At 55.4% G+C, this 249,814-nt stretch overlaps 14 protein-coding genes and 1 pseudogene across 33 annotated transcripts; 7 read left to right on the forward strand and 8 right to left on the reverse strand.

The window, feature by feature from the left end:
• The first annotated feature begins 2,233 nt into the window (after positions 1 to 2,233).
• FZR1 (fizzy and cell division cycle 20 related 1) lies at positions 2,234 to 28,980 on the forward strand. 3 transcript variants are annotated; one of them, XM_036459915.2, is made up of 14 exons: positions 2,234 to 2,433; positions 19,547 to 19,679; positions 20,747 to 20,872; positions 20,954 to 21,017; positions 21,109 to 21,236; positions 21,846 to 21,928; positions 22,330 to 22,513; positions 23,230 to 23,295; positions 23,974 to 24,076; positions 24,195 to 24,379; positions 24,589 to 24,822; positions 25,137 to 25,241; positions 25,790 to 25,891; positions 26,152 to 28,980. In XM_036459915.2, the coding sequence occupies exons 2-14, from the start codon at positions 19,611 to 19,613 to the stop codon at positions 26,191 to 26,193; spliced, it is 1,491 nt and encodes a 496-aa protein (XP_036315808.1). In that variant the 5' UTR covers positions 2,234 to 2,433; positions 19,547 to 19,610; the 3' UTR covers positions 26,194 to 28,980. The 3 variants fall into 3 exon arrangements, with proteins under 3 accessions (XP_036315808.1, XP_036315811.1, XP_036315810.1); XM_036459917.2 differs by having other exon boundaries at positions 2,235 to 2,433; positions 25,790 to 25,882; XM_036459918.2 differs by lacking the exon at positions 25,790 to 25,891.
• Positions 9,797 to 11,644, reverse strand: LOC118731380 (annotated as a pseudogene).
• A 521-nt stretch (positions 28,981 to 29,501) lies between the features above and the next one.
• CUNH19orf71 (chromosome unknown C19orf71 homolog) lies at positions 29,502 to 35,072 on the forward strand. The gene is made up of 4 exons (XM_036459966.2): positions 29,502 to 29,584; positions 31,840 to 32,078; positions 32,168 to 32,293; positions 32,385 to 35,072. Exons 1-4 carry the CDS (start codon positions 29,502 to 29,504, stop codon positions 32,561 to 32,563), a joined length of 627 nt encoding a protein of 208 aa, XP_036315859.1. The 3' UTR covers positions 32,564 to 35,072.
• On the reverse strand, positions 32,717 to 42,521 carry MFSD12 (major facilitator superfamily domain containing 12). Its single transcript, XM_036459910.2, has 10 exons — positions 42,074 to 42,521; positions 38,707 to 38,917; positions 36,087 to 36,225; positions 35,806 to 35,988; positions 35,454 to 35,546; positions 35,276 to 35,368; positions 34,417 to 34,587; positions 34,245 to 34,339; positions 33,183 to 33,313; positions 32,717 to 33,089 (listed from the first exon to the last, which is right to left on the reverse strand). Coding segments are annotated over exons 1-10 (1,416 nt in total). The 5' UTR covers positions 42,372 to 42,521; the 3' UTR covers positions 32,717 to 33,087.
• Positions 38,975 to 61,773, forward strand: HMG20B (high mobility group 20B). 4 transcript variants are annotated; one of them, XM_036459946.2, is made up of 10 exons: positions 38,975 to 38,995; positions 56,479 to 56,524; positions 56,946 to 57,054; positions 57,523 to 57,726; positions 58,324 to 58,444; positions 58,855 to 58,901; positions 59,181 to 59,253; positions 59,523 to 59,738; positions 60,496 to 60,628; positions 61,140 to 61,773. In XM_036459946.2, the coding sequence occupies exons 2-10, from the start codon at positions 56,487 to 56,489 to the stop codon at positions 61,150 to 61,152; spliced, it is 954 nt and encodes a 317-aa protein (XP_036315839.1). In that variant the 5' UTR covers positions 38,975 to 38,995; positions 56,479 to 56,486; the 3' UTR covers positions 61,153 to 61,773. The 4 variants fall into 4 exon arrangements, with proteins under 4 accessions (XP_036315839.1, XP_045445015.1, XP_036315838.1 ...); XM_045589059.1 differs by lacking the exon at positions 38,975 to 38,995 and adding an exon at positions 56,129 to 56,227; XM_036459945.2 differs by lacking the exon at positions 38,975 to 38,995 and adding an exon at positions 56,132 to 56,251.
• Positions 61,774 to 62,778: 1,005 nt separating this feature from the next.
• Positions 62,779 to 67,562, forward strand: GIPC3 (GIPC PDZ domain containing family member 3). Its single transcript, XM_036459852.2, has 6 exons — positions 62,779 to 65,140; positions 65,816 to 66,001; positions 66,152 to 66,332; positions 66,721 to 66,833; positions 67,097 to 67,178; positions 67,283 to 67,562. The coding sequence occupies exons 1-6, from the start codon at positions 64,658 to 64,660 to the stop codon at positions 67,432 to 67,434; spliced, it is 1,197 nt and encodes a 398-aa protein (XP_036315745.2). The 5' UTR covers positions 62,779 to 64,657; the 3' UTR covers positions 67,435 to 67,562.
• A 3,429-nt stretch (positions 67,563 to 70,991) lies between these two features.
• On the reverse strand, positions 70,992 to 80,445 carry TBXA2R (thromboxane A2 receptor). The gene is made up of 3 exons (XM_045589070.1): positions 80,045 to 80,445; positions 73,493 to 74,356; positions 70,992 to 71,868 (listed from the first exon to the last, which is right to left on the reverse strand). Exons 2-3 carry the CDS (start codon positions 74,276 to 74,278, stop codon positions 71,623 to 71,625), a joined length of 1,032 nt encoding a protein of 343 aa, XP_045445026.1. The 5' UTR covers positions 74,279 to 74,356; positions 80,045 to 80,445; the 3' UTR covers positions 70,992 to 71,622.
• A 4,171-nt stretch (positions 80,446 to 84,616) lies between these two features.
• Positions 84,617 to 100,181, reverse strand: CACTIN (cactin, spliceosome C complex subunit). The gene is made up of 10 exons (XM_036459887.2): positions 99,824 to 100,181; positions 96,374 to 96,845; positions 93,861 to 93,956; positions 93,342 to 93,487; positions 92,225 to 92,387; positions 92,029 to 92,143; positions 88,120 to 88,312; positions 87,284 to 87,406; positions 86,892 to 87,175; positions 84,617 to 86,062 (listed from the first exon to the last, which is right to left on the reverse strand). The coding sequence occupies exons 1-10, from the start codon at positions 99,997 to 99,999 to the stop codon at positions 85,572 to 85,574; spliced, it is 2,259 nt and encodes a 752-aa protein (XP_036315780.1). The 5' UTR covers positions 100,000 to 100,181; the 3' UTR covers positions 84,617 to 85,571.
• A 2,196-nt stretch (positions 100,182 to 102,377) lies between these two features.
• Positions 102,378 to 153,552, reverse strand: PIP5K1C (phosphatidylinositol-4-phosphate 5-kinase type 1 gamma). Of its 8 annotated transcripts, none has more exons than XM_036459889.2 (19): positions 153,336 to 153,551; positions 129,021 to 129,052; positions 127,218 to 127,310; positions 125,898 to 126,028; positions 125,031 to 125,148; positions 124,508 to 124,660; positions 122,763 to 123,062; positions 121,440 to 121,645; positions 119,567 to 119,650; positions 118,384 to 118,432; positions 116,957 to 117,041; positions 115,789 to 115,950; positions 114,957 to 115,095; positions 114,782 to 114,814; positions 113,310 to 113,414; positions 111,214 to 111,337; positions 109,753 to 109,830; positions 105,260 to 105,343; positions 102,378 to 104,980 (listed from the first exon to the last, which is right to left on the reverse strand). In XM_036459889.2, the coding sequence occupies exons 1-19, from the start codon at positions 153,427 to 153,429 to the stop codon at positions 104,978 to 104,980; spliced, it is 2,073 nt and encodes a 690-aa protein (XP_036315782.1). In that variant the 5' UTR covers positions 153,430 to 153,551; the 3' UTR covers positions 102,378 to 104,977. The 8 variants fall into 8 exon arrangements, 4 of the variants coding, with proteins under 4 accessions (XP_036315782.1, XP_036315783.1, XP_036315784.1 ...); XR_004991855.2 differs by lacking the exons at positions 102,378 to 104,980; positions 105,260 to 105,343 and adding exons at positions 105,350 to 107,258; positions 109,505 to 109,663 and having other exon boundaries at positions 109,711 to 109,830; positions 114,963 to 115,095; positions 153,336 to 153,552; XR_004991854.2 differs by lacking the exons at positions 102,378 to 104,980; positions 105,260 to 105,343 and adding exons at positions 105,350 to 107,258; positions 109,505 to 109,663 and having other exon boundaries at positions 109,711 to 109,830.
• Positions 153,553 to 159,017: 5,465 nt separating this feature from the next.
• TJP3 (tight junction protein 3) lies at positions 159,018 to 193,156 on the forward strand. Of its 4 annotated transcripts, none has more exons than XM_036459881.2 (21): positions 159,018 to 159,241; positions 174,674 to 174,730; positions 174,811 to 174,920; positions 176,517 to 176,619; positions 176,780 to 177,110; positions 177,850 to 177,953; positions 180,251 to 180,410; positions 180,668 to 180,776; positions 182,150 to 182,208; positions 182,457 to 182,523; positions 182,651 to 182,807; positions 183,241 to 183,349; positions 183,432 to 183,669; positions 186,090 to 186,301; positions 188,500 to 188,595; positions 190,183 to 190,253; positions 190,619 to 190,829; positions 190,904 to 191,004; positions 191,344 to 191,607; positions 192,542 to 192,588; positions 192,934 to 193,156. In XM_036459881.2, exons 2-21 carry the CDS (start codon positions 174,683 to 174,685, stop codon positions 193,034 to 193,036), a joined length of 2,700 nt encoding a protein of 899 aa, XP_036315774.1. In that variant the 5' UTR covers positions 159,018 to 159,241; positions 174,674 to 174,682; the 3' UTR covers positions 193,037 to 193,156. The 4 variants fall into 4 exon arrangements, with proteins under 4 accessions (XP_036315774.1, XP_045445020.1, XP_045445019.1 ...); XM_045589063.1 differs by having other exon boundaries at positions 159,049 to 159,130; XM_036459880.2 differs by lacking the exon at positions 159,018 to 159,241 and adding an exon at positions 168,008 to 168,167.
• A 93-nt stretch (positions 193,157 to 193,249) lies between these two features.
• APBA3 (amyloid beta precursor protein binding family A member 3) lies at positions 193,250 to 200,588 on the reverse strand. The gene is given in 12 exon segments (XM_036459908.2): positions 193,250 to 193,462; positions 193,547 to 193,687; positions 193,776 to 193,895; positions 194,543 to 194,755; positions 194,830 to 195,009; positions 195,365 to 195,526; positions 195,613 to 195,699; positions 195,828 to 195,973; positions 199,034 to 199,073; positions 199,162 to 199,763; positions 200,473 to 200,497; positions 200,499 to 200,588. Coding segments are annotated over 12 exon segments (1,863 nt in total). The 5' UTR covers positions 200,574 to 200,588; the 3' UTR covers positions 193,250 to 193,390.
• Positions 200,589 to 201,357: 769 nt separating this feature from the next.
• MRPL54 (mitochondrial ribosomal protein L54) lies at positions 201,358 to 203,659 on the forward strand. The gene is made up of 3 exons (XM_036459976.2): positions 201,358 to 201,507; positions 202,482 to 202,650; positions 203,305 to 203,659. Exons 1-3 carry the CDS (start codon positions 201,390 to 201,392, stop codon positions 203,435 to 203,437), a joined length of 420 nt encoding a protein of 139 aa, XP_036315869.1. The 5' UTR covers positions 201,358 to 201,389; the 3' UTR covers positions 203,438 to 203,659.
• A 1,136-nt stretch (positions 203,660 to 204,795) lies between these two features.
• Positions 204,796 to 207,940, reverse strand: RAX2 (retina and anterior neural fold homeobox 2). The gene is made up of 2 exons (XM_036459972.2): positions 207,090 to 207,940; positions 204,796 to 206,544 (listed from the first exon to the last, which is right to left on the reverse strand). The coding sequence occupies exons 1-2, from the start codon at positions 207,303 to 207,305 to the stop codon at positions 206,209 to 206,211; spliced, it is 552 nt and encodes a 183-aa protein (XP_036315865.1). The 5' UTR covers positions 207,306 to 207,940; the 3' UTR covers positions 204,796 to 206,208.
• A 4,592-nt stretch (positions 207,941 to 212,532) lies between these two features.
• On the reverse strand, positions 212,533 to 221,135 carry MATK (megakaryocyte-associated tyrosine kinase). 5 transcript variants are annotated; one of them, XM_045589067.1, is made up of 13 exons: positions 221,056 to 221,135; positions 218,227 to 218,285; positions 217,781 to 217,894; positions 217,574 to 217,689; positions 217,273 to 217,492; positions 216,751 to 216,844; positions 215,614 to 215,679; positions 214,190 to 214,289; positions 214,025 to 214,109; positions 213,846 to 213,919; positions 213,547 to 213,742; positions 213,073 to 213,159; positions 212,533 to 212,976 (listed from the first exon to the last, which is right to left on the reverse strand). In XM_045589067.1, exons 2-13 carry the CDS (start codon positions 218,233 to 218,235, stop codon positions 212,737 to 212,739), a joined length of 1,401 nt encoding a protein of 466 aa, XP_045445023.1. In that variant the 5' UTR covers positions 218,236 to 218,285; positions 221,056 to 221,135; the 3' UTR covers positions 212,533 to 212,736. The 5 variants fall into 5 exon arrangements, with proteins under 5 accessions (XP_045445023.1, XP_045445025.1, XP_036315805.1 ...); XM_045589069.1 differs by lacking the exon at positions 221,056 to 221,135 and adding an exon at positions 220,027 to 220,241 and having other exon boundaries at positions 216,706 to 216,844; XM_036459912.2 differs by lacking the exon at positions 221,056 to 221,135 and adding an exon at positions 219,594 to 219,781 and having other exon boundaries at positions 216,706 to 216,844; positions 218,227 to 218,264.
• Positions 221,136 to 236,413: 15,278 nt separating this feature from the next.
• On the forward strand, positions 236,414 to 236,868 carry LOC118731385 (60S ribosomal protein L35a-like). Its single transcript, XM_036459977.1, has 2 exons — positions 236,414 to 236,429; positions 236,464 to 236,868. Exon 2 carries the CDS (start codon positions 236,498 to 236,500, stop codon positions 236,828 to 236,830), a length of 333 nt encoding a protein of 110 aa, XP_036315870.1. The 5' UTR covers positions 236,414 to 236,429; positions 236,464 to 236,497; the 3' UTR covers positions 236,831 to 236,868.
• Positions 236,869 to 249,814: the final 12,946 nt, after the last annotated feature.

Below are 249,814 nucleotides of genomic sequence, written 5' to 3' on the forward strand. Positions count from 1 at the left end.
ACTATCCCTATCTTTTCCTCTCTGTAAAAAATCAATAAAAAAAATTTTTTGTTTAAAAGAAAGGCCACGCCACTGGCCCAGGATAGCCCAGCATTTGTGGGGACTGTCCAAGCACAGCCCCTTGCTTTTGTAGCTCCCCATTGACCCTGGATGGCACTGATCCAAACCCTGCAGTGGTGGCAGAGTTCACTGGAATCAAATAAACAATTATTTATATTATACAATTTCATACTGAAGGAACAGAAGTTGTGTACCATGGTATGCTCTTTCCTTTCCAATCTGTCCAAGTGTCATTCATCATTGCAGTGAGACCTTCCTTGATCACTGTAGTTAAGACCTTTACTCTCCACTTTCCCTTTTTTGTTATTCTCCACAATTCAGCTCCAGGCATACAGGATTTTTTTTTTTTTTTTACAACTGCGATATAATTTCACACACTGTTAAATTCATTCATTTAAAGTGTATAATTCAGTGGGGTTTAGTATAGTCACAGTTGTGCAACCATTACTACATCAATTTTAGAACACTTTCATCACCCCAATAAGGAAGTCCCTAAAAGTCAGCCCCATCCCGTTCCCCTGGACAACCCCAAATCCACTTCCTGTCCTGGAACATGATTTGCCTGTTTTTGACATTTCACATAAATGACATCACACGATATGCGGCCTTTTTTTGTGTGGCTTCTCTCACTGAGCATCGTGTATTCAACATGCTCATCCATGTTGTAGCATGTCAGTGCTTCACTCCTTTTTAGTGTCAAACAGTATGCCATGATATGGATATACTACATTCTGTTTATTCATTCCATTCATTTGTTGGTGGGTTTTTGGCAGTTTTTGGCTATCTATCTATCTATCTATCTATATGACTAATATGCAAAGTGTCCCTCGGGAGACCAGGAGTTCGAGCACTCGCTATGACATGCACTGTCCATCAGGGAGTGGTGCAGAATGAAGGAAGGCCAGAGCCGGCAGCTGGAAGGCCCCTATTGGTCCTGATCGCCAGCCAGGCCTAGGGACCTACTCATGCAGGAACTTCATGCACCAGGCCTCTAGTTATGTGTAATGCTGCTATGAACATGTGTGTACAAATATTTCTGTAAATATTTATCTTTAATTCTCTTGGTTATATACCTAGAAGTGGAAATTCTGGGTCATGTGGTCCTTCTGTTTAACTTTTAAAAAATACCTTTTTTAAAAATATATTTTTATTGATTTCAGAGAGGAAGGGAGAGAGAGAGAGAGAGAGAGAGAGAGAGAGAGAGAGAAAGAGAGAAACACCAATGATGAGAGAGAATCATTGATTGGCTGCCTCCTGCACCCTCCCCCCCCCCCCTTTACTGGTAATTGAGTCCATAATCCAGGCATGTGCCCTTGGCCAGAATGAAGCCCAGGACCCTTCAGTCTGCAGCCTGATGCTCTGTCCACTGAGCCATACCAGCTAGAGCTGTTTAACTTTTTGATGAACCACACCAGCCTATTTTCCACAGTGGTTGCAGCATTTCCCATTCTCAGCAGCAATGTGTGAGGGTTCCAGTTGCTCCACATTTTGGCCACATTTGTTATAATTTGTTTTTTAGCATTGCCATCCTAGTATGCATTCATTGGTATCGCACTGCAGTAGATTTGCATTTCCTTAATGACTAATGATCGTGAGCATGTGCTTATGGGCCATTAATTTTCTTTAGAGAATTGTCTGTTGGGATCCTTTGCCCATTATCCATTTTTGGAGCAGAGATTTTTTTTTTTTAACAGATTTTTTTTTCTTTCTGTTCCCTTCTTGGAGACCCTGAAGTAGTACTAGGTAGGAGCAATAAGTGTTGAATGAATGAATGAATGAATGAATGTCTGCAGTGGCGTTTGCATGTCCCGCACATACACCTGTCATTGAGTCCCATTACCTGGTGTGACTGCCTCATTGCTATGTGGGTCTGGCTTCTGTCCACCCTATGGTGGGTCTGCCCTGGGGCGTCCGTTTCTGCGACCATCCCCTACTAAGAACCACGTCCTAAACTAAGCAGTCTTTCCCCTGTATTCCAGGGAGCCTCCTCTGCCAGCTCCCTGGTCCTCTTCCGGCCACGGTTGCCCTTGGCAACGCGTGGCGCCGCGCTTCCTGTATTGATTCGAATTGCAGACTACGTCACGTCCTCCCGAGATGCCCGATGCGCGCAGGCGCAGCCCCGTGCGGGGGCGGGGCCGGGGCGGGGCCGGGGCGGGGCGTGGCCGGCCGCGGGAGCGCGCGCGGCGGCGGCGGCGGCGGAGGGCGCGGGAGGCCGCGGAGCCGCGATCGCCGCCATTTAAGGAGCGCGGAACCGGGAATCCCGGCAGTGGCGGCCGCAGCCGACCCGGCGAGACTGCGGGCAACGGAGGCGGCGCGGCGCGGCGCCGGAAGAGGCGGGGCCGCGGAGCCAGCCGGTGACGGGAGCGAGCCAGGTAAGGTGGCTGGAACCTGGGGACCCGCCCCCGGGCCCGAGCCGCGACCCCCGAGCCGGGCCTGTCGGCTGCGCGGAACAACCCAGAGCCCCCTGGAATCGAGCCGACGTGCCGGGATGCAACACCCGAGCTAGGGCGCTTCAGGAGGTCACCGGACCCCAGAACACCGCCCCCAACCCGAGCTAGGCCCAGGTGACCTCAGCATCCCACCACCGTCCTAACTCCCAAACCCGAGCCTCAGCCCCAAACCCAGCCCTGAGTGACCTCTCCAATCCGGGTTATCCGGTCGACCTGACCCCCCACCCCCTTTTTTCGCAACCCTTTTATAAGCATGGGACCCCTAAACCAAAAACAAGGGACCCCCCCATCTCACCCCCAGAACAGCGGGCCCATGCCCTAACCTGTACTATTCATCTCTGGCTTGTCAAACCCGGATCTTCCAGGTTCGAGCCATCCCAGCTCAGACCCTGTCCAGATTTAAACAGCCCTTCCATAGCTATATGTGACTCACCCAGGCTCGAACCAGCGCCCATCCCAATAAAATTCAAATTGAGCTTTGTGGACTCCGAATCAAGCAGGCTGAGGTGTGGAGACCCTGTCTATCTGGGTGCCCCATTGTGTTCACCGCACCCCTCTCCGCTCCGCTCCTGACACAGAGGCACTTTGGCAAGGCAGTTTGAGTGCATAAACGCCCCCTCTCTTCCAGCCCTTCTGCTTTCTAACCTGCCGTCCTCCCAGCTCGACCCCATCCCAGCTCCCCAGGATCAAAACCTAAGGTGGCCTGCCCGTGCCCAGCTGCTCTGAGATCCAGGATGGGTCTGTCCTTCCCGTCACCCCAGACACCCCACCCCTGCATTGGTCCTGCATCACCCAGACCTGTCCCAGACCCTAAGCCTGAGACCCACCGCTGAGCAAACATCCAGCCTAAACCTGTTTTTCCCTGTTCCCCCCGCTCCCCCCCCCAAAAAAAAAAAAATCATCTCCTTGTTCAGGGTGCCTCTCAGGCTGGGAATTAGATCCCCTTACCCCAGTCCACCAAATGTCCTCATTCCTGTCTCCGGTGAGACTGTACCCCTCCCTCCGTCTTAACATAGTGTTGTCTTTTCAATTGTAGTTGACATACAATAGTATACTAATTTCGGGTGTATAACATAGCGATTAGACATTTTTATACCTTATGATCTCCCCCCAAATCAGAGCCTCCCCCCCAAAAAAAACGGCCTTGCTTTACTTCCCCATTCTGAGCCACCTGCAACCCATGACCTCCCTCCCACACCTATCCTCCACAATCTTTTTGTAAATAGCAAGCGTAGCTTTGCTCCCCAAAACCAGGGCCCCCACTTCATACCCACAACAGCAGGCCCATGCCCTGACCTGTGCTGTAGGAACTAGCCAAATCTGATACTCATAATCTGATACCCACCTGGCACCACTCAGTTATTACAATATGATTAACTACATTTCCTATGCTGTATGTTACATGCCTGTGACTATTTTTATAACTGGCAATTTGTAGTTCTTAATCCCTTCACCTTTTTTTTCAACCACACTTTAAGTGAAGACTATTCATCTAAAGAAAAACCATCCACCCACAGCATATATACCCCCACCCCCCTCCCCAATGGAGACAGGTGGGAGGGACTTGGAAAGGAGGCTGGGTAGTCTCCCCTGAAGGAGGGAGCAGATTTGCATGCTGGGAGCTGGTGAGGTCCTCTGGGGACTGCCCCCAGGGTGGTACGTTGACCCCAGGCTGCTTATTGAACAGAACTTCTCGAGGACCATCATAGCCTTTGATGGTGGGGCCCTCTGTGTTGGCAGAGGCGTCCTGGCGTTTCCTTCTGAACCGAGAGTGGAAACAGGTGTGCTGCCTTTGTGTAGCAGTGAGGTGGGATTGCTCCGGCAGGGTTTGGGGCCCACTCCCTTCAGAAGTCGGGGCTCTGGTCCTTGGACAGCTCTTGGGTCAAAAAGGACAGGTGGTTCGCTGAGGTGGGGCGGAGTCTCGGGTGTCTGTGCTGGAGGTGGTGGCTGATTGGGGTGGGGAGGAGTACCTGGAAGCACACAGGAGAACCTAATGAGGCTTCAGAAGTGGCTTTGCGTTGATGTCACACTGGCTGCTCTGTTTCAGCGGAAATCGCCCACCATTGCTATTTATTGGGACCTCCGGCCAGGCAGGCTTTGTGCGCTTGGGACTCCTGAGTTTGGGGAGGTCTGGAGTGGGGTTGATTGTGGGGACCTTTTGCTCAGTGTCACTGAGAGGGATGAGGACCTGAAGCTCACTCAGGGACTCCTGATTGTGTAGAGATGGAGGGAGTTGGTTTTTTAGGAACCAGCCAAGCCGAATTTCCTGTAGTTTTTCTCCTCGAGAGCAGGGGTTCTCGCCTGGGGACATCTGTGGTTGTCACACCGGAGAGGCTCCTGGCAATGAGTGGCTGGGGGCCAGGGATGCTGTTCAAACCCCATAGAACCCAAAACAGCCCTCCCAGTGAATGGCCTCACCGAGTGTCAGCAGCGCTGAGCGGGGAGATCCCGGACTGAAGTTCAGACCGTGAGCCTGGGAGGGCAGGGACTTTATGTCCAGAGCCTGCATTGTGCCCTGCGAGGCTGGAGCTGGAGCACACTGCTTGAGTGCATGCCGAGGGCCAGGCCCATTCTGGGAGCCAGCAGAAAGGAGTGTTTGGTGGCCTCCTTTCTGCCCCAGAGCTCCTGGTGGCCTGATTTCTGTCCCAGCACAGGCCCCCGTGGTCACCACTCTGCCCACTAACCTCCCTGAGAGTTTGGCCACTGCGGGGCCTGCTTGTGCGTGCAGATAGGAGCCAGGCAAGTCCTGAAGCTCCTCCCTCCAATGCAGACATCAGGTGAGTACTGAGAGCAAGTAGAGGCCAAAGCTCCCCCTGTGTGCCCTCTCGCCAGGACATTTGTACCCCTGGCTGCCATACATCCTTGTGTTTTTGGCAAGTGCCTACTTTTCCCTGCCTCAGTTTCCTCTCGTGTAAATGGAATGACAGAGCACACTGAGCATTGCTTTACTTAAATTCAACCAGGATACATAATAAATGTATTATTTATTCAACCAGTATACATAATAATTGTATTTTATTTATCCCCAAGTAAGTGGAATGTATGACCCACTTTCCTGGCTTCCTGTACATGTCCCTCTGTCTCCTTCACTGGCTCTCCTTTTATTATCTTACTCATTACTTTTTGTTGATAACAGCTTTATTTAAATATAATTCTAATGCTATACAACCCACCATTTAAAGTATACAATTTGTGGTTTTCAATATGTTCACAAATATGCGTATCCATCACCACTATCTAGTTCCAGAACATTTTCATCAGCCCAAAAACAAGCCCCTTCCCCATCAGCAGTCACTCCCCATCCCCATCCCCATCCCCCCAGCCTCTGACAGCACAAATCTACTTTCTGTCTCTGGATGAGCCTGTTCTGGACATGTCACATAAATGGAATCACACACTATGTGGCCTTTGGTGTCTGACTTCTGTTACTGAACATCATGTTTCAGGGTTGTAATATGTCAGTGCTCATCCCTTTTCATAGCTAAATAATATTCCAGTATGGATGTCACATTTTGTTTGTCCATCACCAGCTGGTGGACACTTGAGCTGTTTCCACCTTTTGCCCATTATAAATAGAGTTGCTATGAACTGTCAGGAACGGGTTCTTGTGTGGTGGTCCTGGTTAATCTGCACTCAGATGCCTCTTTGCTCCTCTGCATATGCTCCTTGATGACCTGCTGCTTTTCACCCTTAGCTTCCTGTCCTTGTTTGCTGCTGGTGCCCAAAGCTGACTCCTGAACTCCAGGCTCACGTAGCCAGCGCCAGTGAGTTATCCTCCTGAGTGTGTCTGTCCATCTCTCCTATGCACCTTGGCTTGAGTTTGTCCAGAATAGGTCACTCTTTCCTCAAACCTGTCCCCCCTCTATAACCCCAGCTTCAACACGAGGCCTCTCCTCTCCGTACCCCACATCTCTTCAGGATGCCTGCTTTCTCACCTGAGCAGGCAAGCATCTGCTCCCTGGCTCGCCCCTGCTGTCCCTGGCCTCCGACTACGCTCTGCCGGCCTGTAAGCCCATATCTGATCATTCTACTCTCGGCTTCTGATCCCTCTCCCAGCTCCCTGCTACCACAGTCTCAGGAGGCTGCCCTTTTGGCCCTGCCACCTTTCCTTTGTTCGCTCCCAGTGCACTTCATGCAGCCAGCGTCCCCAATCTGTTTGCTGCAGGGTCTGTAAAGCTGCAGGCCGTCCTTTCTGGATCCCCTGCCTTTGTGTACATCTCTTCCCAGATCAGATCGAATTCGGGAACTATTGCTCTGTGATTCTCAGGGAGGTCTGGTCCCTGGAGGAAGGACTCGGCTGCATTTGCACAATGAGGAGAGGCCAGCTGGGTAGAGGGGAGAGGGTGGTGGGAGCAGGGGAAGGAGTAGGTGGCTGTATGAAGGGGATTTGCCCTCTGCACTTTCTGAAGGGCTGAGCAGCTGAGAAAGGTTAGTGTTGGTTTATGGAGCTCACTGGTCTTTGGAAGCAGCTATTTCCCTAAGGATTCCCCTAAACCAGGAGGTCTCCACTGGGAGCGATGTCTGGGGACCTCTGTGGTTATCACAACAGGGGGTGCTTCTGGCACTGAGTGGAGGGGGGCCAACGATGCTGTTCCACCCCCCACTGTGCCCAGGATGGCTCCCAGAGAATGACCTGTCCCTGGTGTCAGCAGTGCTAGGGTTGTATGTGTGTGTGGAGGGGGGCGGGGGGGAGGGGAAATACTCTGCTCTAAACATAATAGGTTTTTCCTTCTGCCACCCCCACCTTGGACCCATGGATGGGAACAGCAGTAAGACAGACTGAGGAAGCACTTGCTGATGTTCAGGCTACTTGTTAGGGGGTGAGCTCCCTGTCCCTGTAGGTGTGCAAGCAGATGCAGAGTTGTGAAAGGGCTTCGGGCACCTGGTGGGGCTTAATCTGATTCTCTCTAAGGCCCCATTCAGCCTTGAGAATCGGCCCTCTGATATCAGTCACAGTTAGAATCACATAAGTGATCATAAATCATTTGGGTGCGGTACCGTTATGTTCTTTGTGTGGGGTTTGCATGCTTTGGGCTGCAGCAGACCCAAATGACCTTTCGGTCTGAGCCTTTCACCAGGCTAGCTGGGGGAGTAGGTGCTCTGTGGGTCAAGACGTGGGAGACAGAAATGTAGGGGCTCATCTCCCTTTGAGCATCATTTCTGGAGCTTAGAGCAGCAATTCTCACCTGGGATGGGCATGGCGCCTGCTTCCAGCGGTGTCACCGTGGGTCCAGAACTGTCAGACTCCGCTCTGTGAGCCCGAGGGGACAGTGACTTCAGGCCTTTACTTTCTGGCTCCTTGATCAGCTTCTAGGACCACCTGCTCGTGAAAGGTGCGAGTAAATTAACGAATGACTCAGGTCCCCAGTGATTCACATCAGCTGCCCAGGAAAGGTGTGTGGACTCCCTACTGCATGCTTTTGCTTTTGTTAGCAGTAAGGGACCATTAACCTGAGGGACCACTCCCCTCAAAGATCCCGGTTTCTGCTGCTTCGGTCCTGAGGCCAGATGCTGGGTTCTAGTCCAGAGTCCACATCTGTAAGACCACAGCCAGCCCTCCTGCCAGGCAGCCCTGTCCTCCCATGTCCTTCACTGAGGACAGACTCTTAAGAATGGGGGTCCTTTTCACCTTCATGGACAGCTTGGGAGGAGATGGGGCCACACTTGGCCACCCAGCCTGCGGCTGTGACCAAGAGATCATTGAGCCAGCAGCTGTGGCCACCAAGGCACCTCCTGTGCCACACAGCCCAGGCGTGTACCGCGCGATGGAGGAGCAGGAAGCAGCATGGCTGGGACCTCAAGTGGGCCTGTCACTAGGCCATGGGAATAGCCACCACTTCCTAGCATCTCCTTTGGGTCAGGCACTCTGTACTGCTTCATAGAAGTTGAGCCCCGTTTCAAAGCAACATAGGCAGTGTTAGTCCCTCATCCCCGCTTCTCCAGGAAGAGGCAGCCAGTAAGGCTTGGAACCAGGACTCAGAGCCAGGTCTTCCCTTCTGCAAAGCCTCCCTGCTCCACTGCACACGGCATAGCCGGCTGACGGCTACATAGTATTTTTGGGGGGTGCGGTGGGGGGAGATAAAAAAATTTAAATTGGAAAACAAATCTATAACTTGGAATGGATTTGAGGCAAATTGTGCCATAAGCAGATTTTCTTTAAGTGGCTAAACAAAGTTTAAAAAGCAAGTAACAGCCAAAATTGGTTTGGCTCAATGGATGGAGTGTTGGCTTGGGGACTGAAAGGTCCCGGGTTCGATTCTGGTCAAGGGCATGTACCTTGGTTGTGGGCATATCCCCAGTAAGGGGTGTGCAAGAGGCAGCTGATCGATGACTCTCATCAATGTTTCTAACTCTATCTCTCTCCCTTCCTCTCTATACAAAATCAATAAAATATATATTTTTAAAAAGCAAGTAACAGTCAAAACAGGTTTGGCTCAGTGGATAGAGCATTGGCCTGCGGACTGAAAGGTCCTAGGTTTGATTCCTGTCAAGGGCACATATGTTGATTGTGGGCACATCCCCAGTAGGAGGTGTGCAGGAGGCAGCTGATTTATGTTTCTAACTCTCTCTGCCTCTCTCTTCCTCTCTGTAGAAAATCAATAACATATATATTTTTTTAAATAAATAAAATAAAAATAAAAAGCAAGTAACAATAAAAGAAAATGTTTCTCGTACAGGACCATCATTACAAAAAAAAAAAAAATAGTGTATGCGTACCTGGATGATACATCCGTTATGCAATAGTGCAACTTTTAGGTACATATCATTGACTGTCCATAGTCCACGCAGAGTTACAACTCCACACTTCAACAACAACATGCTGATAGTTCCTAAAGAAAACTACTTAAAAAAAAGGCATAACCAGATGTTCCCGCATTTGACTAACTCCATCTAAGTTTAGATGTGCAAAAGGGCTTAGCTATATCCAGAGTAAGCCACATGCAACATGTTACTTAATTTTCTAAAATAAGGTTTCAGGACAATAACAGTAAGATAAGGCAAGAATGCCGAAACCAGTTTGGCTTAGTGGATAGAGCATCGGCCTGCGGACTGAAAGGTCCCAGATTCGATTCTGGTCAAGGGCATGTACCTTGGTTGCGGGCACATCCCCAGTAGGGGGTGTGCAGGAGGCAGCTGATCGATAATTCTCTCTCATCGATGTTTCTAATTCTCCCTCTCTCTTCCTCTCTGTAAAAAATCAATAAAATATATATTTTTTTAAAAAGATAAGGAAAGAAAACATGGAGGAATGGAGTCCTAATTTGTAAAAGGTTCCCTCTACTATAAAAAAAAAAAAAAAAAAAAAGCGTATTTTTTGTGACAGCAGGGGGAACCTTTTAAGAATAAGTTACAAATAAAGGAAAGGCAAATAAACAATTTTGAATAAGAAATTGAACACATTCTGTACAATATCTCCACTTTGCTGTAATTTGTACAAACTTCATAGTTTACTTGACCACCACCATGAATATCTGCTTCCCTGATCATTTCATCAACCTCTTCATCTGTTAACTTCTCTCCAAGGTTTGTCATCACATGGGAAGCCCTGCTGCACTTATATAGCCATTGCCATCCTTAGCAAACACACGGAATGCTTCTCGAATTTCTTCTTCACTGTGTCTCATTTTTCTTGCCTTCGTTGTCAGAAATCCTGGGAAGTCTATTGTGCCATTACCAACAGCATCTACTTCATTTATCACGTCCTGTAACTCTGCTTCTGTGGGATTCTGCCCAAGAGGCCTCATTACCGTTCCCAATTCCTTTGTTGTTATAGTTTCATCACCATCCTTGCCAAACAGTGAAAAAGCGTCTTCAGTCATCTGGTCCGCCATGCTGCAAGCACTACCAGTCTCTGAGATGCAACTGCACAGCCACTCAGCTCGCTCGCTCCCGTTGCACTCTGTATAGCATTTTGATTTGCTGTAGTGAAAGGGGAAGCCTTAGGCTGCGCACAGGCTTTCCTGACCCACAGCAATAGAACAAGTTCAGAAATTCCTCTCCAAGCCTCCCAGAGCCAGTGGGAGCAGAAAATTGGACAGCTCCTTGTTTCTGATTGGATCTGCCTCATATGGGACCTCTCCAACAACCCCTTAGAGAACTGCTGGGAATGAGACGGCAGCCCCTGGGCTCCTAGCAAGATCCCCACCTTTCTAAAAGGAAGGGGCTGGTTCAAGGCCCACAGGTAATCTGGGGGTGCTGTGAGTCCCCTCCCAACCTCCTGGTTCCTTCCCTTGTGCACTTTTCTCTGGAGATTTAGGGCCTGTGAAAGTCTATGCCCCAAGATGACGGTTTCCAGGGTGCCCTCATTCATTTGTCATCATGACCCCTAATTGGATGATTCCTGCAGGAAGTGCTTGGTAGAGATTCACATGTGATGTAAAGAACCATCCAGGGCAGTCCTTTCTGCTTTAGACTGCTGGCTTGCTTCATACTGAGCCTGGGGACTCTCACTCATGGGAACAGTGTGGCCTGAGTGGTCATAGCAGGTGGAGTTCCAGTCCCAGCTCCACTAACTGCCAGGGCCCTGAGTTCCTTAGTTTGTGAAATGGAGAGATGAGTCATCCCTGGGGACTAAATAAAGCATGTCGAGTGCTTTGAGCTGTGTTGGCTCATGGAGGGGTGCAGGTGGAGTTTGCCACCGTGTTCTGATGACCTCCTCACGGGGCCAGGAGCAGTGTCCTGCCTGGGACCGTGGTGTCTGCATAGGCAGGTGACCACAGGCTCCTGCTGGAGGCTTTCCTCACTCACCTCCAAATCCCTCCATGGCAGGTGTCACCTGACCCCTCTCACTATTGGCTGGTGCAACTTCTCCAGGGACGATTCCCCACCCTCACCTGGGGGTGATTCCGCCCCAGTGAACACTGGTGTTGGCTGGAGCATTTGTGGTTGTCAGCTGTTTCTGGCATTGAGAGGTGGGGCTAGGAATGCTATTCAACCCACCATAGTGCCCAGATGACTCCCCACGGAGAATGACTGGAGCCCAGGGTCAGCAGTGCGGATGGTGTAACTAACCTATTTCGTAGGTAGCACATCCAGACAATAGTTAGTCTCAAAACACTGAGTCATGGCCCAGCTGTTTGAGTGTCAACCCATGAACCAGGGAATCATGGTTCAGTTCCCAATCAGGGCACATCCCTGGTGGGGAACGAGCAGGAGGCAGCCAGTCCACTATTCTCTTTCATCATTGATGTTTCTTTTTCTCTCCTACCTCCTTCTTTCTGAAATAAATACAAATATATTTAAAAATACTGAGTCATGCAAGATGTGTCTTAGGAGTGTGTCATTTCTTTTGGCTCTTTAAAGGGCCTTACAAAATATAAAAACAGTGAGGACCAATTTTTCAGGATAAGCAAGATCTCGAAGGCCTTGAAACTTGGCTCCAGGAAGCAGAGTGCGCTGATCCTGGGGGCCTTGGGCCTGCTGGGAACTCCCCGGCTGAGTTCCAGGCCAGACAGGAGCCTGTGTCCCTTCTTGAGGAAGCTCAGAGATGGTCATGGCGTGCGGCATGCTGTATGATTGATCGTGCCCAGAGGCTCTTTCAGCTTATTTTCTCATTTGTGAGGTGGGGAGGCCTGGGGGGGATTTGGTGGAGTTAAAGCTCACCTGCCTTATTGTTCCTCACATGGGATTCCGCCTACCAATGGCTTCAGCTGGAAAAAGGACTCGTCTTCAGTCCCCGTTAGCCCTGCTAATCCAGGGTTAGCCCACACAGGCCCATTGTCTTACTCAGCAGGTAGCGCTGTGTGGTCTGGCCCTATACCAGGTGTCTGGGCACTTATGGCACAGGCTGGCTCATTCTCTGTGAGGGCCGTCCTGGGCACTGTGAGGGGGTTGAGGAGCGTCCCTGGCCTCGCCCACTCAACGCCAGGAGCACTCTGTCATGAGAACACAGTGTCCCCTGGGGCAGTCACTCCAGTGAGAACTGCTGGTTTGTACTTAGAGCAACCTGTTTTCCCTAAGTATCTGGTGAGTGGGAACCATGTGAGTCCGACAGGAACTGTAAGGTTGGGTAGCTGGGAGTGGCAGGGACAGCCCCCTCAGGAGGGTGCCGCAGGCACTGGGCAGCTGGGTTGAAAACAAGGGCCCCGCTCCATTGCTACCTGTTGCCTGGAAAGCATACACGTTCGGATTGCCCGGGAAGGCAGCGCCCGGGTTGTCAGGAATCCCTGATATGTAGGCTAGCCATGTGGGGACCTTGTTTCTGCCCTTTTAGGTGACTAGGTTGTGCCCCTTTTCCATAGGAGCAGGTTGAGGCAGCAGCAGAAGGAGGGCCTCCTGACTTCACTCTGGGGGACCCGGGAAAAGGAGCCCTCTTTAGGGCTGGCTTAGAGTGGGTGAGTGAGACCCCTACTGACAGTGCCCGACAGAGGGAACAGTAATAGTAGGAAGCCGAGCAGCCAAGACTTGGCCACCTCTCCAGACCAGGAACACCACCCTGCAGTTGGCACCCTCAGGGCAGCAGGGCAGGTACCTCCCCAGTGCCAGCCACTGGCCAGTCCTCACCACCACCCCTTCCCCAGTCCCAAGGCCTTACAGATTGTCTGTGCTGAGTGACTGCTTGTTAACAAAGACATCATTCCTTTCTCTAACATTCCTACAGCAAAGGCAGCACAGTGTTCTGGTGCACAGCCAGTGCTGCTCCCACCACTGAGTCTCTCCCAGTTGGGTCCGGACTTACGTAGTTCCATCTCTCCCCAGCTGGCTTATTTCTTTGAATAGCTAACATGTTCCCTTTCACTGAATTCAAGAAGTTCCAACTGAGCCAGGGGAAGCAAGGCTTCCTCTTTCTCCTGACCCTCATCCTCTGGTTCCTCTCCCCAAGAGCAACCTCTGCTACAAGTTTGTTCCCCAGCCTTCTAGAAATGGCTCGCCCCACAATGCTGTTCTCACAGGCGGCGGGCCCCCAAGGCCTTCATGCCTGCCCTTTTTACTTCAGTGTCTTCTGTGGGGACGAAGCCCTGCCTTCAGGTAGCGCCTGAGTCACGTATCACGGTCTCTGCTCTCATAAGCTGTGCAGAACGGCTGTGTACACAGGTTTTGCACACACAAGCCCAGAGTTGCTAAGGGCAAATTCTTAGAAGTAGAAACACTGCATCAAAAGGGATGTGCTTTTTTAGATTTTGCAAGCAGTTGCCAAACTGCCTTCCAAGCTGCCTTTCTTAGAAGTCGTGCTAGTTTCAGCTGCTGCCAGCAGTGCGGGCCAGCAATCCTGTGCATCCATGGCCAGGGCGTGTCCCCTAATCTCAGAATCACTCAGGGCGAGGAAGTGGGAACCGCCTGCTGTGAGGGCAAGTAATTCTTCCAGGAACAGTTATTCATGTCCTGTGCCACTTAGGTCTATCTTCAGAGTGGTAGATGTTTTTTCTAATTGTCTTTTTTTTAATTGATTCTTAGAGAGAGGGGAACAAAAGGGAGAGCGAGCGGGGAAAAAACATCAGTGTGAGAGTGAAACATCGATGGGCTGCCTCCTGCAGTCTGTCTGGGAATTGAGCCTGCAACCCCGGCGTGTGCCCTGAACGGGAATTGAACCAGCAAACCTTTTGGTGCATGGGATGACACGCAACCCACTGAGCCACACCAGCCGGGCACTATTGTCTTTTTTTTTTTTTTAAACATTGTTTGTGGTGTGTTTGCCTTGCATACACTTTTCATTTCTCTGGTGATGAGTTGACCAGACTTTTCTCTTACAGTTTGGGAGTCTTTTGCTCTTCTGTGGTGCAGCAAGCAGCAGTCTTAGAGGAGAGTCCCCAATTGAAGCTCGGTGTCCCTTGAGGTCTCAGCTCTCTGGAATGAGCCAGTCTACACATTGGCTGAGCTCCAGGCCTTGGTTCCAAGGTCAGGCTGGAGCAGGTCCCTGGGCTGGTGGGCAGGCCTGGTTGTGTGTTTGTGTTTCCCAGGTCACGCGGTTTGGGTGTGAATTTGTGGCTGACCGGAGCTGCTAGTTATCACTCTCCTGAGATCTTGGTCTGTGCCTGCCGGGATTGACCAGCAGACCCTGAGTGACACATGAATGATTACTCTGACGCATGTTTCTGTGGAAGAGAGGCTAAGGGATTGGTTGGCATAAGAGCCCAAAACAGCCTCGATTGCCTGCCTCCTTAGGCTTTTCTTGTAACAGCAGCTTGTACTAAAATTAACTGTTAGATGCTATCAGCAGGGTAAGCGTCCTTGAGAAGACACATGTGTCTGTATTGTCTTTTAAGCAAGGACATGTCTAAGCTAACACCCGGGGGCTCAGACTTGTTTGGAAAAGGCAGGGCAGGGTCTGCCACCCTCAGAGAGGTCCCCAGAGACTGACCTTTCAGAGAATCCTCCTCACAGACTTTCCACCCACGGCCCATGCTTCCCACATGTGCCCTTCTGTCTGTCTGCCTCCACCTCCTCACCAAGAAAACCTGATATGGTGTGTCTGGGGTGGGTGCTTCCAGAGGTAGCAGGTCCATTTAGAGAGAAGAGTGACATCCCTGATGCCAGCAGGAAGGCTCGCCCATTGGGGATGTTGCCTGCATTTACTGGGTCGGGGCCTGGGATGAGTGAGTTCTGGAGCCTCTCCACTGCCAGTGTCCGTGGGTCCCTCTGTGGGTGCCTGGTCTGGGAGATACGTTCCAGGCTGGGTGCTGGGTTCCAGTGTCCTCTCCACTCCCTCCAACTTGCCCTTACTTTGACAGCTGAATGTTGGAGCCACTTCAAAAATGTGCTTCCTGCCGAAACCGGTTTGGCTCAGTGGATAGAGCGTCCGTCCCAGGTTCGATTCCGGTCAAGGGCATGTACCTTGGTTGCGGGCACATCCCCAGTGGATGGTGTGCAGGAGACAGCTGATCGATGATTCTCTCTCATCGATATTTCTAACTCCCTGTCCCTCTCCTTTCCTCTCTGTAAAAAATCAATAAAATATATTTTAACCAAAAAATGTGCTTCCTGGTAGCAGGTACCACCACCCAGAATTGTTCTTCATCTAGGTCCATGTTTCTGGCTTGCTGCTCCTGATACAAAAGGAGCTCAGGAGGGTGGGACCATGTCCCATCTTCTTGCCTGCTTAACCCTGGTACCTGCCTCAGGCCTCTGGGCAGACAATCAGCAAATGTGCCTTTTGGCAGAACGAAGACCCACTGCCTCGGGCAGACAAGCGGTCTTGGGAGTCAGGGGGGTGGGAATGGGGTTATGGAGAGAGGGGAGGATGGAGACAGAGGATTGGTTGGCTATCCACAGTGGGCCACGTGGGGCTGGGCAGAGAAAAGGCCTGTGTTGAGCACAAGCATCTTAGGAACCCTCTCAGCAGCCACCCCCCAGGAGGACCCATGAAGGAAGGCCCCAGCGTGGCCACTGCCTTCTCTGCCCTGTCCTAGTGTGTGTCCTGCAGCTGCTGTAACAAGTCACCACAAACTTGGTGGCTTAAAACAACAGAAATGGCCCTAGTCGGCTTGTCTCTGAATAGTGTCAGCCCGTGGACGGAAGGGTCCCAGGTTTGATTCCTGTCAAGGTCATGTACCTCAGCTGCAGGCTCAGTCCCCGGCCCTGGTTGGGACTAGTGCAGGCGGCAGCCACTGGATGTGTCTGTCTCACATCGAAGTTTCTTTCTCTTTGTCTCTCCCCTTCCTTTCCACTCTCTCGAAAAAGCAATGGAAAAATATCCTTGAGGGAGGATTAGCAAAAATGAAAATTAAAAAACAAAAAGAGACCCACAAAATTATCTCTGTAGTTCTGGAGGTCCAATATGGGACTAAACTTAGGTGTGGGCACCTCTGGCCCTTCGCGAGGCTCCAGCAGAAAATAATTTCTGGACATTTTTAGCTCCTAGAGGCACCGTATCCTGGGCACTCGGCCCTTCCCCCATCTTCACAGCCAGCAGCACAGCTCTTCCGTCATTCACTCCGACCCTGATGCCTCTGTCTTACAAGGACCCTGTGTTGACACTGCCCTTTGGGGACCTAGGATCATCCCCAATCTCAGGGGCCTTGACTTAATTTTATCTGTAAAGTTCCTGTTGCCACATGAGGTGACATGTCCACGGATCTAGGGACTAGGCCCTCCACATGTGGGCAGTCTGGAACCTCGCTGGCCCTCAGGCTCCATGTCTAATGGTGAGACACTGCCCACTGCAGGGGCTTCTGTAAGTGGCCACATCAGAGTGTAGCGGGCAGAAGGGGCACCTGCTCTGATGACAGGCGGGTGTGCCACTCTGGACATTCGCTCTGGACTCATTCCGCACACCACCAGCTGCATAGCACTTCACCTCGTAACTTGTCCTGGGAAACCTGTCTCACTCTGTGTCTCTTGAGATGACTGCAGCATTTGGGGCTCTGCTTAATGCTTGACGTGCAGAGTGCATCTAAGCTAGTGGCACCACCTGCCGGCCTCCGCGTGGTGCCACTGGTCTGTGGATGGAGGTGGTCTCTGTGGGGAGTGAGTTCATCTGGGCCAAGAGGTTTACGTGACTGTCACCCATAGTGTGCCCAGCCCCTGATATGAGGCCCTGGGGTCTTCCTGGGGAGGCCTCTCATTCCTCAGACCCACTGGCCCCGAGCCTGCCTGCCTGCCTGGGGAGAGTGAGCTGCTGATTGTCTGGCTTGTTTGGAAGCCATGGAAAGGGCCAGCTGCTACGAACAGGGACCAAGACATAGCCTCCACTGCCTTATCTCCTGAGAGCTCCCTGGCGGGTGGCAAACGTGGCCCAGGAGGGGCCGGTGGGGAAAGTTAGCCAGCCTCTCTGAGCTGCTTTTTTTTTTTTTTTTTTTTTTTTTGTCTGCAAAGTGGTGGGTACGGCCAACTGGCCCACATCTGGGAAAGTGCCCACTGACTGTTGGAACTTACAGAATGGAGCCATGGCTGCTCCTTTTGTGTCTAGCCCCCTGTGAACCCCACTCACAGGATGCTCGGTCAGGGTGGACCTAGAGCTCAGCTCTGTTTGCATGCAGCCTGGTGCCGTGGTCGGGATGATTTGGGTCTACCCTTGGGAAACTGTCCTTTTGAACGGGAGTCTCCGCCAGGGACAGACTCTCAGACAGACACAGGCATCTCTGTGCCCAAGTACGGCCGTACTGCCGCAGGAGTGGTCAAGTGTGGTGAGGGCACATGTGTGTGGGTTTTGCTGGGCAAGGCCTGGGCTTTGGGAGAATCTGGAGGGGGAAGGGAGGTGCAGGTATGTTCTGGGGAAGCCAATGGGTGGACTTTGAGCAGGCAGGGCCAGGCTAGGCTGGCAGGAAGTCAGAGGAGGTTGAGGATGAGGCAAGGAAGGCCTGAAGCCATCATCAACCCCCTCATGAGACTGTCCTGGGCTACAGTGGACCAAAATGTTACAGCCGGGTAGGTGGAGGGAGCAGGAAGAATGTAGCCAAGAAGGGATGGCTGCTCCCAGAGGTTTACCCAAGATTGAGGGGTGCTGAGGTGCTGCTGTCCTACTTTTCTCATCAGAGCCGGTCTACTGAGGTCTGGTCAGTGGGGCTTGGGGCTCCAAGCTAGCACAGACTCACTGGTGCCCCTCACTCAGCCTTCACATCTTCATCTGCATGAGGGTGTGGCACCTAGTTCTCGATGCTGGGGGGGGGGGGGGGAGCATGAGATAAAACATGCAAGCTCGCTAATGTGGAAGGTGGCGGGAACACTGGGAGCCATGGCTGTGCCCTGCGTTTGGACCAAGCACCTGGCTTCGGGACTGGGCCACCTCTAGGCGTTCCCGTGTGTGCGGTGACGGCCTGTGAGGGACAGTGCCTGGCTGGCTAGAGCCGGTGCTGCAGCCACTCAGCCTGCGTGGCCCCGGTGGGCCGGCTGTTCATCAGAGGGGCCATCCGGGGTTTGGGGATAGAATTTAGGCGGACCTTTGGGCTCCAGCCAGAGGAGTAGAGGGCCATTGACTGCCAGGGTGCTGGGGCACAGGGCAGGCCTACAGCAAGAAGCTGCAGTCTGCTGAACCCCTTCTGTGTCAGGCTCTGTCCTGGCAACCTGCATTACCCTCCACGCTCTGCTGGGCCTTGAGGGGAGGCTGGACTGGCTAACGCTTTCTTCTGAAAGCAGCCAGAGTGTGGCTGTGGGCCTGGGTTGTCCCCAGGTCTCGGTTTGCCATCCCTGCCATAAAGAACTGCCCTCCTTTCTGAGCTGCCGCTCACTCTGCCCCAGCCTGGGAGGCAGAAAGCCCTTCTTCCTCAGATCTGCCCTTCCCTCTAGAGTAGGGGTGTCGAACTCAATCAGAGAAGGGGCCAAAATCTAAAATCCAGCCTAAATCGCGGGCCGAATGGTTTACTGAACAGTCAGTCATAAACTGTCATTGTGATGGAAACGCAGCAGAGTGCAGTGATGACAGCGCAGTGCGGGCCACATTGCAAGGCCTGGCGGGACGGATTTGGCCCGCGGGCCTTGTGTTTGACACATGTGCTCTAGAGCATTGTCCTCAGCCTCCTTTTGCTGGTGATCTCTCCCTCCCCTTCCTCAGGGAGGCCTCCCCAGATCGGGTGGAGCTCAGTGGGAGCTGGGCAGAAGCTGGAAGCTGGAGGCCAATTTCCCTGGGTCACAGCCTGGTCTGCCTGGCCCTGGGGTTCAAGTGCCTGCACAGGGCCTGGGCTCCAGTGTGCCCTGGCAGATACCTGTGGAATGTATGGACCCTCCCTGGTACAGCCCCAACCCATGCCCAGCCCCATGCCTCCTTCTTGGGCCGGGAGCCAAGGAGCCAGGGTTCCTTGGATGGCTCCTGGTCTCAGGGTCTGAAGTAAGAAGGCAATGAGATGGAGGCCTGGGTTGGAGGAGCGGGACTTGGGGTAAGTCCTTGGGAGTCGGGCGTAGGGGCAGCCTTGCCCTAACCAGGACAGAAGTGAAGGGTCCTGACAGAAGGCCCCCCAGAGGAAGCAGGGAGAGTCCCGTTTGTCCAGGTTGTGTCTCCCCGTGACTCCCAAGGCCTGTGGGGTAGGCCACGCCCAAGCTCTGGGCCCCTGGGAGGGAGGACCTGCCACACGGTGGGGAAACTTGGCCGGTGCTGAGCAGTGCTCTGTGGTACCCAGGTGCTGGTGCGGCCGCTGCCCCCTGGTGCTGAGCTGCGCATCCCCTTCCTGACTTTGGCTGCTGGACGTGGTGGCCTGACGTGGCCGGCAGCTGCCCCTGCCCAGCCTCACCATGGACCAGGACTATGAGCGGCGCCTCCTTCGGCAGATTGTCATCCAGAACGAGAACACGATGCCATGTGTGAGTAGCGGTGGTCACCCTGCCAGTGCTGGCTTGGCCCGTGGAGCTGGTGGGGAGATGGGGTGAGGGGTATGGCTGACCACGGGGCTTCAGCCCTCAGCAGAAGAGGGAGGTGCTGTGCAGGTGGAAAACACATCCTCCCCAGAGCTCCTCCCCATGACGGCACCCTAGCCACCAGAGCTGCAGTGACCTGCCCTCCTCCTGCCGGAGGCCCCTTTACTGGCCCGTGCCCGGCCTGCAGAGGGCACCAGCTCTGCTCTTGGGCCATACAGGACTGCCTGGGGGAGGCGGGCGTGTGAGCCACCTTCCATTTTCCCAACAGGCAGTGAAGGGCCCAGCACCACAGAGCTGGGGCTCGGCCCCGGCCCCACAGGGCTGGCCTGGGCTGGCCAGGCTGGCGTGGGAGGAGGTCAGGGTCCTGGGACCAGGAGCCTGTGGGGCAGGGAGACCGGGCTGAGGGGTCTGGGGAGATCCTTCTGGTTTGGCCGGGAATCCTTGGCTTTTAGATCCATCACTTCGGTCTCTGCCTCATTTCACGTTCCCCTTTCTGTGTCGGTTTCTCTGACTCTAATGAGGATAACGGGCATTCATTTTAGAGCCTCGGACTTCAGCGTTTGCTTTTGGAGGACACAGTTCAGCCCACGGCAGATAGCTTATAGGTTAAGGACGTTCGCCAGAGGGTTGGCTGGAAGCTGCGCACCCCCCTTCACGTCTCGGTTCGGGTGGTTGAGCTGTTGCTCTCTGGAGAAGATCGTCCCCATGGGCAGGGATATAGGCGGTGGGGCCACAGGTTCTCCCAGTCAGCTTTCTGGTCCTGTGGCCGCTTAGAAATATAAAGCCACCTTGTCGCATGCTGATGTCTTGGGCTCTATTGCTCCCTGGCCTCTTTTTGCCTCACAAAGCTGCCAGCAGGTCCAGCATGAGTTATTTACCCAAATGTTTTACCTCTGCCCCTTGGTTTCCAAGACGGAACCCCTGGGTCCGTGGCTAGAGACCAAAGGCAGCAGTAGGGTGGGCGGGTCAGGCTGTGGCTCTGAGGCACCCAACTCCCCCTGCCATCCTTTTAGGTCTCAGAGATGCGACGGACCTTGACACCTACCAACTCCCCCGTGTCCTCCCCCAGCAAGCACGGGGACCGCTTCATCCCCTCCAGAGCGGGCGCCAACTGGAGCGTCAACTTCCACAGGATCAATGTGAGGACAGGACAGGGCGGGCGGGGAGAAGCCCGTGGCAGGCCACGCCATGCCGGCTCACCCGCCTCCCCTCTCCCGCAGGAAAATGAGAAGTCTCCCAGCCAGAACCGCAAAGCCAAGGACGCCACCTCGGACAATGGCAAAGGTCAGGAGTCAGGGCCGCAGACAGACACCCTCTCTCTTTCACCCCCTCGCCTGGTCCCACCCCAGCCTCTCACTGTGTTTGGTGCCGGCAGATGGCCTGGCCTACTCCGCCCTGCTGAAGAATGAGCTGCTAGGGGCCGGCATTGAGAAGGTGCAGGACCCGCAGACGGAGGACCGCAGGCTGCAGCCTTCCACGCCCGAGAAGAAGGGCCTGTTCACGGTGAGCCTGCCGGCCATGCCCGCACTGGCCGATGCTTCCTGCTGGGGACAGAGTCCCTATCCTCCATGACTGATCCAGGCTCAGCCTCAGCCTCCCTGGGTTCCTCCTCCTCCACACTCCAGCCCTGCTGGGGGCCTTGAACCCAGAGAGGGTGGGAGAAGGCAGGGCCAGGCCCCTTTAACCCCGAGGTTTGCCCTGTGGCGCTCCTTGGCATCTGCTGAGACAAAGGTTACTCTGGGGCAGGTGGTCTGGTGCAGGGTGAAGGGACAGTGGCCTCAGCAGAGCCACCCCACAGAGCATGCCCAAGCCATCCCGGGTCCTCGGGGCCCCTGGCAGAGTCGAAAAGAGCCTGACTTCAGGATGGCTGAGGGGCTGGTGGCTCTGAGGGGGCAGGAGCATGCTGGCAGTCACACCTAGAGGGGTCCTGGTTTGCTTTTCTGAGTTTCCGGAACCTAGGACACACCAAGTTAGAGTCTTCTAGTTATGGCGAGTACCACCCTCACTCTTCCGCCTAACCACCAGGAGCTCAGGGCACCCAAGCTTTGAGTCTGAGGTTCCTGAGCTGTGGGCCAGTGTCCACTCAGTAGATATTGTCCATGCTTCCTCCAGTATTCCCTCAGTACCAAGCGCTCGAGCCCGGATGACGGAAATGATGTGTCTCCCTACTCCCTGTCGCCAGTCAGTAACAAAAGGTGAGTCAGGGTCTGAGGGTGGGACAGGGCGGGTGAGCAGCCAGGCAGTACAGTGAGAGCTGCAGTTGGTCTTAGGACCGCTCTCTGGGGCGCACTGTCAGCCTGAAGGCTTTGGGTCCAGACTGGGGAAGAGGGAGTCAGGGAGGGCTCTCTGGAGGAGGTGCCAAGCAGAGGGGACGGTGTGGCTGTTGAGGCTTGGGGTGGCCAAACACCCAAGGGCAAAGGGCCTTGTGTGCCTGGGGTCACCCACAGTTTTGGGATCTTGCAGGCAGAAGGGCAAGATGAGCGGGAGGGGATATGCCAAGAACTAGTGTGAACCAGGGGTAGTAACATTAGCCAAAGAGTAATGATAACCACGTGGCTGACGGACAGAAAATCACCGTCTCGGGCTCTCCCTACAGCCAGAAGTTACTGCGATCGCCACGGAAACCCACCCGCAAGATCTCCAAGATCCCCTTCAAGGTTCTGGATGCACCCGAGTTGCAGGACGACTTCTACCTGAACCTGGTGGACTGGTCATCTCTCAATGTGCTCAGTGTGGGGCTGGGCACCTGCGTGTACCTGTGGAGCGCCTGCACCAGCCAGGTGGGTTCTTCCGTGCCTACAAGTGTGTGGTCACGTGCTCGCATGTGTGTGTGCCTCGGGGGTGGGTGGCTTCCTCTGGCATTGAGTCGGGCTGGCCCAGGTGAAGAATAAGTGAGCCTGGGGCAGCACCTGGCCAACCTCTCCCACCGAGGCCCACCTTCCAAGTACAGACCGGACTCAGGAATAGCCAGCCGGTATGAGTGGAGGCCTTCTGCTGTGGGCTGTCTCCCGCAATGACCAGTAGTCCTTACTCTCTGCCTGTGTCCACAGAGGAGGGCGAATGGCTGTTCAGTCTGGCTGAGCCTGGGGGCTGCCCCACCAGCACTCTCTGAGGTGCAGCTAGGCCCGCCACAGGCTCAGACACGCCTGCAGGGTGGGAGGCCTTCAGAGGTTAATGCGAGTAGTGATGCATTAATCACCAAAAGAAGGTGCGATGCCCCCTAGAGAGAGAGGCACCCCCGGTGTGTGGTGCCCTCGTCACCTCCCCAGACTTTCCAGTCACTCACCCCTGTGCTGCATGTGTCCCCTTGCAGCCGGCAGCCTCCTGGGCACCCCAGCACCATTATCTCAGGCCCCAGCATGAACCCCAGTGCCCGTAGGCCTGAGGGGTGACTGAATGAATAAACGGATGGATGAATGAACGAGTGAACAGTGGGGCCTGGAAGGATCAGCGGGCAGTACGTCAGCTCACACCGACCGCTCCCTCCTTCCCCCAGGTGACCCGACTCTGTGACCTCTCTGTGGAAGGGGACTCGGTGACTTCCGTGGGCTGGTCTGAACGGGTTAGTATACAGGGTTCATTCCTGGGCTGGGCTGGGCTGGGTGGGCTGGGCAGGGGAGGTCTGACTGGGCTTTGCTGGCAAGGGTCCTTGTTTGGGGTTTGGGAGACCCAGAGTGATGTCTGCGTCCTGCCTGTCCCCACCTGGTAGAGACTGTTACAGTGACAGGGTTGCTGGCAGGACTCCCCCCACAGACATAGCGTTAACCTCAGTCCTTTCAGAGCCCCATCCTTCACCCCAGCCAAGAGGCAGGCCAGGCTCAGGCAGGCAAGTTCACACATTGAAGTGCATGGGTCTTAAATGTGTGTTTGCTGATTTTGACAAACCCATCTCCCCAGTAAGTTCCAGGACAAGATGGGTGTCGCCTTGATGAGAAGGGACATGCAAGGAGAACCCAGGGAGGCTGGGTCCTCCTCACATCAGGGCCCGATGCCTGCTCTTGTCCGGGTCCTTGGTCCTAGGGCCATGACCGGAAAACTGCGGCTCGAGAGCCACATGCGGCTCTTTGGCCCCTTGAGTGTGGCTCTTCCACAAAATACCACGGCCTGGGCGAGTCTATTTTGAAGAAGTGGCGTTAGAAGAAGTTTAAGTTTTAAAAATGTGGCTCTCGATAGAAATTTCAATCGTTGTGCTGTTGATATTTGGCTCTGTTGCCTAACGAGTTTGACGACCACGTCCTAGGGGAACCTGGTGGCCGTCGGCACACACAAGGGCTTTGTACAGATCTGGGATGCAGCCGCGGGAAAGAAGCTCTCCATGCTAGAAGGCCACACGGCCCGAGTCGGTGAGGAGCCCAGGGTCCTGGTGGGGTGGCAATCCCAATGGGTGGGCTTGATTCCCAGTGCACCCTGTGTCCGAGAGGCCAGGCCGCGGCCTCACCCTGCCTCCTGTCTGGTCTCCAGGAGCGCTGGCCTGGAATGCCGATCAGCTCTCATCTGGAAGCCGGGATCGCATGATCCTGCAAAGGGACATTCGCACCCCGCCCCTGCAGTCGGAGCGGCGGCTGCAGGGCCACCGGCAGGAGGTGTGCGGGCTCAAGTGGTCCACAGACCACCAGCTCCTTGCCTCAGGAGGCAATGACAACAAGGTAGGTGCCCTGGCCCCTCATTATCCAGGGGATTATCCCACCCACTCAGCCAGCCCTCATCCTCAGAGCAGGGGTGACAAGGGTGTGCCCTGAGGGAGGACCATGATGGGTTGGAGTGAAGCCATTCATCCTTCCCTTGAGGGCTTGCCCAGGGGTGACAGCCGCTGGAGGGCCTAACAGCTGCTGCCACCCCACCCCCCACCCCCCAGCTGCTGGTCTGGAACCACTCGAGTCTGAGTCCCGTGCAGCAGTACACAGAGCACCTGGCAGCCGTGAAAGCCATAGCCTGGTCCCCGCATCAGCACGGGCTGCTGGCATCCGGCGGCGGCACGGCCGACCGCTGCATCCGCTTCTGGAACACGCTCACGGGGCAGCCACTGCAGTGCATTGACACAGGCTCCCAGGTGTGCAACCTGGCCTGGTCCAAGCACGCCAATGAGCTGGTGAGTGCCATGGCAGGGCCTTGTGGTGTGCATGAGAAGGTTCTGGAGCAGAAACCCTGGGCCCCTGCAGTGCCTTTCCTGGAGTCCTAGGGTGAATCTGATCTGCCCCTAATCTGGGTGTCCATGCCTGCGACCACCAGCAGAGGCTGGCTGAGCTCTGGGTACAGTGTAGCTCCCTGTCACCTTCATCATCAAGCAGAGTTTGGGGGCAAGGGGCTGGGCAGTCCCAGGTGCCCTTGCTCTTCAGTGGGTGTATCGGGGATGGACAGTTGATCTGAGTCCTGGGGTTCTGACAGTGCCTTCTACCCCCGCAGGTTAGCACACACGGCTACTCACAGAACCAGATCCTGGTCTGGAAGTACCCGTCCCTGACCCAGGTGGCCAAGCTGACCGGGCACTCCTACCGAGTTCTGTACCTGGTGAGTCTGCACTGTGGGCCCAGGCCCAGCGCGGGCCCCCGGAAGGCAGGGGCAGAGTCAGTTGGCAACCTCCCCACCCAGGGTCTGTGGGGCGGGGGCGGGGTGGTCCAGGCCAGCTCCCATGTTCTGCTTTCAAACGTTAATTGTGTCATCACTTTGAATCTACTTTCTTGAACTCCCAGCTCTGTGAGGAAGGGCAGCTGTGCCCTCCTGAGTCTCCACACATTAGTTTATCTTCATGATGAAGCACAGCCCCCCATCCTACTGCTCAGAAAACCTCTGAGGACAGGTCATCAGATAACCTACTTGCATGGGCCTGCGGACAGGAGCCCTCTCCATCCCTCCTCAGATGTTCTCTTTCTTTCCAGAAGAAACGTGCTGTGCCCACCCCGTCAGAGCTTTGCTCAGGCGCACAGAGTAGAGTAGGGGCTGGGCATCCTGAGTTTTTGGCTTTGGTGGGGGCCCTGCCCCCGCCCCTGTCCTCCGTCATCGACTCCACTCATGGGACCGCCTGCAGGGCACAAGAACAGTGAGGCTCTCTCCTGCAGGCCATGTCCCCTGATGGAGAGGCCATCGTCACTGGTGCTGGAGACGAAACCCTGAGGTTCTGGAATGTCTTTAGCAAAACTCGTTCGACAAAGGTAAAGTGGGTCGGTACAGCGCCACATGTTCCCCCATGCACATCCCCTCAGCCTGTCCTGGGGGCCGTCCCCCCGCCACCTGAGAGCTCTGTTCAGACTCTGCTGTAACTCCCCCGGGCCTGCCTGCATCCCCTCTAGCTGCTCCTGCATTGCTCTGCACCCCAGCCAGGGCGCCAGGAAACAGGGTGCCTCCTCAGTGCTCCTCCTCTGCCCGGAGCCTCTGTTCCCCTCAGCTCCAGGCTCAGCTCTCTCTCCTGTGTGCCCTGCAGGAATCTGTGTCTGTCCTCAACCTCTTCACCAGGATCCGGTAAACCACGGCCCAGCCATCAGGGCAGAGGAGCACCACCTGTCATCACGTGCATGACCCTCCCTCCTGCACATGTTCCCAGAGGAAGCAGTCGGGGCGGGCGGGAGCCGGGCCCAGAGACCCTGAAGATTCTCATTAAAGCCTCATTGCGAACCCTGTCAGCGGTGTTTGGGGGGATGTGGTTGGGCACCACCAGGCATGTGGGGTTCCGGCTCCCTTCACACGAGGTGACCCAGGCCCCGGCTTTGACCGTCTACACTCGGATGGGGATGGACGCCTCCCTGGACCCCACCTGCTTCCCTTTGTGTCCATCGTCACTTTGTTGAGGTGCATGCTCTCCCCAGAAGCATGGGTTCACCGGTACTACCACTGCCCACGTCTGCGACGGGAGGAACAGCTGGATGCAAGGGGAGGGCCCCGCAGCAGGACGTTCAGGTCAGCCCGTGGATCCACAGGACACTCCCGATAGGTCTCTTTGCGGCCACCTCTGCTGTCCCTCCGCTGGCAGCTATCCCAGTGACTGCTAGGGCCAGGCATCAGGAGCAGGCCCAGCAGGCTGTGCACCAGAGGAGGTCATCTCGAGATGGACTTGTTCCTGGAAAACTGAAGTTGGGCCCACTTGTCAGCACGGGCTTGCCCTGACCTGCACTGCTCTTGTCACCGATGGGGACAGCTGACTCTGGCAGCAGCGGGACGCGGTTCCTGTGGCTGCTGGGTGCACAGATCTAGGCGGCCTCAGGGTGCCTCACCCTCCTCCCAGGTTCCTTCCCCATGTGTCCTGTCCAACCATGCCTGCGACCCCCGGAAGCCAGAGAGGAGAGAGGGGAGGGGCAGCCACTGGTTCCCGGAAGCTTTCCAGGGGCCCTCCGACCCTGCTCCCACCCTGTTGTCCTCTGGCCACGCTGGGTACACCTCTCTTCCAGACCCGGAGAGATTGGAGCGGGTGAACCAGGTGTGGTAGAGGCAGAGCAGGCCTGGGGGGGATGGAGGTCACTCTGGCTCTGCTTCTAGGTGCCCCTCAGTTAGTGCTCCCCCCGCAGCCGGCCCTGTGTGTGCATGTGTATATATGTATTTGTGACTTTTCTTTGGATTGTTTTGTGTTTTATGGATGGTTCCAGAAATGTGTAAGGCTAATTGGAGAAGGGCTTGGCCCACCCCACCACGCCTGGGGTGACAGGAATCGCAGCTTTTAAAGCCTTCATTTAGGAGGGGTGATCAGCTGAACCTGCTTGGATTCGGGGAAGGGTGGGACCCTGCCCCATCCCAGCATTTGTGTGCCATAGCCTCAAGCAAGGACAGTGTACATAGATGTGTGTGCTTCGATTGGTCATCATGTTATTTTTGCTTGAGTCTTTTTTAAATAACAGTTCTACCCTACCACATCCTCACCCTGTGTAGCTGCCGAAGAGCCCAGGAGCTGGCTCTGTGTGTAGGACCCACGCCTGGGAGTTGAGACAACAGAGGAATGTGTGTTCCCCGGCCTGCGGGTCTGGGGGGCTGCACAGGGAGCCTGTGTCTCATCTAATGTGGTCTCGCTGTCGTTGTGCCAGGTATGGGCTAGGGCCGGCTGTCCAGCTGGCTGGGCCGGCTGACAGCTGCACCAGGCCCCAGACAGCCTGGACGTCACAAACAGGTGGTGAGCCACCTGCCTGGGTGAACTGTCTTTGAGGGATGCCTGTGTCCCTGATTTCATGACCTCGTGGGGATATGGGTAACATGCATCCACACCCTCCTTGCAGCTGGCCTGGGTGGTGGTCCCCACATGCAGTGAGATGGGGGCAGGGCAGGGAGGGCTTATGGGGGCTGCAAGCTGCACAGAAGTTCTCAGGCAGAGCAGGTGCTTCCACCTCCACCTGACAGGACTGAAAGCAGGGGGGCATGGTCTGTCAGGCATCCTTCTATGTGGCTTTTTTGGGAGAGGGAAAGGGGAGTTGAGGGTGAGGCAGAGGCCAGTGCGGCAGTGAGGCCCTGAGAGCCCAGGTGGAGACGGGACTGGCAGCTGCGTGCTGGGGAGCAGGCGGGCCTTTCCCTCCAGGGGAGATCCTGACCTCGGCAGCAGGGACAACAGGACAGATCAGATCCCAGACCTGCCCTCATGGGCTTCTGTCAGTGGAGAGGGGTGTGTGCTGTGATGAAGAAGGAGGCTTAGGAAAGGACAGCTTCGGGTCCAGGACTTGCTACAAGCTCATGTGTGAGCAAGCGTTGGAAGAAGAGCAGACCACCTCTGGGCAGACTCCGCTGTGGAAGGGGAGTTCCCGGAGTGCTGGAGAACAGTGAGGAGGCCCTTTGGTCCAGCGGAGTGAGCAAGTGGATGGAGAAGGGGGTGAAGTGGGGGCAAGGAGGGGCCAGGGCAGGCCTTGCAGGGCCTCATGGGTGGGCTGTGGGCAGGACCTGGGTCTTCACCCTGAGGGAGCCCTTGTACTGAGCTGAGAGGGAAAAACACATGTTGTGTGGAGGCTTGACCACTGGTGCAGGGGCACAGGGGGGCCACAGAGGCTGTGACTGGCCCGGACCAGGTGGAGGTGAAAAGAGGGTAGATCGTGGGATTTATTACTTTTTAATTGTGGTAAAATATGCATAACTTAATGTTTACCTTCTTCAGCTGAACATTCCGTGGCATTTGGTGTATTCACAGTTTGTGCAAACAGCACCTCTAATTCCAGAACATTTCCATCACCTTCCCAAAAACCACACCTCCACTAAGTCACTTTCCACCCCCAGCAACCAGGAGCCCACCTTCTGTCTTGGATGTGCCTGTCCTGGACGTTTCACATAAACGGAATCACACGCTCTGTGGCTTTTTGTGTCTGGCTTCTCTCACTGAGCACCGTGTCCTTAAGGCCCAGCCCATTGCAGTGGCACTTCTCTTCGTGGCTGAGGATTCTGCCACGGATGTGTGCATGGATGGGCCCCATTTTGTTTGTCAATGGGCATTTACTAAATTCCACTTCCTGGTTGTGAATCATGTTATGAACATTCATTTGCAGGATTTTGCTCTGATGTAATATGAAACATGAGGACTGGATGGGGTGGGGTGAGGAGGGAGGGGTTGGGGCTGGCAGTTCCCGCCTAAGCATCAGAAGCTCTCTTTGGCTCAGAGACCCCCCATGTGGAGATGGGGGGGGGAGCACTGAGGCCCAAGCCACCAGGTGTGGCCCCACCTCCTGTCAGCCCCTCAGCGGGCAGGAGGGAGTGGCCTGGATGGCAGCCAGGCTGCCAGCAGCATTGCCAGGACACAGAGTGGTCTTTGTTGCTGTAACAATGGCCTCCCAGGCCTTCTAGGCAGGAGCACCCAGGAGCCCAGAGGCAGACATGCAGACGCAGAGGCGGGAGGCTCCCCAGTCCTATGTCCCCGGGAGGACCCTCGAAGTGGACTTCCCGCCACCTCTCTCCAGGTGAGTGCCCACCTACCCCCAGGCACGGCCTTTCTGGATCAGTGATGGATTTGTTTTGGTTTTTCCCGAGTATCTGTTTCTTCAAAAAAGGCACGTTGGTGCTGCACCCTCACTTGTCTGCTCCCTGCACCTCCCGTCCACCTGCACCTGGGTGCCCTCCCCTCCCCCCACCCCGCTAACAGAGCAAGGCAGGCTTGGAGACCGGGAAGGGGGGGCAGCAATTCACACAAGTTTCCTCACGGTGGGGCACAACACACACAGCAAACTGAGAAAGTAGATATCTAGGCGTTTCCTAGGATTGCTGACACACACTGAGTATGTGTGTCAAATGCCAGGAATTTATTCTCCCAAGTCTGGAGACCAGAAACCCAAGATCAAGACGTCAGCGGGACTAGTTCCTTCCCAGACTAGGACAGAAAATCTGTTCTGCTTTCTCCTAGCTTCTGGGGATTTACTGGCAATTCTTGGTGTCCCTCAGCTTGTAGACAGGTGCCTTCATTATTGACCTGTGTGTGCCCAGGTCCCCTGGCCTTACAGGACACCAGGGCCCACCTGCCCACTGTGACCTCATGTTAGCAGGTTCTTTCTGCCAAGTTCATGTGGTGAGGTTCCAGGTGGACGTACATTATGAGGATCACTCAGCCCAGGAGAGTGCCCGTTAATAAGTGGCTGTTGGAACAAGTTATGGTTATTTTGCAGCCGTAAAAACAAAATTAGATGAGTGTTCTTTGTGCCGCTCCGTGTGCGAGGGGAAAAAAGATGTGAAACGGTGCGAGTTCCCACGTTCTGTACTAGAGGGACAGTGCATGTACTGCCCGTTTCTGGAAGAAATTAGGTCCAGGCTGGTGGCTGGGGTAAAGGAATACTCACTCTTCATTTTATATGACATCAGAGCATTTTAATTACATTTTGCAGTTTAGAAATCTTTGTTTCAAAGGGCGGGGTACCCCAGTGAACTTGAAATGTCCCTTTGGGTGGCAGATTGGAGACATGCTCCAGGCTGGTCCCACCTTTACACCGTGGTTTCTAGTTCCGAGGCTCCTGTTAGATGTGGAGGGAGAGCCACCTGGTCCCCTGTGCTTGGCGGCGCTAACGGCGTTCTGTCGTGGTCCTGCTGAGGCCTCCTGGGCGGCCGATCTCATTGGCCGGTGACTTTCCAGGAGCGGCTCCCAGATCAGAGCACACGCACATCTTAGCCTCGGCAGCAGTGCTGGAGGGTTGCGTTCCAGAAGGAACTGCCACGTGAGGTCTATGACTAAGCAAGTTCCCGTGCAGCTTCCCATCAACAGCACTGTTTTCCCGCCGTTTTTAAAAACCGATTTTAGAGAGGAAGGTGGGGGGAGAAACGACAACTTACTGTTCCACTTATTTACACATTCTTAGTTAATTCTCGAATGTACCCTGAGCAGGGATCAAACCGGAAATCTTGGCATGTGGGGACAGTGCTTTAACCAACTGAGCTGCTGGTCAGGGCTCTGCTTTTTAGTTTTAATGGTACCTCATCAAGGTTTGGTTTTAATGGTACCTCATCAAGGTTTGGTTTTCCCCTCATTAGCATATTTCCACAAACCTGCACTGCAGCCCCTTGTTCCTTAACCCATCCTCTGCTGCCCCAGGGCCCATGCACCTTACTCCCTGCACCTGCAGTGGTCTCCCCTCAGCCTCCCCTCCTGCTTCCTCAGTTTGCTTGTGTTCTCAACCGAGACAGGCTCTGGCACCAGAGCTGCCTCTGGGACAGGCTCAGACGAATAGCTACATAGTTTGTTCTTTCAATGGAAGCTTGTCCTCACCCCACATGCTCTCAGCCACTCAGCTGAGACCACTTCTTCTGGAGCCTGAGGACCAGGGGCTGCCTGGAGGAGGGGGCCTGTGCATCTGGGAGGCTGGACAAGGACTTGGGACCACAGGAGTGGCCACAGCTTTTATATCCTCGCTCCCTGGTGTCCTTTGGGGGAGAGGCAAGAAGAGATGAAAGGCTGAGGGAGGGATCTGGGGAGGATGTGGCAGAGAGGAGGGGGCCTCTCCCCTGCCAGCCTGGGCAGGAGTGTCCAGTGCTGAGGACACATGGCCAATGGCTGGCCACATGGCTGGAGGAAGGCCCTCTGCAGTGTGGGCTGGGCCTCTGCGCCCTCCACCCATGTCACACCACGTGGCAGTGAGGGCAAAGACCCATTCTAGAGATGGGCAAGCTGTTGCCCAGGGTGGGGCAAGGGACAACCACAGGCTTAGCCTCTGTCCCCTACCTCGACCCGCAGTGATGACTACCTGTCCCTGGAGGGGCCCCGCTGGACACCAGCCATCAAGCAGGCAGTGCGCTGGAAGTACACACCCATGGGACGTGACGCTGCTGGCCAGACATGGTACACCGGCCTAACCAACTCGGACCCCCGTGAAGCCTGGTACACGCTCCCACGGGCTCTGGACAGCCCCTACCGGGAGGCTTATGCCCTCTGGCATGGATGCCATAACCACCGGAAGCACAGCATGCCCTCAGGTGCGCGCCTGGCCGTCCACCTTGGCCCTTGCTAGCCCCAAGGGGAGGTCAAGGGCCAAAGATGACCTTGTCTCCCACTCTCCCTGCAGCCCAAGCCCAGCACCTCCGGGAGACTGCCTGGTATGACCCCATGCTGCCCGCTCAGTACAGGGCCCCCAGCACGCGGTGGGGGGCCATGCTGTGGGCAGACAGACCCATCTCGGGCAAAGAATATGGTGAGGCTGGCATCAGGGGCCAAGGGATGGGGTAAAACTGCCTGGGCCCAGGAAACTGGAGCCAGGAGGTGACTTGGGTCCTGTCCCACAGTGGTCAACAGGCACCAATACGGGGTGGAGCCTCCGGGGCAGGTGTCAGACTACGTGCCCTACCTGTCAGCAACGCAGCGTCCGCGCTACACAGCCCAGAACTACCGGCAGTGGGACCTGGAACCCTACTGCCCATCCACTGGCCAGCGGGCCTCACCCATCTACATGCCCACCATCTGATAAAGACTGTCCCTGTGGGGGACACTGTGCCTCTCCGCCGGGGTCTGTCTACATCTGGGGACTGGGCTCTGGCCGGCCAACACCTCAGCGACCAGAGTAGGGACCCTACTGCCCTCCTCGTCCCAGGCCCCAGGAAGACAGCTGAGGCCAGCCTTCCTGTGAGCTCTTCATTCACTGCCAGCAGCGCCTGGAGACCCGAGCTGGCCAGGGGTGAGGGGGAGCTGAGTTCAGGGCAGCCCCGTACAACATAGCAAGGGCACCCCAAGTCACCCATTCAAGTGAGGCTTAGGCACCCCCAAACCGATGAGGACCCATGGGCTCCTGACACCAGAAGGCCTAGCTATGTCTCACCCCAGTGGAGATGGGCCGGGGGGGTCCAGCCCCTCTTGTCCTCACCCACCCTCCCTGCAGCCAGGCAGGAGGCGGCAGGGATCTGAGGAGCAGGGCCTAGAATGTGCACAGTTGCAGCTCATTTGCATAGAGCAGGAGGCCATATGGGAGTGTCAGGGTTGAGCTCCAGGGACTCCTGCAAGAGAGGGGGGTTTAGTGAGCATGGGGCCTGCCCCAGTCCTCCCACCCATGGCCAGGTTGGGAATAGAGGGGAGTGTCTGCAACTCACAGCTCCGCAGGCGGATGGGCCAGATGAGGATGCTGCACAGAGAGAGGGCAGCCGCCACCCCGACACCGCCTGTCACGGCCACCATTGCCCAGTGGTAGAAGCCTGCGCAGGCCCCGCAGCAGAGCTCCGAGCTGGGAAGGGGGGACAGAGCAGGTGAGCAGACATTTGCGGGGACCCTCGAGTCAGGGCCTCTGACTGCCCACCTCAGCTACAGGCCGCCCTGTCTTTCCCAGCATTCAGGCCAGAACCTGGAGTCACCCCCGACCACCTTTCTTCCTCCCACACGACCCTTCAGCCGATACTACCAGCAATGCCTTCAGAGTCTATCCCAGTTCTTCCCACTAATCCCCTTCCTCCTCCTGGTCCAGCGCATCACCACCCACCTGGACCAGCCCTCACCTTCCACACACCGTCCTTCTGGAGGCAGCCACAAGAGGGCGCCTCTAAGCCCCTGAGCCAGGGCTCCCAAACTCCCTTGGGGTAAAAGCCCAAGTCCTCCACAGGCTCTGTAAGACCTGCCACAAACCTCTCCCCGCTGGCTCTCCCCTTCCCTCCCTCTGCTCCAGCCACGGCCTCCACTGTGCTCTCCCCGCGCACCAGGCCCGGGCCTGCTCCAGCCTCTGCACTGGCTATTCCTTCCCATTTGCCTAGACCGCTCTGATATCCACCAGGTCTCAGGACCGATGTCACCTCCTCAAGGAAGTCCTCCCTGACCTGCGCCCGTCAGCCTCCGTATGTGGTGGCCTTCATCCCCCTGACCCCTGGTCTGGATCACACATTTATTCCTGTGATTAACATGGTGCATATTACCCCCAACTCCATGACGACAAAAGACCAGGCTAGTTCTGGTTCCCAGATCCTGGGCTTCTGTAAGGCGAGAACTCAGTGGTCTAGATTCGTCTAGGACTGAAATCCCAGGCTGAGGGTCTGAGTGACACAGAGCCTGGCTCCCCTGTAGCACTGCCCACTCACATTCCCACAATGCCCTAGGCATGAAGCACTGCCCGCACACGCTAGCACTGCCCGCCTTCGCCACATGAACTACAAACGAGTCACACTCACGAGCAGGGGTACAGGCTCTGGATGGCCATGACTGCCAGCCCGTTGGCTACCTTATCCGAGAAGCTCATGGCGCCGTACACGAAGGCTCCGCTGTGCTGGGAGGACACAGGCAGGGAGGTTAGCGGCCTGGGCCTGGGCCTGGGGCCCCCACCAGCCTGCCCACCAGCCCTACCGTGTGGGGGCCGATGAGGTCCGCTGTCATGGCCAGTGAGGTGACAAGGATGGTGGCACAGCCCGTGCCCAACAGCACAGCTGCTCCGTAGACAGCTACACCCAGCCCATCTGCCAATGCCACCCAGGCCGCAAAGGCCAGGATCACCAGAAGGCCCACGAAGTAAGTCATCTGCAGGAGAGACCGGCATCAGGCCCGCCTCGCTGTGCAGCTCCCAGCCTGGCGCTTGCCCTCTCTGGTCTTCAGCACCACCTTAGACCCTAACCCCAGAAAGGGAGGGGGCCAAGTTGGACCATCCCTAAGGAGCCCCCAGCTCTGACCTCACCCAGGAGCTGACAGTCTAGGGACAGGTGGCTATTTACATCGTTATGTGCAAATCTATTAAAATTAAATAAAATGGCCCAGCTAGCATGGCTCAACGGTTGAGCACTGACCTATGAACCAGGAGGTCACAGTATGATTCCTGATCATGGCACATGCCCGGGTTATGGGCTCAATCCCCAGTGCAGAAGGTGCAGGAGGCAGACAGTCAATGACTCATCATTGATGTTTCTCTCTCCCTTCTCTGAAGTCAATAATACATTTTAAAAAATTTTAATAAAACATTCAGTTCTTCCATCATGCCTGCCACATTTCAATACTAAATAGCCACCCTAGCTAGCACATGGTCTGCATAGAAATTTCCAGAGCTCTGCAGCCCTTGGGAGCTCAGGAGCCAGGATTCTAGAACACGGATCTGCGACACGGCAGCCACAAGGCGCAGAGGCCGAGGTATGCAAACACCTGGCTTCTGTGCACCCGAGTTCTGAGGGTCCCTGACTATGGCACACCCCCACCGTCCCCACCAACCCACACTCACGTTCCTCCCGATCCACTTGTTGACCGGGTTCATGAGGAAGGAGGAGAAGAAGCCGCTGAGGTACATCACCAGCGGGATGGTGGCGATGAACTTCTGTTGGGGCGGAGTGGACACGCGGGTCAGGTGGGCCTCCTGGGGCTCAGGGCCACCCCACAGCCCTGCCCCCTGCCCAGCTCACCTTGGGCAGGTTCAGGGAGTAGGTGAGATACATGGCCATGTACGTCTGGGACAGGTTCACGATGAGCCTCGTGCTCATGTACAGGAAGCCCACCTGCGGGCAAACGGGGGCTGGTTCAGGGTCAGACACCAGCGGGGGACACCAAGGGCCTTGCTGCAGCTCACACCTGACCCACCGTTAGGGACCACGGCTGGTCCGGGGGAGAGGAAAGCAGTCACTGATCTGCAGTGTCTGCCCTGCTGTGAGACGGGGAATCTGTTGCTCATCTACGGGCCATCCTGTCTGCAGCCCGGGAGCAAGGGCCAGGTGGGAGACAGGCGTCCACTCCCGCCAGCTCTGCCCCATCGCGTACCTGGTAGAAGGCCGGCTGCCGAAGCCAGTGTTTCCAGAGCACCAAGGGGCGGGCCGTGGTGGGGGCCAGCAGGGGGCTGTGCTCATCCGGCTCCTCCACCAGCTGCTTGCGCCCCTCCCTGGTGCCCAGGTGGAACAGCAGTGAGAAGATGGCGCCGATGCCCACCACCAAAAGGGAGAGGTTCTGAGGACCCACAGAGAAGGAGGCGTCAGCAGTGGCTCTCATGGCCCAGGCCCCAGCTCCGGGCCTGGGGGGAGGCCCCCTCCCCGGCCCCAGCTCACCCGAAACACTGGCACATCTTGGACCCCCAGCTGGTCACTGACATCCGGGGTGGGCCCCATGTTGGAAGAGGCCTGCAGGTGGAGCAGGAGCCAGGCGGCACCGAAGACGGTGATGTTGGCCACCACGGTGAAGGCGTACCTGGGGGACAGGCGAGGCCTCGGCATGGCAGCCCAGGAAACCACAGGGCCACTTCCGCTCCAGGCGGCCACACAAGTGAGAGCTGCTTGTGGTGTCTGGGGAACCTCTGGGTGACATAACTTCAGCCACCAAACCTGGGGTGGCCCCAGCTCGCCCAGCCTGCATGTCGTCTGATGATGTTCAGCTCTGACCCTCAGCCACCATGACGGGGCGCTGGGAGGCAGAGACTCAGCAAAGTAGGGTCCAGTCAAGTCTGAGAACCAAGAAGCTCAGAAGCCAGGACTCTGGGATTTTTAGCACCAAGGTCCTGGGCTTCAGCAGGGCAAGGCCCACAATCACCTGGGTCTGCTCCGGCCTGCAGCCCCGGCATGACATCCCTCAGGGGCAGGAAGGTCAGGGGAGGAGCAACCTCTGGATCTCACCAGGACTCAGTTACCCTTTCTAAACGTAAGAGAACAGCCAGGCCGGTGTGGCTCAGTGGTTGAGCATTGACCTCTGTACCAGGAGGTCACGGTTTCATTCTCAGTTGGGGCCCAGGCCCAGGTTGTGGGCTCGATCCCCAGTAGGGGCGTGCAGGAGGCAGCTGATCAATGACTCTCATCATTGATATTTCTCTCTCTCTCTCTTCCTCTCAGAAATCAATAAAAATATAAATAAATGTAAGAACAATACCCAGAGGTCCTAGTGAAGATGATACAACGCTGGCAATAAAACACTTGCAGGTAGAATGTGCATCAACACTTGGCCTGGCCTAGCCTGACCCCTAACATGTGGGGCCCTCAGGGGCCCAGGCATTGAGCAACCTGTCCTTAGTGCTTGCAGCTCTCAGCCATAATGGGGAACTCAAAGGGGTGGGGAGCAGACCGAACAGGCTGAGCTGGAGAAGGCAGGACCCTCCACACAGATGCTGCAACATAGCAAGAGTAACATGCTCCCGCCGGGCGCCAACTGTCAGCCGGGCTCCGAGCTCCAGCAGCACTGGCGGCCCTCACGTGCACTCTCCGCTCCGGCCGGAACTGCCGCCTCCTTTTCCTTAATGCTCAGGTCCCACAGGCACTTTGGTCTGGCCTGGGGCACAGGACAACCTGGGTGTGCTGTGAAGATTAAAGAAGCTGACCGTGCTGAAACCGGTTTGGCTCAGTGGTAGAGCGTCGGTCTGCAGACTGAAAGGTCCCAGGTTCGGTCCCGGTCAAGGGCATGGTTGCGGGCACATCCCTAGTAAGGGGTGTGCAAGAGGCAGCTGATCGATGATTCTCATCGATGTTTCTATCTCTCTTCCTCTCAGTAAAAAATCAGTAAAAAAAAATATATATTTTTTTTTCTTTCTTTTTTCCTTTTAAAGAAGCAGCAGCTAACCGTATGAAGTGCTTAGAACTGTGCCTGGCATACAGCAAGCACCTCACAAATGCTCCTATGAGCATCACCAGAATAACCTCCTCTAGCATCTCAAGCAAGATGGGTACCAACTGCTGGCAGGCAGGACTGTAGGATGGCTCTGGGGACTCCCGTGCCCTGGTCCTGCCGTGCCTGGTCCCTCCCCTTGGGGATGGACCTTTGAATATGACGGGATATCACACCCATATTTAGGCAACTCCTGTGCTACAGGTGCAGGGATTTTTCAGATGTAATTAAAGGAGATTGTCCTGGGCAGGCCTGACCTTCTCAGGTGATTCTTGGAAAAAGGGCCCAAGCCATCCCTGAGGCCTGACCCTCTCGCTGGTGGCAAAGAACCTGCAAGCCACCATTGGCTCTACATCTGTAAGAAAATGAATCTGGCCCCGGCCAGCGTGGCTCGAGTGGCATCATCCCGTGCACTGGAAGGCTGCCAGTTCGATTCCTAGTTAGGGCTCATGCCTGGGCTGTGGGTTTGATCCCCGGTGGGTGGCATGTATGAGGCAGCCTATCATTGTTCTCTCTCACATCGTTTCTCTCCCTCTCCCTTCCTCTCTCTCTCTCTAAAAATCAATTTTTTAAAAAGACAATTTTTAAAAAAGTTTCAGCCCTGGCTGGTCTGGCTCAGTGGATAAAGCGTCGGTTGCAGACTGAGGGCTCCAGGTTCGATTCCGGTCAAGGGCACATGCCCAGGTTTTGGCTTCAATTCCCCAGGAGGGGGCGTGCAGGAGACAGCCGAGCAATGATTCTCTCATTGATGTTATCTCTCTCCCTCTCCCTTCCTCTCTGAAACCAATAAAAATATACTTTCCAAAAAGAAAATTCATTCTGCGACCAACTACATGAGCAGGATAGAGGAACCCCAAGCCTCAGATGAGACCAACTCAAGACTGACACTGAAGCAGAAAACCCAGCCGAGACAGACAGAAGCCCGAAAACCCACGGCATAAACACAATGTTTGAAGCCACTTTGTGCCCATTTGTTGCACAAACAGCTGCAGGTGACGGACCTCCTGCGTTCCAGACGCATCCGCTGGGCCTGAGTCCCCGAGGTGTGGCCTGGCTCCACCCTGCCCTGCGGGGCGGTACCTGAGAGCTGTGAGCTCCACCTTCTCGTGGTCGTTGGTGACGAGCTCGGGGATGAGGCTGAGGTGGGCGATCTGGGTAGCGGCCCAGCCAAACTGGAAGATGACGATGAAGGGCCCGTAGTAGAGGAGGGCGGCCCACTCCGGAGTGGATTCCCCGCAGCCCAGGCAGGGGCTGAAGATGAAAGGGAAGGAGAGCAGGACGCAGACGGTGCCTGTGGACGGGCAGAGCAGGGGGAGGTCATACGCCGGACCTTCCCCGGGCGGCCCAGGGCTCCCTGGGGTGTGGCCGGGTGGGGGAGAGAGACCCAGAAAAGGCCAGAGACCCTCCCAGAGTCCCGCAGTGCGGTGTGTAGGAGCAGCAGCCGGAGCACCTCAGGCTGTGGCCCCCGTGACAAATGGGGAACCTGGAGAAGAGAGCCCTGGGTCCCCTGAAGTCACACAGCCAAAGCAGCAGGGAGGTGGGGGGCGGGGGCCTAGCCTCCACCCTCCAATCCCATGGAGACACAGAATCGGCTGGCATGGTCCTGAGGGTACATGCCATGATAGGTAAGCGAGCAGGACCAGGATGTATGGCCGGGTAGTAAGAGGGAGGAAGAACAGGGCCTCCCCATGGCAGTCCAGGACTCCCCGGGGTTGCCCTGATGACAGGAGGGGCCAGGGGAGCACAGAGAGCCCGAGGTCAGCTGCAGGCTGAGAGGATGCTGTGGGGTGCCCTGGAAAACCACCCACCACATCCCCTTCCCGGGAGCGAGCCTTTTCCTCCCCAGCTCCCATCAAAATCCTGTGGGCCAGCAGGAGCCAGGAGGCCAGGGGAGGCAGGACCCTGCCCTCCATGAGCCCGAGTCCCTCAGCTCACAAGGCGACCTGTCCCTGGCAAACATTCCACTGTCTCACAACAGGCCGCGTCCTCCTCCAGGCCCTGCACAGCCTGCCCTCGTCCCCTCCCCACCCCTTTGCTCACTCTACTCTAGCCACTCAGGGCTCTTCCAACACGCCAGGCACAGTCCCGCCTCAGGACCTTTGCACATGCTGTGCCCTCTGCCTGGAACGCTCTTCTTTCCATCCCTCAGGACTCAACTCAGATGCCACCTCCTCTAAGAAGCCCTCCCTGATCAGCTCGGTCACTGACCGTCAGTCCCCTTGCCAATTCAACAGGGTCTATTCTGGACCCAGCTTTCTCCTCTCGCCCCTCAGCACACACAGAAATTCTTGTCTGTCTCTGCTTGTTTCCTGCTCGCCTACCCCACCGGACTGTGGGCCTGCTGGGATGGGTCCCAGGTCTATCCAAGCCCCTTTCCTCCCATCCCTGAGCCTGGAAGGAGCCGGCAGCCGGACTTCCCTGTTCCCCCAGGAGGTGGCCTCAGCCCCAGACCCTGGGCTCGCCCCCACAGCTCTGGGATCAGGAAATGAAACCAAAACCAGCTTAGTTCTTTCTCTGGAACTGGGAGGGGCATCCTGGACAAACGCGGGCCGCGGGCCAGCTGAAGACTCCGCCGGAAGAACACGCAGCCCTCAGTGGACTCCAGCCTGCCGCTGCCCGGCCAGTTAACCATTGTCAGGGTGAGGCTGACTGGCTGGGGGCCTTGGGCATGTGACTGCTCTCGGGGCCTCAGTTTCCAGAACATGGAAATCCCTGCTTCCTGGGAATGGAGAGTGACTGTGTGAAAGCGGCTACTCCTCTGAGCTACTCCTGAGCTACTCCCCACCTCAGCAGCCTCAGCGCCACGATATTTCACACCTTTACACAAGCTCTTTTAACTGCTTGGAATGTGCCCCCCACACGCACTTTTAATCGTCCTTCAAAACCCCAAAGGCAATTTCCTGTCCCCCGGAGCTCTGCTGCTTTCTGATGAAGCCCAGTCCGTCACCTGCCAGCCTGGATCTCACAGGGGCATCCATGTCCAGCTCTGATGGGCCTCTCCGGGCTACAGAGGGCAGCGGGGAGGGCTGGTGAGGGAAAGAGTGAGTTCACCACCGCCACCAACTGCAGACGCAGGGGCAAATAGAGAAGTGGGCACTCGCTGGGGTGACTGCTCTCGTGGCCTTCTCAGGAATTCGGAGGGGCTTCCCCAGCTTCCTCCCCACAGACCCTCCCCTGAAGGGGGAAGGGGTGCAGGTGGAGACCTCCGTGTCTGGTTGGGGCACTCCTCCCCAGGCCTGTTTTGCATAAGCACAAACCCTTCAGTTCTTTGTTTACAAAAGTGCCCTCGGCACCCCTAACACCCACCTCTGCAGGGGAAATCAAGTTCTTCCTGGGGACAGGGGGGACCCTCGCTGAGTGTCCAGCAGTCCAAAGTGGCCCAAGAACAGCCTGGGCACCCTCAGACCTGAAAAACCCGAAATCAGGAGCCACCCTCCATTGAGAGATCTGTTGCACTTTGCAAAAATGTCACTCAAAAGGGCCCAGGGTAAATCACTGTCTCACTCCTCAGCGTCCCCTCCGCCTTCTAAAAAGCTGCCTCCCAGAATTCCAGAGTTCCCCGAGCAGCAGGACTCCCGGTCCTGCCTCCTGAAATGCCAGGCTGTGTGGGCACTAGTGCCAGGGGAGAGACAGCAGGGAGAGTGGCCAGGGCTAATCTCAAAGCTCAAGGCCTGGGCGGGCAGAGAAGGGTGCGTGGACACGGGCTTATCATCAGCGCACACAGGGCAGGCACCCCAGCCCTGGGACCTGCAGCTTACCCTCCCCAACAGCCCTCTAGGCGGGCAAAGGCCCCAGGCCAGAGGGCGCCCCATCCAGTTAGTCAGGTACGGACCCCTGACCCTTCTGTCTCACTCTCAGCTGCCAGGGCAGCTCCCCCAAACGCCCAAGCGCCACGTTGCCCAAATTAGGGAGGGGACAGACAGAGAGCACTGGAGACACGACAGCCTGACAGAGGGGGCTCCGGTCTGGCCCTCACTCAGACCAGGTCCTGGTGGTCACCCAGGCAGAGAGATGGAGAGGTCAAGCCAGACAAGACAGACTGACAGCGGAGGCACTGGGCAGTCAGACCCAGCCTCCCAGCCTGAAGCCGGGGTCAAAGGGAAGCGACACTGGAAGGTCATACCAACCCACTGAGTCAGATGAAAGGGGCTTAACCTAGGGGTTGGCTGGGCCTACACACCCAGGTCCGACAGCAGCCGCGAGGCAGGCAGGCAGACAGAGGGAGAAGCCTCAGGGCATGGGGCAGAGACAGAAGGCTCAGGTCATGTGACAGACAATGGGGCGGGGGCAGGTCCAGGCCCTGGGACAGGGAGACAGAAGGGGGCAGGCAGGGAGCTAAGCAGAGGGGCTGGCTCAGGCACTGGGGCAGATCCGGAGGGGAAGGTCTGGCCACTGGGGGCACTGGGCGGGCAGGCAGGTGAGTGGGAGCGGCCTGGCCGCGACTTACCGACCAGGTGCCAGGCCTTGCGGGGCCCGCAGCGGGCGCAGCGGCCGGCGGCGCGGTCGGCCTCGTAGCCCACGAGGGGCGTGCAGAGCCCGTCGGCCACCTGGCCGAGCAGCAGCAGCGCGCCGGCGCCGCGCGAGCTGTAGGCGCGCACGGAGTGCAGGTAGACCAGCAGGTAGGTGAACCACATGGACGCGCACAGGTCGTTGAGGAAGTGGCCCACGGCGTAGCTCAGCCGCGCCGTCAGGGGCAGCGCCCGCGGGGGCGCCCCCGCGCCGGCCGTCGGGGGCCCCGGGCCCATGGCAGCACCCCGGGCTCGGCCTGGGCCGTCGGAAGCGCCGCAAACGGGGGCCCCCCCGAACCCGACTGCGGGAGCCCCTCTCCCCCAACGCCGACTGCGTCCGCGCGTCCGCCCGGCCGAGCGCTCCTGCGGCCCGGGCGCCTGTGGACCCGAGACTACGGTCCGGGGGAGGCGGGGCATCCCGGGAGCAGCGGCCTCCTCCGCCAATAGCGGCCGCGCGCCGGGTGCGGAGAGCCAATCATATTGCAGGTGGGCGTGGCCTAGGGGTGAGCTGGGCCTACACACCCGGCTCCGGTGGAGCTGCGGGGTCCTAGCGCGCTAGGGTCGTTGGGGCTTTTCGGACCCCTCACCGCGAAGTTGGGGTGGGGGGGAACACGCAAGGGTGGTCCCCCCGACCCAGACTCCGGTTGCCAGGCCCGCGCCACCCACGCCTTGTCCGCAGCTTTAACCAGGCCAAATGTGGGCTGGGGAGAATGGGGTGAGCTGGGATGGGTGTTGGGGGGAAGGTCTTAGACACAGCTGGTGGGGAGAGGGTCCTCTCCACGGGGTCCGGTGACTTTGCGGCCGGAGACACCCCTTGGGCGCGGAGAGGACGCATTAGTTCTAATTAATTAGTTATTAAGGATAATAATGGGGATAAGCGTCATAATAACACCAGTTGGCATTTAATGAGCGCCTGCGGTGCCAACGCCCCACGTGGGTTTACTCACCCCTGCTGGGCGGGAGGCGGGGCAGGCCTGGCCTCTCCCATTTCACCGCCAGAAACCCGCCCGCAGAGCCAGACGGTGCTCCAGGGCGCAGTGCTCACCCGCCAGCCAGTGCCCTGGACCCCTCCCTCCTCTGCCTCAGCCGTCTCCCCGACTCCGTCACCACATAAGCGGCTTCACGTTCCACCGCCACCCCCACCCCCGGCTCTGGCCTCCAGGCCTCCTCCAGCCGTGGTTTTAAACCTACCTGGCCAGAATCGTGGGATCCGGGCCAGCCCCTTGTTCCAGCTGGGACAAGCCCGTTAAGTTCGTGGGTTCGCAGTCTCCCCCGCTCTGGTATGTTAAAAGTGATAGAGTGCCCTGGTGTGCACAGTGGTTAGAGCTCAGCCCGCGCACGGAAGGGTCATGAGTCGGATTCCCAGTCAAGGCCACAGACCTGGGTGGCAGGTCCCTTCCCTGGCCCGGGTTCCCTCTCTCTCCCGGGTTGTCTCTCTCCCATTGATGTTTCTCTCTCTTCCTTCTCCGCTCTCCCTCTTTCCCTCCCTCATTCCCACTTTCTCTAAAAATCAGGGGGGAAATATCCTGGGCGAGGATTAACAATAAAAAGCAATAGACGTGTTCGGTCTTAATATTCTCAGCCAGAAAGCCTTCTCAGCACCCTCTAGGGCAGGCCCTAGTCAGTTACTACCCTGCCCCCCCCCCCCAGCACCCTGGGCTGCTTCCATCACTGCCCTGAACACCTGCTCTCTCCCCCCTCCCCCTCCAGCTGTGACTGTCTGCCCCACCGGATTCTGAGCCACATGGAGGCGGGGACCTGAACAGTCTTAGTAACTGCACTGCCTCCAGCAATGCCTGGCACATAGTAGGAGCTCATGAAATTTCTGAGACAACGGAACCTGATTACCAGAGGGAAGGATGTTGCAGGAGGATGGAGAAGGTAAAGGGGTAAAATGCATGGTGAGGAAATAAGACAATACTTCAGGTGGTGAGCACACAATGGAGCACACAGATGTCAGATTGTAAAGTTTCACACTTAATATTTATATAATGTTAGTAAGCAATGTTACCCCAATACATTTAATTTAAATACAAATTAAAAATAAGTATCTGTCAAATAATTGAATGCTGAACATACAAGCAGAGAATCAGAAATTCGGACAGAAATTAGGAAACAGACAGGAACCCACTTATAAGCCTGAGGCCCCGGGTGGCCCAGCCAGCCAAGCCCCCACACTGACATAGATCATCCAGGGAAACATGCATTCTTTAGAGAGAGAGGGAGGAAGGGAGGGAGGGAGGGAGGGAGAGAGAGAGAGAGAGAGAGAGAGAGGGAGAGAGAGCGCGTGCCTGAAAAATGGGTGTGGATGGGGTCCTGAGGGCTGGAGAGAGAACCTAGCAGAAGAGGTGAGATAAGGATCATAAGAACCTCAATTCTTTCCTTCCCAAAAGTCAGACTCCCTTTAGAAAAATGAAAGGCACTTCTGAAATACTAGCCTAAGCTTTTTATCTCCTTTCATCCCCTGAAACCCCTAGGGGGTTTTACCTCACTTTATGTCCATTTTCTAGGTGTCCCTTGCCAGAGGGCTGAACGACACGTGACCACCACTGTCTTTGAGTTATAATCCCCCCCCGGGGGGGGGGGGCACCTGAATGGGAAAAGGTGGCTCCCGTTCGCTCTGTCAGCTTTCTGTGTGGGGCAGGGACCCGGGGGATCATCCCAGCAGCCCCTCGGGACAGACCCAACACCAGCAAGAGGGGGGCCCCCACACATCTTTGGATTCTGGTGCTGGTGGAGCCGGCTGTTTGCTGGCCCTGCCTATGGGGAGGGCGGGAGCAGGGCTGCCTGGACCCTGAGGCTCTATGGAGAGCTGCGTGGACTCATTCAGTCCGTGGATCTAGCCTCATGCTGAGCAATGCTGGGTCCCTAAAGGGTGTGGAGCCCCTAGTCTGGGGAACCCCCTAGTCTGAGGGACCCCCCTAGTCTGAGGGACCCGGACAGAGCCGGACCTCCCAGTTCCCCACCGTCAGGACTTCAGCCGGAGAAACCCGGAGGGTGACTGAATGGCAGATAAGGAGCCAGGACTTGGCCTCCAGGTCACCAAAGCCTGAAGGCAGAGTTTTGGGGGAGAGGGGAAGGGTCAGGTAAAAAGTCCTGCGGGCCGCCCTGGCCAGTGGCTCAGCTGGTCGGGGTGTCCTCCCCACACCACAAAGGCGGCAGGCTGGAACCCCGCTCAGCAGGGGACCACGGTGTCTTTGAGTTAGTTATTCCCGGCAGGGGAGGGCCCACCTGGACGGGAAAGGTGGCTCAGTGGTCACGCTCCTTTCAGATTACTCCCAGAACTCTGCCCTCCGCCCTTGGTGACCTGGGGTAAACCCCGTTTCTGCCGATCACCCTGTTAGGCTTCTCCAGCTGAAGCCCTCACCATGGGCACTGGCAGGGCCCAGTTCTGTCCCAGTCCCTCAGACTAAGACTAAGGGGCATACAGGAGGCAGTCAATCATTGGGGGGCTGGATCTCTCTCTCTCTCTCTCCAGCCCCCCTCCCTCCCATTCCTCTTTCCCTAAAATCAGTAAACATCCTTAGTGAGGATTTAAGAAAAGGAAATATGGGAGGGGTGGCTGTTTACTTCCAGGCAGGACTCAGCGACAGGTTGGGCAGCCAGTGGAGAGCGTGCGGGCCCCAGCTAAGAGGGGGTGGGATTTGCCAGGAAGATCTAGGCTCTGCCTGGAGGGAAGGCAGTCAGGAGGACAAATGAATGCCCAGCCCTTGGAACTGGACAGATAGACAGACAGGCAGGCAGGCTTGGGGTCAAGAGAGACACAAACAACCTTCAATATCCCCAGAGCGTCCCCAGCTGCCCCCTGACGCCAGACCTGCGTCCCCCCTCCCCCGGCCAGAAATCTGATGTCCTAATGGCCCCGGTCCAGCCTCGGATCTGGGGAAGGGACAAGGGTAGAGGGAGTGGGGCGTTCCCTTTGAACTCCTCTCTTTGACTCAGATCCAGGAGGAGCAGAGCTGGCAGTGGAGGAGGGGTGGGGAAGACAGGGAAGGGAGGGTTTGATCAGAGGATGGCGGGGGGCAGGCACATGGCACCGGGTCACTTCCTGTGCTGGGCGGCTGCCCTGTGCGTTGTAACACCCCTGGCTCCCACCCACTCGATGCCAGAAGCAACCCTTCCTCCCAGTCCTGACAGACAAAAACATCCCTGGACACGGCCCGGTGTGCCCTGAGGAACTGAATTGCCCCTGATGGAACCCTGGCCCCAGAACATTCTCTGCAAAAGGGGTTTTCATTCTCAGTGGACAAGAGTTGGACTTCATGTATCACAGACCGGCCGGGCCCCGTTCTGAGCACCAAGCTTGAATTAAACTCATTCAGTCCTTTCCACCACCTCATGAAGGTAGTTACTGTCCCACTTCACGGAAGGGCAAACTGAGACACGGAAAGTTTTGAGAAATTGCTCAAGCCACACAGCTAGGGTTCAGGGCTGCCTCCCTGAGCGTCTGAGGGTCCAGCAGGGTGCCCTACAGGGGTGTCCTCTCCTCAGCTGCTTGAGACCCCTGTCCCTACACCCTTTTGTCCCAGCAGCTGTTACCCCTATGCTTCCCTTTTGCATTCTCAGCCTTTCAGCACCATTAAATGGCCCCCTGTATTAGATTCACTCTGTGATAAAGCTTGGAGGGGTGAGGGGGCTGAGATGTCCGGGAAGCACCGCCCACACCCTGACTCTTCCTGGGGATGGAGAGTTGAATCACCCCAGGTTGGCAAATGAGCATTAAAAATGTAAATGGGCCCGGCCTGCGTGGCTCAGTGATTGAGCATCGACCTATGAACCAGGCAGTCAAGGTTCAATTTCCAGTCGGGGCACATACCCGGGTTGCGGCCCGATCCCCATCATGCAGGAGGCAGCCGATCAATGATTCTCTCTCATCACTGATGTTTCTCTCTCTCTCTCTCCCTTTCCCTTCCGCTCTGAAATCAATAAAAATGCATTTGTAAAAATTTAAATAGGAAGGGCTACAACCCACCAAATTCATGACATCTGCCTACGCTGGCAAAGCCGTCTCTGAGCCTCAGACGGCAGGCTGGAGACGTTGGTAGCTGGGGCTGTTACACTGGGAAGGACCCTAATGTGGATCGGCCAGGACTGGCGAGCAGGCGGTGGGCCAGTCCCTCAGGAATGTTACACAGCATCAGAGGGACTGAGGCACTGACAGACCCAGGCGATCGGAGAAAGGCTGCGTGTGGAAGCAGCCGATTTGCAGGCTGACGTTTACAACATGAAAGCAAGATGTGACCTCAGTTTTTATAGGAACGAACACACACACACACACACACACACACACACGTGCATAAGCATGTGTTGTGCTTTGTATTGTGCCCCTAAAATTAATATGAGGAAGTGCCAACCCCAGGACCTCACAGTATGACCTTATTTGGAAACAGGTGGTTGCGGGTGGAATTCGTTGTGACACAGGAGTAGGCTGGCCCAGAACAGTATGACGGTTGTCCTTACTCAAAGGGGGAATCTGACACAGGCTCACACGCACAGGGAGGACGTCATGTGATGACTGAGGCAGAGAGGAGGCGATGTTTCTACAAGCCGAGGGACGCCAGATTGCCGGCAACCACTGCTTTTGGCAGGAACCAGTCCAGACAAAGACCTTGATCTTGGAATCCCAGCCCCCAGATCTGCCAGACAATGCATTTCTGTAGTGTAAGCCACCCACTCGTGGTGCTTTGTTCCTGCAGCTTGGAAGCTGAAGTGTGTGTGTGTGTGTGTGTGTGTGTGTGTGTGTGAGAGAGAGAGAGAGAGAGAGAGAGAGAGAGAGAGAGAGAGAGAGAAAGTTTTAGTAAGAACTGTAAATGTAACAAGCTGATAATGGGGAGTATGGTGGTCTTAATATACTAATCTTGTACAAACAAAATGGATTTGGTCAATATTTGCATAAAAACATTAAATTCAAAAACAAAAAGTTTAAGACATCCTGAATGGATCTCATATTTCTAACATTTCTAGGGCTACAAGTTGGAATATTTTTCCTGACTGGATACTATAAAAATTCCCAAAGGAAGCATAGAAATGGATGCAAAGAAACTAACATGAGATCATATGCCTTCAAACAATCACAGCGCTACTGGTTGTATTGAATGCTCGGAATTGAGAGAACTTCATGCCGCCACGAAAGACCAATTTATAATTTGGGGACAAAAGGATATGCTTTTAGCCCTGACTGGTTTGGCTCAGTGGATAGAGCGTTGGTCTGCGGACTGAAGGGTCCCAGGTTCAATTCCAGTCAAGAGCGTGTACCTTGGTTGCAGGGACATCCCCAGGAGCAGGTGTGCAGGAGGCAGATGATCAATGTTTCTCTCTCATCGATGTTTCAAACTCTCTATCCCTCTCCCTTCCTCTCTGCAAAAAATCAATAAATATATATTTTTTAAAAACAAAAGGATATGCTTTTATTTCTTTATTTTTAAATATATATATTTTTTAATTAATTTTTTACAAAGAGGAAGAGAGAGGGATAGAGTTAGAAACATCAATGAGAGAGAAACATCAATCAGCTGCCTCTTGCACGCCCCCTACAGGGGATGTGCCCACAACCAAGGTACATGCCCTTGACCGGAATTGAACCTGGGACCTTTCAGTCCACAGGCCAACGCTCTATTCACTGAGCCAAACCAGTTTCAGCAGGATATGCTTTTAGATAAATGTATGAAGGATGTAAATGCTGCTCGTTGGGGGTTGGGCTGTGTATGAATAGCACTAATTGGACTGAATACACTATTATTTTTCCTAGGAAATGTAGGAAGGCATTTTTTTCCTCCAGAAAAAGCATGGGGTGGAGTGAAAGTAGGTTTTCAGTTGTGAATACTCGAAACACAGAGTTTATTTTTGTAGTATTATTTATTAATTATTGTATTATTTCCCATATGAACAACTGTAAACCTACTTTTGCCCCACCCTGTATTTATCTTTATTTGATCCATTTCTTCATTAAGACATTGTTAGAATGAAAAGGAGAAGTGCTTTTTTTTTCCCAATTACAATTTACATTCCATATTATTTTGTATTAGCTGCAGGTGTACAGCATAGTGGCTAGACAATCCTATACTTTACAAGTGTTCCCCTGATATTTCCAGTGCCCACCTGGCATCATCCATTGTTATTACGATATTAGTGACTATGTTTTCTATGCTGTGCTTTACATCCCCATGACTATGTTGTAAGTACCAGTTTATACTTTTCAATACTTTTACTTTTTTCACCCAGTCCCCCTCACTTCTAGCAACCATCAGTCTGTTCTTTGTGTCTGTGAGTCTGTTTCTGTTTTGTTTGTTTGTAGTGAATCATATGGTATTTGCTGTTCTCTGACTGACTAATTTCACTTAATGCTCTAGGACCACCCATGCTGTTGCAAATGATAAGACTTCATTCTCCTTTTTTTTTATCCTCCCCGAGGCTATATTTCCATTGATTTTTAGGGACGGTGGAAGAAGGAGGGAAAGACAGAAACACACCGATTACTTCCTGCAACCCGGGAAGGAACCTGCAACCAAGGTACATGCCCTCAACTACAATAGAACCCAGGACCCTTTGGTTCCTCAGGCAGATGCTCTATCGACTGAGGGAAACCAGGCAGGGCAGATTTCATTCTTTTGTATGGCCGAGTAATATTCCATTGTATGTATGTACCGCTGCCTTTTAAAAATATATTTTTATTGAATTTTTCAGAGAGGAAGGGAGAGGAAGAGAGACTTAGAAACATCAATGAGAGAGAAATATCAATCAGCTGCCTCCTGTACACCCCCACTGGTGGGGATGTGCCTGCAACCAAGGTACATGCCCCCGGCCAGAATCTAACCCGGGACCCTTGCATCCGAAGGCCGACACTCTATCCACTGAACCAAACTGGTTAGGGCTGCCACTGCCTTTTGCCTTTTTTTTTTTTTTTTTTTTTAAATCCATTCCTCTATTGATGGGCACTTGCATAACTTGGCTATTGTAAAAAAATAATAATAATAAGTAAATAAAAAGACCCCTCAATGAACATATATTTTTTCAAACTAGTGTTTTGGGTTTCTTTGGCTATATACCCAGACTTGGAATCACTGGGTCATAAGGGAGTTCCATTTTTAAATTTTGAGACCCTCCATACTGTTACCCATAGTGGCTGCCCCAGTCTGCATTCCCCCCAGCAGTGCACCAGGGCTCCCTCTGCTCCCCAACACGTGTTTGTTGTTTTCTTTTCTTTCTTTAATATATTTTATTGATTTTTTACAGAGAGGAAGAGAGAGGGACAGAGAGTTAGAAACATCGATGAGAGAGAATCATCGATCAGCCGCCTCTTGCACACCCCCTACTGGGGATGTGCCCGAAACCAAGGTACATGCCCTTGACCGGAATCGAACCTGGGACTTTTCAGTCCACAAACCGATGCTCTATCCACTGAGCCAAACCGGTTTCAGCTGTTTGTTGTTTTCTTGATGACAGCCTTTCTTACAGGTGCAGGCATTATCCCCGAGGACACGTTAATGAATTCAGAGAGAGAGGAAGGGAGAGAGAGAAGGAAGAGAGACAGAAAGATAGATGGGTTGCCTTCCGGATGAACTCCAACCAGGAAGCCTAGGTATGTGCCCGGGCAGGGAATCCAACCGGAAACTTTGATGTCTGGGTGACTCACACCCCAACAACCGAGCCAGCTGGCGGGGGTGCCAAGCTCTTTCCTTGATGCCAAGGAGCTACAGACTGTTTTCCAAAACTGCTCCCAGAGCCATTCTTTTCTTTCGATGTGCAGGAAGAGCCCTGAATTGCTTGGGGGGTACATTGGGAGTGGAAAAATTATTTCTTTTTTTTTTTCTTTTTTCTTTTTTTTATAGTTAAGAGGGTGCAGTTTATGTTGCATTTTATTTTATTTATTTTTTTTAAATATATTTTATTGATTTTGTACAGAGAGGAAGGGAGAGAGATAGAGAGCCAGAAACATCGATGAGAGAGAGTCATCGATCAGCTGCCTCCTGCACACCCCCTACTGGGGATATGCCCGCAACCAAGGTACATGCCCTTGACCGGAATCGAACCCGGGACCCTTCAGTCCCCAAGCCGATGCTCTATCCATTGAGCCAAACCGGTCCCGGCAAGGGAGTGGAAAAATTATTTCTATGGCAACACCAGACTGTCAATCAAGCAAAGAGGCGGGGCTCAGAAGGCGGTTTTTCCCTGTTTTCCAGCTTGCAAATCTTACCTAGAATTTTTTTTTTAATATGCTGAATTATACTTTCAAAAAATTTGTTAATCCTCACCCTCATAGATCCTCCCTTCCTCCAACTGATGGACAGACATAAACTCTACCTGCAGCCGGACATTCCTGAGCACTGAACCACCAACCAGCACCTGCCAATACCCTAAGCCCCCATTCCTAAGTCCTAGGACCCTAATCAGCGTGTGCTGAGTGCCCTGAGCCCCGTCCCCTCTCTTCCCTCCCCTTAAAGGTGCTTGCACCCCGGCCCTCGCTCTCTTCCGCTCTCTCTAGAAGCAGCCGGCAGTGGTACTTTTCTCTTCAATAAAGCCTGTGTCCTGGCATCCTGGTCTCTGGCCCTCTCTACTTCATCTTTCACACCCAAGGATATTTTTACATTGCTTTTTAGAGAGAGGAAGGGAGGGAGAGGGGGAAGAGAGAGAGAGAGAGAGAAATATCAGTGTGAGAGTGACGCATCAGTTGGTTGCCTCCCCAGTGCACCCGAAGCTCTACTTGCAAACCAGGTACGTGCCCTGGACCAGGAATCAAACTGCGACCCTTCCGTGTGTGGCTGGATGCTCTAACCACTGAACAACACCAGCCAGAGCAGGCTTGCTGGTTTTTTTTTATGTCACATGTATCTCTCTAGTCATGAGTACAAAAGAAAAAGAAAGTGGCTTATGATAAATGAACGAAATGAAATATGTACCCTCATCACTGGGAATTTCCACCTGGTTTATATTTGAAAATGAAATAAAAACTTTAGTGAGAACAAAAAAAGGAATACTGTAGCCCTGGCTAGGTGATTCGGTCTGTCGGAGTGTCATTCTGTACACCAAAAAAAGTTACTGGTTCGCTTCCTGCTCAGGGCACAAGGTTGTGGGTTCAATTCCCAGATGGAGCATGAGAGGCAAGCCTTCTCTGTTTCTCTCTGCCTTTCCCTCTCTCTTCCACTCTCTCTACAAATCAATGGGAAATATCTTCAGATGAGAATTCAAAAAGAATGGAATTAGAATTTTTAAAATATATATATATTTTATTGAGTTTTTACAGAGAGGAAGAGAGAGGGATAGAGAGCTAGAAACACCGATGAGAGAGAAACATCGACCAGCTGCCTCCTGCACACCCCCCACCGGGGATGTTCCTGCAACCAAGGTACATGCCCTTGACCGGAATCGAACCTGGGACTTTGCAGACACTCTATCCACTGAGCCAAAGCGGTTTCGGCTCGGCTAGAAATTTTGAATAGTTGTCTTTGCTCTCAATGCTACCAATATTGTCTTTAACGAAGCAGAGAGAGGCATGAAAGAACACAGCTGAGACAGCCAAACAGGACTCAGGGTCGGTCGAGACTCCAGGGCACACTCATCTTTTTGCCAGATTTAAACCACGCAGCATACAATGCACCCAAAGGGTACGATTCTGCGGAGTTGAGTAGATCTGCAGTTACGCAGCCATCACCACAGTCTAATTTTAGGACATTTAATCTCCCAGAAAGAAACCTCATCCCTCAGCAGTCACGCCTGTTTCCCCTCCCCATTCATTCTTTTTCTTTTTTTGGTACCAAAACCTGTGAAAGAACCACCCATTCATACTTTATCCCCAGGCAACCACGAGTCGGCTTTCTGTCTCTCTGAATTTGCCTGTTCTGGATATTCCATATAAATGAAATCATACACTGTGTGGCCTTTTGTGACTGGCGTCTTTTTGTAGTTGTTGTTGTTGTTAATCCTCACCCGAGAATATTTTTCCCCTACTGGTTTTTAGAAAGAGTGGAAGGAAGGGAGGGAGAGAGGGAGAGTTAGGGTTAGTTGAGCCCACGCTCTAACCACTGAGCACTCCAATCGGGGCATGACTAGTATCTTTTCCTGAGCATCATATTTCAAAATAAACCACTGTTGCTGAAACCGGTTTGGCTCAGTGGATAGAGTGTCAGCCTGCGGACTGAAGGGTCCCAGGTTCGATTCTGGTCAAGGGCATGTACATTGGTTGCGGACACATCCTCAGAAAGGGGTGTGCAGGAGGCAGCTGATCGATGTTTCTCTCTCATCGGTGTTTCTAACTCTCTATCTCTCTCCCTTCCTCTCTGTAAAAAATAAATAAAATATATTTTTAAAAATTCGCCACCGTTGTAGCACAAGTCAGCAATAGATTCCTTTTTATGGCAAACGATACTCTATTGTTCCACATGACAATCTGTGGGACTACATGTTGGTTATCTGGTAATTAATGGATGGGCATTTGGGATGTTTTTTAATTTTGGGCTCTTGTCAGTTCTGCTGCTGTGGACATTCTTGCGTAAGCTTTTGTGCGGCCACGTGTTTTCAGTTGTCCTGGTTGGATACCTAGGAGTGGAACTGCTGCATTGCAGGTAACTCCATGCTTAGAAAAGCACAGGATTCACTCAATGAAAATGTATTAAGCAGCCCCTGTGGGCACTGCTGTATGTGCCAGGAATACAGCAACAGACAGACAAGCAGGTCACCGCCTAGGCATGTGGCTCAGCTGGTTACAGCATCGTCCGGATACGCCAAGGTTGCAAGTTCCTTTACAGGTCAGGGCACATACAAGCAGCAACCAATGAATCATAAAGAAGTAGAACAACAGATCGAGGTTCCTCTCTCTTCCTCTCTCTCTCAAGTCAATACAAAAATGCAAATAAACAAGCAAGCAGGTCGTATGGAGGAAAGGGGCATCTGGAGGAAAAATAAGACGGGGTGTATGAAGTGGGTACGAGCCTGAGAAAGCCTCACTCAGGAGGTGACATTTGGCTGAAACCGGTTTGGCTCAGTGGACTTGGGGACTGAAGGGTCCCGGGTTCGATTCCGGTCAAGGGCATGTACCTTTGTTGCGGGCATATCCCCAGTAGGGGGGGGTGGGTGTAAGAGGCAGCTGATCGATGACTCTCATCGATGTTTCTAACTTTCTATCTCTCTCCCTTCCTCTCTGTACAAAATCAATAAAATATATTTTTTTAAAAAAAAAGAAAGAAAGAAAGAAAGAAAGAAGAAAGAAAGAAAGAAAGAAAGAAAGAAAGAAAGAAAGAAGGAAAGAAAGAAGGAAAGAAAGAAAGAAAAGAAAAGAAAAGAAAAGAAAAGAAGGTGACATTTGAGCAAAGCCCTGAAGGAGGGCAAGCCGTGAGCCAGGTTTGTGTCAGGGTGGCCACGCCCAGTGGAGGGAACAGAGGGCAAAGACCCAGAGGTGGGAATGAATGGAATGGTGTATTTGAAGAACACGGAGGAAGGGGAGAGGGGAGGGAGATGAGGGCCGGAGGTGATGTCCCACAGGTTGTTTAGGACCAAATGGGCTTCTCTGAGCATCCAGAGACTGCTGCTGGCATTCCGGGAGCAGAGGCAGCCCCAGCCCAGACCAGAAGATTCCCCTCCCCACTGCCTAGAGCAGAACCTTCTGCCCTCCAGCTTCACGAGGTCCTAGCATGGTGACCGGATTTTAACATTGGTAAAGCGGGACACCATTGAACTGATTAAAAATTTGGTCTATATGAAGCAACAAAAATTTACATAGAATGCAAAAAATAGTATTGTAATATACATATTTTAAATTTCAACATAAGTACAATTTACAAATATAATAAATAAAATTTATGTATAGTATTATTTTATTATTTGGCATATTTCTCATTTGAGTGATTTTTTTAGTAGATTGCTGTCGTTTAAAAGGTCATGAAAATTTTCACAAGAATTTGTTAAATTATATTTCACACATAAAATGGCTTTCAAAGTCTCAACACTTAATTGGATTTTTCTGGTGTCCACACTTTATATTTACCATAGAAAAAACGCGTTCAGTCACAGCATTAGTTCCTGGTAAGGACAGCGCATATTCCACAATTCTAACAACTGATCAACAATGCGAACTTTGATAAGCAGTTCTCGATAATCAATTCTCAACAATTATGTGTTATTATTAAAGTTTAACATTATAAAATTAACAAAAATAATATAAAACTCATATCCTGGCTAAATAGCCACATGGCCGCCGAAAACCGTATATTCCCTTCCCGATGTCCCGCCGTTCTCTAGCTTGTCCTGCATTCTTTCCAAAATCGGGACTTTTTTAAAACGCCAAGGGACGCGGGACAAATTGTTAAAAATAGGGACTGTCCCGCCAAAAGCGGGATGTCTGGTCACCTTATCCTAGCAGCCTTCCTGTCGCACCACCTTTTCCCAAATGCTTCAAGCCCAGTCCCTCACCCCAGCCCCACCCTGACTGGCCTCTTGGTCTTAGGGCCGCACAGCATCCCAGCCTCCCGGTCCCGGACTTCGTCCGTGTCCTCACTGCACAGGAGGGAGCGCAGTTTCTGCCGGGTCTCAGGGCAGGACAAGGCACGGAGGCGTGTCCGGGGCCCCAAATCCCATCAATAAATCGGTGAAACTTCCCCACCTGGTCTGCAGGATGCTAAGAACTTGGTGCGCCTCTCCCTGAGGCAAGGGGCTGCCCAGATGGTCCTTAACCCCTTCCTTAGCAACCGGCCCCCGTCCCCATGGCAACGGGGGCGGGGCCGCAGCCGGTCCGGCCGGAGCGGGGGATCTGTCCCTCAGCGGAGGAGGAGGAGTCGGTGCCGTGCCTACTGGCCCTTTAAGAGGCTCAGCCGGGCGAGGCCTCACGGCGCCCTGATTAGCCCCGAGCGGCCGAGCGCAGCCCAACTTGACGCACCGCCCGCAGCCGCCCTCTCCACCTCCCACGCGGCTTAGTGGCCAATCGCCGGCCGGCGCGCCTACCCTCATCTGCATGGCCACGCCCCAGGGGAAGGGCGCGATCCAATCCAGCCGCGCGCGGAGGCCGCCGTCGGCTTGCCGGGGGCGGGGCGGGCGGCGGGGGCGGGCTCCGGGCGGTTGGTTGGCGCGGCGCCGCCACCGAGGGGTCCGGGAAAGTTTCTTCGGAGGTGAAAACAGCTGCGGAACTCCGGGCCCCGCGAGGGCCGGCGGGCGGGGGTCTCGGGGCGGGGGCGGGGCTGCTTGCCGGCCAGGGGGGGAGGACCAGGGCCTCGCGGGGGCCGATCGCCCAACAAAGGGTCCCTGGGGCGCCCGCCCCGGAGGCCTTGCCAGCCCGGGGATCCGGCCCCCCCGAGTGCTGCGGGCCCGGCGACGTCGGTGGCTCGGGCTCCCCTCACTCCGCCGCGCGTCTGCGTTCCAGGTGCGGCCATGTCCCACGGCCCGAAGCAGCCCGGCGCGGCCGTCGCGTGAGTGCGACTCCCCTTCCGCAGCCCCCGGGGCGCCGCTCAGCCCCGCCCCCCTTGTTGGGGCGCCTCGACCCGGTCCCAGGGTCTTGACTCCCCGCCACCCGGGAGGTCCCTCCCTTAGCGCCCCCGCGGGCTTCTCCCCACGTCCGGGCTCTAGGCTCTCCCAGGGGTCCCCACTGATCCCCTAACAGGGATCGGGTCCCTTCGCCGCTGCCCTGTCTGCCGTCGGGGGGATGAATGGGAGGGACCCTGTAGTCCTGTGGCTTAAGCCTCTCCCGGGGGTCCTTACTGGCTCCTGATCCGACCTCCGGACCCCGCGCCCCGCCCCTAGAGACTCCTGCCCCCAGGACTCGGGCCCCCCTCTCTGCCAGCCCCACCGTCGGGCTGGGGGTGGGGGTGACTGGCTTTCCCGTGACTCCAGGCCGGCAGGCGGCAAGGCTCCTGCACAGCATGGGGGCTTCGTGGTGGCTGTCAAGCAAGAGCGCAGCGAGGGCCCGCGAGCCAGTGAGAAGGGGTCCCATGAGGAGGAGGTGAGAGCCCCCGAATGGTGGTGTGGGAGGCTCTGGGTCTCCGAGCCTCCCCTCAGACTAGATTTGAACTCGCTGTGGCTCCGCCCGCTGCCCAGATGTCCCTCTGCAGGTTGCGACCCCGCCCCATCAGATGCCACTCTAAGCCCAGGCCCCGCCCGCTGCCTGCCTCCCCGGGGAAAGCACCTTCTGGTGGTCCTGTGGGTCCCTCCTCCGGTGCAAGCCACGTCCGTACTGCAGAGGCCACACCCACAACAAACCAGCCGGTCCCAGCACCTCTGACAGCCCCCACTTCTATCCGGGGTTCCTCGAACCCCCTTCACAATCCTGTCCCCTGACCTGGCCCCTCCTCCAGGCCTCTGGGTTCTCCCTGCTGGCTGGCTACCTCACCTCTAGCCTCGCCCACGGCTCCGCCCCGTCCCCCTCTGGCCCCCCCCCAGGCCCCTCCCAACGGCACTGCCGGTTCCGCAGCCTGTGAAGAAGCGCGGCTGGCCCAAGGGAAAGAAGCGAAAGAAGATCCTGCCCAATGGCCCCAAAGCACCTGTCACCGGCTACGTGCGCTTCCTGAATGAGCGGCGAGAGCAGATCCGCACGCGCCACCCGGACCTGCCCTTCCCTGAGATCACCAAGATGCTGGGCGCCGAGTGGAGCAAGCTGCAGCCCACAGAGAAGCAGGTGGACGGCAGGGGGCGGCAGAGGGGGCCAGCCCGGGCCACTGACCTCCTCCTACCCATTCAGGCCCCGCAGCCATATCCTGAAAGGTGTGGAGGGTTCTTCCTCCTGGAGAGCTGACCCCCCTGAGGCCTCCCCGGCTTATTGGGGGAAGAGGCGGAGGTAGCAAGAGGGGAGACTAGACATAAAACGTAACCAGTGTGGTCACCCAACGTCTAAAAGAAATAGGGGTGAGAGCTAGATTTTTATGTGAAATCCAATTTTCAAATCCTAGTAACTTAAAAACTGCATAAACATCAAGAAAAGGCCACAAAACCCATCACTGGCTTGTACCCTCATACGTGGGATTTCAACAGGTAGAATGGGTGCTGGAGGGCAGCCTGGAGGTGAGAGCCTGTAGTCAGTCAGACACCTCAGCGTGGTGTGTAAAGGCCGGTGATGAGGTGGGAAGCTAGGAGGTACCTGAGCGGCAGGCTAGGGGCCGGGTTGTTTGGAGGTAATAGGCGCTCTGGGAATGCCCAGTGACTGAAATGGGGGCCTGGCCTGGGAGGCCTCCTCCGCCCTGGGGCCGGCTCACGCCTTCTCCTGCTGCCCTGCCAGCGGTACCTGGACGAGGCCGAGCGGGAAAAGCAGCAGTACATGAAGGAGCTGCGAGCTTACCAGCAGTCGGAAGCCTACAAGATGTGCACCGAGAAGATCCAAGAAAAGAAGATCAAGAAAGGTGAGGAGCCGAAACCCGTTTGGCTCAGTGGATAGAGCGTCGGCCTGCGGACTGAAGGGTCCCGGGTTCGATTCCGGTCAAGGGCATGTACCTTGGTTGCGGGCATATCCCCAGTGGGGGGTGTGCAGGAGGCAGCTGATCGATGACTCTCTCTCATCGATGTTTCTAGCTCTCTGTCTATCTCCCTCTCTGTACAAAAATCAATAAATTAAAAAAAAAAAAAAAAAAAAAAAAAAAAAAAGGTGAGGAGAGCCCCAGCCCCCGGCAGCTGAGCGCCTCGCCTGCTCTGAGGGGTGAGCCTGGAGACCCCTCGCCTCCAGGGGGTTCACCTGGGAGGTAGAGGAGGCGGGCGTTCCAGGCAGTCAGAGGAGATGGGGAGGCTGACCCTGCCCTCCTCCTTCCTCCACCAGAGGACTCGGGCTCCGGGCTCATGAACACCCTCTTGAATGGACACAAGGTAAGTCCCTCCTCCGAGAAGCGCCCTGGGTGAGAAAGGTCTGGAAGCCTTTAGGCCCCTGTGTGAGGCCCCAGTGAGCTCGCACCAAGGCTCATGGGAAGTGAATGGCCGGTCCATCCTGTGTAAGTAGGGCGCCACCCCCTGGGAATGTTAAACAGGCTCGGACCTCAGTGGCTCCAGGAGAGCCCCCCCCCCCCCCCCCCCCCCCCCGCCCCAGGCGGATGTCCCAAGAGCATCTGGATGCCCCTCAACATAAACATTGCCCCTTGTCTGTGCCAGGGTGGGGACTGCGATGGCTTCTCCACCTTTGATGTCCCCATTTTCACTGAAGAGTTCTTGGACCAAAACAAAGGTGAGCACCACTGGGGTTCTTGGGGGAACAGGTGTTGGGAGAGAGACCAAAAGAGGGCTCCCCGGCAGGAGGGAGGGAGGGGAGTATTTACCCTAAAGCCAAGCCATCTTCCTCGCCTGTCCCGCAGGCCCGGAGCTAAAGGACGGGGCTGTGGGCAGAGCCGTGCCTTAAGGCCTGGTGCAGGCACAGCCCGCGCAAAGGCCTGGCAGAGGGGGGGGGGGGGGGGGGGAAGGGCGGAAGTGCCAGCTCTGACCCGGCTCCCGCTGCAGCTCGGGAGGCGGAGCTGCGGCGCCTGCGGAAGATGAACGTGGCCTTCGAGGAGCAGAACGCGGTGCTGCAGAGGCACACGCAGAACATGAGCAGCGCGCGCGAGCGGCTGGAGCAGGAGCTGGCGCTGGAGGAGCGGCGGACGCTGGCGCTGCAGCAGCAGCTCCAGGCGGTGCGCCAGGCGCTCACCGCCAGCTTCGCCTCGCTGCCCGTCCCCGGTGCGAGGCCCGCCCCGCCCGCCGGAGTCCTGCCCCCGCCAACCCCGCCCGCCGGAGTCCTGTCCCCCTAACCCTGCCCGCCGAAGTCCTCTCCCTGCCAACTCCGCCCGCCGGAGTCCTGTCCCCCTAACCCTGCCCGCCGAAGTCCTCTCCCTGCCAACTCCGCCCGCCGGAGTCCTGTCCCCCTAACCCTGCCCCACCCCAAACCCCACCGGTCACCACCAGTCATGTCCCGGTGTCTCCGCCTCCTTTCCCAGCCCTCCTTACCCCATGGACCCACTCCATATATGACACCTCCCTACCCCAAACATTGCCCGCACCCGCCACTCCGCACCCCAATCCCTGTCCCAAGCCGCCCCGACCACCCCCGCTCCACGGACCGCCCGCAGCTCCTGTTGGCGCTGCTGCCCCACCCTCCTGACCCATGCCCATGCCAGCCCCTCTGTCACTGACCCCATCCGTCCCGCCTTTAGTTGTCTTTGGCTGATTTTGACTAATTTTCTCTCCCCGAGTAGACCCCATACCTCCCACCACAACCTGTCCCTAGCCAACATCTTCTGACCCGCTTCTCACAGCTGACCTTGACTCTCAGGTCCAGGCGCCCCGACCCCCCTCATTCAACCCCCACGGACACGCGCCAAGGGCCCCTTCCCCAGGACGCCTCCCTTACAGACCCCAATCTGTGGCGGGGGTTCCCTGGAGCCCCAGCCACAGCTCCTCCAACGCTGGGCTCGGCTGACCCGTCCCCTGCCCCCAGGCACCGGCGAGACGCCCACGCTCAGCACGCTGGACTTCTACATGACGCAGCTGCACGGCGCCATCGAGCGCGACCCGGCCCAGCACGAGAAGCTCGTGGTCCGCATCAAGGAGATCCTGGCCCAGGTGGCCAGGTGTGTGCCGGGCTGCCCCCTGCTCAGCCCTGGTGTGGTGGCCCGGAACGCGGGACTGCTCAGGCTAGACCTACCGTGGCCTGCATTTCCCTCCGGTGGGATTCTGGAAAACCGTGGGCGCTGTGGGGGCGGGACAAGCAGCCGGACCTTGTTCTGGGGGTCCCGCCCGCTTGGCATTAACCAGGTGGGACTTATTTGGTGCTTGGGGCAGGAGCCTAATGGCGGAGCCTCCAGCGCAGCGGTGCTGTGTTAATGCTGCTGGTGGGATCGATCCGCCAGCCCCCCTTGGCCAGCTGGTCTCACTTAGGGGGGCTAGACTTTCTCCAAAACTTCTTGGCAATTTATTCTGGGTGTTTCCTGGCTCCCCGGGTTAGATGGGGTCAACTCCAGGCCCCTACCCTGCTCTGTTTGGAGCTGCCTAAGGAAGGGGCCCCTGGTGTCCCCTGGGATGGTGGTGGGGCCTGAGATGACGAGTCCCCAGTCATGACGCCCCTCCTCTCTCCTGTTGCAGTGAGCACCTATGAAGGTGTCGGTCAGCTCGTGGGGATCCAGAGAAGACCAAGCTCTGCCCTGGCCCCACCCCATGGAGGAGGGATGGGGGCCCACCTTTTGGGGCCAGGCCCAATCCTGCACCTTGGGAGCTCAGCCCCACCATCCCCTGGCTTTCAACCTCCCCAGTACCCCAAATCCAGAAAAGTCACCCAACATGCACAACACACAGAACCCATGGCCTCATAGAGCATGTCATACTACAGGGATGTGGGGACACCACACATGGGCAGCATGACCCAGGACACAAGGGGACCAACAGCAACTCAGCATTGGTGTGGGGAGGGTGACACCGGCTCCAGTGGCTCTAGGGATCTGCCCCAGCCCACAGGCAGAGGAAACCCATACCCGACACAGGGAGGGACTCCCCGAAGGTGCTGACCACAGTGCCCCACGCAAGCAGGCACACTGCGGACATGCTGTCCTACGTGTGAGAGCCTTCTGCCTGTGGCCCTCGGCTTCCTGCACCTCGGAATGGAGTAACATACTGATCCCTGCCCTCCAGCTAACGGACCGTCATGAAGGTGGCCCATTGCCACTGCTTAATCTGGACTTTTAAATTAAAAAAATAAAATAAAGTAGAATTTGAATTTCAAGTTTGTGTGTGTGTTGTTTTTTAAAATATATTTTACTGATTTTTTACAGAGAAAGGGAGAGGGATAGAGAGAAACATAGGTGAGAGAGAAACATTGATCAGTTGCCTCCTGCACACCCCCTACTGGGGATGTGCCCACAACCAAGGTACATGTCCTTGACCAGAATCAAACCTGGGACCCCTCAGTTCACAGGCTGACGCTCTAGCCACTGAGCCAAGCCAGTTAGGGCTCTTGTGTGTGTTTTTGTAGGGGGTTGAGCCAGAAGATGTGCCCAGGGTGCCCAAGATGCTCCCAGGCCTGCCCTCCCCCGGCCCCTGGCACCCAGGAATCTACTTTCTGTCTCTGCATTGGCCTGTTTTGGACATTCCACATGAGGTCACACACTCTGACCTTTTGTCTGGCTTCTCTCACAGCTGTTTATTCAGGCCCATTCACATTATAGCAAGTGTCAGTGCTTCACTCCTTTTCTGACTGAGTAATATTCCAGTGGGTGGATGGACATTTGAGCTTGGCCATTGTGGATTGTGCTGCTGTGAACACATTCAGCATTCATGTACAGGTTTTTATTTGAGTACCTGTTTTCAATTCTCTTGGGTCCATCACCAGGAGTGGAATTGCTGGGTCATATAGTAATTTTATGCTTAACTTATTGAGGAAACTCTGAGGCTTCAGGGTTAGTGGAATATTTAAAACATTCTAGCCCTAGCTGGTTTGGCTCAGTGGATAGAGCATGGGCCTGTGGACTAAAGGGTCCTGGTTCCTGATTCTGGTCAGGGCCAACGAATCCAGATTGTGGGCTAGATCCCCAGTAGGGGGCGTGCAGGAGGCAGCCAATCAATGATTCTCACCATTGATTTTTCTATCCCTCCCCCTTCCTCTCTGAAATCAATAAAAGTAAACAAAACATGCTAAAACTTTTGGAGACTCATTTGACCAAGACCCATGCTACGGATTGAATTACGTCCCCTGAAAAGATATGTCCAAGTCCTTACCCCAGGCCTCAGAATGTGACTTTATTTGGAAATAGGGTCAGTGGAGATGTAATTAATTAAAAGATGAGATCATGTTGGAGTAGAGTGGGCCTGATCCAGAGTGACTGGTGTCCTTATAAGAGGATGAAAATGTAGACACAGACACAGAAAGGAGACAGCTATGTGATGACAAAGGCAGACACGGGAATACCGCAGGCTGTGAGGAATGCCAGGGATCCTGGCCCCCACCGGAAGTTAGGAGAGGCAAGGAGGGATCCTGCCAGGGTCTGGGAGCGCCGATAACTTGATTTTGGGCTTCTGGCCTCTGGGACTGTAAATAATAAATCTGTTTAAAGCCACCAGTTTGTGGTACTCTGTTGTGACAACCCTTGGAGACTGATACAACTGGATATTGTCAACTCCCCATCCCAGGTGTGAGCTCCTGGCACAGGAATCTCCATCCCAAATTTGGAGCTTCATTCCTGGGCAGGTCTTTTACATCCTTTTAGCACATGAGTGCGTCTTCCTGAAAGAGTGCCATTTGGATCGTTTTGGGTTTCTTTTCATTTTTTTAAAAAAGGTTTTAATGTGTACAATTCTGTGGTTTCCAGTGTACTCACAAAGTTGTGCAACCACTGGCACAATCTAATTCCAGAACATTCCATCACTCCAAAAAGAAGCCCTGTTGCGCTAAGCCCGTGGTCCACAAACTGCGGCTCGCGAGCCACATGCGGCTCTTTGGCCCCTCGAGTGTGGCTCTTCCACAAAATACCATGGCCTGGGCGAGTCTATTTTGAAGAAGTGGCCTTAGAAGAAGTTTAGGTTGAAAAAATGTGGCTCTCCAAAGAAATTGTTGAAGAATGAGTTTGTGACCACTGCACTAAGCAGTCACCCCCAGTCCCTCTCTCCAGGAATCCACACCCTGTCGCTGAGCATGTGCCTGTTCTGGACATTTCACATACATAGAACCTCACACTGTGTGCCTTGTGTGTCTGGCTCATCCATGTTGCGGTGTGTGTCATGTTTTGTAGGCTTTAAAAGTTCACGTACATTTTCTTACATCACCCAGAGCCTTTCCCATAATGTCCGGATTCGGAGATTCCTCCAAGGCGGGAGGTCCTCTTTTTCACCGGGTAGAGCATTCCTCCGCTGCTCACTGAGCCAGATTTCCTGATGCCGCGAGTTCTATTCCCAGGGGATTCTCACCGAGGCCTCCTGGTGCCCGAGCCTCCTTCTTCCTCTGTAACCTGGGGTCCATTTATTACCTCATCAAATACCGCCCGAGGACCTGCTCCCTGCGTCCTGGCCCCGGGCCCCCTTAGACAGGGGAACAAGAGACCAGAACCCCTGCCCTCCTGGAGCTGACATTGCAGTTGGGAAGACAAGACACAGAAGGATAAGTAAAAATCATCTGGTTTGTCAGTGATGCCCAGTGCTGGGGAGAAAGAGAAAGCTGGGAAGACAAATCGAGGTAGCTAGAGGAGGTGACATTTGAGCAAAGAGCGGAAGGAAGTGAGGGAAGGAACCACCTGGAGATGTGGGAGAAGAGGCCCCGGGTGGGGCAGAGGGTACAGCACAAGCAAAGGCCCTGGGGCAGGACTGTGCCCTCCCTGGGAGTCCAGGAACAGCTGAAGCCCTCGTGAGCGAGGAGGAGAGAGCGAGGACAGGGATGGAATGGGGGCAGGTCGTGCGAGGCCATCTGGGCTGGGGAAAAACCCCACTTTTGCCGTGAAGGAGGAGGGAGCTCTGGAGGGTGGTGGGCAGAAGGACAGATGGGTCTCAGGTTATACCAGGGTGACCTTACTTCCACCTCCCAGGGCTGATGCAAGGATTAAAGGAGGGCTTGCAGAGTGAGCTCTCGGCGCGTTCCGAGGTCCCACTCCCTTTTTGTGATCCGTTTTTCCCGCTGTCCAATGCAGGCCCCGCGCAGCACCCAGCCTCCTCGGGGAGCGCGCAGCTGGCCCTGGCGGGGCCTGGACACCTGGGGCGGCCCCCCTCCCGGCACCCCGCGGTGTCGCCTTCCCGGGCGGCTCGGGTTCCTGGATCCCCTTACCCGGGCAGCTCGGCTGTCGCGCCCTGGGCCGGGGGAGGGGAGGGAGGCGGCAGGAAGCAGCGGATCCGGCGGTGGCGGCGGCGGCGGCGGCGGCCCGGGTCGCCCAGCTCCTCCGGCCATGGAGAGCGCCGCGGCCCGCGAGGCCCGGGGGGCCGAGGCCCCGCGCCCGCCCGTGCCCGCGCCCGCGCCCGCCGAGCCCCCCGCCGCGCCCCGCGCCCGCCCGCGCCTGGTCTTCCGCACGCAGCTGGCGCATGGCAGCCCCACCGGCAAGATCGAGGGCTTCACCAACGTCCGCGAGCTCTACGCCAAGATCGCCGAGGCCTTCGGGATCGCGCCCACCGAGGTGAGGCCCGCGGACCGCCGCGCCCGAGCCCCGCCGGGCGGACCGGGGGTAAGGCGGGTGGAGCTTGGGCCCTGGACTGGACCCCTGGGCCCGGGATCTCCGGGTCGCACCACTCAGACCCGGCGGTGCCCATGCACCGGGGACGCCCCGTCTGAGCGGCTGCACCGAGGAGGAGCGGGTCTAAGGGGTTAGGGAGACCCTAGCTCGTCCGGGAGCTCGCTCCACCCACCAGCTAAGGTGGATCCGGCCCTCGGGGAAGCGCGTCTGCGGCTCCCGGCGCGCCGGGGGCTGGGGCTCCAGGCAGCACCTTCCCGGCGGTAGATCCGTCGGAGGAGGCCCGGGTGATGGGCTGCGGAGCGGCGCGCCTTGCAGCCCCCAGGGGGCGCCGGCGGACGCAGAATGGCCGGGAATAGATGATGGGGGATCAGGGCACCGAGGGGCTGCAGCTGGAAGTGTTGGGGTGGGAAAGGAGGGCTCTTCCTCCTCGTCCTGCCCCTCATCCTGGGGGCCTGTCTCCTCACCCCGCACCCCTGCAGATCCATCCCACGGGCTGGGCTCCTAGGCTCCAGGTGGCTGGGCCAGGGTGGGTGCTGGAGCCCATCCCCTCCGGCTCCCAGGCAGTGGGGAGGGAGCGCCGGCATTAACTCTACACCCCCGTCCCCCCACCCCCGGCAGATCTTGTTCTGCACCCTGAACAGCCACAAGGTGGACATGCAGAAGCTCCTGGGCGGCCAGATCGGCCTGGAGGACTTCATCTTCGCGCACGTGCGCGGCGAGACCAAGGAGGTGGAGGTGACGAAGACGGAGGACGCCCTGGGACTGACCATCACGGACAACGGCGCGGGCTACGCCTTCATCAAGGTGCGCGGTGTGTGTGTGGGGGGGGGGGGGGCTTTCCGGGGCTCCGCCCCGTCGAGGGCGGGGCGAGCTCTGCCCCTCGCAGGTCTGAGTGGGCTCTGCGGGGGCGGGCCGGGCCGGGGCGGCCCCTGGAGTGACTCTGGGTCCCCGCAGAGGATCAAGGAGGGCAGCATCATCAACAGGATCGAGGCCGTGTGCGTGGGGGACAGCATCGAGGCCATCAACGACCACTCCATCGTGGGCTGCCGCCACTACGAGGTCGCCAAGATGCTCCGCGAGCTGCCCAAGGCCCAGCCCTTCACCCTGCGCCTGGTGCAGCCCAAGAGGGCCTTCGGTGAGGGCTTGGGGGCAGGCGGGGCGGGGCAGGGGGTTCCTGGGGAAGTGGGCTCTCTGGATGCGGGGGACAGTGGAGGATGGGGGGGGGGGGAATAGGGTAGGATGGAAGGTTCTAGATGCCTCTGGTGCCATGGCAGGGAACAGGTAGGTAGCCTCTATACTGTTACAGTCTAATGGGGATGGGGGAGTTTGGGAAAATGGAGGAAGGACGAGGAGGTGTTTAGATCTATTGTGTCACTTGGTGGGGGCTGCTTTAGAGCTATGAGTGTAAGGGGGCCTTTGAAGGATAAGAAAGTTCTAGAACGTCTCAGCGGGTGGCTTCCCAGGGTTTACAGAGAGTGGATCCGCCCAGAACACGTGCCCCTCCGCCACTCTGTCCCCTCCAGACATGATCAGCCAGAGGAGCCGGAGCAGCAAGTGCCCCGTGGAAGCAAAAGTGGCCAGCGGGCGGGAGACCCTGCGGCTCCGCTCTGGGGGGGCTGCCACAGTAGAGGAAGTGGTGAGTGAAGGGGAGAGGGGCCTTCCGGGACTGGTACCCCCACAGCCCTACCTCTGAGTCAGCGTGGCCTAGGGTAAGACCTCCACACAGCGCCATTTTCCCCTCCTGCAAAACGGGTCTTCGGGTGAGGCAGGGCAGTGGTGGTTGCACAGAAGCATTGGCACAGGAGTCCCAGCCCGCTGGTACCCAAAGGGTGGAGCCTGGGAGGGGGCTGGGCCGGAGGGGTGTGGTTCTGACCGGCTGCTTTGTCCCCCACGCCCTAGCCCAGTGAGTTTGAGGAGGAGGCCTCTCGGAAGGTGGATGACCTGCTGGAGAGCTACATGGGCATCCGGGACCCAGAGCTGGGTAAGGGGCCAGGGTAAGCCGGCGGACCCTGGGGGGAGGTAGGGCCCCAAGGGGAAGCTGAGGTCCCAGCGCGCGCTCACCCACTTTCCTTCCCACCCGGGCAGCGTCCACCATGGTGGAGACGTCCAAGAAGACAGCGAGCGTTCAGGAGTTTGCACGCCGTTTAGACTCCGTCTTGGGCGAGTTCGCCTTCCCGGACGAGTTTGTGGTGGAGGTGTGGGCGGCCATCGGGGAGGCCAGGGAGGCCTGTGGCTAATTTGCTCCGGGGCCGAGCGCAGCCCCAGTCCGGAGCCCAGTCCCCTGCCCCAGCCCTGCAGGCTGGTTCCTGAAACCCAGCCCTGCTCCAGAGCCCAGCCCAGACCCGAGACACAGCCCCCCTCCAGAGCCCAGGTCCCCTCTAGAGCCCATTCCAGTCCCGAGACCAAGCCTAGTTCTGAGACCAAGCCCTGCTCTGGACTCCAAGCCAGCTCTGAGGCCAGGTTCACCTTTAGAGCTTCTTCTGGTTCTGAGACCCAACCCAGCTCTAGAGCCCAGGCAAGCTCTGAGACCAAGTTCAACTCCAGAACCCACACCAGTTCGGAGACCAAGCCCAGCTCTGAAACGGAACCCGGCTCTAGAGCCCAGCTCAATCCCGAGACCAAGCCCAGCTCTGAGGGCAAGCCCTGTTCTCGGTCACGGGCCAGCTCTGAAGCTAAGTTCGTCTCTAGAACACAATCCAGTTCTGAGACCCAACCTAGCTCCAGAACCCAGCCCAGTTCCAAAGCCCAGCCCACCTCCAGAACCCAGGACAGCTCGGAGGCCAAGCCGAGCTTTGGCATTAAGTCAAGTTCTGGGACCCAGACAAGTTTTAAGAGCCAGGCCAGCTCTGCGGTCAATGCCAGTATCGGAAGCCAGCCCGGCTCTGTGACCGAGCCCTGCCATAAAACTCAACCCGACTCTGGAACTCAAGAGAGCTCTGTAATACTGCCAGGCCTGGACACCCAGTTTAGTCCAGGAACACCAGTTAGCTCTGAAACCCAGGTGAGATTTAAGAATCAGCCCAACTACAGAAGCCACTCCAGCTTAGGATTCAAAGACAGCTCCCAAACTCAACCCTATTCACGGACCCAGACCAGCTCAGGAACCCAGGTGCAGGTGGCAGGTCAGCCCAGATCCCAACCCTGCTCTAAAACTCAGTTTCACTCAAGTCTCCGCCCCCATTCTGGGGCCCAGTCCAGCTCCAGCGAGGAGTCCAGCTGGGAAACTGAGCCCAGCGCTAGATCCCAGCCCAGTGCCACAGCCAGGCCCGTCTCTAGAACTCAAACGAGCCCTGGGACCTCATCCATCTCCGAGGTAAGGCCTGTCTCCACAGCCCAGCTTGATGCTGGGCCCCACTCTCACTGCAGTACGAAGACCAGCTCTAGAACACCCTCCAACTCCGGGGCCCAGACCAGCTTCAAGGACTGGCCAGGTTCCAGGGCCCAATCCAGAGGAGGCACCCAACCCAGTTCTAGAAATCAGCTCAGTTCTGGAGCACAGCCTGTCTTTGAAATCTCACCGAGCTCCAACACACAGCCAGGTGCTGATACCGAGTTGAGTTCCAGAATCCAGCTAAACTCTAGTGCTGGGACCCAGACCAATGCAATGACAGACGTAAGCTCTAAGAGTAGGCCCAGCTCCAGGACCCAGGCCGGCATGGCTCAGTCAACTTCTGGGACTCAGCTCACCTCTAGAGTCCAGTTCAGCTCTGGGACTCAACTCAACTCTGAAACCCCCACCAGCTCAAGAACACAGCCCAGTTCTGGAACCCACCTAAGTTCTAGAATCCAGCCTATTTCCGGAACTAAGCCCAACTTCAGAACCCAGACAAGTGCTGGAGGCCAGCTTGGTTCTGAGACCAAGCCCAGTTCTGGGGCCCAGACCAGTGCAAGAATTCAGCCCAGCTCTGGAGCTCAGCTCGGCTCTGGAACCCAGTCTAGCTCTGAGACCTGGCTTAGCTCTGAAACTCAGCTCGGCTCCAGAACCCATCTTAGTACCAGGAACCAGGTTAGCTCTGAGAGCCAGCCCAGCTCTGGAACCCAGACCAGTTCAAGAATGCAGCCCAGCTCTGGCACCCAAATCAGTTCCGGAACCCAGCCTGTTTCTGAAACCCAAACCAGTTCCAGAACCCAGACCAGTTTTGGAACCCAGCTCAGATCAGAGAACCAGCCCAGCTCAGACACCCAGCCCAGCTCTAGAACCATGACCAGTGCAAGAATTCAGCCCAGCTCTGGAGCCCAGCTCAGTTCCAGAACCCAGCCCAGCTCTAGGATTCAGTTCAGCTCTGAGACTCAACCCAGTTCTGAAACTCAGGCCAGCTCAAGAATACAGCCCAGCTCTGGAACTCAACTCAGTTCCAGAACCCAGCCTGTCTCTGGAACTCAAGCCAGTTCCAGAACCCAGACTGGTTTTGGGACCCAGCTCAGATCGGAGACTCAGCCCAGCTCAGACCCCCAGCCCAGCGCTGGAGCCCAGCTCAGTTCCAGAACCCAGCCCAGCTCTAGGACTCAGTTCAGCTCTGAGAACCAGCCCAGTTCGGAAATCCAGCCTAGTTTCAGGACCGAGCCTCACTCTGGAATCCACCATAGTTCTAGAAGCCAGCCTGTTTCTGAAACCCAACCCAGCTCCAGAACCCAGACCAGCTTAGGAGTCCAGCTCAGCTCTAGGAAGGGGCCTCGCCCCCAGACCCCCGGCCTTGACCCTGGAACCCAGTCTGATCCCACTCCTCCAGCCCGACCTCAGCCCCCAGACCCACCACCAAGAGCCCCAACGCCGGCCCCCAGCAAAGTCTCCCAGCCTCAACCCCAGCCCGATGATCTGGTACGTGGAGCCCAGGCCAACACCGGCGGAAGCCTACCGACACCCCACCGGGCCCCAAAGCCACAGGCCCCCTTGACTCGCCAGAAACCAGCCCTTCTACCTAAGCCCCAGCTGGGACCCTATAAGTCCATGCCACCTACCACATCTGTCACCCCTAGTTCTGCCTCCAGGGTGGCCCTCCTTCGGGCCCAGCTCCTTGAGTCCTCAGCTCAGGAGCCTGCCCGCTCCCCCATGCTCAGGGAGCCAGGAACTGCTCTGCAGGGGTCCGAGTCCCTCCCCCACCGCAAGGAGCAGTAGTTTAGGGGTGACATCGTTTTGGCCCGTGCTGGGCCCCATCCCCTCTCCTTCCCTTCCCAGCTCCGGTCCCCCATAATGGCAGGTGACCTCATTCCCCCACCGGCCGGGGGAGGGAGAATGGAAACGGCTTCGGTTTCCTTGGGCCTGGCCCCGGGAGGTGTAAGCAGATCCCAGGGCTGGGGAAGGGAAGAGGGAGAGGGAGGGGCATGGTGGCTGGCTCTTCCTGTACCGTGAGGGCTCATGGGAAATAAAGGCACATCCCACCCTGCGGCCAGGCGTGTTGCATTTGAGGGGAGGGAGGTTTGGGGAGAGCAGAGGCAGGGCGGGCATGAGGGTCTGGGGGCACCTATCACAACACTGGGTGCTTCTTAAGCACCTACTATGTGCCAGGTCCTTTACCAGTACTCACCGTGCCTGGGTCCGTGCATTCACGCACACGCATGACATTCCTCGAAACCTCAGTCGTTCATTCAGTCCATCTCCTTTCAGCACCTATTGTGGGCCAAGTGCTGTGTGTTCAAGACACGGGGAGTCTGCGTGTTAGCAAGCGGGCAGCCGAATGATAAGCTTAGAAGGGAGCGACTCCAGCCGAGGGGAGGGGGTGGGCCACTCCACGGCCTTGGGTCTGTCTCCCGCGCTTTCCGCATGGCAGGATGGAGTTATACCAGAGCCCTCTCTCGGGCTCTCAGGAGGATTCCTGAAGATTGGACTCGATGAGGAGGGGGGAGAGGAGCCAAACAAAGCCCGGTCTCAGCCCTCTGCCCGTCCCCGTCCGCTCCGGGGCCACGGGGTGGGGGACACTCGGATGCACCGAACACTTCAACAAGTGACGACCGACTTCCAGACCCGAAGGAAGATACAGCCGGGCTGAGATCTGTTTTGGCAAGAGACGGGGCGTCCTGCCCGTTTATATCGAGCCTTTTCTAGACGGTGCCTTCGCAGGCTGTGGCATCAAAGGGGATCAGGCGTACCCCAGCCAGTGGTCGGAACCCCTCGCCCCCTCCTTTTCCTGAGGACTTCCGGAAGGGGAGGCTTAAAAGTTTCATTGTCTCCAGATACCCCTCCCTACACCCCACTCACCCATCCTGACGTGGGGAGGGGCCTGCGAGGACAGAGGGGCCTTGGAAAAGGGGGTCAGGGGAGCGTTGGGGGGCCCCAGGGCTGACGGCAGACAGCTCACAATCCTGCCACTCAAACTCTCTGCCGCTCTCCCAGCGCCTGGAGCTCGGCGTGGGCGGTGTGAGGGTCGGGGAGGACCGGGGTCGAGTGGCCACTGTCCTTCCTGAGCTGTCTCTGCGGCCTCCCGGCCCTAAGCCATGGTGGGCCTCCGGGAGAGCTGGGGCTGCAGGGAGAGCGACCGGGAGCGGGCGCTGAGGCCGGGCTGCAGCCGCCGGATCACCGCCCGGCGGAACAGGATGTACACCCAGGGGTCCAGGATCTGGTTCCAGGTGGCCACGCGCAGGTAGATGAGCAGCTGCTTTTCCGTGGCGCGGGACAGCTGCCCGGCGGGGTCCATGGCCGGCGGGCTCCGCAGCACCGTCTGGGCGATGAAGACCTGCCAAAGGCACAGCGTTACCCGGAGCCAGGCCGGCCCGGCCCGCCCTCCACCCGCTCCTCTGGGCCGAGGCCTGGTGCTGAGCCGGCTGCCGCCGGGCTGCGTGCTCTGGAGCGCTGCCTGCCCCTCTGGGCCCGGTGACGTGGCCACACAGTGAGCACCTCTCCCGCTCCTCTCCGGGCACTTACATGTGAAGTGAGGTTTGCAGGGTGAGCAGTTGGAATTACTGTCACAGCCAGCACTGTTATTCTATTAAATAGTTTATAAACATTTCATGTTATAAAACTATAGCATAAAATTATATATAGCCTTAGCTTGTTTGGCTCAGTGGATAGGGTGTCAGTCTCTGGACTGAAGGGTCCCAGGTTCAATTCCAGCCAAGGGCACAGGCCTGGGTTGCAGGCTCAAACCCAGTGGGGGTGTGCAGGAGGCAGCCCATCAGTGACTCTCTCTCCTCATTGGTGTTTCTATCTCTTTCCCTCTCCCTTCCTTTCTAGAAAAAAATTGTATATGAAATAACCTATTTCATATTTTATTTTAAAGGATTTAATATAATTTATGTTTTATAAAATGTTATGACATAATTTTATATTACATAATATATCATGTTATTTACTATTATAATATAATAATTATCTAATAATTAATATGTTGTTGATTATAATTAGTTATATATTAGTTAAAAATTAGGCATACTTATAATTATGTAATGATATATTATATAATATATAATTGATATAACTATTAAGTATTAATACATAGTAATATATAGTTATATATTATAAATACTTAACAATTATATAATATACAATATGTAATCATAATATTATATAATTGATTTGATTAAGTATTCATTATAATACAATGTAATTAACTATAATGTATAAATTTTATAATTAAAATTATATATTGTTAAATAAAATTCATATATTTTTATTGATTTTTATTTTTACAGAGAGGAAGAGAGAGAGATAGAGAGTTAGAAACATTGATGAGAGAGTATCATCGATCAGCTGCCTTTTTGCACACCCCGTACTGGGGATGTGCCCACAACCAATACATGCCCTTGACGGGAATCGAATCGTGGACCCTTCAGTCTACAGGCTCTATCCACTAAGCCAAACCGGTTTCGGCTATAATTCATATGTAGTAAATGCACTGTGTTAAAATTATATTATATGAAAATCCTATTAAAACGGTTCCCTGAGCCGAAACCGATTTGGCTCAGTGGACAGAGCGTCAGCCTGCAGACTGAAGGGTCGGGCATGTGCCTTGACTGCGGGCACATCCCCAGTGGCAGCTGATCGATGATTCTCTCTCATCGATGTTTCTAACTATCCCTCTCTCTTCCTCTCTGTAAAAGATCAATAAAATATACTTAAAAAATAAAATAAAGTAAAATAAAATAAAATGAAATGGTTCCCTGAGCATTACTTGTGCGGACAAGGCTGGGGACCGGCCGGTTCAGGACAGCTAGCCCCGCCCCCACTGGGGCCTCTGTGTCCTGCTCAGGAACTCCTCCGGGAAGGCACCTCGCGGGGACGGCAGACCCTGACCTGCCTCCGATGAGCTGAGGCCCGTCACCCAGGACGGCGGGACCCGGCAGACCCGCCCCGGCACTCACCAGCAGCGGCATCCAGCAGACGCTGGCCACCACCATGATGCCCGTGAGCTGGGCCATCATCTCCACCTCGCAGTCCCGCGGGCGCTGCTGGGCGGCCTCCTGCCCGTGGTAGACGTGGCACAGGGTGGCCACGCTGATGGTGTTGAGCAGGAAGGACAGCCCCACCGAGAGGCTGCCCAGGAGCGCGAAGAGCAGGCCGAAGGCCACGTCGCCGGGCGCGGGGCCCAGGGTGAGGAAGCACCAGGAGCCGGGGTACTGCAGGGTGTAGCGGCCCAGGCCCAGCACGGGCAGCAGGCCCAGCGCCAGCGCCGCGGCCCACACCAGCGCCACGGTGGCCCAGGCGCGGCGGCGGGAGGCGGCCGCGGGCCGCGAGAAGGGCCGCGTGATGCCCAGGTAGCGCTCCGAGGCCATGGCGGCCCCCAGCAGCAGTGGGCTCAGGCCGAAGAAGACCATGGCGACGCCCATGAAGCGGCAGAGGCGGCAGCTGGGGTCCACGGCGGGCCAGTCGAAGAGCATGGCGTGCTGGGACACCACGATGGCCCCAGTGATCAGCAGCCCCATGAAGTCGGTGAGCACCAGGCCGCAGAGGAAGGTGAGGAAGGAGGACCTCACGGGCGAGCCGCCCTGCCGCGCGCCGGCCAGCACCCGCAGGGCCAGCAGGTTGGAGGCCAGGCCCACGAGGCAGAAGGAGGCGGGGAACCAGGGCGAGGCGATCAGGCGCCGCTCCTCCAGCGTGATGTTCACCGGCCGGAAGCAGGGGCCCCGGGCGCTGTCATTGGCCCACATGGTGGCCGGCAGAGTCCGGACAGTCAGCGCCCCATGGGGCGAGGCCGCGGGTGCAGGCTGGCACTGGCCCTGGCACACCTGGTGGGGGCAGAGAGATGGTTTGCTGGTGATTCATTCTGCATTTTATTTATTTTTAATATATTTTTATTTATTTATTTCAGAGAGAAAGGGAGAGGGAAAGAGAGATAGAAACATTACTGAGAGAGAATTATTGATTGGCTGTCTCCTGAATGCCCCCCACTGGGGACTGAGCTAGCAACCCAGGCATATGCCCTTGCCCAGAATCGAACCCTGGAGCCTTCAGTCCACAGGCCGACGCTCTATCCACTGAGCCAACCAGCTAGGGCTCATTCTGCATTTTAATCAGAGTGGCCCTGGTGAACTCCTATACAACCTTCAATGCCCCAACGGAACCCCTCCTTAAGGACGCCTTTCCTAACCAGCACCCGTGGCCTTCACCGTGAGGACCTGTCTCCTCTGGGGACACCAGTTGGTGTCTGTTGGGTTGAGGAGAAGGGCCAAGAAGCCCCAGGTTTGAACTGCAGCCCTGGCACCTCCTGCAGGACCCCAAGCAGGCGGCTTCTTCTCTCTGAGCTCGTTTCCCTGCGAGCGAGCTCCCGTCCACGCCGTTGGTGGGCCCCCCGTCCACGCGGTCGGCGTCTCCCCCGTCCACGCCGTTGGTGGGGCCCCCGTCCACGCGGTCGGCGTCTCCCCCGTCCACGCCGTTGGTGGGCCCCCCGTCCACGCGGTCGGCGTCTCCCCCGTCCACGCCGTTGGTGGGGCCCCCGTCCACGCGGTCGGCGTGTCCCCCGTCCACGCCGTTGGTGGGGCCCCCGGTCCACGCCGTTGGTGGGCCCCCCCATCCACGCCGTTGGTGGGCCCCCCGTCCACGCCGTCAGCGTCTCCCCCGTCCACGCCGTCAGCGTCTCCCCCGTCCACGCCGTTGGTGGGCCCCCCGTCCACGCGGTCGGCGGGTCCCCCGTCCACGCCGTTGGTGGGCCCCCCGTCCACGCCGTTGGTGGGCCCCCCGTCCACGCCGTTGGTGGGCCCCCCGTCCACGCCGTTGGTGGGGCCCCCGTCCACGCCGTTGGTGGGCCCCCCGTCCACGCAGTCGGCGGGTCCCCCGTCCACGCCGTTGGTGGGCCCCCAGTCCACGCCGTCAGCGTCTCCCCCGTCCACGCCGTTGGTGGGGCCCCCGGTCCACGCCGTCAGCGTCTCCCCCGTCCACGCGATCGGCGTGTCCCCCGTCCACGCCATTGGTGGGTCCCCCGTCCACGCGGTCGGCGGGCCCCCTGTCCACGCCGTTGGTGGACAGCAGCATCCAGGCCGGATGTCAGCCCGTGAGACAGGACGCATCCAGAGTGGAGAGGGAGGCGAGTTGCCGGCCAGAGCTCACGGGCATTCGTGCCAGCCCCGAGGTCCGCCTGGTGGGCCCCCGTTTCTCACGAATGCAGGAGGGGGAGGCCCCAGCCCGCTGGCACTTTAGGGAGAGCCTTCCTCACACAGGTTGAGAGTGTGTGGATTATTAGTTTTTATTTCTTAATTTTTCGGAATCATGTGGAAACCCCCCCCACACACACACACATTTCTTGGCATCACTTTTATAGTAAGAAACACACCCAGACATCCAGTTTCATTCTGGGAACAAAACACCAAATCATTGGGAGCGACAGGTCCCCAGGGATGGGCTATAAGAGGCAGCGGAGGAACCTGTTAAGGGGGGTGGGGCTTGGGGAGAAACCAGAGGCACATCTGGGCCTGGCTGGTGGCCAGGGCGAATGAACCAGCCAGATGTGGGGTCATCCAGCAGCAATAAAACGAGCACATTCAGGGGGCTCTTCCCCCTCCCCGTATGGGAGCCTGTACTGGTTCTTCAATAAATCCCACCTTCGGCCGAAACCGGTTTGGCTCAGTGGACAGAGCATCGGTCTGCGGACTGAAAGGTCCCGGGTTTGATTCTGGTCAAGGGCATGTACATTAGTTGCGAGCACATTCCCAGTAGGGGGTGTGCAGGAGGCAGCTGGTCAATGATTCTCTCTCATCGATGTTTCTAGCTATCTATCCCTCTCCCTTCCTCTCTGTGAAAAATCAATAAAATATATATTTTTTAAAAATCCCACCTTCGCTACATACGTACACACACTCACACATACACACAATCACACACAACACACCACACACTCACATACACACACACACAGTCACACACACACTCACACACACAACACACACACTCACATACACACTCACATACACACACACACACACACACACACACACACGAGAACATTCAGAAAACAGCCCCCAGTCCCCAAAAGGCCAGGCCAGGGAAGACAAAGCCACACCAGGTCCCCAGCCTTCTGCCCTGAGTACCTACCACACGCCAACCTTGTGTTGGCAGTGAGGGTGCCCCTGGCAGAGAGGGCAGAGCGGGCCAAGGTGGGAGGCGGGATCCTGGGAGGAACAGGGACGGAGGCCCCAGGCAGTTAAAGCTCATCAAAGTCCCTTGTTTTTTTGCTGAAGGAGCAAACAGGCACAGAGAGGTCAAGTAACTTGTTCAAGGTCACACAGCCCAGCCCAAGCTGATGGGCCTCATTACATATGTGTGTTAGTGATTCAAAATCCTGCCCATTCGCCCGGCTGGTTTGGCTCAGCGGATAGAGTGTTGGCCTGCGGACTGAAGGGTCTCGGGTTTGATTCCGGCCAAGGGCACATGCCTGGGTTGTGAGCTTGATCCCCGGTGAGAGATGTGAGGGAGGCAGCCAATCAATGAGTCTCATCACTTATGTTTCTCTCTCTCTCCCCCTCTTCCTTCCTCTCTAAAATCAATAAAATATATTAAAACAAACGAACAAACAAAAAAATTCTGCCCATTTGAGGGAAGCTGGTGCCAGGTGGGTGTTGGGGTTCACCATTATTATAATTTTCTCTAAGGAAGAATAAGATTTTCCAGAAAGTCAACCAGACCGGATTCAAGCCCTGCCTTTGCTACATGCCCTCTCACTGACCTTGGGCTCCCCATGTCCCCACTCTGAGCCCCCGTTCCCCTTCCTGTAAAACGGGGCTCACGGTGGAATGAGTTCATCCGGCCGGGGCTCAGCACACTGCGGGTGCTCAGTGCCTGTGCGTGTGCCCAGCAGGTGGCCGCCAGCCTCAGCCCCATCTCCATAATTGGTGCCTTGGCCCAGCCCCTCGGACTCCACAGCTCCTTATCTCGTCTCATAAATTATCCAGCTCCTGACGGCTGCCCGAGCTTCCCTCCCAGGCCCAGCGCCAAGGCCACCACCACTCCGGGGGAAACGAAGGCCTGGCGAGTGGGGTGGGGACAGGGTGTGCTTCCCATGGTGGCCGGGGGCCTCAGACCTCCAGCCCGGGCCGGGGTGTGCCCTTAGCCACCTCATATTTGACTTGAACTTGAATTCCTCCCGGGGGGGCACTCCCTCCTCCCTCGGGAGCTGGTACGAGCCATTTCTAAACATTCCCGGGAACTTGGGCTGCGCCAGCGGCCACTGCCCCGGCCTCTCTCAGCCCCTCCGGCCCTTGTCCCCGTTCCCGTGGGAGCTCTGCAGCACCCGCTCACCCGGGACGCACCCCTGGGCTCTCCTCATCTCTCCCACGTCCGGGAACAAACCTGGGACCCAGAGCCCAGGGCCGAGGGGAGACTGGAAACTGGCAGGCCTCCCTTTGGCCGGGGCCGGCGGTTTCCAGCCCCCCCTCAGAGGGGTTCAGGTGATAGCTGCTGGTCTCAGGTTTCCCAGGCAACTGGGCCAGTGGAGGCCCCTGGCGAGGCCTCCCTCCCCTCCCACGTCGGCCAGGAGAGCGGGCAGGGCCCCTAGCTCACCGGGGACCATTCCCAGCCCAGCCCAGGTCCAGAGCGCTGTGGACCTGGGGCTGGGATGGGAATGGTCCCCCATGAGTTAGGGGAATCCCTCTCCCGCTCTGTCTCAGGGGAGGCATGGGCTTCGGATTCCCATCCCGGATTTGGCGGACAAACCCAGGGTTCCGTGGCCGACGGCGGGCAGGTTTAGCTTCGAAGGACCAGAGTTCGGGAATGAGGATGAGCCCCTGGAAGGCCTCCAGCGCCTAGAATTCCAAGGGCCGAGGTTCCAGGACTCTGACGGGAGTTTGGCTGGGTCCCGGGTTCAGAAATCTGTGTCCCACAATTGGCTCCTTCCCGGGGGCTCCCCCCTGCCCACTGGAATGTGACGTTTAGTTCCCAAGGCCAGGCCTGGACATTGCCCACCCCACCCTCCCTCTCCCGCCTCCATGGAGCCATCCCTCTCCCACTCTACACCCCAAGCCCAGGCCTGCCCGGCGGCCTGTCCCCACGCCTGGGCCCACCCCGCCTCCCGCAGGGACGATGCTCTCAGAGGAGCTCAGATGGGAGTCCCCGCCCGGCCGCCGCCACGCTGGAGGCCCAGTGTCGCTGAGCGTCAGTTTCCCGCTCTGTGAAATGGGAATAACAAGGGCATCCACTGGCTGCTGGCAGTGCGGCTGCTTCTCACAGGTCTGCTTTGCTCCTGCCAAGGAGGCTCTGCTCCCGCCGTGCCCCCCGCCCGTGTGCCCTCCCTGCACCCGGTCAGGAGACGCGCGGGGGTGTCAGAGCCGCCTCTGGCCAGGTGCGCCAGGCAGCCAGGCAGGACCCTGACCCTGCGTGTGACCCCGGCCGGCTCCGCCCTCGGCCGTTTCCCAGGCTTCCTGTGCTCTCGCTGCCGAGGACGGGCGATCACGAATGAGGCCCTCTGGGGCCAGGCCCGGCCCTGCACCTGTCAGCCCAGCCCAGCCTGTGCACCCATCGCCCCCAGGGGGCCGCCTCCACAGCCCTGTGCAGCCACAGACACCCCTGCAGACACACCCTCAGAAACGCTGTGCCTCCATCAGTGCCAGGCCCACCCACCTCCCCTGCCCACAGGCTCCGTTTCCGGGAACTTTTCCTGTTTGTGACTCGAACCAGGCCCCCACCCCAGAGGGTGAGGGTGGGGACCCACCGTCAGCTTGAGAAGTGGGAGCCAAACCTCAGCCCAGATCCCACGGCCCCTCGGCCTCGCTTTCTTCCTGATTCCTAGGGGTCCGCAAAGTGCTCCCCGACAGGGCTGCCGGGGGGCCGCAGAGAGGGCGGCCTGAGACGGGGGGAGGGACCCAGGCCATCCGGCCAGCGGCTAGTGGTGGACACAAGAGTTACTGTGGCCTGGCTGAAGCTGGTGTGGCTCAGTGGTTGAGCATCGGCCTCTGAACCAGGAGGTCTCCGTCTGATTCCCGGTCAGGGCACGTGCCTGGGCTGCAGGCTCCACCGCAGTGTGGGGCGTGCAGGAGGCAGCTGATCAATGATTCTCTCTCATCATTGATGTTTGTGTCTCTCTCTCCCTCTCCATTCTTCTCTGAGATCAATAAAAAATACATATTTTTTAAAAAAGGAGTTACTGTGGTCATAAGGACCCATCTGGCGTGCACACACACACACACACACACACACACACACACACGCCGGCTCCCGGCCACACCCTCCCGGGCAGGATGCTGAGGCCCCACACAGACTCCGAACCACCCACAGGCACGGCCCCGCCGCACGTGGCGGCGCGCCGGCGGGACGGACCGGCTGCAGAGGCGCAGGCCACTGTGCCGCCCGACCGGCCTCATCGGTGCCCAGGACACCAGCACCGGCCGCTGTCCCCGCTGTCCCCCTCCGCGGCAGGCCCCCAGCAAACCCCCAGCCGCCCCCGCCGCCCCGCCCGCCGGCTGCGCCCCAAACCCGCCGCTGCTCCGCACCTGGCGACGCTGAATGGACGGGACAGCGGGAGCCCAGTGCGGCCGGGCTCCCGGGGAAACCGAGGCACCGCGGAGGCGGACACAGGACGCCCCGCCGCGCGGCCCGGAGGCGGAGGACTCGGCCCCTGAGGCCTGAGCTCAGCGGGGCGGGGGCGCTGCAGGCGGCTCCGAGGTCTCTATCCTCCGCCCCCAGCCTGTCTGTCTGTCTGTCCGTAGGTCCGTCGGTCTCTCGTCGGCCCCGCCCCTCCGCAGTGGCCACGCCCCTCCAGCCGGGCTGGCTGAGGAGTCCGCGGAGCCCCCAGCCCCCAGGGGGACCGCGGGGCCGCCGGGGGGGGCACCCCGAGGCACCGGCCGCAGCGGGGCGGACAGCGGCGCGGCCACGCCGACCTCCGGAGCTCCTCTGGCATCACTCACCTCCGGCAGCGCCGAGGCCGGAAGGGGGCGGGGCGGCTCGGGGCAGGACAGGGTCCGCTGCCCAGGGTGCCTAGACCCCACCCATGGCCCCAGGGGAACCCAGTGGGGTCAGGCCTGGCACCCAGTAGGTGGGTCTGAGGCCCCTTCCAGGGCTGGGGTTGGGGTGCAGGGTGCCTAGAGGAGGGGCGACCTCTAACCCTCCAGCCAGAAGCCGGTGGGCAGCCGCTGACAGCCCTCCTGCAGCAGGTGAGTGCGGGCCGTGGGTGACAGGGGAGGCATTTCCGGGGAGGGCCAGGGAGGCTGACAGGCCCAGAGGCACCGCTGGGGTGGGAAAGCCTGCCTTAGGGTAGGGAGGTTGCTTCCCTCCCCCCTCTCTCCCTCCCCCAGGCGGGGAGTGGGAGGTCTGGAGTCTGTCCCTGCAGGAATGATTCAGAGGTTGAGGCACGGAGCGGGAACGGGCTCTGGAATGGGCTTCCCGGGCGGGGCTGACTTCCTCGAAAGCCACCAACACCCTGGGGGCTCTGGGCCAGGGTCTCACCGGCCCTCTGGGATCCGCTGGGCACCACTAGAGCAAAGGCACGGTGCTGGGCCATGCTGCAGGGGCTGAGAGAAGCTTCTCGAAGGCCCTTCCTGCCCGCAGTCCTGGGGCCTCAGGTGGGTGGAGAGAGCCAGGGCCGGGCCTTCCAGAAGTGAGGACCTAGTGGGTCAGGACCCTGCTCAGTCCTGGGGGCCTGGGAAGGGCACACAAGGGCAGGCTCTGAGTGAAGATGGATGCTAGCCTTGGACTCGCCGAGGATCTGCCTGGAAGCCCCTTCTCTGGCTTCCCTGCCCACCACCTTTCGGTCCCCAAGCCTCGGCTCACCCCCCTGTCCCTCCAGATGCCCCGCCCACTCCATCCCATTGTCTGAGTCCCTGCGGAGGTAACCCTGACTTCTCTCCCCGACCCCTCTCTTTTTTAATATATTTTTATTGATTTCAGAGAGGAAAGGAGAGGGAGAGAGAAACATCAATGATGAGAGAGAATCATCTAGTGAATTAAGCCAGTCAGTGAAAGAGAAACACCACATGACCTCACTCATTTATGGATGATAAAGAACATTATAAACTGAAGAACCAAAAGATAGATATAGAGACAGTAAAGCAACAAGCAGACTGTCACATTACAGCGGGGAGGGTAGGGGGATCTGGGGGAGATAAGAGATCAACCGAAGGACTTGTATACATGCATATAAGTACAACCAATGGACACAAAACTCTGGGGAGGGAGGGTATGTATGGGAGGGGGGGCATTGGTATATGTACACAGATAATAATAAAAAAGAGAGAGAGAGAGAGAGAGAGAGAGAGAATCATGGATTAGCTGCCTCCTGCACGCCCCCTACTGGGGACCAAGTCTGCAACCCAGGCATGTGCCCTTGACTGGAATAGAACCCTTCAGTCCGCAGGCCGACGCTCTATCCACTGAGCCAGACCAGCCAGGGCTCTCTCTCTCTCTTTAAAAAATTTTTTTTAAATTGATTTGAGAGTGAGAGGGAGAGGGAGAGAAAAACACCAATCTGTTGCCTCCTGCATACACCCTGACTGGGGATCAAACCTGCAACCTGGGTATGTGCCCAGACTAGGAGTTGAACTGGGACCTTTCAGTGCTCTACCTACTGAACCACACTGGCCAGGGCTAACCCTGCTTTCTCTTGATTGACAAGGAATCTCCCAATTCTTATGCATCTGGCAGAGCCCTGGCTCCATGGCCCCCTCCTCTGTAAAGCCTTGATCTCCAGCAGTCTTGTTCCTCCCCCCCCCCCCTTTTTTTTTTCTTGCTCCACTCTATCTTTTCTTATTGGTTTCAGAGAGGAAGGGAGAGGGAGAGAGAGATAGAAACATCAATGATGAGAGAGAACCATTAATTGGCTGCCTTCTGCACATTCCCCACTGGGGACCAAGCCCGTAACCTAAGCATATGCCATGCCCTTGATCAGAATTGAGCCCAGGACCCTTCAATCCTCATGCCAGTCACTAAGCCAAACCAGTCAGGGCTCTTGCTCCACTTTAATTCCTCCTGAAGGGCAACTGCGTGCCTGGCCCATGTGCTGGGACAATGATGAGCCTCAGGTAGGACTGGAAACAAGACCTGCTCTCAAAGATCCTCCAGGCTAGAGATGACAGCCTGACACAGCCCTAACCCCTTCAGGCCCGCGGGCCAGAGGAAGTCATAGGGCACAGTGAGCCTGGAGGGCGTCCTGGTGCTTGGAGGAGGCATGAGAGCGGGGGCTTTTCGGGGTGAGGAGGGCTTTCCGGTGGAGACATGGCAGACATCACATGTGCAAGACTTTGGGGGCAGGAGAGCATGAGGCTGCGGGGACCTGCAGTGAAGGCAGATGCTGTGGGAAGAGGATGTGGAGCTGGGGCTCCAGATGGGGGGGAGGGCGGGGTGTGGGGGTGGGTGCGAGGTGGAGGGAGCTGGTTTCATTCCCACTTCCTGTGCCTGGAGATAAGAAGGCTAATGCTCCTTCTGGGAATTGGCCAGGGCAGGGGTCAGAGATGGACACTTCACTGGGAATTTAGTCTGGTCTGGATCTCACTGCAGCTCCTAACACAGGAGGTAAAGATGCTCATTTTGTAAATGGGAAAACTGAGGCCTAGAGGGAGGAAGTGACATGGCCAAGGGAAGCTCTGGGCTTCCTCTACCTCCTGGGCTGGAGACCTTCAGGCCTATTTACCCCCTCCTAGCTCAATGGGCGCACAGGCGGCCTGGGAGACAGATGGGGGGGGAGTGTTGGGAGCCAGATGGGGGGGGAGTGTTGGGAGCTGAGGCTAGGCTTAGGATGTGCCCCCCGTGGCTGTGGTTTCCGGTGGGGGCCAGGCAGGGAGCATCTATTCTTAGATTTGGACGCAGCTGAAGGCAGGAAGAAATGGGAGTGGCAGTTGGGGTTAGCTTGAGAAACACTGGTGGACCTTGGGCAGGGTGGGGGCGATGGGGCAGCTGGATGGGTGTGGTGCCTCCAGTCTGCCCAGGGGTCTCGGGTCCCTGCTCAGCTCACTCACCTGTACGGTTCCTCAGTGGCCGGGGAGTCCAGCTCCTGGGTGTGCATTCAGCCCTGCCCTGCGGGGAGCCTGCAGCCTTTCCCCTTGCAAGGCAGGCCCAACCCTCCTCAGCCCCGCGGCCCCCTCCAGGAAGCCTGGTGTCCCTTCTGAGGTCCCTCAGACCTGGTGCCCTCCCCTGCTCCAGCCCGACTCCTGGGGCTGCTTGTCTGAGCCCCTCTCCGCCTTCCAGACGAGGGGCTCCTGGCTACACACACCCAGCCAGTCGGGCAGATGGCCAACTTCTCCCCTGGGGGGGACACATCGTCTGAGGAGGAATTGGGATGCTGGGGTTGGGAGCATTCCTCTGGGGGCAGGTGGAGAAACTGAGGCTGGGACACAGATGATGGCCAAGGAGGTCGAGTTTTCCAAACTGGAGAAATCCAGGTTTGAACCCTGCCTGCCACTCTCTAGGGCTGAAAATGTGGGCCTCCGTGAGGCTTTTGGCCAAATGGACACAAGTCCCGTGTACAGAGCTCACGTGAGGCCGGCCGGGCTGCAGCAGAGGCACGCAGCAGCCGAGAGAGCGGACTGGGGCCTTACCCACACCCGGACCTGTGCCTCGGGCTGTCCTGCACCCAGCGCCAGGTGCGCAGGCCGTGGGCCCCTTGGTAGCGGCGGCCAGGGATTCTATTAGCGATCTCTGCCCGGGGCTCCGACGGCACAGAAACGGCCCTTCTCCATCCCGGCCCAGGCTGGTGGGCAGCCAGGGTCTGCCGTGTGGAGAGGCTGCTTAACCAGGTGCATTTCCCCGAGTCACCACCTGGCTCAGGTGAGAGCGCCTCACCTCCAGGCATCCACGGTCAAGTCCGATAACCTGATGGGAGGGAGGCTGATGGGCCGGGGGCGGGGGCGGAGGAAACTGGCTACCAGCAGCTTCCTAAGGAACAATTGGCTATTTTTAGGTGTGGTTGTTTTAAAAGGTCTTGGTTGGGTTTAATGTCTCAGTTGTGACAAACGTGCTGTGTCACAGGAGACGTTAACAATGGGGACAGCTGGCTGTGGGGGGAGGAACCGGGCTATCTTCCCAGCATTTCTGAAAATCTATGAGTATTCTAAAATAGAGCATTTATTAAAAAAAAAAAAGTACTCTATGAGTAGACCAATTAATGAAAGTAAACAAGATTTCCCCTCCCCAGTTAAAAAAGTCTTTTTAGAGCAACAACCTAAAATACTTCCCGGTGACGGGGCTCTGGCGGGGCTGCCCGAGGAGCCGGGGGTTTGGTGCGGTTCTTTCCCTCTAGAAATGTCTTCATCACAGAGCGCCAACAGCCATGCTGCTGGGGTTGGCCCGCTGTGCTGCCGACAGCCTGTGCCTGTGGGCGAGTGACTGTCCGTCTGACAGGACGAGGAGGGCAGCTGTGTGGTGGCTGGGGGGTGGCCTTAAAAACAGCGTCCGAGGAGAGGGGAACACAGCTGCACCCATGGAGGCGTCTCCTGGGCTCCCTTGCTCAGTGGCTGTGGAAGGACTTCTCAGTGACCCTTGTTCCTGGACCTGTTGGTGGGTGACAGGTCCTTCGTGCCCACTTGGGGAGACTGACCACCACCAGCACCAGGGGAGGTGAGAGTGATGTCCCTCAAATGGTCTCTTTTGGAACATGCACCACAAGGGTCCGGGTTCCACGGAGTGGGCACTGAGGGGGGCTGCTGGGAAAGGGCCAGGGGTGTGGGCCCTCCAACAGCCGGCTGTGTCCAAGGGCCAATCAATGCTCTGAACGTGGATTTCCTCAGAAGCGTGGGCCTCCCCCACCCGCCCCTAGGCCTGCTCTGCAGAGCTCGTCTAAGCTGGAACTGGGGCTTCACTGCCCACGTGGACAGGAGGCTGGCTGACACTTGCTGGGTTCCCTGGGCTCAAAGAGTCCCCCCAGCGGCCCCTCCTGCACGTCAGGATCCTGGGCCGGCCCTTCCCCGTCCTCCCTCAGGTCTCGGAGGCAGTTCCAGGAGACTTGCTGTTCTCACAGGGGGAGAGGGGCTGTGGCCCACCGGGGAAGGCTGCCAGCCTCACGCCTGCCAGCCGCCCGGGGACGCAGGGCCGTCACCGCCGGTACCGGTAGCGCTTGAAGTGGAACCAGAGCTGGAAGATGCCGTTGGCGAACTGGCAGCGGAAGCCGTGGCGGTGCGAGTACTCCCACTCGCGGTTGACGATCTTGAAGGCGATGTCCTCGTAGGGCGGCCCGGCGTGGAAGCGCAGCGTGGCGAAGTCCTTGTTGTCGGCGCAGGCCTCCAGGAAGTACTCGGGGGTGGAGCGCTTGTCGATGAGGTCGGGGTAGAAGATGTTGAACTTGTAGCCCTGCACGATCTTGGGGGGCGGGTTGTCGAAGTCGTAATGCGTCTGGTTGTACTTGTTCCACTCGAAGCCCGTGTGCACGCGGTTGAAGAAGCGCGGCTTGCGAGGCCGGTACTTGTCAGCCCACAGGTAGGCCTTGCCCGTCAGCGGCATCTCCACGCTGAACTGCGCCTCGTCCTGGCCCATGCCCTCCTTGGCCCGCCGGAAGAAGATGTCCTCCGCACTCTCGCTTGCGTCGCCTGCGGGAGGCGGGAGGCACCAGCTTCAGATTCCTGCCCTCCAGGCGGTGGCAGGGCAGCCGGAGCCTTTCACAGAACTGAGGCCCAGGGAAGGCACAGGGAGCGGCAGGCCCTGGCTCCCAACTCCCCTGCCGCCCAGTGCCCCATCCTCCGCCATCGATGCCCATCGTCCTCCCCGTGTGGGTGTCCTCCCAGGGTGGGCACCAAACATGTATCCCGCTGGGTGGCCAGAGTGCCTGGCGGTTAGGCCTCCAGGGGACCCCGCTCCTCTCTGTACCCAGGACCAGAGCAGCTCAGGGAGGCTGAGGTGCATAAGGAGCTCACAGCAGGGCTGGGAATAGGATGTAAAACCAACCGTTGCCCTGGCTCAGTGGTCAGCGCGCCAGCCTGTGCACTGAAGGGTTGTGGGGGTTGTGGGTGCCAGTCCCAGCCAAGGGCACATACCTTTGTAGGTGTAGGTTCAACCCCCAACTCTGGGCAGGGAGTGTGTGGAAGGCAACCTGTCTCTCTCACAACAATGTTGCTATTTCTCCCCTCTCCCTCCCTTTCACTCTCTTTAGAAAAAAAAAAAATCAATGGGAAAAATATCCTCAGGTGAAGACCAACAACAAAAAAGCAAAACAACTTCCCGACCCCGTAACCACCACCCCTCTGTCCTTGGGGCCAGCGGCCACCAGGTCCAAACGAGAGAGTGAGGAGACAGATGGACGGATGCTCACAGGCAGGGAGGGCGGGCACAGACACAAGACCACCACCCAACCCCGGGTTCGCGCAGCCTCAGGGCGTCTTGCCCCCCAGCCCCCCCCCCCCCGGGCCTCGCTGTGAATACCTGTGACCTGGAGCTGCTGCCGCGACAGCTGCAGGCGCTGCAGGTCCTCGTCGGGCTCCAGCACGTGGGCGTCCAGCGGCAGCTCGTGCGCCGTGAGCAGCCGGGGGCTGTACTTGCCGGCGTCATAGTCGTCCAGGCTCTGCTGGATCAGGTCCTCCTCCATGAGCACAGCCTCGCCCTCGGCCTCGGCCTCTGCCGCGGTGGCCTCCTCGGCCTCAGGCTCCCCGGGGCCGCCCTCCAAGGAGGGCCCTGGTGGGGTCAGGGCCTGGTCCTCGGGCTCCAGGCTTCAGGGAAGAAGGCAGGGCTGGGTGAGCGGCGCCCTGACCCCTCCAGAGTGCGCGTGGGGTTCCTCCCGGGCCCCAGGTGAGAAGGGAACTCTGGGCTGGGCCTACCTGTGGCCCGGAGACGGGGGCTCCTGCTTGAGGATGGGGAAGAGGGGCTCGCTCTCCACGCCCTGCTCCTGCTTCAGCTTGTAGAGCTTCTGCCGTAGCACGTCCTGGTGCCGCTCGCGAAGCCTGAAACGGGGCCTGGGGGTCACCCTGACTGGGTGGGGAGGGGACCCCCACCCTCCCTCAGGCTTTCTCATGACCCCTCCTTTTGCTGCTAGGACACAAGAGGTTGAGAGGGCAGTAAGTGGGTACACAAGCTGGGGCTCCAGCCCAGCATGGCCATTCCAGGGTCAAGGCTTTGGCCATAAAGATGGGCTTGAGGTCAGGAACCCCCATGCCTAGGAGGGGCAAGTCCCTGGAGCAGGTATTCACATGCGGGTGTAACCCTAACACAAGGCCGGGCAGAAGGAGGCGGAGCAGCAGAGAGGATAAATTTAGAGGCAAGTCCACAGTTAGTGGCAGGCAGGCGCTGTGTTTACACAGCAGTGCCAAGCACGCTGAGAATTTGTACACAGGGTGTGTGGGGCCAGCAGGAGGGGACAGCAGCCTGGAGGCCTCTTGCGATGCCTGTTAACCCTAAGTGAACAAAGACCAGGCTCCTGGGAAAGGCGTATGGAAGGCCACTGTGGGAGGCCCTGCTTGACCCCCACAGGGCCCGGAATCCAGGTGGGAACATGAGCAGCTCTTCCCGGACACAGCGGGCGCCGCTGGCCAGGGTACTGTGGCCCCAAGATTACCCAGCAGGCCTGATGGAGACGACCCGTCCCCCAGGCAAGATCCCAAGAGGGACAAGACCCTCCCACCCAGCAGAGTGCTGGCTGAGGCCTGCTGCCACTCACCGGGCTCGTGCCATGTGGGCACGCAGCTGCTGCAGGAGGCTCTCCCAGTATCCCATGTCCAGGTTGGGGCCCCCGGCCCGGATCTTGCCCTCGATACCCTGGAAGATGACCTGCAGCTGGCTGTACGTCTTCCCTTTGAAGACCAGCTGCACATCGGAGCTGACCGAGGTGTTAACGCCCTCTCGTCGCTCGCCTACGGTGAGGCAGGGGCCGCTCAACACCAGGCTTGGACCCAGGTACCCAGTCCATCAACCGTGCCCACCGCTCCCTTCCCCAAACCACACAGAAGGGCCAAGAGTGTGTGCCTGGCAGCTGTTTAGAATTCAGGTTATGCTACGCCAGTCCCAGCTGGGTGATCCTCTCGGGGCCTCCCCTTTCCCTTCTATGAAGCCTGGTGAGATCATGCATGCGAGGACTGTGCTGTGCCACGGCGGGACAAACTGCCCGAGACAAACAGGCCCCTCTGCCTGCAGGGAAATCTGTTCCAGTATCTATCACGGGCTGCAGGCCCAAGGACACATCCCTTCCCTCTAGACTGGAGGGCCCCTGAGGACAAGGCCAGACACTGCCTGAGCCACACCAGGCTCCTTGTTGTTTACCAAAGGTGCCCAGCCCCTGCCCCAGGGCCTTTGCACACGGGGTACTTTCCACTCCTTAGCACTCAGCAGGAATGTACCTTCTACCAGGAAGCCTTCCCTGACTAACAGACTGCTCCCTTGCCTTCACACCCACCATGTGGCTTCCTGAGGGCCGGGACCCCCTGGCTTCCCATTGCTGTGAATAGGAAGTGGGTGACAAGCCCATGCTCCCACTTGAAAGCAGGATTCAAGAACCACAGTTGTGGACACATGGTCACAGTTGATCAGATAAGGTTGAGAGGGAACCAAGTCCCTGTAGCCAACGAACCTTGGACCCCGAATCACACCTTCATTGTGTACCTGAGTCGCCCTTAGCAGCGCTGGCCTCAGTGGTCAACCTACAGGCTGAAAGCCTGCCCTCGGTCTGTGCAGGCCCAGAAATAACACAGGTCCAAACCAAATTCGGCAATAACCCCCTCACCAGGCCAAGCAGAGCCAAGTTCTACAATCACTCAAATAGACAGAGCAACCAGTGAAAACTTACAACCCAAACAAACCGCCCTGCTGGTGCTGTTCCCACAGAAGCGAAGAGCAGCCGAGTCACGTTTAAAGGAAGCCATGTCATAGGCCTGGATGCCACCTGAACGCCAGCGGCAGAGCTTTGAACACGGGCAGACATGTGGGACGACCCTTCAGCCAGTGGGGCAGGGTCTGTCGTCAGCCTCTGAAGAAACACCCTGCTCAAGAAGTCTACAGCCAGCCCGCTGCCACAACCAGAGGGAGAGAAGCACTTCCTGGCACACAGGACATCACAGAACTACGCCTGCCTTCCTTCAGAAGCCACGGCAGGTTGTGCCCCACCAAGACGAGGGCACAAACCACAAAAAAGGGCTGTGTACCTGGTTGGCGTGGCTCAGTGGTTGGGCATCAACCTATGAACCAGAAAGTCACGGTTCAATTCCCCACCAGGACACACGCCCAGGTTGTGGGTTTGATGCCCAGTGGGGGTTGTGCAGGAGGCAGCCAATCAACGCTTCTCTCTCGTCATTTATGTTTCTATTTCTCTCTTCCCCTGACTCCCTCTTTAAAAAAAAAAAGGAAGAAAAGGGGCTCCTTCACTGATGAAAACGAAGGGAGCCCAGGAGGGTGGCAGGGGCCACTGTGCTGGGGGTGGGAGAGAAGGGGCCCGGGAACAAGAAAAAGGCCTGATCGGCTTCTCCATGTGTCTGAGCACTCCCCGACTCAGCTGGGAGGCTGGGGCCCATGCAAACAAAGGGGCACTGAGCACCCAGGAGGCAGCTGACCGGCTAAGGTCACTGAGCTGCCTGTTGGCTTGGGTTTGCACCCAGAGTCCCGATCATAACTGTTACTCTGTCCACGGGCCTCCCCGCCCCCTTCCAACCAGTTCTACAGCCAGTCCCACTGCCACCAGAGATTTCCTGACACATTTCTGACAAGAGTTTCTCTTCCTTTCTCCGGAAGTTACTGCAGGATGTAATTGCTAAAAGGACGTGAGAAACAAAACTCCATTTACAGAAAGAAAGGATATTTATCCTTTTCTAAGAGGAAGGAAACTGTCCTGGCCCACATCTGAGCTCCAAATGGCATTTACACAGGCCAGGGGGAGGGGTGGGCTCACGTCCTCAGCCACCAAGTGGGTGATGAAGGATGAAGCTTGGCAACAGGGACGAGAGGTCACAGAAGCTGGAAGGGTTAAAGCCAGTGGCTTGCAGGGGTCCTCAAACTTTTTAAAGTGGGGGCCAGATCACGGTCCCTCAGAGGGCTGGAGGGCCGGACTATATGAACTACTAATTCCTACTGTAACACCTCGGCTGCGCTCACTGCCCAAAAAACCTGGCAGGCCGGGTCAGACTCCTCTGCGGGCCGCATGTGGCCCGCGGGCCGTAGTTTGAAGACGCCTGCTTTAGGGACTGAGGGTGGGCCTGCTGCATTCTGCCCCAGGGGACAAGGGGCTGTGTCTGGGGAGTTCATTTCCCCTTTGAACATACACATGGGGTCGTTTAGATGAAAAGAGAACTGATGTTCTTAAAAAAGAACACCAGATTGAGCAGAGGGGTTTCCCTCCAAGCAGAGCTGGGTCCTGCTCTTAAACTGAGTTTCGGGAGAAAACCTGAAACCCAAACAAAAAGCCCTTCTGGTACTGCTCCCAGGGATCCTGCGCTGCCCAGTGATTTTTAAAGGAAGCCCCTTCATCCAGAGAGAGCCCTTAGCACAGGACCTGGGCGCCCACTGCTCAGTGCTGCCCCCTAGTGGCTCTCACAGAGGCCTCCAGAGGGCTCTGGAGAGTCCAAAGAAAGATACTGATGTTTGCAGAGTTCCTAAGGTCAGCTTCCTGTGGAACCACCCCCAGTGGCAACCTCCACCAACGCAGATGTGTCCCCACGACAACCCCCACCAACGCAGATGTGTCCCCACGACAACCCCCACCAACGCAGATGTGTCCCCACGACAACCCCCACCAATGCAGATGTGTCCCCACGACAACCCCCACCAACGCAGATGTGTCCCCACGACAACCCCCACCAACGCAGATGTGTCCCCACGGCAACCCCCACCAACGCAGATGTGTCCCCACGACAACCCCCACCAACGCAGATGTGTCCCCACGACAACCCCCACCAACGCAGATGTGTCCCCACGGCAACCCCCACCAACGCAGATGTGTCCCCACGGCAACCCCCACCAACGCAGATGTGTCCCCACGGCAACCCCCACCAACGCAGATGTGTCCCCACGGCAACCCCCACCAACGCAGATGTGTCCCCACGGCAACCCCCACCAACGCAGATGTGTCCCCACAACCCCCACCAACGCAGATGTGTCCCCACAACCCCCACCAACGCAGATGTGTCCCCACAACAACCCTCACCAACGCAGATGTGTCCCCACGGCAACCCCCACCAACGCAGATGTGTCCCCATGGCAACCCCCACCAATGCAGATGTGTCCCCATGGCAACCCCCACCAACGCAGATGTGTCCCCATGGTAACCCCCACTAACGCAGATGTGTCCCCAAGGCAACCCCCACCAGTGCAGATGTGTCCCCACGGCAACCCCCAATGCAGATGTGTCCCCACGGCAACCCCACCAATGCAGATGTGTCCCCATGCCAACCCCCACCAATGCAGATGTGTCCCCCCACCAACGCAGATGTGTCCCCATGGCAACCCCCACCAATGCAGAAGTACCCCCCTCCACCAATGTAGATGTGTCCCCACGACAACCCCCACCAGTGCAGATGTGTCCCCCAAAGCACATCTGGTGTCTTTCTGGTCAGCCGGCTTGGGGTCAGCGCTGGCCCTGGGTTACCTGGGCCCTTGCCAGAGGCCTCCAGCTTGCGGAGCTTAGAGATCTCATCCTCCGTGATGATGGTCATGTCCCGCCAGAAGTCCACGTTCTTGCCCTGCTCAAGTTCCATGTACACCTGGAGGCGAAGGCACAGAGGGGTGGGGTGAAAGCACGGTCTTGGGGAGGCCAGGGTGTGGGTGGTAGGGCCGGGTGGTACCTGGATATCCTCCAGCAGGTCCTCCATGTCAGCCACCGTGAGGCCATTGAGGAAGGTGTAAGGCTCATGCATCTCCACAGCCAGGTCATCGTCCTCAGCGCTGATGTACTTGGCCAGCAGGTCAATGGGCTTGGCCCGTCCATCCCGGATTCGAATCTTGGAGCTGCAAGGAGGAGGAGGTGGTGTCAGGTCCAGGATGTGACTTGCCTGCCATCATGCTGCCAATGGGAGTGACCAGTGTGGGAACTGGGGTAGGGGCCTGGCTGGCAGGGGTGGTGGTCAGGGAAGGCTTCCTGAAAGAAGAGGCATCAGGTGGAGAAGACAGACAGGTTAATGAGAAACAGGCCCAGAGAGGGCCAGGGATTAGTGTGAACATGGGGTCTGAAGGGCAGCGGGTGGGAGTGGACAGAGAGGGACAGAGAGGACCACTTCTCAATGGACGGGCTGCCTCGGCTGAAAGATCTAGAGCTTTAGTGCTGTGCCCGAGGGGACACACGTCAGAGGCTGATCCTAGTCTAACCAAAGGGGCGCCATGATCAGGAAGGTCCAAGCCCTTAGCCAGGACTGGTGTAGCAGGGAGAAGCGCAGGAGAGTGGGCTCTGGGTTACATACACTGGGCCGCAGGCTCAGTACCCTGTGGCCTCAGATAACCCCACCCCCAGGAACTCCATTTTCCTTCTCTGTAAACACAGCTGATGAGCAAACACTTTGCCTGTGGGCTGCAGGTGAAGGGAGGAGCACAGGTAGTGAGGGTCCGGGCCCAGAACGCTCCCACTCAGCTTGTGCAGTTCCGCACATGGAGCCGGTGTATTCAGGGGTCTCTCTGCACCCAGCCCAATGGGGGAGCCCACCAGCAACAGGTGTACACGCAAAACCGGGACTAGTGCCAAAAAGGGGCTCGGGGAGCAACCCCCAAAAACCCGAAGGGTGAGGGGGAGCCATAGAATAGCGGGTTCTAGGAAGCGTGAATAGCAAGTGCAAAGGCCCTGGGGCAGAAACAAGCTCCATGAGTTTGCGTCCAGAAGCAGGCTGGTGGTTGAAGGGAGTGATACAGGGTTTTGGTGAACAAAGGGTGGTAGTGGGCAGCCTCCCCCAGCCCCCGCTCCGTGCACTGCACCGAAGTTTAGCCTGCTGGAGATGGAAGTTGTCCTCCTGTTCCTCCCACGTCTTGAAGTGCTCCGCCTCCTTCTCCCGCTGCAGCATCTCCAGCTCCTGCTCACGCATGGCCTTTTCCCGCTCCCGCTCCAGCCGGAGCTGCTTCACCTGGGAATGCACAAGGAGGATGAGGGCAGGACAGCTAGATGATAGGGGGTGGAGGGGACTTGTGAGGCCTGCCCTGTGCCCTCTCAGGCCATGGGATCCCCTAGGGTTGGGACTGGGACTATAACCAAGGCCTGGCCCAAGCCCGCCAGACTCTGAGGAGAGGCCACCCTGAGAGGAGCGTCTGAGAGTCAAGCCAGAGGCCAGCAGAGCCGATGTGGAGAGGAGCAGCTCGCTGGAGACACTGCCTGAGCCCCTGGATGCAGCTGTGCCTAAAGCCAAGACTTTCCATGAGAGCCAATCAGGTTCTGTTTGACTTAAACAAGGGCAAACCAGCCTGGGAGCCCCAATGAGGGCAAGTCAAGGGCACGCCCACCTTCTGCAGCTCCAGCCGATTGTCCTCCTGGATCCTCTTGTTCCGCTCCTTCAGCTCTTTCTCCTCCAGGTGGCCGATCCCCTTCTTCTCCAGGGCCTGCAAGGGCCGGCACGGCCGCTGGGTGAGGGGCCTCCCTTCCTCTGCCCTCCCTGGCCCCTGGCCCTTCCCATGAGACGGCTTCGACACACTCACGTCTACAGACCGAAATGAACGAAGCCCAGCATCTGCTTTAGCTCAGAGGAAGGACCAGCCCAGGGCCCCCTCACTGCCTCCCATTAGAAGACGCCTCCACCCCCACCTACAATCAAGTCAGTTTATAAACCCAACTCCGAAGACCCTCTATGTCAGGGAGTGGGCGAAGCACCGAGGAGAGACGGCTGGGCCCACTCCTGCAGGCTCCTGGGAGTCCCTTGGGACCTCCGGCTCTTGCTTCACATAGAAACCCAGCTGCGCCCGCTGCGTGTGGTAAAGCCTTCTCCTGGGGCGACTCCCCAAGGCCAGGCTGGGCTGAGAAAGACTCATGGAGAAATGCCTGGACAGGTACGTGCATAGCCCAGACTACAGCAAGCTTGTTCATTTGAATTTATTAAGTGCCTACTGTGTGTCAGGCCCTAGGACTGCCCTGTGGAGTTCAGTTTGGCAGGAACTATACATTATAAGTTAGGGTATTTAGAAATCATCTTTGCAATGAGACCTTTCTGGGCCTGCTTATTTATTTTTTAATCCTCACCCAAGGATCTTCTCTCCATTGATTTTTAGAGAGTGTAAGGTAGAGTGGGTGGGTGGGAAGAGAGGAGGGAGGGAGGAAGGAGAGGAGAGAGAGAGGGGAACACCAAAGTGAAAGAGACACATTGATTACTTGCCTCCCACATGCATCCCGACTGGGGCCAGGGATTGAACCTGCAACCCAGGTATGTGCCCTTGACTGGGAATGGACCTAGACCCTTTGATGGTAGGTTGATGCTCTAACCACTGGGTACACCGGCCAGGGCTGGACCTGCTTATTGTGGTCACTGCTGCACACCTGCCTTCGTTCTCTCCTCTTGTACTTTGCTAACTTACTTATTACAGTTTGTCTTCCCCACGAGGCTGCTGGCCCCACAGGGATAGTGATTTTTGTTGCCCTCGCTTATAGATATGTGCCCAGAGTCACAAAGGTTCCAGCACCTGGTAGGTGCACAATACTAGTTTGTTAGTAAAGTGCTAGAAACGCAGAGGCAGTGCCCTGATAATTACTACCAGGGCAGCTTGGCTGGAGTCACTCAGTGGCTGAGCATTGCAACCTATGTACCAGATGTCATGGTTCGAATCCCGGTCAGGGCACATGCCTAGGCTGTGGCCTTGATCCCCAGTGGAGGGCGTGCAGAAGGCAGCTGATCAATGATTCTCATCATTGATGTTTCTCTCTCTCTCTCTCCCCCTCCCTTTCTCTCTGAAATCAATAAAATTAAATTTAAAAAAAGAATACCAAGAGGGCCAGGAGGGCCTCTCTGAGGAGGGACCATGTCAGCTGAGATCTGGAGGAGAAAGAACCTCCATGCAAGAGGCAGGAGTGTTCTAAGGCAGAGGACCAGTGTGTCCTGAGGCAGGTGAAGGGCGCTATGTTCAGGAGACTGAGAAGAATCCACACTTCAGCGTGGGCGATGAGTGGAGCTGCCCCCGCCTCCAACTGTGGCCCCGCTCTCCCCCACCAGTGACGGGTGCTGTGTGGGATTGGACTGTATGTCCACGTCTCAACACCTGGAAGCTGTGAGTGTACCCTTATTTGGAAATGAAGTCTCTGCAGATATAATTAATTAAGATGAGGTTAGACTGGATTAGACTGGGCCCTAATTCAATATTTGGTGTCCTTATAGGGAGAGGGAAATTTAGACACAGACATAGAGGATGGCGCCATATGAAGATACCAACACAGAGGGGAAGACAGCTACTGACAACAGAGGCAGAGACTGGAGTGATATAGCCACAAGCTCTGGGTTGCTCCTAGCAACCACCAGAAGCTGGAAGCCATAGGAAAGATCCTTCGCCAGATCTTCCAAAGGGAGGATGGCCCTGCTGACACCTTGATTTCAGACTTTTGACCTTCAGACATGGAAGACACATTCTGTGGTTTTCAGCTATGCGCCATGACTGCAGGTAAAGGACCAGAGTGTAATTTTCATCTCAAGAATGAAATGACAGCTCTGAGCTGACAGAGGATAACTGTGGAATTCCATCCTGAGTGTGTGACACTAAGAACCTATTCTCCAGTCACATTGAGGTTAGGCTGGTGTGGGGGTCAAAGCATGCCTGAAGTGTTATACTGCAGGAGACAGTAAACAGAGTAAAACCTGGCAAAACCAGTGTACGTATGGTGCATGGCAAAATGCAGTCTGGGAATGTGTGCTGTGAGTGCTAACATCTCTTGAAACTGAGGTTGTAAAAAGCACACAAAGTAAAAACAATGAGGCAGGAAAAATTTGGCACAAGCACAGAGCTAACCACCAAGCACTCCATGGCTGTGCTGGGCTCACCTTGTTCCATATGAAGGTGCCCAGGAGGTTGTTGTCGCCGAAGGGGTTGTCGGTGTTGGTGTAGCCCATGTACTCCTCGCCCCAGCCCATCTTCTCCCGCTTCTTCCTCTCCTTGGCCTCCTTCTTGGCCAGGCGCCGGGCCCGCTTCTCCTCGGGCGTCTCGAAGGCCTTCATCAGCTCCTCCTGCTGCTTCCGCTCCTCGCGCAGCCGCAGCCGCTCCTGCAGGTCCTGCTGCTGGCTCAGGGCCGCCGCCACGTCCCTCGAGCTCTGGGAGCGGTCTGGGGACGCAGAGCTGGAGGAGGAGGAGCAGGAGCGGGTCCGCCGGCGGCGGGCCCAGCGGCCCTGGTGCTGCCACTGCCGCTCATTGCCGGAGTCAGACGAGGAGGACTGGTCCTGTGAGCGCCACTGAGGTGGCTGTGGGCTCCGGCCCTGTCTTCCTCGCCGCTGCCACTGGTCTTCCTCTGAATCTGACCTGGGAAGGAAATCCGAAAGGGCTTGCTCACTGCTCGCTGGTCAGTCATTTGTTCAACATACATTTAGTGAGCGCCTGCTGTATGTTGGCCCTGTTCTAGGTTCTGGGAACATAGCAGTGACAAAAACATTGATGGTCCCTTCCTTCGTGGGACTCACATCAATAAGGAAACACACAGTGTGACATGGGATAGTGCTTTGAGCTACAAAGAAATTATGTAAAACGAGAGAACAAAAGGTCAGAGAGGGTCTCCCTGAGGAGGTAACTGGAAGAAGTGGGTGAGGGAGCTATGGGGAGTCTGGGGGGAGGATGATCCAGGCAGAGGGCATAGCACGAGCAAAGGCCTGGGCAACAATTTACTTGGCGTGTTCAGGGAACAGCAAGTATGGCTGGAGCAGAGTCAGCGAGGGGAACAGTGAGGGGATGAGGGCAGGAAGATAGGCTGGGGCTGGATGGTGCAGGAACAATGAGTGGCCGGTTTGGCTCAGTGGTTGACTTTTGAACCCTTTCCCTTCCTCTCTGAAGTCAATACAAATATATTTAAATTAAAAAAAAAAAAGTTTGAATCAAAAGATCTGATCTCTCCAAGGTGATGAGAGGGCTTACAGGAGAAGGTGGTGTTTAAACTAGTGATGCAGTTGGGTAGGAGAAAACTGGAGTAAAACTGACAGCAATGAAGGGCCAGGGAAAGGCATTGGGAATAGGGAACAGAATGGGCAAGCCCCTAAGGATAGATTCTTTAGTGTTTAGAGGCCTCTGAATGAAGAGAGGAAAAACTAAACCTGTCTTTAGTATGTTAAATGTTCCACCTATTAAGCTCACACAAAAAAACCCTGGAGACTTCCAGTCAAGATGGAGGCATAGGTAAACATCATACTAGAATCCTCCAACAACCACATAAAAAACATTAGAACAACCATCGTTCAGAAACTCCTAAAATCTAGTTGAATGGAAATCTCTTCCTCTCTCTCTAAATTTAAAATCAATTAAAAAATATTAAAAAAAATAATACAATGAAATGTCTGGAGGTAAATCTTGGCTATAGAGGTCCCCTTAGCTCAACCCCACACCAGCTCCTCGCCATCCCCTGCTGAAGCCTCTCTGAAGAGGGACCATGTCAGTGAGATCTGGAGGATGAGAAAGAACCAGCCATGGAAAAGGTAGGGTTTCCCCATAATTCTGGCTGTAAAAATCAGTGGGGACTGTGGCTGAGACTGGGCTGCTGGAGTCCCAGGCAGTTCCTCTTCAAGGGCACATACTAGACTCACTCCCTCTGAGCTCCAGCACTGGGATAGCAGCTTGAAAGGAACCAGGGTCATGTGGGGAGGAACTGAATTGTCTGGCATCAGGGCAAGAGTTGGGGTGCGGTTTACCAGGCAAAGCGCTGGCAGAGGCCATGGTTCCCCATAGTCTACAGGCAGGAGCCATATCTGAGTCTCCCTCAACCTGGCCCAACTGTTTACCCCACCCTGGTGATTCCCTGAGACCCAGCCTCACTCAACTTGCATTTCCAGTGGCCTTTCCCATACAGCTGGCTTCTCCTGACTTAGGTTTTGGACTTTCCTAAAATCTCTAAAAGCAGCAGCAGCTGGCCTCTGCATATTTTCTGCCTCTTGCTAAGTGGCCCCAGGCCTGGCTCTAGTAGCAGCCTGCCTTGGTTCACAGCTTGGCCTCTCCGAATATCTCCAGGTCCAACACAAGCAGCAGCCATCTGCAGATCACTCTGTAACTCGCATCAGGTGGCTCCAAGCAGGGCACAAATGGTGGCCAACTTTGCACTTCTGGGAGGTCCCAGAGCCAGTGCACCTGATGGACAGCTTCAGATGATGCTGGATTACAACTACGAACCTACCACCTCCACGAATGACACACTAAAGAGGTGGACTCCATGAGTACCAAAGCCCCTTTGAAGCAAATCCTGTTCCATAAGGTTGACTTCTGCCTAGCAGCTCCTTTACTATAGTAAAGCTGGTCCTTGGAGCTGGTTGGACTGGGGGTCAATCCCTTCCAGTGACACTAACAGCAATCAAGACTCAACTACAACAGGACAGTGCACACAAGCCGCACTGGGGCAGAATTTTAGTAATTACTTTGTGTGTCATGAGATGAAAGAGGTTGAAATTTCCTGGGGTGAAGGAGTAGGAGGCAATGAGTGTCTGTACAGAAAATCTTGGGTCCCCATGGAAATATTGAGGACACAGGTGAGTAAACTTGGGGGTCACAGTAGGCAAGAGAATGGCGGCCTGAGTGTCACAGCCTGATAGAGACTGAGCCAGCACTGGGACACAGGCCTTGGAGTCAGTCCCCATCACTGTGCTGGTGGTTCCTCTGTGCTGGAACGAACTCAAGTCAATTCTGGTAAGGCGTCCCATCTCCAGAAGAAAAAGGACTGTGGTCCCTGGGGACACTGAGACCCGGGGCCTAGGAGTCAGAGTTCTGCACCTGTCACCAACAGCTCTCTCACACCCACCTCCATTAGCAAATGTTGTCACCTCTACTTCCAAAATCCCACTAAACTCAGCCCACGTCCTCACTGTGCCTCCCACAGTCTCCCTCTCCTGAAGGCCACCATCATCTGTTGCCTGGACAACTGTATTGTCCTCCTCCTCCCTGGTGTCAGTCCTGCCCACCTCCTCAGCCAGTCCCTTCCTCACGGGAAAGCCAGAGAGAGTTCTGCAAAGTAAGCCGGACCACGTCATTCCCTGTTCACAGTCCTCCCATGGCCCGGTGCTTCCCTACGAATAATGGCCAAACCCTTCACCACGACAAGAACCTGCGCGATCTAACCTCCCATTACCTTTGTGTCACCTGCCTCGCATCCTGGGCTCCACGCAGTCCCTCCAAGCACTCCGTGACCTGCCTGAAACACCTCTCATTTCCTTCCGCTGCTTGACGTCCATTTCTCCAGGAAGCCCTAGCTGCCTAATTCGGGGGTCACTCCCCTCCCCAGGGCAGAAGCTGAACCCCCGGAGCTGCACCTGCGCTCCCGGCTCCGCCGCCTCCGTCGCCCTTCGTCGTCCCGGCGCCGCCGGTTTCGCCGCCCATGGCTCCCGCTCCGATTTCGGCTTCGACTCCTGCTCCGGCTCCGCCGCCTTCGGCCCCTGCGATCCCTGCGACCCGTTGACCGCGAGCGCGAGCGTGTATCCCGACCCATCAGCTGGGACGATGGCGGCGGCGCAGACGCAGAGATCCGGGGCCTGCGCCGGGGCCTTTCCTCCGCCGCGGCGCGCGCCGGGCTGCCCCGTCCGAGCCTGAGCCGGGAGGTGGGAACTCACCCCGCCATCCGATCCGCGGGGGCTCTAACGCCTTGTAATCCCCCATCTCCTGCCAACGCGGTCCGCGTGGTAGGCCCCAGCCGGGCTGTCAGGGACGCGCCCATCAGGCAGTGCCAGGAGCAGCCCCGTGTGGGTCCTCGTGCCTCAGGACCTGAGGCCCCGGAGCGGTGCGAACCCGGAACTGTTAGTGGGAAGGGCTCGGAGGGACGAGACCAAGAAGGGGCGGGTCCGGGGAGGAGGTGGAGCCTTGTGGGCGGGGCCAAAGGAGGCCTATACAAGGAGCGAAGACTCCTGGCGTGTGCAGGCAGGGAAGCTCCAAGACCATAGGTTCGAGTCCTGACCTCTCAAGATGACCAAGAGTAGGAGCTGGATGGAGACTAAAAAGCCTCAGATGTTGGGCTGACCTTCTATGAAAGTCACCCATCATGCTGCACCGTCTGTCAATGAATAGTTATGTACTTCAGCGAATGAGCTTTAAAAAAATTTTGGATGACACTTATAATAGTTTCCATTCAACCCACTATTTTATTTTTTATTTTTTTATATGTATTTTTTTAAACTGATTTTTTACAGAGAGGAAGGGAGAGTGATAGAGAGTTAGAAACATCGATGAGAGTCATCGATCAGCTGCCTCTTGCACACCCCCTACTGGGGATATCCCTGCAACCAAGGTATATGCCCTTGACCGGAATCGAACCCAGGACCCTTCAGTCCCCAAGCCGACGCTCTATCCATTGAGCCAAACCGGTTTCGGCTCAACCCACTTTATAGATGGGGGAAACTGAGGCTCAGAGAGGGGAAAGTCACTTTAACACCTCTCCCTTGATCCCAAGAGGTAGCTGCAATTTGAACTGGGTGGTCTAGCTTTGTTCTTCGGGTGCTGGGGATCCATGGGAGGGATAAATGTGGGACTAGCTGTTAAGGGTTGTCCCTAGGGCTGGTGGGTAGGATGAGTCAGGGGATAGGACAGGAGGCTTGGAGATCCGGAGGACCCCAAAGACCTGCTCCGAGCTCTCCCAGCCCACCTGAGGACAGTACTTAACATTTTAAACTAATTCTTTAAATCTTTACCTTAAAATATAGCTTCATAACACCACCCTAAATGCTGGCGTTGTATGCTCTACTTGTGCTTGGTACCAAGATGCCAAGTGGGGTGGTCTTCCGAAGAATCCCTTATCCTCTAAATAGGTTTTTTCCTTGATCAGTACTATAGAGGCTTTATAAGAAATTGCTGTCCCATGCTAGACAACTTCATGCAAATTGTTAAAGAATATATACTATGAAAACAAATTAGTACTTATATTGTAAATATATGCCAAAAAAATGTCTTCCAAAAGAAATAACAGTAGGCCATCTCTGGCCACCCCAATGACAAACCTGCTTGTCATGGGATATGGGTTGTACCAGCGAGGCCTGGCCCTGAGATCTTCAAAATGCAGATGCATCTGTGAGAGTATTTGCATTTTAATATGTGAATGTGAGGAAAGTACCTTCTAGATTATGTGTGTGTCTAGTTTATATGTGAGCTGAGCCATTCTGCATCTGCATCTCTGATTATAACTGGGTTTCCAAGGGCTCACTTACAGACAGGTCTGACTTTTGACACAGTGCTTCTAAACTGGGCGTCTGGTGGAAATATTTTCCCTTTAAATGGGGTCCATGCATTGCTCAGCATGAGCCATTTTGGGGAGTGTTTGTTCATTTGAGCTGCGCTGCAATGATATCAGAAGCTTTTATTTTTGTTAATCCTCACCCAAGGACATTTCCCCCCCATTTATTTTTAGACAGAGTAGAAGGGAGGGGGAGATGTAACATAGATGTGAGAGAGCCACATGGATTGGTTGCCTCCTGTACAGGGTCAGGGATGGAGCCTGCAACCAAGGTACATGCCCTACCGGCGAGGGTGATGTCAGAAGCTTTTAAAAGTTTTTCAAGGTGAACTAAAATCCAGGAGGCCACAGCTATTAAGGCAATTAAGACATTTGGGTCCTGGCCCTGACCGGGTAGTTCAGTTGGTTGGAGAGTCATTCTAATACGCCAAGGTTGTGGGTTTGATCCCCCTAGTAAGGGCACAGAATCAACCAATGAATGCATAAATAAACGGAACAACAAATTGATGTTTCTCTCTCAAAGCGGTCAATAAAACAAAACATTTGGGTCCTGTTGTTATTTTAAATCTCCTGAGGGTTTGTTTTGTTCAAAGCGGGTCCTCAAACTCCTAGACCACAGGAACGCATAGAGAGGCAGAGGCAACAGATGCGTATTACCCGATTTATTAGAGATCTCTTCAACATAAAAAGAGGGAGGGGTGGGGGGGCCGGGGCTGCACATGAGTGTTGTCAGGGCCAGCAGTGGCTGTAAGGACACGGAGGTGCCCAGGAGGCTGTGCTCCGGATTGTCACGTACTAGACCAGGGGCTGAGCACGCGGAAGCCCCGGTGCGAATTAAGACACACAAGGTTTGCAGTTTCGTTGTGTTTTGAAATCAGTTCAGCCATAAAAACAAGGTTGGGATGGGGACCGTGGGCTGTGGTGACAGTACCATGGCAAGAGACCCCATCAGGGATGGGAGTATTGCACTAAGCCAGGTGGTGGTGGTGGGGGAGGTTTGAGAGGCTGGCAGGGGGACACACAGAAGGTTCTACCTTGTCAGCCTCGAGAAATGCCTTTCGTTTTTACAGTACAGCAAGTCAGACCCCGCTGCCCAGGTTCTCGCGACAGCGGCTATCAGAGATGAGTCAGGAGAGAAGTGGGGCCATTAACAGATTTCCATCCTTGGGGGGCCGGTGGGTGACGGCGAGGTGGGCTGATCCAGGCCTTCCTGGTCAGGGGTCTGAGGAAGTCCATGGGTCCACTACAGTTATAAATAAGGTCTTGCCTCCTGCCCCCAACCCCGCCCCCCGCCCAGAAAAGAATGGACAAATGCCTCCCATCAGCACAGTCCTGGGACAAAGAATACAACACAAAATGGGTCTCCAAAGGGGCCTTTCTGACTTAACATGAACACAGAAACGCCACATCCAGGAGGTTTGCAAATTTCTCCTAAGAGTCAGCATCCAACCACTGCATTTGTTCCGTGTTTCCCTCAGGAGAGCCCAAGGGGCCCAGCAGGGACTGGGCTCGTTTCCAAACTGACCGAGGATGGCATGGACGCAGGGCCCACTGCCCCAGGGCTGTGCTGCTCCCGTCATCCCCGCCGGGGTTCGATGTCTGTGCCCAGCCTCGGGGGCCTGGGCGGTGACCCTCACGTTGGTGTCTGGGTGATGCAGCTGTCCCCGTTAAGTCCTCCAGGTCTGAGATGCGCCTTCAGGAGTCTGCCTGCCTTCTTGGTGGGACTGGTCAGGAGCAGACTGGGGACTTGTGGCCAGGGTGTCTGCAGACAGCACTGGTCTGAAGTCCAGGTGAGGATGTTCCCCAGGCTCTGGACAAGTGCTTCTTGGGAAGTAGGGAGAGAATGCTGTCTTGCTTCTTGTTAGGGGTACCTGCAAGCTTATTCTGGGGGTTCTCTGAGGCCCCCCTTCTCCAGGCTGCATGGAGTGTCTCCCAAGGCTCTGCTCAGAGTTGAGGTGCTGCCCCTGCACACCCAGCAAGAGGAGAGCCTTCGGGGTGCAGCCTGGTTCTCCAGGGAGGGGGGACAGCAGCCAGACCAACAGTTCCCTCCAGCAGGCTGCTGAGGTGGGATGAGGGGGGACCTGCATAGCAAGAACCAGCAACAGTATATGCAGCTTGCAAAGGACTCAAAAAGTCAGATTCCTAGATCAGTGAGTTATCTGGCTGCCTCAGGCTCCCCCAGGGAGGCAGGGGCTGGCGAGGAATTCTTCCAAAAGATGTGGCTTCTATTCCAGGCTGGTTCCCAGCTGTTCCCATGTGGGCCTGAGCTGGTGGGGGTCCACGGAGTGGGCAAGGGGCAGCCATTACTGACATTTCCTCTCAGGAGGTGGGAGTGTGTGTAGGTGGGGGTGTGAGAGACTCTGCAAAGCTGTTGGCTACAGCAGCCCCCTCAGGGTATCCTGGCATCACCCAGTGGGGCTCGGGGCCCAGGAATGGCTGCCCCTGTTGAAGATGACGGAAAAAATACTGTTTCTCATTAAAGAACTTTTTCCTTTAATCTGCACAGGTGTCTTCATCAATTAAAAATGAAAGAGAGGCTGCCCACCCATCATGGGGGGCCTCTTGCTGCAGAGTCTGTCCCTCTGGGCCTTGCGCCTGCCCATGGGGAGGGCCTGCTCCAGCTCTCTGGAAGTCCCGTGGCTAAGGGCCCAGCTGCCTCCTCTGAGTCGGACGTTTTGGAAATCCTTTGAAAAGGTGTCTCCCATCACGTGGGCCCTATCTTCCAGACACTAAGCGGTCCACGTGGATGGAGAGACGTCCACATCCCTGAGGTGGAGCAGGGCGGCGCCTGCGGAAACTCAGAGCAGGATTTTCACCTGGAACGGCTGGACCATGGGACACAGGTCCTCAAAGCCAATGAGCCTTGTTCTCTCAGCAAGACACATGCAAGCATAGCAAAGAACCAAAAAGTGCATAGAACAAAGTGTCTTCTTTTCCCGTGGTGTGTGTGTTTTTTGTTGCTGTTTTTTGTAAAAAAGCAGCCGTGTGCCGCCGTCTCTGTGCAAAGAGTAAGGACCCAAAATAAATACATGATCGGAAACTCAGGAAGGTTCACAGTATCACAGGCGCAGGTAGTTGACGGAACCGGGGCACTGCTTTGCAGCCCGGAGCATCAGTGACCATCGCCAAGGGGAGGAGGCGGGCGAGCGAGAGCCAGCGGCAGCCAGGTGGGCACCTCCTGTGCTCTGGGCCGAGCTGGGCTGGCCAGGTGTATGCTCCACTCCTATGGGTTGGTAGTTCGCGGGAATTACTGCAGGAGGCAAGAGAGGCAGGTGAGGGCAAGATGCGCCACGGCTGGACCCCCCACCCGCTGGGCCTCCCGTGATGTGGCCTGGCCCCACCACTGCTGCCTCAGGCCAGGGACTCCTCATGCCGTGAGGGCTGGACACAGACCCCACCGTACTTACATATGGGCTCCCACACAGTCAGAGCCCAGGCCTACCCCTCCCGCCCCAGACTTATTTCCCCTCAGTCCTCGGGGTGCTCTCAGCCCCAGTAGGCCAGGCTGGCGGGCCATGGGCACACTTACTGTGTCGCTCTCGCCGTCGGAGGCTGAGTGGGCCTGTGCGCTATAGTGGAGCGGGGAGTACACCCAGCTCCTCTCATCGGTGGGCTGGAGGGCGGGCAGGCGGCACGTGCAGGAAGGGCGCAGAAGAAGAGCAGGGTGTGAGGAGGCACCAGAGAGGTGAGAGGGAGGAAGGAAGAAACAGAAATAAAAGAGGCGGACCCCCAATGCAGGACAAGTGGGCAGCTCGGCCCCCGGCTGCCCTCGCCCTGATGGGGACCTGCCCCCAACCTGGATGGGCCTCGAGATGGGCAGGACCGGGGCTGAGTGGCCTGAGCAGGCAGGGAGGGCGGCAGGAAGCAGTGAGTGCAGTAGGGGCGTGCCGGCAGGGCGGGGAGGAAGGGTGGCAGGAGCTTGGTTACTGTGCTGTCCTCTCCTCCTCCTCTGCCCATCCGTGACACTAGCCCAGCAGTGCCCAAGCCCAGATCTCACCTGCCATGCAAGCTCTGGGGGCGCTTAAAGGTGCAAGGTGGTGGGTGGCCTAGTGCTCTTCCAGCTGTGTCTGGGGAAGGGGTTCCCCATTTTGTCATCAGATTGGGGGCAGGCGTGCTTCCCTGCCAGATCTGCTTTCGTCTCAAAAATCTCCCTGGGCCCTGGAGGCCTCCTCAGCTGTCTTCTTTCTTCCACCAGGCCTGAACACACCTCCCCTGGCCATGTCCACCTGGCTGTCCCCAGGCCCTAAACCTACCACAGCCACAACCAACAAGCCCCAGACCCACCTCTCCTGCACTCACTGCCCCTCAGAGCCCACCTGCTGCTTCCCCCAACCTGTGTCTGCTCAGCACCTCTCCTGCCACTCTCACAGGCCAGACCCCTGTGCCCATCTGTGGACTGGCACAAAGGCACATGGGGCAGCGGGACAAGACACTACTGTAGACCCCACTCACTCCTTCACACGGTGATGGCACAATACAAAACCCTGCTCATCGGCAGCAGCTCGCTCCGCCTCCCCTGCCCCCCTGGGAGCCTGAAGGCAGGGCCAGGGTGACTGGGGGCTGCTTGTATCCAGTGCCCAGCACAGGGCAGCTGCAGGAGGGATTGACACCGACCTAGCTGCCCTGCTGGGACTCAAAACATGAGAAAAGAGGGCCCCCTGGACCCTCTATAGAGAGATGGGTCTGGGGGAGGGAGGGACCCAGAAACTGGGGATGACCCCACTAGAGTTAGGCCAAGGGCTCATCTTCCTGCAGGCCTGAGGGCCCTTCCTGTCCTCCCATCCAGACTTCCTGTCCTCCCATCCAGCCTCCACACTTCGGTTTCCACTGCGCCCCCTGCAGACACTCTTCTGCTTCCTTTCCACCCAACCTGTGTTTTTTAAAGTCCAGGTCGACCCCTTCCAGGCCCCTTTGCAAACTGCTCCCCCCAGAGATCCCTAGGGGGTGCTGTGCGTCCCCAGCTGATGGGTGATGGGAAGACAGTGTGGCCGGAGGCTCTGGCGAAGTAGTCTTGATACCCAGTGGCAAGCAGTGGGGTTACTGTTGGGGCCGTGATGTGAGCCTCCTCTTGAGAACAGAAACTCTCCAGTTCTTTACCCTGATCCACCTGTTCACACTGTGCAGCTCTGGGCAGGTTACTTGGCCTCTCTGGGCCCTTCATTAATTGTTTATAATGATAATAATAGGACTGATAAGGTCATTGCTGCATGACATCTACATAGCATCTCACTGGGTGGATGAGTGTCAACTACACAGAGGCTGGACTTCGAATTTGTCTAAACTGTGTGCTCTCGTGGGCTCCCTGAGGAGCAGAGGCCTCAGTTATTCCATCTGTGAAGTGGATATGAAGATACTAACTCCTCTCTCCTGCAGCTAAGAGCCCAGCTTTGCAGTCCTCACTGACCCATTGACCATCCCCATCAGAAGGGCAGATGCCCCTTGGGGAGCCATCAGCAGAGAAGTGTCCGTTTGATTTGTCCCTTGCTTAGAAGGGTTGGGAAGAGGTGGCCTGGGGCTGGGGTTCAAATGTAGATTCTGAGAGAGAAACCAAGATGGCGGCATAGGTAAACGCCTAACTGCAGCCTCGCACAACAATTTCAAAAATACACCTAAAATACAAAATGGACATTATCCAGAACTATAGGAAAGTTGACTGACTGGAAATTCTACAACTAGAAGGAAAGAGAAAACCAGAAGGAAAATCAGAGGAGCTGTAAAAGCCTAAGGTACAGAGACACGGTGTGCGTGTGGGGAGAGGACGGAGCCAGAGAGGAGGGGAGACTGAGTGCCTGGCTGGCGTTCCCTAGCGGGAAGGAGATAAAAGCTCTGGACTGTGCTGAACCCCAGTTCTGACTGCTCTGAACTCCAGTTCCGACTACACTGAACCCCAGTTCTGGGAGAGACCCTGGGGACCCAGGCTCATACAGAGGGAATCTGGGCTGGAAGGTGGGAACTTGGGCGAGCAGCAAAAGGCAGAGCTCTGGAGGCGTGCACGTGAATGCGTGTAGAGGACAGACTGTTGATTGTCATAGTGGGAAGGAGACAAAAGCTCCGGACTGGACTGACCCCCACTTCTAATTGCACTGAACCCCAGTTCTGGGCTCATTGGGGGGCGAGACTAGACTGTCTGGTAGTGGGCGAAACTCGAGGGCATCTTGCTCTCAGAGGTGTTTGCAGCAAGTACCGAAGGAACATTACAAGTACTGAGGAACACTGAGACTCAGGAATCTGATAGGGAGGGGCAGGGGGGAAGCCAAGGCTGTAGGCTCCACCCTGAAACTCCTCCCCATCCAAGCTGACTGAGCACAGAGGCTTTTGCAATTTGCAAGTCTAGTCGAATAAGGCTGTCTCCTGGCATAGACATAGCAGATCCTCATAGCAAATTGGCCTGGAGGTCAGTTCCTCCCAATGATACCAACAACAATCAAGACTTAACTACAACAAGGCTGTACACACAGTCCACAAAAGGGTGCACCAAGAGTGTCTACCTCAGGTAACTGGGAGGCTGACCCACTGAACCATATAGGACCCCTTAGCACACAAAGCCACCCTACCAACTCAGGGAAACAGCGAAAATGCCGAGACAAGAAAACAGATCACAAATGAAAGAAATGGAGTACAACAAGCGACTGGATACAGAGTTCAAAACCACAGTTATAAGGTTTTTCAAGAATTTCCTAGAAAAGGCTGATAAAATAAATGAGACCTATGAGGATACGAAAAGGGATCAACTAGAAATAAAGAATACACTGTCTGAAATAAAAAATATTATATAGAGTCCTAAAAACAATGAAAGATCACAAGAATTAAGTCAAAGATTTGAAACACAAAGAGCCAGAGGACACTCCTCCGCAGAAGCAAGAAAACAAGAGAATCCAGAAAGTTGAAGATAGTGTAAGAAACCTCTGGGACAACTTCAAGCGAACCAACATCAGAATTATGGGGGTCCCAGAAGAAAAGAGAGAGCAAGATACCAAAAACATATTGGAAGAAATAGTGACAGAAAACTTCCCCCACCTGGTGAAAGAAATAGACTTACAAGTCCAGGAAGCGCACAGAACCCCAAACAAAAGGAATCCAAAGAGGACCACACCAAGACACATCATAATTAAAATTCCAAGAGCAAAAGACAAAGAGAGAATATTAAAAGCAGCAAGAGCAAAGCAGGTAGTTACCTATAAAGGAGCACCCATACGATTGTCAGCTGATTTCTCAACAGAAACCATGCAGGCCAGACGGGAATGGCAAAAAATATTCAAGGTGATGAATAACAAGAACCTACAGCCAAAATTACTCTACCCAGCAAAGCTATCACTGAGAATCGGAGGCCAGTTAAAGAGCTTCACAAATAAAATTAAAAAAAAAAAAAGCTAAAGGAGTTCATCACCACCAAACCAGAATTATATGAATTGCTGAAGGGGGTTCTTTAGGAAGAGGAAGAAAATAAAGATAAAAATTATTAACAACAAATATGTAACTATCAACAAGTGAATCTAAAAACCAAGGGAATTAAAAATTTGATGAACAATATTAACTGGTGAATATAATAGAATCAGAGGTATGGAAGGGAAGTGGACTGATGATTCTCAGGGAATAGAGGAGTGGGGGGTGCCGGAAGAGACTGAACACAAACTGTGCACCTATGGATGAGGACAATGGGGGGTGGGGAAAGGGCAGAGGGTGGGGTGGGAACTTGGTGGAGGGGAGCAATGGAGGGGGAAAAAATGAGGAACATTTGTAATAATATAAATAATAAAGATTTATTTTAAAAAATGTAGATTCCACCATGGCAAGGCTCGCTGAGCACCAGCCATGTACCTGCTGGCCGCTGATGCTAACTTCACAGGAGATTAAGTGACATTCCTACAGGACACACACAGCAGGGACCCTGCAAAGTTGTCATTATTATTTTCCCCAAGTCCCTTCTCGGAGGAAGAGGGACGGCCAGGCCCTGAGGCTCCTGGCTGCCCCGGGCAACGGGGCAGGGGCTGGGCTTCCTGGAGGCCTGCTGTGGTCACTTACAGTCCCCGAGGAGCTCAGCGTCATGGCCCGCAGTCGGCGATGCCGGGGAGAGTAAATCCAGTACCTCCCATCCGTGAACTGGGTGGGCCAGGAGGGCAGAGGAGGCAAAGAGAGGACAGGATGAGGGGACAGGAATGCAGAATCCAGCTGAGGTCAGGAAGGTCAGGTGGGGAGGGTGCTAGGCAGGGCAGGTGAGTCAATGGCAAAGCAGTAGGAGAGTTTGGGGGTGTCAGGGTCACACTGTGGCCTCTACCTTCTCCGCTGCCCCTTGTGGCCCAGCCACCCATTCACAGGACACAGCCCAACTGCCTCACACAGGATTCGAGAGAAAGGACACAAGTTAAGCCCCCAGGGATGGGAAAAGGATGGCTTGTAGGGACATGCATACAGTGTGCCCCCTGCAGTTCCTGGCAGGGCCCTGTGACCCAGCAGCACTGGCTCAGGACAGCAGGGTGGTGGTAGTTAAGAAGCAGCGATAGCAGCAGAGGGTCAGGCCCACCCAGGCCTGGAGTTTGAGGCCAGGCGCCAGGACTAGGGCAGTGGGGCAGCCCGCAGCTCACCTTCTCTTGGGGGCAGAGATGAAAATGGAGGTTTGGGAAGAGGTCAGGCAGCTGGGCTGCAGCATCTGGCACTCTCCGTTGCACCTGGGGCCATCTGACCCCTGACCACCATCCAGGGCCAGTGGACTAGACTTTGCAGGCTCGTGGCCACCCAGTACCTACCTCACCCAGGTTCCTGGCTCATCTAATCTGTCTGCCTACAGGAGATGCAAGGGGGAGGTGACCCCAGATTTGGGAGGGAGGCCCCAGTCTCCAGGGCAAGGCCCCTTCCTGCTCTGACGAACCCCGCCTTGTTGAGGAACAGTGGAGGCCCACCTGCCCCTTCACATTTCCCTCACCCCCTTAAGGACAAGCACCCAGCCACGCCCATCACCAGGAGGAGAAGACCCACAGCATTTCCAGCACAGACCAAGGACCGGGGCCCATTGGGGCTGAGAGCGTGAGGACTAGGGTGATTCCCAGGGGTCAGGGTGGCACAGCTGGGGCCTTGGCTGTCGCCAGGCAGTGGTCAGAAGGTCTGGGGAGCAAGGCCCAGGGAAGTTTCCTGGCCTTGGGATGGCCTGGCCTGGGTATGAGGCGGGCTGCTCACATACCACGTGAGTGTGCATGTGTTCAAGAGAATACCACGTGAGTGCCGTGAGCATGTTAAGAGCAATGTAAGTGTGGTGTGCAAGAGCGTGTGCAGGTGTGTGTGTGCCTTTCAAATGTGAGTGTGTGTGTGTCCATCTGTCAGTGTGAAGTGTACAAATGCTGGAGTGTGTGCTTGTGAACATGAGTACACATGTGCATGTGTATATAGGTATGATAATGTGTGTCCATGTGTGCGGGCCTGTCAGCGAATGTGCATGTGTGAGCACATGTGGGTCGAGGGCCCTGCGATGAGAGCCCCTGGAGGACTTACAAAGTAGATGTCGGTGGCGGGCGTGTCCTCCTCATCCGAGGCCTGGCTGGCGGGCTCTGAGGCCTGGCTGGCGGTTTCGGCTTCCACCACGATGGCAGAGGCACAGGCCGGGGAAGCCTCCACCCTGGGGACAGGGAAGGCCAGACTCTCAGCGGGATCATCCTTTCCTAGCCCACTCCCCTCATCCCTCTCCCCCCTCCTCCATCAGTGTGTCACCAAGCAGACAAGTCTTAGGAAGCCAAATAAAACTGACCACCACCCAGTTTTGTCATGACCCAGGTAATAACTGGTCTACCTGGACCTCTCCCCTCCCCCAGGCACACGAACTGTCCTGGCCTTGCCACTTATTCCCCCTGGACCCTCTACAGAGAGCTGGGTGAACGTAAAGCCTCCCTTTCCTTCTCTGAGCCTAAGTTACTCATCTGTAAAGTGGGGACGTGCAGTCTGAGCACTTATGATACACAAGCCTGCTAAAGAGCCTTGTGTGAGTGAATCCACTGCGTCCCCCTTGGGAAGGGTTTGCTGCTGTTCCGTGTCACAGAGAGGAGACTGACACTGAGAGAGATGGCGAGAATCACGCCCAGGCCTCGGCGGAAGGCTATGTGATTGCTACGTAATATTCATCTCATGAATACATGACAAGCTCTAGGTGACAAGAGTATCCCTAAGTTGTTCTTCAGTCATGTTTCAGGTCAGGTTGCTTTTCTGGGCAAAGACTGAGTCATATGTTACACTGCAAGGCTTCAGCGAAAACGCACAGTGGCAGAGACTGGAAGTGCATGTGTGCACGTGTGTGTGTAAAGTAAACTCTTAATGGCAAAGAGAAGCCTGGGAATGTGGTGTAAATGCTAAGGCCTCTTAAAATAGAACAGCAAAAAAAAAAAAAAAAAAAAAAAAAAGAACAGAAATTCTAAGTTATAGAATTAACTAGACCAAACAGATGAGAAATAAGACATAAAGAAACTGAATGACAACAATTAATACACTGACAGAACAGAGGACTTTCCATTCCCCGGCAGAAAATACACATTTCTCCCATATGTCCATGGATATTAAAAAACAAACAAACAAAAAAACTAATGGTGTACTTGACATAAAGACTTTAATCTGTTTAGAAAAAAATAGCATAGGTTTTTTAAGGCCACTTTTCAACTCAAAAGTAACATTAGAGTTAAGTACTAAAAGGGCAAAAAATAAAAAAAATCCTTAGGTACCCAGGAGTGCAGACACATTCCTGAATAAACCTCAGTCCATGGTCTCTCTCCTTGAGCGCTGCTGATATCAGGGCTGGGTCACTCTCTGTGGGGGGCTGTCATGAGCACTGTGGGATACTGGGTAGCATCCCTGGCCCCCACCCACTCAATGCCAGGAGCACCCCCACTTGACAACCACAGATGTCCCCATACATTGCCCAATGTTGTCAGTGGGCAGGACCACCCCCAGGTAAGCTTCACTACCTTAGATCTAAAAGGACACCTCAAGAGAAAAATCATTAGCTATCTATACATGAGCAAACATAAAAAGGAATTGCTTCATGTCAAAACTATTGGGACAGTAAAAGCAACACTCAGAGGAAAATGCATAGCCTTAAGAGCCTCTTACTAAAGAAAAAAAAAGGAACTTAAGCACTCAACCTATGCTGAAGAAAAAAAAACAAGTGAGAAAACAAATCCGAAGTTAGAAGAAAGAAATGACTGAGTTAAAGTGCATAAAACAAGAACAAAATATGAGAGGAGGAAGGGTGACTAAGACCAAAAGTGGTCCTTTGAAGAAACTGGCCAGTCATCCTCTCACAAGTGCAGGCAAGACTAAGAGTGAGGGAAGGGAGGAGAAAAAATCGCAGACACCACCGAGGTATAATCCCTGGACTGACACAATACATGCAGCTCTGTGAGTGAAACTGCTCGTCAGCACCTCAGTTCCTGAAGCCCCATTCCCATGCCTCTGCTCCCCAGAATGTGGACTAAATTTCCCAGCCTGCCTTGCTGCCAGCTGGCCATGTGACCATGCTCAGCCAATGAGACTGGGGCAAAAGTTGAGTACAGAAACCAAGCAACAGGAGAGCATTGGGCCACATGGACCGGACGGTTACTCACCCCTCTTCCTCCTTCTTAGGGACCACTATCTCCACACTGCATGGGGGCTCCACCTGCACTGTGATCTGCTGCAGGTCCTCCTCTGCGCCTGCCTCCTCCTGGGGCCTGGAGGCAATGGGATGGCATGCTCAGTTTCCCTCCTCACCACCTCCACTTCCCAGGTGCTCCAGCTGAGCTCTGAGCAGGAGCTGATTTCAGTCCCATGAGGTCTGAGGTGCTATCTCTACGTGTCAACCCACCAGCGCCTTAAGCAGGTCTAGCTCAGGCCTAGCCCTTTTGGCTGCTATGCCCCCCTGGGGGCTTGGAGGGGACAGCAAATGACCATCCACTTGGGGTTGTCCTGGGACTCTGGCACCACAGGGGCACATGAATGACGGGCGACATGAATGTTGCCCCCATACCTGGGGTGGCTTGGAACCTGCCTATGGCTGAACTAGGGGTGGGGTGGTTTGGGGGCCCAGAGGCTGAGGCCCCAAGTGTAGGTTGATCAGAGCCTTTGGGCAGCCAGCAGGCAGCTGGACAGAGGGAGATGTACTTTTCGCTAAATGTGCTTTGTACCATGACTTTCTTTTCAACTGGCAAGAATTATCTTCTCAATAGCTAATTCTGGAGAGCAACCCCTATTTCACTCCAGTTGAGTGACAAGATCAAACAACTGGGAACTACCCAAGTATTCCCCAAGAGCAGGAACAATCTGTTAGAAGGAAGAGAACTGCCTGGCCAGTGTGGTTCAGTGGTTGAGCATCGACCTAGAAACCTTGAGGTCACAGTTAAATTCCCAATAAGGACACATGCCTGGGTTGTGGGCTTGATCCCCAGTTAGGGGGTGTGTAAGGAGCAGCTGATTGATAATGTTTCTCTCTCGTCAATGTTTCTATCTCTCTATCCCTCTTCCTCGCGCCCCCCCTCCCACACTAAAAATTAGTAAAATCATATCTTTAAAAAAAGAGAAGGAAGAGAACCAGCAAAGGCTCAGAGCAACAACCTTCATCTGGAAAGTGACAAAGCAAGGAACAGGGGCACAGAGCCACAGCTTTTGTCAAAGCAAAAGGGAGAAACAGGCCTGAGGGTATGTTTGCTTGTATATTCATAAAATGTCTCCGAGAGAGGAAAGAATATCTAGGCCGGTGCTCCCAGGGAAGGGGCTGGGCATAGAGCAGAGGCAGAATCTCACTGTGTGCACTTTTATACCTCTTAGAATGAAAAAAAAGAATTAACAGGTACAGGGGAGGGGGGCACCAGGTGGGAGTGAAACACCAAGTGACGAGATTCTGTGTGACTCTAGAGCCTGAAGATTGATGGTTAAAATACATCTGTTCCCAGGACAGAGGGCTCTGGGTGGAAATGTGGAGGGTGAGCTTGCAGGAGGGAAGGGGAGGGCGGAAACGGGGACAAAGGGGTTCTGCAGGAGGAGCTGGGCAGACTGTGGAGCCTAGAGGAGACTGGAAGGGAGGGGTAGGGTCTCGTCTTACCGGCTGTCCGGTCCGGAGGACTGTGTGCGCCGCCTTCCGAGAGAACACAGACAGGTGGAACAGATGGCACGGACAGGGAGGCCTCCCACTGCCCCACCCGCCCAGGCCCTGTGCGGGCCCCTCCTTTAGGAATGCAGGCTGCCTCTGAGCTGGCCCACCTCCTCCTCCTGCTCACCTGTACCTCGGCTGCTCTGAGGTCTCTGAGGGGGACCGCTCTGGGATGGACAGGGACGTGGAGGACAGGGTTGTGGCGATGGATGCAGTGGTGGCCTCCTCGAAAGAAGGCGGCGTGCAGGGCAGGAGGTCAGGCCGGCCTGTGGGAGGAGGCGGTGGGTTCCTGTGGGAGCCAGGCTCCCAGGGCCTGCTGCAGGGACTCGGCTCTGCTGCAGCTCCCACGGGTCACTCCAGTTTTCCCAGCACAAGGATTCCAGTACCTTCCAGCTGCTCTCAAACTGAAATCCAAACTGCCTCCCTGCAGTCCTGCCCTCCCTGCCTTCATCAACTCCCTGCCTTCACCTCCCCCCCTCGCTCACTCCGCTGCAGCCACAGGCCTCCTTACAGTTCCTCCAACCTGCCAGGCACCGTCCTGCCCCAGGACCTTTGCGCACGCAGTTCCTCCCTTGATGCTACTCCCCAGCCCCTCCCTGACTGGAATCTCTGACCCTGGTTGCTTGGAGGGACCTCCAGAACATCAGGCCCATCCCCACTGAGCATTTCCTCCTTCCGGCCTCCGTGTCCCTTCCAGGGCGGTGCTTCCTATGCTTAGTTCTCCCCGCAGGTCTTCCTGGCCTTGTCCCAGCCATTCCCTCCCCCCAGGGAGCTGCAGGTATTGAATTGGAAGGGGACCCTCCCATTCGGGCTTAGCCCAGCTTCGGGGGTCCCTTTCCTCACACGGCATTGCTATTGTTGCTCCCTGCACCCTAACTCTAAGCCCCCAGGGATGGTGTCTTTCCCCAGCAGCGGCCTCATTTCTCCTTCACAAATGTGCCCACTCCCGCTGCCGTCACCTTCGTCCTCCAGCGTGGGGTAGCTGCGGGCCCCGCGCAGGTCGTACTGTGCATCCTCCCGCTCGCAGGGGATCTGGCTGGCCGAGAAGGCCGCGGTGGGTCCCAGGGGCTTGACCGCCAACAGGGCACCACGGCCCTTCTTGGATGGTGACGACTTCAGGGCTGGGGAGGGAGAGTGGTTGATGTGCTTGGGCGGCGACAAGGCAGGGACCCACTGACCTCCATCTCTCCTCCGCATGGAAGAGTGGTGGGCACCAAGGGGCCACCACCTGTGCGCATGGCCCTCACTGTGCCAGTTCCAGCCTGTTCCTCAGGCCTGGGGCCTGGAGGCAATGGGATGACATTCCCAAGAAGCAATGCTCTTCCTGGAGAAAGCCCTGCCCTGCTTCCACCGGCTCTGCCCACAGCACAAATGGAACCTAGCGCACCCCCCTCCTCCCCCCCGGGCCCTCCAGAAACAGCAGCTGACTCAGCAGCTGCCAATGTTTATTTGAGCACTTCGGGGCCTCGCCCCTTTGGTCCCAGCCCACCATAGCTGTGGCCCAACATCAAACAAGAAAACGGAAAGCCTTGGGGACCTGGTCCCAAGCCAGGCTGTGTGGCCTGGAGGAACAACTCAGCCTCTCTTGACCTCAGCATCCTCGTCGGCAACAAGGTCATGCGAGGCAGGGAACCCCGTAACTCTGTCATCGCCCGGCCCCGTCCTCCCCTTGCTCCCGTGGAGGCCAGCGCAGCTCCCCGCACACTAGGTGCTCAGTTTTCCCGTTAGGCCGGTGACCATCGCAGTGCCCACCGAAGGCACATGTCCTCAGTGACAGAGCGAGGCTATGGGCAGCCCTGCTGAATGCTGGCGCTGGACTGGTATAAACACATGCTGCCCTCACAGCTCTGTGCTGATGGGAAACTGAGGGCTGTGATCTCTACTGGCTGGAGGTCCACACAGGCAGAATGAGGCGGAGCCAGAACCCAATGTGGACATGGGCACCAGGCCCTGTGCGGACCTGTGTGGCGCGGCTGCCTGACTACCCTGTTCTCGGGACCAAGTCCCTGGCTGAGCCCTGAGGCTGGCCAAGCAGCAGAACGAGGCCCCCTGGTTTACCGCACTCGTGCTGCCTGCTCGCCTCTCCACACCCCCGTCCCTCCTGCTCAGAAGGCCAGGGCGACTCACAGGAGTTCTTCCGAAAGACTGTGTTGCTCATGAACTTGAAGAAGCGCTCGGCGTAGAAGCTGGGCCGGTGGACAGAGACAGTGTCCTGGGGAGAGATGTGGGGGCCCGAGGGCGAGCAGGGTGTGAGCACCGTGGCTGCCTGTGTCCCGCAGGACAGCCCAGACCACTGGGGGTGGGACGGCCTCCTCTGCGGAGGGGATAGTAGGGTCGCAGCATGGGGCTTTCTGGAGGGGCCCCCGGGAATCAGGTAAGAGTGGCAGGAAGAGATGTGGAAGGCTTTTCCATGATAAACCTATCTGTATTTTTAATTTTTTGAGCCATGTGATTAATTATTCAAAGAACAAATCAAAGTAAATGGGTAAATATCTAAAGTAAGGAACCAGAGGGATTTTCTAAAGCAGGGATTGTCAGAGCATAGACCAACACCTGTTTTGTAAATAAAGTGTTTTTTTGTTGTTGTTTTTAAAATACATTTTTATTGATTTCAGAGAGGGAGATAGAGAAACATCAATGATGAGAGAGAATCATTGATTGGCTGCCTCCTGTATGCCCCACACTGGGGATTCTCTTTCATCATTGATGTTTCTATCCCTCTCTCCCTCTCCCTTCCTTTCTCTGAAATCAATTAAAAAAACAAAACAAAACAAAACAAAACAACACACACACTTTTTTTCTTTGTTTTAAAAAGAGCCTCTTGCTAGTTGGCCACCTGGATCTTCTCAATGCATACTCTGGAAGCTCCCACTTGACCCTCCACACTCTCTGAGGGTGTGGAGGATTATAGATTGGGATCTTAGCATTTTACAGACTGTAGGCACACAGTCCTTAACACTTCAGTAAGAATTGGTCTGAAAGGGGGGGCCCATAGAAGGAAAGTTATCCACCAGGGCTGGCTGTTGCCAGAGTTGGACCAGGGGTGTCAGGGCTGATGGGGTCCCACAAGTGGGCTGTGTGGCTCCCAGTGGTTGGTTCTCGCAGTTTATTATGTTTAGAATGAATCCACTGCAGGGGTTTCCACACGGGCAGTGCTCAGGAAAAATTGCATTGCAGGCTTTTCTCAAACAACAGAGATGCTCTGCTGGAGTGGGCCACATGCCCACCTGGTAACAGAAGTCAGAGCTGTGTGGTGCCCCTGGGCCACGACCCCCTCACTTTTCCAGCCAGCCTGTCCCTGGGAGGCCTTTCAAGTCAGCTGGGGGTCTCCTCCTTCAGGAAGCCTTCCAGTATGTATCCCTCACAGATGGCTCAGACCCGGACCCCTTCCCCGAGACTGCCTGGTCACAGGGCCACCTCTGCTGTGCAGCTACTCCAGGAAGGAGGGAGAGGCTCAGTTCTTTAGCACCTGTGGCTGGCCAGGGATGTGGTCACTGCACTTGTGGACTGACGGAATGAATAAGTGAGTGAGTGGGTGAATGAATGATGCTCACCCCATCGTGGACAAGTGCCTTCCAGGTGTGTTCCAGCTTCTTGATGAACCTGGCAGAGAAAAAGCACCCAGAACATCAGCCAAATCTTTGGGTCCGGGACTTCTCTCCCAGGACAATCCTGTCCCCAGAGGACCCTGGGCAATGTTAGGGGACATTTGTGGTCATCACAAATGCAGGTGCTCCTGGCTTCAAGCAGGCGAAGCAGCCCTGGTTAAAGGAAGTAAAGCTGTTGCTGCTTCAGCCAGAGGCCACCTACCCACTTTCCTGTCCCCACCTTGTCCCCTGCCCTGCCTGCCGGCAGCTCCCACTCCCGCCGATCTGGAGGAGGAGGTGGAAAGGCAGGGTGGCTGGCCCTCCGCGGCGGACAGAGTGCTAGTGCCTCCCAGAGCTTGCCTTTCCTCTTTTCCCCGGACAGACGGAGCCAGATCCTCTCTGCTGGAGTCCATGCCCTGAGCCAAGGCCTCCCGCCAGGACCCTCTAACACATCAGGGCTGGGTACAATGCCATCTCCCCCATGCAGCCTTCCTGGACTCCCCCCTCATTTGTGGGGGGAAGAAACCTTCCTTATGACACCACTACCCACACTTACTTGCTGCCATGTGCTGCCCACTCCCTCAGTCCCCACCACCACCCTCCCCCGCCCGATCCCCCGTCCCGGGCCTGGGCTGAAATCCTGGCTGGCTACTCCACAACCTGAGGGAGATGCCTACAGGAGACAAGGCCAGCCCTCCGATATGAAAACCAAACAAAGCAACAAGGGCTGTGAAAGTTGAAGAGCAGGAGCCAATTTTTACAAAGTAAGTCCTCACTTACAGGTTCTGAGACTAACGGAAACAATGTGTACAAAATCAACTTTACCATAGGCTAAATGATACAAACATGAGTTATGTTCCCAGGCATCTCAGCAATGTTATAACGCAACCATGTTGAACGAAATGATGTTGTTCAAGGACCTGCTATATTTAAAACAGAGAAGTGTGTGAAAAAATCGGCCTTGACCTGCCTCCGACATCAGAGTCCCTAGGGACGAATCTAGATTCCCGGGAATCCCTGCGTTGGACCGAATGCTCCCTTTGGGGCTGGGGAGGGCAGCCAACAGGAGCCTTCCTGAGGCTGAGAGAGCCTTGCAAGCAGACAGCACCCAGCTTCCCTGAGCAAGTGCACCCGGGGCCCAGGCACCCACCTGTAGGACTGCAGGATGTCGATGATCCCGATGTGCAGCAGCAGACGCTCCCCTCGGCCATTCACGGCGGGGATCCCCCCCATCCTGGAGAGAGAGGAGCCCAGGGCGCCATCACCCACACATCCAGGGGAGGACCAGGGACCGGCCCCGCCTGCTCAGGTCCAGGTGGGAGGGGCTGGGGCTCCAATCCTGGTCTGGGACTTGGGGAGAGAGGAGCCTGGGCGGTGTGGCTCACAGGTTGAATGTAGACATACGAACTAGGGAGTCACGGTGATTCCTGGTCAGGGCACATGCCCAGGCTGCAGGTGCAATCCTCAGTAGAAGGCATGCAGCTGACCAATGGTTCTCTCATCATTGATATTTCTATCCTTCTCTTCCTCTCAGAAATCAATACAAATATATTTAAAAAACCCACATGACCCTACAGATGGTAGCTTGGCTGGACCTTCAGCGGGGTCCCAGCACAGGGGACCTCCATCTTGGCATGGATGGAGCAGCTCTAACAGCCACTCAAATTCAAAGCTGGAGGCCTGAGGCTGCTGAGGGGGTCACAGCAAAGAGGCCCAGGTGCACACACACATACACATGCACGTACATGCAGGCACACGCACATACACACGGTGCACTTGCATGCACTCGTGTAACTTGCACACAAACACACACACACACTTGCCAATTCTGCATACATATGCACACGCACACTCCCAGGCAGGACGGCTAGGGCTCTTGGGTGCAGTCTGGGGAGTTAATTGCCTCACATAGTCTCAATCCTGAACATGCCCAGCCCAGATGGCTATGAGGTTACACGATGTAGCAGCTATCCCAAAGCCACCATAACCCAAACCCCCCCCCATCAGGCTCTGCTCACTGCACTCCATGCACCACTGAGCTCACCTGCATGCCCTGCCATCCCCTGCCAGGCCCTGTGCAGATCCTACAAACATGCCAGGAGGGTCTGAGGTCAGGGCCAGCTGTGCAGGGCCTTTGCACGTGCCACTCCCGCCCACCTTGCTCAGGCGTAGCCCTGTGCCTGGTTCCTCCTCTGCCTTCCACAGCTGGTGGCCTCCTCGAGCCTCGGCCCCACCACCAGCTGGCTGAGCACACAGGATAGCTATCTCCATCCCGCCTCTGAGCCTCTTTCCTCAGCAAAAGATGGGAGATGGCCCCTCCTCCTCAGGGCCCCGTAAGGACAGAACAGGGTAATGTAGGTTCCCGGCATGGTCAGTGCATGGCTCATGGACAATCCTGACTTATCCATAGCAGTTCTCATCTGGAGTGACTGCCCTTAGGACATCGGGACATGCCTGGGGATATCTGTGGTTCTCTCTCAGGGCAGGGGCAGGTTGGGAGGCGGAGGCTGAGTGGGTGCAGTCAGGGGAGAAGCTCCTCGCTATGACCTTGCCATTTGGCATGGCCACCTTTTATCTTTGGGGAAGCAACGCTCTCAGTCCTGCCCACTGGGGTTCTGGGTTAGGTAACTTGCTATAAAGGGACTCTCTCATCCCGTCATCCCCATACCCTGTGCCACCTTCCAACATCTGTCTGGTTGTGCTTCACACAGTGGGTCCAGCAGGAGGGAGGGGACCTCTATGTCTCCCACGTGGATGGACAATGGCCTGAATCCCCTGATCAGTGTCTGCCAAGATGGAAACACCCTGGCCACAGCCGTGCGTCATCTGTCTGACCTTCACCAGGCCTGGTGGGCAGACCGCTGTGCCTGTGTACAGACCAGGAACTGGCCACAGACAGGCTTCTGCCTGGTTTGCTTTGTCATTGCTTGCCTTCTCTGCCAACTTCCCTGCCCATGCTCACACCTGGCAAGAGGGTGTGGGTAGAGACAAGAGCCCGAAGCCCCGGCAGCTGCACCACCTACGTGTCATCCGTCTCGATGGCCTCCCCACACGCAGCCCCGCCCTGGATGGACTCCATGGCCGTGGAGTAGAGTGCCTTCTGACCGAGCGGCCGCTTCTCGTCTGTCGTGCTCTGCGCACCCTCAGCCTGCCACTCCCGCTCCTGCTGGTCGATGTTGTGCACACCCAGGAGCAGGCTGTAGTCCATGATCTTGAAGCTCTCCAGCACCTACCGAGTGTGTGGGGGGGAGAGCGTCAGGACACTGCCCTGTCCCCACACCCCTGCCCCCAAACCCGGTGGTGACTCCAAGCTGCGCAATCTGCATCTCTGTCCGTCTGTCTCCACAGCCACGCAGAGAGACCCTGTTGCTATCCCCATTTCAGACAAGGGGACCAAGGGTGGAAGGCCGGGCTGTGCAGCAGGCAGATGGCAGCAGAGCTGGGATTGGCCCCATAAGGTGGCCGAGAGTGTGGGTGTAACCCACGGCCAGACCGCCTCTTTGAACCAGGACAGAAGGTTTCCTCCCCTGAGACAGAGCAGCTGGCTCTGTGTTCCCACTTCCCTGGCGCCGTTGGGGAGCTGGGTGCTGTGGATGCAACACCCACTCCAGCCCACGGCGGAACCCAGGCACGTGACCATCAGGCTTGGGGAATGAGCCCCCGATGCCGAAAGGCCCTGAGACATCAAAGTGGTTTTCTGGTGACGCTGTGTAAAGTTTTCCACGGGGTCTGTGAGTTGGGGGCAGGGGGCTGAGGAGACAGGGACACAGAGCAGAGGACAAGAGAAGACCCAGCCCAGCCCCTGACAGCCGAGGATCTTGGCAGCGATGCCCCTGCCAGGCCTGTTTCCTCATCACTAGAGGGGGGAGTGGCCTGACCTTCCAGGCTGTGGGAAGGGTGGGGTGGGCGCAGGCAGACTGAGGTTATAATAGCTCGTGAAGACCCTGCAGAGCATCTTTATCCCTAAAAAGCACCTACTGTGGGAGAGAGCAGCATGGAGCCAGTGAGTGCTGGGTGGTGGGGCAGGACTGGGCCTGAGGTGCCCGCTAAGAGCCATGAGCATGGCGAGCTGCTTCTGTGGGTTTGGGCTGTGCGGTAGGAACAGTCTGATTCAGGACACAGGGGTGAGGGGAGCAGAGGGAGCTGGTGCTGGGCTGTGTGTCTCGGGCTCACACTGCACTAGTGTTCACCAGCATCGCCGGTTCAGAGATGGGAAAACTGAGGCTCAGAGAGGCTTGGACCACACAGGGGCGTGCGTCCCCAGGTCCCACCCTTACCCCCCGCACTGGCCAGGGCACGGAGCCTGTGGCTGCAGTGGGACTGGGCGGGGCTGGGGCCAGGCTCACCAGGCAGTCCCGCTGCAGCGTCTTGACGAGCGCGGAGAAGGTGTCGGCGTCCAGCAGGAGCCCCTCGGGCATGTCCTGGATGAAGTCCAGGTCCTTGTAGGTGGGGATGCTCTTCTCCCGCTCCTTCTTGCTGGCCCGCCGCTTGTATGTGGAGCCCTTGAGATCAAACTTGAGGTGCATCTTGACCATGCGTGGCAGGATGTTGTTCATGACCACCACACGGATGTTCTTGCCCCCGGACTGCACGCAGTACAGCCCATAGAACTTGGGCAGGAGCGTCCGTGGATTCTGGTTGAGGTTCTGAGGGGTGTGAGAGGGGAAAGTGTCGGTAGAAAGTAGCTAGGAGGCCACGCTCTGCCTGGTAGCCACTCCCACACACCCTGGCCACATACACAGCCACTCAGATCTCAGGCCAGAGGTCACCTCCTCAGGAAGCCCCCTGACCGACCACTTCCTTCCCCAGCACCCCAACTTTACACGGTCACACCAGCCAGTTTAATTCTCTGTCTCCCCATCCAAACAGAAGCTCCAGGAGGGTCTGTTTCTACAAGCCAGGTGCAGAGCATGGCCAACCCCAGAGCAGGGGCTGGCAAATTCCAATCCGAGGGCCAACGCCATCCAACTGCCTGTTTTCACACTAATGGTTTTATGTTAGTGAAGAGTTGAAAAAACATACAAGAAAAATAGCATTTTGTGACATAAAAACTTCATAAAACTCACATTTCAGTGTCCATAAATAAAGTTTTATTGACACTCGGCCTGCCGGTCCGCTTAGGCCTGCCTATAGTGGTGTTCCTGCTGCAGTGGCAGAGCTGAGCTGTAGACAGGCTGTTGGCTCACATAGCCATCTGGCTCTTTACAGAAAGTTTGCTGGTCCCTGATCTAAGGGACGCAGGGGTCCCACCAAGATCACACATGGCAGATGAGGGACACCCTAAGGTAGGGGTGTCGAACTCAATCAGAGAAGGGGCCAAAATCTAAAATCCAGCCTAAATCGCGGGCCGAATGGTTTACTGAACAGTCATAAACTGTCATTGAGATGGAAACGCAGCGGAGTGCAGTGATGACAGCGCGGTGCGGGCCACATTGCAAGGCCTGGCAGGACGGATTTGGCCCGCGGGCCTTGTGTTTGACACATGTGCCCTAAGGGGAGATGGTCACAACCTGGGCAGAGCACCCAGAAGGGTCTGTCCCCATCCCCACCAGGTCTGCACAGCAGAGCAGTGGACACTCAGGAGCCTACCTGAGCATAAGGACCCCGCTCCCAACCCTGCCCAGGGGCCTGAATGCCCTTTTGAGTCCTGAGCCATAACAGAATGGGGATGCCAAGCAGCTGGTCCTTTGAGGTGCCAGCTGGCGGCCCTGCTCCTCTTCCCCTGTGCCTCTGAGTCACCAAATGCCGAAGCACTCTGTCCCTAAGCCACCATTTCTGGACCAGGACTCAGGGACATCGGTGGGGTGGAGAATGGGAAGCCAGAGCCTGAACAGAAATTCCTGCTCACAAGTGTGGGGGGCTGCCTGGAGGGTCTCTGAGGGTGAAGCCACGAGACCCAGGAAGAACCTTGGGACCCATCTTCCAGGGCCTCAGAGCCTCTGCTCCTGTGAAAAGGAGCTGGGTGTGGAGCAGAGCTGCTGCGTGTGCCGAGAGGAAGAGGGGTAAAGGTTGAGGGAGGCAGACGGGCTGGAAGGAAGCCCGGGGCACTGCCCCCAACCTTCGGAGCCCGGCGGGAACCCATGACCCCTACCATGTAGTAGCCGGGCAGCAGTTTCTGCAGGAACTCCGCCTCTTTGTGCATCACCGTCTTAATGATGAACTCATCGTCGCTGGTGACGTAGAAGAGGGAGCCGCTGGCGCCGGGGTTGGACAGCTCGATCAGAGGCTCATTGCACAGCGAGTACTGGAAGGGGAGTGGTGAGTGGGTGGGGAGGTCCCATCTGTGATGAGCTCATAGGAGGCAGTAATGATTGCTTTGCTGGCAGGCTCTCTCCCTCCCTCCTGTGTTGAGGGAAAGGGAGCCCCAGCCTACAACCAGCAAGGAACTGAGTCCCGCCAATGACACGAGCTTGGCATTGCACCCTTCCCCAGTCTAGTGTCACATGAGACCCCAACTACTGCCCACCTCTTGATTACAACCCTGAGCAAAGAGCCCTGCTAAGCTGCACCCAATTCTTGATCCACAAAAACTGTGAGGTTACAGCCAGGTGGTGAGTTGAGCCACTGAGTCTGTGCTAACTTGTTTCAAAGCAACCACTGACTAACACACCTACCAAGTAATCATCTGGCCGGATGCCGAAGAGTTCCCGGAAGTAGCGGAAGGCGACAGGTGCATAGGTCTTGAACCTGAAGTCCTGGAAGTGGTGGGCGGGAGTAAGGTTGCTGCCTTCGCTGTGGGGGAAGGAGGGAGGAAAGCCTGTGAGGGACGGTGCCTCTAGGTGCTGTGTGGCCTTCCCTAAGTGGCTACACTGAAAGGCAAGCTGAGGCTTCCAACGGGCCCGAGCGCTGTGGCCAATCTCAGGAGACCCAGTGTCCACTCTCCCCTCCTTCCTTGACAAGAGTCCACAACGTGGCTGAGCACATGACCGCCTGTAATGAGACCACTTCCCAGCCTCTCCTGCAGCTAAGTGTGGCCAATGAGCTGTGAGTGGGCCAGAAATGATGTGTGTCATTTCCTGATTGTGCCCTCTCCTTCCTGCTGTTAGAATGCAGATGTGATGGCAGAAGCCTAAGCAGCCACCTGGGCTGCTGGTTAGAAAAGCTGCATACACTGAGGAGGATGGTGGAGCAACAAGAAGGAACCCAGGACCCACCTGACCAGCCCTGGATTGGCTATAGGTTTTTTTTGTGTGTGTGTGTTTTTGTGTGTGTGTGTGTGTGTGTGTGTGTGTGTGTGAAAGAGATAGAAAAACAAACTTCTATCTTTTTTCCCCTATTAAAAAATACCCACTATTACATCGGCTCTCTGTCTCAGCAGCAAACTAATGTCCTAATGGATACCGAGTCAGACCTCAAAGTCAAACAGACACCAGTAAAGGCTATTTGCAGCAGAGAAGGGAGCTCAGAGAATACGAGGCTGTTTTGTATGACAACCCTGTGTCTGCCGGGGAGCTGCTGGGAGGCGTGGGAGCCAGGCCTACCTGGGGAAGAAGATGCTCTCCACGACGTAGAAGTCCTGCATGAGCACGTCTCGCTCTGGCTTGGAGCTCAGGTTGCCCACAGTGTAGCCGATGCCCAGCTGGATGGCCCCCTTCAGAGTGGAAGACGTGGTCTGTGGGGAAAGGTAGCCACATTAATACCTACCCCTGGGCCAGTCCCTACCCCAGCCCTGGGCCCAGGGTCCTACTAGCATGTATTACAGATTTGCAGGTCTTAGGCAAGTCACTCGGCCTGCAAACCCACACAGCAACGAAGTGAGTTGGCCAAGACTCCAATACAATCTCTTATGACACCAAGGCCCATTTTCAATCAAGATTATAGAACATTCCAACATCTCAAAACTGCCCTGATGCAGCAGGAGTCTATCCACCATTAGGGTTGTTTGGAAGAAGGGACACAGCGTATGGAGGGACACCCAAACTTCATTTCTGTAGCCTGGGTTTCTTCTACCCACTTTCTAGGTGGTTCATATCATCATGATCAGAGAGCGACATTGGCTCTCTGTGCCTCAGTTTCTCCATCTGTAGCCAGGAACGGAGATGAGTGTGTTAGCTCACGTGAGTGGCCCGGACCAAAAGCTGCCTATGCCTAAGGAGCATTCGCTGTTTGCACTTTTCTTATCACTGTGGTTTACAGAGATGAGAGAATCATTGATCAGCTGCCTCCTGAATGCCCCTACTGGGGCTTGAGCCAGCATTCTGGACATGTGCCTTGACTGGGAATAGAACTATGACCTCCTAGTTCATAGGTCAATGCTCAACCACTGAGCCACACCAGCCAGACTGGGAGGGGGTATATTTTAGGGGAGATGGAAATATTCTAAAATTAACTGTGGTGATGACTGCACAACTCTGTGAATACTCCAGAGACCATCGAATTGTACACTTCAAAGGGGGAAATCACATGGTGCGTGTACTCTCTCCCAGCAAAGATGTGTATCGGAAAGCACAACTGAGAAAGGGAGGACTAACGGCAGTGGGCTCCAGGCTCCCTGCACACTCACGTGTCTGGGCCTGGCTCAGTGCTTCCCATTACCAGCTCACTCAGCCCTGCTTTCTGAGGGAGAAAAGGGATGATTTCCTCTATCACAGATGAGCCAGCACGGCTGGGAGCTGAGGTGACTCCTGGAACCAGGAAGGCTGTGCAGCCTGTGTAGCCTCAAAGCTAGGCTGCCTGAGATGATGACATGCAGCAGAGACCTCGCCAGGACTGAGGGGCCCATGACCTCAGTGGACACTGTGTATGTGCGTGTGGGGCAGGTGGGTCCCCTGAACTGCCGAGGCTAAGGGCAGAGGAAGAACCTTTTTGTACGTGGTTTCACCAGATGCGTCCACACCCCGATGGCCCAGCTTCCTCCCGTGACCAGGGCCCGGCTGTCCACTCATAGACGGGGCCTAGAGAAAAAAAACAGGAAGCATTAGAAGTCAGCAAGGAGGAGCCACTGAGGCCCTAACACTCCAGAAATTCTGGCAGGAGAGAAGCTTAGTCACCGTGCCCAGCTGGCGCCCAGGGCGGGCCATGTGGGTCGTGAAGGGGGAAGCTGTGTGGGCAGGATGCACACCCAGCAGGCAATACCTCACGTCCAGAAGGGCCCACAGGCAGACCAGGCCACCAGCTCCTTGAAAAAGCTGGAGGCTGGCAGCCCCGACCACCCAGGCCTAACTTTAGGGTCTTTCCCTCAGTTCTGCTGACACTGGAGCCAGGTCATTCTCTGTGGGGGATTTCCTGCGTACTTTGGGCGATTAACCAGTATCCCAGGTCCCAACCCACTCAATGCCAGGAACAACCCCAGTGTGACGAGCACAGATGTGCCCAGACATCATTCAGTGTCCCCTGGGGGCAAGCAGCCCTCTGGGCTGAAATAACTACAAACAGCACCCCCTCCTGGGAGCAGGCCCAACCCCTGAAGCTCTAGGGGAAGCTGTGGCAGGTGTGACACTGGCCATCCCAACCCATTTGCGTGAAAGCTACGGGCCCTCATATGTGACATCATCACAAGAGGAGGACCGTGGAAAGGGCAATGGGAGCCTGGAGGGACACAGAAGCCAGGTTAGAATGAGGGGCCAAGGCCAGCCAGCAGACAGGAGCTGAGTGACTCTCTGGTGGCTCCACCTGTCACTGACATTTAAGAAGTACCTACTATGTACCTACCACCATTCAAAACCCTCACACAGTCCTTCCGGGCACCAGCCCAGCCGGCACTGCCCCACATTAGTTCCAGGCAGCCCTCAAATGGCCTCCACCAGCCATCGCTCCTCAGCTTGGCTCCTTGTGTTCTGCACATTGGCCACTAGGGGGCGGGACTCCGTCAGGAACCTTGTGTTGCTGCCCCTGCCTCACACCTCTCACTGGCTCCCTATTGCCCTTGGAGCCCCTAGGCCCACCCATCTCCCCCCCACCCCCCACTGTCCTGCGATTTCAGTGCACTGCAGGGCCCCAGCAAGTGGACAATGCCCTCCTTAGAAGGACTCACATAGTGACTGGCATCAGGGAGTGACACCTGGGCTGCTCCTCCTGTAAAATGGGGCTCAGACACGCCCCCGGGACACCTTCTGGAGTGACAGGAAACTAACCGCAGGGGGGACCCCCTGTACCACCCTCGCTGAGGACAGGCCCAGGGCCAGGCCAGCATGGCGGCACACAAGCCTGAGAGCGGCTGTCACAGGGAAAGCTCTCCGGGAACATGGCTGGGAGGTGGAGACAGTGGCTCGCAGCGTGGAGAACGAAAAGGACCTGTGCTCCCACGTGGCCGCTCAGGGACACTACACTGAAGGTGCTGCTAGCAGGCACTGGTCAGGCACCAACCTCCAGGCGAGATCCTCAGGGACTGGTACTTGCCCAACTTCCCTCCCACCTCTCTGGCCTCCCCTCTCCCTTTCCCTCACTGGCCCAGGGCTGAGTTCTTGGGCCTCGTCCCTCCCCCACCTGAACCCCTTCCAGAACTCCCCGTGCTGGCAGGTGGGTGGGATTTTCACCCCTCTCACACCTGCCATCATTTGGGCCCCCGAGAGGTAGAGTGGGGTGCCCGAGGCCACAGAGCAGAACACAAGCAGGGCTGATGCTTCTGTGGAGGAGGCAGTCGGGATAGGACCACAGACACTCACCTCCGCCAGGGCCGTCTTTTTCTGGGCCAAACCTGAGGAAGAGAAGGGAGACTTCAGACAGGCAGCAGGGAGTCCAAACCACAGGGCCCACCACCAACCTGGCCCTGCCCGTGCAGGGGCTCCGGGGGGCTCGGGCCTCTGTCACCACGCTCCCGCTCTGACACACAGGCCCTGCGGCCTCACTGGGTACTGTGTTCCTAGGGAGGACCACAGAACCCCTCGTGGGAAAGGGGAGCACAGAGACAGGACACACTGAGATGGCGGGATGACTGGGGGCTGGGTACCCCCCAGGCAGGAACAGCAGGAGAGACCACCCCCAACTCTGACCCACCATTTACCCCAAAGAGATCGGGCCCTTATTGGAAAGAACTAAGGAACTGTATTTACAAAGTGCCACCTTCCTCTGCTGGCAGGAGCAGGGCTTACCCAGGGGACAGCTGCGTCACAAAGAAATCAGGGGAGCGGAGGGTTGAGGTCGGGATGATGCTGTGGGGAGGGCCCAGGGCACTGGAAGCCATGGTCAGTAAGCAGTGGCTGGGGCCCCAGGAAAGGCAATGCTGCCAGCTCTACTGGCCGTCCAGGGAGCCAGCTACGGAAAGCCAGCCAAGGACTGGTTACCACAGCTTCCAGGAGCGCCTCCCCGGCCTAAGAACGCTCACAGGGAGAAGGCAGGCAATTTTCCTCCTTCACGACCAGCCCCTCAACTCCGGTTCCCAGGAGGGAGGCCTCAGGCCCGCCACTGACTCTGAGCCCTGTCCTCACCAGGAACGTGGCTTCTGCTGAAGATCATCTGTTCACTGAGGGTGGTCAGCAGATACGCCCCCTCCCCACAACAGGTGCCCACATGCTGATCCCAGAATGGGCTTTGCAGGCAGAACTGAGGTAAGGCCCCTGGGATGGGGATGACCCCAGATCCCCGGTGGGCAGTGTCATCACAGGGTCCTTGTATAGGCAGGCAGGAGGGGCAGAGCGAATGGTGGAAGAGGCTGCGTTGCTGGCTGTGAAGATGGAGGAAGGGGCCACGAACAAGGATGTGACGCCTATAGAAGCTAGAAAAGGCCAGAAATGGTTCTTCCTGTAGCCTCAGGAAGGAAGCAGCCCTACCCATACCTGGATTTAGCTCAGTGAGATCCATGTCAAACTCCTGACCCCAGAATAAATGTGTGTGGTTTTAAGGCAAGATTGCAGTGATTTGTTTCAGCTGCAACAGGAAACTCACTCACTAGGTGTCACCTGGGAGGGGAGCAAGTGATGACCAGGACAGCCTGGCCACTGCTCTCGGGGGAAGATTAGCAGAGATCTTGGGCTTTGACCCTGAGGGAGGGTGGGTGTCCTGGAAGGCTGTGGTCCCAGGCGCCCTCTGGTGGCTGCAGAGGATGACAGAATGTGGGTGGGGTGAGGGGTTAGGGCAGGAGCCAGGGACCAAGCAGAGCAAGAGGACTGCCTGGTCTAGGTGGGAGCTGAGGGGTGGACCACGGTGGAGGCTCAGGAGCGGGGAGAAATGAGCGGATTCTGGAGTGATCTAAAGTTAGGACAGACAGGCTGAACTCACTGGAGGTGGAGTGAAGAGGCAAGGAGACAGAAATGACTAAGGATTTTGACTGGAGCAATTAACAGAAGGAAGGAGCCGCCAGCTGCCAGGGGGATGGGCAGGAGCAGGTTTGGGGGGGTGGACAGGCGCATTGTGGATGTGTTGAGCCCTCATGTGGAGACATCTAGGGGCAGCTGGACCCCGAGTCTGTAGCTCAGGGGAGCCCTGGCTGGAGAAGGCCTGTGGGTGTCATCAGGGTGCGGACAGAGCTGGAACTCTGACAGTGGACCAGGCAGCCTGGGGTCAGGAAGGAAGAGAGGGAGACCAAAGGGGTCCTCAGAGAGAGGCAGGCCCAGGTAAGAGCTCAGGGGTCAATCTTACCCAGCGGAGGAGGAACCTTCTCTGTTCCAATCAGTGACGGTTGCACATTGTAAAGGTACAAAAAATGCTGAACTGTATGCTTGAAAGTGTGAATTTTATCGATTATGAATTCTCTCTCAATTAAAATAAATATGAAGCAAACCCAAGCTGACATAGGTGCAACCAGGCAGCAGGGGTGGACTCGTGTCCTCTTTTAGCCATGACCACCACCCCAGTCACACCCTGAGTGCCCACCAGTGTATGTGGGGTGCTGAGACACCCTAGGACATGGTCCAGATGGGGAAACTGAGTCTGGGGGGGGGGGCAAATGGCTGAGACTAAGTTCATAGCCACAGGATCCATCAAAGGGGACTCTGGGCTGGGGGACAAAGCCAACATTCTGAGTCACTACCCAGGGCCTCAGACAGGGCAGCTGGACTAAGATACGTCACTTAGATGGGAGTCAGGCCAGACCCTTGGTGCCAACTCCAGATGTCTGAGACTCCCCACCCGGGTATCCTGGCCCCAGGGACGAACCTGGGCTTTGGCACATCCTGAGGCTCTGCCGGTGGCAAGCGGGGGCAGAAGATGCTGGAAAGCTGACAATATTTTTATTGGATGCCCAACAGCAGAACAATTAATGGTTTGCGTTTGGGATGTGGCGAGGGAAGAGGAGAGAAGGCAGGAAGCCAGTGGTGGACCAGGGTGGAACATTCTAGACCTCATGTGGGGGCCCCTGGACCCAGAGCCCACCCAGTGGTGACCACCTGAGTCTTCTGCAGCTCCAGGTCCTTCGTCCCAGGGCTGCCAAAGTAGGTCCCACACCGAGGTCCTGGCTCCTCCACAAATCATACTCCCATGTCCTCCTGCCTTCCCGTCCACGGTGTCTGAATTCTGTGGGGGGCGGTGCAAGGAATGGACACACACCCCCCTCAGGGCACTGGCACCATGCCATTCCTTCTGCCCAAAACAAGCCTTCGCCAGGTCTCCCCAATGCCAGCCCTTGGCCTTCAGGTCTCAGCCCAGCCTCCCCTCAGAGCGGCACCTCGTCACCTCCGGGTGCTGCTCCTCAGCCCACACTCCCGTTCTGCCATCTGCATGTCCCCACCCGCTCTCAGAATTCCTTTTCTGAACCTCACCATCTGCCCCTCACAGCGTGATGCCTGAGGGCAGTGACCCTGTAACTCACGGCCGCCACAATCTTCAGAAGAGGGGCGATGCTCAGGGGTGAGTCTGCTGCAAGAGGTCACGCAGCTGCAGGGGGTGGTGTCACTCCACTGGTTGGTCAGGCTGGGATGGCAGAGACCACACACAGATGTGGTCCTCCCAGACCAAGGCGGGACCAATTATCTTCTGAATGAGCCACCCCACTTTTTTCAAGTAATTAATTTTTAAAACTAACCCGAGGAGGGAAAGAGTCTGACACGTAAAGCTGGGAGAACAGCCCCTATGCAGCCCCTACCTCAGGCCAAGACCTACCCAAGGCACAACTGTGCTGCCTACAGGTCTGGCCCAGCCACTAGCAGACACCTATGAAGGCTTGTTGACTTCTGATGGACAAGGGACAGACAGATCGAGGGACAGAAACAATTCTCCCCGCTCTGCACACACAAGCCTCAGCAGGAACTGCTTCACACACACACACACACACACACTTTATCCAGAGCCCACGTATGTGTGTGTGTGTGTGTGAGTGTATACACACAAACATTTAATTGATCAGAGAGGAAGGGAGAGGGGGAGAAACATCAGTGATGAGAGAGAATCATTGATAGGCTGCCTCCTGCATGCCCCCCACTGGGACCAAGCCCACAACCTAGGCACGAGCCCGACCGGGAATTGAACTGTAACCTCCTGGTTCATAGGTCGACGCTCAACCACTGAGCCATGCCAGCCAGGCTGGAGCTACTTCTTCACATGTTCAATGTGGAAATCAAGAAAGAGAAGCTCCCAAAACACTGTGGGCCCCTAGAACCAGGAAGGGGCTTTAACATATGTCCTCCAGCACCAGGCTCTACCTTTAGTCTGTCCCACTGCTTCCACTCCTCTCAGCTGCAACATCGCTCACTAGGACCAGCAGTCTCCTCAGACCTTCACCACGCTCCTCTGTCCTCCTCACAGCAGCCACCAGAGGCCGCCTGTGAGCAAGAGTCAGGTCCTATCTGCTCTGCCCACAGCTGGGGGGAGCTCCTTGGGGTAAAAGCCCAAGCCCTCCCTGGCCTACAAAGCAGCTGGAGCCTGCAACCCTGCAAAGCAGGAAGTGGCACTGGGGGCCAGCCACAGGCCCCCTCCCTGATGAACCGGAACGGTCTGGCCAGCCTCTGGGCACAGGAGCATGGTCCCTGGAGAGCATACAGAGGTGGGACTGAGGCAGCACAGCAGGGAAGGGAGCTGAGGCAGTCCGCTGCCTGAGTCACACATCATCTAACTTAATGATCTCATTTCACTATCGCATTTTACAGGCGGAAAACGGGTTTGGAAAAATTTAGGAAGTTACTCAAAGGTGAAAAACCAGACAATCGTATCTCAGAATGCAGAAAAGCAATCAACAAAATTTAACATGAACTTGATGTTCAAAAATACTATTGAGAAACTGGAGGGGGAAAAAAGTGAGGGTTTCAGGAAGAACGGCCTTTACTTAAAAATAATTTAAAGCAGCCCTAGCCCGTTTGGCTCAGTGGATAGAGCAGTGTGGATAGAGCAGCAGCCTGAGTACTGAAGGGGTCCCAGGTTCGATTCCTGTCAGGGGCATGTCCCTTGGTTGCGGGCACATCCCCAGTAGGGGGTGTGCAGGGGTGGCTGATCAATGTTTCTCTCTCATTGATGTTCCTAACTCTCTGCAAAAATAAATAAATAAAAAATATATATATTTAAAATAACTCAAAGCAAAAATTCATGGCAAACAAAAATCAACCACAGGATGAGGGGGGTGGCCAAGAGCTTCCACACACCTGGGTGTGTGTGGGGGGGGGGGGGAAGCAGTCACCAATGCAATAAGGCAAGAAAAAAAAGGGGGGGGGGGGCTAGCTGGTTTGGCTCAGTAGATAGGCCGGCCTGAAGACTGGAGGGTCCCAGGTTCGATTCCAGCCAATGGCACATACCTGGGTTGCAGGCTCAATCCCAGTGTGGGGTGTACAGGAGGCAGACGATCAATGACTCTCTCTCATCACTGATGTTTCTATCTCTCTCTCCCTCTCCCTTCCTCTCTGAAATCAATAAAAATATATTTTAAAGGGGGGGGATGAAGATTGGAAAAACAAAATTTTAGAAAATCCAAGAGAAGCAACTGACCAACCATTAGAATGAAATGGGTGCAGCAAGGTGACAGCCTACCTCCCCAAGATCACAGTGCAAGTGTGTGAGAAGAGGTGGAATGTGGGGTCCTGCCCTCTGCACCCACCCCTGCTCTTTATAGGCAACCTTTCCCTGGTTTATTCTTATCTGAAATCAATAAAATATACCTTAAAACTTACTCTAAAAATAAAATAAAATAAATAAACATGTTTTAAGTATAAAGAACTTTCACATTTTAAGGTATCTCAGACTTTTACCACCACTATTATGTTGGGAAAGGCTAAGAAGTCTAGAGTTAATAGCTGATCAGAGTGGTGAACATTACAAAAACATGTTGAAATATATCAAACTCTAGTTAATGATACACACACTGAAGTGCTTGCAGATGGAGTGTGCTGATGCCTGCAATTCTGAAGTACATCTAAAATATTAGCTGGAGAGAGGGAGGGATAGGGGAGGAAGTGAAGGAGGAGGGGAAGGGATGGATAAAGTGAGCACAGCAAAATGTTAATGATAGGTTCCAAATGGTAAGTAGTGTTTCCATTTTTCAATTCTTTCAACTTTTCAGTGCAGTTGAAAAAAAAATTTTTTTTAATATTTTTTTTTACTTCAGAGAGAAGGGAGAGGGAGAGAGAAATATAACATCAATGCTAAGAGAGAATCATTGATTGGCTTTCCTCTGAGGATCAAGCTGGCAATCTGGGCACATGCCTTACCAGGAATCGAACTGTGACCTCCTGGCCAACCTCGATGCCCAACCACTGAGCAGTGCTGGCCAGGCATGGTTGAAAACTTTCTCCTTATAATGTTCCTTCAGGTGAAAGGTAAATTGTGATCTTTGATGCCAATTTTCAAGCACTGGAGAAACACATTTTTAAAGCAGATTCTGCCAAAGGAATGTGAGTGATCACATGGGTAGTAGTGGGCACTACTGAAGCACCTGTGCCAGGCTCTGTGCCACAGGCTTCACACACACTGGCTCAGCACATTTCCACCACAGGGCCTTTGCACTTGCTGTGCCCGCTGCCTGGAACAATCTATTCCCACATCTCTACACAGCGAGCTACTGTCCTCTGTCACTCAGGTCTCAGACATTTGTGTCACCTCCTGGAGAGGTCTTTCCTGACCACACATTCATTCATTCATTCATTCATTCATTCATTCATTCCAAACTCAGTGAGTGTTTCCTGGATGCTGGGCCCTGCTTGGGGATAAAATGTATGGAGGGGACTAGCTCTTTAAATGTAATGTTTAATAAGAAAATATTTTAAATACCCAGGGAAGGACAGAATAGCATAAAAGATATACCACTGTATAGGTTAGCCGTATCACTTTTTGTTTATCCTTTAAGTCAGGGGTCGGCAAACACTTTGTGAGGGGCCAGAGGAGGCCCGGCAGAGGCCAGAACTGGCATCCAAGGTGAAGGGAAGGATCTGTAGGTGGGTCTCAAATGGAGCGCCTCTGCCCCAGGGACACGCGGTGACGTCTGGGACACCTGTGGTCGTCATGACTAGAAGTGTTCTCAGCACTGATTGGGGCCAAGGATGCTGCTCAGCACCCCAGTGCCCAGGATGCCCCCTCCCAAGCCAGAGAGTGACCCGGCATGCAGTCAGAAGTGCCAAGGGGGACCCTGAGGTAAACGGAGCAATATAAAAATGTAGAGGACAGGAAGCCACAAGTGGATGTTCATTACAATATTCTCTGGATATTTACAATACTTCATGATAAAATATTTAGTTGTACAATCCTATCTAGTTTTATCTTTTGTTTTAACTTCCCTATAATAAAAAGCTACAACACAAACACATTCCCCATACAGGCTGGTGCCTCACCAGCCATGTCACCAACCCTCCTGAAACCAAAGGTAATCGTCCTTGGACCCACTTTATGGCTGCGAGTTCCAGGCCAAGGAGCTGCAGGGGGTGGGGTGCCCCCATCCCACACACACCCTGGGCCCCTGCAGCAGCCAGCCACTCCCTCCAGAAGCACTATGGAGGCTGGCCCGGCTCCCCAGGTGGAGCTGCTGCTTCGCAGTGTGCTCCCAGGCTCCTGGGCCCCTGTCCACTGTCCTGGGCTCAGGGGCTCAAGGACAGAGTGCCTGCCGGTTCACACTGGCCTGGCACGGAGTGCTGCTGACTCACCAGTTTGTTGACCAACTTTTGTTTGCTAATCCTCACCTGAGGATAGTTTCCCACTGATTTTTAGAGAGAGAGTGGAAGGGCGGGGGAGACAGAGAGAGACACATGGACTAGTTGCTTCCCTGGCCAGGCCTAGGGATTGAGCCTGCAACTAAGGTATGTGCCCTTGATTTAAATCAAACCTGAGATTCTTCAGTCCCAGGGCCAATGCCACATGTATCAAACACAAGGCCCCGGGCCAAATCCGTCCCGCCAGGCCTTGCAATGTGGCCCGCACAGCGCTGTCATTACTGCACTCCGCTGCGTTTCCATCACAATGACAGTTTATGACTGTTCAGTAAACCATTCGGCCCGCGATTTAGGCTGGATTTTAGATTTTGGCCTTCTCTGATTGAGTTCGACACCCCTACTCTATCCACTGAGCAAACTGGCTAGGACTGTTGACTGAATTTTGCTGTCTTGGATACAGACATGCCAGGTTGTGCGCTCTCTCTGAGCCAGTGTCACCCACACTGTCATAGCCAGGGGGACTGGGATTCTTACACAGATTTGGACTCGGGCAGGGAAACCTGCATCCATTCACACAGGGCCCTGGGCTCACTGTACCAGCCCCAGCCTGGGCACTCCCAGCAGTGACCTACCCCAAGTACATCCATCTGCCTCCCTCCCTCCTGTTCCCCTAGCTCAGCCTGGCCCCCACCCACCCCTCCAGCTGGTGCCCCCTCAGGGGTCCTTCCCTCGGGTCCTCCACTGTTAGGTTCCCTTGCACTCCTAGGCCCTGGGCCCTGCTGCTCCCTGCACCTCTTCCTCCCCACCTCCCCACCTCCCCTGGGCTTGGTGAGTGCTTCCCTGGCTCCACCTGGGCCCTCCCTCTGGTACTCCCCCCGTCACCCTGCCTTCAGTGCTCTCTGGCTCCCCTGAGAGCGCCACAGGGAAGGCCTCCTCTCCCTCACTCACTCAGGGACCCTGCACCAGCCCAGGGCTGGCACTGATCAGGCCTCCTGAGTATCCAGTGAGCAGGAACCTGGAGGGCTGCATGAAGGAGGCTGTGGGTGAGCACCGTCAGGAGCCTCAGGGGAAGACTCACTCACTCATCTTGTAGTCATTCCCCGGAGCTGGACAGCTGACTGAGGGCTGAATGCCTAGCAAAGCCACAGCCTGAGGTGCCTCTGGCCTGCCTGACCCAAGCAATGACTGTCTCCTCTTTTTTCAGAGAGGGAAAATGGAATCTCAGAGAACAGTATTAGGATGTTTGTGTTGAATAAAAACCCAACTCAATCTGCTTGAAGAAAAAGGAGTATGGGGAGGATATTCGATAACATAACTCGGGCCAGCTGTCCTGGTCTCAAGTGGGCTCAAACCCACCCACTGTCCATTTTTATAAATAAAGTTTTATTGGAACATACCCACTCATGTACAAATCTCTACAAGGTCAGAATTGAACAGGTGTGACAGAGATCAGCTGGCCTTTCACAGAAAAGCTCCCCTGAGCCCAATATAACCAGAGAGGTCAGAGGTGATCGGCTTCAAGTCTGGTTAGATTTGGCACCTGAGGACTCGGTCTCAGTGCTGCTGTCCTCCCTGCTGACCCCTACCCCCCTTAGGTAGGTGCCTGACTGCTCCTCACAAAGTCCAGGGCTGGTACTAACTGGTTTGGTTCAGTGGATAGAGCATCAGCCTGTGGACTGAAGGGTCCCGGGTTTGATTCCTGTCAGGACACATGCTCGGGTTGTGGGCTCGATCCCCAGTAGGGGGCGTGCAGGAGGCAGCCGATCAATGATTCCCTCTCATCACTGATGTTCCCCCCTCTCTCTCCCTTCCTATCTGAAATAATAAAAATATATATTTTTTAAAAGTCCAGGGCGGGGCCCATGGGTCATGTGTAGGGTATATACAGCTCTGGCTGCTAGGCCTGGGCCCCCCCCATTCCAGAAGGCAACAGCACTCTGCCAGGCTGTGGGGGACAGGGGTTCCCCGAGGGGACACTAGGTTCCAATAGAGAATGTGCAGACCTCCACTGAGGAAGGGCCAGCAGGCAGACCCCAGGATGGCTGGACAGAGCGCATCCAGGAGAGGGCTCCTCCAGGAGAGGGCACCCCTCCGATGCATGCCGAGGAGCATGCGCTGTCTCAGGGCCCACGTGAGGTTTCGTGGCCCAGTTTTCCTCTCCGATATATTTTTACTCTCCAGCAGCCAGGCTGGGCTAACGACACTGCACCTGAATTCCAGAATGCCGAGCGCTCCAGGGCCCCCCTTGGTCTGGCTCTTGCGGTTCACGGCGTGGATGCTCACTTCCCATCCCAGGCCCAGTTTCCCAGTGGGGCTGGGTCTAGGTTTTCAGAATCGTAGGGACCAAGCTGACTTTGTTTTACACCAAGGCAAAGGTGGCAGGGCTTGCCCAAAGTCCCACAGAAAGTTAGCTGCTGCCCGGCTGGTATGGCTCAATTGGTTGAGCGTTGCCCCATGTACCAATAGGTCACTGGTTTGATTCCCGGTCAGGGCACATGCCTGGGTTGCGGGCTCAATCCCCACTGTGTGTGTGTGTGTGTGTGTGTGTGTGTGTGTGTGTGGTGGTGGGGGAGGGAGGAAGGGAGTGCAGGAGGCACCGACAGATGTTTCTCACTCTCCCTCTCTCTCTCTCAAAGTCAATAAAAACACATAAATAAATAAATAAACAAACAAACAAACAAACAAACAAATAATCGAGCCAGACTGGAACCAGGTCTCAGACACTTGCCTGGGCTCTGGGATTATTATAGGAACCTGTATATCAAGGGTCCCTCTGTGGTAGGCATGTGGTAACTGCTCAATTCATGCCTCAATCTGCCCCATGAGATGAGGGTACAACTTCCCAATTTCACAGATGAGAAGAGGGAGATTCTGGAGCCAAACGAGCTGCCTGATTGGTGGCCAGCCTCCAGGATGGCCCCTGGTATCCACATTCTCCCACTATAGCGGGGGTGGGGGTGGGGGTAATGACTAACAGATACGGCTAAAGTACAGCATGTGCCTTCTGGGTCATGTGCAGGGTCATAAAAGACACCAACACGTTTGCCTTGCTCTTTTCTTTGAAGTTTGTCCTTACTTCATTAGAGATTCCATAACAGAAAGTTTGAGCTTAGAAAGCTTAGAATCTACATAACCTGACAGACTAAAAATTGGTTTCTATATACCTGCACGTGTGGGTATTTATTTTTAAATATATTTTTATTGATTTCAGAGAGAAAGAGAAAGGGTGAGAGAGATAGAAACAACAATAATGAGAGAGCAGCATTGATCGGATACTTCCAGCACAACCCTACTGGGGAACGAGCCTGCAACCCGGGCATTTGCCCTGCCTGGGAATCGAACCCTAGTTCATAGGTCAATGCTCAACCACTGAGCCATGAAGGCTGAGCACATGTGGGTAATTAAATGTAAATTAGGATTAGAATAGAATTAGATAAAAATTTTGTTTCTCGATTGTATAGGGTAAACACCCACTCCGATCAGGGCCAGCCAGCAGGACCCCATCCATACACAAATTCGTGTTTGGGGCCTCTAGTATAAAATAAGCATTTAATTGGATATTTGTATATATAATATATATACATATTATATATTATATATATTATATATATTTTATATATATTATATATATTATATATATATATATATTTTTAACATTTTATTGTTGCTGTTAAGTCTCACCTGCGAATATTTTTTCCATTGCTTTCCAGAGAGAGTGGAAAGAAGGAAGGTATGGGGAAGGAGGGAAGGAGAGACACACACATTGATTGGCTGCCTCTCACACAAATCTAACTGACAACATTGGCCAGGTGAGATACATTTGATTGTGTCTCACCTTGCTCGTGGCTGGCTCCCTGGGGGAATCGGCCACCATTATGAAGGACACTCAATGACTTGCAGAACTGAGGCCACCACCAACAGCCACATGCAGGAACCGGCTTGGGAGCAGCCTTTGGGTGAAGCAGTCTCAAGTATCAGCTAGACTGTGACCTCATCAGAGACCCTAACTCAGAACCACCTAGCTCAGCCACCCTTGGGTTTCTGAACCAAAGAAACTGTGAGATAATAAGTGTTTATTATTATTTAAAGTCACTGTGTTTTGAGGTAATTTATTTTCTCAGCAATCATCTATACTAATAAAAATAAAATAAAATTGTCTATGGTAATGGCTGCACAATGCTGTTAATATAGTAAAAACCAATGAATTGTACACTTTAGGTAAAATGTGAATATATCTCAATAAAGCTATTATCCCAAAAAGGTCTTTAGATAAAAGCCAAAGTGCAGAATAAAGTGCACTTTATAAGCACCACGGGAGGAGGGTGTGACAGGGCAGCTGCGCGTGGCGAGAGCCTGCCATGAGGAGCTGACAGAGAAGCTAGCAATGGAGGTGCCTGAGGCGGAGCCAGGCTTACGTTTTGTCATGAACATGTGACGTCTTCCCAAAGGAAGGAGAAGAAAAATCACCAGAAAGTGCTGAGTTCTAAGTGAGGGTGGAGGGGGGGACTGCCAACACAGAGGGAGATCTACCTCAGACCTGTGCGGTGACAGGACAGGACACTTTGGGGGAAGAGCAAAGGGCTTGACATGGCTGGTGGGTTGGGTGCGGCTGAGGGCTGAAAATGGGCTGAGAACGGAGTAGGAGGTAGTCCCAGGGGCAGAGCCCTGACAGCAACCTACCCCGGCCTTCCTCCCCCACACCGAGATCTGCCCCACCAACTCTCTCTGCCCCCCTGCTCCTCACCCTCCCTGGATCTCCCTGCACAGAATGAATGCATTTCCAGAGTGGTAAACAGGAAGCCTTGCAGAGGACGTGGGGGTGGGGGAAGATGAATCCAGAGCTCTGCAGGCCCCAAGCCACTCACTGGACAGCTTTCCCAAGTTCCAGCGCTCAAGAAAAACAGAACCTCCACTACTCAGGCCACAGACATGCCCGAACACCTGTGTGTGCCCAGCACAGGCCCTGCCACCAAGGTCCAGGGCCCCAGGACAGTGGACAATCGCCACTATGCATGGACCCAGGCGACTGTGGGAAGGGCCATGTGGGGCAATCTTGGTTGGGGGAATTGGACCAGCTTCCTGGAGGAGCAGGCGGAGGACTGGAAGTGTGCAGGGTGGAGGAGGGATGAGGTAGGGAGGGAGGCTCATTCTCAACGGGTGAAAGGATTCCGGCAGCAGATCAAGGTCCACAGAGGACCTGTCAGCCCTGGAAGGAAGCTTGTCCAATCACAGGACAGAAGGACCTGTGATTGGACAAGCTTCCTTCTGTCCCCAGATCTCTTAAGTGTGGGACTGAATTCTAGAGAGACAACAAACAGTTCCAGCTCAGGACAGTTCTGGATTAACTGATGAAACTGTGAATACTGCACCCATACTAAATTTTCTACACTCGACCCCTGCACTGAGCCAAGAAAATATCTTTGCTTATAAGATACTAGAGGCCGGGTGCACAAAATTCGTGCATGGGGGTGGGGGTGTGTGTCCCTCAGCCCAGCCTGCACCCTCTCCAATCTGGGACCCCTCAAAGGATGTCCAACTGCCCACGGGGATCAGGCCTAAACGGGCAGTCGGACATCCCTCTCACAATCCAGGACTGCTGGCTCCCAACCGCTTGCCTGCCTGCCTGCCTGCCTGCCTGATTGCCCCTAATCACTCCTCTGCCAGCCCTATTGCCCTAACTGCCCTCCCCTGCTGGCGTGGTCACCCCTAACTGCCCTCCCCTGCTGGCCTGGTCCCTCCCAACTGCCCCCCTGGTGGCCATCTTGTGTCCACATGGGGGAGGCCATCTTTGACCACATGGGGGCAGCCATCTCTTGTGTTGGATTTATGGTCAACTTGCATATTACTCTTTTATTAGATAGGATACTAGTGGCCTGGTGCATGAAATTTGTGCACATTAAAAGGGAATTAGAGGAAATGCTTTAATATTGCTATTTGCCCTTTCTCTATAATAGAAGTGTCAGAGGTTAAAGAAAATTAGTAAAATGTATATGAAAATCTCCCTCCTGTCAGGGTCTGGAACGTGCTCCAGGACCTAGAATCAAGTCCCGCCCACCACCCACACTCACTTTGAAAACACAGGAGACCCAGACTTGGCCGGCCCCACCACCACTGCACCACCACTGGGTGAGACCCAGACCCAGCTGGCCCCACCACCACCGGGTGAGACCCAGACCCTGCCTGCCCCACCCTTGTCAAGCCCCGTCAGGTCCCCTGCACGGGGTGGGGGTGGGGGTGTAGCCTGAGGTCCCCTGCTGGGCGGAGGGCGTGGCCTGAGGTCCCGTCAAGCCCCGCCAGGCAGGGTGTGCGACCTGAGGTCTTCGGCCCAGCATCAGAGTAGGGGGTACGGCCTGAGGTCCCCCATTAAGCCCCACTAAGCAAGGGGCATAGCTTGAGGTCCCCCGTCAAGCCCTGTCGGGCCATGGCCTGAAATGCCCCTTAGGCCTGAGGTCCCCCATTAAGCCCCACCAGGCAAGGGGTGTGGCCTGATGTCCTCATCAAGCCCCCTGTCAAACCCCGAGGGCCAGGGGGCGAGGCCTGAGATCCCTCACCCTGGCCAGACACCATGCAGCCTCAGGTCCCTGCTGTTCGGTCATGATGTTACAGAATCCCGGCTAATTTGTATATTCCTCTATTATATAGACAGATAGTTGATGTTCATTACTCACGAATTCCATAGCTGCAAACTCACCTGGCTAAAATTTATTTGTAATCCCACATCAGTCCTCACGTGGCTTTCAGTCATTCAGACACACGCAGGGCAGTGCACAATTTGAGTCACTCCCACGTGTACCCAGCAGGGGTCAAACCAGGCAACACTCTCTGCCTTTCTGCCTCAGCTCTTATACTTTACGTGCGTCCTTTTCATGGTCTAGCAAGTGCCACTTCTTTTACATTTTTGTGCTTTTCGTTGGTGATTTGCTGTTTAAAATGTCTCCCAAGAGTAGAGCTCAAGTACTGTCTAGGTTCCTAAGCACAAGAAGCTGAGATGTCTGAAGGGGAAGATGCTTGGTTCAGGTGCAGCTGTAGAGCTGGGAGCACAGTGTTAGTAAGCAACAATGTATATTAAATAAGTGTCTTTAAACAGAGACACAGACAACACACGGTTACTTATTGATTAGCCGAGAAAATGTAACCAGAGGCTTGCAGGAACCTGAAACCCACATTTCCCCAGGAGCAGTGGTTCAGTGTTGGAAAACTCAGGACTCAAGGCAACATACAGAACAGAATTACTGTGAACGAGAGCCCACGGTACTTATGTATTAGGGACATAGGGGCATCATGTCTGCAATCCTACGGCATCAGCTTGACTTTCCAATGGCCTGGCAAATACACACGCCCAGATCATGCAACGAGGCAAGACATTAACAGCTGGGCAACCTCAGGGAAAGGTATCACAGGTGTTCACCTTCATATTCTTGCAATTTTTTCTTCAGGTTTGAAAGTTTTCAAAATAAAATAATACAAAAGAATAATATATGTAAAGACAGGTAGGTACAGGCACAGAAATAAAATACTAGAATGACGGTCATTTGTAGAAATGGAGAGGGAGAGACAGAAACAGTTACCTACTACTGCATACGGTTTGGCTGTTGCTTTTTCACAGTAAGCATGTTATTACTTGTCGTTTAAGACACGCCTGCTGTATGAGACACAGGCAGACAACACGGCACGGAATAGGAAATCCAGAAATAGACCAGCCGCATACAGGAGTTTGGTATATAATCAAGGTGGCATCTCAAATTGGTGAGGAAGGATTACCCAGAAATGGGGATCAGGTAACTGAGACACCTGGAAAAGCCTGAATCAACTAAACCTTACATGTCTCTCTCATGCCAGCATAAATTCTAAATATGTAAGAATCTAAATGTTTAAAAGTACAATTATAGAAGTACTAGAAAAACTTAATTATAATTGCTGAACAGGGAAGACTTTTCCATCTATGAAACCGAACTGGTAACCATAAAAGGAGAAAGTGGTAAATCTGACCACAGCAAAACAAAACTACCTGCCTGACATTAATAAGCAATTGGATATGAGAAAGACAATTATAAAGATCCCAGAAAATAAATATGTCCTCATATGTGTATGATTAAATGTAGGAATAGGGCTAAGCGATAAGGATCAGTAAATGTGGAACCAAGACAGATGAGAACTGAACCCACAGAGCTCACTTAAGCAAAGATACAGCCTCTACAATGGCCCCGAGTGGGTAGCATTCCATTTTCCAACTCTAACAAAAATACAGAATACTATAGGGATGAGAGGATAGATGTGAGTCCTCCCACCAGTCCTGTCACCGTCCGTGTGACCTGGGTAGGCAAGGCAGTGTATCGCAGGCTTGTCTTTGCTCCCTTCGCTGTGTGTGTGTGTGTGTGTGTGTGTATCCATATATGCCTAAGCAACCTTTACAACCAGTCGACCAGTAGTTATGACGTGCACTGACCACCAGGGGACAGATGAGGTCCCCCTCAATGCAGGAGCTGCCCCCTGGTGGTCAGTGCGTTCCCACAGCCAACCTCCTGAGGCTGGCCAACCTCCCGCAGTCCCTCCCCACCCCCCCACCCCCCCACCCCGGCCCTGCAGAACTAGGCAAGACGCTCCCATCAGCCCAGATCCCCAGCCAGGCTAAGGGACCCCACCTGTGCAGATTCATGCACCAGGCCTCTAGTATATATATACACTTACCGTACTTGTTAATCCTCACCCAAAGATATTTTTCCTTTTTTTTTTTTTTTAAGAGAGAGTTGAAAGGAGGGAAGAGAGAGAGAAGAAAAAAACATTGATGTGAGAGAGGCACATTGATTGGTTTCAGGATCTGAGATGGAGCCTGCAACTGAGATACAAGCTCTGGACTGGAACTGAACCTGCTGACACTCTATCCACTGAGCCAAACTGGCTAGGGCTGGAATATATTTTTAATAAAACAAAGATGACACAGTAAGAGGAAAAACAGTATGAAGAGCTCTCACTCCTATTCACAAGATAAATCCAAACTACAACTATGCTGAGATGTCACTTTGCACCCATAAGATTGGCAACGATTAGAGAAATGGACCAGACACAGATGCTCTCACCCACTGATGAAGGGAACTCAGAACAGTCCATCTGGTTCTGGGTTGATCACTTTTTTTTCACTGTCTGTATTTTATGATGTTCTGACATTTCAGGGGCTCGCAAACCTGGGGGACTGCCTCTCCTGGCATTGGCCAACTCAGAGATCACACAACTCCCTGTGAATGCACCTTGGATGTACAAACCAAGCAATCCACACCCCTCCCCCCCAAACCTCCTTATCTAACTCTCTCACACAAGCCCCTGCCCCAATCACCATAGGCTAAAGTACCAGCTGCCCCTATCATGCAGAGCCCACTGACATTATTCACACTAGCCAATCGTAAGCTTTCAGTGCACCTCCTCTGCCTTTTCCAACAAAACCCCATAAAGGCCCTGCTTTCCTCTTATCGCTCTGCCTCCTGGTGCTTCCCCATGTGCCCTGCATGGCCCTTTCATCTTGGGAACCATGATGAAACAAACTCTTTCTCAACGGCAGTCATCTCCTGATCGTGGACCTTACCACACCTGATAAAAACACATCCCAGCCCGAGCAGCATGGCTCAGTGGTTGAGCGTCAACCTCTGAACCAGGAGGTCACGGTTTGATTCCTGTCAGGGCACATGCCTGGATTGTGGGACATGTAGGAGGCGGTTGATTGATGATTCTCTCTCATCATAGATGCTTCTCTCTCCCCTTCTCTCTCTCCCTCTCCCTTCCAATCAGAAATCAATAAAAACATATTAAACACACACACACACACCCCAGGCCCTGGCCAGTGTGGCTCAGTGGATTGGGCATCATCCTGTGCACCAGAAGGTTGCCAGTTCGGTTTCTGGTCAGCGCACATGCCCAAGTGGTGCGCTAGACCCCTGGTAGGAGGTGTGCAGGAGGAGCTGATAAATGTTTTGCTCCCACATCAAATTTTCTGTTCCTCTTTCTTTCCCTCTCCCATCCTCTCTCTAAAAATCAATTTAAAAACTGTATAAAAAAAAAAGTACCACACACATCTTAGGTACATTTCAATATAGGTAGCACCTTTTCAAAATTACACAGGCATGGAGGGAGCCTTTAGCCGGCAATTCTGCCTCCAGGAATTCAGCCAACAGAGATGACCCTGCCGGTGACGCTTTGCAGGATGATTAGAGAAGAGACAATGTCATCATCTGTCAGGGACCATCGGAACGTATCATCCAAGCTGTGGCCTTTCTGAGCGTCACAGGAGCCCTGAGCCCTGAGCGTGAAACCACGGCTGGGGGCTAGGATTTCCATGTGCACCTCTTGCCAAGTGAATGGGCACATTCAGGGCGACAGCAGCCCCATCACTTAGGTCTCTGAGTGATTACGATGAGCTCACTTCCCTGGTGACCCACCTGGGACACTTGGCATAAGCAAGAAATGAGCCTCTGGGACAGGTCACCGAGTGGCAGGGATGTATGTCACACAGTGGGTCCTAAGCCATCCCGACTGACAGAGGCCAGGTCACACAGTCAGGACCAGGGCTGAATGGGCTTGCACGAAGCCAGGAGGCCAAGGGCCCTAGAGGTAGTCCGCCCAGACCCTATGCTGATGAGCGGCCCAGCATGGCCACCCAGCTGCCCTACTGGAAGGCAGGCACAGAGTGCTGGCCCAGGCCACCTAGCCCAAGTTGTGTGCCTCTGCCCCCCACTTACTGAGCATCTGCCACACGCTGAGCCCTATTCTGAGCATTTCCTGGGCATTGATGCATCTACTTCTCATGTGAACCCCAGAGAAAAGCATGTCTGTGATCCCGTTTTGCAAATAAGGAAACTGAGGCATAGAACAGCTGGATCACTTCCTCTGTGACTGCTGGGACCCCACTTCTTGGCTCTCCTTCCACGTCTCTTTTCTTCATCCTTGCCGCCCCCCTGGTCCCCTCATTTGTTCACACACTGTACCTTTCTCCCGCCAATAGTGCCTGATGCCCCTTCGGCTAAGACATATAAGGAGACATGTACAAGAGAAACACAAACCACAGAACACAACCAAACCCAAACTTCCCTAAAACCTTCAACAGCAACCCTATGCATGGGTGATAGAAAGGAGACAATTGTGACAAAATGTTGGGGTTCCTTTCTCTTTTTATGAATGTATTTTTATTGATTTCAGAGATGTAGAGGGAGAAATAAGCCCATCAATGATGAGAGAAAATAATCAATTGGCTGCCTCCTGCACACTCCCTACTGGGATCAAGCCCACAACCCCAGCATGTGCCCTGACCAGGAATTGAACCAAAACCTGATGCTCAACCACTGAGCCACATCGGCCAGGCAGGGCTCCTTTCCTCAATCAAAGACAGGGCCAGGTCCCCAAGACTTTTCCTTTCTGCTGGTTCAGGCGTTTGGGGCCTCTTGGGTGGACCCCACTCCCTCCAGTGCAGTCTGATGGGGCAGGAAGGGCAGGGCTGGGCAGGGGCCTGTGGCTAATCCCCTTAGTCAGTAATCTGCTACACAGAAGCATTCCCGTGGCTCAGGCTGAGTCCAGCTGGCAGCAGCAGGAAATCCCCAGTGGGGTCTCGGCCTGTTCTCACATGTGGTGACATGAGACTTGGTCAAGGTGGCAGGATTTGGGACAAGACCCCCTTAGAACCCGGGCCTCCCCATCTGTAAATAGCCAGGTCAAGCAGATGTCGGTTAAAGAATGCCGCTGGGGGCTGCAGGCCTCGCCTACTCCTGTCCCCCTGAATCCTTGGGGCCCCACTGCCCTCATCTTTAGAGGAAAAACCAAGGTGAAAAGCAGGGACCTCACTTGCTCAGAGGCATGCTGTCCAAGGTCAAGGCAGGGGTCTATCTAGGTCAAGGCCCAGGCCACCCTGCCAGGTCAGGAAGGCTCCACATGCCTTGGGGGCCTCTGAACAGCACCCCCTCCTCCCACATCAGTGCAAACTCAGCCCTCCTAAGACCTGCTGCTTCCTGGGCCCTCCCCACCCCACCGCCAACTCCAGGACACACAAAACCCTCCTGGGTTCCTCATCTCCCTCGATTCCCTTCCATACACCCCACACCCCTCAGCCCCGTCACCACCAAGCAGCCAGAGCGTGCTCTGCAAAACTGACTCAGTGCACACCGCCCTGCTTCCACCTCCCAGCACCAACTGGATTCAGAACAAAACCGAGGCCCAGAGGCAGAGTCACCATCTCTGGCCCCTGTGGCTGCCCTGCCTCTCTCAGCTCCCGCCCCCCACACTGACTTAGCTTCTGTGCCAGAGGCATCACACTCATTTTGGCCGAGGGCCCCTCCCTCTGCCTGAAAGCTCCACCCCCAGCTCTGTTTCTCACTCGGGTCACCTCCTCTCCTGACCTGCAGCAGCCCTTGTCACTGGTATTGCCACAACACTTTTCACTTCCCTCTGCACACTCACCGTTATCCAGCACGGCTTTACTCAGGCGGCAGCAAACATTTCCATCGAGGACCAGAGAGTGGATGCTTTCCACAGGGCGGGCAGCCTATACGGTCTCTGTCTTGAAACTCAGTTTTGCCATGGTAGCGTGAAAGCCGCATAGACAACATGTGAGTGAGTGGGCGTATCTGTGTTCCAATAAAGCCGGCTGTGGACTTGTCCAGGGGGCCACAGACTGTGGTCCCGGGTCTTATCTGAGAGGCCAGAGGGCAATGGAGGAAGCCTCCTGGTCACTGATATGACTGACCGAGGCACCTGAACCCCACATGGCCCATGGTAGGTGCTTGACAAATATTCAATAAGCATCGTTCAAGTACTAAGAGGCAACTGCACGTCCTCACATGCTCTGAGCCCCACAGCCGATTCCAGCTCATGCCAGGCTCTGCAAGAAGCCGCTTATGATGTGCAGTTTGTTCCCTTTGGCTCACGTGTGGTCCTGAGGAGGGAAAACGCAGTGCTCACCTGGAGCTGACTACATGCCAGGCACCCTTCTAAGACCTTTGCACGTCAATTCACTCGGTCAAGACCCGAGAGAAAGGTAGCCATCGCGCCCATTTCACAGACAGAGACACCGAGGCGGAGTGTCCCCAGCTGGTAAAGGTGGTCCAACTCCGAGGCCTCTCCACGGAGCAGATCGAGGCTGCCAGTCCAAGTCACTTCTGTTGCATTCCTAGAAAGTGGCTGGGGCGGAATTCAAACTGGGAGCTTTCTGTCTCCTAAGAACACAGCTCACGCAACGAGGGATGCTCCAATCCCTGGTTACCAGGAGGTCACAACTTCAGAGGAGGCCTCCAATGACGACACCGGCCCCACCCCAGGCACGCTGAGCCCTCACTGTTCTTCAAGCACACCAGGCCTTTGCTTGAACTGTGCTGTCTTCCTCTCCTTCTCTCAGGCCTCCCTCACATATCAAGGGAAGCCTCACTGAGGAGGAGATATTGCAGCAGAAACTCCAAAGAGCCAAGGAAGCAAATGACAGGTGAGGAGGATGAGTTTTCTAGGCAAAGGGCATAGCCTTGGAAAAGACCCTGGGGCAGGACTATGCCTGGGGTCTCAGCAACAGCGCCCTAAGGGCTGGAGCAGAGTGAGCAAAGGTGAAAGAGGGAGGAGATGAGGATGGGGAGGGGTCCTTGTGAATCATGGGCAGGAAGGAAGCTTAGGAGTCCTGGAGGCCGTGGGCAGAGAAGGAATGGGACCGGACTCCGTTTTTAATGGGAGCCTTCTGGGGTGGCTGCAGGGAGCATAGGAAGGGACGGAGGACTACGCCAGCAATGGATGGGACTGGGCCAGGTGGAGGCAGAGGAGGGGAAGTGGGTAGATGCTGGTCCATTCTGAAGGCTGAGCTGACATAATGTGCTACCAGATTAGATGTGGGAGGGGCTGGGAGATCTGGGAAGAAGCCGACGCTGCTGAGATCTCACGGGAACGGGAAGGCCAGGAGGGAAATGGCCCCGAAACAACAGACCACAGCTCAGCTGCCAAAGGCCCCACAGCGGGCTGTGAATGTGTTCCAGCCCCAGGAGCCAGGCGCCCCACACAACTCCTAAGGCCAGTGGAGAGCCCAATCAGGCCTCCTCTGAACCAGGACGTGGGAGCCCAAGTGTTTAGAGTAACCAGATTCTAAATACCAAGATACGTTTCACCTCCCATCAGATTGGCCAAAATGGCAGAGGCTGATAACATCAGAAGCTGGCAACGCTGTGGGGAGACCGTCTCTCTTGGCCCCTGCCACACCTTCTCGGGAAGCCACTGGGTATCTGACGGTCATTTTTCAATCTGCTAGCCCCGGCCCAGCCATTCCAAGGTGGGACTCCACCTTCTAGGAACGGAAGCACCCACATTCAAAGGCAAGCCGTTTACTGCTTGTAACAGCAAAAGGCAACTCCAGAAACAACCTGAATGTCCCTCCGCAGGAGGCTGGTGAATCAGCAATGCTGGTGCCTACAGCAGCTGTTGCTAACACTCATCAGGCACTCTCCTCCCATTTTACAGAGGGGAACACTGAGGCCTCAGAGAGATCAAAGCATTTGCTCTTCAATGGAACCCAGGCAGTTAACTCAGGGATCCCCACCCTCTTAACCATGGCACATTATTCTTCCTCTCTGAAAAAAATCATCGATACCAACATGGGGGGGGGGGATCCAAACTATTACAGACAAAAAGCAGGCAACTTACAGAATGACAGGCATAGTACAGCAGCTCTGCACCAGCCTGACAATCTCCAGGGGACACCGGGCCATGCCTGGGATGTCTGTATTTGTCACAACCGGGGGGAGGAACTCCTGGCATCGGGCGTGTGGGTGCCAGGGATGCTGCTCAACACCCTCCAGTGCCCAGGACAGCCTCCCCCAAACAAAAAATTTTCTGGCTGAAACCTGTTTGGCTCAGTGGATAGAGCGTCAGCCTGCAGACTGAAAGGTCCCGGGTTCGATTCCCGTCAAGGGCATGTATTGTACCTTGGTTGTGGGCACATCCCCAGTAAGGGGTGTGCAAGAGGCAGCTGATCAATGATTCTCTCTCATCGATGTTTTTAACTCTCTATCCCTCTCTCTTCCTCTCTGTAAAAAATCAATAAAAATATATTTTTTTAAATTTTTCTGGCCCAAAAAGTCAGTACCAAGAAAAGAGACCCTGGGTGGCATGAACCGTCCTGGTGGAGAATGTGCAGGCCTGTTTGTGTGTTTGTGTAATTGTACAGCAATAGGAAAGGGGAGGACAGCTCTTCCCAGACTTCACAGAACTTAGGTCAGGAAGAGTGGGTTTGGAGGGGAGAGGGGCCCTTTGAAGAGTCAAACAAACCATTAGCTGGGAGAGGCAGATAGCTGTGGATTTCGGTGACAGGCAGGGAGGGCCAGCCCATCTCTTCCTGGCCCGGTGCTCAGACCCGGCCACAGCCCGCAGCTGGGATTTGATCTGTCCCTAATCAGCTGACCTCACCCCTGATAAGACCAATGTTTGCCCCGCAGCTTTCCGGTGGTCTGTGCTAGTTTGTCTCCGACTAGCCAGGCCAGAGGGCTGACAGCAGAGGTCAGGGTGCTGAGATAGGCCCTCGCAGGGGCCCTCCACCACGTGTGGTTGCTAGACAAGCAAGGACACGGGCTGAACCAAGGCGGGGCGGCCGGATGGTGGGAAGGAAACAGGTCATCCACCAGGCGGTTCCAGATGGCGGTGGCAAAGGAAGCAGTGGGAGTCTTCCAGAGTCCAGGATGCTCGCTCTGGCTCTCTCTTCAGACACCTCTCCCAACCGCACAGCATCTCCCTGCCTGCCAGGAAAGCTGTTGGAGGCCCAGGGGAGACGGAGGATGGATGCCCATGTGGGTGTCCACAGGACTCCGCCCATCAAGGCGACAGGGGAGGAGCAAAGGGTTCTTTGGATCAGAAAACTTCCTATTTGGGAGCCTGTGACCTCAACGGAGAAGGAACCAGAAGGAACCGCAGTGGCTGGGCTCTGTACTCCGCCCCAGGTAAAGGGGGCCTAGAGGTGGTGGGCGACCTCGCTAACTACCCCTGCTCTGCTGGCGGATGAGAATGGCAGGCCAGCGAGGGGGCAACCCGGGGGCAGTGGCCCTTCGTGGCGACAGCAGACCCCAGTGTCCAGGGAAAAGGCTCAGAGGGGCCTCCTCTTCCCCGTCTCCTTAAAGGGCCCCAGCACTGAAAATGCCTGGAGATGTCATGCCCTCAGCCCCCTCCTGTGAGAGGGAGGTAAACTGAGGACCAGAAAGGGGAAGAAGTGGCCAGTGCACCAGAGCTCATTCTGGTGACTTCCACAGAAAGAGAAGAGAGTCTGGAGGCTGACCCCGCCGGCCACAAAGATCATCCCTCCTCCACCCCAGCTAGCTACCCCAGGCCTACCCGACCAGTAAGGTTTGCCCTGTGAGGGGAAGGGGTGAGGCCAGGCAGCTGACACCAGCAAGGCGTGTGGCCCAGAAGGTGGGTCCGGGCCGGGGGGCACATCAGGTGCAATCATGCCCCACCTCGGAGACAGGGCCCCCTCACTGGAAAGGGCGTGCTTCATCATTCCACACACGCAGAACAGTCCCCCCTCCCAACGAGACTGGAAGGCGGTCGTCCCCGAGCGCCCTCAGCAGCAGGCGGAACTCACCCACCGCGCGTCCTTAGTGGGGGTTTCGCCGCCCCGGAGACGGGGACCGATCTCCCCGCACGCTTCCCGAGCAGGATGCTCCACCCATAGCCTCTCAGAGCGGGGCCCCGCACCCAATCCCGCCCCCGGTCCGCGTCCCCCCACAAGGGATCCCGGGAATCGGCGCGGACACTCGGAGCCCCCAGGCGGGGCGTTCCACCGCCCTGGGGCCCGGGGCAAGTCCCCCGGCCCAGTCGGGGGGCGTTCCACGACCCCCCTCCCCCCGCACCCCCGAGTGGAACGTTCCGGTCTCCCCGCCGCGGGTCTCGGCGCCCCTCCGGCGCTCGGACGGGTCCACTGGGCCCGGCGGGGGCGGCAGGCGGGTCCGCGCGGGGCGCGCACTGAGACGCGGGGTCCGGAACCGTTACCTGCACCGGCGCAGCTCTCCGAGGACCAGGTCGCCTCCGAGGTCACGGTCCCGCCCTCGGCACTCTCCGCCTCGTCCGGCACCTCCAGCTCCATGGCCGCGCGCGCGGACCCGCCGGCGAGCGGGCGGCCGGAGGCTAGGACTCGAGGTGCGGCCGCCGCCGCTGAACAACAACCGCCGCCGACCCGAGGCTACAGGGAGGGAGCCGAGCCCAGCGAGCGGGAGGAGGGCGGGGCCGCGGCCGGGCGCTACGCCAACACGCACGGCGCGCACCGCCAATCGGAACTCGGGGGGCGGGGCCTGGGTGCGTCCCAAACCCGCGGCGAGCCTCGAGCGCCCCCACACGCCCAGGGTGTGGAAGGGCAGCGCCATTCCAGCCACTAAACATTGTAATGGCATTACTATATATGGAAAATAAATAATACTTACAATTAATAAGTTACTTATTACCATATTATAAATAACACACGTTATTGTGTTAAATAGTTTAATATATATAGTAATTATAATAAGGTTTAATTTTCATTATGCACAATGTAAAATTATATGGGTTATGATATGTTATTACTAAATAAAATGAATACATTATAATATAATGATAACTATTGGTATATAATATAATGATAAGTATACATAATAATATTATTAAATGCTAGTCTCAGTGCCAAAGCCTTTGACATGCAAAATCTCCATAAGTTAGGGACCTGTTTTTTACTATTAGTATATTTCCAATAGCTAACACAGAACCTTATACCTAGGAAACAATGATTATTGTATAAAACTGATCAAGCAGTTATTGTCATTCCCATTTTACACATGAGAATCACACAAGGAATCATGCTGTCAATCAGTGTATTTATGTCTGAAGAACAATTGTATCACTGTTGTTATTAAAATCTAATGGTGAATTTATTAATGATATGACTAGACAGTTATTTATTGGGAAGTCATGATTTGAGGAGTAATAAGTGCTGCAGTCAGTAGTTTTATTCATAACCAATGGTTTCTGATGGGGGTGTGGCTGGGGTCTAGGAGAGAGGGCAGATGTCCTGCTAGTGAAGGTGGGGAGCTGGGATGTTTTCTCTCAGGCCTGCCTGACTCCAAAGGCATGGTCCCTCACCATTGTCGGGGGTGCTGGGGAGACATACCCTGGAGTTTGGTAGAGATGCAGAGTCTTGTACCCCACCTCAGACCTCCTGCATCAGACGCTCCTGGGGTGGGACCCCACCGTCTAGGCTTCAATGAGCCCCTAAGGCAGTGTGCATGCCGGAGAGAGTCTGAGAAGCACCCGATCAGACCACTGGGGAAGGGCTGGGGGTTGGATTAGTGATAAGGATCATGAAAATGAAATTTAAAAAAAAAATTTCAGGTTTGATTCTGAACCTCTCCTAGTAGGAAGTCAGTACTAAAACTGAAAATTCAAGAAGTGGCAAAACAGGCATTGTTTAAAGATGCAGAAATGAATGTCAAGATAATTTAACTTAATCTAAGAGGATGGCACCTCTGGGAAGGGAGAAATTGTGGGTGACAATGTCACTGCTAATTTTAACAAACCTGAAAAAGAATTCGACTCTTTAAAGTGCATGTGTGTATAAACTTTAGTTTTGTGTGTGTGTGTGTGTGTGTGTTTAACAATATGTAAAGAGAAAAAACCAAGCTGGTGCAAGGGTGGAGGGTGGAGGGTGGAGGGTGGGAGGGGACAGGAGAGGAGGCTGGGAATGGAGAGGAGGGAGGGGCCGGGTCTGGGTGGGGCAGCAGCTTCTGGTCCTCTTGGTTCATCCTCCCACGTCCCTGCTCCCTTATTCCCGTTTTTTAATTTTTTCTTGTTTATTGATTTTAGAGAGAGACATTGACTTGTTGTGCCACTTATTTATGCATTCACTGGTTGCATCTTGTATGGGCCCTCACCAGAGATCGAACCCCCGACTTTGGCAAGTGGGGAGGATGCTCCAAGCAACTGAACTACCCAGCCACTTTCCCGGTTTTACAAGGCGGAAAACTGAGGCTGCCAGCGGGGCCAATTGCCTGGTTTCGGGCGCCCCCTCGTGGTCATGTATGCTATTAGCATCAACGCTAGCTACCAGCTAGGAGGGACCCTTGTCACTCCCACCCCCCACCCTATATTCCATTCATTCATTCATTCATTCATTCGTTCGTTCGTTTGTTCGTACATGCATGCATGCATTCATGCCACAAAGACTAACTGATCACCTCCTGTGTACCAGGCACTGTTCTAGGCCACGGGGACACAGGAATGAGCAAGACAAAATCCCTGACCTCAATAAGGTGACATTCTAGAAGAGAGATAAACAAGCACAAGACAGAAGGTAGTTTCAGCTGCTAGTACACCGATTGAAAATAGCACAGATGTGCTCACAACCAAACCAGAGAGGGTTGGACCTGCATCACCACCATTTGTCCACCATCCAGAACTGAAGTGTTATTGCTGACATGTTCACATGAGGAACTGTTTGACATTGAAATTGGGACTCAAAAGAACTGCCGAGAAAGAAAGAAACTCACCACAGACTGATTCATTTGCCTCTCAGCATAACCATTATGGCCTGTCCCATTTCCAGTTCTTATAAGTGTATTTCTAGTATCACGTGATCTCACTCATCTAGGGGAAATGATGAGCAACATAAACTGGTGAACAAAAACAGACCCGGAGACAGGGAAGCATCGATCAGACTGCCAAACCTCAGAGGGAAGGGAGGGGAGGGGAGAGTTAAGGGGAAGAGATCAACCAAAGGACTTGTATGCATGCATATAAGCCTAACTGGTGGTCATGGACAACAGTGGGGTGGGGGCATGCATGGGGAGGGGTTTGGGATGGGAATGGGGGGATGAGGACAAATATGTGATACCTAATCAATAAAGAAATTATTTATTTGTTTATTTATTTTAATATATTTTATTGATATTTTACAGAGAGGAAGAGAGAGGGATAGAGAGTTAGAAACATCGATGAGAGAGAATCATCGATCAGCTGCCTCTTGCACACCCCCTACTGGGGATGTGCCTGCAACCAAGGTACATGCCTTTGACCGGAATCGAACCCGGGACCTTTCAGTCCGCAGGCCGACGCTCTATCCACTGAGCCAAACCAGTTTCAGCAAAGAAATTAAGAAAAGAAAAGAAAAGAAAATAACTATGGCAATAGAATGTGATTTAAAAAAAAAAAGGCAGGCTCAATATCTATTATTCATTAAGCACCTATTCCAGCACGGCCCAAGAACTACAATGCAAGCCAATGTAATGGCCAATTTTTAAGATTTTAATGATTGATTGATTTTAGAGGGGGAGAGATATTGTTGTTCAATTTGCTTATGCATTCATTGGTTCATTCTTGTATGTGCCCCAATCAGGGATTGAACTTCCAACCTTGGTATACTGCGAGGACGCTCTCATCAACTGAACTACAGAGCCAAGGCAATACAAGCCAATTTAAATGTAAAATCTTAACCTCAGCCCTAGCTGGTTTGGCTCAGTGGTTGGAGAGCTGGCCCTTGGGCTTAAGAATCATAGATTCGATTCAGGTCAAGAGCACGTACCTTGGTTGCAAGCTCGATTCCCAACCCTGGTTGGGGTGCGTGCAGGAGGCAACCAATCAATGTGTCTCTCTCACAGTGATGTTTCTCTGTGTGTGTCTCGCTCCCCCCCTTCCACTCTCTCTGAAAATCAATGGGGGGGAAAATATCCTTGGGTGAGGATTAACAAAAATATGAAATCTTAGATGTTATTTTTAAATTTCTACTAACCACATTATAAAAAGCAAAATAGAAAGTGGTAAGTTAGTTTAACCATATGTCTCATTTGACCCAACAGATGCAAAATATCATTGCAACATAGAATGGATATTAAAAATAACAAGCTCTGTGGTACATTTACACTGCGGAATACTGTGCAGCAGTAAAGAAGGATCTCTCACCCTTTGAGACAGCCTAGAGGGAGAGTATTATGCTAAGCGAAATAAGCCAGTCAGAGAAAGACAAGTATCACGTGATCTCACTCATATGTGGAATCTAATGAACAAAATACTCTGATGAACAAAATAGACCCAGAGACGTAGAACCATGGAACAGACTATTGAATCTCAGGGAGAAGGTGGGAGTGGGTGGATGCATGGGAAAAAAATCAACCAAAGAACTTATATGCATATAAGCATACTCCATGGACACAGACAAGAGTGTGGTGAAGGCCTGGGGAAGGGGGTGGGGGGCAGCTAGAAGGAGTCAATGAGGAGAAAAGGGGGACATATGTAATACTTTCAACAATAAAAAATGCTTAAATATATTTTATTGATTTTTCACAGAAGAAGGGAGAGAGAGAGAGAGAGAGCCAGAAACATCAATCAGAAACATCAATGAGAAAGAAACATTAATCAGCTGCCTCTTGCACACCACCTACTGGTGTGTAATGGAATGGAACCTGGGGCCCTTGAGGCCACAGGCCTATGCTCTATCCACTGAGCAAAACCGTTCAGGGCTAAAGATTTTTTCTTTAAGTACCATGTGAAAAAATAAGGAGCCCATCCGGTGTGGCTCAATGGTTGAGTGTCGACCCATGAATCAGGAAATCACAGGTTCAATTCCCATTCAGGGCACATGCCCTAGTGGTGGGCTCAGATCGCCCGTAGCAGGCATGCAGAGGCAGCCAAACAGTGTTCCTCTTTCATCAATTTCTCTCTAACCCTCTCCCTTCCTCTCTCTCTCTAAAATCAATAAAAAAAGTATTTCTGAGAAATAACAAGCTATTTTACATTCTTTGGGAGTACCACATCCTCCAAATCTGGTGTGGTTTTTTTATACTTAGCCACATCTCATTCGTTGGGATCAGTCACTTGTGGGTAGTATCTAGAAGATGTGGACCTACTGTGTGCTCTGTCCTGTTTGACGCACGTCAGGGACATTTATTCATCCACTCCCCATTCGAAACTCCCTGGGAAGTAGATGCTAGTTTCCCCCCCATTTTTTTATTTATTATTATTTTTTAATATATTTTATTGATTTTATACAGAGAGGAAGAGAGAGATAGAGAGCCAGAAACATCTATGAGAGCGAATCATCAATCAGCTGCCTCTTGCACACCCCCTACTGGGGATGTGCCTGCAACCAAGGTACATGCCCTTGACCGGAATCGAACCCGGGACCCTTCAGTCCCCAAGCCAACGCTCTATCCACTGAGCCAATCCTGTCTCGGCTCCCCCATTTTCAGATGAGGTGACTGAGGAGACCCAGAGCTACCCAGCTGGGACATGATGGAAGGTTCTTGGCACAGGAACCTGGACGGTCGCTTTGCAGCACAGAAGCAGGATTTGCTCTCAGATCTGCGGGGCGGGAAGGAGCCAGCCCTGCCACCTTGTATGAGAGGGCACAGGTGGTGGAAGGCACAGCGAATGCAAAGGCGTGGCAGTTCCCGCTGCAAAGGGAGCAGAGGGGAGAGGGGGGAGCCAGGAGGAGTTTTGTTCTTTTATTTCTTCATTTTTTCACTCAGCCTTTCCCCAGGACCAGCCTCTCCGTGCTGGTCCCAGGGCTGATGTCAGCACACAGCCCAGGGGTGAATGGACCAGGCAGGGCACGGCGCAGCGTCCCTGGCCTCCGGGCCAGCAGGGGTTAAGGCCAGCTGCTCCCACGTGAGGGCACCTTACGACAGAGCCACACACCCAGCCAGCCTCCCCGTCTCGCTCACACCGCCAGTCCGCCTGTGCATGTCGCATGTTGCCGTGCTGGTTCCACTTGGCACGGGACCCGCCAGCCTGCCGCTGCCACAAGGGAGGAAAAGTTGAGCAAACAGGTGGGGAGGACAGAGCTCCAACCTCAGGTTCCCTCCCCACCCCCATGCCAGGCGGGCACCCGAGCCCAGGCTCCTGCTGCCTGCCCCGAGGCCTCTCAGCCTTCTAGACAGGTAAGTCCCCGCTCTGCCCATCACCCCGAGTCCATCGCTGGGGCCCGGGACCCCAGATCGCCTTCCCACAGCTCCCCCGAAAGCAGGAAACTGACACTCCTGCGTGGGCACTGACATAGTTTCTACAGGATTATCTGGCTGGCAGCTACTGGCCCTGGCAGGCAGCCCAGGACGCTGGAGCCAGAGACTCAAAGGGTCATTGTTGGCCCAGGTGGTGCCCGGGGGCTGAGGGGGCACGATTGGTCTCTCCGATCCTCCACACTGAGGACGGGAAGCGGGCAGGGAGGTGGCAGGCGGGGCAGCGTGGCCTCTGGTCCATGTGGGGGCCGCCCAGGAGTCTTCTGGGGATCGTGCGGGCCTTCCACCCGAAGGAGCTGGGAAATAGGTCCTGGGGTGGCCTTCCCTCGCTTCTCCTGAAGGTGAAACGCAGGAGGGGGTGGGGGTGAGCAAATGGTTGTCACAACAGTCCCCGGAGCCATCTGTGGGCGAGGAGCCAGGACGGTCCTTGGGCGTAGAACCCAGGAGGAGAGGGGCTGGGCGGCAAGACGTTTTTCTGGGTCATTTGCTCCCAGAAGCGCCGGACAAAGGGAGCTTCCTGAGAGCCAGTGCCTGATCGCACCTCAAATCTCTTTGTCCGGGACCAAGTGGGTCCCTGGGGGCTGGGAAGGCACAGGCGCCTGAGACACGGGGCACAGCGTGGCCTGGCATTGGGGATCCCCCGGGGCAGCGCGGTCATGGAGCCCGGGAGCAGGGAGGCTGGAGATGGGGGGGGGGGGTTGTGGGATTGTGAGGGATATGTTTCGACTGAGACAGCCTCCGGCCATTTCTCCTACCTGGGTCTCAGTTTTCCCCTCTGTGAAGTGGGTATAAGAGCCACCAGAGAGCAGGGCTGCTGAGAACACGCACCACAGTGTCAGCAGTAGATGCCAGTCTTGTGGGGGCAGCGGGAAAAGGTGTCTCACTCAAAACCAGACCTCAGGCCAGCCACTTTCCTGTTTCATTCTTTTGGGGGTACCGCATCTTCCAAATCTGGTGTGGTTTTTATATTTAACTCTGGCTCAGAGAGGGGCAGCCACTTGCCCAGGGCTGCACAGCAAGTTTGGCTGCCAGGCAGCTAGGAGTCAACACGCAGAGAGCAGGAAGGTCGGGGGGCTGCCCACGTCCCCCAACCGACGCCCCAGGCTCAGCATCTTACCCATTTCCGCCTCCCTGGCTTAGTGCTGCCAGGAGGCCTCGGGTTCTGGGGAAAGTTCACTCTCTAGCACGGGTTTCTGCTCTTCCTCCTCGCCCTGGTCCCATGCCAGAGGAGCCGTGTTTGCTCAGGGTGGAGTCTGGCACTCTTTGGAATGGACGGAGGTTAATGAGTGGGGAGATGGGAATGGGAGGGGAAGTGCCCAGAGACTGAGCCTGAATGCATGGGGCCTACTGTGTGCCGGTGCTGGTATCGTGGGCTGGTATTTTGGCGGAGAAAGACTGAGAAGGAACAAGAGACATAAGAAGGAAGTAAACTCTCCTAAATTGTATCCTGAGTCAGAAAGTGGTCAGTTTCACAGGAAAAAAGAAGTAAAAGAAGTTCAGCAGAAACCGATTTGGCTCAGTGGATAGAGCATCAGCCTGCGGACTGAAGTTCCCGGGTTCGATTCCGGTCAGGGGCATATACCTTGGTTGCAGGCACATCCCCAGTGGGGGGTGTGCAAGAGGCAGCTGATCGATGATTCTTTCTCATCAATATTTCTAACTCTCTATCCCTCTCTCTTCCTCTCTGTAAAAAATCAATAAAATATTTTTTTTAAAAAAAGAAGTTCAAGAAATAGGAATAAAATAGACAGAAAGACATTTTATCGTCTTAAATAAAGATTAGGGAGGACCCACTGGGTGAGACTTGAAGGAAGGACTCGGGCGTTCCAAGCAGAGGTAACGTGGTGTCTAAAGGCCCCAGGGCAGGCAGTTGGAGGAACAGCGAGGAGGCTGCATGGCTGGAGCTGAGTGCGTGAGGGGGAGAGTGGGAGGAGGTGAGGGCAGGGAGGGGATGGGGCAGGTGGGGCAGGACCTTGTGGGCTTTTACTGGAGGGAAGCAGGAGTCCTGAAGGGCTGTGGGCAGAGGATGGACCAGACCTGATTCAGCTGCTCACAGGTGCCCTCTGGTGGTTGTAGGGAGAACAGCCGGTGACAGGGAAGGGCAGGGGCCAGGGCTGAGCTGCCTGGGTTGGTCCAGGTGGAAGCAGAGGAAAGGACAGACGGGGGCAGATCCCGGGAAGACTGGGTAGAATGACAGCACAGCGTATGCTGATGTGTGAGAAATGGATTGGGGTCCAGGGTGATTTGGGAGAAAAGTGGGAGAATGTTCTGGGGTTTGAAGAATTGGATGGGTGAGTGGGACAAGTAGCTGGGAGTAGACATCCAACGGGGGAGGCTTGGATGCTGGTGTGAAGCCTTTCGGTGTGAGGGTGTTAAAGGATAGTTTTCCCCAAAAAAGGGAAAAACACGACTCTTATACTAATCTGAAAACAAACAGGTGCTTTATGAGCTTGTTTAACTCATTCATTAATGTGGGAACCAGTAGGATTTTATAGCCTGTTCATGAATGAGTGTAAAGAAAGAACACACACACAGAGACATCAAGAATGCTGAAATGAATTTACAAATCAATTCAAACCTGGTCGATAGTCACAGGGCAATAATGATCTGTGATCCACAGGACAAAATCCATTTGCACTTCTCTGGACAGGACTCATTTGCAATAACACCAGTTTCCTGTCATTTTCACGGCTGTAAAGCAGTTCACAGGCGGTGAGAGGCATCGGTGACTTGGGAGGGAGGGCAATGCCAGGACTTGGTATTAATCAGGTGCTCAGTGAGTATGCTGTGAGTGGATGCTGGGGACCTATTGAATGCTCCTGAGCTAAAGCCGATGAGAGGGCAGGGCGGCAAGGATGAGCTCCCGACTCCGCCTCCGCAGGGCGGAGTTATCCCTAGCCCTCACCCAACCAATCAGGGTTAGCCGAGGCAGTGACATCACCACCTACGGGAGTAAACCCCCGGACTGGGCGAAATTCCCTCTCTCTTCCGCCATGCTGCCGGCGTGAGTGGGAGGAGCCCATGCTAGCATGGAACAGGCTCTTTTGTTTATTGCATCGGACTCCGCTCCCTGGTGGTCCTTGGGGATCAGGAAGTCTGGGCGTAACACCACAGCTCACTCACTGCACAGTCCCTGGTGGGGCTATTGGTTGAATATCTGCTCTCCGCGCTGGTCTGGGAGTTCTACTATTGTAGCATCCTCAGTACCTAGAACAGTGCCTGGTGTGCAGTAGGCACTAAATAAATAAGTAAATAGCCGAAACCGGTTTGGCTCAGTGGATAGAGCGTCGGTCTGCGGACTGAAAGGTCCCGGGTTCGATTCCGGTCAAGGGCATGTACCTTGGGTGCAAGCACATCCCCGGTAGGGGGTGTGCAAGAGGCAGCTGATTGATGTTTCTCTCTCATCAATGTTTCTAACTCTTTATCCCTCTCTCTTCCTCTCTGTGAAAAATCAATAAAACGCATATTTTTTAAAAAATTAAAAAATAAATAAATAAATAGCTCATCTACTATTCTGAGCAGAGCAGGAGGGCCAGAGCTGTGTACTCTAAGAGGGCAGACTCCAGGCTGGGCAGGCTCAGCCACACAGCAGATAAGGATCCGGGGGGGCCTTTAACGAGAATGGCCAGAGGGCAGTTGGCCTGGGGCCCTGCTGCGAGGCCAGACTGAACACAGGGGCTGTGAGAAAGGTGTTAAGGGCCAGGGTCCTACCCGGCCGCTGCACAGGACACAACCTTGACACAGCGTTCTGGGGGCCCCTCCAGTCCTGGGGACACCACAATTCGCCTTTGTGCTTTCCCACGGGGGCTGTGTCCCTCCCCCTGGTCTGGAGTGGAGAAGGACGCTCAAGGAGCAAACCTTCCGTGGGCCTGCTCCGTGCTGGAGGCACACACGTTGGGGCCTTCCCGAGGACACGACTCCAAGTCAGAACCTGGACAGACGGGGAAACCGAGGCAAGAGTCAGCGGGGTTGGAACTCACGCCAGGCTCAGCGTGGACCCCCTTTCCACAGAGCTTCCTTTTAGAGCACATGTGTCAAACACAAGGCCCGCGGGCCAAATCCGTCCCGCCAGGCCTTGCAATGTGTCCCGCACCGCGCTGTCATCACTGCACTCCGCTGCGTTTCCATCACAATGACAGTTTATGACTGTTCAGTAAACCATTCGGCCCGCGATTTAGGCTGGATTTTAGATTTTGGCCCCTTCTCTGATTGAGTTCGACACCCCTTTTTTAGAGCTTCGACATCTGGGCCCCCTCTGGCTGCAGACTGTACTTTAAGCTTCTAGAAAGGTCTACAAGCTGTCCTCGCTCTCCCTTTCCTCCTCCGTCCAAGTGGCGTTACTAAGGGGCACCGGGACCCCACGCTGCCAGCCCCTGGGCCCTCGCTGCTCAGTGCTCAGTGCTCAGTGCTCTCCGGGAGCTGCCTCACCCAGTCCCGCCCGTCCTCAAGCCCCAGGAACCCCCTTCCCCTCCCACACACCGTCCAGCCATGAGGAACGCGTCAGGCCAACCCAGGTGCGAGGCATTCTACCGCGTCCCGGCCAGCCTGCTCCGGACGGTAAAGGCTGTGGAACAAGGCGGGCGGCGCCCGAGCTGGCTGAACGCACCGGGGATCCTGGGTGGGTCCCGGGCAGAAGAGGGAAAGGAACAGAACCTGATTACAGCTCAGAGTTTACCCAACAGTGACGTGGTAACGTCGCTTTCTTAACTCCCACAAATATGCTGATGTCACGTGCCGTGTTAATTTGGGGGGAAGCCGGGAGAGGGGCATTTGGGACTCTCCGAATTCCATCTACAACTTTTCTATAAATTTAAAATCGTTCCAGAATAAAATGTTCATTAAAAAATGGAGGGGGGGGGGACAACATCTTGCAGGGCCTCCAGGCTTGGCCTCCCAGTTGTCCTCTCCCCACCACAGTCAGTCCTCCCTCCAAGCAGCCACCCAAGGGTGCTCTGAGCACCCTGGACCCCCACAACATGTCTTCCCCACGGCAGCCACAAGGCGGTGCCTGTGAGCACCTGAGTCCGGTCTTCCCAGTGTTCATGGGTCTCCAGGGCTTCCACCTCCCTCCCTACAAGAAACAACTACACCCCAATCTCACAAGGCCCTGGGGGACCTGTCCCTGTCCCCTCCCCGCCCTGACTCCTCACTAACCCCCCCCCTCGCTCCCCACACACACACACTCTGCTCCAGCCCTGCAGGCCTCCTCTCTGTTCTCCCAACATGCCAGGCAGGGCCCTTCCCCAGGGCCTTTGCACGTGCTGTTCACCGCACCCAGCACACCTTCCCCAGACCTCCCCGTGGCGCCCCCTCACCTCAGGTCTCACTGTTTCTCTGCCCAGGTGCCCCGCACCTTGGTCACCCTTACTGAACTCCGTTCTCATCTCATCAGGGTGCTACCTCCTCAGAGAAGCTCTCCGTGAGCCCTGCGTCCAGGGCATGTCTCTCTGCCAATGCTCTCAGAAGTCTAGGTTGTACTTTTTAGTTTGTTTTTTTTTAAAATATATTTTATTGTTTTTTTACAGACAGGAAGGGAGAGAGATAGAGAGCCAGAAACATCGATGAGAGAGAAACACCATCAGCTGCCTCTTGCACACCCCCCTACCAGGGATGTGCCTGCAACCAAAGGTACATGCCTTTGACTGGAATCGAACCCGGGACTTTTCAGTCCACAGGCTGACGCTCTATCCACTGAGTCAAACCGGTTTCGGCTTTACTTATGTTTTTTGATGATTTCGTTATGGTTTACTTCCCCTGGGGGTCCTGGGCTTCCTTTAGAGCAGGCACTGGGTCTGTGCTGTCCGTCCTGTGTGTACACAGTGGGCACTCAATACATGCTAATGATTGAGCCGATTCCAGAGCTGCTTCGGGACATTCTTGGGTTCCGGTCTGACCTGTTGGGCCACAGATGGCCTCAGCTTCTTGTGGCACACCCGCTGAGCAGCCTCCACCAGGAAGTTTCAAAGCCCAGGACTAAAGCTCCAGGCTGCTCCTCCTCCTGGTCGCAGACACGCTGGGGGGCCTCGGCCCGGCCTCTGCCCTCTCTGGGCCCCAGTGCCCCCACAGATGCTCAGAAGGGGCCATGCAAGTTCGTCTTGCAAGTACTTCTGGGGCCTCACCTCCCCCTGCATCCTCCCCGAGCCCCCAGGCCACACCGCACTGCCCTTGGCCGGTGGAAGTTGTTGCAGCAAATCAGGCGGGAAGTCGGTCCCCATCCCTTCTTCATGCACTTAGTGCACAGCAGGGGCTTGAGACATGTTTTGTTGAGTGAATGACTCAAATGAATAAAAAAAAAAAAAAAAGAAAGAAAGAAAGCATGAATGAAGTGGGCAGATGAAGAGCAGATTTCTAACTCTGTGAAGGGATCTGGGGGTCTGGGGTCCAGGGAAGGGGACTCGAGGCCATGCTCTCTCCAAAGCCCGGGACTTGAGCACGGGGTCGTCTCAGGGGGATCCTGAGGCGCCTTTGCCTGCTCTCGAAAAGGGCATAAAAACGTGAGATCAGAGTCATGGTGGCTGGAGGAAGATCATCCATCTGTCCGGGTGTGGTCGCCCTCTCAGAGTGGGGTTTCTCTACTCCAGCGCTATTGACACTGGGGTCAGTCCATGCCCTGTGGGGGCCATCCTTGTGTGTGGGGGGTGGGGGGCAGTACCCCTGGCCTCCGTCCACTGGATGCCAGGAACACTTCCCGTCATGACAGCCACGGATATCTCCAGACATTACCCAGCGTCCCCTGGAGGCGGAATCTCCCTCCAGGGGGAAGTACTGATAGTGAGGGTCTGAGGTCAACCAGCCAGGCCCCTCTTTGGTTGGTCAGGCTGTCACCTGACCCACCTGGCCTCCGCTGTCTCAGCTGTAAAATGCACACGTGACTATCACAGGTAACATGATATCGGCATGAAGCAAGCACTCAATAAGAGTGACCCAGCGGTCTCATTTCCATGGATTCCATCCACTCACTCCATAGACAATGGCACTGCGACCAGGTGGCAGTGAGTGCGGGGATTCAGGATGTCCCCCTAGCTTCAGGAGGTCACAGGCCCCTTGTCTGATGTGCCAAACTTGTGCCCCAATCAGTGAGTCCGCCGGAGTAATTGCAGCCACAAACCCCCATGTGTGTGTGCACCGGCAGGGAGAGCTTATTTATGTTTTTTCCTATGACCCATTAAAACAAATACACAGCTATTTAAAAAAGTGTTTGACATGTTCTACCTAAAATCAGCTTCTGTGCTGTAGCTGAACGTTACATGGAGAAAGGCTGTCTGAAGCACCAAGCAGGTCTTCAGAAGGGGCTTTGGTAAAGGTTATTGCTTTGGTGGCACTTGGGGACCCTTAGGGCGCTGATTATGGCTGACTGGTGCATCCAGACAAGTATTTTTTTTTGGAGAAACTGCAGTTGGGAGGAATGAGGAGTCAGTTTTGAGGGCCTCAAAGACTTTGATTACATTGTCTGTCTTTTTCACTTGACAAACTCTTATTCAACATTCAAACGCCACTGCCCGGCTGGTATGGCTCGGTGGTTGAGTTTTGACCTATGAACAAGAAGGTCACTGTTCGACTCCTGGTCAGGGCACATGCCCAGGTTGTGGGCTCAATCCCCAGTAGAGAGCATGCAGAAAGCAGTCGATCAATGATTCTCTCTCATCATTAATAGCTCTCCCTTCCTCTCTGAAATCAATAAAAATATATATTTTTAAAAAACACACATACAAACACAGCTGGGATGCCCCCTCTTCCAGGAAGCCTTCCCTGATCTCCCAATTTCCTTTCTGCTTCACTCCTTTCCATAAGTCCAGGGTTTCCCTCTGCACAGTCTTGACTGGATAAGGCTGGGAAGAGGAGTCTCTACCCAGATCTGCCCTTTACGTCTTGGGGTGAGGTGGGGTTCTGAATGAGCTGAGCCTTAAGGAGGGCTTTTGTGTAGGTTTTTTTTCTTTTTTTTTTTCTTCCTTTAAGCAGAAAGGAATGTGGGTGTAGCCACCACCAGCTCCACCCATCCAGGTGACTTCCTCCCTGTCACCCCCGGGGATACTTTCTAGACTTTACCTTAGGGAACTGGGTCCCTGAGGGTGAGGCAGCCTAGGTGAGGAGAAGGAAGTCGACCTTTACTCTCAGGAGTCTGAGGCATTTCCTCCCACCCCGCCCTCTTCTGCTGGGGGCCCAGCCCGGTGCTGGGAGTGAAAACAGAGCCAGGCCCCAGTGGGGCAGCTGTGCACCTTCAGAAAGTCTGTGCTGATTCCTCTCTGGGCCTCAGTTTCCACCTAGGAAATGGGGTAAACCTCCTGGAGATGGGGTGCCTCCAGCGCCCTACGCTCCGGAGGCCTCTAGCTCTCAGCCAGCTTCGGATCTATTAGTCCTGCTCACCGGATCTCCACATGTGTGTGCTTCCCTGGTAGAAAGCCCATCCAATAGCAGCTCCGCTCCCGAACGCGGCCAGTGATCCCTGCCGGGTCTTCCTTGCAGCCGCGCCTGGCTAGTCTCCAGCCTCGGCCGGTGGCAGGTGCTCGGCTGGAGGGAAAACCCGCTCCGGATTTCCCGCCCGGGGCTGGACCCTCGGGTGGCGGCCGGTGGGGGTGAGGGCGGAGGCGGTCACCTCGGCATCCCATCCCGAAGGCGTGTCGCGCGGGGGCGGGGCGGGCGGGAGGGGAGGCCGAGGAGGAAGGCCGGCAGGTGCAGCCGGAGCCGAGCGGCGGAGCGGGCGGGCGGGAGGAGGGCGATCGCTGGGCACCCACTCCGCCGCGAACCTGCCCGCCTCCCCCCTCACCCCGGGGGGAGCCATTGACTGTCTCCTGCTCCGCTGGGACCGGGCGCTGGAGGGCCCGCGTGCACCATGGCGGTGAGATTCCAGGCGAGTAGCCCGCCGAGGGCCGGAGGGGAGGGAATGGAGCCGAGGCGGGGCTGGTCCCCAGGACCCCGGGCCACCCTCTGCCGGTGGAGCAGGCGGGGAAACTGAGGCCCGGAGGCTTGCAGCGGCCAGCCCGAGGCTGCACGGCGAGACCCTAAAAGCTGCCTCCGTTGCCCGGCAGACCTGGGTTCCAATCTCTCTGTGTAACTTGAGCCGGTGAGCCAGCGCCTCCCCGTACCTCATCCGTGCAATGGGTGGTTGTCATGTTAAAGGAGAATGGAGGGCGGGTTCTGAGCGGAAAGTGTGTCCTGGTGCTCAGTGAGAGTGTGTGCAGCGGTTCCCAGGTGGGGTCTGGTAGACCGGTTGGCAGTGACTTCGGGTGTGGGCTGCGTGGCTTTGGCGAATGCGGGGAGGCTGCTGGAAAGGGAACCGCCATGTGTTGTGTTCCCACTTTATACAGAGCCCTTGACTGCGTGCCCCGGCAGAGGTAAGGGGCAGGGGCCGAGAGCCCCCTTGGCACTCAATGACTGGAGGCAGGGCTCCCTGGGTCTCCCTTTGGGGGGACTTCACCTTCCAGGATGGAGCTTGAATTGACTCACGCAGAGGAGTGGGTTTTGGGTCGGCCTGGGGGGGTAAGCTGAGGTCAGAGGGGTAAACCGAGGCCTCAGGACATACCACACGCTGCTCTGGGCTTCAGGGCGGGGCAGTCCTGGTTCCATATACCTTCCAGGCGGCAGGAGCCGCTCCCAGAACCCCCTCAGCCGCTGAATGTTTGGCACCCCCACCCCCATTGTTCCTGGAGCGGGGGAGAGACACCTGAAGCCTGGGAGCCACTTGCCCGGGGCTGTGGGACTTGGTAGGACCTGTCCCTCTGGTTGTCTCTCCTCTGGTGTTTGCAGTGTGTGTGGCCAGCACTGCGTTTGGGCTGGGGGAGGGGATGGGGGATGGGATGGGATGGGAAAAGGTCCAGGCCCACCCCCCTGGAGCTCACCTTGGGGTGTGTGTGTGTGTCTGTGTGTGTGTGTGAGAGTGTGTGTGTGTGTGTGTGTGTGGTGGGGAGGGGCAGAGGCCTCAGGGGGCTAGGTACACTGGTATCTAGTTGGGTTTTTGGCTGAATCTGGCCATTATTCCACCTTTCACCCGTTGCTCAAACTCCACGGGGCCTCTCCATGGGGACCATGCTGGGATCCCAGGGCGCCCCATCCCGCCCACAGGAGCCCTCAGACTGGAGCAGGGTAGGGAAGACAGGGGGACCCGGACAGCCCAAGTTTCAATTATCAGGGGTGTGTGTGTGTGTGTGTGTGTGTGTGTGTGTGTGTGTGTGTGCGCGCGCCGCCCCCCCCCCTCCTGCGCGCGTGCGCATTGAGGACTCATTTCCTGGAGGAAGAGACAGTAGCACTGGGGACATGAGGATAAATAGGAGTTTGTGCCTTAGCCAGTTTTGCTCAGTGGATAGAGCAGACTGAAGGGTCCCGGGTCCGATTCCAGTCAAGGGCACATGCCCGGGTTGTGGGCTCGATCACCAATGTGGGGCATGCAGGAGGCAGCCAATCCATGATCCTCTCATCATTGATGTTTCTGTCTCTCGCTCTCGCTCTCTTCCTCTCTGAAATCAATAAAAATGTATTATTTTTTTAAAATGGAAGTTTGCTTGCTGAGACCGGTTTGGCTCAATGGATAGAGCGTCGGCTTGGGGACTGAAAGGTCCCGGGTTTGATTCCGGTCAAGGGCATGTACCTTGGTTGCGGGCATATCCCCAGTAGGGGGTGTGCAAGAGGCAGCTGATTGATGACTCTCTCTCATCGATGTTTCTAACTCTCTATCTCTCTCCCTTCCTCTCTGTACAAAATCAATAAAATATATTAAAAAAAAAAAAGTTGTGCAGATTTAAAAAATAAATAAATAAATAAAATGGGAGTTTGCTAGGGAGTGCAGCATGTGCAGGGCCTGGGCAGGAGGGCCAGGAGGTGCTGATGGCCGTCACCCAAGTACCCAGAGAGACCATCCAAGAGGAGAGAGCAGGCGTTCCTAAGCCGATGACCACACAGGCCGATGTAAGACGGGTTTGGATGCTGAGAATAAAATGTGACAAATAAAACAGAGAGGAGTGGTAAGGTGCCAGGGGAGATGGGCTAACTAACCCAGGAGGGCTCCCTGAGGAGGTGGCATTGGATCTGAGGCCCAAGTGGCAGGAGCCAGCCTGTGCCAATCCCTAGAGGGTGTCCCAGGCATAGACCTGGCTGGATGAGGACGGAGGGGGTGTCTGTACCTAGATCTGCCCTTTCAACCTTGGGGTGAGATGGGATTCTAACCAGTGAGCTTCCCAGCCAGGGCAAAGGTTTGGAGGTCAACCGCACTGAGGTGGGCGGAGGGGTAGGCTTGACCCCCTGGAGGCCTCCAGGATCCATGCAGGTGAGCGTACACAAGCTGAGACAAACCTGGGCCCCTGCACCTGCCCCTGCTCCCGCCCCCGGGACTCTGGTTCCCTGGGGGCTGTGTTGTTGTTTTTTGTTTGTTTGTTTTAAAAACATTTGTATTGATTTCAGAGAGGAAGAGAAAGATAGAAACATCAACGATGAGAGAGAATCATTGATCAGCCGCCTCCTGCACGCCCCACACTGGGGACTGAGTCTGAAACCCCGGGCATGCGCCCTGACAGGGAATCGAACCGTGACCTCCTGGTCTATAGGTCCTTGTTCAAACACTGAGCCTGCTGGCTGGGCCCTGGGGGCTGTCTTGTTAAAATAAAGCTAAGAAATCAAAACTATGGGTGGGGGCATTTAATGACACCAAGTATAAAATCATAGCAAGTAAAAAGATTCTGTTTTGAAAAATAAGTTCAGAAGAAAAAATTAACCAGGTGGTTAAGAGCAGGGGTGGGGCCCTGGCTGGTAGCTCAGCTGGGAGAGCGTCATCCTCACATGCCACGGCTGCAGGCTTGATCCCTAGGGTGGGTGTGAGGAGGAAGCCAATCAATGATGCTTTCTCATCATTGACTAGTGGCCCAGTGCACGAAATCCATGCATATTAAAAAGGAATTAATTAGAAGAAATATTTTAATATTGCCATTTGCCCTTTCTCTATAATAGAAGCGTCAGAGATGAAAGAAAATTAGTAAAATGTATATGAAAATCTTCCTCCTGTCAGAGTCTAGCCTAGGGCATACCGTGGGATGCAGAATCAAGTCCCCGCCCACCTGCAGCGCCTCAAAATCCCACGAGACCCAGACCCATCTGGCCCCACTCCCATTGGGGAAGATCCTGACCCAGAGGGCCCCACCCCCATCAAGCCCTGCCAGCTGTGGGGGGGGGCACCGCCTCAGGTCCCCCAGCCTGGCGCCTGGAGGGGGGTGTGGCCCTGCCAGGCAGGTGCGCAGCCTCAGGTCCCCTGGCCCAGCACAAGGGCAGGGGTGCACCTTGAGGCCCCCATAAAGCCCCAGCAGGTGGGAGGGCACAGGCTCAGGATCCTGCCCCGGCCCAGGACCACACAGCCCCAGGTCCCTGCTGATTGCTCCTTCAGGCTCCTTATGGGAACTCAGCCTCCGCTCTGGGTGCAGCCATCTTGTGTTACAGAAACCCCGCCTCTGCTGTGGGCACCACCAGCTTCTGTGGTGGTGCGATGGTCAATGTGCATATATCCCCTCTTTATTAGATGTTTCTATCTCTCTCCCTCTCCCTTCCTCTCTGAAATCAATAAAAATATTTTTTTTAAAAAAAGAATTAACCAATGTATGCATAAATAAGTGGAACAACAAGTCGATGTTTCTCTAAAATCAGTTTTTAAGACAATAGTGAGCACGTGGGGCAGGCTACCAAGTTCCCGGATGGAAGGTCCCTTTCCTCCGGTAAGACAGGAGAGCAGCAGTACTCTTCCTCGGGCGCCCGGGATGCAGCGAGTGGGTACCGGACAGTGGACAGTGCTGCCTGCAGCCAGCGCTGAATAGCGTTGCTTATTAAAACTATGCCAAGAAAGGCCCTTGTTACTCCTTCTCACAATAACTGCCATCTCCCAAGGCGCGAGGCTCCCTCTGACTCCGGGCTCCCCTCCCACACCTCAGCCCTGAGTGATGGCGGCGGGGCTGGGGGTGCCATTTTGAAGAGCAGGAGGCTGAGGCTGGGAGAGGCTGCGCCAGCAAAAGGCAGGCCAGGGATCAGCCTTGGATGTGAGCACTAACCTGTTCCCGGCACCTGCAGGGCCAAAGGGTGAGGCCCCTTCCTCATCTTTGCTTCTCTCTCCTCCCTCCTGCCTCCCCGTCCCCACTCTTGAGAGCCAGAAAGGCTGCTTTCTTGGGAACCCAGAAGAAAAGTCCCTGGAGGGCAAATGGGGAGGGGTCTTAGGCTTGCACGGTGCCAGGCTGGGGATGGGGAGTCATTTTGACAAGACCCCCGGGGAGAAGGGCAGCCTGGCAGAAGGTGGGGGATGGGCGAGGGCTGGCTTCTGCCCAGGCTCCATGCCCCCCGCCCTTCTCCCAGGGTCTCCGGACCTGGGGACTTGCACTCTACAGCTGTGTTCTCAGCTACATCATGAAAGTAACAGAAACTGCAATCCCCAGCCCCACCTCCACCAGCTCAGTGGTCTTGGCAAGTGACTTCACTGCTCTGTGACTCAGTTTCCCCATCGGTGATATAAGATAATAGAATTTCCTCTTCGATAAATGGGATTAAATGGGAAAGTACATGTGAAGTGCCCGGCACAACTCGACTGGCGTGGCTCAGCAGTTGAGTGTTGACGTATGAACCAGGAGGTTACGGTTCAGCTCCCACTCAGGGCACGTGCCCAGGTTGCAGGCTCGATCTCCACTGGGGAGCAAGAAGGAGGCAGCCAATAAATGATCCTCTCTCATCATTGATGTTTCTGTCTCTCTCTCCCTCTCTCTTCCTCACGGAAATCAATAAAAATATATTTTAAAAAATACATAGAGTGCCTGGCACAAAGGAAGCACTTCATTCATTCAGTAAATATTTATGGAATCTCTGCTGTGATTCAGGCACTCAGGATGCCACTGTGTGAACAAGACAAAAGTCCCTGCCCTCGGAGCCAGTATTCTAGAGGAGGAGGCCGACAGGGAACAGATAAAAACCTAGGGAAGGTCAGGGGGTCACAGTCCTATGAACTAGAACCACGTATCGGGGAAGGCACAGACGGTGGTCTGCCGTGGGGCAGGGGGGTTATAATTCTAACAGGGTGATTGGGAGGCCACGCCAAGGCGGTGACATTTGGGCTGAGACCTGAGGGAGGGGAGGGAGTCAGGTGGAGAGCTGTGTGTGGGTGAGAGTTCCCGGTGGAGGGAACAGCATGTGCAAAGGTCCTGGGGCCGGAACCCGCCTGGCGTGTTAAAGGAACAGCGAGGCCGGTATAGCTGGGGCAGAGTGAGCGCCCTCTGCCTGGCAGGCCTCGTTAGATTCTCCCCGGGGGTGGAGCAAGACTAAGGTGACCAGACTTCCCGCTTTGGGCGGGACAGTCCCGATTTTCAACAATTTGTCCCGCATCCCGCAGCTTTTTAAAAAAGTCCCCATCGGGACTTTTTAAAAAAATTATTTATTTATTTATTTATTTAAATTATTTTATTGATTTTTTAAAAATATATATTTTATTGATTTTTTACAGAGAGGAAGGAGAGAGATAGAGTCAGAAACATCGATGAGAGAGAAACATCGATCAGCTGCCTCCTGCACACCCCCTACTGGGGATATGCCCACAACCAATATACATGCCCTTGACCGGAATCGAACCTGGGACCCTTCAGTCCGCAGACCGATGCTCTACCACTGAGCCAAACCAGCTCTGGCTATTTTATTGATTTTTTTACAGAGAGGGATAGAGAGTCAGTAACATCGATGAGAGAGAATCATCAATCAGCTGCCCCCTGCACACCCCCAACTAGGGATGTGCCCGCAACCAAGGCATATGCCCCTGACTGGAATCGAACCCGGGACCCTTCAGTCCGCAGACCGACACTCCACCGCTGAGCCAAACCGGTTTCGGCCCAATCGGGACTTTTTTAAAAAGCCACGGGACGCGGGACAAATTGTTGAAAATCGGGACGTCTGGTCACCTTGAGCAAGACCTTCCAGAGGGAATGGTACCCAGAACTCACCTTTTCTTTGCTCCCAATACAACCTGGTTCACATAACACAGAGTTTCTCATTTTGGGCACCATCAGCCTTTGTGTCTGGGCCATTCTCTAAGGCGAGGCTGTCTAAGGAGTCTGAGGGTGCTGACCAGCGTCCTTGGCCTTCACACACTCAGTGCCAGGAGCATCCCCAGCTTTGAGAACCCAGCCACTCCTATCTCCAGACATCTCTGAACAACTTCTAGTTGAGAACCATGGGCTTACACCCATTTTGCAGATTGAAAAACAGAGGCCTCCAGAGAGGCAGCTAGGTGTTCACAGGCTTATGCCATGGGAATGTCAGACGGGGCTCCCCGCCGAGAGGGCTGGGGGCCTCCACACACTCCCGCGGGTGTGCTGGGACCCACGCCCGCCGTCCCCGTTCCCTTTCCGCCAGGTGCTGGACATGGAGGAGCTGACCATCTGGGAGCAGCACACGGCCACCGTCTGCAAGGTGAGGCTCCGCCCCCTGGGGGTGCCGATGGCAGTGGCAGCGGAGGGAGGCCGAAGCTCACTCTGCCTCCGTTCCCGCAGGACCCCCGCCGGGGCTTCGGCATCGCGATCTCCGGCGGCCGTGACCGGCCTGGCGGGTCCGTGTTTGTGTCCGACGTGGTGCCCGGGGGGCCGGCGCAGGGCAGGCTGCAGTGAGTATCCAGGCAGCGGGTTCCGTACCCCGAGAGGAGGGGCCGGTGTGGGCCAGAGCCGGGGGCTGGACAGTGCCCGGTGCCCTCCGGCTCTGTGGACGGGGGCGTGGCGCTGGCAGCAGGACGGTCAGCGACGGGCCCTCGCTCTCCCGAGGTGTTCCTGGGCCTCCGATGCTGGGGCCGGGCCAGAGTGGCCCCAGGGACTCCAGGACCAAACAGTCTCCTGGAAACCTCTTTTAACTTCTCTTTTTAAAAAAACATATATGTATCTTATTGATTTTTTACAGAGAGGAAGGGAGAGGAAGAGAGAGTCAGAAACATCGATGGGAGAGAAACATCCATCAGAGCTGCCTCCTGCACACCCCCTACTGGGGATGTGCCCACAACCAAGGTACACACCCTTGACCGGAATTGAACCTGGGACCTTTCAGTCCGCAGGTCGACGCTCTGTCCACTGAGCCAAACCGGATAGGGCATCTTTTAGCTTTTCAATTACAGTGGACATTCTATATTTTATCAGTTTCAGGTGCACAGCCTAATGGTTATTCATTTATATAACTTACAAAGTGATCCCCCATACATCTAGTACACACCAGACACCATACATAGTTATTACAATATTTTTCTAAATGTAAGTTGTTTTTTAAAGGTTTTTTAAAATTGGTTTTTAGAGAGAGAAGAAGGTAGAGGGAGAGAGAGAAACATCGATGTGTGAGAAACATCGACCGGCTGCCCCTGCACGCCCCCTCCTGGGATGAAGCCGGCAGCCCAGGCCTGTGCTCAGAACCACCAGCATGGGACAGCACCGGCCAGCTGAGCCACGCCGGTCTGGCCACAGTCATTACCATATTGTTGACTGTAACCCCTGTGCCGTGCTTCACCTCCGTGGGACCTGGAGACCTCTCTTTGGCCGAGGGGAGGGGAGCCAGGGTGCTGAGCCCTGAGGGGCAGGAGGCGCCCGGGAGGACTGGGAAAACGGGTCTGGGGTCTGAGGGGCTGCCGGGTGGTGTGTGGCTCAGCCCAGAATCTGGGACCAACTTCACAGAAAGAAAGAATAGGAAACACAGGCTGGGAGAGAGAGAGGCAGGAAGAGGGAGCTGAGGAGAAAGTGAGGCGGTGGTGCAGGGGCCGGCTGTAATCCCAGCTTCCCTTCTACGACGTGTTGTATGATTGCAGTGGGTTCTACAAGCCCCGGTCCTACAGCTGAGGAAACAGGCCCAGAGGATAAATGTCTTTTTAAAAAAATATATATTTTATTGACTTTTTCCGAGAGGAAGAGAGAGGGATAGAGAGTTAGAAACATCCATCAGCTGCCTCCTGCACACCCCCTGCTGAGGATGTGCCCACAACCGAGGCACATGCCCTTGTCTGGAATCGAACCCGGGACCCTTCAATCCGCAGGCTGGCGCTCTATCCACTGAGCCAGACCGGTTTCGGCGGATAAATGTCTTTGTGAGCCTGGGGACACCAGTGACTTAGTCAGCGGGTGCCTTCCCCAAAGGGGGGCGCCGGGAGGCACCAGGGGCCCTCAGCACAGGCCAGTGGGGAGAGGCTCCCAGGTGAGGCCTCCTCCCTGAGACCCGACTGTTCCCTCAGGATCGGGGACCAGATTGTCATGGTGAACGGGGTGTCCATGGAGAATGTCAACTCCACCTTTGCCATCCAGATTCTCAAGACCTGCGCCAAGCTGGCCAACATTGTGAGTGGGGCTGGGAGGGCACTGTGAGGGTGCTGGGGCCCGGGGGCGGTGTGCGTGGGAGCAGATAGGCTCTCGTTCCCGTTTCACAGCGGGGATGTGGGGGCCCAGGTGGCTGGGGTGGGACAGATCACCAGCTGGTGGCCCTCCCCGCCCCTAACAGACCGTGAAGCGTCCCCGGAAGATCCAGCTGCCCAGCACCAAGGGGCACCAGGACTCCGATGAAGACGGGCCCTGGCGGCTGGAGGACGCCAACCACGGCCGGGGCTACGAGGGCGACACGTCCAGCGGCTCCGGCCGCTCGCTGGGGGAGCGCTCCCACCGGCCCCGGGCCGGCCGCCGGAGCCGGGCCGGCCGCCACGGCAGCCGGAGCCCGGGCGGGGGCTCCCAGGGCCCAGGGCTGGCCCTGATGTCCGGCTTCAAGAGGCTGCCGCGGCAGGACGTGCACATGCGGCCGGTGAAGTCGGTGCTGGTGCGGAGGAGGGAGAGCGAGGGTGAGCGGCCGTGCATGCCGGTGGCCGTGGGGCTCGGGGTGCCCGGGGTGTGCGTGGTCAGCAAGGTAACGGCCCCAAGGACACCCCATCCCGGTCCCAGCACCCGTGGGCAGGTCAGCTCATGGGGAAAAGGACTTGGCCGACGACGAAGGTCCCTGAGATGGGGGTGACCCGGGTTCTCCAGCAGCCCAGGGTCATCACAGGTCCTCCTGGGATAAGGTGACCAGACGTCCCGCTTTCGGCCGGACAGTCCCGATTTTCAACATTTTGTCCCGTGTCCTGCGGCGTTTTAAAAAAGTTTCTTTCCGAAAATGGGAACTTTTTAAAAACCCCGCAGGACACGGGACAAGTTGTTAAAAATCGGGACGTGTGGTCACCTTATCCCAGGAGGCAGGAGGGAGAGAGTCAGGGATGGCGGAGGCTGTGCTGCTGGCGGTGAGGATGGAGGCAGGGCCACGGAGGCGGGAACGCAGGGCCTGGGGAAGCCGGGAGAGGCTGGAAGCACACTCCGGAGCCTCGTGCGGGGACCCCCGAGTCCCTGCAGGGACACCCTGTGTGCTCTCAGGCCGTCCCTGTCGGAGCAGCCGGGAATGACGGGGAGGGAGCCGCGCCTGAGCCTTCCTGTGGGACAGCAGCCCTGAGAGCGGGGAGGCCACGGGCAGGCAAGGAGGCTGAGCTCTGAGAGGACCCGGCAGCCCGGACCCCAGGCCCTGCCTCAGTTTCCCCCCTCTCCCCACAGAGTTTGGGGTCAAACTGGGAAGTCAGATCTTCATCAAGCACATCACAGATTCAAGCCTGGCCGCCCAGAACCGAGGGCTGCAGGAAGGAGACCTTGTCCTACAGGTGAGCCCAGGCTGCTGCTGCTGCTGCTGCTGCTGCTGCTTCTTTTTTACATTTTCTTTTCTTTTCTTTTCTTTCTTTCTTTCTTTCTTTCTTTCTTTATTTTTTAAAATATATTTTATTGATTTTTCACAGAGAGGAAGAGAGAGGGATAGAGAGTTAGAAACATCGATGAGAGAGCATCATCAATCAGCTGCCTCTTGCACACCCCCTACTGGGGATATGCCCGCAACCAAGGTACATGCCCTTGACCGGAATCGAACCTGGGACCCTTCAGTCCGCAGGTCGACACGACTCTATCCACTGAGCCAAACCGGTCCCGGCTACATTTTCTTTTATTTTATAAAATATATTTTATTGATTTTTTTACAGAGAGGGAGAGAGATAGAGAGTCAGAAACATCGATGAGAGAGAAACATCGATCAGCTGCCTCCTGCACACCCCCTACTGGGGATGTGCCCGCAACCAAGGCACATGCCCTTGACCGGAATCGAACCTGGGACCCTTCAGTCTGCAGGTCGACACTCTATCCACTGAGCCAAACCCGTCTCGGCTTCTTCTTCTTTAAAATATATTTTTGTTCATTTAGGGAGAGGGAGAGAGAGATAGAAACATCAATGGTGAGAGGGAATCACTGATTGCTGCCTCCTGCATGCCCCACACTGGGGATCGAGCCCACAACCCGGGCATGTGCCCTTGACAGGAATTGAACCCAGGACCCTTCAGTCCGCAGGCTGACACTCTATCCACTGAGCCAAACCAGCTGGGGCTGAGCCCAGGCTTCTTGCTGGGAGCTTGGGACAGGGAGGGCAAGGCCAGGGGTGATGAGTGGCGCCGAGTCATAGGTCAAGTTTAGCAGAGCTGACCCTGAGCCATTTGACTTCTGTGTGGCTGCCAGTTTCCCAAAAGCTGGAGATGGCTTTCCCCTCTTCTCCCCTCCACCCCATCTACTACGAATCCACTGCCAAATGTCAGTTTCTAGTACCCCCTTTGGGATGTCTGTTTCTAGTATCAGAGTCAGTGGGGTCAGCTGGCTACAGCTCTGATTCCAGACCCGCCTTAGGAGGCTGGTGCTGAGGGGAGAGCAGGCTGAGAGGAGCAGCTCTGCCTGAGGAGCTGGTGTCTGTCCAGACTCTGCTCCCGAACAGCTGTTTGATGCCCCCATTTGATTCCCAAGCCAATTCCAGCTGATTGCTTCCAGAATCTCCCCAGAGGAACCTATTTCCAGTGATGACCCTGAGGAATTGTCTGTGTTTAGTGGTTTGGGGCCAACCCTAGAAGCAGCTTTGTGGGAGGCCAGAGCTCACCATCCCCGGGGTTACTGAAAACAGACACTCCCGAGGGAGAAAGTCAGAAAAGGATTCTCCGTGTGAGTGGAAATGACGCCAGGCCTCCCTGGACACTGAGCTGCTCACCTGCCTCTAGATGTTTGTTTCCGGAACCTCCTGGAGTGCCTCGCAGTCCCCTTCAGTATCCTCTCCCTCCTAATCAGACTCATTTCTTTCCTTTTTTTTTTTAAAAAAAAAAATATATATTTTATTGATTTTTTTTACAGAGAGGAAGGGAAAGAGATAGAGAGTTAGAAACATCGATGAGAAACATCGATCAGCTGCCTCCTGCTCACCCCCTACTGGGGATGTGCCCGAAATCAAGGTACATGCCCTTGACTGGAATCGAACCCGGGACCTTTCAGTCCCCAGGCCGACACTATCCACTGAGCCAAACTGGTTAGGGCTAGACTCATTTCTTTCTTTCTTTCTTTCTTTTTTTTTAATATATATATTTTATTGATTTTGTACAGAGAGGAAGGGAGAGAGATAGAGAGTTAGAAACATCAATGAGAGAGTCATCGATCAGCTGCCTCTTGCACACCCCCTACTGGGGATATGCCCACAACCAAGGTACATGCCCTTAACCAGAATCAAACCTGGGACCCTTCAGTCCCCACGCCGACGCTCTATCCATTGAGCCAAACCGGTTAGGGCTAGACTCATTTCTAATGTGTGCTCACAGCGTCTCCTAAGAAATTTCCCCTTCCAGCGAGGTGAGAGCGCCAACCTGCTTCCGATTCCCTCCAGCTCCTTAGGAAATGGCCCGTGTCTGGGATTCTTGTGGAAGTTAGTTCTCGGCATGGACGCCTCTCCCAGCGGGAATCCAGTTGTAACCTTTTCTCTGGAGATGTCTGTTTTCAGTAACTCCGGTGATGGCGTGTTTCTTGTCTTCCCACCACGGTATCTGTTTCCGGTACCCCCCTCTCTCTCACTAACTCACATTCTCTCTTCCTTCCTGGTCCCTTTTAGATCAACGGGGTGTCCAGCGAGAATCTGTCGCTGAGCGACACACGGCAGCTGATCGAGAAATCGGAAGGGAAGCTGACTCTGCTGGTGCTCAGGGACCGAGAGCAGTTCTTGGTGAACATCCCGCCAGCTGTCAGTGACAGCGACAGCTCCCTCCTGGAGGGTGAGGGGCCGGAGGCAGGCCCTGGGGGAAGGGACGGAGTGAGGGGCAGAGCTAAGGGGTCCCCGAGCCCGCCCTGAGAGACTGAGAGGGACTGGAACTGGCCGAAGGCCACAGAGCACGTCAGGACTGGGTTAGCTGGCTGAGCCTGACGCTGGCCTGGGTCCCTTTGCTGGGAGGGGCCTTGATGTTCCCCTCTATGAAATGGGTCCGGCCTGGAAGGTGTGACTGTGGCTGACGGGATGCCCTCTCTCCCACAGACATCTCAGACCTCTGCTCAGAACTGTCTCAGGCACCACCATCCCACGTCCCACCACCACCCCAGCACAGGCAGCGGAGTCCTGACACCAACCGCACCAATTCCCCGGTGTACGTACCCCCCGTTGGCCAGCATGTTGAACAGGAGGGGAACGTGGGCATGTCTCCTTGAGGGTGTAGTCCAGTAGCCAGCACACAGACAAATGGGGGCAAGTTAGCTTGGCAGGTTTCTCTGGCGCAGCCTCCGAATCTACTGATCCGTTCCGGACGTGGGGGATGTGTGGGGGGGGAGTGTGGTGTTTCCAATGGCGGCACCGGGCCTTCCCGGGAGGCGTGCCGTACATGCTAACACACGGCCCGATCCAGGGTTTCTCCCAAAGGGATACCCTTCCCCCCGCAGGTGTATCGGCAAGCATCTGAAAGGCGTGGAAGCGCCCGCGCCTGTTCACAGCGGGCTGGCTTTGCAGGGGACTGTTTTCTCTCTGTGGTTTAACAGGATGCCAGAGCCCGGGCACTAACACAGACGTTATTTCTCCCGGTTCTGGGGCCTGGGGGTCAGCGGTCAGGGTGCAGCAGGGTCAGGTTCCAGGGGGACTCTTCCCGGCCTGCAGGCGGCTGTCTTTCTTTCTTTCTTTTTTCTTTCTTCTTTCTTCTTTCTTTCTTTCTTTCTTTCTTTCTTTCTTTCTTTCTTTCTTTCTTTCTTTCTTTCTTTCTTTCTTTCTTTCTTTCCTTTCTCTCTCTCTCTCTCTCTCTCTCTCTCTCTCTCTCTCTCTCTCTCTCTTTTCCTTTCTTTTTTAAAATATATTTTATTGATTTTTACAGAGAGGAAGAGAGAGGGATAGAGAGTTAGAAACACTGATGAGAGAGAATCATGGATCAGCTGCCTCTTGCACGCCCCCTACTGGGGATGTGCCTGCAACCAAGGTACATGCCCTTGACCAAAATTGAACCTGGGACCTTTCAGCCCACAGGCCGACGCTCTATCCACTGAGCCAAACCGGTTTTGGCAGAAGGCTGCCTTTCTGCTGTGTCCTCACCTGGGGAGAGAGTGCTCTCTGGTGTCTCTTATAAGGACACCAGTGCCACCCGGGGCCCCACCCTCATAACCTCAGCTAAACGTCGTCACCTCCCGCCGGCCCTGCCTCCTCACACAGTCCCCTCAGAGGTTAGAGCTGCAACATGTGAGCTTGCAGGGGACACAGCCATGTGGTCCACAGCAACCCCTGGAACTTCTGATATTAAAGCAACAAAGTGTCTGTTCGTCCCACGCGGACTGACCAGCCCTCCCTGGAAACCTCACCCCCCTCAGCCGTCCCCGCGGCTCAGGGCAGGAAACCGAGGCTGAGCCGGAGAGCAATCGGTTTGCTATGACATGGCGATGGAAGGGCAGAACCAAGACTTGCATCTGCATTCAGATACATGACAGCTCTAAACGTCACCCCTTGACACACACCCCCCCTCACCCCAAGCCTGTTCCCCACCAGGGAGAGCCCGCAGCTCTGGCGGAAAAGTTCTGTGGATTCCAGAACCACGTTGGAACCAGGTAAGCGGAGGGAGGGAGGGTGCGTGTGGGCTCTGAGCACCCCGCCTCTGACCGTCGTAATCCCACGTGGCGAGGCTGTGCCAGGCAGAGCGGGAGAGTGGGCATGGGCCTACAAGGTCAGAGACAGCTGCCTGGGAAGGACCGAGGGCTGGGTGGTGGCACACACGGGGTAGGGACCCCCTCTGGCAGAGGCTTGGTGGCTGGACTGGGCAGTGTGCCCGGGATCCAGACCAGCGGCTCCCTTTCAGACACCCCCGGGCAAAGCAGCTACGACATCTACCGGGTGCCCAGCAGCCAGAGCACGGAGGACCGCGGGTATGAAAAGCCCGCCAACGGGACATTCCCCCAACCCGGGAGGGGGGGGGGGCCTGGGGATGCCCGGGGCATCACCTCTCTGCCCACGCCGGACAACTGCCCTGCCTCTGCCCCCCCACCCCCGCAGGTACAGCCCCGACTCGCGGGTGGTCCGCTTCTACAAGGGCACCAGCCTCGGGCTGCGGCTGGCCGGGGGCAACGACGTGGGCATCTTCGTGTCGGGGGTGCAGGAGGGCAGCCCGGCGGAGGAGCAGGGCATCCAGGAAGGAGACCAGATCCTGCAGGTGGCTGGCGGTGGCGTGTTGGGCGACGCTCCCGGGTCTGTCACAGCCCGTGTCCCCCGGGGTCGGCTGAGAGCCGGGTGACCCAGCGTCTGGGACCACATGTTGTCGGCCCCGCCATAACCCCGGTGCCTGTGACCTGGGTACTGTGTGTCCTGGGTACTGTGTGCCTGTGACATGGGTACTGTGTGTCCCTGTCACGACCGGTGACTGAGGCTCTTTGCGATGTCGCAGAATTTCCCGCCCCGGTCATGACCGCCTTGAGAACCCACCACGCCCCGGTCCTGTGCGCCGGTGCCAGTCCCCGTGCCCTGGGCTCTGGTCTGCGATGCCCAGCTGCCCCGTCCGCTGTCCCCCATCGCGGGGGCCCCGGCGTTGGGGTGAGCTTGGTCCGGAGAGGAGCTGGGGTCACCCCGCCCTCCCCATCCCCTGGCAGGTGAACGAGGTGCCCTTCCAGAACCTGACCCGGGAGGAGGCGGTGCAGGTGCTGCTGGGGCTGCCGCTGGGCGAGGAGGTGGAGCTGGTGACGCAGCGGAAGCAGGACAGTGAGTGGGGGAGGGGAGGGGAGGCCCCGGCGGGGAGGGGCCCGGGCGGCGCCCCACGGCTCAGCGCCCCTCCCGCCCGCAGTCTTCCGGAAGATGGTGCAGTCCCGCGTGGGCGACTCCTTCTACGTCCGCACGCACTTCGAGCTGGAGCCCAGCCCCCCCTACGGCCTGGGCTTCACCCGCGGCGACGTCTTCCACGTGCTGGACACGCTGCACGCGGGGCCCGGGCACAGCGGCGCCCGCGGCGGCCAGTGGCTGGCGGTGCGCATGGGCCGCGACCTCCGCGAGCAGGAGCGCGGCGTCATCCCCAACCAGAGGAGGTGGGAACCACGTTTCCCCCACCCCCGCCAGGCTGCCCCCCAGCCTCCATTCCCCCCCCAGCCTCCACCCCACCCCAATCCCCCAGCCTCCATCCCCCCAACCTCCATCTCTCCCCCAACCTCCATCCCCCCAGCCTCCATCCCCCCAACCTCCATCTCCTCCCCAGCCTCCATCCCCCCTCCCCCAGCCTCCATCCCCCCAACCTCCATCTCCCCCCAGCCTCCACCCCACCCCAATCCCCCAGCCTCCATCTCCCCCCAACCTCCACCCCACCCCAATCCCCCAGCCTCCATCACCCCCAACCTCCATCTCCCCCCCAGCCTACATCCCCCTCCCCCAGCCTCCATCCCCCCCAGCCTCCACCCCACCCCAATCCCCCAGCCTCCATCCCCCCAACCTCCATCTCCCCCCAGCCTACATCCCCCCAACCTCCATCTCCCCCCCAGCCTCCATCCCCCCTCCCCCATCCTCCATCTCCCCCAGCCTCCATCCCCCCAACCTCCATCTCCCCCCCAGCCTCCATCCTCCCAGCCTCCATCTCCCCCCAGCCTCCATCCCCCCTCCCCCAGCCTCCATCTCCCCCCCAGCCTCACCCCTTCCAGCCTCCATCCCCCCTCCCCCATCCTCCATCTCCCCCAGCCTCCATCCCCCCAACCTCCATCTCCCCCCCAGCCTCCATCCCCCCAGCCTCCATCCTCCCAGCCTCCATCTCCCCCCAGCCTCCATCCCCCCTCCCCCAGCCTCCATCTCCCCCCCAGCCTCACCCCTTCCAGCCTCCATCCCCCCTCCCCCAGCCTCCATCCCCCAGCCTCCATCTCCCCCCCAACCTCCATCCCCCAGCCTCCATCTCCCCCCAGCCTCCATCCCCCCTCCCCCAGCCTCCATCTCCCCCCAGTCTCCATCCCCCCAGCCTCCATCTCCCCCCAGTCTCCATCCCCCCAGCCTCCATCTCCCCCCAGCCTCCATCCCCCCAACCTCCATCTCCCCCCAGTCTCCATCCCCCCAGCCTCCATCTCCCCCTCCCCCAGCCTCCATCTCCCCCCCAGCCTCACCCCTCCCAGCCTCCATCCCCCCTCCCCCAGCCTCAATCCCCACCTCCACCCCCAGCTTCCATCCCCCCCGTGCAGCCTCCATCTCCCCCTCCCCCAGCCTCCATTTCCCCCAGCCTCCATCTCCCGCTCTGTCACTCTCCACAATGTTAGTGGTTCATTCAGGGCGATGTGCCAAAGGGTGGGGGGTACAGTCGCGCTTGGACAGGACTCACAGGGCTGCTGTAAAAACTCGGTACAAATGCAATGGCTTCAATCCACGCAAATTCTGGAGGTCAGAAATGCAAAATGAACGCTTCAGTCCTAGCCGGTTTGGGTAAAGCTTCGGCCTGCGGACCAAAGGGTCCCGGTTCGATTCCAGGCAAGGGCACGTACCTCCTCATCCCCCACCCTGGTCAAGCTTTTGCAGGAGCCAACCAATCGATGTGTTTCTCTCACATCGATGTCTTTCCCTCTCTCTTCCACTCTCCCTAAGAATCAATGGAAATGGAAAAATATCCTTGGGTGGGGATTAACGAAAACACACACACAAAAACCAAAATGAAGGCTTTAGGGCTACGATCCGGTGTGGGCGGGGCTGGTCCTTCTGGAGGCTCCAGAGGAGAACCGTTCCCGGCCTCTTCCCAGCGTCACAGCCTCTTCCGTCTCTGACTCTGACCCTCGTGCCTCTTCTTTTTCTTTTTCTTATTAATTCTCACCGGAGGAAATGTTTTTTAAAGAGAGTGGGAAGGAGGGGGTTAGACAGAGAGAGAAACATCGATGTGAGAGAAACATTGATTGGTTGCCTCCTGCATGTGCCCCAAATGGGACCAGGGACTGAGTCTGCAACCAAGGTGCATGCCCTTGCCTTGAATCGAACCCACAACCCTTCAGTCTGTGCCCGACACTCAAACCATTGAGCACAGCCAACTAGAACATAATTCTCCTGCCTCTTCTTTTTTTTTTTTTTTTTTAATATTTTTTATTGATATTTTTCAGAGAGGAGGAAGGGAGAGAGAGAGCTAGAAACGTCAATGAGAGAGAAACATCGACCAGCTGCCTCTTGCACACCCCCTATTGGGGATGCGCCCGCAACCAAGGTACATGCCCTTGATCGAACCTGGGACCTTTCAGTCCGCAGACCGACGCTCTACCACTGAGCCAAACCGGTTTCGGCTCCTGCCTCTTCTTATGAGGACCCTGTGATGACGTTGCCCCCTCTCACCCATCCCCCGGGGGAAGGCAGGGTCATCCCCATCTCAGGAGCCTTAACTCAATCCCCTCTGCAGAGTCCCTTCTCCCTGTGAGGTGACGTGGATGCAGGCCTGGGACGGGCTGTCTCTGGGGCTGTCATTATGCTGATCCCAGCGCTCCTAACCTCCCTCTCCCAGGGCAGAGCAGCTGGCCAGTCTGGAGGCCGCCCAGCGGGCTGTGGGGCCGGGGCCTGGCGCCTCGGCGGGCTCTGGTGGACGGGCAGAGTTCTGGCGCCTGCGGGGTTTTCGTCGGGGAGCCAAGAAGACCACCCATCGGAGCCGCGAGGACCTGTCGGATCTGACCAGGCAGGGTCACTACCCACCATATGAACGTGTGGTGCTCCGAGAAGGTGGGGCCAGGCTGAGGGGCCTGCAGACATTCTGATGTAGCCGTCAGAGGCCACGACGCTTACCTCTCTCCTTCCACCAAAAACAGCCACATCTGGTGATTTTAGGGCACGGGGGACAGGAAAGGGCTTCGTTCCTTAAGAATCAATTTCTATATGCGAGCCACATATAAAATCTATAAAAAGAAATGGTCAAAAATAATTTTAATATATATATATATATATTTGTTAATCTTCACCCGAGGATATTTTTTCCATTGATTCTGTTAGAGAGAATGGAAGGGAGGGAGGGAAGGAGAGAGAGAGAAACATGGATGTGAGAGAGATACATCAATTGTTTGCCTCCCAAATGCGCCTAGACTGGGGCCAGGGATTGAACCTGCAACTCAGGTGCATGCCCTTGACTGGGAACCCGTAACCCTCTAAACACTGAGCAACATCAGCCAGGGCAATAATGTTAAACATGCTCTAACCAAATCCATACAAAATTATTAATGAGGTATTTCACAACCTTTTCTCTTTTTTTTTCTTTTTGGTACTAAATCTTTGAGATCTGGTATGTGTTTTGACAGAACATCTTGGTTTAGATGAGCCCCATTTCAAATGTTATACAGCCTGCTAAGAGTGGTATTTACAATTTTAAATGGTTGAAAAGAAATTTAAAATTTTTGTGATACATGAAAAGAACTGAAAGCTGCCACTAACTTGAACATAAAGGTTCATAGAAACGTTATTCACAATAGCCAAGAGGTGAAAACACGCAGTGCCCATGGATGAGTGGATAAACACAATGTGGTTCACCTACACACGCACATGACGCGTGCACACACACACACACACACACACACACACACACACACGAAGAAAATTCTGACCCCTGCTACAACATAGATGAATCTTCAAGACATTATGCTCAGTGGAAGAAGCCAGGCACAGGACAGATACTGTGGGATTCCACTCATAGGAGGTCCCCCAACATTGTGAATGTACTAATACAATGTACAGATTTAAAAGGTAAATTTCATGTTATGTATATTTTACCACAATTTAAAAAAAACCACGCCAGCACAAAAACACAGAGCCGTTCCCTACCCAAGAAAGGGGAGGGGCCAGCCTTCTCCGGACTCAGGAAGGGGGAGATTGAGCTCCTGCCCAGCCTCAGGGAAGAAGGGATTAGAACCAGTTGCAGGGACCCTTAGAAAAAAGCACTGCGGGAGGACGGGAAGAGCAAGCTAGTCACCGAGGAGGAGAAAGGACTCGGCTGCTCTTCAGCAGCTGCACCAACATCCAGACAAAAAGACTTAAAAACCAAAGGCCATGTGCTCAATTTCCACCCCCAGCCAATGAAAGGTCAGAAATAGGAATATATTGAGCTTTTAAGAGATAGGCCGGGAAGGAGAGGAGAAAAAGAAGGTGCAGGGAGAGGGCTGGCTACTCTCTTTCCTCCCGCCAAGAGTTATTCTGCACCTGTTTCCTCATTGGTGAGAATGTCTGTCAGTTAGTCCGGGCTTCAACAAAATTCTTCCTGCAAAGGGTTGGCCAGTAACTGTTTTAGAGTCTGTGGGCCAGATAGTTTCTTTCCAAACCACTCTACTCTGCAGGAAGGCAGCCAGAGACAGTACATAAATGAGTCGACATGACTGTGCCAATAAAACTTCAAAAACAAGCAGTGGGCTGAATGTGGCCCTCAAGTTGTACTTTTGCGGACCACTGAGCTAACTAGATTCAACTGTCATAGCAGAGACCCCAAGTGACAGCTGCATTAGAGAAAGTTTCTATTTCAAGTAACAGTCCCAGTGTAAGCTATTGAGTATGGTCTGGCTACTTCAGTTTTAGGGATCCAGGCTCCTTTGTCTTGTTTTGTTTGTTTTTGTGTTTTTTTGCCTGTGTAGTCAAACAGTGCACCCATACCCACATTCCAGCCAGCAGGAAGGGAAAGAGGATGGGGAGGACTCACCCCTCTCCTTAAAGGATACAACCCAGAATTGCACACATTAATTCTTCTTGCACCCCATTGGCCAGAACTTAGTCACATGGCCATCCCTAGCTGCAAGGGGGGCTGGTAGATGTAGTCTTAGCTGACCAACCAAAGGCCTAGCTAGATGATACCACAGGGGAGGTAGAAAGTGGTGGTGCAAGAACCTAGCAGTGTTTGCCACAAAAGGGATCCTGATTCTTGTCATTGTCTCTTGGCCCCGCAGCCAATTTCAAGCGCCCAGTGGTGATCCTGGGGCCCGTGGCGGACATTGCTATGCAGAAGCTGACTGCCGAGATGCCTGACCAGTTTGAGATCGCAGGTGAGAAACCAGGCTCCTCGGCAACCCTGCTGGTGAATCATCTCCTAGCCTTTCCCCAGCCCCTGGGCTGAGGCAGCAGAGAGGGGCTGCTAATGACGCTGTGGGGATGGTAAGAGTTAGAACAGGAACCACCAGCAGACGTCCCCCGTCACTCCTGGCTGGACAGAGCTTCCGAGTTCTTCACACAGCTCACCAGACAGCCAGTGTGCCAGCTCTCCTGCCCTCTGTCCAAGGGATTTATTTATTGAGCTATGGGGACACAGCATCGAACAAAATACATGAGGACCTCCAAGGAGAATAACAACTACAGAAAGAAGCTAGAATTGGGGTCAGCAAACTACATCTTCCAGGCCAAATCTGGCCCACTAGCAATTTATTTTATTTTATTTTATTTTATTGATTTTTTACAGAGAGGAAGGGAGAGAGATAGAGAGCTAGAAACGTCGATGAGAGAGAAACATCGACCAGCTGCCTCTTGCACACCCCCCACTGGGGATGTGCCCGCAACCAAGGCACATGCCCCTGACCGGAATCGAACCCGGGACCTTTCAGTCCGCAGGCTGACGCTCTACCACTGAGCCAAACTGGTTTCGGCCCCACTAGCGATTTTTATACAGCCTGCTGAGAATGGTATTTACATAGTTGAAATGGTTGAAAAGAAGCTAACTTTTTGTGACCCACGGAAAGAACTGAAAGCAGACACTTGAGCATGAAGGTTCGCAGCAGCGTTATTCACAACAGCCGCGAGGCAGAAGCACCAGTGTCCAGGCACGGGTGAACGGATGAACGGATAAAGACAATGTGGTTCCTCCAGACAATGGACTATTGTTCAGCCTTTAGAAGGAAGAAAATTCTGACCCCTGCAACAACACGGATGAACCTTGAGGACATTATGTCCAGTGAAATAAGTCAGACACAGGACAGATACTATGTGATTCCACTACAGGTCCCTAGAGGAGTCAGATCCATAGACAGAAAGCCTTTATTGATTTCAGAGAGGAAGGGAGAAGAAGAGAGAGATATGTTAATGATGAGAGAGAATCACTGATTGGCTATCTCCTGCATGCCCCCTACTGGGGATCAAGCCCACACCCCAGGCATGTGCCCTCGGCTGGAATCGAACCTGGGACCCCTCAGTCTGCAGGCTGATGCTCTATCCACCGAGCTAAGCTGGCAGAGGAGCTTCTTTTGAGTCACCACAGCCCAAGCAAAGGCCTAGAGTTGGGACCAAGCCTGGGAGAGCGATTGTCTGGAGCACAGACTTTGCATCGGGCTCCTGTCCCTGGCACCACTGGCTCCAGACTCTGAGCGGGTGACCTATGGACCTGAGGCTGCTTCCGCATCTGCTAGATGGGCCAGCAACAGCCACCCTCCTCAGGAGGAGGAGAGGGCCGAGGTCAGGAGGGGACACAGGTCAGCAGTGTGGGGCACGAGTCCAATGGGAGATGCTGCTGCTGCTGCTGTTAGGATTCTTCTCGAGGGCAATGGGGAGCCCTGGTGGGTCCTTGAGCCGGGGAGGGACAGACAGACAGGAATTTGCGGGGCCAGGGAACTACCCTATTGAAGCTGCCGGCTGCCTCTCCACAGAGAGCGTGCTGAGGACTGACAGGCCATCAAAGATCATCAAACTGGACACGGTGCGGGTGATCGCGGAGAAAGTAAGCAGGGCCCCGTCTCACGGATGGGGAACCTGAGGCCAGGGTCCGCTCTGTCCTCTCCCCACGCCCTGAGAGTGTGGTCTCCCAGGGAGAGGTTTTGTGATGTGAGGGCTGGAGGGAGACAGAGCCTGCCCAGAGTCACACACAGCCCCGGGAAGAGGCAGAGACTCCAACTGGAGCTCTGGGCCTCAGACACCGTGGCCCCACCTCCCCCATGCTGGCCTGGGATGTGCGAGGGCGGCATCCACTCTGACCTGACCCTTACTCTCCCTCTGACTCTTCACCTGTCTTTCGGCCTGCTTCCGGGCGTGTTTCTCTCTCCACCCTCGTCCTCCCCCACCGCCCCCACCGTGGGCCCTGCCCAGGACAAGCACGCTCTCCTAGACGTGACGCCCTCAGCAGTCGAGCGCCTCAACTACGTGCAGTACTACCCCATCGTGGTCTTCTGCGCCCCCGAGAGCCGCTCGGCCCTCAAGGCTCTGCGCCAGTGGCTGGCACCAGCCTCCCGCCGCAGCTCCCGCCGCCTCTACGCTCAGGCCCAGAAGCTGTGGAAGCACAGCGAGCCCCTCTTCACAGGTAGCGGGAGGGGCGCCCGGGCCGGCCGCGGGTCTGGCCTGAGTCCCCGCCGCACTGATGCCCCCTCCCCGCAGCCACCATCCACCTGCAAGGCACGAGCGACAGCTGGTACCAGGAGCTCAAGGCCATTATCCGGGAGCAGCAGATGCGGCCCATCTGGACAGCCGAGGACCAGGTACCCGCCGGGGTGTGGAGCCTCCGTGTGGGCTTCGGGGCAGGGGAGGGCTCAGGGCATAGCCAAGGCCAAGATCGGACCTGAGATCGGGGTCTGGATCTGGTACCTGAGTGAGATGGGATTGGGGATGGATTCAGGGGTTGGGGCTTAACTCAAATTTGGGGGAGAGGGGTCAGGTAAAGAGTCAATGGTCAGAACTCAACTTGAGGGTCAAGGGTCTTCCCTGGTTTGAGACTGGAGTTTAAAGATGGTGTCCTGGGTCTGGGTTTGGCCTGAGATCCAGGAGGGCCTGGGCTGGGGGTTTTGGCTGAGCCAGACCACCCCCCCCACCCCCCACAGCTGGATGGCTCCCTGGAGGACAACCTGGACCTCCCTAACCGTGGCCTGAACGACAGCTCCGCGGACCTGAGCTGTGACAGCCGCGTCAACAGCGACTACGAGACGGACGGCGAGGGCTACACGGACGGGGAGGGCGGGCCCCTCACAGACGTGGACGAGGGGCCCCCAGCCCCAGCCCTGGACCGGTCCTCGGAGCCTGTGCCGGTGGAGAAACCCCCGAGCCTGCGGGATCATGGGAGACCCTCAGGCCACCGCGAGGCCCAGGTGAGCAGGGTGTGGGGTGGTGCAGACAAATGGGGACCCTGTTTTCTGCCATGATGTAACAAACAGACTTCTCTGATCAGACCCGTGCTGGATCACTTAGCAAATATTTCCACCTCTGTGCGCGAAGTTCCTTATCTGGGATACAGGGCAGATGCTGAAAGTCTTGGCATCACAGGGTGTTTGTTTCAACTTGGCACACTTAGCCAAGCCCTGCTCACAGCTGGATATTTAACAATAACGTATATTCCTATTCTGCGTGGGGCTGCCTCAGCACCTGGAGGGCCTGTGAGTGTGACATAGGCACCCTTCCTCAGACCCTCCCTAGGTAAGTGTAAGGACGTTCAAATCTACGATTCGCCTGGACTGGTGTCCCCTGGGGCTGGGCAGTGCCCGCCTGCCCAGCTGACCATGGCAGCCTACACAGGGGCAGGCACTACCCTAAGCACTTCACATGTGCGAACTCTCTTAGGAACTCCTGACAGTAGTCCTCTGAAGAACTTTACCGATGGGAAACCCAATTCCCCCTCTGCTAACAGGCTAGGTGACAGCCAAGGCCTCCCCTGTCCCAGCCTCTTTTCTCATTTAAAACTGGGGAGGAGCCGGCCAGTGTGGCTCAGTGGTTGAGCATCAACCTATGAACCAGGAGGTCACAGTTCGATTCCTGTCAGGGCACGCCTGGGTTGCTGGCTTGATACCCATTAAGGGGCATGCAGGAGGCAGCCGATTGATGATTCACTCCCTTCCTCTAAGAAATCAATTTAAAAATATGTAAAATGTAATAATAAAATTGGGGATGAGTAGTAGACTTGTGATGGGGCAAGAAGAAAGCTTGCGGGTAGCAGTGCCTGGGCAAAGGTGGGGAAGTGGGACGGGGGTTGCTCCCCATTTTATCACCCTTTGGGGGCAGGGTTAACCTGTTTCCTCCCTCCCCAAGGTGGACAGCTGCCACCCGCAGGGTCAGTGGCGACAGGAAAGCATGCGGTAAGAGCCCTGTGCTTCAGGTCGGGGGCCTCACCCTTTCTCTGGGCTCAGGGTTTGGATGGTGGTGGAGGAGGCCTCGAACCCGGCTCTGCCTGAGGCGCTCCTGTTCTGGCAGGCAAGACAGAGCCAGAGCCACGGGAGACGGGATCCTCTTTCTGGGAGGGCTTCCTGAAGGAGGGGACATTGGAGCTAGGGCTTTGAAGGCTGTGAAGGAGCTCATTAATAAACCAACCCCACAAGCCCCGTCTTGCTCATCTCTGTCCACACCCAGCGGGCCTCGTAGTCAGCCTTGGTGAGCGGTAGGTAAGTCCTCACTCGCAGCCTCTGTTCTATTCTTGTCCCCAGGACATATGCGCGGGAAGCTGTGAGGAGGAAGTTCACACAAGCCCGAGACGCGGAGTCCTCTGATGAAGATGGCTACGACTGGGGCCCAGCCACCGACCTATGACCCCCTCCAGGTGGCGGCTGGCCATCCTCCCTTTCCCTCCCAGGCGCTTGGACTCAGTTTCCCATACGGACCTCAAACCCTGCTCCTTCCCCCTGGTCTCTAATAAATATTTTCACAGCACTGGCTTCTAGTGGCTTCCAGGAAGGACGTGGGTGCCAGAGCCAAGTCCTGTCTTTCTGCTCTTAACCCCACACACCCTGACCCGAGACCTGATCCATCTGATAAGCTTTTAATTTTTTTTTTTTTTAATCAGAAAATAATATAGAGCCAAGAATCCTCTGGGGCCCCAGCTAGCCAAGGACCGGAGTCCCAGGGCCGGCGGGGCTAAGGCACAGTGGTGGGGGTGGTGGCTGGTCACAAGAACACAGGCTGTTCCTGGCCCGTGAGCAGGCGATAGGTGGTGGCTGGCATGGTCTTGATGTGGACCTGGGGGTGGGAGAGGAGGCGGGGGCTTGGCGTGGGCCTGGGTTGGTGGGAGGGCACCCCCGGTCCCACCCACTGCCCACGCACCTCGGTGTGGGCCTCGGTGAGCAGCTCAATGACACGGGCATGTGGTGTGGCCACCACGCTGTGCCCGTTGATCTCGATGATTCGGTGTCCCACGCGAACGCCCCCACGCTCAGCGATGCCTCCCCGGAGGAGACTGCAGATCTGACGGGACAGGAAGGGGTCACGATGCTCAGGGGGCCATGCTTGGGGCTGCCCACCCCCAACACAGTGCTCTGGGCCGGGGCCTCACAATGCCGTCCTCCACGCAGAATCCCAGCTGCTCACGGGTGTGGGGCCGGCGAATGATGGCTGTGGTGACGGGCGGACAGTGGATGATGCTGAGGGTCACCAACGTCTGCGACTTGACCTCCTGTGCAGGACAGGGGCTGTTGGCCTAGCTGGGCTTGGGGGGGGGAGGCGGCTGCTGGACCTCTTGGCAAGTTGCAGCCTCCTCTGGGCCTCAGTTTACCCACCCGGAAAATGGAGATTTGGAGTCAAGGCTCTAGATTCTAGAAGACCCCTCAAGAAGCAGTCAAGAACACCGATGGGAGTCGGATGGCCTCGGGGTCAGAGCTGTGTGACCTCTCACCTCTGACTCCCTGGGCCTCAGTGTCCTCATGGTCAAAAGCAAGCTCTAATGTGCAATCAGGCAGGGTTGCAGGCACTTAGTGTCACGCTGTGTGGGCTGTCAGACCTACTCTTCTCACCTGGCCAGCTCCCTCCTCTCGTTCCTGAGCCTCACTTTCCCTATTTGGGCAACAAGGTTCAAGACTCAGAACACACCTGCTGCCTCATGGCAGGCAGGAAAAGCTGCCGGCACTGCCACTAGCCGCCTGCACTCCAATCCTGCCTCTCTGCCAGCCTGTTGCCTAAGCCCACGGCTGGCCGGGCTCTACCATGTCCCTCCCGGGCTGGGTCCCAGAGACCCGTCCCGAGTGGGTACCTCTGTACCCTCCCCAGACCCATGGGGAGGCAGGCCCTTAAGCCAGCCCCTCGCCCCTGGCCCCCAGGACTCACGCGGATGGCAGCTTGGACACTGGCCAGCGGCAGCCCCACGAGGCTGGTCCCGTTGATGGCAGTGAGGCGGTCCCCGATGCTGAGGGACCCCGAGCGCTCCGCGGGGCCCCCGTGCAGCAGGTTGGCGATGACAGCCGTGGGCAGCAGCGACCCCCAGCCCGACTCCACCAGCGCCACGCCCAAGCCCTCACCCTGGCGCTTCTCGATGACCACCTAGGAGAGGACCCGGGCGGGGCATGAGGGCCGCCCGGAGGGGCCGGGAGGGGGCGGCCCTCCCGCTCGCTCACCTCCTTGCAGTTCTCGCTGTTGGAGAAGTGGTCGAGGTCCCCGTTGTGAAGGAAGCCGGAGCCCACGGCCCCCTGGCTTGGCTGGGCGCCCACCTGGCTGGGGTCCATGCCGCTTTCCCGCAGAAACTGGCTGTAGGCCACCGCGAAGGCCTGGCCGATGGCCTGAGCAATGAGCTGGGCCTGCGGGGGATGGGCAGCGTCTCCCAGGGGGTGTCCCACCCTCCTGCTGGTCCCCCAAATCCCCCGACATCTTCAGAGTCCAGTCCACACACCCACCTGGGACAAGAGTCCCAGGAGACCGCCTACATGGGTTTTGGGGACACAACCACTGTCCCGGGAAAGTGGGGGCCGGGCCTGGGGCAGGGAAGGTTTCGGGATTCGGCACCGGTCTCACGGTCTCACGGGGAAAACTGGAACATGTGGGACCCATTGGAGGGTGGAGAGACCGGCCAGCACTGAGGGCAGGGGGTAACAGCGTGGCCAGGGGGGCTTCGCAGGAGGTGGGGGCACCCGGACCCCGGGGCCGGCTGCTCACATCATCGGAGTGGAAAACGTGGCAGATCATCTTGTAGAGCCGGTGGCCGTGGGCCTGGGAGGCCGGGCGCCGGGCCAGCCGCCGGCGGGCCATGATCACCAGCACACTGCCGATGTCGGCGATGTAGGAGATGGTCTGCAGGGCGTGGTCCATCAGGGCCTCCTGGAGGTGGGGGAGATCGGGCCTGGGCGGGCTGCGGAGGCCTCCGCGGAGCCCCCCGCACCAGGGACTGGGCCTGAGCCCCGTACCTGGGAGTCGGCCATCAGAACCTTGATCCTCTTGGTGGAGACGAAGAGGTCCACCTCGGTCATGGGCTGGGTCTCCCCGTCGGGGGCCTGTGGGGGGAGGGGAGGAGGTGGAGGAACCCAGAGACCAGCCTCTGCCCCATCGGGCTCCCGGGCCTTGGAGGACCTAGTCTGTAGCCTGCCTGCCCGCCCACCCTCCTGCCAGCCCCTGGCTTCACCTTGACACGGTCCATGGCCTCCTGGGCCTGCGCCATGCGGGTGCTGGGGGGCGGGTTCCTCTCGGACACCAACTGGGTGGAGCCCAGGTATTTGGCCCCAAATATGACACCATCACAGAGGTCTTCGTGGTCACAAGGACCTGATACTGAGGGCAACAGCGGAGGCAGGTCAGCCCGAGGCCCGGCCGGGAGGGGCCCCCCTCACGGGTCCGTCCAGGGCCTGGCTGTCTGCACAGTCTGGAAGCACAGAGAGGCCTGCCCTCTGCGGATCGGTACCGCTCACACAGGTCTGCCCACCTTCCCAGAGCTATCCCGCCCGCGGGAGACACAGACCGGCAGCTTGGCCTTCGAAAATCTAGAACCGTGTGGCCGGGCACTCCACAGCCAGCTCTGTCCACGTCTCAGATTCCCAGGCAGAGGAAGGGCTTTTGTGAGGCCAGCAGCACAGCTAGATCCAAAACCAGCTCTAGTCACCTGGCCGTCGTGGCTCAGTGGTTGAGCATCAACCTATGAACCAGGAGGTCACGGTTCCCTTTCTGGTCAGGGCATATACCCGGGTTGTGGGCTTGATACCCGGTGGGGGGCATGCAGGAGGCAGCTGGTCAGTGATTCTCTCTCGTCATTGATGTGTCTGTCTCTGTCTCTCCCTTCCTCTTTCTGAAACCAATAAAAACACAAACACACACACACACCAAAACAAAACAAAAAAACACAAAAAAACCCCAGCACTAATGCTAACAGAAACCTCATCACTGTTTCTAGAATTCCATGATTACACAGCCAGATGGTCCCACTCCCATTTCTAAAACTTGCAACACTATAGAACTGTAGTCAATTCCACGCAGTGGGTTCTGGAATCCACCCTGAACCAATCTGGGGGCAATTAGCTCTAACCATGAAATTCTCCCCTCTCCGTACTGAACTGTGGAAAACTCTGCTCCGCAGTCATAGCACTGCCCACTCGGGGAGAGACAACTCCTCAGAAATCTAAACCCCTCACGCTGTCCACAACCCCAAATGGCTCTGAGTTATGTCTCTAGAACTCCAGAGTGGAGTTTCAAACCACAGAATTCTGTCAGGGGTTCTAGGAACCTGCATCACTCCAGAATCAGACTTTTCCACTCCACGATTCCAGAATTTCTTAATCATCACAGCTTCAGCTAGCTCTTCCTATGGTTCTAGAATCCCCATCAATAATTCACGACCACCGATGCACTCACTGATTCTGAGAATTACTTGAACATCCAGAAACAAACACCTCTGGGCATGGTTCTAGAATTCCCCCAAACCAGCCCAGAAGCACATAAGGCTTTGCCCCCATGGCTGTAGAATCTCCTGAGCAACATAAAACAAGACAACCGCTCTGTCAGCAGTTCTAGAATGTTATGACCAAATAGCTATTGCTTTTTTTGTTTTAGAACCACAGGTACAGGCCCCAGTGAAGTAAACCCCACTCCTGTGTGTGAGCTTAAACTACAGATATCTCTGCCTGTTGTCCTTCATGATCTAAGCATTGTGGAATAACAGACAACTCTGCTCTGGGGCTCCAGAACTGTATCATCCAACATCAAACCTCCAGGCACGTGTGGGCATTATGCACTTGAAATGTGGCTGGACTGGACTGAGATGTGCTGTTAAATACAAAATGCACACTGGAATTTAGCTCTAATATTAACAAAAAGTAAAATAAGTATAAAATGTTAACTATATGTTAAAATGTTATTCTAAAATACATTGGGTTAATTAAAATTAATTACTGCCCTAACCGGTTTGGCTCAGCGGATAGAGCATTGACCTGCAGACTGAAGGGTCCCAGGTTCAATTCCGGTCAAGGGTGTGTACCTGCGGGCACATCCCCAGTAGGGAGTGTGCAGGAGGCAGCTGAATCGGTGTTTCTCTCTCATTGATGTTTCTAACTCTCTATCTCTTTCTTCCCTTCCTCTCAGTTAAAAAAAAAGCAAAACACACAACAAATCAATAAAATACATTTTAAAAAATAAAATGAGTTATTACTTTTACCTGTTTATTTTTTAATTAGAATTTTTTTTTTTAATTTATATATGTGAGAGAGAAACAATGATTTTGCTGTTCCACTTATTTATGCATTCATTGGTTGATTCTTATGTGTGCCCTGACTGGGGGTCAAATCCACAATCTTGGCATAGTATCAGGACAATGCTCTAACCAACTGAGCTACCCAGCCAGAGCCATCACTAGAAAATTTCAAGTCATATATAGCTCACACTATATTGTATGGCACCACTCTAGAACTTTCTGATGACTCCTCTAGAATTGGACAGCTCTGCTTAGTTCTAGAATATCTCCTACTGGTCTAGTGTCACAGATACTTTCTAGTCACTCGATGGTTCTAGAACTTCCAGTCTGACTAGAACCACACAGCTCTGCACACCATTCCAGAACACACACGAGCCCATGTTCCTTTGACCTAGAACCACAATGCCCAGTTCTGGAACTCTGTATGTGAGTTATAACTCCACCGACAACTCTAGAATCTTATTGGAACTATAGGCCTAAACCATCTCCTCCTCTTACAATCACAGAATTTGCTTTTGACATAGAGCCTCAGATAGTTTTGGGGAAAATTCTAGAATATTCCTGGTGGTCAAAACTGGTTCTTCCAAAGCCTTTGGAACAGGGATTAGCAAACTTTCCTACAAAGGGCCAAACGGTAAATTATTTTTATTTTGTGGGACAGGTGGTCTCTGTTGCAACACAAAAGCCACCACAGACAATATATAAATGAATACTAGATATGATGGTGTCCCAATAAAACTTTATTTGTGGACACAGAAACTTGAATTGCATTATTATTTTCATGTGTCAAGGAATGCTGCTCTTCTTTTGGGTTTTTCCAAGCATTTACAAATACAAAAGCCATCGTAGCACATAAGACATTACCAGAACAGGTTGTGGGCCAGAGCTGGTCCACAGATGGTAATGTGCCAGCCCCTGCTGTAGAACAGAGTGCCACAAATACCCCAGCCTGCCTTACTGTCGTCTACCCGTTTTAGAACACCCCCACAGCTGTCTCTCTTCTCTCAGGCCTTCAGGAATCAAAGGAAAACCATTCTCAGCCTCTTAGACGCAGCTCCTTATTGGCAAACGCTGAGTCAGATTTCAGGAGGCTGATTCAGGCTGTTCTGAAACCCCTAGGTTCCTGGGGGCAGCGTGGGTGGGGCACTCACCCTCCTGGAAGGCAGGGTAGGAAGCCGCGGTCTTGGGGCTCTAGAAGAAGATAAAAGAGGAGCAGGACTGAGTCCCCTGGCTTGGCTCCTGGCAGCAGAGAAGGTCTGGAGGTTGGGGCAAGCACTACCTGGGCACTGGCAGGCCGCTCTTCAGGAGCAATCAGAGGGACCGTCTCCAGCCAGGGTTCCGGGGAGCTGCTTGAGCTCTTGCGGCCATGCTGCTCAGCAGCGGCTCCCTCTGCCCATTCTGAGGAACCAGTATCCCCATCCGGGTCCTCAGGGGGCTGTAATAGGTGAGGAGCAGGGTTTGGAGGCTCCTTGGGACAAGACGGGGAAGGAGGGCACTCCTCGAGGTGCAAAAGGCTCAGCAGGTCGTCCCTGCCAGCCTCAGCAGACAAGAGCCCATGGGCATCAGCCACGTCCTGGGAGGCCAGGCCATGACCGGTGGCGATGTGCAGGGGGCAGGGGAGCCCCTCTGGGGACAGGCCCGCAAGATCACCCGGCAGAGCCTCAAACTGCTGCACTAGATCCTGAATATTTGGCCCGTCAAGTTCCATCTGACTCGGGCTGCATGGGCCTTCCGGCACTGGGTCCCACTGGCAGTCAGGACTGTGGTCCTGAGAGGGTGCAGGTGTGTCCCTGGGCTCCTCCAAGTCCATGGCCAGAGGCCCTGGAGGGGTTGGGGGAGTTGTCAGGAATTCAAGGTCTGGATCCAGGCTCAGGCCAGCATCTGAAAGAGATTAAAAGGTGAGACTTCCTGGGTACTAACCAGGTGCTAGGTATTAGCTGGGAGCTGTTTATATATAACACATAATTTAATCCCACCATATCCTGAAATGCAGGGTCTGCTATGATCCCCATTTTACAGATGATGAAACTGAGGCGCAGAATGAGCAGTTGTGAAAGGCACTGTGACATTATGGGCTCCAAACCCCAGGGGGATTCCCTTATACTTGTCAACCTTGATTTCTCCCCATTATCACCCCAGCCCTTACTCTTCCAAGTCTTTCTGCCCCGGGACTGGTACCCAGGCAAGAGATACAACTCTGGCTATACAGACCCAACATGGGCAGGTCCCCGAGATCCTGGACTCAAGACCCCAACCCAAGACTTAGACCCAGGACCTCAGACTTAAAACTAGAGACCTGAAACATCAAAAAGCCGACCCTAATCTCAAAACCTCCAATGTCACGCTCAAGGTGGACCCCCAGACTAAGACCCGGACCTCAGATCCGGTGTAAAGACAGCTCGAGTCCAAAGCTACAAACCCAATCCTTATGCAGACCCAAGGTTCAAGACTTCAGACCCGAGGCCGCAGCCGCCGGCCCCAGACCCCGCTCTGCCCCTCCAAGGCACTCACCTCGCAAATCGAGGTGGCCTCACCCCGCAGTGGTCCCACATCCCAGGCCGGCAGGGTCTTCCCAGCCGCCGTCGCTCACCTTTCCTGGTCAGGGCGCCGGCAGATATAGCTGCCCAGCGCTCCCGGCCTACTGGGCATGCGCTCCCTTGCAGAGCCTGCTGGGAAATGTAGTTCTCCCATCCAACCTCGCCGCGCGGGGCGGGGCGGGGGGGGGGGCGCGCCAGGTATCAGAACTGCAAGTTCGAATCCCAAGCTTCCATTTACGTAGCGTGGGAGTCGGGGCTGGCCTCTGGGCCTGTTTCCTTAAGCTGCAAAATGGGGTTAATAATCGCTACCGGTTTTTTACGACTGTGGTCGTTATTCCAATGGGAAGATATGAGACTGGAAAATACTAATGGTGAATGATAGATTGTCTCTTTAGACTCTAGGACAATGTAAGTAGCGTGGGGACCCAATTGTATACAGATTTCCCTTTTGGCTTACAGTAGGGAGGTCGAATGACGCATCTTGGCTTAACGTTTCCTCCCTGAACCTTGGTTTTCCCAATTATATTTATCTTTTTTTATTTTCAGTTTCCTCAGTTATAACTTGGTAATTATAATAATAGGAGAGGTAATATCTCGTAATTGTGAGGATTAAACAAAATCAAGCCGGTTAAGGATTTAACAATTGGGCTGGAATATGAACCTGTTACTATCTAATGACTTTCAGGCTTTGAGTATTTGTGCGTTGAATAGAATCAGGAATGTATAAGGTGTGACCTTTTAAAGTAAATAAGTAACCGAAGAAGGGCAAGAAGTCCATGAAACATCCCTTTAAAATCGCCTCATACAGTAACTAATATAGATATAAAAAGTTTAAATAAGACACAAAAAATGTAGGCCTTAGGCCGAAATACTACATTTCCCAGGAACCTCTAGGAGCCTCTTTCTCTCAAGCACCCTTTGGCCGCTGACGTCTCAAAAAACGTGTACGTGCCGGCAGGCGGCGTGCGTCATGGCGGCCAGACGCTTACTCGGGGCTACCCGGACCTGGGCCGGCTGCCGGCCTCGGGAGCTCCCGGCCCCCGCCGCTCCTGGAAGACTCCTGGTGCGGGATTATGCCAAGAAACCAGGTGAGCTGCGTTAAGAGACCTTAATGGGAGCCGTGAGGACATGGGGTGATTTGTATTGCGCAGGCGCTGGTCGGGGAGGTGGTTCTTAGAATCCAGGCACCCACGTGCAGTGGCCTGCCGCTAGGTTACGCGCAGGCGCAGTTGGGGGGCGTAGGGCGCAGCTGGTCTCTGAGCTGGCACTGGCCTGAAGCTGAGCAGCCTGTGATGACGGTGTGAGTGACGTGGAGCAGTCGCGCTTCACTGCGCAGGCGTGGGTTTTCTGGGGTGGGGGTGGGAGAGAGGGGGTCGGGAACTTGCGTCCCAATGCAGTTTCTTTCCCTAGATCCGTGGTCGGCAAACTGCGGCTCGCGAGCCACATGCGGCTCTTTGGCCCCTTGAGTGTGGCTCTTCCACAAAATACCACGGCCTGGGCGAGTCTATTTTGAAGGAGTGGCGTTAGAAGAAGTTTAAGTTTAAAAAGTTCGGCTCTCAGAAGAAATTTCAATCGTCATACTGTTGATAGTTGGCTCTTGTTGACTGATGAGTTTGCCGACCCCTGCCCTAGATGACCGTGTAACCTTTTGCACGTCATCACCAGAAATTCGAGGGTGCAGTGGGGTCTAAGTATTAACCACTTAAGCAAAACCAATACAAAGTTATTTGAATTTTAGCTGGCTACTACCATGCCTGATCTTTGGTGAAAGAAGGAGTTGCCAAATATATGTTAGGTCTTAAAGAGACGTAGCAGCACTTTCTTTGTGAGATAAACAGAAAGAATCAAAATAGAATGGAAAAGGAGTGATTTGGTCACTCTGAGCATCAGTGTTATTTACTGCAGTGTCCATGTCCAACTTAAAATCATTTGAGTGCTGTAGACAGGGGCCAGCCAGGGCCTGGGCCCACCCTGAGAGACTGGGGGTGGGGAAGGAGGGCCGGCCGCCAGAGCGCGGAGCTGGACTGAGTGGGGCTGAACTCTTCTTTCCTCCCCACTCCAGCCGTTAAGGGGGGCAAAGGTGGCAAAGGCGGCGGAATGGTCAGTGAGGACCTGAAGGACCCAGAGGTGTGCACAGACCCTGTCCGGCTCACCACGCATGCCATGGGCGTTAACATCTACAAGGAGGGCCAGGACGTGGCCCTGAAGCCGGATGCCGAGTACCCCGAGTGGTGAGTGGGCCAGGCTGGAGAGTGGGGAGAACCGGTGACCAGATGCGGAGGAGCCTGGCTGATCACATCTAAGGTTTGGGGGAGGACTTCCCCCGGGAGGCAGTGCATGAGTGAAGACCTGAGTGGGTAGAAGGAGCTTTAACAGCAAGGGGACAGCCAGTGCAAAGGCCCTGGGGCAGTACTGTACTTAGCTTTTAGGGACAAGGAGGAGAGCAGGGGTGGATAAGGCAGGGAGGTCATGGAACCCAGCCTTGGCAGGTCCTGGGGGCTGCAGAGATTTCAGTTTTGCTCTTGGCCTTGAGATTATTAGCCCGACATGGAAACCATTGACAGTTGCTGATCCTTAAAGCTGGGGAAGGTGCAGAAAGGTTGAGCGGGAGGGGAGGCATTACAGGTGCACAGCATGGACAGTGGCCCGGGGGCAGGAGAAGGCTTGGCAGGTGCCCACCTCAGACATCAGCACTATTGGGATGGAGGTGCCTCCTTGTTCCACAGCCAGAAACCTGGCTCAGGGAAGGTGAGGGGCCGCCCTGAGATCACAGCCCCGGGACCCAGGCCTGCCCGGGCCTCGGCATTGCCTCTGCCCCAGGAACCTGGGGCCAGGAGTTGTGGATGGCTGTTGGGCGGCCCTGATTCCTGCCCATCCCCCGTCAGGCTGTTCCAGGTGAATGTGGGCCCCCCCAAGAAGCTGGAGGAGCTGGACCCTGAGACCTGGGAGCACTGGCGGCTGCTGCGGAAACACAACATGTGGCGCCACAACCGGCTGAGCAAGAACAAAAAGTTTTAGTGGAGGAGGGACCGAAGCACCCGACGCACAAGGACCCCTCAGGCCCCAGAGGAGGACCCCCGAGGAGGACCCCAGAGGGGCACAGCACCCCCCACCCTGCCCCATGAGAGACTCTTCCTGGAGAAAATGGACTTTTTCTTACCTGTGTTCTTTGTGGCCTCCACAGTGAAACTGGGTCACGGTTGTGGGGACCAATAAAGACCTCTTGGGGGGTTGTCATTGGCCGGTCCTGGATGCTACTCAGTGCGGTCTGATGTTGGGCCGTTGGGAAGAGGAGCCTGTGGCAGGGAGGTGGGCACCTAGTGGTTGGCTGGGCACTGTAGGTCCAGCTTCACCTCCAGGCTTCACTGGGCTGCTTCACCCGATTCCTGGGATTCTAGCACTGCCCAGGAGGCCTCAGCCCCTCAAGTGGGAGGTTTTTCTACCAAAACTTCTCTTGGTTGCAAGGGATTCAAACCTGACTCAAACCATGTGAAGCAGAACTGAATTTTCAAGCTTCAGGAACTGAATTGTGCAGGGATAGAGCTGGCTTCAGGCACGGTTGGATCCAGATGCTTCGGAATTCAGCTGTGTGGCTGTCTTCTCTGTCTCTGTGTCCATTTGGCCCCCAGGAGGAAGTTCTCTAGGCAGGGGTGGCTCCAGGGTTCCTGACTGACACCTTCCTACCCAGTGCAGCCAGCCTAGCCAGGTGGAAGGACTTCCCTCTCCTTCCTGCCAAGGTCACGGGGGTTCTCTTCATTGGCCACTCACTTGAGCCCAGGGACATGGGCCTACCAACCATCCCGTCCATCTCCACTGCTGCCCAGGTCTCACCAGAAAATGGGGTTCCGTGAACATTACCCACAGCCCCAGTGAGAACCTCAGCTCTGGGTGTCCCAGCTCCTGCCCGCCTGGCTGTGAGGGATGGGTCTCAAAGACAGGCTCCCAGGGATAAGGCCCTGGGGGAAACGCACTAGCAGTGCCTGTGAGGTCCCACCTCCCTGCTGGGCCTCAACCTCTCCTTCAAGGATGGGTTGAGGGTTGGCACCACCCTCAGCCTCTGGGCCCACATGCTGGCTGGGCAGGGTGGGGACCCACAGCTAATTCTGCCTGGTCCCAGGAAAATGACCTCTATCGGCTCAGGAGGACTTTGCCAAGGGGATTATTGAAAGCTATCCTCCCAGGTGTCCGCCCTGGGCATGCGGCCCATCCCAGCCCTCCCATGACTCACTCTTAGTGTAAAAATCAAAGCTGTAACTACCACAGCCCGCCTGCCCTGCCCCCATCCCTCCCTGCCCTCACCTCCCTCTCCTCACTCTGCTCCATGTGGCCCAGGGCTCCTCATGCCCTTCTAATGCCCCCTGGTCCTGCCCGGTGCCTCTGCACTTGCTGTGCCTGTTGCCTGGGTTGCTCTCCCCCATGGCTCCCTCCGCCTCCTCCTGCTCTGTGCTCTGAGGCCCCTCCGTGCGGCCTCCCACCGTGTTAAACCCCCACCTGCACTCCCGTTCGCCCTCCCAGTGGTGTTCTCCCTAGCATTTACCACCAGCTGGCGTTTCACATTTTATTTATTTTTTAATTATGCATCTGGTCTCTCCCACTGGAGTGGCAGGTCCATTAGGACAGGGTATTTATCTGTTTGTTTAGTGTGTGTCCCTATCGCTTACTGGATTTTTTTGTTGCTGTCATTAATCCTCACCCGGGGATGTTTTTGAAGATATTTTTAGAGAGAGTGGAAGGATAGAAAGATAGAAACATCAATGTGAGAGAGACACATCACAACCAAGCCTCCAAACGGCCCTCACTGGGGCCAGGGATTAAGCCTGCAACAAGGCACATGCCCAGGACCCTTCAGTCCGCGGGCCAACGCTCAACCCACTGAGCCAAACCTAGGCCCTATTGCTTCCTGGATGAATGGATGGATGAATTAGTGAAGTGAGTTGGACAGAACAAATGCTAGTCCTCCCACCCGTGGGTGCCCCAGCCCACCCTCGCTGGGCTGGGAGATGTAACGGGGTCTCTGGCCGATGGGGGCGTGAGCCACACTTTGAGTCATGGAGGGAACAAGGACAGGGATGGGCAGTACTTGCCAGCCTCAGCCTGGTCCCCCTTCGCCCCGGCCTGGGTCCAGTTGCTTCCAGAGCGAGCAGGGACCCAGTGATGCCTGGGGCCACGGAGTCAGGCAGGGAGAGTCCCTGTTGGCTGTGGCCTCCGGAAACTGGCTTCCCATCTCGGTTGCCTCCCTGTAAAATGGGCGGGTCCTCACCTGGTGGGCTCCGGCCAGGAGCACACCCCAGGAGCACACCGGGAGGAAGCAGCTGGGCCTGAGCTGCTCTGTGTTAGATATGTCTCGGAGAGGGAGGCCCTGAGAGCTGGGTGGCTGTGCTGGTGAAGGATTAGCAGGGATTTAGACTCGTGGACTCGAAGAATTAAGGTATTGGTGGCTCCCGATTACAGCCTTAGCGTCCCAGAGCCTCTGAACCCACCCACCCACACACTTCCCTGAGACAGACGGCACCGAGGCCCGAGGAGGGGCAGAGACTCGCTGAGGCCACCCAGAACCCGCCTCCCTGGCCTGGAAGTCCTATGGCCGCCGCCTGTCCAGTCTCCCTGAAAGGCAGGGTGGGGTGGCGTGGGGACCTGGCCTGGGCGGCCACAGACATGGAGGGTGGGGATGGGCAGTCTCTCCTCATCGATAGGCTGGCCTGCTGGTGGACTGCTCCGTGACCTTGGCCTGGATCTGGCATCCCAGGCCCTCGGGACTGGCCGGAGAGGGAGACGGGTAGGCACCAGGCTCACACCGATGGCCAGGCCCCGTCCAGAGCCTGTGCGTGCTCCTTGGCCAGGAGCCGAATGGACGCCTCCTCCAGAGTGAAGCCTTCCATGAAGGCGGAACCGAAGGCGTGAGGCCCAGATGCCGGCAGCCTCGGGGCTGGGCCCAGCAGGTGCGTGAGGCCTGGCCTGGCCGGTGGCCCGGGGCTCAGCCAGGGCTCCAGGGGCAGTGGGATGGCTGGAGGGTGGGCAAAGGGCAGTGCTGGGGCCTCCGGGAGCCTCGAGGCTGCCACAGCCCCGGAGCCGGACTCCAGACGCTCCTGGCGCCGCCACTTGGCCCGACGGTTCTGGAACCACACCTGGAAGCAGCAAGAGGGTGCCTGCAGCCCAGAGCAGTGGGGAGGGGTCCCGCCCTGGGCCTCCGAGCCCCGAAGGTTCTGCCTGCTGTCTGACCTGGCTGCCTCCCTGCTGCAGTGCCGTGTTCCTTATGGTGCTTCAGGCTGTCCTGAGAGAAGAGGCCCTGCCTCACGCCCATCACCTCACCTAAGACTTTCCGGACTCTCGTTCTCCTCACCGTTCTCTAACCAGGCCCCTCCGGTCTTCCCGCCTTTGATCAGGGAGTGCAAACTTCACAAGCTCTTCCTCAGCTTCATCTTCTGGGTTCGCCTTCCACCCAGCTCACCCAGCTCGATGGGCAAACTTCTAACCTAACCGCTGCACATCCTGGCGCATGCTGTTTGGGTGCCTAGAAGAATGCCCTTTCTCCTTTCTAGCTGGCAAACTCCCACTCGGATGTCATAGCCCCAGCCCCCAATCCCCTCCGGGCACCTTCCGTTCCTCTTCCACCCATGCCCCGGGAGGGTCCCTCTCTGGCTCCGCTCCCTCCCGGCACTGGGGGCCTCACCTGCACCCGCACCTCCGGGAGGTGCACCTTGGCCGCCAGCTCCTCGCGGCTGTACACGTCGGGGTAGTGGGAGGCCTCGAAGGCCCGCTCCAGCTGGTGCAGCTGGAACGTGGTGAAGGTGGTGCGGCTCCTCCGGTGCTTCCTCCTCGGGGCCTCCTCGCAGGGGGCCGGCCCCCCGCCCTCAGCCTCGGGCCCCTCGCCGGGACCCACGAACATGGCTCCTCCTCGCCACCTCCTGGTGGGACAGCGGGAGGGACTGCCAGCTGGGGCGGGCGGGGGAGCCCCCGTACCTCTGGGTCTGGAGTGTGATGTGCAGGGCTCTCCTCTCACAATGTCCTACGTCCATCCTGCCTCCCGCAGTCCTGTCTGTTGATTTCAAATTGTCTCATTCTGTCTCTGTCTCCACTCCCTTCTAACTTTCCTCTCTGTCCCCCACCTCTGTTCCTCTTTCCTTCTGGAACTCTCCCTGACTTCCCCTCTCTCCCCACGTCTTCATCTTTCTGTTTGCCTCCCCTGGTGTCTGGGATCCCAGGAAAGCAGGCGGGGACTCTGCTCCCGTGCAGTGCTCCTCACCCCAGTCCTCTGCCCTCGGGGGCTTCCTGCACCCCCAGCTGCCCCCGTGCCTGCCTGGCGCACCTGCCCAGCCCGCACCACCCTGGCAGCGCCTCTTCAGCCCAGGTGCCCACAGGCCCAGTGGCCTGTCCCAGCCAGCCGGTGGGGGGGGATTAGTATTAATACAAGGTGATTAATTGAGGTGGCCCCTTCCATCTGGCTGCCCTGAGCCGCCGAGGGAGGAGGGCCAGGCAGGCGGAGGACTGGGGAGGGGCTGGGGTTGAGGGGACGCTGTGGACCTGGGTCCTCTGCCCCTTGCAGTAGGACAGCAATAAGGGCCTCCCAGGCTCTGGGGCTGTTTTCCTGGCTGTAAGACACGGACACCGGGCCCTGCCCACCCCCTGGGGCTCTTAGTGGGACTCGGTGAGGTGTTAAAGGAAAGGGCACATTGTGGTCAGCGCATAGTCAGTGCTCAGTGTCTGCCCGCCCTTCCTGGTTTTATCCGCGGGGGCAGAAAAAGGCCCTCAGACTCACGTCAGCGGAGCTGGGGAAGCAGAGCCCCAAAAGCTGAAGGCATCTTTAGGTGGCTGCTTGGCCCCTGAACAGGGCATGGCTTAGGGGCATTTAGCTAGGCTTTGAGATGTGAACAAACATGTATTGAGCACTTAATTGTATACCAGTGAACAAAACAGACCCAAATCTTGGAGTGACATCTGAGTTGGGAGATGACCAGCAGCTATATAAGTAAAATATAGTGTCAAGTGGTGAGGGGTAAAGAGAGGAAGCTCAAGCAGGAGAGGGAAGGGGGCTGTGTGTGTGTGTGGGGGGTGTTCTTTTAAGGAAAGTGATCAGAATGGGGGATGAGGGCAAGGCTGCAGATTCTGGACAAGACGGGGCGTGAATGGGGGGGGGGGTGTGTGCTAGGGAGCCATGGGAGGTTGTAGAGCAGGGGAGGGACACAGACCATATTATGGATGAGTCCCTGCTTTGGAGATAGGAGGGGGGTGGGATTGTCACAGAACTAGTGGCCGGAGAGCTGGAGCAGGACCCAGGGGACGACCCTGAGACTGGCTGGCCAGCCCTCCAAATCCAAGAAGCCTGGGGGCTCAGGCAAGGGGGCCCCGAAAACCCAGAGGAGGAGGGGCCGGGGGAGCCCTGAAAATCGGTTGCTGGATTTAGTGGAGGCCAGGCCCTCAGATGGCCTGGGGAGCGATTACAAGAGAAAGCAGAGATCTTTCTGGAACGTTGGGAGAGACACACAGACAGTGTCAGGCACCTCCCTGCCCCCAGAAAAGGGGTGATGGCCCTGGAGGAATCGGGTCCAACTGCAGGGACCGGCGGCCGTGGAGGAGGAGCCGGCCAGGGCTCCCGTGTGCCATGTGGAGGGCTGAGGTCGGGAGGCCGGGCCGGGCTCCGTGTGCCATGCGGAGGGATGGGTCGGGAGACCCGGCCGGGCTCCGTGTGCCACGCGGAGGGCTGGGCCAGGAGGCCGGGCCGGGCTCCGTGTGCCATGCGGAGGGCTGGGCCAGGAGGCCGGGCCGGGGTCCGTGTGCCATGTGAGGGCTGAGGTGGGGAGGCCGGGCCGGGGTCCGTGTGCCATGCGAGGGCTGAGGTCGGGAGGCCGGGCCGGGCTCCGTGTGCCATGCGAGGGCTGAGGTCGGGAGGCCGGGCCGGGGTCCGTGTGCCATGCGGAGGGCTGGGCCAGGAGGCCGGGCGGGCTCCGTGTGCCATGTGGAGGGCTGGGCCAGGAGGCCGGGCCGGGGTCCGTGTGCCATGTGGAGGGCTGAGGTGGGGAGGCCGGGCCGGGCTCCGTGTGCCATGCGAGGGCTGAGGTCGGGAGGCCGGGCCGGGGTCCGTGTGCCATGTGAGGGCTGAGGTCGGGAGGCCGGGCCGGGCTCCGTGTGCCATGTGAGGGCTGAGGTGGGGAGGCCGGGCCGGGCTCCGTGTGCCATGTGGAGGGCTGGGCCAGGAGGCCAGGCCGGGGTCCGTGTGCCATGCGGAGGGCTGAGGTGGGGAGGCCGGGCCGGGCTCCGTGTGCCATGCGGAGGGCTGAGGTGGGGAGGCCGGGCCGGGCTCCGTGTGCCATGCGAGGGCTGAGGTCGGGAGGCCGGGCCGGGGTCCGTGTGCCATGTGAGGGCTGAGGTGGGGGGGCCGGGCCGGGCTCCGTGTGCCATGTGAGGGCTGAGGTCAGGAGGCCCGGCCGGGGTCCGTGTGCCATGCGGAGGGCTGGGGTCCGTGTGCCATGCGGAGGGCCGGGGTCCGTGTGCCATGCGGAGGGCTGGGCCGGGAGGCCGGGCCGGGCTCCGTGTGCCATGTGAGGGCTGAGGTCGGGAGGCGCGCAGGCCGCAGAGAAGAGGTTCTGAGCCCAGGCGCTGGGCGGCTCCTGGTTCCCAGGCCCTCCCAGGACTCAGCAGGCCGACTGACGGGCTCTGCGCTCCACAGCCCCAGAGTATCCTATGGGGCCGGCAGGTAATCCCCTAATTGCTTCATCAGGTAAAACGTTAACAAGCTGCTCAGTTCTCTCAGGCCCCAATTAGCTAATTGGCCTCCCTGGTTAAGAGGCTGCAGACGGGATCCCGGTCAGGTGCAGGGAGCTTTCTTGATTAGCAGGATGTGGCTGACGGTGCAGATGCTGATGCTGTGTCAGCTTAGAGGGCCGATTGGGGGCGGGGCGGGCAGGACCCAGGGACTAGCAGTCCCTCAAACCGGATTAGGCAGAGAGGGTGTGTGTGTGTGGAGGGAGGGGTGAGTGTGTGTGTGTGTGTGTGTGTGTGTGTGTGGAGGGAGGGGTGAGTGTGTGTGTGTGTGTGTGGAGGGAGGGGTGTGTGTGTGGAGGGAGGGTGTGTGTGTGTGTGTGTGTGTGTGGAGGGAGGGGTGTGTGTGTGGAGGGAGGGTGTGTGTGTGTGTGTGTGTGTGTGGAGGGAGGGTGTGTGTGTGTGTGTGGAGGGAGGGGTGTGTGTGTGTGTGTGTGTGTGGAGGGAGGGTGTGTGTGTGTGTGTGTGGAGGGAGGGTGTGTGTGTGTGTGTGTGGAGGGAGGGTGTGTGTGTGTGTGTGTGTGTGTGGAGGGAGGGGTGTGTGTGTGTGTATGTGGAGGGAGGGGTGTGTGTGTGTGTGTGTGTGTGTGTGGAGGGAGGGTGTGTGTGTGTGTGTGTGTGGAGGGAGGGGTGTGTGTGTGTGTGTGTGGAGGGAGAGATGTGTGTGTGGAGGGAGGGGTGTGTGTGTGGAGGGAGGGTGTGTGTGTGTGTGTGTGTGTGTGTGGAGGGAGGGTGTGTGTGTGTGGAGGGAGGGGGTGTGTGTGTGTGTGTGTGTGTGTGGAGGGAGGGGTGTGTGTGTGTGTGTGTGTGTGTGGAGGGAGGGTGTGTGTGTGTGTGTGGAGGGAGGGGTGTGTGTGTGTGTGTGTGTGTGGAGGGAGGGGTGAGTGTGTGTGTGTGTGTGTGTGGAGGGAGGGGTGTGTGTGTGGAGGGAGGGGTGAGTGTGTGTGTGTGTGTGTGTGTGGAGGGAGGGGTGTGTGTGTGGAGGGAGGGTGTGGGTGTGTGTGTGTGTGTGTGGAGGGAGGGTGTGTGTGTGTGGAGGGAGGGTGTGTGTGTGTGTGTGTGTGTGGAGGGTGTGTGTGTGTGTGTGGAGGGAGGGTGTGTGTGTGTGTGTGGAGGGAGGGGTGTGTGTGTGTGTGTGTGTGGAGGGAGGGGTGTGTGTGTGTGTGTGTGTGTGTGGGGGGGGGGTGTGTGTGTGTGTGTGTGTGTGGAGGGAGGGGTGTGTGTGTCTGTGTGGAGGGAGGGGTGTGTGTGTGGAGGGAGGGAGGGGTGTGTGTGTGTGGAGGGAGGGTGTGTGTGTGTGTGTGGAGGGAGGGGTGTGTGTGTGTGTGTGTGTGTGTGGAGGGAGGGAGGGGTGTGTGTGTGGAGGGAGGGGTGTGTGTGTGGAGGGAGGGGTGTGTGTGTGGAGGGAGGGGTGTGTGTGTGCAGGGAGGGTGTGTGTGTGTGTGTGTGTGTGTGTGTGTGTGGGAGGGGTGTGTGTGTGGAGGGAGGGGTGTGTGTGTGCGCATGCGAGCGCTCTCTCTCTGCCTCTCTAGCCTCCCACCCTTTATTCCTCCCTTAGGAAGAATCACTGAACCCTGTCAGGTGCTGGTGGGGAAATTGAGTCAGAAGGACTAGCGGCCCCTGCAGCTAGTGGGAGAGCAGTGTAACTTCCGGGCACGTTTCTAGCTAAGGTGGGGTGGGCCAGCATAGGTGAGAGGGCATACTGGGGCCTGGTGTTTCCTCTCCATCTTGAGGGGTCCTGGGTGGGACAGCATCCAGCCTGTCCCAAGAGCCCCGCCAGGCATCCTAGAGGCTGTCTGGATGCGAATGTCCACCAAGATGGTGACAGTCACAGCAATAACTGTGTGCACTCAGCCCTCACCTTCTCCCCACTCTGGGTCCTTACAACACCTCCCCCCAAGATTCCTGATCATAGGTGGGCCCAGGTAGGGGACCAAGCCCCCCACACAGCTAAGGGGTAAGTCAAGATCGAACCTGGGGCGCCAGCCCAGAGCCCAGACCCTCACCAGAGAGGACAAGGAGGCAGGGCTCCGGCAGGCGCTCCGCTGGGTTTTCCTGGGGCTCCAGGTGGCAGGGTTAGACGGTTGGGCTATGACAGCTGGAGGATGTTGGGGGGCGGGGGCCTGTGGGTAATGGCAAGGGGTCCACGGGGAGGCTGTCATCTCTGGCCTGGAGTCTCCCGGTCCATCCCAGGGGTTTGTGTCCCCAGCGGCTGCCAGTGGGCCATGGCTGGGCAGACCCCTCAGTGGGCAGACGACTGGCAGGCTGATTGTCCCGAGCTGAATGATGGGGGCAGTGTGGATGCCCCGGGCCAAGAAGATGTTGGGGGTCGCAGAGAGAGACTCAGAGGCCCCCAGTTCTTGGAACCAGTCTTTATCGAGGCACCAATCCTCCTCCGTGGGCCTGTGGTAGCCAGGGGCTGCCCAAGCCCCCACAAGGGCCTGCTTCTGTGCTGTGAGCCTGGCGGGCAGCTGTGGGCCCAAGCCTCCTTAGGCCCGGCTGTGTCCCCACCCTGAGCCCCCCACTGTCTGTCCTCTGGGCCACGGCCCCACCAGGCAGGGTCAAGGCTCCTGGCTGCGGGGCAGGGCGGAGCCATCAGCGTCCTGTCCTTCGCCGTGGCCGGTGGCACCCGCGCTGCGCAGCTCCCGGGCCAGCTTCTCGGCCAGTTTTCGGAAGGTTGGCCGGCGGGCAGGCTCCGCCTCCCAGCAGCTGCTCATGAGGGTGTGGACAGGGCCTGGGCAGCCCTCAGGGGGCTCCATGCGGTACCCCTTCTCCACAGCCTCCGTCACCTCCTTCAGCGACTGTGGGCAGAGGGCACACCCATGTGGGCTGCGGCTCGGGGCTGTGCCCCAGCCCCGCATGGAACCCAGTGCCTCCCCCACCCAGGCCATGCTCACCATCTTGGGGTACGGAGCCCGGCCATATGAGAAGACCTCCCATAGCAGCACCCCGAAACTCCAGACATCGGACTTGCTGGAGAATTTCTGTGGGGCCCAAGACCAGGGTGAGGCGGGACCCTTCAAGGTTTCGGCTCCAGTCCCTGATTCTCCCGGGAATTCCCCTTGGGTTGACCTGCCCTCTCCGGTCTCTTCCCAACAGACCCCATTTCCTGAGTCCTTGCCCCTTTGCCCAAGGGCAGGCCAGGTGTAGAGCAGGGAGTTGGCTGGCTCTCTTTGCCCTCAGCACTGAGCCCAGAAACGGGAGACGGGCCCAGACAGGGTCACACACAAGAGAGACCAGATGGAAACTAAAAAGGACGACGATGGGCCAAGGACTCAGTGGGGAGGCAGCGGCATTCCCCTGGGAGGCTCAGAGGGGCGAAGGCACGTGCCCAGGGTCCCGCTGTGGAGCTGGGGCGGAGGGGCGCTCACCCCGTGTTTGAGCGCCTCAGGCGCTGTCCACTTGACGGGCAGTCGGCTGGCGTCCAGCCCCTTCCGCTCGGCCTTGGCCAGGCCGAAGTCGCTGACCTTGGCCACCAGGTCCTCCGAGATGAGGATGTTGCGGGCGGCCAGGTCTCGATGCACCAGCTTCTTGCTCTCCAGGTACTCCATGCCCTCGGCCACGTGCCTGGGCGGGGAGGGGAGTCTTTGACCTCCCCAGGCCGGGCTCCTTCCTGCGTTTCTCCTTGACCTTGGGGAGCCCCTTCCCCGCCCACCGGGGCCCCACTCACAGGGAAAACTGCAGGAGCTGCGGGGTGTTCACGAGGGCCCGGCCCCGCGTTCGGAGGAAGTTCACCAGGTTGCCCTGGGGCGGCGGGGAGGGAGGAAGACATGGGGCTCGGGTTCGAGGCTTCTTGGCTGCCTCTCCAAGCCCCACCTGCACCCCCTCCCGCCTCTCAGCTCGCCGTACCTTGCTCACGTGCTCCATGACGATGTAGAGGCCCTGGTGCAGGATCACGCCCAGCAGACGCACCAGGTTCTTGTGCTGCATCTTCCTGTGGGGCGACAGAGGAGCGGGTGAAGGCGCGGCTAGAACCCCCTCCCCCAGGGCGCCCAAACCCCACCGGGGACTCACGTCATGACGGCTGTCTCGTCCAGGAAGGCCTGGGCTGTCACATCGCACTTGATGTTCTTCACGGCCACCTTCTGGCCCAGGTACTCGCCCTGCAGGACGGCTGTGGGGTGGGGTGGAGCAGACAAAGGGACATCCCACTCACACTGACCCCATGTACACCAGCACGGCCTCAGGTCCTGGGCCTGGAAACCCTCTTGTCCGTACCACCTCCAAACCCCCAAGCCCCTGATCAAAGAGGATTTAGGGGGCTGCAAACTCTGTCCCTAGGGCCAAATCCAGTTCCATCGGGTGCTTTTGCAAGGCCCATGTGCTCAGAATGGTTTTTATATTATTAAATAGTTCAAAAAATCAAACGAATGTTATTCCATGACACATGAAAATTATAGGGGGGAAATTCAGTGTCTGTAAATAAAGTTTTATTGGCACACAGCCACTCCTGTTGGTTTACCTATCACCTGGGGCTGCTTTCCTGCTACAAATGCAGAGCTGAGCAGATGTGACAGATGTCTGGCCTGCAAAGCCAAAAATATTTGCCCTCCGGCCCTTTACAGAGAAGTCTAAAGCCCTAGAGAAGTGGTTCTCAACCTTCCTAATGCCATGACCCTTTAATACAGTTCCTCATATTGTGCAGATTTTCATTGCTACTTCATAACTGTAATTTTGCTACTGTTAATGAATCCTAATGTAAATATCTGTGTTTTCTGATGGTCTTAGGCTCTACAGTAGGGGTGTCGAACTCAATCAGAGAAGGGGCCAAAATCTAAAATCCAGCCTAAATCGCGGGCCGAATGGTTTACTGAACAGTCATAAACTGTCATTGTGATGGAAACGCAGCGGAGTGCAGTGATGACAGCACGGTGCGGGCCACATTGCAAGGCCTGGCGGGACGGATTTGGCCCGCGGGCCTTGTGTTTGACACATGTGCTCTACAGCGACCCAGAGGTCGTGACCCACAGGTTGAGAACGCTGCTGTGGAGCCTAAGACCATCGGAAAACACAGATATTTACATCAGGATTCATTAACAGTAGCAAAATTACAGTTATGAAGTAGCAACAAAATTAATTTTATGGTTGGGGGTCACCACAACATGAGGAACTGAATTAGAAAGGCTGAGAACCACTGCCCAAGAGCCTTCCAGAATAATCATTTCAGGGAATGGCTTTCCAAGCACAGGGACCAGCATGTACAAGAGGCTGCAGGTGTGAGGGATTCGCATTCACAGGGTGTCTGCCTGAGTTCATTTACTCCTCATGACAGCTGTTGTCAACCCCTTTCACAGAGAGGAAGCCGAGACTCAGGGGAGTGGTTTGCCTTCAGCTGCGGAGCGAGTAGGTATTAAACATGGATGTGAATTCATCTCTGTGACTCCAAAAACTTGAAGCCCCCAACTTCCTCCAGCTCACCAGGCCACGCCCCTACTCACCTCCAAACTCCCCCTCTCCGATTTGCGCGCCCAGGGTCAAATGCTGCAGGTCCAATAGCCAGCCAGCTGCGGGCAAAGGCCCGGTCAGAGAGGTCACAGGCTTCCCCGCCCCTCCCAGCAGGGCGCCACCCGGGGAGGCCAGAGGGTGTCTCCCACAGCTGGGTGCTGGGTGGTGTCTCCTGTTTGGGTGGCTGCTATTCCCAGTCATGGTCCAAAGGGCATGGCTGACACAGCCCGCTCCTGATACCAGGCATGTGGTCAAAGGCAACAGAGCCCACCCTTCAGGGCTGCCCGTCTCTTCTACCTGGAGGCTGTGTCCCTTTAAATACTCCTCCCTTTACAGTCCTTTACCTCTGGCCTCCCAAGGACACACACTGAGCAAAATACAATAGGCGTGGAGAACGGTAAAGCTTCTGGAACCTCGGAAAGATTCCTGTGCTCCGGCCTCCCTGACCGCTTGTCCCGGCAGGCCAGGGTTCTCTCCTCTAACGCAGGCCCCTGCCCTCCACACCAGGAGCCCTTCGGCACCAGCCTCCCCCCGCCCCCGGGCGCCATCCCCAAGATGTCCAGACTTCCCCAGGAGAAATACATGCTTCCAAGGAGACATCATGACCGAGAGGTTCCACAAACTGTAGGGGGTGGCTAGAGTACGGGGCTTTTGCTTTGGGACTTGAGGATTGATGATTTCACTGCACAGAAGCTGGAAAAGCATTCCAGCCGAAGGGAACAGAATGCACAGCAGCACGGAGGCATGAGAGGAAATGAGTCACAAGAGGACTGGTGAATGGAGGAGGGGCCCACAGATGAAGCAGGAAAGAAGGCTCAGCCACAAGGGAAGGTTGTGGAAGGCGGTGGAGCCGCAGGGCCCCCCCTTTCAGCAGGGAGCGATGTGGGTGGGCTTGCAGGGTGAAAACTGCCTTTGGGACCAGAGGGACCGGGTCAGGAAGCAGGGGGACTGCCCCCCTGGGAGGAGGTGGTCTGATGGGAGGGCCTGAGAGGCCAGGAGGGGGCATGAAGGGCATGTGGAGGGTAGGTGGGTGGAGGTCTGGGCCAGGTTTCCGGCTCAGGAGAAGCAGCAGAGGTGGAACCCACTCCATCTCGGGCAGCGAACACGGCGGAGAGGGTGCGGGCCCCTACCCTTGGCCAGCTCTTCCTCCGCCGACTTAGCCCCCTGCTTCCTCTTGGGCTTCACCAGTTTCGTGCAGATGGCCCCCTTGTCCTTGCTGTAATGCTGCAGGGCGGGGAGGGGCAGAGGTGGCGGTGAGTCCGACCCCAGGGTGCGGGGCGTCCCTCATCCTGTTCCCTTCCGGGGTGGGCTCTGGACAGGGTGGGCATGAGCTCATGAGGAGAGGGGTTTGGTTCCCACACGTTGTGTTGGGCTGGTTTCCATGGGGACAGGAAAGATGCAAACTGGGGGGGGGGGGCGGGTAAGAGGAGGATGGCAGGGGCGTCTTTAGATTGGTGTCAACATGGAGGTCCCCAAAGGAGCCGCCCAGTCCCTGGAAGTGGAACCCAGAGAGCTCGGACCACCTATATGGTGGGTGGTCCAGAGGACCGGCTCCTTCTTGCATTGGGGAGCGTGGCTCTGGGGGTCCCCATGTCCATCCAGCGGGGGCTGGGCAGGGCCTGGGGAACACGGGACTCCGGCCTGAGCTGCACCTCCACCATATCCATGAGGTTGCAAAAGCAGGAGGCCTCGTCTATGGTCAGGTGGCCGTCGCGGTGCAGCACACGGTAGTGGATGACTTCGCGGCGGAAGCTCACGCACAGCACGTAGTCCCCGGGGTGCCGCACCGACTCGCGCACCAGGAACAGCCCGTCCTCCGGCGGCTGCAGCAGCTGCACCGCCTCCTGGCCCGAGATCTTCCCGTGGAACCACCTGCGGCGGCAGGGGGGCGGTTGGGCCGGCCGGCCGGGCCTCGATCGCTCACGCCTGGGCCAGCCCCGCCACTCCACTCACGGCATGAGGCTGAGCTTGGGGTCCGCTGAGAGGGCCTCCCGCTCCCGCAGCGCGCCCGCCGCCAGCAGCCCCTCCTGCCCGCTGGCGTGGTGCTTGGCTCGGTACCAGCTCTTGCTCTGCCGGGAGGGAGACGGGGTTGGTCTGGGGGCAGGAGGGGGGGTGGTTCCTGACTGAGTCCCATCCCCAGGCCCTCTGGCTGCAGCTCACCTCACAGGCCTCCAGGATGGTGACCATGTCGCCCTTGTGGAAGGCCAGCTCTCCAGGCTTCGGGCGCGTGTGCTCACACTTGGTGATGCACTGGGTGCCTGGGGCCCAGCGCCTCTGGGTGGGAGGCACAGGGAAGAGGTCAAAGGTGACACGAAGGGGATGCCCCAGGGAGAGAAAGATTGGACTGAGACAGGAGAGTGAGGGAGAAGAGGAGATAAGACAAGGAAGCAGCCAGCAGAGACGCATTCCTCACAAACAGAGGGCACCCAGGACAGGTCAGGAAGGTGAAGGCAATGCAACACCAAAAGGCAGAAAACCCGGAAGACATCAGCCAAAGGGGGCGTGGGCCAGAGTACATCCGCCCTCCCCGTGGAGCTGAGGGCCTGTGGGCATGGACTGAGCTGAGCAAGCGCCAGGGACACGGGCATCCAGGGTGGGGTACTCACTGTGGGCATCCTGGCTGAGAGGGGCCGGAGTGCCAGGCCTGGAGAAAGCCAGGGCTCACCTGGAGGGGGGCAAAGACCACTGGAGAGCAGATTCAAGCCGGGCGAGGGCTCGGGGGCCATCGCTGCCACTGCCAGCCAGGCCAGGGGAGGCACAGCCAGAGGCACGGGGGTGGGAGTTATAAACACGGTTCTCCCAGCCCCTCGGGAAGGTGGTCTTTGCCGAGGGGCCTTCCTCAGCTGAGTCAAAGCCCTTACACATCAGTGAGGAGATCGGGATGCCTGGCCCTACCATTGTTCCAGAAAGGAAACTGAGGCCCAACATGGGCACAGAGCAAGTGGCCACAGGCCGGGAGGAGGGGCACGCCTGGTTCAGGCCCCCGCAGCCCACACAGCGCCCGGGGAGCTCGGTGCCACCTCATCGCGCCTGGTTCTTCCTCTTTTCTGGAAGAGCAGGGCAGGGAAATACGGAATGATTCAAGGTCATTGCCAAGAAACTCTGACCCTATTTGGGGCAGCGCAGCCCTGCTGAGCTCATCGGGCTGGCCCGCTGAACCTCTCTAATCCCCCCACCCCACCCCAACGCCCTCACTGCCCCTCGGGTGGGGATTTTCCCGCCCCTGCCTCCCCCAGCGACCCACCGCAGGTGGCTGGGCCCGCGGGGCGGGTTCCAGGGTGAGTCTCTGCTGCTCCAGTGTGCAACCCCACAAATACCCAGCCCTCCATGGACTCACACACATACGGATCCAGGCACACACAAGCACACAGAGAAACACACACCAGGCGTGGACACAGGTACCCACAGACCCGCAGGTATGCAAGCAAGAGCACGTCCCCCCTACAGACAGGTGTACACACGCATCTACAAATGTATACAGACACGCACACAGGTGCTCAGACATCTGGAAACCTATCTGTGTCTCCCCCCCACATCTCCCCCCCCCACACACACACTGGAACACCTGGGCGCCATACGCTGGGCCACCCGGACAGAGCCGCGCGCAAGGCCGTGCACACGCATCTCAGCCACCCGCGCACCTCCCTCCACGTGGACGCGCGGATGCACACACCGGGGGCACACATACCGGGGGCTCACAGCCGCGCACCCCTGCCCCCCGGAAAACACCCTCCACCCGCCCCGCCGCCCCTAACCACCGCCGCCCCAGCCCGACCCGCCGCGCCCCGGACGCGCACACGAGTGCGCACGCCGGCCCCCCGGTGCACGCCCGGGTCCCCGGGGGCCTCCTCCGCACCCGGCGGTCCACCCCGCGCCCCCGCCGCCGCCGGCGCCGGCTCACCTGCTCAGAGGGAGTCTCCGGGCCGCGCCCCGCCCCCGCCCCCCGGCAGGCCCCGGCGCCCCGGCTGCGCACCCCGAGGCCGCCCTGGCCGCACAACTTGGAGCAAGTTGCTCCGTTTCCTCATTTTGGGCGGGGTGAGGTGGGCTGGGTGGGGGCCGGGGACTGCGGCCCGGAGGCCCCGCGGGTCCTAGCGCCGGTCGTTCCGGGATCCGCTCCGCGCGCCGCCGGCCCCTCCCGCAGGCCGGGCGGGCGGGGACGGAGGCGGTCACCGCTCCGCACCGCTTCCTGGCCCGAGGCCGCGGCGCGCACCTCCTCCTCCCCGCCCGCCCCCCCCCCCCATGCCCGAAGGCAAAGGCCTTGGAGCTCCGAGCAGGTGCCGCAGCGCGCCCCGCGGAAGGGGGGGAATGAGCGGCGTGGCGGGGAGGTAAGCAACTCTGCGATCCCAACGCCCCCAGTCACCTCTTCTGCGGGGCGCTGGGACCGCAGCGTTCACTTCATTCATTACCTGTCGTTGTAAAGGGCTGCTGGTGCCTGGCGCAGGGGAAGCGTTCCACATATGCCCACCGCTTTCTCACGACCGGCCGTCCTCATCAGTAAGGGAGATTGGAGCCGGAGGGCACAATGCCCTGTGGCACCGAGGCCTCACCCAGGTGGAGCAGCCTCCTCTGGAGAATCACGGCCAGGGGCCGGCCCAGCTGTGCGGGAGGCAGGGCTGCCCCGGTCCGCGCCTCCACTTCTTCCTGCCCCGCTGGGCAGCGCTGGCCTCCCTTCACAGGACAGCGGGAGGGGCCCTGGGTGACCATGCCCTGGGCCTGGCCCGGAGCATGGCTCTGCGGGCTCCCTCGCGGCTCCTTCTAATGCAGGAGCCCCCCTGGAAGAGCTCATCTCGGGAGAGCGATGAACGTAGGTACCCACATAACCTGGCTCCCCGTTTAGCCTTGTGACTCCACAGGGCTTGGTGGCCATGCCTCCAGGGCATCGCGGGGTTTCTGGGAATAGTGGACCACTGCTGAGAATCACAGAACATCCACGTGATGGAATACTATGCACAAAAAGCCAGGAAACGATTAAAGTGCTACAATCTACCGTTGTTGAAAGCCGCCACCACCAGGATGTGACGGTGCAAACGATCCCATTGGTGACGCCCGGGAGAGGGAAGTGCCAGGAGGGGCCCCTCCAACTGGCAGCGGGGTTCTCCTCAGCGAGGGGAGTGGCGGGAGGAGAGGGTGGAGAGGACCGTTCCTGCCTGGGGTGTAGTTTATTCCGGGGCGGGGGGGTAGTGTTTGCTCAGAGGAGCCTCTGAGAACAGCCCTCCTGAGCAGGGCTCCTGCTCCACAGATCCGGCTGCGGGATGGTCCCGGCTCCGCCCCCAGCCCTGCCTCCCAGCCACCAGCATAGGGCTGGGCTCCTGCAGCTGGCATCTGTCAGGTGATGAAGGCCCGCCATATAAGGCAAACCATCATCACTTGCCAGAAATAGAAATGCAGCATCCAAACAGCCAAAGCAGAGACCGACAGCATCATTCGATTCTCACCAGAGACGGCCCCCAGGCCCTGCGGTGGAGGCCTGCCTTCTCTCCGCTCAGCAAGGACAGCAGCCAAGATGTTAACATGCCCTGGCACCCCGTGGAGGCTTTCTCCTTGACGCGGTCTGAGAGGCCGGAAGAGTTTCTGAGCCAGAGAGGCCGGAAGAGTATCTGAGCCGGCTGCCTTTCTCCCTCTGTGAGTGGATACTCAGCGTCTGAGTAACACCCTCCCCAGGGCGCTCAGGGGTCCTGTCCCATGGTCAGAGAAAGCAAAAGTGTTGATACAGGGGAAGGACAGACTTAAGGAGACACTGTCAGATGCCCGAATCTCCCAGGGCTGGCCCAGGGCCCAGGGAACCCCCCAAGGTGTGGACAGGGGCACCCTGGGCTGTGCCTAACTCTTAAGGTATAAATTTGAGTCCAGCCAAAACCAGTTTGGCTCAGTGGAGAGAGCATCTGCCTGCGGACTGAAAGGTCCCGGGTTCGATTCCAGTCAAGGGCATGTACCTTGGTTGCAGGCATGTCCCAGGTGGGGAGTGTGCAGAAGCAGCTGGTCCAAGTTTCTCTCATCGATGTTTCTAACTCTCTATCCCTCTCCCTTTCTCTCTGTAAGAAAAAAAATCAATAAAATATACTTTTAAAAAAATTTGAGTCCATAGTTTATTTAGGTCAGAACTACTGAAGGGGTGAGCTTCCCATCCCTGGAGGCATCCAAGAATTGACCACGTTGAATTCCAATTCCCAGACATGGCAACGCCAGTGTCTCCTGCCTGCTGCCAAGAGCTGGGGGACTCTCCCTCCCTCACCTGCCTGAAGCCAGCTGGTAGCCACATCATCGGATCAGACCCCAGAATTTCCCCGTCCCAGGCTCTTCTCCCTCCGTATTTAGTCCTGTCAACTTGGTTCCAGAAATTCTGTGACCTTCCCCAGGCCACCCATCTGGGTCTGGCTGGTGATACAGCAGCTCCTCCCTGGCCTTCCGGCTGCCTCTAGGTTTTCTCCCTGCCACCACTCACCTTCCATTTTGTCACCAAGGGAGGAGAATGTGACTGTGGCCCTCCCCTGCCTTAAATTCCTCCCAGCTTCCCCAGCGTGCGGGACAGAGCCGGAAGCAGTCTGGCATTCGGGCTCTGCATGTTTGGCCTCCGGCCACCTCTGCTCCCATCAAACCCCCAGCAGTCTGGAAACCACAGGAATTTGCACACTTTTGCACTGCTGTCCTCTGCCTGGAATGCACTTCCCCCACCCAGCTGGCCCCTCCACCTCATCCTTCCATGCTCATCTCGATGGGCACCATTTTTATGAAGCCTTTTCAGACCCCTGCCCCCTCCCTTTCTCAGAGTAAGACCTCCTTTCTGTGCCTGAAAGGACCCCTCGCTGGAGGCCCTCGCTGTCTCCTCTCCTGTGTGATGGGCAGGGGCCTGGCCTGGTGACGGAGCCCAGCAGCCTACCTGAGAAGAGCCAGCCTGGAGGAAGCAGATCCTAGGGCCAGAGAGAGACGGCACCTCACAGGAAGAATTCAAATCCCTGGCCTCAGCCACACCTGGAGCTCATTCTGTGTCTCGAGTAGGAAGCAAGTGTTTGCTTTTTGCTTGGTCAGGAGGGCATATTTGCCACTTGCAACCAAGTGAACGGCTAACACTGAAAACGGGACCAGCAGCTCTACAGAATGTCTCAACCCACCCACCTTTCCCTTCTCCTCTCCCACCTCTCCTCGCCTGATAGACCATATATCTTACTTGTTTATCTTGTCTACTGACTGCATCCTTTTTTAGAACATCAGCTCCTCAGTGCAGGGACTTTGGACGGTATGGTTCACTGCTGTGACTTCAGTACACAGTAGGTGCTCAGGACGTATTTTTTAAGCCAGAGTATTGGGGAGGGGTGAGGAGGAGCAGTGCCTGGCACCTGTGAGGCAAGCAGTCCCGTGCGATGGGAAAGCTGACGCTGACCGAGTGCTGAGCTCGACCTCAAAGTCACAGGAAGTGGTAGACGGGGCTCTGCACCCAGGCCTGTCCGGCCCAGGGCTCACATGCTAGTGTACCGAAAGTGTGGGGCACATGGTAGAGCCCAAAGAGAAGGTGTCCACAATTATGCTTTCTGGATGTGGAGGGCAGGCACGCAGGGCAGCTGCAGCCAGGTGTGCGGATGGCTGAGCTGGTGGTGTGGCCCCTGCAGATCCCCAGCTGGAGCCTGAGGCCAGATCAGACTGTCCCAATTACCTGGTCTTTAAATTTAGCTTTCCCCTCGCTGCCAGGGGACTCGGGGACTGAGCAGAGGAATCTGCTCTTTCGAGGAAAAGTGCTGTATTGGGGAGGGGTGAGGGTGAGCAGTGCCTGTCACCTGTGAGGCAGTGCGATGGGAAAGCTGACGCTGACAGAGTGCTTTGCACTCAGCCCCGTGGTCGGCGGGATCACTCTCCACTTGTGGAACAAGGAGCCCCTCCTGCTTCGGAAACCTGCTTTGGGGTGCCAGAGGCGATCTACCTTTGATGGGGGAGGTGTCTGCTCTGCCCCCACATCCCTCACCCAGTCTCCCGTGTGCTGCAGGTGGAGCCAGGCACATCATTTCCCCGCCCCGCGTGCAGGTTCGCGCTGTGGGCACTGGGTCCAGGTCGCTTCCTGGCTTCCCAAGGCACTCACAGTGACCACCCATCACCCAAGACCAAATCACTGCCCATCACCCTATCTCACTTCTTCTTGTCCACAGCTCTCCTGCCTCGCCTCACAACCCGTGACAGAACATATGCTCCGTAAGCCAGGGCAGGGACAGCTCTGGCCTGGGCAATCGTTTATCTCTATAGCCCTCACAGAACAAATGAATAGAATCACATGAAAGAATGAAGACCCAGGAAGAAGCGCGGGGGATCCATACGGTACCACAAGGCAAGACCCATCTGTCAGAGGACTTCTCCCCATGTCCCTCTTCAGGATTCCTCCTTGATCCTCTCCACCCTCTGTCCCAGCCCTCACCCTCTAACTCAAGAGGTGGCAAACTCTCTCTGTAAAGGGCCACGTGACCTCTTGCTGGATTACTCTTCCGCTTTTGTCGCACAAAAGCTTCCATTAATATAACATGTATGTGAACAGGTGTGACTGTTCCAATAAAACTTTATTTATGGATGCTGAAATTTGAACTTCAAATACTTTTCACATGCCATGCAATATTGAGGCGATTTTTCCCCAGCTGCTTAAAAATGTGAAGAAGCCTTTTTAGCTCATGGATTCATAAAAACAGACAGTGGCCGAAACCAGTTTGGCTCAATGGATAGAGCGTCGGCTTGGGGACTGAAAGGTTCCGGGTTCGATTCCGGTCAAGGGCATGTACTTTGGTTGCGGGCACATCCCCAGTAGGGGGTATGAAAGAGGCAGCTGGTCGATGACTCTCTCGTCGATGTTTCTAACTCTCTATCTCTCTCCCTTCCTCTCTGTGCAAAATCAGTAAAATATATATTAAAAAAAAAAACAGACAGTGGGTGGTGGGCTGTAGTTGCTCCCCTATAGTCTGTCTTTTTTTCTAATAGGCACATTTTAGAATTTACTTGATCTTGTAGGTGCACTTCTTAATCTAAATGTGTGGATATTCATGGCCTGCAGTAAGCTCTCAAGTGCTCTCCGAACCGTATAAAGTTAGCTGACGTGGCGATGAGCCCCTCAAGGGGACGTATGTTTTCTTCCCATCGAAATTAATAGCAGCAATAATGTAGTGTTTTGCTGTATACGTAAGACTGTGCTAAGCTTATAAAACTGTTTGAAAAAAAGCATGTGTGTCCCACTGCCGAAGGGCTGCCATTAGCGCTTCTTTCTATTGGCTGTTTCTCTGGCATTTGCTTTCATATTTCAAAATAATTTTTTGCATGTCTCTTTTTCTTAAATGTTTTTATTTATTTCAGAAAGAGGGAGAAAGAGAGACAAACATCAATGAATAAGAAAGAATAACTGATGGTCTGCCTCCCGCAAGTCCCCCACTGGGGGTCGAGCCTGCAGCCCAGGCACGTGCCCTGACCAGGAATTGAACCATGACCTCCTGGCTCATAGGTTGACGCCCAACCACTGACCCGTGCCAGCCGGGCCATATCACTTGATTTATCAGTTGGACATTGTCCTCTGACTTCCTACTCCTGAAGGTAGAGATTTAGCTCTCTTACGCATATGGCTTTCACAATAGTTTTATCACAATTCTTGGATTAATGAATATTTAGTGCTTATGTTAGTCTATGTAAGTATTGTTCACATGGAGCAATGTACACCAAGAACTCTTTTATTTTCTAGGATTTGGTGTGTGTATGGAGGGGGGCGGGCGGGGAGGGTTTCCTGGAGCTAGTGGCCGCCCTTGTTTTGTGTGTCTGAGCCTCTCTCTCCCCAGCCTCTCCAATGGAACGAACTTCCCTGCTCAGGGCTGGCTATGCCCCGCTGTGGTCCTGGCCTCAGCCCAGGTCTCCCTATTTCTTGGTTTGTGCCCTTGTCTTGAGAATGTGTGCCCCACCCCCACCCTGGGCATTTCCAGACAGTGTTTCCTTCCACTTTCCGGTGAGATCGGTGGTTTGGCTGAGGACTGTCTTCTGGTGGTGATTAATTTCTCTTGCCTCATGGCTTCCAGCTCCCAGTCTTGGGCAGTTAGATATCTGAAGCTGTCTGCTTCCTCGTCCTCCGCTTTACCCGTTTGTGGGTGTGTTTTTCCTTTCTCTGAAAGCTTGTGGAATCTCATTCTCCACATCCTGCACGTCTACAGCGTGGGCTTGGTTGGGGCCTATTTTTCACTTGTGCTGGACATTCATTGGACTCTGTTGTGTCTTCCATTCCTCGTAACTTTTTAAAAAGTATGTTTTTATTTATTTTTAGAGAGAGAGGAAGGGAGAGAGGTAGAGACAGAAACGTCAATGAGAGCTGGGACCGGTTTGGCTCAGTGGATAGAGCGTCGTCGGCCCGCGGACTGAAGGGTCCAGGGTTTGATTCCGGGCAGGGGCATGTACCTTGGTTGCGGGCACATCCCCAGTGGGGGGGTGTGCAGGAGGCAGCTGATCGATGCTTCTCTGTCATCGATGTTTCTAACTCTCTATTCTTCTCTCTTCCTCTCTGTGAAAAATCAATAAAATATATTTAAAAAAAAAAAGAAAAAAGAAAAAACGTCAATGAGAGAGGAACATTACTGAATGGCTGCCTCTTGCACACACTTCCACCAGGGATCAAGCCCGAAACCCTGACCCAGAATGGAACTGGCCACCTCTTGGTTCCTGAATTGAGGCTCAACTATTTTTAAAAAAATATATTTTATTGATTTTTTACAGAGAGGAAGAGAGAGAAATAGAGAGCCAGAAATGTCGATGAGAGAGAAACATCGACCAGCCGTCTCCTGCACACCCCCTACTGGGGATGTGCCCGCAGCCAACGTACATGCCCTTGACTGGAATCGAACCTGGGACCTTTCAATCTGCAGACCGACGCTCTACCACTGAGCCAAACCAGTTTCGGCGAGGCTCAACTATTGAGCCTCACTGGCTGGGCCCCTAGTAACTTTCTTAAAAGATATCATTGGTGGTTCCTTCCACTTTGTTTTTTCTGTTCTCACTGTGAAAGTATCCTTTGTCATATATGGGGCTTCCTGGGTTAATCTAATTTTCTTTTGTTTTTTAAAATATTTTTTTATTGATTTCAGAGAGGAAGGGAGAGGGAGGAAGAAAGAGAAACATCAGTGATAATAGAAAACCATTGATCTACTGCCTCCTACACACCCCACACTGGGATCAAGCCCACAACCCAGCACATGCCCTGCCCGGGAATCAAACCGTGACCTCCTGGTTCATAGATCGACATTCAACTACTGAGCCATGCTGGCCAGGCTAATTTTCTTGTCTACATTTTTTCCCTTTTTGTCTTCTCATTCTACTCTTTCATCCAATCCCTTTGTTGACATTTTAATTTTGATTCGCAGGTTTTTAATTTCCAAGGGTTCCTTCTGGTACTTAGAGTGTTTCTTTTCAAAAGGCAAGCTGAACCTTGTTCCTGGCTTCTGTGTCTTCTCTAAGCTCTCTGAGGATCACTCACACACACTCACACACACACACACACACACACACACACTCACACTCACACAGGGCTTTTCTGGGACTGCTTTTTTTCTGCTCTTTTTCCTCCAAATTCATTCCTCCCCCCGCCCCCCCCCCAGTCTCTTCATTGGCTGGCACTTATGAGTGGCATGCCACAGAGCCAACCGAAAGCTCCTTACCAAGGGAGTGGCTTCACTCTGGGTGATGATCTGAGGACTGGCCCCTGTAGGGGACCCCCCAAATGTTGGCTGCCTCTGCAGAGTTTTTCTTGACAGCCATCATTCTAGAAGCTGAGATAGGGAAGGCCTTTGGGGTCACTGTTCCCTGCATGACTTTTCACTCTAATCACTGGCTTTCACCCACATACCTGCCCTCCACCAAGCCGGGTCCCTGAGGCTGAGCCTTTCTTCTCAGCAAGAGTTAAAATGCATTTTATTACTGAGTTCTCTGCAAGTTGGTGCTGCTAGTTTTAATCCAGTTTTATCGTCTCAAGGAGGTGAAGTGAGCCGTCCTGATACCCCTCAGCTAAGACATTAAAGAGCCAAACCTGGGACCAGGGCTCGGAGGCACCCTCCATGCATGGAGTGACAACTTGTGGTTCATCTTCGGTTTCTCCCAAGGAAGTGGTGTTTGCTGACTGAAAAGTGAATAGCTCAGCATCCTCAGTGAGAGGCACGGGGAAGACACGAGTGTCCATGGCACATAACAGGTGTTCAACAAGCACGGGCTGAATGAACGAGAAGATGAAAGAACAGCAGTGGAGGAAATAGACATGGCAGAAGGAACCTGTTAAACTTATATCTTTGTGCAGAAAAGTACTTGTTAAAATGAGAAGGCGCAGTCCTGACTCGAGTGTGGGGACTGGGGCTCCTTCGTTTATAATGAGAGGGAAACTGGCAAAGCTCTCATGGAACATTACTTTCCACATCGAGGTTTCAAATGCCTTTTCATTCTACTGGCCATGCCCTTCGACCGAGAAACAAAATCCCCACTGTTCAGGAACATTTTGCTGCATTGTGATTTACAATTTTTGAAAATCACCTAACTGTCTGACAGGAGGGGAATGCTTAAGCACATCAGGAAATGTTCATTTTGTGGAATATAATGCAGTTATTAAAAATTACCTCTCACCCGGCCAGTGTGGCCCAGTGGTCAAGCGCTGACCTATGAACCAGGAGATCATGGTTCGATTCCCAGTCAGGGTATGTGCCAGGTTGTGGGCTCGATCCCCAGGATGGGGTACATGGGAGGCAGGTGATCAATGATTCTCTCTCAACATTGATGTTTCTATCTCCCTCTTCCTTCCTCTCTGAAATCAATTAAAAAGATTACCTCTCTTCGTAATAGCCAAAATGATGGGAGAAAGCTTATTTCACTGATCATAATGTCCTCTAGGTCCATCCACATTGTAGCATGGGTCAGAGCTTCCTTCAGCTGGAGCTGAACCTGGCAGTCCAGGGACAGAAAAAAAGGAAGAGCAGATCTCTTGGCTTCATCTGCCAAGTCACTAACACAACCTTCTTCTGTTTGAAGGTTGAAGAATATGCCATTGTCTGGACGGACCACAGTTTGTTGACCTGTTCATCTGTCTGTAGACACAGGGGGTGATTCCACCTCTAAGCTATTGTGAATAATGCTGCTGTGGACATGGGGGGGACAAACACGTTTTCTTTTTCTAAACTTGGGCAGATATAAACGGGTTCCTATCCCCCTTCAACCATCACTCCCCTCCCCCGCCACTGCCTTTTCCACCTTGAGGAGAAACACGGGGCCTCCAGCTTGTCCGCTCAGCACAGCCTTAATTTACTGACCTGAAACATCTCAGACCCGGAAGCCAAACTAACAGGGACTCAAGGAAAAGATGGAGCCAGTGTTATCCCACACAAGCCACTGCCCCAGCCAAGCCCTGGAGGCGCTCCCTCGTCCCCTGAATGTGACTTATTTTGGACCAGGCAACATGTTTCTCGGCTGCTGTCTGTGTTAGTGACTTGGCAGATGAAGCCAAGGGATCTGCCATTCCTTTTTTCTTCTTCTTTTTTTTTAATTTTTCTTTCCGTCCCTGGACTGCCAGGTTCAGCTCCAGCCCTGCCCACACTCCTCAAGTCATCTCTCCCACACTCGCTGCTGTCTCCTAGCAACCGGCTTGCCCGCCAGCATCCTGCAGCTGAGGTCCTGCGTCACCGTCTCAGGGTGCTTCTCCCCCCTCGAGGGAGTCTGGCTTCTCGGGTGCCTGGTCCAGCATCTTCCTGCCAGCCTGTTCTGGAGTCCTCTGGCCGGCGGGAAGGGGGCTGGAAAGATCAGGAATGACCCCTCTTTAGGTCTTGAGGGAGCTCTATCACCCAGACGGTTCATCCATCTGGACAGAATACACCACTGACTGACTGCTTGATTTTGCTGTCATTTGCCTAAATTGGTGTGTGGGGTTTTTGTTTGTTTGTTTGTTTGTTTTGAGTTGTTGGCGTGGAGTGAAGGGCAGATTCATTTTCTGTCCACATAATTGGCCTTAAACCACCTGGTGGCAAAGATATATCCATCTTCCCCGGAGCCAGGCATGGGACTGGAGGGCAGTAGGAGCTGCCTCGGCAGGGTGGAGGGAGGAAATCAGCCTGCACATGCTGCACGGTCACAGCAGCAGCACACGGGGTTCCCCCACAGGTGAGGCTGTGACTCATACGGCCACATCCTCGCCCACAAACAGACCCGCTCTCCCCTCCCTCCATCAGACTGCCACTGCCCTGTCTCTGGGCCGGGCTGCCACAGTCATTTCCTGGGTCAAGACAGAAACAAATGGTGTCTTCCTAACCTCCAGGAGGCAAATTCCTCTTATGAAGAGACCTGTGTTTGGGCCTCAGAGCATGACTTCAAGCCTTTAACATATTTATTGAGCTACTACTATGTACTTGGTCTGCTCTAGACCTGTGGGTACTGAGATGAGTAAAGCAGATATACTTCCTGCCCCCAGAGAATTCACATCCTGGGAGGAAGGCAGATACCAAGTGATTCTAATCAGTTATATAACAGGCTGAAGAAGTCAAGGAGGCCTCTCTGAGGAGATGACATCTGAGCTGAGATCTGAAGGAGGAAGGAGTCGCTGGCCATACAAGTCAGGGCAAGAGCTTGCAGTGGGAACAGCGTGGGCAAAGGCCCTGGGGCAGAACAAGACTGGCTGATCTGATGACAAGCGGAGGCTGGTGGGTCTGAGTGGAGTTACTGAGGGAGAGTGGCAGATGGGTTCTTGTGGGGGCTTCCCTGGGATTCGGAGTTTTATCCTGAGTGCAGTTCTGAGTTTTAGCCAGAGCTCCTGCTGATGGAGGAGTGACAATGTGGATGGAGAGTGGAAGTGGGACTTCCTGATGGTTTGTCTCAGCACAAAGAAACACAGGAGGACTTCCCGCAGGCGGTGGTGGCAACGATCCTGGGCAGTGGGGTGAATGGCAGTTGCTGAGCCAGGATTAAAGAAAGAGGTTTGTAAGGTGAAGCTCCCATGGGAGGTAAAGGATGCCTGGGCCCGTCCCCTGTGCTTTGTCTGTGGCTGCGGCCAGGACCAGCCAAGAGGTGTTGTCCGGGTGCCTGCAAGAGGCAGGGAGGGGTGCTCCCTCAGAAAGGGACGGAGGCAGAAGAGGCAAAAGCAAGCAGCCTGCCCTCCCAGGGAAGCAGGAGTAGGCAGGCCCTGGCCACTTCCTGTTTCGGTTGGATAATGTGCCTGCTAGAACCAGGCTGGGGTCTGCCTTATGCTCCTTGGCCGGGCTCTGAGAAGGGGTCCTGGCTGCCTCCCAGCCCCTGTTCTGTGCACACTGACATGTGCCACTTCCACTGGGGGCATGTGCCATCTCACCCCCCTCCTGGGATGTCCTAGGCTCCAAACCGTCAAGCTCAGGTGGTGATCAGGTTTCTCTGAGCCCCACTGCTCTCCCTGAGATTTTTTTTTTAAATGGACTTCAGAGAGGAAGGAAGACGGGGAGAGAAACAGAAACATCAATGATGAGAAAGATCATTGATCAGCTACCTCCTGCACGCCCCCCATGGGGATTGAGCCTGCAACCTGTGCATGTGCCCTGACCGGGGACTGAACCTCCCGGCTCATAGGTCAATGCTCAACCACTGCGCCATATCAGCCAGGCTTTTAAACATATATATTTTTATTGATTTCAGAGAGGAAGGGAGAGAGAGCCCTGAGATTTTTTATAAAGATTTGGGGAAACTTCAGGGGAACTCCTGGTGTGTGTGTGTGTGGGGGGGGTGGTTTCTGCAGGCATTAAGCACCCCCAACTCAGCTTGGCCATCCCCTCCTTCAGGAAGTCTTCTGAGCCCCCACCTCCTGCTAATGGTCTCACTCTGTATGCCCTGGACCAGGCCAGGTGGTCCCTTGAGTGACCTGGACATGTGTGAAATGAACGTGTCTCTGGGAGCAGGCTTCTCTGCAGCCCCTGGAGCCCACGTGGGAGTGTCCTAAATGGCTATACCTGAGCAGAGCCCCAGGGCAGCACCAGCCCTGTGTCCTCCCCTCCATACACCTGTGGCCTGGGTTGCCGGCTCGATCCCCAGTTGGGGGCATGTAGGAAGCAGCCAATCAATGATTCTCTCTCATTATTGATGTTTCTATGGAGTAGCCACTCAGAGGTCCTGCTGGGAGGCGGGGCCATCACACAGCCCCTCTCGCAGTGTGTGGACTTGAAATCACTGGGGCATGTCCTGGAGGCTAGGGAGGCAGGTCAGAGAGAGGGGCCTGAGGGCCAATCCCCAGGGTGCACCTGGGCCCAACCTGCCCCTCCAGCAGCCTAGAGACGGGCCCCTCAGCTGGGGTCTGCAGGGCCTGAGCTGGGCCCCACCCCATCCCTGCTGTGGGGACAGGAGCAGAGCTGGGTGCTCCTCTGCACCCTCCTGGGAATATCTATGACCTGAATCTTCCCCGACGACTGAGTGCCTTCTGCTTACAGAGGAGCTGCTCTGTAATGTCTCATTTAGGGCTGTGGTTCGCCCGTTGTCTTTCTCCCATCCTTCCAGCCTATGTGGGTCCAGAGCTGGCCTGCTTCCTGCCACTCTCCCTGTGGGGGAGGGAAGCGGAACCCAAGACCATTTCTTGGGAAGTCTGGGTCGAGGGTGCCGCCCACAGACTGGCTAAGCTGGCCCGTAGCTGGGGAGCCACAGGGGCTGGCCATCCTACGTGGGCACTGGCTGTGATGTCTTCCCGCTGCTGGAGGTCATGGACTCAAGGGCGTCCATCTGGTCTCTCTCATGGGGATCCCAGAACCCAGGCCCATTTTTGTGAGGGGGTGGGGGTAGCAAACAAGATAGAGCACCTTTGTAAAAGACTGCCACCGCCAGGGCCTGAGAGGGTCCGGCACAGGGTGTGTGTGTGTGTGTGTGTGTGTGTGTGTGTCTGTACCCTCTGCACCCATGGCCACAGCAGGCCCTTGACTGTTACAGGGTCTCCCTTGCAGGTCTCTCACCTGGGCCATGCCTCCCTCTAACTGGGAAGTACAGCCAGCAGAATGCCTTCCTGCAGGTGCGTGCGTGCGTGCGTGTGTGCGTGTGTGTGTTTTAGCTCTTTCTCCTCCCCTGGCTCAGCCACCTCGGGCACATGCCCTGCCCTGTGGTGCTCCTGCCTCTGCCTGTCACACAACAGGCTCACACCTCAGGTGCAGTGTGCTCTCAATCCTTTCACTTCACACGATAGCATCCCGTGTCACTAAGGGCTGGAAAACAGCACCCTGTCTCTGACAGCTCATGAGCGCATAGATGCTTCTCTCCCACTCTGCGACCGTAAACCACACTGGGGTGAACATCCCCGCTCAAGCCTGTATCCGTGTCTGCTGGTTTCCCTCAGAAATATTCCCATGACAGCCAGGCTTCCTGAAAGCCGGGCTGCACCAGAGAGTGAGAGCTCAGCTGACAGTCGGGGTGGGACCCTTGCTGCCCCATCTGGCTGGACCTTGGCCTCCTTGTGGTGAGTGAGTTCCACCTGCTACTGGGCTGGTCCTTTCCTCTGGGGGTAGAGGGTGGGGTGTCTGAGTCCCTCCTTCCGTCTGGGTTGGACGCTGTTCTTGAGTGTTGGTGAGAGGGTCCTGTACCTCACTAGGACCCTGTCTCTGCCATGTGCCTAGTGTTCTGGGCTCCCCAGCTGATGGGGACTGACCTGCCAGGAGTGTCCCCGAGGCCAAACACTCCAGGACCCCTCGCATGGCATCCCAGGGGCCCCGTGGCACTGCACAGAGCCTTCTCCACCAGCAGCTCCACGGCCTGGGCCGCGCAGGATGGAGAAGGGGATGCTGCCTTTGAGGAGAGCACGTGGCCAGTTCCCCTTTCACTGGGGCTCTGTGGGCTCAGCTGGGGGTTTCGGGAACCCCAGGACAGGCAGCCCCTCCCCGCTCTTTCTCTAACTCCCACCCACCCTTGACCTCTTCAGAGTAAGGAGGTATCACAGAGGCCTGGACACCTCCTGGCACTAACCTGATGGGTTGAAATCAGGGCAGGGCACTAAGGATGTAAAAGACCTTAGGAAACTACAGGACATTGAAAAAAGAGATAGAAGAAGACATAAATAAATGGAAGAACTTACCATGTTCATGGACTGGTAGAATCAACATCACTAAAATTTCCATATATCCAAAGCAACCTATAGCTTCAGTGCAATCTCCATTAAAATACCAATGGCATATTTCAAAGATCTAGAAAAAAAAAAACTCTCCAAAATTTCATCTGGATAAAAAAAAGACCCCGAATAGCCACAGCAATCCTGAGAAAGAAGAACAAAGTTGGAGGGATCACAATACCAGATATCAAGCTATATTACCATGGTTCTTAAAACTGCCTGGTACTAGCACAAGAATAGACATATAGACCAATGGAACAGAACAGAGAACCCAGAAATCGACCCAAGCCGTTATAAGCCGTTATGCTCAATTAATATTTGACAAAGGAGGCAAGAACATACAATGGAGTCAAGACAGTCTCCTCAATAAATGATGCTGGGGCCGAAAAAAAGAATGATACCATCATTATTAAAAAAATAAAAAAATAATAAATGGTGCTGGGAAATTTGGTCAGATGCATGCAAAAAATTAAGGTAGATCACCAACTTACACCATACACAAAAACAGACTCAAATGGCTAAAGGACTTAAATGTAAGATGGGAAACCATAAAAATTCTATAAGACTTCATAGGCAGCAAAATAGCAGACATATGTCGCAGCAATATCTTTATAGATACAGCTCCTAGGACAATGGAGATTAAGGAGAAAATAACAAATGGGACTACATCAAAATAAAATGCTTCTGCACAGCAAAAGAAACCATCAACAAAACAACAAGAAAGCCCACTGTATGGGAGAACATAGTCACCTGATATTTCTGATAAGGGTTTAATCTCCAAAATTAACAGTGAACTCATACAACTTAACAAAAGGAAGATAAACGATCCAATAAAAAATGAGCAAATGATCTAAATGGACACTTTTTGAAAGAGGATTTACAGAAGGCCCAGAAACATATGAAAATATGTTCAAAGTCACTATCATCTGAGAGATGCAAATCAAAACAACAATAAGATACCATCTCACACCTGTCAGAATGGTTATCATCAACAAATCTACAAATGACAAATGATGGCAAGGATGCGGAGAAAAAGGAACCCCCGTGCACTGTTGGTGGGAATGCAGACGGGTGCAGCCACTGTGGAACACAATATGGAGTTTCCTCAAAAAGTTAAAAATGGAACTCCCATTTGACTCAGTAATCCCACTTCTAGGACTATATCCCAAGAAAGCAGAAACACCAATCAGAAAGGATATACGCACAATTTACAATAGCTAAGATTTGGAAACAGCCTAAGTGCCCATCAGCAGATGAGTGGATTAAAAGATTGTGGTACATCTACACAATGGAATACTACACTGCTATAAAAAAAAAAAAAGCAGGAACTTTTACCATTTGCAACAGCATGGATGGAACTAGAGAGCATTATGCTAAGCAAAATAAGCCAGTCGGAAAAAGATAAATATCATATCACATTATCTCACACATATGTGGAATATAATGATCAATATAATTTTTTAAAATATATATTTTATTGATTTTTTACAGAGAGGAAGGGAGATGGATAGAGAGTTAGAAACATCAATGAGAGAGAATCAATGCTGCCAGCTGGATGCCAGCTGCCTCCTGCACGCTCCCCATTGGGGATGTGCCCAAAACCAAGGTTCATGCCCTTGACTGGAATTGAACCTAGGATCCTTCAGTCCACAAGCCGATACTCTATTCACTGAGCCAAACCAGTCAGGGCTGATCAATATAATTTGATGAATAAGAATAGATCCAGAGCCGAAGTCGGTTTGGCTCAGTGGTAGAGCGTCGGTCTGCGGATTGAAAGGTCCCAGGTTCGATTCCGATCAAGGGCATGTACATTGGCTGCGGGCACATCCCCGGTAGGGGGTGTGCAAGAGGCAGCTGGCCGATGTTTCTCTCTCATCGACGTTTCTAGCTCTCTATCTCTCTGTTAAAAAATCAATAAAATATATTAAAAAAAAAAAAAAAAAGAATAGATCCAGAGACAAATAGCAGAGGTGTGTGTGGGGGGGGGGGGGGGGGGGGGGTTAAAGAGCAGCCAAAGGACTTGAATGCATACATATTATCATAACCAATGGACACAGACACTGGGGCAGTGGGGGCTTGCCTGGGGTGGGTGGGAATGGCTGGGGGGAGAGTGTCAATTGGGGAAAAGTGGATCTGATTAGAACACATCCCATCATTGATAACACAGGCCTCCACGTTTGAGAGAAATTCATAGATTCTCCTCTTTAAAAATGTAAGTGTTGCCAAAACCGGTTTGGCTCAGTGCATAGAGCGTCAGCCTACAGACTAAAAGGTCCCGGGTTCGATTCCGGTCAAGGGCATGTACCTTGGTTGCGGGCACATCCCCAGTAGGGGGTGTGCAAGAGGCAGCTGATCGATGATTCTCTCTCATCGATGTTTCTAACTCCCTATCCCTCTCTCTTCCTCTTTGTAAAAAAATCAATAAAAAATTTAAAAAAAAAATATATATATATATATATTAAAAATATATATATAAGTGTTGCCCTGGCCAGTTTGGCTCAGTGGATAGAGCATCTGTCTGTGGATTGAAGGGCCCCAGGTTTAATTTGGTCAAGGGCACATGCCTGGGTTTCGGACTTGATCCCCATAGGAGGCGTGCAGGAGGCAGCTCCCTCATCACTGATGTTTGTCTCTCTCTCTCCCTCTCCCTGCCTCTCTGAAATCAATACAAATGTATATTTTTTTAATTTTGCCTTAAAAGTGAATTGCTTAAAGAAAAATGTTGGGATCTTGGACCCTGCGGAGGTAAGCGGGAGCGCCACTGCTGCTGAACTTTAGGGGCTGCTGGGAACAGGACTTCTATAAGGACAAATATGTCTGGAAGGCTGTGGTCCACGGCCATTTTCGCTGGCTATAAGCGGGGTCTCCGGAACCAGAGGGAGCACACAGCTCTTCTTAAAATTGAAGGTGTTTATGCTCGAGATGAAACAGAATTCTATCTGGGCAAGAGATGTGCTTATGTGTACACAGCAAAGAACAACACAGTGACTCCTGGGGGCAAACCAAACAAAACCAGAGTAATCTGGGGGAAGGTAACCCGTGCTCATGGAAACAGTGGAATGGTTCGTGCCAAATTCCGAAGCAACCTTCCTGCTAAGGCTATTGGACACAGAATCCAGGTAATGCTGTACCCCTCAAGGATTTAAACTGACTGAAAATAAATAAAATGGATTTGTAAAAAAAAGAAAGAAAAATGTTGGCAGTAAGTAACGATCATGAAGAGGGTTCAGGAATGAGTGGAATTTGGAAAATGGTCCTAGGGGCTGTTCCAGGAGGTTCCAGGCTCCATGAGCCTCAGGGTGCTTCTCTGGCACAGCCTTCACCGGGCGGTGGTGACTCGAGGCCCTTGCTGCCCTCTGGCCTGGCGCAACACCCCTCCCACACTCTTGGGCAATGCCATATCACTCAAGCCCCGACACTCATGTCTCACCCGAGCAGTGCCAGGACAGCAGCTTCTGCTGTGACCTCTGCTGTGGCCTCTGCTGCAGACAGATGGACAATCTGAGTTCCTGGGGACCTGGCACAACTGGTTTCCACTGGGCAGGTGTCCGCACTGGCCTGGAGGCAAGGGAGGAGCATGGTGCTGCACAAGCAGGGCCCGGGAGCACACGCACAGCCTGGTTCTGAGCCCGCTGACACTGCCACCAGCTCGTTTCCTCCGCTGCCCTGAGGCCCAGCTCTTATCTGAGCAGTGGCATCCGGGGCTGACAGAAGTGCCAGAAGGCTGCACCCTCAATCCTCTCCCCCTGCCCAGAGCAGAGTCAGACACTTCCCTAAGCCACCTGGAGTGTGGGAGGGGGCTGGACACAAGGGCCCAGATGTATCTCGGTCCACATTAGGGGAGAGGTGACAGACACAGGATGAGATGATGATGCTGGCATCAGGGTCAGAGGAGACCTCTACTTGTCCTCCGTCACCATCTGTGAGGTACAAACACAACACTAGGCCGCGTTACTCCAGCCGAGAGACAGGTGCAAGCAGCAAGGACGTGGTCAGGTGGCAGGCCTGTGCCGGGCGTCTGGAGCCTCCGTGGGACTGAGACATAGCCCTGCCCTCCAGCAGTACACACTCAGACAAACCTGCATATGAGGTGCCTTCGCATGTAAAAAATGCCCTTAACAAGCAATACAATAACTTTTTAAAAAGCAACAACTGGCCACTGATATAACACATAGTTGGAAGGAAAGGAAACAGAAGTGTCCCTTTTTACACCATGACACGATGCCCCCACAGTGAGAGAAGCAAATTAAAGCTATAACGAGGCACCATAATCACCTGTGAGAAGTCAGAGGGGCAGCTGGGCTGGCAGAGCCATGCAGCTTATAAACTGTGGAGGCTGACCTGGCAACACTTACCCACCGACCCTGCCCTCGGCTGAGCTCCCACATGTGTGGAGCAGCGTGTACAAGGCCATTTACTTTGTGCAGCCTCAATGGGAATGCAGAACCCTGGAAGCAGCCTAAATATCCTCGGTCAGCACACATACTCCCCGTCCTGTTGGACATGGCTCCCTCCCTCCGGACCTGCCATCAGGCTTTATGTCCTCACAGCCGATAAACGAGTTAGGGTGCTACGTGTCTATTTATCTGCTCCTGACCAGCATGCTCACTAAGCCAGCAGGAGGGAAGCTGCATTTTCGCAGCAGGAAGAACCCGCCCTGGGACTGACCGCTTTACCCTAAGATGATCGATGTCAATCATGACCTGGTCTTACTCTTCCCCAGTGATCCTGTGAAATGTACTCTGATTGCGAAAAGGAACTGCTCGAACGGAGAAACCCAGTCCACCTCCCACAGGCTCCCGTCTGCTCTCCCCTAGAATCTCATCAGTGTGGCAGCAGACGTGCCCGTGCGTCACTGACCACCTACCCTTCCCAAGGCCGGTCACCATTCCCGTGGCGGGACATTTACATTTTCCCTGAACTCACTCTACAGGGAACCACCTCTGTCTCCTTGCAGCTGTTATACAAACTGGTTTGTATCTAATAAAGACAACCACTCATGTTTCTTAAAATCCTGTGGACCCTGGGACCCTGAGGTGACCCACCTTCCCAGGACCTATCTGGGCAGCTGCTCCATGACCCTCTGCAGCAGGCACGGGTGAGCTTCTGGGAGCAGAGCAGGATCAGTGCACTGTCCTGTCTCCCCGAAGGAGGAGGCCTTGGGCCAGGCCGACCTGCATCACGGCTCTCAGGATCCGAGCAGAGGGGCTGACACCGCTGTGAAGACAAACAAGAATGCACGCGAAAGAGGAGGGTTGGGGAGAAAGGGAGCATGTGGCCCTGCCCTGGGTCTGAAAATGCCAACAGCTTGCTGGGCCCTTTGAGCCTCAGCTTCTTCATCTGTGAAATAGGCCTTTCTGAGTCCCGATTCTCAGAGTGCACCTGACTAAAGGTGACATGAGAAGCTATATCTGAGAACAGCACTGAGACTAAAATGTTTACACACTTTGAATAAAGGCAGTGTTTATTAAAATACATTTCATTTTCAAAATTGAGCTATCAGCTGTTAAAGTGTGTTTTTATTTATTTTTCTTTTTTTTGCGGGGGGGGGGGGGGGAGACACACATCCTGTATGTGTTCAGTAAGGGCTGATGGTGGTTACTATTTTCTGATAAACTGCATTCTGAAAAAGGCCAATGATGGCAACCGCAGTGACCCTGGTCCTCAGCCAGTTGGTGGCACCCTGGTCAGCCCTTGGGTTTGGGCACCTTCTAAGCCATCTCTAGTGTCTCTTCACTCCCATCCAGGTGCTCAGGCCACAGCGTCCTGAGGGGGATGCCGCCCAGGCTCGCTCTCTGCAGATTAGGCCGGCTTCCTGCAGTGTGAGCCTGACATAGCGTCTGCCCTACATCTAACCCTACATCTAACCTCCCGGCACTGGCCCTCTGCAGGGAGGGACACCCATGCTTATGACCTGGTCTGAGGCCCCCAGCCTGCCCTGCTGGGCTCCATGCCGCCATCCTCTCCCACCACTCCCTCTCAGGCCTTGTGCTCTAACCCAGTGATTTTCAACCTTTTCCATCTCATGGCACACATAAACTAAAATTCTCTGGCACACTTAAAATATAAGTGTGTGTGTGTGTGTGTGTGTGTGTATATATATATAATTGATTTTTTTACAGAGAAGAAGGGAGGTTAGAGAGTTAGAAATATGGATGAGAGAGAAATATCAATCAGCTGCCTCTTGCATACCCCCTACTGGGGATGTGCCCACAACCAAGGTACATGCCCTTGACTGGAATCGAACCTGGGACCCTTCAGTCCCCAGGCTGATGCTCTATCCACTGAGCCAAACTGGCCAGGGCAATATATATTTTTTTTGCTGATCTGACCAAAAAAGGTATAAATTTGATTGATTTACAAAAACATAAATAGTAGTAATTATCTACCCTTTGTGCTTCAGATGACTTTTTAAAAAACCAAGTGCCTATACTTGTATATAAGGATTTCTGGTCCAAAAAGTAACTAATCGCCCTGGCCAGCTGGTTCAGTTGGGGGAAGCATCATCACTTACAACAAAAGGTTGCAGGTTTGATTCCCAGCCAGAACACATTCCTGGGTTGGGGCAGAAACGGGAATCAATGTTTCTCTCTTTCCCCCCTTTCTTTCTCTCTCTATTATAAAATCAATGAAAAACATATCCTCAATTATAAACAAAACAAAAAAAAGTTAACCAATCAGACACAACCTTACTATTCAACATGACCAGTAAGATGCAACTCTTTTATATGATCTATATAGTTATGGTTAAAGACAGGTCATTTACACCTGATGGGCTATTACTGTGTTGGCTGTTGTCATTTTTTTAACAACCTAAGGGAAAAGAGGTTAAACAGTCAGGTATTGCATGTTTTAAATTCTTGCAGCACAATGATTGAAAATTGTTGCTCTAGCCCCAAGCCCCTCCTGTTTCTCTGCAGCCCACTAGGTTCTTCCTCTGCTCCGGTTCCCAGGACTGGTGCCTGGGGCACCCTCACATGATAGATATCTAGACAAATGTCCCATCTCTGCTCCAGAAGCTGCCACTAATCACCACTTCGTTTTCTTTGTGACATTTCTAGGGAGAGGAGACAACCTTTTTATAAAAAAACGTGTTTGTATATTCTTATCCATTTGGGGACCACAGCCCTGGCAAAATTGGTCTAGATTTGCAGAATCTGGATTAGAGAACAAGGACCAGACTCTGCAACTGAGACTCGGGAAGCAGAGAAAGCAGAACATGGGACGGGGGCAAAGCGGGGGGGAGGGGGGGGGCACCTGCAGATACGCAACTTAGAGGTTTGATAACCAATTTGAATCCCAACCAATTTGAATCCCAATTCACATAAACTAGAGAACAGAGAAACCAAACCAGAAAACAAACAAACAAACAAAAACAACAACAACATGATATCTATGGGACGAGTGGAAATGTCAACATTGACTGGATATTGGATGATGTTAAAGAATTACTGTTAATTTTTGCCCTGGCTGTTATGTTCAATGGTTAGAGTGTCAGCCTGCGCACCAAGGGGTCTCAGGTTTGATTCCCGGTCTACGGAGCGTACCTGGATTATGAGTGCAATCCACAGCCCCTGGCACCTGGTGGGAGGCAACCAATCAATGTGTCTCTCTCATACTGATGTCTCTCTTTCTCTCTCTTTCTCTCCTCCCCCTCCCCTTTCACTCTCTCTAAGAAGCAAGGGAAAAAATATTCTCACGAGAGGATTACAAAAAAGAAGAATTACTATTAATTTTTAAACTTCAAATCATTGAGGGGGATTTTTTTTTTTTTAATCAGAAAATGAGTAGAGATCTGAGGGTGGCACCCTTTCTGTCTGCAATATAGACGTCCCTGGGCAGCTTCCACGCACCCAGCCCATCTGCACAGGCAGAGGGCAGACCTGGCCTCTCGTAGTGGAGCTGTAGACCATCTCTCTGGGATTTGCGAGCAAGCACAAAGCCCCAGGCAAACCTCAGCATTAGGCTGGCTCTACCCGTCAAAGACCTCCCCCTCAGACTTTGCAGTCTTGTGTTTTAGCTTCTTGAGGGTGCCAAGGGAGAGATGAAAAAATGTCTTCTTGCCAGAACCAGTTTGGCTCAGTGGATAGAGCATCGGCCTGTGAACTGAGGGGTCCCGGGTTCGATTCTGGTCAAGGGCATGTACCTTAGTTGCAGGCACATCTCCAGTAGGGGGTGTGCAGGAGGCAGCTGATTGATGTTTCTCTCTCATCGATGTTTCTGGCTTCCTATCCCTCTCTCTCTTGCTCTCTGTGGAAACTCAATAAAATATATTTTAAAAAAGAAAAAATGTCTTCTTTGCACTCCTGTCTTCCCTGCCAGGAGGGTGAAGAAGTAGATGTAACGCGTTGGGAGGTTCGCATGCTTAGGCTGAGCGGGGAGGCCGTTTTATGGTGGCACTTTGTAACTCACAGAGGGAGCAAACACTATAGTGAGGAGAAACTGAAGTGGAACAGCGTGATTCCACCTACATGAAATGTCCAGAAAGAGGAAGTGCAAGGAGGGTGCCAGGGGTTGGGGCAGGGGGGCAGGATTAATGGGGACAGATTTCTGTTTTAGATGATGAAAAATTCTAGAAATAGCTAAGTGGTGGGTTATGGTTGCACAACTTTGTGAATGTACTTAATACCACTGTATCGTTTACATAAAAATGGTCAACACGGTAAACTTCATGCTCTGAGTATTTTACCACAATTTAAAAAAGAAAATGAAAAGCCACCCAGAGAGAAAGGACTTGGAAAGCTATCTCCCTAGGATTATTTTAGTTGAATAATGACTCCTTACAGGGCACAGGGACTTTCTGCCTCCCCCTAACCCTGGGGCCTTGAATGGTGACTCAGCAGGTCACCGAGGGCAGCCTCCGCTCTGAGAGGCGGAGGGGTCAGAGCAGAAAACACGCATCTCCGTTTGTAGGTGAGCAAACAGAGGTGGTTCCTGTTTTGTGAACTGTTTCTAGATGCACCTTTGGTGGGAAAAGTAAATTCTGGTCTTGAACAACAGCTCTCCAACTGTGACTATAACTCCCTTTGAACCATGGGGCCCCAGCCCTGAGACTAGAGACTCCGTGAACTTACTGCCCACGGGCTGGAAAGCCCCTGCTTCTCAGAGGCTCAAATCCGTTCAGTGGAGGAGCCACTTCCTGTGGGAACTCCCACCTCCTCCAAGTCACCCCGGGGCCTGGGAGAATGAGGGAGAACTCCATTACCTCGATCACCGCCCTCCTGCTCTGGGCGCCTGCCCTTTTCCGCCAATGTGTCGGACACCAGCGTGAGGGCACACGCCGCCGAGTGAGCACAGCCCGGAGCTCCTCTGTGGGCTAGATGGTGGCGTGCTTGCACAAGCGGTCATCATGGGACTCCGGCCGCTGTGTGGGCTGCGAGGAAAGGTTCAAGTTACATTGGCTGAGGCCCCAGCCCGTGGGCAGGGACAGGAGACATGTCAGCTCTGCAGAGGTGCAGCACACGGGGCAGCAGGACATGGGGAGTGGAGCTGAGGAATGACGGGACCCACAGGTGGTGACCCAGGGAGGACGCCAGGGCCTCCCCTGATGGTTGCAGGAAGCTCGGGGCTGAGGGGGGCTGGAGGGCTCCCCTGTAGTGACACTCTTACATTTCCAAGCCAGAGGCTTTTCTGCCAATTCAGAGGGCCTGTTCCCGCAGCAAGGTGCAAACCAAAGGTTCCCATCCAACCACAGCCTGCGCAGACAGACGGACACCTGAGGACCCCCGAGAGGTGTGACAACTGGGGCCTCGGGAAACTACAGGGATCGCTGAGCCTTCCTGGGTGGCCCAGAGGAGTGACAGCACAACCTTCAAGGCCAGCGTCTGGCTTCCTGTCTGCTGAGCTATTCCAAAGGGCGGCTTTCAGAGGAGCCAACACGCCCTCCCATGCTGAGCTCACCTCTACCACCATCTGGCGCCCTTTCTCCTCCGCTGGCTCAGCCGCCTCTGGCACATGCCCTGCCCTGGGGCGCTCCTGCCTTTGCCGTCTCCACTTCTGCCCATCATGCGCCCTTATCTTTTTGTTGCGGCTTTTATGGACCTCATCTCCTTAACTGCTAAATGACCAGGTCTGAAGTGCAGAAGTCCTATCTGGTGTGGTTATTTCGCACAGGACAAAACAAGATCGTTGAACAAAAACACAAAAATGAAAAGAAATGCTGCTGCTTGCACTTCCTTTTAGCCACATGCAATCTTTGGATGAACTCCGGGAGCCTGGGAACTGTGGAAGTGGCTGGAAGAAGCTTCAGAAGTTGAGTTCTAAAAAGCTGTTTAAGATAAGCCCGTGGGGCCACTGCTCAGGCTCTGGGTGATGCAGAGGACGGCGCACGCTGGCTCCTAATGCCCCGGAATCACATGCCATGGGGTGACGCGGTCACCTGGCTTTCTAGGGCACCAATTCCTTTTCCCATCTTCCTTCCCACAGCAAAGGGGGCTGCTCAGCAAGAAATGCCGCTGTCTGCCTCTGCCTTCCTTCTAAGACCTGAAACCCAATGCCTGCACCTTCCAGCAAGTTCCGGATGAGTCACTGAGGTCGGCCAGGGATGTGTGTGTAAATGTGAAATGGAGAACTGGTTGAGGTCATGAAACCTCGCCCTGAAAGGCCCACCAGAACCCAGAGAAGGAGCAGGGCACACAACGATGGCCGAGGTGACCTCTTGCCCGTAGCCGGGCCCACTGCCTGCGAGTCACAGCAGCTTCCAGAGGCTTCCACAGAGCCTCCCTGGGTGGGCAACTGTCCTGGCCTCTCTGACTTCGGGTGTGCCAGTGTCCCCTCTAGGGGTCTGCAGCCACTGCGGTGGCTCGGGAGGCCCTGGAAGAACTGTGTCACACAACCTGCTCCAGCCAGAAACCAGGCGGACCTGCTTCCAGTCAGCCAGTGCGGAGGAGAGAATGCAATGCAAACCAGGCTCCGGCAGCCCCTTCCACTCCTGTGTGACACTGGCCAGTTGGAGACAGGGCCCTGCAAGGACCTTTCCTGTCGGCTTGGGTCATAAGGATCACAGTGCTTGGTGCCAATCTGAATGCAACTATGGAGGGTGCAGGCCCCTGGCTGCAGGCCACCGGCTGGGGAAACCCCCTCAGCAGCCCTTAGATAATCGACAATGAGACATCAGGTGGACCAAGGGGCATAGGTAACCTGGCCCATTAGACAGATCCAGTGAGTCTCTGGAGGGAGAGCTATTTCTTTGTTGTTAAATCTGCTATATGATTTTATCTTCAGTATCATATGACTATTCAAAACATAGTGTTACTGATTCTAAACATAAAATAAGCTCCCTTCCCATCTCATGGGATCAAAGAACAGAGATGGTCGGAGACCTGGGTTCGAGTCCTGCCTCCACTACTTTAGGGAGGCCTGAGCCAGGGACTTTGCCTTGCCTCACCTCGTTTTTTCCCATCTGCAAATTGGAACCAATGACAAAATCTAGGTTAAATAGTCATAATGGGTACATCAGGCAATGCACGTGGAGCAGTTATGGAGTGCCTGGCATACAATCCTGTTTTTGAACCACTCAGTCTGCGTCCCGTGGCAGCCATCACTTCCCTCTAGTATCTGTTGGTGTGTCCCACCCCTGAGGGAAGCAGGACCAGAGGTGGGGCTTCAAGGAGCCCACCTTAATCTCCTAGGACCCACATAAGAGTGAGAGCCCAGTCTGTCCACGGTGAGCACCAGGGTGTGCCTGGGGCTGCTCCCAGCAGGTGGGAGGGGGCAGGTCTAGGGCCGGATTCAGAGAACCCCCAGCACCTGGGTTTATCCCAGGCTCCATGGGAAGAAATGGTGCTGCCATCCCATTGGTTCTATCAAGGTTTCGTGCATGTGCCCTCGTGCCCGATGCAAAGTTGTGGGTGCAGCAGGGGAGCATCCACAACTATCCGTGTCTGCCTGGGCCCTCACTGCTCGGGGACGAGCCACTGACTGCTTTCCCTTCCCAACGTTCAGAGAAGCCCCCTCACCTTGGCGTTTGAGACGAGGTTTCTATGGCCAACAATGAGTGCTGTGCTGCTCTCGTTTCTCCCACTCAGGCACCAGTAGGGCAATCTTAAGGCACTTCTGATGCACACTTGATGCTGCAAGTTTAGTAACAGGCCTCTCTCGGGCAGGCTCCAGCCCTGACCTCTGGCTGGCCACAGGGGACAAGGGAGGGGAGGCATTAGGCGTGGGTGGCTGACCTGGGCGCCGGCACAGCGGGTCTTGCTGATGTCACAGTGTGAAGCGGGGGTTGCAGCAGCCTGGTGGGAACCGGTGGCTTATGGGGAAGCTGTGGGCAGAACTGGCACTGGAGCTGTTCCCTGAGCACCCCCCGGGGACAAGTCCTCAGGCTCTGGGAGTGGAGGTGGCGGGGGTGGAGGCTGCATCTGTGGGGGAGCAGTGGAGCTTCGTAAGGACCGGCTGCTGAGCACACTGACATGTCACAGCTTGGGCAGCTTAGTCCTAAGAAGCAGAGGAAAATGGGTTGGTTTCCAGGATTGTATTCATTTCTGCTGCAAACAGAGTAACAGGCTTCACCCACATGCATGCTCAAGGAAACCACCATCTCACCTGTGAACGGGCGGAGGCAAAGCTGTAGGAGTGTGAGGATGAGGAAGGCAGGGTGGACAAAGATGGAGGCCTGGCCGCTGGATGCTGGGGGTTGGGTGTAACTGGAGGATGGGTCGCTGGCTGGCTGTGCCTCCTGGTAGTGGGTGCCTGTTGCGGAGGCTGCGCTTGGCTGCACCCATCGCCGGGCTGACAGTTAGCGCCTTTGGTCCCTGGAGAGCAAGCAGAGACCCTCTGAAGAACCACACTTTACCTGAGATTAAATCTAAACGCCAAGCATTTAGATTAGGGGTGTCGAACTCAATCAGAGAAGGGGCCAAATCTAAAATCCAGCCTAAATCGCGGGCCGAATGGTTTACTGAACAGTCATAAACTGTCATTGTGATGGAAACGCAGCGGAGTGCAGTGATGATAGCGCGGTGTGGGCCACATTGCAAGGCCTGGCGGGACGGATTTGGCCCGAGGGCCTTGTGTTTGACACATGTGATTTAGATCATAAAAATCTCCACACCGAGTATCAGCTCTTCTGCAGTGCTGAGGGAAAAGCTCTGCTCCAGCATCCCGGCCTTAGCTCAGTTTTCACGGAGCATCTGTGACTACTTCACAGAGGGAATAACGTTCATAGCGAGGATGGTGCACTGTGAAGTATGACACCCACTGCTAAATATGGTCACTAAGGACATTCATCAGGGAGGATATTTTCAGATCTATTTTATTGGCAGTAAGATCACATGTAATTACTTATGTGTATGCACACACCTACTCACCCACAATCATTTCATTTTGCATGCTGGTGCACTAGGGTTTTATATTCAGAACACTTATGTATTATACATTCATACCCATCACGATTCTGACTTTTTTAACAGCAGAATTTTCTTTTTAACCACGAAAGCCTATGTGTATTCTCCATGTGAAACGCCCATTTCAGATCCAGAGCCCAGAAAATACTCAGACATACTGGAAAGGGTTCGGTGAACTAAATCCTTGGGCTCTTGGGAGGGTGATAGGATTTTGTTCCCCTCCAAGCCCACATGCAACCTTCTTTAAATGTAGTCACGAGTCTCTGGCTCCAAATCAGAGCCACGTGGCTCCTCAAGACAGAGCCACTGGGTTGCTTGGTGCTCCCAAGACAGGGGTTCCAGAGACTGGTGACTTTCCTGAGCCTGAGGGTGAGCCAGATTCTGCTTGGCAGGGAAACTTCTGGAATTCTCTCCCATCTTTCTGAACAGAAATATGGTCCCCACTCAGAGGGTGGCTATGTGGTTAGCCCTGCTCATCACGTGCTTAATAACTGTCTTGGTGACATTATACTGGATAATCTGAAGAGAAAGCATTATGAACACGCCCACCCAGAAGCAGTGAAAGAATTCCCAACCAGGAACAATACGGCATACCTTCTTGCTGCTGTGAACCTCAGTCAAGTGATGAATGGCCAGCGTTTCAGGAATGGCAAGGGGGCATCTGTGGTTCCAGCCCTCCCCTGCTGCTTTAAACACTTCCACAGACATGTCTACACGGGTCTAACATGTGCCCCTCTGGTGTCAACAGAGGAGGACTAGACAGCCAATCTGAGATTCTCATGAGCAAGTATAACAGACATGGAATCACCAACCATGGATTCAACCAATGACATTCAAAGATAAAAAGAAGGCTTCTGATCCTCATAGACAATTGGCTTGGAGATCAACGCTTCCCAGTAATACCAACAACAAGCAAGGCTTAACAACAAGATTGCACACACAGCCCACAAAGGGCTACACCAAGACTGTCCACCTCAGGTAACTGGGAGGCTGACTCACTGAACCATATAGGGCACCTTAGCACACAAAGCCACCCTACCAACTCAGGGAAGCTGTGAAAATGCCGAGACAAGGAAATAGATCACAAACAAAAGAAATGGAGGAAAAGAAGAGACTGAATATAGAGTTCAAAACCATGCTTATAAGATTTTTCAAGAATTTCCTAGAAAAGGTCGATAAGACCTATGAGGAGATGAAAAGAGATCAACAAGAACTAATAAGGGATCAACAAGAAATAAAGAATACATTGTCTGCCGAAACCGGTTTGGCTCAATGGATAGAGCGTCGGCTTGGGGACTGAAAGGTCCCGGGTTCGATTCTGGTCAAGGGCATGTACCTTGGTTGCGGGCATTACCCAGTAGGGGGTGTGCAAGAGGCAGTTGATCGATGACTCTCTCTCATATATGTTTCTAACTCTATCTCTCTCCCTTCCTTTCTGTAGAAAATCAATAAAATATTTTTTTTAAAAAAAGAAAAAGAATACATTGTCTGAAATAAAAAATATTATACAGAGTCCTAAAAACAGAATGGAAGATCGCAAGAATCAAGTCAAAGATTTGGAACATAAAGAGCCAGAAGACACTCCTCTGCAGAAGCAAGAAGACAGGAGAATCCAGAAAGTTGAAGATAATGTGAGAAACCTCTGGGACAACTTTAAGCGAACCAACATCAGAATTATGGAGGTCCCAGAAGATGAGAGAGAGCAAGATATCGAAAATATATTGAAAGAAATAGTGACAGAAAACTTCCCTCACCTGGTGAAAGAATTAGACTTACAGGTCCAGGAAGCGCACAGAACTCCAAAGATAAAAAGAAGCCATTGGCTCTTTATATGTACACTAAGTGGCCAGATTATTATGATCTCTGAACCCATAATAATCTGGTCACTCAGTGTATATCCTATATAATAAAAGGCTAATATGCAAATTGTCTCCTCAACCAGGAGTTCCACCAGCAGGCAGGCCAGCCAACTGCCATGGCCCCTCCCTGTGGCCAGGCTGGCTGGACCCCATCCATGCACAAATTCATGCACAAGGCCTCCATTATATATATACTGAGTGGCGAGATTATTAAGCGTTCAGAGATCATAATAATCTGGCCACTCAATGTGTGTATATATATATTTTTTGTTTGTTTGTTTGTTTTATTGATTTTTTTTTTTTTTTTTTTACAGAGGAAGGGAGAGGGATAGAGAGTTAGAAATATCAATGAGAAAGAAACATTGATCAGCTGCCTCCTGCACACCCTCTACTGAGGATGTGCCTGAAACCAAGGTACATGCCCTTGACCGGAATGGAACCTGGGATCCTTCAGTCTGCAGGCCGACACTGTATCCACTGAGCCAAACGGATTAGGGTGCCACTGGCTTTTTTAAAACAATAATTACAAGGGTCTTGGATGTTATAGCTCATTCTGCTCTTGGAGAACAAACCTCATCAAAGAGTAAACCTCAGTGAACGGAACTGACTTTGTGAAACACAAAACGCTACAGAATCAAATCGAAGCAATTCTCAATCTTTAGTCAACAGCGTCAAATGAGGCACTTGGGATACATTAATTAATTTGGGGGTGATACATTAATTTAAAAAGGCAAATGGACAGCAATATAGCACAAATGCAACTTACCTTTATGGGGAAAAGCTTGCCAGAGCAAAATATCTTCCCCAAGAAAAGAAATCTCTCAGTGGATAGAATGTCAGCCTACGGACTGAAGGGTCCCAGGTTCAATTCTGGTCAAGAGCACATGCCCGGGATGCAGGCTCAATCCCCAATAGGGGGCATGTGGGA

The sequence above is a fragment of the Pipistrellus kuhlii genome, unplaced genomic scaffold (genome assembly GCF_014108245.1).
Source record: "Pipistrellus kuhlii isolate mPipKuh1 unplaced genomic scaffold, mPipKuh1.p scaffold_m20_p_30, whole genome shotgun sequence".
Lineage (NCBI taxonomy): Eukaryota > Metazoa > Chordata > Mammalia > Chiroptera > Vespertilionidae > Pipistrellus > Pipistrellus kuhlii.

Bases quoted from the DNA above. Each gene is read 5' to 3' on its own strand.
- FZR1 (XM_036459915.2), top strand. From the start codon at position 19,611: ATGGACCAGGACTATGAGCGGCGCCTCCTTCGGCAGATTGTCATCCAG. The intron at 22,514-23,229 runs GTGGGTTCTTCC...TCCTTCCCCCAG, and splicing joins GGAGCGCCTGCACCAGCCAG to GTGACCCGACTCTGTGACCT. The intron at 23,296-23,973 runs GTTAGTATACAG...ACCACGTCCTAG, and splicing joins CCGTGGGCTGGTCTGAACGG to GGGAACCTGGTGGCCGTCGG.
- CUNH19orf71 (XM_036459966.2), top strand. From the start codon at position 29,502: ATGCAGACGCAGAGGCGGGAGGCTCCCCAGTCCTATGTCCCCGGGAGG. The intron at 29,585-31,839 runs GTGAGTGCCCAC...CTCGACCCGCAG, and splicing joins TTCCCGCCACCTCTCTCCAG to TGATGACTACCTGTCCCTGG. The intron at 32,294-32,384 runs GTGAGGCTGGCA...CCTGTCCCACAG, and splicing joins CATCTCGGGCAAAGAATATG to TGGTCAACAGGCACCAATAC.
- MFSD12 (XM_036459910.2), bottom strand. From the start codon at position 42,371: ATGGGCCCGGGGCCCCCGACGGCCGGCGCGGGGGCGCCCCCGCGGGCG. The intron at 38,918-42,073 runs GTAAGTCGCGGC...GCCCGTCCACAG, and splicing joins CAAGGCCTGGCACCTGGTCG to GCACCGTCTGCGTCCTGCTC. The intron at 35,989-36,086 runs GTGAGCTGGGGC...GTGGGTCCTCAG, and splicing joins AAGATGTGCCAGTGTTTCGG to AACCTCTCCCTTTTGGTGGT.
- HMG20B (XM_036459946.2), top strand. From the start codon at position 56,487: ATGTCCCACGGCCCGAAGCAGCCCGGCGCGGCCGTCGC. The intron at 56,525-56,945 runs GTGAGTGCGACT...CCGTGACTCCAG, and splicing joins CAGCCCGGCGCGGCCGTCGC to GCCGGCAGGCGGCAAGGCTC. The intron at 58,445-58,854 runs GTGAGGAGCCGA...TTCCTCCACCAG, and splicing joins AGAAAAGAAGATCAAGAAAG to AGGACTCGGGCTCCGGGCTC.
- GIPC3 (XM_036459852.2), top strand. From the start codon at position 64,658: ATGCAGGCCCCGCGCAGCACCCAGCCTCCTCGGGGAGCGCGCAGCTGG. The intron at 66,002-66,151 runs GTGCGCGGTGTG...GGGTCCCCGCAG, and splicing joins CGGGCTACGCCTTCATCAAG to AGGATCAAGGAGGGCAGCAT. The intron at 66,834-67,096 runs GTGAGTGAAGGG...CCCACGCCCTAG, and splicing joins CTGCCACAGTAGAGGAAGTG to CCCAGTGAGTTTGAGGAGGA.
- TBXA2R (XM_045589070.1), bottom strand. From the start codon at position 74,278: ATGTGGGCCAATGACAGCGCCCGGGGCCCCTGCTTCCGGCCGGTGAAC. The intron at 71,869-73,492 runs GTGAGTGCCGGG...TGCCTTTGGCAG, and splicing joins TCTGCTGGATGCCGCTGCTG to GTCTTCATCGCCCAGACGGT.
- CACTIN (XM_036459887.2), bottom strand. From the start codon at position 99,999: ATGGGTCGGGATACACGCTCGCGCTCGCGGTCAACGGGTCGCAGGGAT. The intron at 96,846-99,823 runs GTGCAGCTCCGG...TTTCCTTCCCAG, and splicing joins CGGCGGAGCCGGGAGCGCAG to GTCAGATTCAGAGGAAGACC. The intron at 93,488-93,860 runs GTGGGCGTGCCC...GTGCATTCCCAG, and splicing joins ATCGGCTGGAGCTGCAGAAG to GTGAAGCAGCTCCGGCTGGA.
- PIP5K1C (XM_036459889.2), bottom strand. From the start codon at position 153,429: ATGGAGCTGGAGGTGCCGGACGAGGCGGAGAGTGCCGAGGGCGGGACC. The intron at 121,646-122,762 runs GTGAGCCTGGCC...CACACTCGGTAG, and splicing joins CGCTGCAGCGGGACTGCCTG to GTGCTGGAGAGCTTCAAGAT. The intron at 113,415-114,781 runs GTAAGACGAGAC...CATTGCCTCCAG, and splicing joins TCCTCCGGACCGGACAGCCG to GCCCCAGGAGGAGGCAGGCG.
- TJP3 (XM_036459880.2), top strand. The intron at 174,731-174,810 runs GTGAGGCTCCGC...CCGTTCCCGCAG, and splicing joins ACACGGCCACCGTCTGCAAG to GACCCCCGCCGGGGCTTCGG. The intron at 177,111-177,849 runs GTGAGCGGCCGT...CTCTCCCCACAG, and splicing joins GCGGAGGAGGGAGAGCGAGG to AGTTTGGGGTCAAACTGGGA.
- MRPL54 (XM_036459976.2), top strand. From the start codon at position 201,390: ATGGCGGCCAGACGCTTACTCGGGGCTACCCGGACCTGGGCCGGCTGC. The intron at 201,508-202,481 runs GTGAGCTGCGTT...TCCCCACTCCAG, and splicing joins GGATTATGCCAAGAAACCAG to CCGTTAAGGGGGGCAAAGGT. The intron at 202,651-203,304 runs GTGAGTGGGCCA...ATCCCCCGTCAG, and splicing joins GATGCCGAGTACCCCGAGTG to GCTGTTCCAGGTGAATGTGG.
- RAX2 (XM_036459972.2), bottom strand. From the start codon at position 207,305: ATGTTCGTGGGTCCCGGCGAGGGGCCCGAGGCTGAGGGCGGGGGGCCG. The intron at 206,545-207,089 runs GTGAGGCCCCCA...TGCTGCTTCCAG, and splicing joins TCCCGGAGGTGCGGGTGCAG to GTGTGGTTCCAGAACCGTCG.
- MATK (XM_045589068.1), bottom strand. From the start codon at position 219,645: ATGAGGAAACGGAGCAACTTGCTCCAAGTTGTGCGGCCAGGGCGGCCT. The intron at 213,160-213,546 runs GTGAGCGCCCCT...TGGGCCCCACAG, and splicing joins CTGAGGCGCTCAAACACGGG to AAATTCTCCAGCAAGTCCGA. The intron at 212,977-213,072 runs GTGAGCATGGCC...CTCTGCCCACAG, and splicing joins GGGCTCCGTACCCCAAGATG to TCGCTGAAGGAGGTGACGGA.
- LOC118731385 (XM_036459977.1), top strand. From the start codon at position 236,498: ATGTCTGGAAGGCTGTGGTCCACGGCCATTTTCGCTGGCTATAAGCGG.